The sequence below is a fragment of the Plecotus auritus genome (assembly GCF_963455305.1).
Source record: "Plecotus auritus genome assembly, chromosome: 2".
Lineage (NCBI taxonomy): Eukaryota > Metazoa > Chordata > Mammalia > Chiroptera > Vespertilionidae > Plecotus > Plecotus auritus.
Window position 1 is genome coordinate 65,469,952 of NC_137771.1, and position 288,358 is coordinate 65,758,309.

At 41.2% G+C, this 288,358-nt stretch overlaps 4 protein-coding genes across 9 annotated transcripts; all 4 read right to left on the reverse strand.

Annotated features, from left to right (window-relative positions):
- Positions 1-8,697: 8,697 nt before the first annotated feature.
- On the reverse strand, positions 8,698-14,513 carry LOC308242382 (UPF0690 protein C1orf52). The gene is made up of 3 exons (XM_080656575.1): positions 14,191-14,513; positions 13,379-13,577; positions 8,698-9,197 (listed from the first exon to the last, which is right to left on the reverse strand). Exons 1-3 carry the CDS (start codon positions 14,455-14,457, stop codon positions 9,124-9,126), a joined length of 540 nt encoding a protein of 179 aa, XP_080512701.1. The 5' UTR covers positions 14,458-14,513; the 3' UTR covers positions 8,698-9,123.
- A 7,880-nt stretch (positions 14,514-22,393) lies between these two features.
- BCL10 (BCL10 immune signaling adaptor) lies at positions 22,394-35,909 on the reverse strand. Its single transcript, XM_080654757.1, has 3 exons — positions 35,531-35,909; positions 26,708-26,996; positions 22,394-24,689 (listed from the first exon to the last, which is right to left on the reverse strand). Exons 1-3 carry the CDS (start codon positions 35,585-35,587, stop codon positions 24,340-24,342), a joined length of 696 nt encoding a protein of 231 aa, XP_080510883.1. The 5' UTR covers positions 35,588-35,909; the 3' UTR covers positions 22,394-24,339.
- Positions 35,910-49,993: 14,084 nt separating this feature from the next.
- Positions 49,994-233,164, reverse strand: DDAH1 (dimethylarginine dimethylaminohydrolase 1). 6 transcript variants are annotated; one of them, XM_080657291.1, is made up of 9 exons: positions 232,478-233,164; positions 122,637-122,736; positions 114,261-114,334; positions 113,213-113,332; positions 84,391-84,534; positions 82,238-82,342; positions 52,885-52,918; positions 51,020-51,088; positions 49,994-50,691 (listed from the first exon to the last, which is right to left on the reverse strand). In XM_080657291.1, exons 1-9 carry the CDS (start codon positions 232,778-232,780, stop codon positions 50,666-50,668), a joined length of 975 nt encoding a protein of 324 aa, XP_080513417.1. In that variant the 5' UTR covers positions 232,781-233,164; the 3' UTR covers positions 49,994-50,665. The 6 variants fall into 6 exon arrangements, 4 of the variants coding, with proteins under 4 accessions (XP_080513417.1, XP_080513415.1, XP_080513416.1 ...); XM_080657289.1 differs by lacking the exons at positions 49,994-50,691; positions 51,020-51,088 and adding an exon at positions 51,122-51,405 and having other exon boundaries at positions 232,478-232,986; XR_013959987.1 differs by lacking the exons at positions 49,994-50,691; positions 51,020-51,088; positions 52,885-52,918 and adding an exon at positions 79,361-80,872 and having other exon boundaries at positions 80,928-82,342; positions 232,478-232,977.
- On the reverse strand, positions 73,212-73,430 carry LOC308240931 (microsomal glutathione S-transferase 1-like; the record flags this gene model as incomplete). Its single annotated transcript, XM_080654412.1, has 1 exon — positions 73,212-73,430. One exon carries the CDS (start codon positions 73,428-73,430, stop codon positions 73,212-73,214), a length of 219 nt encoding a protein of 72 aa, XP_080510538.1.
- Positions 233,165-288,358: the final 55,194 nt, after the last annotated feature.

The window sequence follows — 288,358 nt, forward strand, 5'->3', positions numbered from 1 at the left end:
CCAACCCTGAGAAGTAATTGTAGTGGGGGGCGGTGTGTGTGTGTGTGTATGTGTGTGTGTGTGTGTGTGTTTTAGTAAAAATTCTTGTTTTCTTAAAACATTTTTTCTAAACATTGAGAGGGGTGGAGAGTGAGGATCCCAGTTAATCGAAAGTTATTAATAGTTGGAGTAACTGAGGTACAGGATCAGAATCGGCCTTGGTTAGCTTCCTTCAGGGCCAATCCAGGGAAATAAGGACATTGGTAAACAGCTCTTTACTAGTCCTTTTCCCCTCAGGGCTTTGCTGGTCCCCCATTGAGAAAAGGCCGGCAGGACACTCACTTGCTGTAAGATGCTAAGGGTTGGTTCATTTGTTTGATTACTTATTGAACAATTTCTGACTTTATTGCCTTGTGCTGGGTCCCTCAGTTTGTCCTACAAGAAATGTAAGGCCCGGCCGACTCCCCAGCAGTCCCTAATCCAGTTAGTAAAATGTATGCCCTGCAGCAAGGCAACAATGTAAGAGATTAAGTGACAAGATGAGAGTTAGGATAATGTTACTTCTCCCAGGGAGCTCCTCTCTTGGGAGTCTGCTTTTTAACTCTCTGGTAAAGCTGTGCTGGGAGCTCTTGTGGAATTTCCCCAATTCCACAAGCCCGATAAGGAGGCATTTTCTTTCTTTCCTTTTTTTAAAAAAAATGTATTTTTATTGATTTCAGATATAAAGGGAGATGAAGAGAGAGATAGAAACATCAATGATGAGAGAGTATCATTGATTGGCTGCCTCCTGCACGCCCCACACTGGGGACGGAGTCCACAACCTAGGCATGTGACCCTGACCAGAATCGAACCTGGGACCCTTCAGTCTGCAGACTGACGCTCTTTCCATTGAGCCAAACTGTCCAGAGCTTTCCTTTTTCTTTAAGTATGTGTTCCCAGGCACTCTCCCTACTTAGTTGTCTAGCTTTGGGTGCGTCCTGCAGTGGGGTAAGCCGGCTGCTGTGGGGAATCCAAGAGGCCTGGCCTGAATGCCCAGGATATTCCTTTAGTAGCCTTTGGCTCCACCTAAGGTTTTTCTCTGTTAATTGCAATAATATGGCCAATAATGTAGACGTGGGAAGGAAAAAAGCTGTCTACTTCATTATTGTTTTCCCCCAGTCTTCTTTTCACCTCCGATTTTGTGTTTATTTCATAGTAGCCACAAATTCCTTTTGCTGTGGGTAAAATAACCATGCTCTGAATTTGAGCACTGGTGAGTAGCTTTTTGGAATCGGAGTAGCTTTTGGGGGCAGTCTAAAAAGAAACGTGGTTTTTAAAAACAGCTGAAAGGAGGACGTATTTTTTGAAATGCCAAATTGCTGTTATAAGGGCTTGGCTTCTGGCAAGAGACTTAATATTTAGGATTTCAAGGAGATATTAAAAAAAATGGAAAGTACCTGTTTAAATGTAGTTTCAAGAAGTTAGGAACAATAAGTGAAGCAAACTGGATGAACTTTACAAACGACTCTGTATGAGTGCTTTTTCACAAAAGTAGTTCTACAATTAAATATGACAACCAAATACAAAGATGTTCATCATAGTGGTGAAAAAATATGGAAATAATTTTAATGTCCAATAGACAAATGAAAATAAAAATTAAGTTTCTGAAGAACTCTTAATGGAATTGATAATGTTTATTGTTCTGAATACATACAGATAGGCATAGAAAAACACTCAAAGAAAATACTTTATATCAAAATGTTAACTGGATAAAAGTGATTTTCATTTTCTTGTTTTTGTTCTTTTTTTTAAAACTTCTACAGTGAACATGTATCATTTTCATAAATCAGAAAATTTGAAAATGAACACTATTATTATAAAGAATTTATATCTAACATTCATTTATGAGAATTGGAATGTGACTTAAATATAAAGAATTGTTATTGTATTTTGGTGTAAACATTGTTCTTGTCCTTGAAAAGGCTAAATATACTTGTCGTAAAGAAAGCACTTAATTTTTATTTTTTTGCTTCTGTGACATACAGATTTTTTGGCACTACTGTGAGGCAATAGAAAACCTGTTCTCCATCACTGTATATCACATTTTCACAAATCCCAGTTGGAAAAATTAGTTGAAATTATGGTAATGCTAAGAAAATTTAATCTTCTCTTCAACTAACTCCCTGGGGCTTAAAAAAAAAAAAAAATTCAACACTAGGCTGTGTGATCTGAAAAAAAAAACCTCCTGGGCAAAAGATTAAATTAGGAACTCTGGTTTGGCTACCCAGCAAGACTGACATAGGATAGCCTTGATACTGTTACAGTGGAAACAAAAGTGGAAAAAAAAATAGAAAAACCTAGGCAGTTTATAATTAGACAAAGTGACTGGATAAATTCAGCAACTTGTAAATAAGTCAAAAATACACAGGGCCTTGGCCAAATTATCTAGAAAATGCCACTTACTGTCTAAGGTGTTAAGTCAACATCGCCAAGTTGGTGCCAGAGGCTATTACTTGGCAATCCTATTCCTTTAAAAAAAAGCATCAACCTCTTTTTTACACAGTTGAAGCAGCAGGGCTAGGGGAGCCTTTTTCATTAGGGGTAGTGAATTCCAGGGCTTTGGTTCAGAATTAAGTCACCTCAGGGTTCCAGACAGTCTGGAATCCCAAAGTAAGCTCTTCTCCAGGATGGCAGCTTGGTGTAGAGAGAAAACCTGGAAAATTCAAAAACACCCTGCATTGTAAGGGCCTGATCTTTCTTACCCAACGGTGGAGCAGTCTACAGAAATTAACCCTCTCATTTGTTAACCTCACTAACAGGCTTTAACAGATCTGCAGGCCTGGATGGCTCAGGTAATTGCCCTAATTCGTTTGGTATGGATGGAGGCAGGGACAGCAGGTACTTGGAGCTCGAGTCATTAAGCTTAAATTAAGAGAAAAAAAAAATCAAGACTGTATGCCTTACAGATTTGACATATGAATTCCAGATGTTATGGAAGACATTTTACTGTTAAGGCTTTTAGGCCACTTTTTGTAATTAAGGAGAAGATTGGAGGGGAAGGCCTGAAGGCAGAACATGGTAAAGAGAGCAAGGTTCTATAGATTCTTAAAGCCTCAGGAGGTGTGTGTGTGTGTGTGTGTGTGTGTTTCCAAACTGAAAACTAGCAACAGAGTCTTAAAATCCCCCCGCACGTGAGGAGTTACAGGTATGTGTGAGTTGACTTGCTTATAGCTTTGCTGGTGGACACGTCACCTCCTTAGTTGGAAGTGCTTGTTTTGTTATTTCCTTGCACTTTCTCTCAGGAATTCTAAATTTAAAATGTTAATGCAAACCCACCAGTGTTCTTGGGAAGGTTGTTAGAATTTTTGCCCCATATAGAAACAAAGACAGGTAATTATACCAGGAATAGAGCTGCACTTTTACTTCAATGATATGCACCAAATCCTGTTTCTTCTCCTTTTTCAGAAAATGGTAAAACACAGGGAAAGGAACAGGAGTTCCAGACCCTGGGTACCAAAATATTACAGAAGCACAGGAAATGACTTTTCAAATCCAGCCTGTAAACCTGTCATTTCATGGGCTTGTCTGTGAGCCTTGAAAAGAGAGGAGAAGATCACAGAGCAGACATTCCTACATTATGGGAAGGCTGTACCGGGGGGACCTCTGAAGGACTTCCCACGCCCCGGTGCTATGGTTCTAAACTCAAGCCATAATTTGAAATGTTAGCGAAAAGCCAATGAAATTTGAGGCAAAATTTGTGGCTTAAAACTACCTCACTTTGCTTTAAAAAACAATTGACAAGCTAAAATATAGTTTTAAAGGGACAGGGATATATTCCCAGCCCTATTGCTTTAAGGTGTCCACTTAAAAATACTCCAAATATGTGGTAATTAAGCTATAAAGTCATTGAAATATGCATTAATCCTCTTTAAAACATTTACATATTGACTTTCATTTTACATCAATCTAATCTATCTGAAAGATGTTTCTGGTGTATTCAACAAATTCTGCACTTTTGGTGAACTGGTTTTGGATTCACTGATTATTCAAATATTTGTATTCTGAGTGCCTTCTAGGGGTAAGATATTCTCTGAATGAAGCAGACAGGAATTAATAAATCAGTCTGCTGGCTCATTCAGGCACTCCTTCCTCTCCTCCAGTGTAGTGAGGAAGCCCAGTTTTCTCCCCTGAAAAGTAGGGCTCGTAATAGCACATACCTCATTGAATTAAATGAGTTAATGCATGCACCAAGAACAAGCCTGGCAAGTACTCAGTAAATGCTGCCTATTCGTTTAGTACTGAGCATGGGGGAAAACAATGTACAGGTCCAGATTTAGCGATAAACAGAACAAAGTATATAAAGAAGGGAATGTTTGAACTGCTCCTTGGAGGATAAGAAGGTGGTGTTCACTAAGTATGTAGATGAAGCCTGGGCCAAGCAAACTGTACAAGAGAAGGCATAGAACTATGAAACTAATAGGATATCTAGGGAATTGTAAACAATTCATTAGAGCCAGATTAAGAGGTATCCTATATAATAAAAGGGTAATATGCAAATAGACAAAATGGCAGAACTGAACAACCAATCAAGGTGTAATATGCTAATGATATGCTAAGGCTGCTCAACCGCTCTCTATGACATGCACTGACCACCAGGGGCAGACAACCAGCTGGCTGACTAGTTGCTATGATGTGCACTGACCACCAGGGGTTAGATGCTCTGACCAGTAGGTTAGCTTGCTGCTGGGGTCCAGCCGATCAGGACTGAGCAAGATGGGCCAGACATGCCCTGGAGCCCTCCTGCTGTCCCTCCCTGGCCCGATTGTGCACTGGTGGGGTCCCTCAGCCTGGCCTGCACCCTCTGGCAATCCAGGACCCCTCGGGGGATGTCAGAGAACCGGTTTCAGCCTGATTCTACAGGCCACACCCCTTGGGAGGGCGCCAGACGCAGGGCTCATGGCTGGTGAGTGCTGCTGCTGCAGCGCAAGCCAATCGGGACTGACTGGGCAAGAGCCCGCAGCAGGCACAGTGGGGCCGGGATGAGCGAGAGCGGCAGGTAGGAGCTGCAGGCGGCGTTGGACTGCGGGTTTCAGCCCTATCCCTACAGGCCACCCAGAGGGACCCCACCTGTGCACAAATTCATGCACCAGGCCTCTAGTGTGAGAATAAGAGAACCTTCAGTGTTTACTGCCCAAACCTATGTGATTGGAAGTGATGCAGAGGGCAAATTTCCAGGTTGATGGTGACACCATTAACTATAAATGAAATATGGGAGGTGACATGGGTTTTGACACAGTCTTTTGTTTTGGACATCCGGTATATGAGGAACCTTTGAGACCCAAGGAGAAATATACAATTGTATATGCAAATCTGGGGCTGAAACTTGGCTGGAATCAAGAACCAGTGTGGAGAATGAGAAAGGAACGACATAATCTACACTGGCATTCAAGGACAGTTGCCAGAGAAAAGAGCCAGAGAAAATAGACACACGAACCAGGATAGCATGGGGCCCTGGGAAGAAACCAAAAGAGTAAGAAGAGTTTCACATCAATTGGGATGTTTTTGAAGAAAAATGACAGAAAACTTAACTCAAATTGGTTTAAACTGTCAAGATTTATTGGCACATGTAACTGGAAACACAAACCTCTACTGGATCACCCCTAAGCCTGGGGTGAGGAATTCAGCTTACCATCAACAGTTAGCAGTTACATTGAGTGCCTACTATGTGCCAGGCATTGCTCGTCAATAAACAAAACAGGCTAAAAGTTCCACCTCTGGGGGCAGTACATACAAATGCTTCTTGGTATCTTTTTTTTTTTTCTTTTTCTCCTGCATTAAAATTTGACATGCTTCAAATTGGGAAAACTAAGTGGAAGGAGAGCAAGAGAGAAAGCTTCAGAACTTAATGAAAAGTTCAACAAAACACTTGCTGGGAATTTCACACCTTTTTGTAGGACTGTCTGTCTGGCACTCCTGTACTAAGTGATCATGGAAGGTAAAACAGGGGAGCAGTTCTGTATGGATACAAAACTCTAAAATCCAAAATTCCACCAAGGATACATTTTAAAGTCCAGTTATGGATTTAAATTCATCAGTTTTGACCTATCATGTTGAGTTGCCAAGTTCATTCAAATATCTATAAAATAATCACATTTTTCAAATATCTCTGGTACGGCTTTGTATCTCAATCATGTGGCAACATGTTTTATATATATGTAGGTCATGTCCAAACCTGCATTAGTTCTTTCATATTTTAATTGTCTCTCCTCTCATTTGAAAATTTTAATGGCTAAAAAGCAGTGTCAATTTTCTCAACAATGCTGATTCCTTTTAGAATATTTTCCACAAAGCTCTATAAGGCTATTTACACTTTAAATTTTAAAATGACCCAAAAATGCTTAAGTTCTTTTCTCAATTTTATCCTTATACAAAAAAAGTCCTTCATGCCTGATACAACTTCCTTATCCTAAAGATGAGCAAACTACCAGAAATATCAAGTGATTTGATTCTCTTAACAAGGAAGCAATTTGATTAGAGGATTTTCCTTATCTATATGGATTTTTTCTAAGCTTTTTTACTGGATTTTCACTAGCTAAACCAAGCAGCTCCTTACCTGAGAACTCACATGGACACCTGAGCAAACATGTTCCCAAAACATCTCTGAAGGGGTAAAGAATCCATTCTCTAATGTGGTGACAGATGTAGAAAGTGCCAGGGAAGTCTGCTTTCCAACCAGGGATATTTCTGTGGAAGGTGAAGAAATCCATAAGCAAGTTCATCTCCCTTCCCATTAATTGGCCATATTTTGAGAAAAAACCCAAGATACAAATGGCTGAAACTGTTTCAAAATATTTAGCCTCCTTCCTTTTATCTTCCCTTCCCCCTCCCAAATGAAAACTATCCTGGCCTATGTATCATAGATGCACAATTCCCAGAAGTTGCTTAATAATCTCACAAATGTGGCCACTACTTGTCCTAAAATATTGGAACATACAACCCCTCCAAAAAGATTAGTATTTGTTTCCTCTCCATTCTGTTACCTTTTAGAAAGGAGGCTCAAAGCACCACTGGGGACTGCTATAGTGAGCTTTTGTTCTGTCTTAACTAATTGGTGTAAGCTGTGAGATGAGTTGAACCAATGGGAGTGGAACAAAAGGTTTAAAGACTTTCAGAGTGGCTTGCTGGGCTTTTTTTTTGGTGGGGTTATGGTTTGCTTTCATTCTTTTATAATATTTCAGCATCTTCTGAGCTATCTGTTTCACCAATACGTGCATTCAGACGATACATTTTGCCTCATTAATTATAATTCCATTTAATTTGGTGCCACATTGGGTTATGCTTTACCAGTTGATGCCATCCCCCTCCAAATTATTCACATACAAAGACTTCACAACCTTAAACCGTTTCTTGTTTTGTTAATTACTTCAATTTTGGGATTCATACATTTGTAAACCTAGAGGATAGGCAGCTGCAGAATTGTTTTTTTGTAAGCTTGAGACATACTAGAAACCATCATACTGTTACATTCCTTGCTTATTCCAAAAACATCATGGCTGGTATACTTTCAATGACACAAATTTTAATCTACTTGATCATGTTCCCAACTAAACAAATTTTATAGTTTTTTAAAGATTGGCTTCCAGTATGGGGGGGAGACAATTGGACTGGGGATTTTTTAAAACTGAAAAGCTAGTATCTTTTTTTTTTACATTATAAATGCAGTGTGTCCTATAATTAACACTGTCTCTTAAAGGTAAGAATCATGGAAAGACTGATGCAGTGTATTTTTTCCTTTTATTGTTCAAAATGTTACAAATAACAGCACTACATTTTGGACCATATAAGTCAAATCAAAGATTACCTTACTGACTACAATCTTGTTTTCTTGATTATTACTATATGCAAGCATTAGGAGCTGGGTAGAGAAACCATGTAGAAGTAGGGTTGGCTGATAAATTATAAGACGCCCAGTTAAATTTGATTTTTGGGTAAACAAATTTTTAGTAGAAATAGTTTTTAAATATTACACATACTAAAACATTATTTATTGCTTATGTAAAATTCAAACTTAACTGTGTGTCCTGTATTTTTATTTTTGACATCTGGCAACTCTTTGTATTCAGCAAACTATAACAGGGAAATCTATGAATTTTTACAATATAAGACATATATGATACATGCAGTAATACAATCATGTGAGGAGAGGATCTCCACTACCTACCACATAAGGGTACCTAGAAAAGATGCCGATCCCAGTTCCTAAATTTAGACTGGCAGATAGATGGTTTCGTGTGATGATTTTAGAGCTTGTGTCATGAGTTAAATCCCAAATTCACTGTTCACTAGCTGTGTAACCTTGGATGTTACTCTTCATTATAAAACTAGAGGCCTGATGCACGAAAATTCGTGCAAGATTAGGCCTTCTTTCCCCCAGCTGCCCGCCAGCACCAGCTTCCCTCCGGCACCCGACACTTGGGCTGGCTTCCCTTGGGCCACCTGCAGACACCCTGACTGGGCTGGCTTCCCTCCAGCCCTGGCTTCATCAGGAAGGACTTCTGGTCTAATTAGCATATTACCCTTTTATTATTATAGATAAGGCTACTAATACCTGTTTTACTAGGCTGTACAAAGCACCTGGAACACAGGAGGAAATCCCTAAATGGTAATACCTACTATTAACATCACATGGCAAAGAGAGTATGTCACAAATATTCAAATGTTGATGTAATGCAGTAATAGTACTATTGAATAAGTAATTTTATTTCCATGATCTATTTACACTGTACAAACACTGTTGAAAAGCACCCTACAAGTTCACAGTACATTACATTTACTTTAAAAATATATTCCTTTATAAAAGGTTCATAGGACATTGGCATGTCAACATCTGACGGAAATCTCAAAGCAAGTCACCAGTTCTGTGATAGCAAGAATGCTTCCAAGTGTTGTCAACTTCACAATCACAAGTCACCATTTGAGTTTTAAATACATAGAAGTTTTAAATAAAAAGTGAATTTTACAGTGGAAAGTTCCTGCTGCAGCAATACTTATTAACAGGTACTTTCATGGAGATGACATTTCATATTTTACAATATCAACTTATCTGACCAAAAAAACCATTTCATCAGTAAGTTTCGCAGTTCAAAATTTGTCATTTGTTGTTTTCTACTTTTTCTTCTTTGTTGGTTCTCCTGGTTCTACTTTGCGCTTTTTAGAAGTATGCTCATCTTTTTCATCATCTTTAAACAGGAAAGGAAGAGTTTCAATCAGTAATTTTTAAAAAGCATTATAATTTCATTTACTTTGTAACAATACCATCAGCTTCAATTAATGTTTCTTTCAAAGTTTCCCAAAAAAATCCAAAAATTAACTTTTAAAACTCTGATTTTAAAGTGCAAGTGAAAAAAGGGATTTTTTTCAATTGTTATACAAAATTCGCCCTTTAGTGCTATATTTAAGGTAACCTAAAATACAAAAATCAGATTCGTTCTGAAAAAGCTATTCCCATGTATTCCACAGCCTATGTTGTATTTAAATATATAATCTACACTTTGTACAAATGGAACACATTATTTTCCACAAACACACAATCTAACCATAATGTTATTTAAGTGGCTATCAGATATTTTTTTCCCTTCCAATCTGCTTTAACTCTCCCCCCTCCCCACCTCCCCCCGCAACAAATAACTTCCTTATCTTATCCCTAGGCTCCTTATATTTTGCAGTTAAAAAAAAATCACAGGTAGATGTTTCACTGTGTTTTCAATTATGTCCTACGTAGTTAGTTCTACTCCCCTTACCCTCACTATCCCGTTCCTAGCAGGGTGAGAATATTCCAATGGTAATAGAAAAACAGACATCTTTTCTCCTTCATATTGTGAAGAATTTGAGAGGGAGAATGGAGAAGAACCTTACATTAAAACTATGTCCTCTATAACTTTTCTAATGTCTGTAGCTGCAAAAAATTAATTTGACAATATAAATGTCAAAAATGAGAAGTGGACCATTTTTTCAACTTAAAATATCTAACTACAGAAACAGAAAAAGAAAAAAATAACAAAAAGAAAAGAAAAAAAATATCCAACTACATGTTTCAATAAAACACAGGGTAGCACAGACTAGCTGCTAATTTCCCATTTCTCTGAACAAATGTGTGGCTTTATTTTAAGAACACTACATAGATGGAATAAATAACTTGTAGAAGCTATGATTTACAAAATACAAATTTATTTTAAGTACATTACTGAATTCATTGAACTTTTGACTTTATATTCTCCATCAACAACAGATACTCAAAGTTCAACAACTATTACGGGGTGGTCTAAAAACTATTTTGATGTTGAAAGGGTCCTTTATATTAAAAAATTTGGGAAGCCAATGATATCAGATCATAAAACTAAAGAGAAAATATAGTTAAAACCTTAAGTCTTCAATTTCCTTTTGCTAACTGTACCATACTCAGAATATTTCCTTTGTTGATATGGGCAATAATTAATATCAAAAACAGGTGATTCATCTTCATTCATCTTCAAACATAGCATGGAGATGTTATTCATACATTTCATAAAGCACTATGGATTTATGTAGACAGTAAGATAAAAGACAATTCAGCTTAACAAATCATCGCAGGAATTTACAAACCAAAGTTTTAATCAGTAGTTTATTATGTATACACAAAGACCCTTGCTCTACAAACCAAGTAAAATAATATACAGCTCAAATAAACCAAGCCTATGGTTTTTAACTGGAGTTTAATTATCATCATGCTTGACTTTAGAGATTATTTTCACTACTAATATAAAAATTAAAGTTACTTTACTAGAAAAATCTGTTAACATATATTAAAAAGATTATCTTAAGACACTTCTGCTTTTAATCCACCACTTGTTACAAGTGCATTTACTGAATAACAACAAAAACACAAATTACTAAGGCTGGAAAAGTAAGTTCCTACCACTGATATAAACAGAAGAGCTAATGCCATCTAGTGACACAACAAGGCATTGCCTTAAAAACCAGAGCAGGAAAAAAAAAAAATCTCCACAACCCTGAAATGTTCCTTCATCAGCTTTACTACTTTGTGCCATATACTACAGAGGCAATAATAAGAAAACAATTTTTCTATTATGGAATTCATGTCACCAGAAGTAAATAAGTTTAAATTATTAATACAAGCTAATTTTCTAAATTAAGAAAAGCATTAGCTACTTGAGCTTAGCTTTCATGATTGTTAATAAAGCTACAATTCATTATCTAAGCGCCTTACAGATCTATATTTTACAACCACTAAACAAGAGATGCTAATAAATAGCAAGATTCAATGACCAGTTTTGAACCTTTCCCAATTCCTCTTAAAATATCTGGAAGAAGTTAACTGGCAAAAAGGACAAAAGGGCAGAAAATGGGAAGAAAAAGTAAGCACAATACTGTGATACTCTAAAAACTTAATACAAGGTATTTTATGAATTAAAAGAAGGTATTTATTATAAGAAGACAGATTTCAGGATTATCCTTTAATCTTATGATCCAGCTTTAAACTGGTCGGGTGTGTTTGGGTCCTTTTGTTTTTTGATATTGCCAACATTCACTTTCTGATGGAGGACCATCATATGATCAAAAGCTCAGAAAATAACTATGGCAATAGCAGTTTGCCACATATTTGGAATTCCTTCTATCTGAACTCAATAGGCAAGCTGGAAAAAAGAAAATTCTTTCCACTTGTCCTGGATATATAATCCTCGCCTTTTCCACAGAGGAAAAAGGAGAGCACCTGTGTATGGCACCCCAGTCACACCGTCAACTCTAGTGGCCTTGCTGCCATACTTCCTATGAAATATTTGGAATATTTCTTATGCACTCTAGCTTGAAAAATATAAAAAGACTAAATTCCAGTTTAATAATGTGTCCTTTCCATTTAAGGACCTGAATTGTGAAGGTACCTACCTTAGAGCATGCCATTTTCTAGTTTTGTGGCCTTGGACATGTCACACAAGCTCTCATTTCCACATTTTCACAAGGTGTTGTAAAGATTAAAGAGTATTTATGCAAAAGTGTTATTATTGATGATATAAAATACTAAACAATATGAGGTATTTAAATGCCCCCTTCATTTGGTGTCTTCAAAACGATGCATTTGCTGACGATGTGCCTTGGTGATTTCTAATACACATTGGGAAATCAGTGAAAGAAATGAAAAAGCCATATAGAATAAAAACTAAAGAACTACCAGTTAGTTACTCCTGCTCTTAAACAAAACTCTCTGCAGAAAAGAGCTAAGTAGGTTGCCTTTGATTTATGGGAAGATGATCAGAAATCTGTTTAACAAAAAATGGTACACCCTTTCATTAAAATGATAGTCCAAAATATTTAGTCCAGCTCAACAACTGTCCACTGAGTACTTAGAATGTATACTACTGCAAACTTTGATACAAACATAAATAAAACCTACCCCGCTGTGTAAGGAACTCATTTTCATGAAGGAGACAGACAGTGAATAACTAATCACATAAAAGGTGGTAAGTGCAATCAACAGCATTAGAATACACAGGTACAGATAATTAATTAGAGGGAGGTAATAATCTCAGATTTTCTTCTTCGACTTGGATTTTGAGGGATAAATGAGTTTCCCAGCCAAAGAGGAAGAGAAGAACATTCCAGACTATGGTGCAAAATATATTGAAAGGCATGGAACTATAAAATAGCATGGGGCATTCAGGTCTGAATTTTAAGATCTTAAAGTGCCAGAAAGGGGCCAGGTGAAAGGAGCGTGGAGAGAAAGGCAGAGTCATCCCAGAAGGCTTTGACTCTATGCTGTTGGTGAGGGTACTGGACAGGTGAGCTACATAATCAGGTATGATTTTTAGAAAGTTAACATTATTAGCTGCAGTGTGAAGGATGAAAATGGGTAATAAAAGTGTGGCAGCAGAGATTACTGTGGCTACTTAAAGTCCAAGAGATGAAATTATGATATTATGACGAAGGCAAGACGACGAGGTCATTACTATTTTTAATTACTATATAGTATTACTCGGGTAAGCTCGTTTTGTCACACTAATTTTCGCTTTAAACCACAACTGCGTTCATATATGAAGCCTTCACAACAGCAATCACAAGAAAGAATCCATGAATTAACTCCGCTGTTCTAATAATACCACTGCCTGAGATATCAGAGATTTCACTCTAAAGCCTGAATAATTTATTCTCTTTCTCTAAAACAGAGCAAATACTACTGGCTGAGATAGCAGCGCTTCGAAGCTGACTACGTACTATCTTAAAATAAAAAAACACAGTAAAAAGTATTCAAAGACTCTCCTAATTAATTTGCTAACGCGCTAGATTTGAATTTCATCAAGTATCCCGATCTTCTTGAACTCATCACCGGGACCAAGAGGTACTGCCCCCAGAGCCTGCCTCTCCTTACCCGATTCCACCGTCTCCTCCCCTTCCGGCAGGAGCCGGGCCTTCTTGACGCTCTGCGGGGCGTCATCGCCATTGTCCTCATATATGTTAGACCACTTGATGGCCATATCCAGCTCTGGAGGGGGAGGCTTCTTCTCAGGAGTGTAGGTCTCCGGCGGTGGTACGCAGTTGGACTTCCAGATTTTGAATTCCTTTGGCGGCTGTTAAGCAAACACATGAGGCACCGTGAGGAACCGAGGTTCCCAGAATCAGTAGGGCACATGCACCTCCCTGCCGTTCGATTATTGTTCAGGTTGACTTTTTTAAGTTTAAAGATACATTTTTTTTCCATCCAAATCACAATACTGTTAAGTGAAAAGCCAAAGGGTTCCCTATACGAATAAAGCTAATAACTTTTAATTACCAAAGAAGAATCCAGTCTCAGACACTACGCCAAGGCTGACCCTTTCCGGAGGCTGCAGCAGACACTGTCTTGGAGGCAGCACCGCAGGCACTTCGGCGTCAAAGGGGAGGGGTCTCGGGGACCAGCTGCAGCGGGGGCGGGGGAGTCACCACCGTTAGTCCTGGCCCCGCAGGAGGGGCACCGAGCGCGGAGGTTTGGGTCTCTTCACAAGCGGGCGGGGCTGCGGGTCCGACCGGGCACCCACCAGGCGGGGGAGGGGGCCCGGGCTCCCGGGGCTGGAGGGGGGAGGGGGCGCGGCATCCCCGGGGGTGACTGCGGGTGGGGGAATGGACTTCCGGTCCAGGAGGCGGCTCGGGAGGGCGGAGGGCGGAGGCCGGGGCCAAGACCGAGAGTGGGGTCGGGGGCCTCACCTCCTCGGGCGCCTTGACGACGTGCCTCTCCCAGTCGATCTGTTTGTTGAGCGGATTGTAGAGAAAGGCCGGGCGAGTCACGCTCCGGAACAGCTCGTCGGGGCCCGGCAGCTTCTTGTTCCCACAGCCGCCCGCCGATTTCGCCGGGTCTGGAGCCCTGCGCCTCGTCTCCTCCGGCTCGCTGCTGTCCTCCTCGTCCGAGGAGTCTGAGCTGCTGCTCCCGTACGCTGCGAAGTAGCTCAGGGGGTCCTTCTCCTCGGCTGCCATGACGGCGACTCTTGGGGACCGAGGCCTCCGCCGGAAGCCGGAAGCTGTCACAGGCCCCAGCCCCGATGCCCCCGCCCCCGCCCCCGATCTCGCACGTAATCGCGGGGAGGGTGCGCCCCCTGGCGGCCATGCCGCGCTATAGCTCCCGGCTGAAGGACTGGCTGAAGAAGCCGCGCATGCTCCCGAGCAGGGGCTTACTTCGCTCATTCCTGACAGGTGCACTGAGAAGAGACAGGCCCTCGGTCAGTGTTCCCAGCCAAACATTCAGCACTCAGTAAGTATTTATTAAAGGCACAGAAGAGCTAAGAATTTTGTCATTTCACTGTCACCTCCCATTAGGTCTTGCCTAGAGAAAACCAGTATTTCTTTCTGATCCTGCTGCATCTTCTCTTCAAAAGAGAAAAAGAAGAGATAAAAACTATGAACAATAACATGGCAACAAATACATATCTATCAACAGTTGAATCTAAAAATCAACATAAACGATCAAGAAATCTAATGAACAAAATAAACTGGTGAACAAAATAGAATCAGAGGCATGGAAACATGGAACAGACTGACGCATCTCAGAGGCAAGGGGGGAGGGGAGGAGGAGGGAGGGAAGGGGGAGGGGGGTGGGGAGGGATTAACCAAAGATCTTACCTATAGACACAGACAATATGGTGGTGAAGGCCTGGGGGGTGGGAACCGGGTGAAGGGGGGTCATGGGGGGGTGTAAAAAGGGGGACATTTGTAATACTCACAACAATAAAGACTTTTTTTAAAAAAGAAAAAAATCACTCAGTGTGCTTTCCTCGGTCATCATGGAAGTCACACACGGAGTCCTCTCCTGGTTGATCCCATTCCAGTGCACTCTGAACACCCTCTCTGACGAAACTCCTTCTGGATTGCACCCCCCACACACACACCAGAGTCCCCCAAACTCTCTGGTTTCTCGTTGTCATCCTCCTTCCATTCCTGCATGACTCTGTATGGCTCTTAAAGGTTGGTGTTTCCCAACATACAGGTGTCCAAAAAAAAGTATACACACATTAACAGCTGATATCTCAATTTTGAAAATGAAATGTATTTTAATAAAAACTATATTCAACGTGTGTGCATACTTTTTTGGGACACCCTATCTTATACCATCTTTCAGCAATATTAACATTTTTCTACTGCCCATCCCTTTTTATGGCATTAACCACCTTGTGCTTATGACTCCCAAATCTGGGCCTCTGACTCCAATCTTACCCTCCAAGCTCTAGATCAATCCTTGACGACTCCTAGTGAACTAAGAGAGAATGATACCCAAGTGAAAGTGATAAAGTTGGTGTCATCTAACATTCACAGACTCCACTTAAGGATGCCCGCTCACTTACAGAGTACCTTAATCTCTGGGGGCGGAGAATATGTCTCTTAGTCACTCCTCTTTCACAGTCCTATAGCACAAGCCTGAGCTCCTTGAGGGGAGGAGTTGATTATGCTTTGTTCACTTACATATTCCTAGTACCAGCTCAGTGCCTGCCACTAAGTAAGTAGATGGTCAATAAATACTGTGGATTATAATTTAGGGGGGTGTATGTATAGATAAATGTTCCTCAGATTTTTCCATCCAAGTACGTATGGTGATAGGGAAAAAGGATGGTCCCAAAGTGCCAAGTTTGGGAGAAGATCCTCACTCTGACACCAGTTGCAAGCTTGCAGACCCCCCCAAACCAACCTCAGGTTTGATAATTTGGTAGAAGGCCTCACAGAACTCACCGAAAGCTGTTTTACTCATGCCTATATTTTATTGTAGCAAAAGGATACAGATTAAAATCAGTCAGGGGAAGAGGTACATGGGGCAGAGTCCCAGAGACTTCTACATGCAGAGCTGCCATTTGGCTTCTTCCAGTGGAACGGTAGACAGTGTTAACTTCTTGCAGCAAAGGTATGTGAGCAGGTGCATGGAGCATTGCCAATCAGGGAGGCTCACCTGAGCATTGTTGTTCAGAGTTTTACTGGGGCTAGCTCATGTACACATAGTTGATTCCCGCATGGCTGACCTCATTCTCCAGCCCTTCCAGAGGTCAAGCTGATACAATGTGGCCCTAAACCCTATAAGCATAACATTTTTGGGGGAGAACATAGTATAGTATCTTGAAAATGTATGCAAATATTATACATTAGTTCCTAATGTGTCTCTTTTATTGTAATATGCAAACTATTTAAAAATACTTACCACTGAGTAAAACTGACACTCATAAGATAACCACATTTATCCTGTGGCTTTTAAAACGGTCCCACTGTTTCTATTCCAGTCAAGGGCATGTACCTTGGTTTCGGGCACATCCCCGGTAGGGGGTGTGCAGGAGGCAGCTGATTGATGTTTCTCTCTCATCCACGTTTCTGACTCTCTCTCCCTCTCCCTTCCTCTCTGTAAAAAATCAATAAAATATATTTTTAAAAAATAATAAAAAATAAAACGGTCCCACTGTTGAGTGCCTCTGTGGTTGGGGTACCCAGTTTGAGTCACATAAGTCCCTATTATCAAAGTTGCCAATAGCTTCCATGTAACCAAATCCAAGAGCCACTTCTTGACCTTTTAACAAGATAGGCCTTCTTCTTGAAACACTTTTCCCCCTTGCCTTTCACTACATCATAAACTTCAGTTTTCTTCCTATTTCATGGGCCACTTCAGTTTCTTCTGTCGCCTTCTTCTCTGTCTTATCTTTAAATGTGAGAGCACTTCAGGCTCAGCCCTAGACCTTCCTCTCTTTTCTATCAACCCTTATTCCAAGTTTTTTTTTTTTTTTTTTAATGAGGCCCATGATTTTAAAAACATTTTTTTGTTAATAACTCCCACATTCATATAACCAGTCCAGAAGTCTTCCCTGATCACCAAACTCCTGTAATCCCATTTCCAACTTTACTAACAATTCCTTCAAATTTAACATATTTGTGGTAGATTATCTATCAAGATCATCAACACTGTGCACGTACGCTACTCCTTCCATCAAGAGGTGTAGAATATTTCCTCTCTCTCTGAAGCTGGGCTGGCTTTGTCATTTGCTCTGATGAACAGAATGCTTCCACTTTTGCTCTCTTGGGAACACTGAGCCACCATGTAAAGAGGTCCAGCTGCCCAGCTGGAGAGAGAATGATCCCTGGCCAGTTTTCGGCCAGTACATTTATGCTAGGTAAGGCACCAGATATGCAAGTGAAGTCATCTGGAATCATCCAGCCCCAGTTGACGTTTTAGAAGTTTCCAAAATGACCCTAGGATAGACCATTAAAAAAACCATGAAGCTAAATCCAGCCCAATTTGCAGAATCATGAATAAATAATTGTTATTTTAAGACACTAAATTTTGGAATGGTGATAGGGAAAAAGGATGGTCTTAGCAATAGATAAGTGAAAAATATGTCCTTAACAGAACTCTTTATTCCCTACCTTCAATACTCCCCACAGTCTTTCCTACCTCTTTAATATCCACTATTATTAATTAGGTGCTCAGGACAAAAATCAGAAAGTCATCATTTTAAGTTTAAAAGTATTTTCCAAATCCAAACACTTTTTACCAGTTCTACCTCTACCACCCTCTTCTTTTGCCTGAACAATTGCAGTATTTTTTTCTTTATTGCTAACTTTTCTTTTCATTTAATCACCTTTAAATTGATTCAGATTCATGCATTACATTTGGTAGTCATGTCTTAGTCTCCTTCAACCTAGAATGATTTTTCAGTCTTTAACTTTCATAACCTTGATATTTAGAAGAGTGTATGTCAATTATTTTTGTAGAAGATTCCTCATTTTGAGTTTTTCCAATGACTAGATTCATCAGTAGGAAACAGTGGTGTGTATTCCTTTCATTGCATTCCATCAGGAGGCATGGGATTTCAATTTGCTCTGGTACTGATTTTTTTTTTTTAAGGAGGTATCTGCCAGGCTTCTCTACTAAAAAGTTATTTTTTTCTTCCTTTATAGCTTATTAGTATTTTATTGGGAGGTACTTTGAGACTCTGCCAATAACCCATTCTTTAATTAGTTATGTTTGTGTATTTATATTAACATTGACTCATTGTTTCCTGTTTTATCCAATGAATTGCAATCTATTATTATCACTAATTATTTCAATGTTGAAATTGTCCCAGATTTGGCCTGTGGGAGCCCCTTCAAGCTGGCTTCTGTGCCCTCTGGACATGCCCATTCTTTGAACACTTGCCTACTTTCTGGTGTAAGATATTCCAGACTTATTTTATACTTTGCCCTGGAATTAGACATTTTGCCAATGAACTCTGATTCTTTTTAATGGGAGAATATTTAGGAGACATGATCTAGGTGTTTGGCGTATTTATTGCTAATGATATGTTAATATTCCAGGTTCTCTCAGTAGACAAACTTAATATATTTATTTCTATATCTATCACATTCACACTGATACCTCTAATTTTAATCCAATACTACAGGATTGATTACTTTAGCCTAAAGTTTTTATTTGATCAACCCCCAAGTATGCAGCCAACCTTCCATCATTGCTGCTGGCCCTTCCCTCTTGTGAGCACCCAGCTTAACCCTACTTTGCCTCTGACACACTGCATTATCGAGTGACCTTCTTCAGACGCCCTCCTCACCCCGTTCCTACCTTCTACTTCAAGCTCTGATGTTGGACATCCCTACAGATACCTTCTTCACCAGCTCAGGCTCTCACACCTTTTGAGGGGACACCTTTCTCTGGGCCCTGACAATATGCTGAGCCATGTCTACACCTTTCTTACTGTACTCAGGCTCTGAGAGCCCCCAACAGGCGACCCATCTGTATTGCCACTCTCTTTCTTTTTGAATCCTAAAACTCTACCAGCGTTTTCAGCCAATGTGCTGCAAGAATTTCTAAAACATGCAATACCTGTTTAGTCAGGGGCACTGACCTCTTTTCCCTTAGACTGTCACATACAAAAAATGATAACAGCCAACACAGTAACAGCTATCTGGTGTGAATGAATCAAAATTATAGTTTTTTTGGGTCAGATCAGCAAAAAAATATATTTTTTGGTGTGCCACAGAATTTTAGTAATGAATTTCTATGTGCTGTGAGATGAAAAAGGTTGAAAATGGCTGCCCTATCCCCCACCCCACTATTATGCAGATCCTGTCCGGAATTCCACACTCCAGTCTCCACCCCACAACTCTCCTAAGCCCTACAGTGCAGGTGCTTACTATGTTTGGCCCCCGATAATGGTTTGTAGATTGAGTTTTTAAAGTGCAGAGAAGAGAATGAAAGATTAGAGAAAGGTAAAGAAGAACAGAAAAATAAAGTTGATCTCTTTCCTTCCATCCTGTCCTCCAATCCATTCTCCAAAAAGCAGCCACACTGAACTTTTAAAATGCGAATCAGATCATATCACTCGTTTAATCCCCTCCAATTGTTTCCGACCTTAGAAGAAAATCCAAACCTTTGGAGAATGGTCTGTAGGCCCTTGTGAAGCCTCATCTCCATCCAGGCTCCTAAGTTCCCCACTGTCACCCCTCACACTTATATGCCAGCTACACAGGCCTATGTGACCCTCAGTAACTCATTCCTGTCTCAGGCTTTTGCACTGGATGTTCCTTCTGCTGGAATTTTCCCCCAGAACTTTATGTGACTAGCTTCTTCCTTATTATTATTTAGGTCTGAGATCAAATGTTACCTGCTCTGAGAGCACGTCCTTCATAATGCTATCAATACTCTGTCCAAGTGACTTTGTAGCTCATGCATGTACTATTTTATATCCATGGCAACTAGAATGATCTGGCGTTCCTTGTTTATTTTCTAACTCCCTCAAAATGTGAGTTCTACAAGAACATAGACATTGTCTGTTTTCCCATTGTATCTCCAGCACCTAAAATAATAGGGACTCAATAAATAATTATTGAATTAGTGAGGCACAAAAATATATAATCTCCACTTACCTTTCTGCCATTTAAGAAATGCTAATAAGAAAGCATGGAGTTGTGGAAAGAACATTGATCAATTTTAGAATTAAACAGTCCTGAATTTTAATCCTAAAGAGCTATGTGACTTTGCGTCCTGAGTTTGTCTCTCATCTGTTAAAAACAAACAAAAAAAGCTGAAAATGAAACCTACCTTGCAGTGTTGTTATTAAAAGTAAAAACAAGATCACACATGTGGAAACACTAAGCACAGTTATTTGGCTTCTGATACGATCGTGGTTTCTAAATATTGTTGCACATTGGAATCACTTGGAAATCTTTAGACTTGGGATGCCTGGCTTCCACACCCAAGCATCTGATTTAATTGGTATGGGGTACAGCCTGGACATCGGGATCTTTCAAAGACCTCCAGGTAATTCTAAAATGGGCAGTAAAGTTTAGGAACCACTGCAATCAAGAACTGCCTGATAATTAAATAGTATGGCAAATTCAGAGTAAGGATTTTTAGAGCATTCAAGTTATCTGTGTACATTTTGTACTTAAATTCAGCTCTCCTTTCAGAAAACCCTCTTAAGATTATATTTAACAACTATGGATCGATTTGCTTCTTGGTTTGCTTTTTTCCAGAGTGTACAGTGTACATCTTTACCCAGTGACACAAGTTAAGGCCATAGCTTAAAACTTGGTGCTCCCTTTTACATTGCTTATGGAAAAGTGACAGTAGGTATAAGACTTGACTTCTACCTTATACCATGCACAAAAATTACTTTGTAATGAATCATAGAGCTAATTGTGAAACTAAAACAACTAAGTTTCCAAAAGGCCCTAGTCGGCCCTTGGACTAAAGGGTCTCCGGTTTGATTCCTGTCAAGGATAGGTACCTTAGTTGCAGGCTTGATCCCGGGGCCCCAGTCAGGGCGCATGCGGGAGGCAACCAAATGTTTCTGTTTCTCCCCTTCCTTCCCCTCTCTCTAAAAATCAATGGGAAAAATATCCTCTGGTGAGGATTAACCAAAAGAAAAGAAGAAAATAGAATATCATCATGACATTATGACAAAGATTTCTTAAACAGGAGACAAAAATTACTAACCATAAAAGAACCACTGGACTTAATTTTAAAAATTATCAAAATAAACAAAAAACGCCACAAACAAAAAAAAACTCCCAAAGAAAACAAAACAAAAACTCAAATAAAAAAAATGTGGAAAAAAAAAACAAATTTCCCTTATCCTGGCTTGCCCCTAATTTGCCAGTATTTGACTTCGCGCTAAGAGCGACTTGCTGACAAAATGGAATTACCTCTTGAAAACGTGAGCTCACCATGAAAAGACATGGAGGTACTTTAAAAGCATATTGCTAAGTAAAAGAAGCCAAACTGAAAAGACTATATTCTGTATGATTCCAACTATGAGATTCTGGAAACAATAAATGATAGGGACAATAAAATGATCAGTGGTTGCCAGGACAGGAAGGGGTTAAAAAGAGGATGAGTAAAGGGTAATGGGATCACAGGGTTTTTAGAGCAGTGAAACTACTCCGCATCATATTTTAGAATAGTGAATACATGACCTTTTGCATTTGTCAGAACTTACAGAACCGTACAACACAGAAAGAACCCTAGTGTACACTATTAATTTTAGTTAATAATAATCTATCAAGACTGGTCAATCACTTCTAACAAATGTATCACACTAGAGATGCTAATATGGGAAATCAGGAGAGGGAATATATGGTAACTTTGTACTTTCTGCTCAAGTTTTCTGTAAACCTTTAAAATTCCTTTAAAAAGTAGTCTATTAATTTTTCAAAAAAGCAATTAAAAAGTGATCTCAAAAGTATTTTATGTTGATAATATGGTATCTGTAAAAAGTAACCTTTTCACTGCAGTATTAATCAACCCAGTAACCAGTTTCATTGTATGATGGCAATCATTCATTTAAACATTTGTTGGTAATGGCTTGTTTTCAGTGTTTAATGGGGGGGTGGGGGGGTGGGGGGAAATGACTTTATAGGATTCAGAAAACCCAAAAACCAAAATTTGTTTAAAAAACAACTTAATTTTATTGTCTATATGGTTATTCAATAGTCTGAAAAAACTCAGTGTTATAAACTATAAATATAGGCACTCTAGCATATCTAAATTATGATCTTTGATTATGAGTAAATTCTACTTAAATTAAAAAAATAACTGCATATCAAATTTTAATAAAAAGAAAAGCCTGCTTCTGCTTTTAAAATAGATTTAAATGTAATGCCACTATTTTCTTATGATACACTGGATATGAAACATGTTTCTCCATAATCCTTAGAAAATGTTTACACTAAAAAAATCACCCAGTCTTTATAATTTTTTAAAACCAATATGCCAATCTTCTTCATGACTGATAAAACTCAGTCTATCTAGAAATGCAACTCGAACTTATAACTTGCAATTTTTTCTATAAAAATTAGTACATATAAAGTAACTGTTTTATGTATTTCCTCCCTATTAAAAAGTTTGAAACTTCCAAAACACAGTACAATTTAAAAACGTTTATTGTTAATAGCATGTTTCCATCTCTGTTTTTTGCAACTAATGGAAATATATTAGATGAAGATCAGAAAATAGAGTTATAATTTAAATGAACACAATGAGGGCATGATTTATAAATGCACAAATTTAGTCAAACTTTGTTATATAATAAAAAGAAAAACCTGCTTCAATTGTTCCAAAGAGTATTAAAAATAGACAATCACATACACATGGAAAAAACAACATTTTGTTCTAGTTATTTTAACTCGCACAGTGGTCCTTATTAGAAGAAAATGAAAAGTGCAGAAAAAGTATTTCTTAAAAATTTCATGTAATAACAGGTTTTTGTAAAGATTTTTCTTTAGGAATGAAAATGTATCTTAAGAAAGTAGCGTGAATTATTAAGGTTAGTACATGTATGTTGACAAACTGAGATTTTAGGTGGCTCCAACTCCGATGTTCCTGTGCATCAGAAGGGGATTCTGTTGTCTGTAAGCCAAACTAAGTAGGAAAGAGATTTTTTTTGGTTCACTGACAGTTTTTCCCATTAGTGATTGGCTTTATTATCAACTAGAGGCCCGGTGCATGAAATTTGTGTACAAGTTAGGTCCCTAGGCCTGGCCGGCGATCGAAGTGCGAGCATCTGGTGAGGAAAGACAGGTCCCAACTGACCTCTGGGCCCTGGGCAGCACCTGGGGCCCCGGGCCCCAGTGCACCCCCCCTCCACCTGATTCATCGTGCCCCCACCCGTCTCCCTCAGTGCCTGGGAGCCGGGTGGCGGCCCCACCCCCACCATCGCCGCTGGTTGCTGTCTTCCCCGCTCGCACCCACGTTGGCCTGGCGCTGCTTGCTCATCTGCTCCACCATACCGCCACAGTCCCGCTCTCCTCAGGGCCCATCGGGGCTGGCAGCGCCTCTACTGCTGCTTGCTGCCAGCACCATGTCACCAACGCCTGCCATGTTCCGCGCTGCCCCCTGGTGATTGGCGCACATCATAGCGAGTAGTTGAACTTCCGGTAGAAGGGACAATTTGCATATTAGGCTTTTATTATATAGGATTAGAAACAGCTTCATCCTGAAAATTTACTGCTAGATGGTTGGAAACGACTATTAGACTCACTATTTCTAGCACAAATGCACTGAGAAACATCATTCCCAACCTGAGACTCTATTATCAAATAGAGAAATGTTCTGTATTAAAATTGGTCTTAAAACATAAAAAATGTAAAAACAGCAAATACCTCAAAAATGAAAAACAAAAAACAAAAACGAAACCCACAAAATTCTGAGAAGTACATGATCAACATGATTTACTTTAGCTATCTAAAAGTATCCACAAGTCTATTTACAAAGTGTGCTTACATTGCATTTAAAAAGACATGTATCAGGTGTTAATAAGTCATTATAGCAATTTTATAAAGATTCATATCCTTTCAAATATTAGTCATTATTAAAAAACAAAAAAAGGCTGTAAACTGTCATTGCCTCGAAAGAGCACGTGATCTTAAGGGAAGAAACATCTCACTAGAGTTTCCACAAGTTCCTTCTTCTAGCTGCAACTCTGGGGGCAAAGGAGGAGCCCCAGGGTCCCCAGGTCTGGGAAGTGTAGTTGAAGAGAATGTAGGGTTTTCAGTTTTGCCTACTTCTAGGACAGGCAAATTCAGAGATGAATTAGTAGAAAAAAAGGGGGCTGTGCTGGATTCTCCTTCGGGATGATACATAGTGGACACTCTCCGTTTTTCAGAGAAATAACTCTCATCTGAATTTGATCTAGAGAGGTTGTTTGTGGCTCCATCTGGAAAAGGCTCACAGTTGCTACATTTCAGTCCTAAAATAAAATTATTCAGATGTTAATAAAAAGTAACAAGAAAATTGAGTCCAATTTTAAAGATTACAAACTAGTTACCACACAAAATTTAAATAACAATTTATAAATTCTGACATAATCCATTTCACATTTCATTTGCTTTTCCCAACTATGAAGTGTATCCAATTATTTACATTTTCTAGGTAAGGAAATAGTCTCAAGGAAGCTAAATAACATGCTATAAACTCACTTTGTATACTTATATCCTTAACCATTGGAAGACCTGGGAAAAATAAAGTAGCCCTTAACATTTTTCATAAAATAAGAAATGGCTTTCAGCCCTGGCTGGTTTGGCTTGATGGATAGAGTGTTGTCCTGCGGACTAAAGGGTCCCAGGTTCTATTCCGGTCATGGGCACATGCCTGGGTTGTAGGCTCAATCCCGAGTAGGGGGCGTGCAGAAGGCAGCCGATCGATGATTTTCTCCCATCATTGATGTTTCTCTCTCTCTCTTCCTCTCCCTTCCCCTTCCTCTTTGAAATAAAAAATAAAATTAAAAAAGAAAGAAATGGCTTTCACAACTAATATTCTTTAACACACTGGCACAAAAAAACATTATCTAATAAAAACAAAATTTAAACAGGGTATATCTAAAATTCTATGAGTTAATGAACCTTAATTACTGAGTCTTGAATCATAGGGTGTTAGAAGTGGAAGGGATATTTTAGAGGTCATCTGGGAGAGTCTGTCACTATATATATATATATATATTTTTTTTTTTTTTTGAGTCTCTCACTATTAAAGATGGGCAAACAGGGGCCCAGAAACAGTGAAGTCATGCCCAGCATTCCAGGACTACTTCATGGGAAAGAGAGAACTAGATCCCAGGTTTCCTCTTCACATTAAATAATGTCCTGGTTTTCAACCTAACAATTTACTGAAGTGATGGCAGTTGTTCTGATCAAAGAATTTTACCATATCGAAAGGGTATAGCCAACAATTAGCCTCAACATAGAAAGAATAAACACAAACACAATTTATTTTTCTGTTAGGCTTAGCAAAAATATTCAACCCATAACTATCTATAAACACAGAACCTTCTGAGTTGACAAATGTTATGTAAAACCTGCAAAGTCTATAATGCACATTTATATATCATTTTTTTCCCACTAGTCTTTCAACTTCACAATACAGTCAGCATTTTTGTTCCATGCTATAGTAACTATTTTCTTAAATATGGCTCAGAAGGGGAAACTTCCATTGTGTTCCAGCATGCACTTACAGACAGTGAGCTCTTTAAATTACTCATTTCTGTATTCCCAGTGCCTAAAGCAGCTGGAATAGAGCTACATCATATTCACATTTAACATAACCGCTCTGGAAAGAGAGATATGAGATGGGGTTTAGGGCGAGAGGGGGATTTAAATTGTACAGGCAATTCTACAGAGCATTCCAATCAGTGAATGTGTGTGCTCTGGGGTTAGGGTGAAACAGGAGACATGGATTCGCTATTCCTTCATCCACCTCAGTTCTCATGCCTCTCTCATTTTGCCAGACTGAGTATAATTCTAGTGTTTAAAGTTATGTATAATTTATACAACATGATTCTTATAAACACAGCCAACTACTTCATCTTGTGATCAACTGGTAGGCGAAAAACTGAGTTGGACTTATTAAAATACTTTGCTTGTACACTATTCTTTATGTGTTAAGTGCATTTTCAGAAGTTACTTTTGACTAGATTAACTGCCATTCTGCTGACTTTAGAAACAAACCCCTGTGTACACTGGGACTTTATTATAGTTAGATTTTCTATAAATGATACTGTTAATTGAATGTAAACACAGAACATTAAGTGATATTCCACTTTTCCAGTATAATTACATCCTACTATATATATGGTTAAAAATACAAATGAATGTAATTCGGAAGCTTAAACTTTTCAATGCAAAATGATCATTTCTGGGATTTTTGTTTTGCATTTTACTTTTAAAATCATTGTTACATTTAAATGAACTCTTGGATACCCAAGATATTTACCTTTCAGGTGTTCCAGTTTTATATTTCGAAGTTTTAGCACTTCATCTGTAATCTTCTGTATCAGGAAGTTCTGTGTTTTTTCTCGCCGAATAGATTCAACAAGGGTATCTAGTCCTTTGGGGTTTTCTTGTAAGTAGTCTAACAATTTTCCAGCCCTTTTTCTACTTGATGTTCGGCAAGAAATTTCTTCAGTGTCTTCTCTACTGAGTATTTTTTTTGCACGCAGATGATCAAAATGTCTCTCAGCTATGATTTTTTCACACAGATATACACGCAAATTTTCTAAAGCCTGAAAGACATAAAATGTGCTTCAATGTTATTTTTTTTAACATCTAAGGAAATTACATAGGAATCTTAACTGGTGAGAGAAAACATCCTGAAGTTGGAGGTTCAGGCTTACTAAAATGCATGCTATTAAGATGAAGGTCAAGTAGACAAAAGTAAGTCCTAGATGAGACATTCCTTACAGCTTCTGTCCTGCTCTGATCTCATTTTCACATCTATAAACCAAGACCAGGGCATTGTGAGGAGAGGTCATGGTAATCCAGAGGGTCTGGGTCCGTGGAAATAGAGAAGTCTGCTGAAGTCCACCTTTGGGGCTAAAGATGAGAGCAGAGGCTTCCATACATTTCAGTTACCATATATCAAGGAATCCAGAATTAGTCAGGACCAGAGAGGGTAACTTGACGTCTCATAGCTTATAACTTCCTCATGTTTGTTAATTTTCCATCTTCCTTGAGTAAAATCATTATAAAAAAAAAAAAAAAACCCTCACTAAACTAAAAGGACCCATAATGTGTCTATCTTTGGAGTCAGCTGGAAAGACTGTAACTCAGTGAGTCAGCTAGTAGAAGGGAGGTAGAAAGATGTGGAGAAGGGGGGAGAGAGGAGAAACCTAACCTAAAGGAATAGTGAATATTGAAAGAAATTAAAGGAAATCACAGAAAACAGGTCTAGACCTGAGAAGCAGCTAAGGGGGCTTAAGTAGCGGAAAAATGACATGGGTCCAAACAAACAGCATCTATAGTCCAAAGCCAGTGATGTATTCTAGCGCCTCCATTTACTACATACGTGATAATGGATAACTCCTCTGTGCCTCAGTTTCCTCATCTAAGTGTTATGAGGAATAAGTACATGTAAAGTTCTTAGAGAAGTTAATGATCAATAAACGTTACTGATGGTAACAATGATAACTAATTTGACTTACATTTATAATGATGATCAAAAAGCAATGGAAGATTTTAGAAATACCCTAGTATATTGTGGCAGAAAAGTAGGCTAGGTGAATGGTTCCTATAGTTCTCAGTCCACTGAACCCCAACGTTCATTTATTTATTCACACAACAAACATTCATATATCTAAATACCTAATATACCAAGTGCTGAGCATGCAAAGATCAACAAGACTTGAATCCTACATGCAAAGGGCATATGGTCTAGTTCAGGGGTGGGCAAACTTTTTGATTTGAGGGCCACAATGGGTTCTTAAACTGGACCGGAAGGCCGGAACAAAAGCATGGATGGAGTGTTTGTGTGAACTAATATAAATTCAAAGTGAAGGAGCGGAGGGGAGAGCAAGAGAACCGGATAGAACAGCCGGATCCAGCCCGCGGGCCGTAGTTTGCCCAAGGCTGGTCTAGTTGGAGAGTATATGACAATGTGATATGACCCAGAAATTAAAAGACTGGGGAAGCACAGAGTAAGCAATTCACTCTACCTACAAAATCTGGGAAATTTACAGAGGCTACACTTTTGCTAGAGGCAAGGTGCACAGTGGGAAAATGCCAAAATTCTGGGGTAGTTGGAACACAGGCTGCATGTGACAGGGTGGTGAGGAATGTAATTAGGAAGGAAAACTGGGGTTAAATCATGGAAGAATTTTTAAAAATATATGTTTTTATTGATTTTAGAGAGAGAGGAAGGGAGGAGAGATAGAAACATTGATGCTTCAACATCCATTGGCTGCCTCTGGCATACCCCCTGGGGATCAGGCCCACAACCCGGGCATGTGCCCTGACAGGGAATTGAACCAGTGACCCCTTGGTGCGTGAGTCAACAATCGACCAGGCAAAAGAATTTTTGTAACATGTTGAGGAACACACATTTCCCTGTAGCCAAAAGAGTCATCTAAGATTTATAAATAAGAAACAGTAAGAACATTTTTGCAGAGAACTGGGAGAAGCAAACACTAGGGTCTGAGTAGACCAATTAGGACAGTGGTTGGCAAACTGCGGCTCGCGAACCACATGCGGCTCTTTGGCCCCTTGAGTGTGGCTCTTCCACAAAATACCATGGCCTGGGCGAGTCTATTTTGAAGAAGTGGCGTTAGAAGAAGTTTAAAAAATTTGGCTCTCAAAAGAAATTTCAATTGTTGTACTGTTGATATTTGGCTCTGTTGACTAATGAGTTTGCCCACCACTGAATTAGAAGATAGCTGCAGTATATTACATAATATATGCTGAGTGCATAAATTTAAGTTGTGAAGATAGAGACATACTAGATATAAAGGATGAACCCCTTGAAAAACCTCATCTGTTATTATTTCTACCACCTATATGCTAATGATTCCCATATTTGCGTATGTGATCAAGACTTTCTCCACCTAGACACCCCAATGGTACTTCATATTCACCGTCATAAACCAGATTTATCTACGTCAATTCTTTTCCATTGATGTTAACTCATCCACCCATCTATCCAATCACGCTATAAAACCTACAACTGATCCTTGACTTTTTCTTTTTCTCTTTCACTCACTTGCCAAATCTGATCATCCACCCTCTAAGACCTGCCATTCTACCCTTTATGTTTATCTAATTTGCCCCTTCACTTCATCTCTATTATTAGCATTACTCTAGTTCAGGTCCTTATATGTTGCATGAACTATTAACAACGGACACCTAGCTATACTTCCTACTTCTATCCTCCCTCTCAAGTCTCCTTCACACACCTATATGATCTTCCAATTTTTAAAAAGAAAATGGAAATCTGGAGTGTTACATAGTCTAATATTGAAATGTCACCAGTGAATTTTTTAAAAATTTAAAACACTGTGGATGATTGGAGAAACCAAGATGGCGGCATAGGTAAACACCTAAACTGCTGCCTTGCATAACAATTTCAAAACTACAACTAAAAGACAAAATGGACATCATCCAGAACCACAGAGAGGCTGGCTGAGTGGAAATTCTACAACTAGAAGGAAAGATAAAAGCAAACTGAGACTCAGAGGAGCTGCAGGAGGCAGAGGTACTGAGACGCAGGTGGAGAGGACTGGCAACTGAGTGCGTGGCTGGCTTTCTCAAGCGGGAGGGAGACAAAAGCTCCCGACTGCGCTAAACTCTAGTTCCGGGTGAGACTCTGGGGACCAAGACTCATACGGGGTGAAACTGGACTGTCAGGAGGGAGAAAAGCACACTGAGACTCAGAGGAACTGCGGAAGGCAGAGGTACCGAGGTGCACGCGCGGAGAGGGCGGGCGGCTGAGTAGACGGTTGGCTTTCTCAAGCGGGAGGGAGACAAAAGCTCCTGACTGCACTGAACTCCAGTTCTGGGTGAGGCTCTGGGGACCCAGACTCATTCAGGGAGAAACTGGACTGTCTGGTGGAGGGCGGAATTTGAGGGCGGCTTTCTCTCAGAGGTGCTTGCAGCGATTACCACGGGACACTGAGACATAGGAGCCTATTAAGGCAGGGCTGACGGGAAGCCAACGCTGTCTGCTCTGCCCTGAGACTCCGCCCCATCCAAGCTGAGCACAGAGACTTTTGCAAATCTTGTCTCATAAGGGTGTCTCCAGCACAGAAGTTCTCCCAGCGTAGATACAGCTGATCGTCACAGCCAATTGGCCTGGAGGTCAATTCCTCCCAGTGATACCAACAACAATCAAGGCTTAACTACAATAAGACTGTGCACACAGCCCACAAAGGGGTGCACCAAGAGTGTCCACCTCAGGTAACTGGGGAGGCTGAGCCACTGGGCCCTATAGGACACCTAGCATACAAAGCCACTCTATCAACTCAGGGAAGCAGCCAAAATGCAGGGACAAAGAAACAGATCACAAATGAAAGAAATGGAGGAAAGCAAACGACTGGATATAGAGTTCAAAACCACGGTTATAAGGTGTTTCAAGAATTTTCTAGAAACCGCTGATGAATTTAGCGGGAGCCTCAAGGATATGAAAAAGGACCAACTAGAAATTAAGCATACACTGACTGAAATAAAAAATATTATACAGAGATCTAACAGCAGACTAGAGGATCGCAAGAATCAAGTCAACGATTTGAAATGCAAAGAAGCAAAAAACACTCAACTGGAAAAGCAAAAAGAAAAAAGAATCCAAAAATATGAAGATAGTGTAAAGAGCCTCTGGGACAACTTCAAGCGTACCAACATCAGAATTATGGGGGTGCCAGAAGAAGAGAGAGAGCAAGATACTGAAAACCTATTTGAAGAAATAATGACCGAAAACTCCCCCCACCTGGTGAAAGAAATAGACTTACAAGCCCGGGAAGCGCACAGAACCCCAAACAAAAGGAATCCAAAGAGGACCACACCAAGACACATCATAATTAAAATGCCAAGAGCAAAAGACAAAGAGAGAATATTAAAAGCAGCAAGAGAAAAACAGTTAGTTACCTACAAGGGAGCACCCATACGACTGTCAGTGGATTTCTCAACAGAAACTATGCAGGCCAGATGGGAGTGGCAAGAAATATTCAAAGTGATGAATAGCAAGAACCTACAACCAAGATTACTCTACCCAGCAAAGCTATCATTCAGAATTGAAGGGCAGATAAAGAGCTTCACAGATAAGAAAAAGCTAAAGGAGTTCATCACCACCAAAGCAGTATTATATGAAATGCTGAAAGCTATTCTTTAAGAGGAAGAAGAAGGAAAAGGTAAAGATAAAAATTATGAACAACAAATACATATCTATCATCAAGTGAATCTAAAAACCAAGTGAATAAAAAATCTGATGAACAGAATAAACTAGTGAATATAATAGAATCAGGGGCATAGAAAGGGAGTGAACTGACAATTCTCGGGGGGGAAAGGGGTGTGGGCGGTGTACGAAGAGACTGGACAAAAATCGTAAACCTATGGATGAGGACAGTGGGGGGGGTAAGGGCAGAGGGTGGGGTGGGAACTGGGTGGAGAGGAGCTATGGGGGGAAAAAGAGGAACAATTGTAATAATCTGAACAATAAAGATTTATTAAATTAAAAAAATAAAAAATAAGACACTGTGTTCCACCCTTGACTTAAAAGGATCAATTTCCTCAACACCGGCAGAAGAATAGGTCTCAGACCAACCTCAGTTCAAATCTTGAGAAATGGGGCAAGTTACTTAACCTCTCTAAACTTCCTGTTCCCTATTGATAAAATAATAATACTTTAGAGGACTGCTATGAGGACTAAATGAGATAGTACATATAAAGACTTGACAGTCTGTGATAAAGTATGTGCACAATAAATAATAATTATTTGATAATGTCAGACAGGGCACTTCACAGTATGGATCCTACCTACCTTTCCAGTTTAATCTATCACCACCTCTATCAGTCTGGTACTTTATGTTATACCTAAAACTGCTTGTTCGGAACTCTACATTTCTTTACGTTGTTACCTTTATCTTGTTTTCTCTTCTCTATACCCCAAGTCGCTATTCATTCTTTAAGATCCAGGACAGTGGTCATCTCCTTCAGGAAGCTTTACCTAAACTCCCCGGAGTAAGTTAGGTATCCCTCTCCTCTGTCCTTGCAGTACCCTATGTATACATTTCACTTTTCTATATACCAAGACTCCACTTTTCATCTCCCAATTCATCCCAGTATTTCCATTCTGTCCCACCACTCTTCTCAAAGTCACCAATGACCTCCTTAATGCTAAATCTGATACTTTCCAATCATCTTACTTCTCAGCAACACGAACACAGTTGACCACTACTTCCTTGAAATACCTTTTTGTCTCATATGCTACCACACTCTCCTGGCTTTCTTCCCATCTCTGTGGCTATAACTTCTTACTTTTCAAAATTCTTCTAGGATTTCTCTCTTCCCTTTTAGCTCTCAACTTTCTAGGTGAACACATTCAATCTCATACTTACATTTCCAGGTCAGATCTCTCCTGATCTCCAGACTTGTTGGTTATGTTGCTGATTTGACATTTCCACTTACTAATCTGATTCCACTCTCTTCCTCAACTCCTACATTCAATCCATTACAAGGCCTATCATTTCTATTTCAAAAATGCACCTGGAATTCTCCTGCTCCATCCATTTCCACTGCCTTCAACTTGACCTAAATCACCATCATCTCTTAACTATATAAATTCTATGAGTCTCTTCATTGGTTTCCCTCTTTTCACTTTTGCTCTCCTCAGTCCATACAATAGGCTGAGGGATCTTTTAAAATATAACATTAGTTCTTCAATAAGTCCATACTGCACTTGTGGGAAAAATCCAAGCACTTTACTACCATCTGTAAGACCCTTAATAATATGGCTCTAGCCCACTTTCCTAACTTTGCCTCAGGGAACCTTCTGCCTTTTTCCATTTTCCCCAAGTCATAAGATCTTTGCAAATTCTATTCTGCGTAGAATGTTCTTCCCTGAGTTCTGTCATATCCTTCAGGAACCACTTTAAATGTAACCTTCCCTGACCATCCTACCTCGAGGAGATGCCCCCCGTTATTGTCTCAACATCTGTCTGTCTCCTTAATACTAGTAGTACTTAATTTATAATTATACATTTATTTGTTTTCAACCCTAATGACCTACATGTTTGAAGGAGGCAAGAACTAGGTATGTTTTGTTAGACTCTGTGTATCCTGAACTTAGCAGAGTGCTAAGTGAATGGTGTTTTGGATGAATGTGTTTTATAACTTATAATTATCATTTTATGTCTATCTCCCTCCTCCTAAGAAATCAAGCTCTTTTCAAAGTAGGATTGTATCTTAGTTTTAAAAATTTGAACTGTTAGATTCAACTACAGTATCAGCCTCATAGCAGCATGTAATCCATATTAATAAAATGGAACTAAATTCAACCAAAAAGATGATGTAAACTAGATGGGGCAGAAGGGGAGGAGAAGTATAGGGAAGAAGTGGGAGTTTCCAGGAGGATGGATGGTTGTATACTATTCATCAAGGCAGAGAACACAGTAGGAACAAGCAGCTTTGGGGGAGGAATGATTAAAAGTTCAATTTTAGACAAGGGGAGGAATCTGCAGGTTATAAAAGTGGATTTCCAGCAGCTATTTGGAAATACGTGCCTCTAGATGAGAGAAAAGGTCATAAACCATTTTGGGAAAATATCATGACAAAAAATTTTTAAAGATATGTGTATATACTTTTCTTTCATAGACCTCCTGGAACTCATCCATGATTCCCCAAGGTTATGAATTTCTCATATGGCTATAAAGTGAAATCATGGAAATGGATAGTATCAATGAATTCATAGAAAAAAATAAGGCCTGGAAGCCATGCTTCACATCTGTTTGTGTATAGGTTCTATGTCCTTCCACTTGTAATATCTCATTGCCTGTTTTATCAACTTCTTCCGGGTCCAAGAATGAAAATAATCTCCCTTAGAGATTGTTGTCAAGATTCAATGGGAACATTGTAAATTGTGTGAAACAACATTTGGAACATAGCAAAGCCTAGCTCTCTTGAGTTCATGGTTTTACTGGCACACATCTTGAATACAGCACTCATTTATTATATATTAACTATCAATGTCCCAATCTTATCTCAACTAGAATGTAAAGCAGGGGCCTGTTATTTTTTTGTATCTGTCCAGGCTAAAGGATAGTACTTTCTACAAAGTAAGTGTTCCATAAATATCTGCTAAATGAGGACACTAAGGCAGAAGTCCAAGTTATGTCCCGTTTCCTCCCGCTTATGAATCCAACCATAATCGTGAGTACAATGTAATAAACTTTACAGGAGAGAGAAAAGGAGATTTTAAAGTAGATGAACATTTAAAAAGCTGTTGTCCTGTCCAGTTCACAAATATGATTTTGTAAGTTTTGTGTTGTCAAGCCAGAGCACACTTTATGTTGAGTTGCTGTTTTTAATTTGAATTGATATAAACTATTTTAGTGGCAGGCGCTCATACAGGTCTCAATTGGCAAAACAACTAAAGGCATAGGAAAAAGGAGAAACAAGTCATATCTCAACAAAGTCATTGTTTACACATAAATATTACGATTTTCTGCAGCATCCAAGCAGAACAAAACTTAACTACTAAATATTTTCAACGTTTACTTGTAAATTTAATTCTCGGGCTACAGGTACTCATCCCCCTCCCCTCAATTTAAATATGTGGGCGTTTGCTTACGAGGGGAATTCCAGGTCTTGCTTTCAGCTGTTGAGCTTCCCCCAGCCCCCTTTGCAAAAGAGTTTCACATATTTGCTCCACTGCTCGGGATCCTTTTATCTGGTCCAGCCTTTGCTCCAGGTGGAGCCAGCAGCCAGGAGAGTCTGACTCAGGATGAGCGAGAGCCGTCGGTCCCTAACGCGGCTCCCAAGCGCAGGGGGGCGGAATCACCAGGGGACAGGTGAGGAGTGGGCAAGGAGCAGACTGCGAAGAAACGCTCCACTGCAGACAGTTCCGCACACCCAAGCTCTGCTTTCAGATTTAAAACGGAGATTAACAGGTGGCCGGGGGATCACTTCCATTAAGGCTCCCGGCGGCCCGGTCCGCTCCTCCCACCCGCAGGCTCCTCCTCCGACCCCCGACTCCGACTCTGGGTTTCCGCTTTCCGTGCTCGCCGAGCGGCAGCCCGCCCCCGCCCGCCGGGCGCCAGGGCAAGATAGTGCTACTCACGTCCTTCTTCACTTCAGTCAGGTCCTCCTCGGTGAGGGACAGCGCGGTGGGCTCCATGGCGGAGGCGGGGGGATGGCGCTTCTTCCGGGTCCGGGAGCTCAGGCGGCGCGCCCCACCTAAACTGGGGGCTCCGGCCTCGGGAGGAGGGGCGAGAAGCGGAGGCGGAGCGGGTCGGGAGGAAGAGCGCTGCCCCCTCGAAAACAGAAGGGCTCGGGGGTCGAGCCGTAGCGCTTCCTGCCTTGCCTCTAGGGTGACAGCGACGCAGACCTACGTGTCCGACGCGGTCCTTGGAACCCTGCTGCTTCCCTCTCCTGGAGGCTCCGGCGCAGGTGCCTTCCCTCGGGGAGGCGGGGCCGCGGGCAGAGCCCGCCCCCCCTCTGCGGCAGCCAATTAGAGCCAGCCCGCGGGCCTATCCTGTCCCACCCCCCTGCCCGGCCGGAGCCTTTCGGGAGTGGCTCCGCCCCCAGCCTTAGGTCATTTGCATGTGGCCGCGGGTAGGCCTCCCGGAAAGGAATCGTTTCCGTGGGTGGGAGCCGTCGCTGCGACGCCCGCGGGCGCTCCCCGCCTGCGCTGACGTCTCACTGGTGGAGTCTCTCGGCTGGCTCCTCTGCGCCTTTGGGTTACGCCCCCTTTCCCAGACCCTGCCCTACGATTTCCTGTTGCTGTGTTTGCCCACTCAAGTTTTTAAATTATATGATCACACGCCTAACTACAACACTAAAAGAAATGTTTGAAAGGGCAAAAGCACCTACAATCCCACCGCTTTAACCCATAATTTAACGTTTCTATACTTTTTGGTTACTGTTTATTATACATATATTTCCTTTTTCATCTGTGAAAAAGGGCTGCCTCAATAGGGCTGCCATGAGAATTAAATATAGATGTTAAATGTCTTAGACTCTGAGGTACTCCACATACAGTGTGCACTCAATTTATATTTTGTTAACTGTATTACTCAAATATTTGTTATGAATATGTCTTCCGCATCTTATTCTGTAAGAGTTCTCCCATTTTATTGTGGGAGACTGGGGAACAGACAGCTATTCCCAGCCTGGTATTCTAATAGAGGTGTATACAAAGCAACATGGGTAATGCAGGTGAGAGCCCTGGGCCCAACCATTGTTTGGACATTATGCTAAATAAACTAGAGGGAATTAGAAGCTCCAATGGTAGGTAAAAATGAGAAGAAAACTAAAGACAAACTCAGGAACCCCAATATTTAAGGGAAGAGAAAGCAAAAGAACCAGAAAAGAAAAATATTCCCAAAGCCACACCAATGTAGTTTTGATCACAACACAGGGATTCTGCTTTTAACATTAACATTATGTCATATGTCTTTTTCCACATTGATACACAGTATTTTTTCTGATTGCTTAATCTTCCATTATCCTGGTATGACCCAATTTGCTTAACTATTTGTTCTTTCATTTCACAAATATCTATTGAATGTCAACTAAGTGCCAGACACTGTTCTAGGTACGTGAGGAAACCGCTTGTGAACAAAATAGGTACATTTCTCTTTCCTCTTGGAGTTTAAATTTTAGTATATGTATGTTTGGGGCAGGGCAGATAGACATTTGAAAAATGTTATGTAAATTATTTACTATGTTAGAAGATGGTAGACACTAAGAGAAACTATAAACCAGGGAAGAAGGATGAGGCTTGATGGAGTGGTAAAACTTAAAATACAGTGGTTAATGAAGACCTCTCTGAAAAGGGGAAATTTGAGTTACCACTTGAAAGAAGTGAGGGACATATAGAGAAAGAGGACAGCCAATGAAAAGGATTGTGTGACTGGGAAGGATATGAGGTCCTTGTGTGCCATTGTACATTTACTCTGACATTGTTCTGAGTCATACGAGTTCACTCTGAGTCAGATGGGAAGCCGCTGGAGGGTTCTAAGCCCAGGAAAGGCATGATCCGATTTAAGATTTGAAAAGGAGCACTTTCACCCTTGCTTTGAAGGGAAGGAAGATGGAATAGGGAAGACCAGTTAGGGAGCTATTTCCATAACTCGGCCCCCAGGATGTGGTAGTTCAGAACAGGTTGGTAGTAGTAAGGGTGAAGAGAAGTGGGGAAGTGGGGAAATGATTCATTTCCTTTTACAAAGATTGCTGTGGCTGCTGAGTATAGAGTAGTAGACTGTAGGTGTAAGGGAGGAAACAGAGAGACCAGCTGGAGGCTACCACAGTGAGCCAGGCAAAGGGGATGGTGGTGTGACTAGGGTGAGAGCAGTGGTGAACACTCCTCCATGGTTACCTTGTTATTCCCAGTTCTCCATTGTTATAAGACATTTGTCCCCCAATTTTTCACCTACATATTCCCCATCCTTTTAAAATATATATATGTTTATTGATTTCAGAGAGAGGAAGGGAGAGAGAGATAGAAATATCAATGATGAGAGAGAATCACTGATCGGCTGCCTCCTGCATGCCCCCTACTGGGTGGAGATTGAGCCCACAACCCAGGCATGGGCCCCTTGACTGGAATTGAACCTGGGACCCTTCAGTCTGCAGGCCAACGCTCTATCCATTGAGCCAAACCAGCTAGGGCATCCTTTTTTTCTTTGATTACCACTTCGTTTTCATAAACTCCCAAGAGCAAGAGTATTGACCCACAAAGAAATGATTATTTTTTGTCTTTTCATATGTATTTCCATAGGTTCCCTTCAGAGAATTGGCCCATGTGTGGAAATGAACTGTGTTTGCTGGAACTATACCAGCTCTGCTGATGGAGGAAGGGATTCAGAACCCATCCAAGTAAAGTGATTTGAATGATGCCAATTTGACACACCATTTTGGTCCGGCCATTGTGATGTTGCTGTTCAATTGCAGTTCTATTTTCAATGAAACATTTCAAATACACTAAACTATAAAGAATAATATTCCAAACACCCTACACTCATTACCAAGTTTTAACAAATACGGATATTGCACCACATTTGCTTCTGTTAATGGCTTTTGACTACCAAATGTTAGTGCCAGACAGCCCTGGTTCTTGAACCTTCTTTCGCGATGCTTACTATACATTTGACTTTCCTGGTCGTTGACCACCATTTCATTTCTGAAACCTCCAACCTTCTCCCATCTTCGATAGTCATTCTGTTATTCATTTATTCAACTAAAAAGTTGTGTCTGCTGTGTGTCCGAGATGGGAGTTATGGAATGAAGTGCAGCTGAGTAAGGAGCTTAGGAATTTTTAACAGCTGAAAGTTTGTTTTTGAGCCCATGTGTCATTGTTCCCAAGTCAAATTGTGTCAAAACAGCCATATCAGAATGTCATGTACCTATCACAGAGCTAGTCCATGGCTGGCATTATAGTTTCTGCTTTTTTCCTAGTGAACTATCTTCCTTCATAAGCAAACTCATTTCTGCTTCTTTGCTAAATCACAGAATCAGACTATAATGGAGGTTGGGCATATTTTCAAGAAAATAGCCTTGCCCATACTCTATCTTACAATAATTCTACCTTCTCACATTCCTCTCCTTCCCCCCACCCCCCAACTTCTAGGTGAATCATTTATCTCCTACTGCGAAATACAAGGCATCTGATTAAGATACTGTGAAGGACATAGCTTAGGTGCTGTGCCGGGAACCAATTCGAGCATGTAATAATTACAAGAGTTTCACCAAAAGGTTGGTGAAGCTTGGGGAGCTCAACAAGGGTTGAGTCATATGTAGTTTACCTGTTGGAATGGCTAAACGGCACTTCCCCCAAACCTGAATAGGATTGTTAACTGCCAGACAGCTCAGGACATTGTATTGCCTCCTGTTGGCCAAACACCTGAATAGCTGTAGGCTATTCCCCAAACTGACAATGCTTTTGAACCCTACCCTTTAAAGTGTATATCTCCACCTTGCCTTAGGACAAATTGTGTTAAATAAATAGCACAGGGTCCTTAGACAAGTAGAATCTTCAGTTCCTTTAGCTGAAGCTCCTCTGACTCCCAATGCCTTTCAAAATTATCTTTCATCTCTGGACTCTTTAATCATCTACATGCAGCCCTTTTCTCCAGAATGCTGAACCCTTTGTAAGGCTGGGAAAAGAACCCCGGCAGTGCTGCAAACATAAGACAGCATATCATAGTGATTAAGAATGAGGATGTTTGGCACTTGGTAGACTGAGGCTGGTACAATAGTTTCCTAGGGCTGCTGTAACAAATTACCACAAACTGGGTCAGCATGAACCAACAGAAAGTTATTCTCTAGCAGTTCTGGAGGCTGGAAGTCCAATATTGGTGGGGCCATGCTCCCTACAAAGGCTCTAGGGAAGAATTTTCTTGTCTCTTCCTAGCTTCTGTGGGTTGCCAGCAACCCTTGGTATTCCTCGACTGTGGCAGCCTAGTTCCAACCTTGGCCTCCATCTTTGCATGGCCTTCTTTCCTGGTTTCCTCCTGTATCTCTGCTTCCAAGGGCACTAGTTATTGGATTTAGGGGCCATGCTCATACAGTATAACTTTATCTTAACCTGATTAAAAACACTATTTTCAAATAAGGTCACATTCTGAGGTCCAGTAGATATGCATTTTGGGAAAAGGCCGTTTAACTCAGTACCGTTGGATTCTAGACTTGCCAATTATTAACGGTAAGACCTAGGAACAACGAATAAGCTGTCAATGAAAACAGCAATTATAAGAGTGCAGAAGAAGGGAAAAGGGAACCATTTCTGACTGATAAGACAACATGGAAGAGGGGTGTTTAAACTGGACCAGAGGATTTTAATAGGTGGAACTTTAACTGCTATTTAAGGGTTTATTGCAAAACTTCCTGCCAGATACCAGGTGCTGTATTGAGCAGTGATTGTGTGATAAATTTCCTGTAAATAGTTGGAGGAAAAAAGTGGCCAGATCTGAGACAGACACTCCTGGGTTTTAATGGCAAGATGATATGTGGTGGAATTCAGACATTTCAGTTCAGGGACTTTGTGAAGACTCAAGATGGTCCTGCCCCCAGGAGTGGCTCCCAGGAGGGTGTGGGGTGGTGAACGTTGACCTTAGCAAATGCTCTGAGGACATTTGCAAGTGCACCCTAAGACTAGGACATTGTTGGGGCTGATGAGGGACCCTGAGAGAAGGGACCATTCCCTCTCCCTTCCCTCTAGAAGACTGGAGAATGGGGACAGGAATTTGGTATTAGATAGAAAGAAGCTTGCATGTTTATGGGATAAGGTACTTTGAATATAATTGAGGGGAGGCAATATCCCATATACCAGGAGGGAAAACTTGAAGGAGGGTCTAGATCTCCCAGTCTTACAACTGCCTGGGAAGAAATAATCCCTAGCAATTTATTTCAAAGCCACTGAGAGCCAAGCACATTACATCTACTGCTGCAATGTAACCCCTATAACACTCCTTCCAAGTGGGCTTCATTCCTCACTTCACAGATGAGAAACCCGAGACTTAGAAAACACAGTTTACCAAAAGCCACTCCCCTACCAAGCAGCAGAATCGGGATTCCAACCCACCTGTGTCTGATGGCAAGGCCAGTGTTCTTCATTACTAGCAGTAGACTGAGCTAACTGCTTCAGGGAATAGTAACTCAGAGGAGTTAGGATTTTGAACATTCCCTGGGGCAAAGCAAGAGGTATAATGCTTTCAGGTCTGTTCTCTGTCCTTGATGTAGGAAAAAGCAAAGCCAGAAAATGTATCATGGAACTTTCCAACTCCCTAAATGCGAAAGAGAACACCCCAAAATTGCAGGAAAGGAGCTCTCAGGCTCTTGATGGACCCTGAATTGTAGCTTTATAAGAGCATCCTGCCAAGAAGGGGGAGGCCAAGGGTGGACCCCCTGCTCCAGGCCTAGAGATGCAAATGATGGAGCAAGACTCCAAAAAAGTAGCATCAACATAACTAAGCAGAAGCCGAAGCTCAGGAACATAGTAAGAGGACTTCTTAGCCTATAGTAAGGACTGTCCTCTGGTAACCAAACAGCTCCCCACGAGTTCAGAGGTTCTCGGTTCTGTCAGATGGCACCGCAGGGTATAGAAGGAACCTTGCAAGGAGAATGCCTGCTCTTACTGAAGATCCATCAGGCATTGTGGACAATAGTAAGAGGTGGGACTGAAAACCAAGAATGGCTAAATAATACAGTTGCACAAGGAGGGAGGAGGTGGTATTCCCAAATTCCACGTTGTGCTCCATCAAAGGCATAATTCTGGGAAGGCATGTCAAAGGAGTAGCCCATGATTGCCTGTCTAGGAAGGGTGAGGATTGAGAGGCAGCAAGGCTTCCTTCAAGATCAGTCATTTCTCTCCCCATGGTTAGAATCAGTGGTTCTCAGACTGGGCTCCTTATTAGATCACTTGGCTGCTGATGTCCAAGTCCCACTGCAGACTAATTTTTAAAAATCCCTGGAAGCCTGAGCATTGGTAGAGTTGTTTTCTAACAGTTTTATTGAGATATAATTCACATACCATACATTCCACCTATTTAAAGTGTACAATTCAATGGTTTTTAGTATACATACAGAATTGTGCCAGTAGCACCACAATCAATTTTAGAGTATTTTGTCACTGCTAAAAAAAAACCTGTACTGTTTAGCCTTCACCTTTACTTCTTCCATCCTTCCTATCCCTAGGCAACCATTCATTCACTTTCTGTCTGTAAAGACTTGCCAGTTCTGGACATCCTATATAATAAAGGCCTAATATGCAAATTGACCTAACAGTGGAATGACTGGTGGAATGACTGGTTGCTATGATGAGCACTGACCATCAGGGGGCAGACGCTCAGTGCAGGAACTGCTCCCAGCCCACACGCCCCAGGCCAGCCAAGGTGGGTGCCAACGGGGGGCCCTCCAATTGCCCCGCCAGTTGCCCCACAGATCAGCCCTGATCACCGGCCAAGCCTAGGGACCCTACCCATGCACTAATTTCGTGCATCAGGACTCTAGTTTAATATAAAAGGAATGACATATGACCTTTTGTGCCTGACTTCTTTCACTAGCATGTTTCCAGGTTGCAGCAGGAATTAGTACTTTATTCCTTTTTATGGCTGAATAATATTCCCCCGTATGGATATACTACATTTTATTTATACACTAATGACCTGGTGCATGGATTTGTGAACATTGAAAGGAAATTAATTAGAAGTTGGCTGGCAGGGCGGGACTGGGTGAGATGGGCCAGACATGCCCTGGAGCCAACCTCCCACCATCTCTCCTTGGCCAGCTGCACCTGGGCTGGCACTGCGGCTCGAAGGGCATCTGTGGAGTGAGCAGGGTCCCTCCAAGAGGGGCAGGTGGGGTTCTGCAGCCTGATGGAATTGTGTGTCCCCATGAGGAATTGGGCTCCCTCCTTTCTGGTTCCAGGGTGCATCACCTGAGAACCTCCGCTGCCAAGTCACTGCAGCTCGGCAGCTCCTGCATTGAGCGTCTGCCCCGGTGGTCAGTGCATGTCATACCTACCAGCCAGTTGGCTGGTCAGACAGTCACTTAGCCTTTTATATATATAGACTCATAAACTGTTGAACATTTGGATTATTTCCACTTTTTAGCTACTAAGAATAATGCTGTTATTATGAACATTTGTGTATAAGTTATTGTTTGGATATATATTTTCATTTCTCCTAGGGATATATCTAGGAGTGGAATTGCTGGGTCACATGGTAACTCTATATTTAACCTTTTGAGGTGAAATGGTACTTTTGAAAACTTCCCAGTTCATTCTACTGAGATCATTAGAATCACAGGGCTGAGAACTATTGACACCAACAAAATGGTAAAACACAGACAAACACACTCTGACAGTTTCAAGGGAGACATTTCATAACCCTTGGGGGTCCTCGTGGAACAGCGAGGTTGGTTCATAGTTTTCCACCTGCACCCAAGATACTAGTAACTGCTGTCAACATGCAAGGAAATGTGCATTATTGCCCTGCTTTTAATTCTATTTGATTCAACATGTATGCTAATGACTTTATGGGATGAATATCTGGAGCTAGAATTAAAAAAAATTTTTTTAACTGCAATTTTTTCTTCCTATGAAATCCTCCATGGAAGCTTAAAAGATAAAACAGATAAAGATGGAGCTGCTCTAGGGACCATTAAGAAGAGAGTGGAAGGCCCTGCCTGCTGGGCCCTTAGACACTTCCTCTCTCACCCACCTACCTACCCACCCACCCAGTCCCACCACTCTCAGCCCTTCCACACAATACTCAGTGCTTGATAGAGCATTGTTTGAAAATCCATAATCCAGAAGGTACTTGTATAATTAGTTTATGGATAACCCAAAACTGAGAACATAAAATACTTTTCGTGACAGACTGAGGGTCAAGATGAACTCTAACGGGGATCAGTATAAGGTAAACCAAACCAAACCAAACCCAAACTGAACTTCTCCGGAGTGGTTTTTTTTTTTAAAAAATAAATCTTTATTGTTCAGATTATTACAATTGTTCCTCTTTTTTCCCCCCATAGCTTCCCTCCACCTGGTTCCCACCCCACCCTCTGCCCTTACCCCCACCCCACCACACTGTCCTCATCCATAGGTATATGATTTTTGTCCAGTCTCTTCCCGCACCCCCTACACCCCTTTCCCCCTGAGAATTGTCAGTCCACTCCCTTTCTATGCCCCTGATTCTATTATATTCACCAGTTTATTCTGTTCTTCAGATTATTTATTCACTTGATATTTATTTACTTATTTATTTATTTATTTATATTTTTTTCTGGGCTTGATAATAAAATTTAATTAATTCTGCTCTGCCCTTTCCACAGCACATCATGTATTTTATTTTTATTTTATTTTATTTTTTAAAAAAATCTTTATTGTTCAGATTATTACAATTGTTCCTCTTTTTTCCCCCATAGCTCCCCTCCACCCAGTTCTCACCCCACCCTCTGCCCTTACCCCCCCCCCCCCGCCCCGCACTGTCCTCATCCATAGGTGTATGATTTTTGTGCAGTCTCTTCGCACACCCCACACCCCTTTCCCCCCGAGAATTGTCAGTCCACTCCCTTTCTATGCCCCTGATTCTATTATATTCACCAGTTTATTCTGTTCATCAGATTTTTTTATTCACTTGGTTTTTAGATTCACTTGTTGACAGATATGTATTTGTTGTTCTTAATTTTTATCTTTACCTTTTTTCTTCTTCTTCCTCTTCTTAAAGAATACCTTTCAGCATTTCATATAATTCTGGTTTGGTGTTGATGAACTCCTTTAGCTTTTTCTTATCTGTGAAGCTCTTTATCTGCCCTTCAATTCTGAATGATAGCTTTGCTGGGTAGAGTAATTTTGGTTGTAGGTTCTTGCTATTCATCACTTTGAATATTTCTTGCCATTCCCATCTGGCCTGCATAGTTTCTGTTGAGAAATCAGCTAGAAATCATATGGGTGCTCCCTTGTAGGTAACTAACTGTTTTTCTCTTGCTGCTTTTAATATTCTCTCTTTGTCTTTTGCTCTTGGCATTTTAATTATGATGTGTCTTGGTGTGGTCCTCTTTGGATTCCTTTTGTTTGGGGTTCTGTGTGCTTCCTGGACTTATAAGTCTATTTCTTTCACCAGGTGGGGGAAGTTTTCTGTCACTATTTCTTCAAATAGGTTTTCAGTATCTTGCTCTCTCTCTTCTTCTGGCACCCCCACAATTTGGATGTTGGTATGCTTGAAGTTGTCCCAGAGGCTCCTTACACTATCTTCATATTTTTGGATTCTTTTTTCTTTTTGCTTTTCCGGTTGAGTGTTTTTTGCTTCTTTGTATTTCAAATCTTTGATTTGATTCTTGCGATCCTCTAATCTGCTGTTGGATCTCTGTATATTATTTTTTTATTTCAGTCAGTGTATGCTTAATTTCTAGTTGGTCCTTTTTCATATCCTCAAGGGTCTCGCTAAATTTATTGGCCTTTTCTAAAAAATTCTTGATAAACCTTATAACCATGGTTTTGAACTCTATATTCAGTCATTTGCTTTCCTCTATTTCTTTCATTTGTGACCTGTTTCTTTGTCTCCACATTTTGGCTGCTTCCCTGAGTTGATAGAGTGGCTTTGTGTGCTAGGTGTCCTATAGGGCCTAGTGGCTCAGCCTCCCCAGTTACCTGAGGTGGACATTCTTGGTGCACCCCTTTGTGGGCCGTGTGCACCGTCTTGCTGTAGTTAAGCCTTGATTGTTGTTGGTATCACTGGGAGGAATTGACCTCCAGGCCAATTGGCTGTGAGGATCAGCTGTGTCTATGCTGGGAGAACTTCTCTGCTAGAGACACCCTTATGAGGCAAGACTTGCTTCAGTGGGGCTTTGGTGATCACTGAGTCTGCCCCCTGAGTGTGTCTCTTATGGATCTGAGGAGTTGTAATCTGGATGGTCCTACTCTGACCCCTGGGTACACTGGCTCTTGGATCTCCAAGGAGGTGCTAAATTAGCCTCTGCCTGAGGCCACCCAGCAGGAACTATGGAGAGATCTGCAGATTCCTCTTCTTTGTTTGGGTTTGGAGGTGCCCAGATGAGGCCCAGCTTGAAGCAATGAAAGCTGCTGTGGGGCCTTGGGCCTTCTTTTGGATGTTCTGGGTTTCACTGACTCAGCTGCAGTTTGTTAGGTAAGTTTAGAATTTAAAGGACCAGGCCATTCACATGCAAAAGCCTCTGCACTCAGCTTGGATTGGGTGAGTCTAAGGGCAGAGCAAACAGCAATGGCTTCCCGTCAGCCCTGCCCTAAGAGGCCCCTGGGTCTCAGTGTCCCACAGTAATCACTGCAAGCACCTCTGAGAGAAAGCCGCCCTCGAGTTTCACCTGCTTCCAGACTGTCCAGTTTCTCCCCGTATGAGTCTGGGTCTCCAGAGTCTTGCTGGGAACTGGAGTTCAGAGCAGTCGGGAGCTTTTGTCTCCCTCCCGATTGAGAAAGCCAGCCGCGTATTCAGTTGCCATACCTCTCTGCACGCGCGCCTCCGTACCTCTGTACTTTATTTCCGCACCTCCTATGAGTCTCAGTGTGCTTTTCTCTTTCCTTCTAGTTGTAGAATTTCCACTCAGCCAGCCTTCCTGTGGTTCTGGATGATGTCTGTTTTGTCTTTTAGTTGTAGTTTTGAAATTGTTGTGTGAGGCAGCAGTTCAGGTGTTTACCTATGCCGCCATCTTGGTTTCTCCCAAAGTGGGTTTTATTGAGAATGAAAACATTTCCTTTCCTGCAAGGTATTCAAGCATAGCCCAGACAACTTTTTCTACAAAGAAGTCATAGAAGGGGATTAAAAAACCACAGGATGAGGTAGTTGGCCTAAGTGATTGTGATAGTGGCCACAACCTTAAGACTTTGGAAAACCATGTTCATACTGCCAGAGCTCCTTGTATCTTGAGGATCTCTGCCAGCCAGGGGGAGGGGTTTGGCCTGCAGGATAGGAAGTTGTTGTTTCTCTCCTTATCTTTATCCTGATTTTCCTCATCCAAGCTCCACTGGGGTTTTGCCTTGAAAAGAGCTGGCAATGATCATGGGGCATATCAGAGCTACCATTTTTATTGTTTAATTTTTAACCTATTATTATTTCGTTAGACTGTAACATTCGTAAGGCCAGCATTTTACCTGCTTTTCCAGTGGTGCTCCTAAGAGTGTCTCGCATATAGTAGGTGTTACAAAGGGAATGATTATGTCTCCTCAAAATTCATTTGATAAAATCTTAACACTCGATGTGATGGGATTAGGAGGTGGGGCCTTTGGGAGGTGATTAGGTCAAGAGGACAAAGCCCTCATGAATAGGATGGGTGCCCTTTTTCTACCATGTGAATTTATACCGCAGCCAGCAGTCTGCCACGTGGAGGAGGGCCCTCACCAGATCCAGACCAGGCTGGCACCTGATCGTAAACTTATACAGCTTCTAGAACTGTGAGCAATAAAATTCTGTTGTTTATAAGCCACCCGTTTGTGGTAATCCTATCTAATAAAAGAGTAATATGCAAATTGACCGTACCTCCACTACACCCACAAGCCATGCCCACCAGCCAATCAGGAGCGAGTATGCAAATTAACCCAACCAAGATGGCTGCGGCCACGGAGAGAGCAGGAGGCTTGGGTTTCCCCAGCAATGGAGGAAGCCAAGCTTTCTTCCTGCCCTGGCCTGCCTAGGCCTCCGCTCAAGGCTACAAAATTTCAATTATAAAAGATAAATAAATCCCAACAAAAATGGCTGTAGCCATGAAGCGAGCAGGAGGCTTGGCTCTGCTCAAGGCTACAAAGTTTCAATTATAGAAGATAAATAAATCCCAGATCCCAGGGCCTCCGCTTGGGTCGCTGGGGGGTGTGGCCAGCCTGAAAACCACCACAGGCCCCTCGCCCAGGCTGCCCCACACCCCAAGGGAACCCCCACTCTGATCTGGGACACCCTTCAGGGCAAACCAGCTGGCCCCCACCCATGCACCAGGCTTCTATCCTATCTAATCCTATCTAATAAAAGGATAATATGCAAATTTACCATCACTCCAACACACAAGATGGCTGCCCCCATGTGGACACAAGATGGCCACCACAAGATGGCCAGCAGGGGAGGGAAGTTGGGAAGGACCAGGTCTGCAAGAGAGGGCAGTTGTGGGTGATCAGGCCAGCAGGGGAGGGCATTTGGGAGGGACCAGGCCTACAAGGGAAGGCAGTTGGGGGCGATCAAGCCTGCAGGAAAGGGCATTTAGGGGTGACCAGGCCGGCAGAGGAGGGAAGTTGGGGGCGACCGGGCCTACAGGGAAGGGCAGCTGGGGGGGACCCAGGCCTGCAGGGGAGAGCAGGTGGGGGGGGGGGGACCAGGCCTGCAGGGGAGAGCAGTTGGGGGTGACCAGGCCTGCAGGGGAGGGCAGTTAGGGGTGACCAGGCCTGCAGGGGAGGGCAGTTAGGGGTGACCAGGCTGGCAGGGGAGCAGATAGGCATCAATCAGGCTGGCAGGGGAGTGGTTAGGTGGTGATCAGGCTGGCAGGCAGAAGCGGTTAGGGGCAATCAGGAAGGCAGGCAGGTGAGCAGTTGGGAGCCAGCAGTCCTGGATTGTGAGAGGGATGTCTGACTGCCCGTTTAGGCCCGATCCTACGTAGGGGATAGTCAGACATCCCTCAAGGGGTCCCAGATTGGAGAGGGTGCAGGCTGGGCCGAGGGACACATCCCCTCCACCCCCCGTGCACGAATTTCATGCACCGGGCCTCTAGTTCGTTATAGCAGCCTGAGTGGAGTAAGACATTTCATGTACAATAAGTACATGTTGAATGACTGACCAACTACAGAAAAGCTACTTGACAGGAATAAAGTTTCAGTTATGCAAGATGAGTGACCCACTTGCCCCAACCCATCCCTTGCCTATGCTCCATCTTTGTGATCTCTGACTCACACCTCACTCTCTGGTTTTCACTTGGACTTAAGTTAGTCCTTGACACTTACTGTTCAAGTTCAGGCAAGTGTCCTAACTGCTCTGTGCCCCAGGTTTCTCATCCACCCAGGAAAAAAGCTTTAAATATGTGAAGAGGAGTAAAGGTAGACTATTGGATAATACTAACATATAAAGGATCAGAAAGAGCAACATCTTATCTCATAGACTGATTGAATGCATGTAAAGTGCTTAGCTTCCTGCATATGCCACACCGGCAGTAAATATTAGCAATGATCACTTTTATTATTCTTGAGACTTACTGCCTTTATTATCTCATCCTTCAGAGCCATGCTTGTCAGCACCTTCATCTTGATCATGACCTTGATTTTCCTTGGACACAATGCACTTTCTCCCCTCAACTATGCTGCCTTGTGGGAACAGTCCCCAGGCCGCCCTGAGATGCTGGTTCCCTCTGGGCAGCACCCACACCCTGTTTACTTACCTTCAGAGCAGAGAGAAAGCCCCATTGCTGAGGAATAGTAGTTGATTCTGTGTTTCTGGTTGGGCATTGTGCACTGCGTTGAGCTAGCATCACGTGCTTTAAACTGCTTGGTGCCAGTTCTAAAAACCCCAAACCAACCACTTTTGATGATCTGGATTGTGGTCAAAATTAGTTTAGCTCTACCAACCACCCACAGTTTCATAGAATCTTTGCTGTGTTACACGTAGTTACAATCGTAGCAAAAAGTGCATCCACCTTTTAACAACTGGAATAGTGCCCTGACCAGTTTGGCTCAGTGGATACAGCCGTGGGCAAACTACGGCCTGCGGACCGGATCCGGCTGTCCTATCCGGTTCTCTTGCTCTCCCCTCCGCTCCTTTACTTTGAATTTATATTAGTTCACACAAACACTCCATCCATGCTTTTGTTCCGGCCCTCCAGTCCAGTTTAAGAACCCATTGTGGCCCTCGAGTCAAAAAGTTTGCCCACCCCTGGATAGGACATCGGCCTGTGGACTCAAGGGTCCCAGGTTCGATTCTGGTCAAGGCCATGTACCTTGGTTGCAGGCATATCCCCAGTAGGAAGTGTGCAGGAGGCAGCTGATCGATGTTTCTCTCTCATCGATGTTTCTAACTCTCTATCCCTCTCCCTTCCTCTCTGTAAAAAATCAATAAACTATATTAAAAAAACACTGGAATAGCAACTTTGCCCTTGTTTCAAGGGAAAAATGATTTTATTGGGCCTTTTCTAGGTGTGATTCTATTGAGGAAGGAACCTGTGTCTCTCGGGGTATATGTTGCCAGGGGATCTTTTGTAGGCACATTACCAATTTCAGGAGCCCTATTTTAGGAAACAGGCAGGGAGAGGATTTGAGTTTTATTTTAGGGAAACATCTCTGGGGCTGTTTTGCGTGGGGGGCGGGTAAGAGAAGAATAAAACCGGAGCTCAGGAGGGAGGGTAGCTTAAAGGCGGACATCCTGAACTCATGGAGTGGTGGCAGTACTGAGAGACAGAGGGTGTGGGTTTGAGAGAATCAACGATACTTGCCAGACTCACATGTGACACAACACCCCAACTCTGTTTTCCATAAAAATCCCAGTTACACTTGACATCTTGTGACGCTTAGGCATGTACTGACTGGAGATGCTTTGTTCCCCGATAGCCTTCTGTGGTCTGCAAGCCGCTGACTCTGACTCTCCAGCTTCCAAAGCCCCAGTCCTTTGCTCGCTCCTCAGAAAGGGCAGTTCGGCCTCCAGCTTCCAATGCACTCCCGTTTCCTGAGGCTTGTGGCTCGTGACGTGCCCCTGCTCCAACGCAGGTTCCATAAAGGCAGAGGTCTGCGTCCCGTTTCCTGACGTACCCAAGGGGCTCGTCACGGTGCTTGGTTTATCATGGGCACTGATAGGTATTTGTTGAAATGGAAGGAACAAAGCAAAGGTGGTTCAATATGTTGGATGCTGCAGAAAATTCAAGTCGAATGAGAACAGAGAGAGGGCCCCTGGTTTTAGGACAGGAGGTCACTGGTGACCGTGGAGAGGACCTTCAGGAGAGTGTGTTGTGGAAGGCAAAGTGAAATGTTCTTATTTTAAAAACAATTTTTAGAAAAGGTCACGGAGGCGCATGATTTTGTGAGGTAAGGAAATAAAGCTGCGAGGTTAGACTGGTCTTCTGTATGCTATTTTGTTCGTGTATTAGGTGTGGCTCATGGAAGTTGAAATAGACTGACCTTCATTTGGTGGGGATGTGCCTGGGAATACGTCGCTAGGTTCTCTCTTAAAGGACTGTCCCACTTTGCCTACGAGAATTGAAGACAGAGTACAAATAAGCACAAAGGAATTTCCCATTTTCATTAAATAAGTACACAATGAAAGACGGTATTAATATGTATGGATATTTTGGGGTCAGGTTTCTTCTCGCCATATTTTAGTGCTCACTCACACAGAATTGCTCTCTCATTTTTGCCCCACATCCTGATAGAGGTGTTTTAGGCATTATGTGTTGTTTTGAGAACATTGTAAGTCACATGAACAGTGCCCGAGTCAACTTGCATCTAAACCGGCCATCGTTTTTCTTCATTGCTCACAGATGGAGGATTCTCTGAAGTCATGTTGGCTGAAACAGCAGATTGAGACTTAATTTGCATGCTATCCAGGTGTCCTTAATTTACCACCCATGCCTATAAAGTTAAAAATTTTTTTCAATGTACAATTGTGGTAGCTTGTACACCCTGCTTCTGGTTTGGTGTCTGGAGACTGTCCTCTGGCTCGTCTGAGGGCCCCTGGGCCCATCTTGTGGGAAACCAAGTGGGTCCCTTGTGTTCTCCTGCCTCAGCCTCCTTGTCACTCAGCCACATGGCTGCTAGTGTCCCTCAGGAAATTGCCTCATCTGCTGGGCACAGCTGTCTCCATGGCACTGCTACTGCTACCAGCATTTTGGCCTCAGGGGAGGGGACACTGCTCTGTCCTTTGCTATTCAGGCTTGAGAATAGACAGACCCCTCCCCTAGGTTGTCACAGCCAAGAACACACCTTGCTGTAACTTTTAGCATGTATTTCCTCCACGTAAAAATAACAGAAGGAGAGTCCAAAGTTGAGAATAACTAACATGAGAGGTGACTACCCCTTAAGAGCTTGCAGGCTTAGATCCATCATGTCTTAGGTTGTGTTCCCCAGAAGCTGACTCAGAGGTGAAGATCTGAGCAAGTAGTTCATTTGGCAGGTAATCCCCGGAAGCACCAGTAAGAGAGTAGAGAAGCAGTTCAGGCAGGAAGGCTACATCGAATGCATAGATAAGTTTACCACGGTGGGCAACTGGGGCTCAATCCCGTGGGGAACCTTTGAGAGACAATACGGAACTTCCCTGGCCAATATGGTAACCATCAGCTATATGTGGCTGCTGAGCATCTGAAATGGGGCTGCTCAGAAAGGAGATACGCCCTAAATGTAAGACACATGTCGGATTTCTAACACTTAGTACAAAAAAAGTAAAATAAAATATCTCATTGATAATTTTTATATTGATGACATGTTGTCATGATAATATTTTAGGTATATGGGGCTAAACAAAATCTGTTGTTAAAATTCATTTCCCATTCTTCATTTTACTTTTTAAAATATGATTACTAGAAAATGTAAAATTACACATGTGACTCACATCACAGGCCTATTGGACAGCACTGGTATAGAACATGCCTCCGAATCATCTTCCCTGAGAATTGAAAAACTGGGTGGATTCACCCACTTGCTCCAAACCATCACTGACCGAGAACCCTCTCCTGGGGGTGTTAACTCCCTGGTATTTCTGGCTGCCTTGTGCAAAGGTGTGCTTCTGAGCTGGAGAGAGCCCCAGGCAGAGAGTCAGTAAGAAGCATTTTGCGGGTGGGGGGTGGGGGGCACAGACAGTGTCTGGTATACTCTCTCATTCCTATCTCCCATAGCAAAAGTCCCTAGCTCCCCAAACAGGAGGGCTCCACTCATGCTTATCCTCAGAATCTAGGCTCCACCAACCCCAGGGAGAATAGGAAGGTATTGGCTTATTTTTTCCCTTCTCTCAGCTTGATTGACAAGGACATCGCTTCAAGGGAAAAACATACCTTCATTGCTGGAGGTGCGGTCTGGCATGATGATCTTCAAAAGACAAAAGAATAAAAGGCCTGATATCAGTACATTTCCCAAGATCTAGGTTCCTCAGTAAACACTGCAGCAGGGCATCATAGCTCAGCCCAAATTGTGCTGGACCAACCCAAGTCCAGCTCCATTTCCAACTTTCTCCTCCATGCCAGTTCCATATGTCTGTCCTGCAGCCCTGCAAGAAACCACGTGAACAAGAACACACAACTCCACAGTAACAAGCCTCACATGATGGGCGCAACGCCTAATCCATGTGGAGTGGGATAATGTTTTAAAGAATTAATTCTATGTTCTCGCCTACCCCCAAACCTTCACAACCCTTCCAACTCTGTGCTTTCTGATTTTCTTCACTTGCACCCCGGGGATCTTCCTCCCAGCCCAGAAAACTAGATATGAGTCATCCACTGCTTTAGGGGCAGGATGTCAGTCACTCTTGAACTGGAGAATAAAGGAGGCAAATTTGTGTTTAACTTCAAAAGTCTCCGGTGCAGGTGTAGCACAGAAAGAGCCGGATGCATAACTGCATAATTGCAAAGTGAGCTCTGTCCCCCAGACTAAAGATTCCAGAGGCTGGGGGGTGGGGGAGAGAGGAAGGACCTCAAGGACAGAAAGAGAAATAGCCGTGCCCCACGGGAACAGAGCCCATGAGCGCACACCCCTGCACACTCCCACCTGTCCCAAAGCCCTCGGTGAGGAATCTGTTCTCCAAGGGTGAGGATTGCCTGTGGGCTGCAGGCGCAGTGATTAGCGAGGTCCAAAGACAACCACCTGTGCCCCAGGATTTTGTGCACCTCTCTGCCCCACCCATACCAGGTGGGAAGCCCCCTTCCAACAGCCTGGGCCACTTGAAAACCCCAAGAGCAATATGCTGGTCACCTAGAGGGTCTTCATAAAGTAGTACCCGGGCAAATAGTACCATGGGATCAAACAGAACTGACCCTAAACCTCTCAGCAAGCCGGGACAGTAATGGACACGCACCTGTGCTACACTTCTTAACATAGGGATACTTCTCCAAAGGGAATGTCATCTTTGGAGACACGTCTCTGTCCACAGTTAGGAGAAATCTTACAGGAATGTGCAGAGCAGCCTTTCTCCTTGAAGGCACTTTGTTTTAACCCTCATTTTCCTGCCCCGCCCTAATCTATTAAATGTACTTCTCACAGCAGAGGAGCAGTTTGCTTAAAGGTAAATCAACTAAAAAATACCAAGTATTCCAGAAACCTAAGGCATGATCTCCCTTAGTGTCATTTTGTATCACACACATCAGAAAAACATTCAAATGAGTCAGAAGTAGTCAGAGAGCGAGGCAGAAGGGTGTGTGAGGTGGCCTCATAATTACCCACGGAAAGGTGTGTTTTGGGTGGATTCAGGATACACTGTCCTGTTTCGTTGAGGTGGTTGGACTCCGTGGGTACATTCCAGGAGCTGGTTTCTCACACCCCAAAATCAATGGAAGAGGAAGGTGGAAAGCTGCCCACTTCCTGAGGCTAACTCGAGGCTGTGCACATTTCTCTGTCACTGAGTCATGATTGCTGCTTTAGATCCACTAACACTGGAAGCAAGTGTTCAATGCCCTGGTGACCCGGCAAATATTTCCGAGGGCAGCCCTTCTTATTTTCTGCTTCCAGTGCTAGGTGATTGTGGGCTAACGACAGAGAAGACAAATGGAAAATATCTGGATATTTGAGAGGAAGTGACAATAAACTGCTACTCAGATACTTTTCGCAGTTTGAAGCACACCATCTGCTGATCAGGGTAAAAAATGGCAAATGTTTCTGGGTGTGATCCTACGAATACCCCCTTCTCTGCACCAGCTGCCACGCTCATGCAACGTGACTCCACCCCATAGCTGATTAGAAGGGGTGTGGACACTTGACCCAAGTGGACTGGTCAGATTTCCCCTGTGGAATTGGAAAGTGGGCCTCTGAGCCTCGTGAGAAGCTACATGTCTCTCCTCTGCACAGGTTTGCTATGAGAGCGGCGAAGGCAGGCGATGAGGACGGGGCCGAATGAGCAGCAGCCTCGGTCCCTGCCTTTCCAGGCCTGGCTCCAGGATCTCCTGAAGCTTCATTATGCCACCTGTTCCTAGTGCCATGACCTGGTGTCTAAAAGAAACCCTCCCCTCTGTGTAAATGCCTGTGAGTGCAAACCACGTCCCTGTGATCCTAACAGCAGCTCAGCCTGTTCTTACTCTCACAGGTGACCTGGCTGGAACCATCGCTAGGAAGGCTCCGCCTCCCTGGATGGCCACACTCCTCACAGCATTCTTTCTTTGCATCTTGAAGGATAGATAGCTGGAGATACTTCTCACTTCTCTCACCTGTTCTCCCGCTCAAGATGCCTCTGGACCCTGCAGTTCACATGGAAGCAAAGAGCAGAAGAACAGCTTCTCTTTCCTCTGTGTTGATTCCCAGGGCTCTACATTTTAAAGTTGATTAGACTGGGCAAAAGGGTGAGGGGAGACGCATCTTTCTTTCCTGTCTCTCTTTCTCCATTTACTCATTCAATGGAAACTTGAGGCACTTACCACGGGCCAGGCACTACTGAAAATGCTAATGCTATAGGACCTCCCGGAGCTTACATGATACTGGAGGGAGACAGGCAATAAAAACACATACAGCTGAATTAATTTCAGATAGTGGAGAGCCATGATGTAGATGACAGGGAGGGAAGATGGATAGTGATTATGTGTATGCGCACATGTGTGTCAGTGTGGTGGCTCCTTCAGGAAGGACGTCAGGAAAGGTGACCTTGGAGGACATGGGAATAACAGAGAGAGAAGTAACTGGCCATGGAAATATGTGTGGAACAGCCTTCTGGAAAGGGTTACTAGTCCATTCAAGGGTGCTGGGACCCCATATCTCCCCTCTGATCTCCTCACTTCATTCCTTCCCTTATATGTTAACTGAGCTCCCACTAGGAGTCAGGAGCTAGCTGGAACAGATCAGAAGAAGAACAAGACAGAGTTTTGCCTTGGAGGAAGTCACAATGTAGATAAGGAGAAAGTGAGGTAAGTCATGAAAACACAGGGGTTGTGTCCATACCAGAAGGAAGTAAACAGAGCGATGGGGAAGATGATGGGAGTACCCAGAAGCCTGAACCAACCTGCCAGTTTCTCTTAGTCCCTGCCAGCAGCGGGGCCCCTGAAGGAGAGGCTGAGCCTCTGAAGGATCAGGAAGTTCAGTTCCATCCCAATGCAATGCTCTTTACCTTGGATGCCTTGGAGACAAGGTAGGGAGCTTACTGGAACAGGCCAGCAAAGCACACTCCACCAGACACTCCCAGGGAAGCCCAGGAGAAAACTGGAATTGGTTCAAGTTGCTGAGAAAACAGGAAAGGTGACACTTCTTTGCAAGACTAGGACACACACACACACACACACACACACACACACACACACAGCTCCGGGAGGAGCTGAGGGCAAAGGAAGGAATTGGCAGTCATCCCTGACAAGGTGTAATCCAAGAACGAGAGTCCTGCAGAACAAGGAAAAAACCTTAACACAACACAAGGTCAGAGTGAACTCTTGGGGAGTTATGTAACTGATTAAGGGTTTAAAAGGAGAGTATGTATTTACTTCATGGTATGACTCATTTAAATGGAACAGACTTAAAAAAAACACACACACGAATCCCACAATGATTAGGTTTTCCATTTATTGTTGTTGTGGTTCTGGATGGTACTTACTGACACTGAAGTCCATAATAATGGAAACCGTCAACAGAATGTGTCTTATGTAAGGACACAAGAGGGACGGGTTGTAACATTTAAGGAGTTTAAGAGGCACTGCTAACCCAGACCACCATGTTCTGCGTGCCCTCAGACTACAGTGAGTAGGTGTTGGGTGTTAGGTAAACGGAAGAAGTGACTGTAGTGGCGGGAGGTGTGAATGCCAGAACGCAACGTGGGTTTGCGGTAACCACCAGAAAGAGCAGGGAACAGAGGTGTTTAATTACCATGTCAGAGTAGAATTGATTATAGGGTAACCAGATGTCCCTCTTAAAGGAAACTGTCATTCTATAAACATCTGCCACAAGAAGACTCTAAGGAAAAAGCCTTGGCTAGGTCTCATTTATGGCAGAGTTCCTTCCCGTTGGTCAATTTGGTAACAAGAACCGGGAGCTTGGCTCAGTGCCTTGTGTTCCCCTCTTGGAAGCAGGCTGATGTGCTGTGAGCAAGCGTTCTGCTCAGCCCCTCAGGGGTGGGCTGTGTCCCTGCAGGCGGAGGCTGGCCGTGGCCCAGCGCTGCCTCAGAAGGGTCCTGTCTAATGCTGAGTTCCCATTTGCCTATAGATACCACTTAGATCTTCCAACCTAACCTTTATCAATAACCAAAACAATATCTTGGCCTCTAAATACTTAGTCTTTTTATTGATTGATGGATTGATTTCAGAGGGGAGGGGAGAGGGAGAGAAAGATAGAAACATCAATAATGAGAGAGAATCATTGATTGGCTGCCTCCTGCATGCCTCACACTGGGGGTCAAGCCTGCAACCTGGGCATGTGCCCTTGACTGGAATCAAACCCTGGACCCTTCATTCCTCAGGCTGATGCTCTATCCACTGAGCCAAACCAGCTAGGGCAATACTTAGTCTTTTGTCTTATTTCTCAAAGAGGCTCAGAACTCAGGATGGGAAGCGAAGCAATATTACTGAGACCTCAACAGAGTCCTGGGGGCCCTGAGAGAATCCTCAGGAGCTGCTGAGTTTGAGATTCAGTCAGAAGCCATGCACCTGCCACTCTGAAGAGACAAGCCTTTAAAAAATATTTTTATTGATTTCAGAGAGGAAGGGAGAGGAAGAGAGAACATCCATGATGAGAGGGAATCAATGAGTGTCTGCCTCCTGCATGCCCCCTCCTGGGGATCAAGCCGGCAACCTGGGCATGTGTCCTGACCAGGAATTGAACCATGACCTCCTGGTTCATAGGTTAATGTTCAACCACTGAGCAACACTGGACGGACAGAGAGAGACAAGTCTTCTTAGTTAGAACAAAGGCAACACTCCATGGTTTCTGATACTATTCCCCAGTCACAAGGACAGACACTCCGAGTGCCAGATGTGAATTGGTAGTTGAACCACTTCTCACCTGAGCAAGCCCAGGTAGCATGCTGCAGGGTTAAGAGTCAGCTCTCAGAAGGCTCAAGAGATTCAGCCAAGCTGGGGGTGGGGGTGGGTGGGCCTGGGGCTGGGGGTGAGGTTGGGGCTGGCAGCTAGATTTTTAAAATAATAGGAATTTCCTTATGGACTGGAATAGCACAGAAACCAGAACAACAATAACAAAAGCAAACAAACAAAAAAATCAAACTCCCCCCATAAACTCCAAACTCATCCAAAACAAACAAAACCCAAAATAAACAAAACCAGCACTTTAACCGACGGTAAGTAACACATCTAGGCTAGTTCCTGTACTGAAAAATAAAACAATAAAATGTAAGTTCACAGAGCAGTTTGGATACATTCACTTTGACCTACTTAACCTTATAGTATTCCTATTATCTCCATTTACATGAAAGGATGAAAAGAGGGAGAAAAATGGAAACCAACCAAGGGGGCTGAGAGGGAGGCAGGAAGTGAGTTAGACCAGATCATGGGGGGCATGCCTGGGACCAGCATGAGCAGATGTGGTTGGCCAGGTACTACACTATCATATGTCAGCCAGGTTAGAATGATAATAGAATTGTGATATCATTGTCTTTATATCTCTAACTGCATTAGATTCCAGAAATAACTTTCGCTGCCAAGGGAAGCAGCCATCCTGCCACTCAGCAAGTTGCCCTGCCCAGGTCTCATGCACACGGTGCTGAAGGCGTGCTGTGGTGGCCCTGGGGCTTCGCTCCTTATCTGGGCTTGCACCACAGAGCTAGACTTTCCCCGGCAGTGTCCACAGGGAGCTTCCTGGGGCAGGTCTGACCAGGGTGGAGGAAAAGCTCCACTGAGTGAGCACCTCCAACATATCACAAATGCACAGAAGAGGAGCATACACTGGATCCTCTGAAATTCTCTCAATGACTTATGTGGTAGGAATATGCTATTTTATAAAGGAGTGGGCAAAAGGAGGTGTACAGTTGGGAGTATGCAAAACAGAGTTCATTCTTGTATTATTATCTACACTAATAAAAGAGAAAGATGCAAATTGACCTACCTACTCGACGCCCACCAGCCAATCAGGATGAGTATGCAAATTAACCAAACAAAGATGGTGGGTTAATTTGCATACACAGGCACCGAGCAGCTGGGGGCAGGATGCTTGGATGCTTGGTCATCGCCACGGTGACGATGCAGGCATTCCGCACTGCCCCAGCCACTGTGGGTCTCTGGGCAGCGTGGGAAGGCAGAAAGGCGGCTCCGGGCCGGAGCAAAGGCGGTGCCGGCAGCCAGGGGAAAGAAGCTCCATTCTTGCAAGAATCTTCGTGCATTGGGCCTCTAGTAATAATCATAACCTGCATGTCTTTTTCCATACAACTATGAAACCTACTTTTGCCCATCCCTGAAAATGAAGCCGTTGAGACTCACAGAGGCTAACTGACTTATCCAATCCAATTCTGGCCTCAGATGGCTTCTGAAATGTCTAGGAGAAACTGGGAAAATATTAACATGATTAAAAGAAGTTAGTAAAAGGCGAGTACTTGCTGAAGACAGAGATAGAATAGGCGGGTACAAGAAATATGATGCTATACTTTCATATCACCTGGAACAAAACTATGTGAGTACTTGCCAATGACTCGTGGACTTTGTAGCGATTCAGGGAAGAGTCTGCCTAGGAAGAAAGCTGCTCAGGAGGGAAGTGTCCCTGAGAAAAAACCACTGAGAGGTGAGTCCCATACAGATTGGGAACCCAAAGCCAGCATCCACCCCGATACAGAGGATGGGCTAAACCAGGGGTGGGCAAACTTTTTGACTCGAGGGCCACAATGGGTTCTTAAACTGGACTGGAGGGCCGGAACAAAAGCATGGATGGAGTGTTTGTGTGAACTAATATAAATTCAAAGTAAAGGAGCGGAGGGGAGAGCAAGAGAACCGGATAGAACAGCCGGATCCGGCCCGCGGGCCGTAGTTTGCTCACGGCTGGGCTAAACTGTTGCTCTTGACATCATTATATGGGAAATGACCAGTTTTCATAGAATGCACAATGAAATTCTGGAAATATGGGAATGGGGTATTTTGTGAGGCAGGTGAACTGAGATAGACCTTTTAGAGAAGTATAATGGAAACCTATGTGCCCATCACCTGCTTAAATAATGACCAGCATTTGCTGTTCCAGTGTCATCTTCCATCTCACCATACATTTTTTCCCTGGGATATTTTAAATGCATCCCTGTCATCATATTACTTTACCTGTAAATACTTCAGTATGTATTTCTATGAGAAAAGAGTATCCTGTCTAATAAAAGAGTAACATGCAAATTAACCATCACTCCGCTACACCCACAAGCCACGCCCACCAGCCAATCAGGAGCAAGTATGCAAATTAACACAACCAAGATGGCAGTTAATTTGCATATCCAGGAGCAGAGGAAGACTGAAGACAGTGTAGAAGGAAGCCAAGCGTTGCAGAAGGGAACGAAGCTGCGGAGAATCAAGCAAGCAGGGCTGCGGAGAAGGGAGGGAAGCAGGTGGGGTGGGGGAGAAGGGAGGGAAGCAGACCGCCGCAGGAAGCCCTATTGCAGGAATCTTGCTGCAACGGGCCTCTAGTTTTAATATAATTACAATGCTCTTATCACACCTAATAAAATTGACAACACTTTCTTAATATCATTCACTATCCAACCTATGTTAAAATTTGCTCTTATAAAAATGTTATTTGCTGGTTGATTTGTTGGAGTCAAGAGCAAAAAAAGCTCACACATTGCATTTGGTGGTCATGTCCACTGTGGAATTTGTCACCTATATCCACTGAATACTTACTGAGCATCAATAAACCAATGACACCAAGGCTGTCTAGCATCAGGGTGCTATAACCAAGCCAACCACAATACTACACTAGGAAATCAAACATTTGAAGAGGTTAAGAGTTGTAATCAATTTCAAATAATAAGTTTTTAGAAAAAAGTCAAAGTATTGCATCCAAGCTACATATCAACTACAAATGGAAAGATAGTGTTACACTGGAGAAACTCAGCAACACCCACCAAGTGATGGATAAAAACATTTAAACTAATAAAAAGGTAACATGCTAATTAGAGCGGACGTCTTCCAGATGTCCATCTGGACAAAGCCACAGCGGCTGCAGCAGAGCGGCCCCGCCACCACGGGAGCAGGAGCGGAGGAGGAGGCAGGTGGGTGCGAGGACTACGACCTTTGCATTAACTGCTACAACACATAGGGCCACACCCACAAGATGGTGAAGGTGGGGCCTGGATGCAGAGGGCAATGAAGGCGGCAGCCAGGGTGAGCCGCAGTTCAGGAACCTCCGGGAGTGGCGGGGCCAGGCCATCCAGTGCTGCATCCAGTCCCTGAGGCATGCCTGCCGGTGCCACGACGCCAACTGCCTGCAGCCGTCCTGACAGAAGATGAGGTGGGTTGTGCAGCACACCAAGGGCTGCTAGCGCAAGACCAATGGAGGTTGTGGAGTGTGCAACCAGTTCATGGCTCTTTGCTTCTACCATGCCAAACACTGCCAAGAAAACACATGCCCCATTCCCTACTACCTCAACATCAAACAGAAGCTCCACCAGCAGGAGACACAGCACCACCGGCAGCACGCGTAGCTCATGTGCCAGCAGATGCCACCATCAACACCCACACTGTGCCTCAGCCAAGTCTGCCTTCTTCTCCTTCAGCACCACCCTGTCCCCCCACACTGCATCCCAGCACACCCTGGACACCACAGCCCCCGACTCTGCCCCAGACCTCACCTGTGAGCATGTCACTAGCCTGCTTCTCCAGCATGGCCAGAACTCAGCCCCCCACCACAGTTTGCACTGGGAAGCCCACTAACCAGGTGCCAGCCCCTCTGACCCCCGCCCAGTCCCACCTCAGCAGTGGAGGCACCCGGCAGATTGCACGTGAGGCATAGCAGCAGCAGCACCTGTAGTGGGTGAGCACCAACAACGGTATGCCCCTGAGGCACAGTGACCCCCAGAGCCAGATGGCCCCCATGGGCCTGAATGTGACACAACCAGGTCAGTGGGCCTGTTATTCTGCTCCCCGACCCCCCGCAGTGGCAGCCGGCACCCATCCCCCAACAACAGCCAATGTGAGGCATGCCCAGCCCGTGATGTCTATGCAGACCCAAGGTGCAGCCACCTCAGACCATCTCTCCAGGTGCCCTGCAGGACCTGCTGCAGATCCTGAAGTCTCCCAGCTCCCCCAGCAGCAGCACGTGCTCAACATCCTCAGGTCAAACCCTCAGCCGATGGCAACTCTCATCAAATAGCACACGGCCAAATAAATGTCCAGCCAGCTCGGCCTTCAGCTCTAGCCCAGCCTGCTGAACCTGAACGCCATGCAAGCCAGCGGGCCACGACCTGCTGTCCCTCCCCAGCAGCAAGCAGTGGGAGGCCTGAACCCCCAGGGCCAGGCCTTGAACATCATGAACCCGGGGCGCAACCCCAGCATGGCGAGTATGAACCACAGTACAGAGAGATGCCACAGAGCAACTGCAGCAGCAGCAGCAACAACAACAACAGAAAGGCAGCTCTGGCATGGCTGCAGGCCTGGCAGGACACGCCCAGTTCCAGCAGCCTCAGGGACACTGACACTACCCGCAGCCAAGGAGCAGCAGCGGATCCAGCAGGAGATTGGGTCCCAGGCCAGCCAAACCCTGTTAGGCATATTCTGTCCCTTTCCTCTGCCCTCAGTTTCTCCCCTGCACTCAGTACTTTCCTGTTGTCCTCACTTGAGGCACTTGAGGCTCCTGCCCTCTCTTCTGTTTTCCTGTTATTTTCATTTCAGGTGTCACAAGAGAAGCTAAGCAGCCGAGAAAAGCAACGCTAGACCCAGCTTCCTGCAAACACCTGCACCTACATCCGACCCACACAGAGACGTAAATATCCCGCCCTCTTGCTTGCTGAAATGGATATACTGGTGTGTATTAAAAATAAAATTTCTTAAACTCTCAAAACATCTCTTGGCCTATCTCCTGTCAGCACGGACCTAACAAACCCCATGAGCCCCAGCAGCACATGCTCTGAGAACCACAGACCTCACCTCTCTGGCCAGCAGATGGCCACATCCCTCGTAGCCTGGTGAGATCTCTCGCCCCGGTCCAGTCTCCAGATCCCAGTCCCAGCCTCCACATTCCAGCCATCACCACGGATACGCCCCAGCCTTCACCACACCATGTCTCCCCCCAGACTGGTTCTCCCCACCCAGGACTCACAGTCACCATGGCCAGCTCCATAGATCAGGGACACTTGGGGAACCCCGAACATGCAATGCTACCACAGCTAAATACCCCCACAGGAGTTCATTGCCCAGTGAAATGTTGTGGGAGCAGGAGCAGAGGTGGCGCTGCCCAGGAGAGGCCTCGGTGTGGGCCCTTCTGCAGAGGCAGCGGGAGAGGGGGCTGCAAGGTCCCGGTCCCAGTGCTGCCCCTTCCACAAAGGCAGCCACAGAGGCAGTGGTGTGGGCCCGATCCCAGTGCCACGCCTCTGCAGAGGCTGGATGGGGTATGACTTGCTGTGCCTCAACCTCCCACAGCCCCTCCCTCAGTCAGCCTGGCCCCAGATCACCCTCCACCCACCAGTGGGCAGGGGGTGGGGCCAGTGCTAAGAAGTGAGGGGCGAGGGCCGGCAGCCTCAGCGGGTTGATGGGGGCAGTGCCTTCCCATGATCGCCTGGTCACACCTGTAGAGGGAGGCCAGACTGTGGCTTGGGGAGCGGGCCTAAGTCGTCAGTAGGACATCCCCTGAGGGCTCCCGGAATGTGAGAGGGGGGCAGGCCGGTCTGAGGGACCCCACCCCGCTAGTGCACGAATTTTCGTGCACCGGGCCTCTAGTCTCCAATAATAAGGCAGATCAACATTATGAACCCTTTCATATGATGAGAAGAACACAATATCAAAAACACATAACATAATTCCAGAAATATTGGACAAACCCAAATTTTGTAAAATAACTGACCAGGACTCTTTGAAAGTGTCAAGTTCATAGAAGACTGAGAAATTGTTACAGACTGCAGGAGATAAGAAGACATGATAACTAAATGCCATGTGGGATTCTGAATAGGGTCCCAGAACATAAAAGGAACATTAATGGAAAAAATGGTGAAATTCAAATAAGGTCTGTAGTTTAGTTAATACTATTGTACCAATGTTAGTTTCCCATTCTTCCTTTAAAAATATTTTTTATTGATTTTTTTAGAGCAAGGAAGGGAGAGGTAGAGAAACATCAATGCCAAAGTGAAGCATTGACCAGCTGCCTACTGGGGATCGAGCTTACAACCCAGGCATGTGCCCCTGACTGGGAATCAAACCAGCAACCTTTCTGTACACAGGACACCGCTCAACGAACTGAGCCACATGACCAGGGCTAATTTCCCATTCTTGTTACGTATACCATGATCATGTAAGATGTTAACATTAGGGGAATGGGAGGAGGAATATAAGAGAATTTTTTTTTTTTGTATTATTTGGGCCACTTTTCTGCCAAGTCTAAAACTAGTTCAAAATTAAAAAATTAAAAGAAGTCTGACCTATTCCTGTACTGTGCATGTTGGGTTCTGCAACTCTGAAATCACCCCTGAATGGTCAGTTCCTCCAGGCTGAGGTAAGTCAACGTTTTGTTGAAACACTTCACCCAGCTAGGGTTTTACGTTGTCTTTCCTCTTTGCTGGCTCTCCTGACGTGTGGGCAGCACAGATCATGACCACTTTCTGCTAATATCATGCACTTCCCCACATCCTGCTCAGGGTCCATCATCACTGACACCCACACAGGCTTTCTGATAAAAAGCTTTCAGCCCGAATTCTCTAACAGTTTCCCATGTGTTCTGCCTCCCACTCCTACCAGTTCTACCACTCCTCCCTCAGACCCCAGGCCTGGGCCGCTACCCTCCAATCTCTTCCCCTTTCTGGTGAACCAGGCTGCTCCCCACTTCCAATCTGGTCAAGGTCATGGAGGCTTTGGGAGACGACGACACCACACTTCAAATGGCTGTGGGCCACATGAGTGCCGTGTCCAGGCTCTGACAAAAAAAGCCTTGTGATCTGATTTCTGTGCCTACTGCCCAGCCACACATGCAGGAGTTTGCAGTGGGCAGCCCTGCTGTCAGTCTTTCAGCAGGTGGGAGGGAGGGGATGGAGCTCCAAAGGACAGGGCTGGCCTTGTCGATGAGGACCGTTCTGACATTTCCCTTCTTCCCTGATTCTCTGCTTTCATCCTCACATCTCTCCTAAGCAGGGTGGTGTGCTCCCCACAGCCTGCTCTCCCTTTGAAGTGGGTCTGGCAGTTGCAGGGGCTGTAATCACGAGATGGAGTGGGACATACATAAACTCATCCAGGGCAGGGACAGTGCTGGAATCTGAAATCTCTATAAAACCAGAACGGTTGAGTGTGGTAGACTCCCCAAATCAGTTTTTCCAAAACAAAAGGCTTTCTGGAATCCTCCAATTCCCCGTTTCCTAAAGTTTGGGAAGTGGCCCAGGGTTGCCCAAAGAGCCTTTGCAGTCCCTGGGTTTTTAGAACGCCATCCCATGAAGAGACTGGCCAAACAGAGCCAATGGTTGCCTTTCCTTTCAGGTGCCTAGTTCTTGCTCTTTGTTGCCAAAACTGTTCCTGTTTTGGAGAGCTCGAAATTTACAGGCTTCATTATGTATTCAATCAATTTTCAAATCAATATTTATGGAGCTCCTCCCATGTGCCAGGCCAAGCACTGGGGATGTAATGGTGGGAAAAGCCAGGTCCTGTTTTTCCCTAGGAATGAGCTATTCTACAGACCACCTCTGCTGTCTCTGGTGGGAGCAGTTCACTTCCCTGCACGCCAGCCATTTCACTCTGAGCTGCAGAAACCCATGCTCTTTCCTCTGAAACCCGAAAAACCTGTCCCTCAGAGAAGGACTAGAGCGGCAATCAAGATTTCCTTGTATTTGGTGGCCTGCTGGCTGGGATTCAGGTTGGAATAATCCCATACTTGGATCTGGATCTTGGGCTTGTTTTGGACAACAGACAAATGGGTATGAGCTATGATGCTTTAACCAGAGGACCAACCAGTTAATTAGAAGTTTACAGAACTCTCAGGGAAAAGTCCATAGATAAGTGAGTGGCCAAGGATGAGGTCATCCAGGAAGGCAGGTTCCTTCTATCTTGTTGCTTCACCAATTCTGGGGGTTTGCCTTTGTCATCATGGCTGAAATTGCCTCACCAGCCCACAGGAAGTTAGCAAAGAATGAGGAAGGCATTTGACCTATAAGTTGTTCCATCACGTCCAATCAGGTCCCACTGGCTAGAACTTACTCCCATGGCTATAATTAGCTTTAAGGGAGGCTGGGAATGTATACTTCAATGGAGTGGTCATGTGCCAGGTAAAATTTCCAGGGCCTATTACTATAAGGAAGAAGGGGAGCATGGATACGACTGGACAATTACCAGTCTGTGTCGCACACTCCTTTAGTCCTTTCCCCATTGCCCAGATTGTTCTCAAATCTTCATATTATCCACCCTCAAACCTCACTCCCATCTTCCTTAACATGTGGTTCTCTCTGGACTCCTGGACCTGGCCTACTCCAGACTGGTTCTGGTTTTGTTTTTTAAATATATTTTTATTGATTTTAGAGAGAGATGAAGGGAGAGGGATAGAGAAATAGAAACATCGATGAGAAAGAAACATTGATCAACTGCCTCCAGCACTCCCTATACTGGGGCTTGAGCCCCAACCTGGGTATATGCCCCGACTAGGAATTGATCTGGTGGCCTCTTGGTTCATGGTTTGACGCTCAACCACTGAGCCACACTGGCCAGGCCAGACTGGCTCTTTTTGCTCTTCCTTTAAGTCCCTCTTAGGAACTTGCTTGGGGAAGGGGACCTTCTGGTGAAAGAGGGTATCACCAAGAGAGAAACAAGATGTTGACAGCCAAGGTTGGGCCATCCAAGGTCAGATCCACCTATTTTATAGATGTTATAAACCCCTTCTGTACGCCAGCTTAGAGGGCTTACAGGGATAAAACATGTATGGACATATTTCTGGGACATTTCAGGGCTTACAGTTAGGAGAGAAAGCAGCTAAGAATGAGTACTTGAGGGAGGGTCCACATATAAGCTGGATACTGCCATGATTTTATTTTCCTTTTCCTCCTCCACCTCCCCATCTTCAGCCTCTCTAGCATCACTAACATCATTATAACTACCACTTATTGCACACCACCTGTGCCAGGCCCTCTACATGCAACATCTCTTTTACCCTCCACTCCAACCCCAAGAGGTAGGCATCATTTTCTAACTCATAGCTTGAAAAGCTGAGGCACAGAGAGAACCAATTTTATACTGTTGTCATAAGGATTAAATGATGTAATTTAGATAAGGACATCTAGCTCAATGCCTGGAAAGCACACAGTACTCAATATATACACTTCTATTGTTTTAACAGGGGAGGAAACTGGCTTACAGAGGGCATGTGCTTTGCCAGGATTGGTTCCAGAATTTATATATAGGAGGGTTGTAGGGTGGTGATGTGGCTTGGGGTGTTTGGGACTACTAGGGGACTTGTCTTAAAGCTGTGTTTGCAAAAAAAAGCACACCGTGTTAACTTAGCTTGTGTAAGAATACCAAGAATATCAAATTTTTCTAACCTGGTTGCATTCATACTTTACATAAGACCAAGACTATTTCAATTGTTCATTACATTGATGATTACTATCATCATATGGAACAGCTTGAGGTCTGATGGAGATCATGGGTGGCCGAAGCCCCTCCAAGTTGCCTTTTGGTGCCACCACTGTAATGGCCCAAGCTAGTAAAGGGTGGAGCCAGGCTTTGAGAGCAGTCCTGCCTGGAGAGCCCATGTCTTCACTTCTACCCCGTGCCACCTCTGAGAGCTGGCAGAGGTATCACTAACTGCGGTTTGGCTTTCCCCAAGCCTGGCCTCCTGCCTGAGGAATTAGGAGTAGATGAGGTCCCCGTGCATATGTCTGGGGCTCTTTCTGGGGCCACATCACTGTTTCTTACAAAGCAAAGCAGAGACACAGAAACCCGAAAGATAGATTTCTCTTTGGTGCATTTCCTGAAGAACAGAGACTCCTAGCTCATGCAATGAGCTTGGACTGGATCTCTTCACCATTCTCCAAATTCTTCTGGAAACCTGTTTCACAGCATTAGGTCAGACTTCCTGTCAGTCCAGCAAACTGACTGGCTGCGACAGTCTCCATGTAATCAGAATTCTCATTCTCCCCTGGAAGGGCCCACGGTGCTGTCGGGCTCCTCTGGACAGCAGTAATGACACAGCTTTCGCCCAGAGGGGTTCTATAGTGTTTGACAGTTTCTGGATGACTGTGGTGACAGCAGGCAAGGCTGGGGTTTTCCAGACAAAGGCTTCTCAGATCTGAAGAGAATATCAGAGACACCCATTTGTAAAAGCCCGTGTCAGATTCTGATCAGAGCAAAGAATGGATTTTAATGAGCTCTAAGTGAAAAGCAAAGCCAGCCCTGCCCTTGGGGAGATAGATGGCTGGCTCCAGTCTCTCACTCATCGATTCATACATTTACTCCTAGACCACCAATATTTATTGAGCACCTACTATGTGCCAAACACCACCTAAGCACGGGGAATGTGAGGACCTGCACAGATCCGAACTCAGAGATAACTGTCCTCTGTAGAGGACACGGGTGTGTAATGAGACAAGTACTGTATTTTCTTCATATTGGGCCCAAATCTGAGTTTGTTTATTTATTTGCTTTTGCACTTTTCGAACGTCCTGAGCACTTGTTGTGTTAGATGGGAAGGAGGGGTAATACATACACCCAGATCTTAATTAAAATGGGAAAGCAAAGTTAGGAAAACTATGCACTGACATGTAATAATTTTGAAATTTTAATAGGGCACCCGCTTCAATGGGCAGCATAGAATAATGTTGAAGAGCACTGGCCATGCTGCCCAAACTAAACTGGGTTTGAGTGCCGGTGGCACACCCACTAGCAGTGTGGCTTTGTCCAGTGCTGCGATGCCAGGAAAGGTGTTTCTACCCTCAGCCTCTAGGGTGAGAACTACCTGGGCATAAACAACCCAAAAGCAGCGTGCTGACAGGTGCTGTTGCCAAGTGCAATGGTTAGTTTTATGTCACGTTGACTGGGGCACAGAGCGCCCAGATATTTGGGTGAATATTGCTTCTGAGTGTGCCTGTTAGCGTGTTTCTGAATGAGATTAACAGTAGAATGGTAGACTGAGTTAAGCAGATTGTCCTCCCCCATGTGGGCTGAGGGCCTGAATAGAACACAACAGGCTGAGGAAGGAAGAATTCTCTCTCTCTGCCCAATGTCTTTGAGCCGAGACATCTTCTTCTCCTGCCTTCAGACTTGGATTCAGACTGGAACTTACACCGTCGGCTGGCTCTCCAGCTTGCCAACTGCATATCTTGGACTTATCAGCCTCCATAATTGTGTGAGGCAACTCCTTGTATTCTATCTTGTACCTATCTATCATCTGTCTATCTATCATCTGTCTATCTATCTATCTATCTATCTATCTATCTATCTATCATCTATCTATCTATCTATCTATCTATCTATCTATATCTCTATCTACCTACCTACCTATCTAATTAATTCTGTTTCTCTGATGAACCAAGATTATATACCAAGCAATAATGGGAGCCCTTGAAATATCTGGTGCATTGAACAAAAGTGCCCCGGCAGGTTCTTCATGCTTTAGAAGCCTGGGGCACTGAGGACTGCCTCAGACGCCTCCCTTCCTCTGTTCTCTCCCCTCTCCTCTCTTCTTGTCCCCTCCCCTGCCTTCTCCCAGCTCCACCTCTCTCTTCCCTCTTCCTCTCCCTCTCCTCTCCTCTGTTCCACCCCCTTTCTCTGTTTCTTGCCTTCCCCACCTACTTCCAGCTCTCATTATTCTTAGATCCTTGTCTTTCCCTTAAAACACAGGTTACAGGTTAGGGCCAGATGGGCGTATTTCACACGAAGAGGTGAATAATTAACAAGAATTAAAGTGTTGCCACCCTACAGCAGGGCTGGTGATTTCTTTTTTTCAGCAAGGGAACAAATCATTAGAGAAAGAGCTGATGCCCTATGGGAGAAGATGTGGACATGGGACGAGGAGTGGGTGGTAGGGGCTTAGTTTCCTGGCCATGAAGCCTTTGTCCAGATTCCAGCGTGGATGGATCTTAAATGCCCTTGCAGGGACTTTGACTCCATTTCTGGTTTCAGCCAAAGACAGAGAGGCCAGGCCACAGAATCTGCCCAAGCCAGGTCCACAGCCAGGTAGGTCTCCGGGAGGCTAGGGTTACCTAGGGTCACATGTAGGCTACAGGCCACCAAGTCAACAGCCACAGCATTCTTAGGTCCCCGCATCTCCGCGCCAAAAGGCCTCATGAGAAAACGTAGATGACCACCTGAGGGCGCTGTTACTCCACAATTTTTTTCTGTAAAACCTGCAGTCAGCTAACAAGGGTGTCTAGGTTTCCTTTGTTTTGGGGGGCGCAACCAAAGGATCCCTCTGGGAAAGAGGGGTAACACATATTCCCAGATCTTAATTAATATGGAAAAGCAGAGGTAGGAAAACTATACATTGACATATAATAATTTTGAAATTTTAACAGGGTACTCGCTTCAATGGGCAGCATAGAATAATGTTGAAGAGCACTGGCCACGCTGCCCAAATTAACCAGGTTTGAGTCCCGGCGGCACACCCACTAGCAGTGTGGCTTTGTCTAGTGACTGAGTCTCTCTGGGCTTCAGCTTTGTCATCTGCTTCATAGAGCACTTGTGAGGGTTACAGGGAGGAGGCTAGGTTCATAAAGCTAAAAAAAGCCATAATATTAAATTCTATTTCCCAAATTATTGAAGAGACCAAGAAGGTACCAGCTGCTTGCCAACCAAATGGAGGGGCGGGGTGGGGGGAGAGGCTGGCGTTCAAAGCTGTACAATTGGCTGAAATGGAAGGAGTATTTAGACAGAAGGGTTGGACAGGTCAGGCCACGCAAAGAACACGCCACCACAAAGGCTGCTTTTCCCTCCTTTTGTTCAATGCACCTGTGTCAATCCCTGCAGGGGTGCTGCACTCAGAGGCTTGCCTGGCCGAGGACCAGCTTCTCTTAATGTTACTCTCAACCCTGTCATTCTGAGCACAGTTCACCCTCATGTCTTTTTGCTTATTCAGACTGCTGCTCACCCCAGCTAGAAGAGCAAACTGAAGGCCAAAGTGTAATACAGGATTTGGGAACTTGAGAAGAAAGCAACAATGACCAGTTAGCAAATTATTATACAGGCCGTGTGGACTCCACGTTGACAAAACGGGGGACTTGGTATGTGTGGTAATTGTGCGCACATGAGTTGAGTTTTAGAAAACATATAAAAGAAACATTATTTCCTTTTAAAAAAAAAGACGGCAAGAAGCATTTGTCAGCAATTATTATGCAGCACTATTTCAAGGGTTGGGCTCTGTCAATGTGTTTTAACCGCTAAAGGAAAGGAAATCTAATTGGGCCTAAGGTAGTTGTAAGAGTGGCAGCTTATGAGTTTTGTACTGACAGGTGCTGGTGAAAAGCTGATTAATCCCATTCAAGAATATAATAGGCTATGTTTGTATAGCACTGCATAGGGTACCAAGCACTTTTACATAAACTCTCTCATTTGATGTTCCCAACCACTCTTTGAGATATGAAGAGGACAAAGAGAATTATTATTGTCATTAAGAAAAACAGCTTGATTGAGATATAATTCATATACCAAACAACCCACCATTTAAAGTGTAAAATTCTATGCTTTTAAGCAAATGCACAGATATATGCAACCACCACCACAACTGATTTTAAAATATTTTTGTCAGATCAAAAAGAAACCCCTTATCCTTTAGCTACCACTCCCTCTATTCTCCCTGTTCCCTTCTCCCCCTACTCTTGACCCTAAACAGCCATGAATCCACTTTCTGTCTCTACAGATTTGCCTATTCTGAGCAATTAACATAACTAAATTAATATAACATATGGTCTTTCACTTAGCATAATGTTTTCAAGGTTCTATTATATTGTAGCATATGTGAGTATTCTATTCCCTTTTATGGCTGAATAATGTTCCATTGTATAGAGATAGCATATTCATCAGTTGGCATACATTTGAGTTGCTTCCACCTTTTGTTTACTTTGAATAATGCTTCTATAAACATTAACATACAAGTTTTTTTGTGTGCTGACACATGCTTTCTTTTCTCCTGTGTAGCTACCTAGGAGTGGAATTGCCAGGTCATATGGTAACTCAGTATTTAAATGTTTGAGGAACTCCAGGACTGTTTTTCAAAGTGGCAGCATTTCCATTTCTATCAGCAGTGTGGAAGGGTTATGACTTCTCCACATCCTTGTCACTGCTTATTATTATCTGACTTTTTCATTCTAGTCATTCTAATGGCTGTGAAATATCTCACTGTGATTTTGATTTGCACATCTCTGATCTGATGACTAATGAGATCAAACAGCTTTTCTTGTGTTTATCTACTATTTGAATATCTTCTTTGCATATATGGAAAGGATCTTCAGATCCTTTGCCCATTTAAAATTTGTATTTGTCTTTTTTATTACTGAGTTGTAAGTCCTTTTTTTTATTCTTTAAATTCTTTATTTCATGCACCCATTTCAGCAATATTGAAATAGGTTTCTCATACATGCACTCATTCCTTTTATAGATTTAAAATATGAAATGGTGAATGAATATTACAAATTATAATAAAAATTTATAACAAAGTACTTTTAGAATGAGACTATAGATTTAAGAATTACCTTAAAGTTCTAGCGCAAATATAACACAAGAATAAAGGACATTGGTGATATTTAAATTCAGACTAGGTTTCCCCCATCTTAATTTCTCTGCTCCCTTCCACTTAAAATCTTAAAAAGTATTCATTTTAAGTTGGAAGTACAGAATTCTTAGAAAATAATAGGGCGATGAGTTGTATGATTCTCCTTACAGGTAGAATCTAGTCGTCAGCAATCTGCAAACCATTGAAAAAGTAACTCCATATCCAACAACAAAAAAAACCAAAGCATGATTTGGCTGGGCAAAGGGTAACAAATATGAAATTGTGTGGTAGATTTGTGCTCCAATGAAGGATAGCTGAGAGCGATCTGGACCACTTAAAAATACAGAATGCCAATACCAAGAAATGGCACACTATTTTCAAGGTTATTCAGGTGGGCCCTTCATACGCGTTCTACTCTATCATCAACCCGAAGGTACTTCTTGGCATTTTCTCCTTTGCTGAAGCTTGCATAGTCTTCTGGGTTGGCAAAAACCTTTCTTGTCATTCTATAGAATGCAGTTGCAGTTCCCATAAACACCATTTCTGAAAGAACAATTGCTGTATAGGAGGCAAATGCCATGAATACCTCATTTTCCATTAGCTGGGCAAGGTCAACCATTTTTTCAACTTTGACCGTGGATCCGGTGGATTGCAGTAGGAGCAAAGCTGCAAACCTGTCCCGGCAGGCGGTGGCTGAATTGGGGGCACTTTCCGAGTTGTAAGTGTTCTTTGTGTATTCAAGACACAATACCTTGTCAGATGTATCACTTGCTAGTACTTTTTCCTATTTGGTTCATTGTCTATTAACTTTTTGGATAATTCCCTTTGAAGGATAAAAAATTTTCAGTTCTTATGGCCAATTTCCAGAGACTTTAAATGTTTTTATTTTTAAAGTAATCTTCAGCAGTTTTGTTGGGAAGCCAGTCCACAGATCTTCTCACACTGTCATGCTGGACATGGAACCCTTATTACTATTATTTAATAGATGAGAACAATGTTCATATATTTGGGATACTGGGGGTAGCATTGGAGAAAGGAAAGTCAGCCAGGATCAAAACAGTACAAATGCCTAATCATAGAATTTCAGGTGGTGAAGGACATTAGATGTTACCCATACCAGATTTTACTGGATAAAGCAATATTTCTACAATCATTTTTAGATGTGGTCCTTCAGTATCTACTTGAACACTACCAGAAATGAGGAACTCACTACTATTAGTTTAGATTAAACATGAGCCCCATGAGCAACAAAGCTATGTAAAAACCCAAACAGCATGCACCTAGCAAGGGCTGCTGAATATACAAACAAAAGGGGAAACAGAGAAAATAGGTTCTTTGGAATCCTAAACAATCTATGTCACCAGCAGGTCATGGGCATGCTGCAATAGGCCAACTAACTGTTTTTGAACACCAGGTGCCCAAGAGACTGCTCTAATTTTAGAATTAACATAGTGCTTACTAAAGAGGTCCAGGACTCATGGGTCTGGAATGTGATGTTCTTTCACCCTCGGGCTCATGTCTTATTGTTGAGTCTGCTCCAATCATTTCCTGACATTGAGAGAGGGAGAACCAGACCACAGAGCTGGCATGTGCCTGAGGAATTGGCCAAGAAATAGAAAGTAAATGCCCTTGAAAGACAGAGTTGGTGGTGGCCACTCTCTGATGAGCTTGTTTTTGTGGTGGCATGGTGCGGATGAGCCTCTGCCCATTTTATTTTTTAAAATATATTTTTTTTATTTATTTCAGAGAGGAAGGGAGACAGAGATAGAAACACCAATGATGAGAGAGTATCATTGATCGGCTGCTTCCTGCACGTTCCACACTGGGGATCAAGCCCACAACCGGGAATCAAATAGTGACTTCCTGGTTCATAGGACGATACTCAACCACTGAGCCACGCCAGCTGGGCGAGCCTCTGCTCAATCTAGAGCCTGTCTCTGCCCTTGGACCCAGGAGGCTGAGTGAGCAGGGGACATCATCGAGGCCCGGTCACTAGCCAGTGTGCAGGTGTGGTCTGTCTGAGGGGAGTACCAGCAGATCAGAGAGTAAAAGAGAGGCTGGGACACTGCTTCTTGGCTCTGGAACCTAATCTTCGGCTGGAGCTATGGCCCCTGCCCTGTCCCAAATCTAGTAGCACAATCTCCTGTCCTTGTCCTGTTGGGCCTAGGAATGCTGCGGACAGCTGATTTCTGGGTGTCTCACCATCTCTTAGTTTGTACCCTTAATACCCATACCGTGGAAATCGACCTTCACGGAAATCTCTTTATTTGATTCAAGTGGGGGCGAATTCTATTTCCTATGACAGATTCCTTGTTACCACCTTGCCATGGTATCAATGTTCCTCCCATCTCCTCCAATGATTATCAGGCAAGCAAGCAAGCCCATCATGCTGTCCTAGTGCTAACTCTCAGGGACCTCATATGCTCCTCTGAGTCTCAGATAAACAAAAGAGATGACTTGGTTCATAGCCCACCCTAGAGTTTCAAGCCTGTGTTGGATGCATGAATCTGTTTGTTCCACAAGCTTCTTCCAGCTAACATTTCTACAGAGCTCAAATGTTACGTGGAATCAAATTTTGTTTGGTTCCCGAACTTTCCTTGTATCAGTGTGAGATACGCAGTTTGTATCTTTATGGAATAGTGGGCAATTTCAACACACAGCACATGGTATCCTAGTTTAATTTCAAGCAGTTTTCCTGAGTTCTGTCCCCAAATCTGAGCTAATCAAAGTTTCCTTGTCCCTGAGCAGGAGCTTAGAATATTATTTTTAAAAAAGTTTAAGCATGGGAAAAAGCAAACTGCCTTCTAAGGTCTGTGTTAATTCACCCAAGCTTGCTCTTTGTATTCTTAGCCAAATGACTAAACCTTCTGTTTATAAATAGAGGGGTCTTCCCAAGACCTAGGGACCCATCAGGTCACAAGCCAGCCCAGGCTATATTTTTACCAAGTGGTTCGCTGGCATACTAGTTTGAATTTTTTATTTATAGTGACAGCAACATATTTGGCGCTTGCATGTTCTCCTTAACGCCTGATAACCCCAGTATCTCATGCTAAAAGTGGCTTAGCTTTCCCTGATTTAGAAATGAGAGTTTGGAGGGGGAGGGTGGTAGGAAACACTCCAATTTGCCAACAGCGTACTAATGGAAGTGTGTCCTTGGAGCACCCTGTCGGCTACCCAGGAAACCCGTGAATTCTCGGTGGAAGTTGTCAGGCCAGCTTGGAGGCATCAATGATGAAAACCTCGAGTTATTTCTGGAGTAGGTGATAGATGTTTCAAACAGCAGAGGACACTTTGATGGGATCCAGGCTCGATGTGATAGGAGTTAATGAGGATAATGATGATGATAATGATATTTACATTATCCCTTTCTTTTAAAGAACCTTTCTGTCCTTTTATCTTTTTTGCGTTGAAAATGTCCCGTGGGAAGAGGGGAAGGTGTTATTAAACTGTTTTTTTAGGAGAGAGAATAGAGAGAGAGTTAATCACCCAGCTTTCAGGTTCCATTTGGGTGGTGAGAGGAGATGTTTAAATGACACATGAAACTTGGAGAAATTAATCTTAAGAGAAGCACCAGTCTCAATTCCCATTCCTCCAGTACAATGCTCCATGCCAAGCTCCAGGTAATATCCCTTCCTGACCCAAGTCCTCAGGGGATCCTCACAGACTGCCAAGTTCAGTCTACCTCAGCAGGCGCAGCCCTGAACATTCCCACCTACGTGACCTCACTATGCTCTTCTATTTTCCCATGTTTCAGCCAAACAAATCCACTTGCTCGCCCCTACCATCTGCTCTGAGCACCCCATTCTCCTTTCATAATGTTCATCGCATTTGCAGTAACTTGTTTCATTTGTCTTCCTGTTTGGATGAAAATTCCAGGACAGCAGGGACTGTCACCATTGTATCCCCAGGGCATAACAGACTTAACTGGCACACCCAGTAGGTGCTTCTGAAGTGCACACCCACCTCCATGCCTTTGCTCATGCTGCTCCCTCAGCCTCCAATGCCTGCACTCCCATCTCTGCCTGTTGAACCCAGAGCTGTCCTTCCAAGCTCAGATCCAACCCAGAGTCCTCTCTGGGAACCACCATGCCACTGTTCCTTTCAGTTCTTTCTTTCTTTTTTTTAAAAATATACTTTATTGATTTTTTACAGAGAGGAAGAGAGCAGGACAGAGAGCTAGAAACATTGATGAGAGAGAAACATTGATGAGCTGCCTCCTGCACACCCCCTACTGGGGATGTGCCCGAAACCAAGGTACATGCCCTTGAACAGAATTGAACCTGGGACCCTACAGTCCGCAGGCCAGCGCTCTATCCACTGAGCCAAACCAGTTAGGGCTCCTTTCAGTTCTTACCTTACTTCCAGCTGTGTCATAATCATTTGTGCACACGCGTAGTCTTCCTTCCCTGCTCCTCCCCAACTGTCAGCTCTTGAAAGGCAGGAGCTGTATCAGGCACCTGGCACAGTGTGAGCACGTTAGACTTGTGTTCACTTGTCTGGAAGTATTGCTGGCCAGCATTCTCCATTCAGGAAAATTCCCATTTCCAGAGTCTGCAGCTCATCACGAAAGGGAATTTTTCTCATGCTTATCTTCCTCCATTCTTCTGGGAACCCTGCCAACTCTCCCTGTAAAAAGTGTCTCCCATCTCTTTGAGAAGCACTCTGGCACTTAGGTGGAGGGTTGCATTTCCTACTGGGGCCCAGGGCAAGTTTGCAGGAATAGCCACTGGCATTATTTAGCTTCATCACCCATATCAATGACAACCTAAGTACAGGAGAACTAATCAGTGCAACCTCAACTGAGAAGGTGACATGAAATCAATGACCTCTCCAAGGAATTTAGTACTGGTCTATGCTTCTGGTGAGCATTTGCACACACCATTCAGTTACAATAAGAAGACACCAGATTGGACTAACTCTGGGTATGTGTGAAACCTTATAAGCAACACATTTTTTTTGGCAGCTTAAAGACGGCCCCCCTGTCCCCTCTCCCCCAGCTACTAGCAATGTGGGCATACCAAACATCTGTGATATAACACTCCATAAAATTAGAAAGAGCTTCACCAACTGTATCATGGAATATTCAGGGCTGTTAAAATTGATGGAGATCTGTGTTTGTTGACATGGAAAGGTGCCCACAACATATTGGTAAATGAAGAAAGAAGGCTATAAAACAGCATAATTATGTAAAATTATTACATATTTATACCTACATTTATTCATAAATGTGTGGATATTCTCTAAAATGTTAATAGTAGCTACCTCTAGGTGATGAAATGTTGAGTAATTTTTTCTTTACTTTTGTTTTTATAATTTCTTCTGTATTGTTTGAATTTTATTTTTACAGTGAGCAGTTATTTCTACAATCAGAAAAAGAAAACAAAGCTACTTTCAGTTAGAAAAACATTATTGAAAATAAAAAGGCCTCATTAAAAAATCTTCACATTTCCTTTTGTTGTATCCCATTTGTTTATTTTTTCTTTTGTTTCTTTTGCTTGAGGGGTTATATAAGGAAAAATATTGCTGAGAGAAATGTCAGAGATTTTACTGCCTATGTTTTCTTCTAGGAGTTTTATGATTTTGAGTCTAACATTTAAGTGTTTAATCCATTTTTAGTTTATTCTTGGGTATAGTGTAAGAAAGTGGTCTAGTTTTATTTTTTGCATGTATCTGTCCAACTTTCCCCACACCATTTATTGAATAGACAGTCTTTACCCCATTGTATGTTTTTTGCCTTTTTTATCATACCATATAATTTCACTTATGTGAGGAATCTAAAAAGCCGAACAGACAAGATAGAAACAGACTTATAGATACAGAGAACAGACTGATGGTTGCCAGAGGGGAGTGGGTTAGGGGGACTGGGTGAAAAAGGTGAAGGGATAGAGAAGTACAAATTGGTAGTTGCAAAATAGTCACGAGACTGTAGAGTACAGCACAGAAAATATAGTCAATAATACTGTAATGACTATGTATGGTGCCAGGTGGATACTGGAAATACCGGGGGGAAACACTTTGTAAAGTATATAATTGTTTAACTACTACGCTTTACACCTGAAACTAATGTAAAATAATGTTGAATGTCAACTGTAATTAAAAAATAAAATTTAAATTAAAAAATATTCACATTTCCTAAAAGATGCTTACTGTAAATCAACCAATCAAAAAACAAATAAACTCTTGTATGAGAGAAGAAGCAAATTGTTTAACTGCCTCCATATCTGAGCCATGTAATGTTCTGACCACAGTTAGGGGTCAAAGGAACAAGGGAAGTTTCTCTAAGCAGGAGCAGGTATGAAATCAAGCTCTCCTGACCTGGCATGGAGAACATGCACACTTTTTAAGTGCCTGAAAATATAAAGTATCTCTTAAAATACCATTTTAATTGAAGCTACTGATGGCAGTTGATTTATAGGCATAGTATTTCTAATTCTGTAGCTTATAAGAGAATAAAAAGGACTTCCCATCTCTGATAGCAAAGAAATGATGACTTAATTCACCATAGCAGTCTCTGTTAAAAAAAAAAAAAGAGAGAGAGAGAGACAGACATACTTGCTGATCACAGCACAACTGACACTTTATTCCATTGTAACTGGTACACTTGTAGGATCAGGACAGCAAGAGACTAAAATCAGTGCAGAACTTCTCTGGACTAAAGGGCCATGAAGGCATTACTGGTTTTGGCACACAGAGTGGATAACCATACATTGGCTGGAACAAGGTGGTCAGTACAATGAAATGCATAAACCCAACACCATGTGAAAATTGTCTGAGTTCTGTAGAATGTTAGAGTAAATAATCACCACGACTAACATGCAGCTCTAGATACATCACAGTATTCATCTACAGACTATTGTCTCCCCTTAGAGATAAAGACAGGGCTGTAGCAATCCATCTGTTCACAGTAGCTTAAAAGAGCAATCAATATATACTAGCGAGATCTGCCTGTTGATTTCTATAGCAATCCATCTTAGTTGAAGAAATAATGCTAAATAATGTACTTTCTCTATATTGTCCTTATTAAACTGAATCTTACTGACCAAATAACTCAACTTTTACTTACTTAAATACAATTACTAATGTCTTTATAATGTCAAAAAGCAGTTACTGTTAGTTTAGCTATCCCTATAAATCACAATAGACAAGAGGTTATCTTTCTCCTTCAAAGGTAACATTAAGCTGATGAGAACATAAGAAAAGTAACACTAGTATGCTGCAGGTATTTTAGATTTTCACATCCTATCATAGGTAGTCTAAAGAAGCCAGCCTTGTCTGTGACACAGCTGTGCAGAATAAGATTCTGAAGAGGCACACAGATTCTACGGTGTTTCTTGAGACAAAGTGAAGGAAAGAGGGAAAGTAGCAAAGGAAAGGAAAAGTGAAAACAGTCTTAGTTGGACAAATTAATCAAAAGGGAAATCTATTCCTTTGCAAGTGACTAGACATAATAGAGAATAGTTCTTTAATTTGGGATAATACAAATAGACATTGAAGATTATGTGCCAGTTTGCTTTAATATTAAGCCTGCACCAGCTGATTGTGCTAGTTTTTCCATGGTTGTTTTTGAGATGTTGACCTTTCCCAAGGGGATTTCTGCTTTTGCCAACATAAAGGGCAACCATAACTGCTGAGGATAATTTTTCTTGATTAACTTGGGCATGTGGATAACATTCATTCTCTCTCTGGTAAAAACATATTATTCACTCATGATAAGACAGTTGGAAATGTGACATTGACCAAGGTATGGTTTAATCATAGGATGTATATAATTAGATATTTGTATGCGAAATGAATTTTAAAGTGAAGCAACAAGGAGGAGAAGGAATTTCTTCCAATCTGGCAAAAAGTCATCAAATAAATGAAAAAGACAGAGAGTGGTTAAGGATGTTTTGGGTTCATCCCCATTTGCTAAGGGGGAGATGAAAGGAATGAAGGTAATTCTCTTTTGATCATTAAACATATGGAATGTCTGATTACACACACATAGGTGAGCAGAGCAAGTCTTGAAGTCCCATTTCTCAATCTCCCTGATTCTTACTCTTAAACAACAAGCCGCAGGCACTACAGGAAAGGTGGTGATGACTAGAAAATTCAGTAACATGCCTGGATCAGCCACCCTTCCTTGGAAAGTACCATTTTCCTGGCCTGCCAACAGGCTGATTCTTTCAGGCTTAAATGACAATGATCTCTCCCTTCACTGTGGCATTGTTTTACGTAAGAGCTCCCTGTCAGTTCAAGGTTGTGTACTTTAAAGGCTAGAGAGGAAAGCAGTTTTAATTGAATTCCACAGTAAATGTTCATGGATATTTCAAAGAATTGCCCATTGTCAGCAGCTGGTCTCAAGTACCCAGCCTATCACTTCCTGAACATGCTTCATCTAGCTCACACAGACATCAAGAATCAATGTTAGATGGGATGTCTGTTTGGAAAGAAATTATTTTGTAGGCCAGGATAATTGCCGGTGGTAGAAGGACAGTAATAGGATGAATCACAATAGAGGGAAGTGGTGGGCTGGAATGAGCTGAAGAGAAAATAAGACTATTCTTCAGGGTCTATATATGGCCAGTAATGAAGCAAAAATTCATGGAATGTGACTTAAAGACTTTCTAAGATGTTATACCCCTGGGGTATTTCCAAGCTTCTTGATCTACGATTCCCTAGCAACCATCTGGTGCTGAATTTACCTTCATAGGTGTGGTGCCCTACTTCTTGTGGAATTTAGATCTCTGGGGAAACCCCGTCAGGATGTGCCTCTGTGCTGTTAACTCACCTCCAAACAGCTGTGATCACAGTTCTGCTGAGGGATCCATTTGCCCTTCTGAGGGAGAGTGGAAGATGTAGCCATGAGGCAGAGGAGACAGGCAACAGACAGGGTGAACTTGCAGGAAGGTACCCAGAAGGCAGGACTCCTGATTTTACCCAAGGTCAAGGTGAGTGTGATAGATGTAAGAAAAGCAAAAGAAAGTAATGGAAAAAAGTCTTCAGAGTTTGCTAGAAAAAAGGAGGAAAGAAGGAGAATCCATGGACCAGGGAACCAAAGATGATTAATGATAAATCCCAGCTTATCAGACTAAGAAGACATTCTTCTGCGTATACTGTATTGGCAACTAAATGATTTTCACACTGATAATACAAATACTGAGTGTTTCCCTATAGTCATTAATCACTCCGACAATTCATTTGCTCTATAATTTCTAGGTTGCTTAACTCTTTTAGCAAATCCAGTCTGGGTACCACCATGAGGGGATGGAGGAGAAGGTACAGAATGAAACAATGAAACAATTAAAACTGAACTTCTGTGAACCAGAGTTAGTAGCACAGTGGCACAGTAGATTGTCAATGAAAACGACAAGAGTGGGGACAGCTGTTGGCCTTGTGAGTGCAGGATTGCCAGCTGCAGGGAGGGACTGCCACTCAGGAGTCTACCTTCTTGTTAATTAAAACCGAGCAGCAGGTGAGCAGCCCATCCACCTTTTCCAGTTCAGATTGGCTCACGGGGATCAGCATGTAGTCCTTCAGCTTCTCATAAACCTACAGCACGAATCAAGCAAAGGGAGAGAAGAAGGATTATGTTTCTGCTTCTGTCTTGTCACCTGCTCCACACCTGGTGCAGAAAATTAATTTGGTTGTGAATGTAGGCTTTTCACCCATCTAACCCAAGATGTGCAGACCACATGGGTGCCCACAGCCATACCCAGAGAGCTGGGAGCTTTGGTTAACCACTAGGAGCTTTGGTTAACCTCAAACCCAGAGATGTGTCAGAATGTGGTTGGTACTAGAGATATTGTCATTGCTAGATTCAATGATATGTGAAAGGCAGTGGCCATGTTTTCAGTCTGAGTATTACTCTCTCTCTCCACACTTTAAAACCCTTATAACCTTACTTTAATGTTTCTTTCCTCACCAATACCACTGGGAAAAACTGGAGAAAATATCATTTATGTGAAGCATTTCAGGTCAAACTGCTTTTAAATTACAGGTGTGAATTTTACAGCATCTTTTGACACTCATAGAAAGCATGTGTCAAAACTTCAAATTAACAGTCCATACATTTTTCTCTGATGATCAAATAAAGCACATTAAAAACAACAACAACAATAACAACACAAAATCAAATGAAAACACACTGCCTGACAACAATCAATCATACGTCTTCAGGATGCACTTTGTTCCTTAAAATTCAGACAGTGGCTAAGAGGGTGGGAGCCGGACAGAGTTGGATTCTAAACCCAGTTCTGTCAATTTACTACCTAAAGTGTGACTTAAGCCAGGTGACATTCCTCTGAGCCTGGGATTACTTCTTTTCAGATTGGGGTAAGAACAGCGCCTTCACAGGGCTACAAGGCAGTGCATGTAGCATGCTCGGCACAGTGCCTGGCACAGGGAAGCCCTCAGTACACAAGGATGTTATCTTTCTCAGTGATGACAAAGGCTAAATTCAGAAGTAGTTAATGGTCATCTAGTTGTCAGGTGATCAGTGTGGCTGAAAGGCATAAAGGATCCAGAGCTGGGAAACTCCAAGTGAATCTGGGATACGAGCGTTTGTTGATATCGAAGGTTCTAGGGTGGGGGTCAAGGAACCTGTCTTTTTAACAACCCTGCCGCTAAAGTTCGAGTATGAGACCCACCATTCACCCAGAGCTGGCTGAGCCCAGTCTGGGGTCAGAAGTCCTGCATTTTTCTCAGGTTCACACTGTCAGCCATGGAAATAGAGAAATATTGTCTATGGATCCCCTGCCCTTCTCTTTCGTTAAGAGGGAGATGGGTTATGAGGATAAGCCAAGAAATTAAGCAGTATTGCATATTTAAAAGGTGATATTAAATATTTTCTAAAATTTTAAAAGCCTAATATGTAAAAAAAAGTAAGATCAATGGTTACTTAAAATTCCTCTGTAATGCTTAGGATAAATAGCTGGGCTGAGATGAAGATGCTGAATGCCTACGAGGTAGGGACACTTGAAAGTTCTATGTATGGGAACTGCTTTATCTGCTTGGTAGGATTAGATTGAAATTACTTAAGTATACAGATGAGACTGAGAGTGCCCTAAAGACAAGGGAGATTTCATTAGACCAGGAAAAAATTCCATATCTAGGTACAATTCTCATGTTGGAACACAAACACAGAGACTCTTTAGCCACCTCCTTGGGTCTTTTGTTTGCCTCTGCCTTGAGGAAAAAATGACCCTCTGATGAGGGTCAGCTCTGACTTGTCAGAAAACAGTGACCCAGCTGACCATCTAGCTGTAGGTCTCTTTGCTTAATGAGTATCTGAGCGTGGGGAGGGGCATTCAATCAGAGCTGGAGCACAAGTACTTACTTGAAAAGCTTTGAATACCAGGCATGGCCATAGCAATCGCTGTGCATGTGCCAGTGACCAATAACATGAATGAGGAGAGTGAGTTAAAGACACTTTCCCTGTGTCCTGCCTTATATTATCTTTTCTGCTTTTCTAGTAATTCGATATGTATGGAGGAAAAGGAAGCCCCTGCTATTTGTCACTCCGTCATGAAAATATCCCGACAGGCAGATTGTCAGGGAAGCCTAGCCAGCTGCAATGGCCAGGAAGGATGCTTTTTTACCTTTGCACTTTCTGGATACTCTTCTGGGGTTCGGTGCAGCAAGACGTGGCCTTTGCTGGGGATGTTTAGATATATACAGTTTGCAGCCACGTCATCAGGCACAGTGAGTTTGTCGTAGCGGTGGTCACTCATCTGTTGCATGATCTGTAAAGAGGAATACAGCAGGCTAAAGCAGTGTGTCTCCCCACACTTTCCAAAACAGAAGGCAGGCAGTGTCGTGGATATAAGCTTGCAACGATGCCTCAGAACAGTGCTTTGTTGAGGTTCCTGTCTGTGACCCCTAGTCATTTACAGCCTGAGAGGAAAACCTGCCGGAGCTGTGACTCTTCGGAAGAATCTCAAGGGTTCTTCTTGTGGTTGTTCTTTTAAAAGTGCGTGGTCTCTAATTTTTAAAAGGTTTTAAAACTGTCTATAATTTTTCTAGTTTTTGTTCATAATCAGTAAGACACAAAATAGCCACATATATAAAAGGCTCAGCTGTTGTTTTTTTTTAAATCCTCATCTGAGGATATGTTTTTATTGATCAGAGAGGGGAGAGAGAGAGAGAGAGAGAGAGAGAGAGAGAGAGAGAGAGAGAGAGAGAGAGAGAGAGAATCACCTATGTGAGAGAGAAACATCAATCAGCTGCCTCCGGTACATGCCCCCACTGGGGAATGGAACCTACAACCTAGGCATGTGCCCCGACCAGGAATCAAACCCACACCTTTTGGTGTATGGGATGATGCTCTAACCAACCAAGCTGGCTGGCCAGAGCCCCAGCTGGGGTTGTGATGATATCCTTGACTGAATGAGCAGGGCTGACCTGGTCTGTAGGAAAAAAAGACTAACAGTATTCAGAATGGCCAATAACTCGGTTTAGCAATAACCACACATACACAATATATATTCTCCTATGAACACTTAAATTGGCTACACTGTCTGTTAGCAGGTATGCCCTTAATACAATTATCATAAACATCACCTGGGGAGAATGTGAAACTCATATTCCTAGGCTTCAACCCCCAATACCTGATTCTGGTTTGACAGATGTGAGGTGAAGCATAGAAATTTGCATCCTGAAAGCCCTCAAGGTAATTCTGAGGCAGACCCCTGGACCACCCCTGGGGAAAAACTGCTTTAGCAAGTCTGTTCATCAAACAACGGGTTTCTTTGTGCCTTCGTATAAAATAAACTTTAAAAATAACACACGATGAAGTCTGCATAAAATGTAAAATATTGATACCTAATCTTACCTCCTCAACACAATCACAACAAAACCACCCACCCCCCACTTCCCAAACCACACACACAACAAAAATGTCCAAACATCAAAAACAAAGCAAATATTACTTTGGCTTAGTCATGTAGAATCTTTCCATTCTTGATCAATACCCATATGTTTTAAGGAATCTGCCTAATTGTCTTATAATGAAGATATTAATAAGATCTTTTCCACAATCTGGTTCTAATATTCCTTTCCAGATAGGTGTCCCTTTACCTTTCAATATTTGTGTGAAAATGTGTTTCATATGACTAGACCCTAGAATTAGGCTGACTTGCCCACTTGGTCACGTGGCATTGGAAGGTAGGATTTATGAATGGTATGGAAGTGTGGAAGAGACTGCATGCTCCCAAGAGAATGTGAAGAGTGGCGTGTAGTAAGCCCTTCCTGACCCACCCATCAGGCAAACCATTCACATCTCCTAGTGAAATATGTCAAGGGTCCAGAGAGGCCAGGAGTAATCTGATCATGGACTATCCATCACAGAGAAGGAAACGTTAGAAATGGGATGAACTTATGCACAATATCAAAGGCTGAGAGACACAACGATGAGCAGGACATAGATCCAGTGTTTGAAGAGGTCACAATTTAATGGAGGAGTCTGACAGATAATCACATTATACTAAGAGCAAGCAGAGCACCATGATAAATATTTTACATTTATTATCTGATCTCAAAGTTCCTATGTTATAGATGAAGAAGCTGGATTTATAAAGGTCAAATTACTTGCTCAAGGCCTTAAAGGTGAATTCAAGCCCAGATCTGTACAACTCAAAACCTTCTTTATTAATCTCTGTGCTCTCTTTCCTGACCCCCAGAGCTGCAGCAGATCTCTCTCTCTCCTACTAACTACCATTAACATCTACTTTTCTGCATTCGTGTAGTACTTATTATTTATTCTTTTATGGTACCATGACTTCTTTTTGTGTATGCAATCCTATTATGACATGGTAGTCTGGTGTAGCAACAGGACTTGACTAAACATCTCTCTTGCACTTTTTAATTTAAATTGTTCTCTGAAAGGATAGGTCCACAGAGTAGATCAGCTGTAGGGTGGTTTCTTCACTAGAGCCCCAGTTGAGAACCTTTAGATCTATTAGAATATGGGGGCAATTAAGAAGTTAACATTCCTATAACAGCATACTCAACTTAGCCCTCTTTCTATAATGGATATGGTATGGAGCATGGAACAGTGCAGAATCTCAGAGGGAAGGTGTGTGTGGGGGGATTGAGCGGGTGGGAGGTAATCAACCAAAGACTTTGTAACTTATATGCATAACCCATGGATACAGACAAAGGGATGGTGAGGGCCTAGGGTGGAGTGGGGTGGGATTGGAGGGGGTCGATGGGGGAAAATAACAAAGATTTTTAAAAAGAATGGATATGCTAAAAAAGAATATGAAGAGGCTGATATAAGAGAAAAAATATCCAGACCCAATAGCTCTTTTCTATTATAAATTGCTATTTAATGCAGACTTCCTTTTTGGATGCTTTCAAAACACAGTAGTTTCCATTTATTAGTATGTGGGTGGGGCACATTAAGGCCATCAACTCTGGAGTAAGACCTGGGTTTGAGTCTCAGCTCTAACCTTTATGAGCTATGTAAATATAAGCTTCTTTTTTGACTTCTTGGCTTCCTCACCTATAAAATTGGGAATAATAACAGTCTTTTATACTTACTGTGAAAGTTAAATGGAGATAATATACATAATAAAGCATGGTAACAAGCCCTTAATAAGCCACTAGTATTTTATGACAGCACTAGAGGCCCGTTGCACGAAGAGATTCGTGCAATAGGCCTTCCTTCCCTTGGCTTCCAGCACCTGGGACCCAGGCCTTCGCTCTGGCAGGAGTCTGCCTTCTTTGTCTTTGCTGCAGACTCAGGCTGGTGTCTGCCATATTTGTCTTCGCTGCAGACTCTGGCTGGAGTCTGCCGTCTTAGTCTTTGCTGCAGACTCTCACTGTAGACTGCCGTCTTCGTCTTCGCTAAAGACTCGGGCCAGAGTCTATCATCTTTGTCTTTGCTGCAGACTCCAGAGTCTGCAGTCTTGTCTTCTCTGTGGCACTCTGCTCCTGTAGATCCCTTCGCCCCCCAGCCCTCCCTCTGATAGCAGGCATCCTGCCCTGCGTGGCCACTCCACGCCTGGAGCAGCCCCCGCCCCAGCCACCATCTTTGGCCTTTAATTTGCATACTCACTCTGATTGGCTGTGGGTGATAGCCGAGGTACGGTCAATTTACATGTTTGTCTATTATTAGGTAAGATGACCAGACAAAGAGTTCAAGTTTCCAGTCTGCAATCCTATCTACTATTCTGGCAAGCTTTGACTTCAATCTTAAAATAGCTTGTTTTGGAGGCCTATCTTTATTCTTAAAACCACATAACACTATACCCATCACATTCCTATCTTGATTTCTTTAGCGTCCTTCTTTCTAAGGCCTGCATTATTTAATAGGCAATCCAATGGTCTTGCAGGTTTAGCATCTCTTCTGTCTGGATTCCCTAGAGAGAATTGTTAGAAAACGTCCAGGCTTTTCAAAATTTGGACAAATTTTGATACGCGAGTTTTTACAAAGTTTCTCTTTCTTTTCAAATGCACTAGCTCCTTGAATGCAGGTTTAGGCATATTACAGTGAGCAAAGCATGGACTTTGGAGTCAGAAAGGTCTGGGTCTGAAACTTTGCTCTGCCTCACATTAACTCTGTGACCTTGAGCAAATCCCTCTCCCAGCCTCAAGTCCCTCAGTTTTAAAATGGGATGACAGTGTCATATCTATTCTCCATAGGGCAACACTGAAAATTATTTTTTTAATTTTAATTTATTTTTTGTTAATCCTCACCCGAGGGTATTTTTCCGTGGGGAAGCATGGGACTTAGTTGAAAAGTCTATAAGGAGGATTCTCTGAAAGGTCAGAGGCCTATAGGGGTCCTTGCCAAAGGCTGCAGACCCTGCGTTGACTTTTCCAAACAAGTCTGACCCCCTGGGTGTTTTACTAGAATCTTTATGTTTAGACTTCAAAATGTCCTTGTTTGAAAGACACTACAGATGCAGGTGCTTTCTCAAGGATACTTATCGTGCTGATTGTATCTAATAGGTAATTTTAGTTCAAGCTGTTAGCAATAAAAGCCTAAGGAAGCACGCAATTGAGGCTATTTGCTTCTAAAGCAAAACAGCCCCTTAGCCTCTCTTTCACAGAAACGTGTGTCAGAGTAATCTATTCATCCGTGGCTCAGGGTCTGCCAGTCAGCCTGGCATTTTTCCATTGATTTTTAGAGAGAGTGGAAGGGAGGGGGAGAGACAGAGAGAGAGAGAGAGAGAGAGAGAAACATCAATGTGAGAGACACATTGATTGGTTGCCTCCTGCACACACCCTGACCAGGGCCGGGTATGGAGCTGGCAATGAGGTATATGCCCTTGATCAGAACTGAACCCAGGACCTTTTAGTCCATGGGCCAATGCTCTATCTACTGAGCCAAACTGGTTAGGGCTAAGTTTATTTTTTTTAAAATAGAACAAAACAAAACAGATCATGCACTTGAAGTGCTCAGCACAAGTTCCTAGCACATATTAAGTGTGTAATAAATGTGAGAACTCTTTCTTCTTTGTTCCCTGCAGGTCACCTAGCACATAGCAGATGATTGAAATTTGTAACTAATTGATTCATTTCTTCATTCATTTCTAAGGATATAGGGAGCCTCGGGAGCACACTGGGATGGACTAAGTGATCAATTCTTATGTGAACAATTGCATTCGCTCAGAAAAACAAGATGTGGTCTATGTCCAGAGATACAAATACAATTCATTACTTAAAGTAAACCAGGCTAAAATCAATGAGCCCATGTTTGTCTTCTCTCTTCATGAAGGGCTATAATGTGTGCTCCCAACCCAAATGACTTTGGATGTAAGACAATAAGGGATGGCGGACGTGGGGTGAACTAGAGAGCACAGCAGCTAAAAGCATTAAAGCAAAGGAAGGAAAGAAAGAAAAAACTGTGTGTAGCAAACTGCATACATGTGCCTCTGTCGGTTTTAACCCCTGCTTGAGTAAAATGGTACAGGAACTCAAACAGCAGATTGGTTTCCTCATAATATAAATGGGGCTGTTTCTAACTGTAGAGGAGAAGCTAGGATTTGTGTGACTTTTCAGTAATTAATCTCAGTCCGTCTGACCAGCATGCTTCTTTCCTGGTACAGGGGCGAGGACTGCACGATGACTGAATTCCTGCTCATTGTGTCCTGTGGAAGGTGGGCCACATTTGCTCATGTTTGCAGTCAGAACCAGCCTGTCATTGTTCATAGGGATTGGACCTAATTCACCCCAGGAGTTCAGGATTTCTTCCAGACCAGTAAGGAGACAATCCATGGGCTAGAGGTCTACTAAGTTGAACCCCAGTGATCCAAGGGCCTCACAGAAATCCTTAAAACATGGTATGTATAGCCATTACCTGGTCGAGCCTAGACACAAACAAAAACAAAACCCAGAAAATCTCATCTTTCCATTGACTTAATTTTCTAAGCAATTGGGAGAGTCGTGGGTAGCATATTCTGGTCTATCACATTCAGGCTAGCTGCCAGGTCAATTCACGGTCCACAGACGATTCGTTCCACATCTTTTCTCATAGATAAAGAAATCACTGATGTACAAGGTAAGCTGAAAGAGAAAGCAGCATGGCAAGACCACATACCCCACAGGCTGACTATACCTTCCATGGTCCCATAAGCAGCCTGGGCACATTTCCCGCCTCTCAGTGTGACTCATGCATGTCCAGTGGTGACTATGAAGCAGAAACATGGAATGTTGTACATTCCAGAGGAAGTGTTACCAAGGATTGTTATCGGTGCTGACTTCTTGTTTATCAGCGAGGGAACAGATGAAAATTCCGAGGTTGTGCCCACCTCTGAAAGTGCCTGGTTTTGTTAACATAACGGAGACTCTGTGCTTCCCTTCCCTGTGCCTTATTTACTTGGGCTCCAGCTCTCTCCACACTCCCTCCCACTCCCCACCCTCTCCTCCTGGAGTGAACAATCCTACCCCCACCCCAGTTCCTCTGTGTTTGCACTGTTCTTCAGTTAAAGGCATTTATTTGATATTCTAATCACTGCTTTTCCTCACTCTTCAGTATTTCTCTCTTTTCTGGGCCTTATAGTTATAACTTACAGCTTCTAGTAGAAGCATTCCTAACATTACTGGCTTAAGGGCCAGTGATCATTCGAAATATGTTGAACGAGAGCTCTGCAGATACCCTGGACCACCAGAAAGTTGAACAAGTGAGTCCTAGAGCAAATTAAGCCTGAAACATCCCTAGAGGCAAAGATGACAAAATTGAAGCTGTCTTACTTCAGGCACATCGTGGGAAGGCAGGGTTCCTTGGAAAAGGCAATGCTGGGGAAAACGGAAGGCAACAGGAAAAGAGAAAGAACAAATACGAGATGGATTGACTCCATAGGCAGGAGTCTGCAGGAGCTGAGGACAGAGTGCTGTGGACATCACGCATCATCTTGGGGTTGGCAGGAGTCGGAATAGACTAAATGGCGAGTAACACACACACACACACACACACACACACACACACACACACTACATTTAGTTCAACTTAGTATTATTTCAGGATAGTTTAATTTTTTTCATTACTGTGAAGAACTATAATATCCTTAGTGGGGAAATAATTTAATTCTGGGAATACATAAAGTAATTCACTGATAAATTCTACCGAGAGTTACTCTTAAAATAAATGTCTTAACAAACCGCCAAAGCTACCTTAGGAGAAGTTTTTCAATTAATTTACCAAGGCCCCAGGGTTATCATTTTAAGACAAGTTAGAAAATGTGCCAGAAGAAATGACTTTTAATAATAGAACAGGCCCCATTTGGAACAGTGAGTGGTTCTGCTTAAGTGTGGAAAGAAAAAAAAATGCTAAAAGCTATGTCAGGCATAGTCTTTCTAAATGAAAAGGATTTAGGAAGTGGTAACTACAGAGAATAAACAAAAAAAAAATGCTTTTTTTCATGAAAAAGCTAAAGGTATTTATTTTAAAAACTTTTAAAATTGAATTTGTTGGGGTGACACTGGTTAATAAAATTATGTAGGTTTCAGATGTACAATTCTATAATACAACATCTATATATTGTACTGTGTATTCACCCCCCCCCCCCAATCAAGCCTCCTTCCATCATCATTTAAAGGTGTTTATTTTAAACACAGAGAAATTCTGTCTTTTGGGACAAAGAACAGGTTTCTCTTTTCCTGTCAGAGTGATTATTTTCCTTTCGTTTATATGTTGCTATTGTCTGAATAAGACAGCTTGCCATTTAGTTATAGCTGGGTTTAGGAGATACGTGTACATGTACACGCAGGGTGGTTGCCATTAGGAGCGGAACAAACGCACAGAAAGAGATTCAGGAGATGTATGTCTCTCTAACACCTTTCCCTGTTGTGTTAAAATGGGCCCTGGGAGAATGCACTCACATGGCCTGCCTGGCAGGGCATCACCTCAAAGAGCGCAGGCTCCCAAAGAGGAGGCAGGGCGAGGTGGAGGGACAGGCTTTGTTTCCACTTTGGGGATGCACAGAAGCCTTGTCAAAAGATGAGCATCATTTCAAACACCCTGAGAAGGGGCTGCTGGGCTGTTTAGTTTCATGTTCCAACATTTTTTTTCCTAATAAAAGGATGAAGGAGGTGTGTTGCTCCAGGGTTCTATGTATTCTTTTTAAAAAACATGTATTTTTATTGATTTCAGGGAGGAAGGGAGAGGGATAGAGAGAGAGAAGCATCAATGATGAGAGAGAATCATTGATCGGCTGCCTCCTGCATGCCTCCCACGGAGGATCAAGCCTGCAACCCGGGCATGTGCCCTGACCGGGAATCTAACCATGACCTCCTGGTTCATAGGTCGATGCTCAACCACTGAACCATGCCAGCTGGGCTGTAAAGTGTTCTTTTAACTACAGGGACGGTACATTGAGCTTCATACTCTGCCCTCAGAACCGAAAGGAGAAAGCCCAAACCCTTTCACAGCGCCACAAATTCCTCAGGGGTCCCCAACTTTGGATAGTACACAGCAGTTCTATAGGGCTTTAGGGGAGGATCTGAGAAGTCAAGATGCTGCTTTAAATGCCTTTTCTGACTTCTGCCGGTTCCCAAAGGAATCGCTCCACATTGTGTAAAACATAGTAAATATTATGGGGGTTGCATATAATTGGTGTTCGGTTCAATTCCACATCCTTTATGGAGGCTCTCCTTTGGGGTAGCCACCTTGGCGGTGGGAGGTGGGAAAGGGAAAACGATGCAAAGGTAATGTAGTCACAGGCTCTGCCTTCAGGAGATGATAACCTACAGTTTAAGGCAGGAAAAGCATGTGAAGGGTATGCTGGCAGGAAAGAGAAAGCCAACCTCACTTCTATCAGAGGCACCTCCTTAACAAAGCAGGCACGCAATGGAGAGGAAGTGGCTCTGAGGATCATCTTGGCCACGCCATGGTCTGTTACACAGCTGCTGGTCTGGAGGAACCAGCCTTGCTCCCCAGAGTGGAGCTGTCACAGAGCAGAGTGGGAAATGCCTGGCTTTCAGCCCAAGAGGATTTACATGGCTGGATGCATTAACAGCCAGGCATTTCCGGCAGTTCCCAACATTTCTGGGAATTTTCTCATCCAACGGACTGGAAGGCTGCTTCGTTCGCCCACTTATTTGTTACTCATGGCTTTTTTGTATTACCTCAATTATTTAAAAACAAATTCTTGGGCTATGTTGTTTCCCAGGACAATGTATAGCATGTATTTAGAGATATTTAGGAAGTTCAGAGCACATTGTGGCTTACTCATGACAAATCTTTCTATGAAATATACATATGTACCCATGTCAACATATCAAAACTGAGCCCATATTGAAAGCAATTGATTATAGGTCCTATTGAGATATACAATATATGATGCTCAAGCACACTTTTCATTGTTACTGGATATCTAAAATCATTCATGCATTCATATCCATCCATCAAGCACCTCCTGAGAGCATGACAACAGAGTAGGCATCAAGCCCGGGCAGTCCTTTTAAAGCCGAGTCAAAATAGCTACGGATAACATTTTAGAATCAGTATCATGTTTTCATTTTTCTTAGTCCTTCTGCAAATCAGGTCAAAATGAGCAGAATTTGAGAGAGGTTGCTTTTTAACATCCTGTCTGAATTGATGGGCTGTATAGATTCTAAGAATGAGGTTACTTGGTTCTTTTTTGTTAAATCCGAGTATACTTTCAACGGCAGATATTCCCTTCAAAGCTAGCTACCATCTCCTCTACAAATTCTCTCTCATATTTTGAATGGCCACTTATGCTCAGCACACGGTCCACTAAATATGTGGAGGAAAGATTTCTGTTATTCACACTACAGCCAGAAATCACATGAACCATTTCCGGAAGGGATCCTCAAAAACAAAGGTTTCTATAGAAGGCTGGGAGAGCCTCCCACACTGTTAGGGGCCCACTCTGAGCTCTCTGGGGGCTGGGCACAGGGCATGGGCAGGAGGAACAAGGGAGGCTCTCTGGGTGGGTCACAGTCCTAAGTTTCTAATTTCAGGGGTAGAAAGGAAAGAAATTCAGACCAAAGCACCCCTTCCAAATGCAAAGTCTGGGATCCTACCCTCCCTTCAAACCCCTGCCCATGAATTCTCTAAGCCTAGCTCTGTGGCAGAAGCAAGTCTCCCACAGTTTCCTTCTCATCTTTTGTACAGGGGTGAGCAAAAGTAGGTTTACGTATGTGAGTGACATTCTTTTTAGTTAAAAAAGCAATGTAATAATCATAAGCTGCATGTCTTTAACAATTGTAAACCTACTTTTGCCAGCCCCTGTATGTCAGTGCAGTAGACAGCTGCCTCCTTGGCTACTGAAGTCATGCCCTGGTTATGCTTCCCCAGATAACTGCACCCTCAACCTCATCATCCAAAATTAAACTCTGGGTATTGGGGGTTTGGCGATCTCTCAGGTTCCCCAGGGGCATTCTATCACAAGAAACAGCTGGAGCATTTGTTGAACTATTATCCATTTATTTATGGTTCACCTATTCTTCATTCACTTTGCAAAACAATCCATTTTTACAGATGAGAAAACCCAGGTTCAGAGAAACTCAGTAATTTGTTCAAGGCCACATGTTAAGGCAGTAAATCCAGAATTTGATGTGTGGATACATCAACTTACAAATGCCCACCTTTTCTTGTCATGCCAAACTACCACATTGCTAATATCCCTTGAAAGACTAGACTCTGAGCCCACGAACTGGCAGCCTCTTAGCTAATTTTTCCTATACATACAACTTATTTAGCATACATATATTTTTAAAAGTTTGCATTTAAATACATTTTAGACAGAGAAGATCTGGCCCTGAAGCCATTTGCTACTGGACCCTATGGGCTGGTTTCCGCAAAGCTAGCTATTACGTTCTTTAGTAGATGAAAGAGGAGCAAAGTCTTTGGGAATGGAAAAAGACAGTGGGTTGACAATGCATTATTGTTCCTTGAGCAGCAGAGGGGCAGGCTCCAAGGTGAGAGATGAGAAATGGCCAAACGAAAGCCAGCAGTTACATGTGGCTTTGTTACTCAATTTCTGTGATTATTTCACATCTATGAAATTTTTGCCCATGTATACAAAGTAGTTCCATTGCCTGAAAATAACATGTTACACAAAGATCCAATGACTATTGGGACTGTATGTAGCTATTCCATTCCCTGCTATTGAAAAACACTCTTGCTGGCATGGGCTACTTGTCAGTCACTGCTGTCCCTAAATGCGTCAGGGGGAAGCACCTTGCTCTGATATGCTCAGAAATGGAAACTTCTGTGAAACAGGTTGACAGATCTCCTTCATATTTTAGGATGTGGTTTCTTATCCACAGCACTACTGACATTTTGGACCGGATAAGCCTTTGTTTTGGGGACTGTCCTGTGCATTGTAGGATATTTAGCAGCATCCCTGGTCTTTATCCAGTAGCATCCATTCCCCCATCCCCTCACATTGTGACAAAAATATTTCCAGCCCCAGCTGGTTTGGCTCAGTGGATAGTCAGCCTGCACACTGAAGGGTCCTGGTTTGATTCCAGTCAAAGGCACATGCCTAGGTTGCGGGCTCGATCCACAGTTGGGGGGCATGAAGGAGGCAATGTTTCTCTTTCATCATTGATGTTTCTGTCTCTCTCTCCCTCTCCCTTCCACTGTGAAATCAATAAAAAAATATTTAAAAAATATTTTTAAGAAGTTTCCAGCCGTTGCCAAATGCCCCCGGTGGGCAAAGTTGCCCCTGGTTGAGAAGCACTGTCTTTAGGAGAAAGCCACAGAATGAATTCATATGTTAGGAGAAGATAGATACTTATGGGAAATAAGAAGAAATATAGAAAAAGAAAGAGAAAGAAATCAAACTTCCAAATAAATATACTGTTTACTCTTCTATTCTTCCTCTGATTTATTAAGATCCCTGAAAAGAAATGGATTAGAGTTTAAGATAACAGCTGTTGTCCCCACATATCTTTTACAAGAAACCAAAATCACCTGCAAATGACTACAACTAAACCCTGGCTCATGAAGAAAGCAGCATGCCCACCTTGCCTACTCTTGTGTGGGGAGTTACTGGGGCTCCCTGCATTTCAAGTTTTACATTCTGACATGGGGAAGAGAAATCTTGGCTTCTGTCTGGATATGGCCTTTGATAGTGTCATACAGTGACCGTTGATAACATAATCTGAGCACCAGGAAAGTTATGTCATTTTGTAGAAAACTAAGAATTCTACATTTGAGAACTAGGCAGGAATTTGGGTATTATCAAGCCCACTTATCTTTTACAGAAGCTCAGAGATGAAAAGTTAAATGATTTACCTAAAATCACAAAAAGGCAGTGAATTGTAATGAGGATGATCTGAGGTCTCATGACTCAGTCCAGGCCTTTCCCACTGGTCTTGGTTTGGTGGAGGGGATTTAAGTGGGACCCAGAGGGACAATGTCAGCTCTTCCATAGCCCCCTCCTTCACTCCCAAGTTAAGGGGTCTCTCTTCTCCTGAAGGTCAAATAAGATTGTCTTGCACCTCTATTCCTTGATTGATGGAATGTCCTAGGCCAGTGGCTCTCAACCTTGGCTACAAATTAGAATGATCTGGGGAGCTTTAAAAAAATGCGGATTGCTGAGCTCAACCATAAAGATTTTTCATTTACTGGGTCCAGAGTGAGGCAAAACATTGCTCTTTATTTTTATTTTAAATATATTTTTATTGATTTCAGAGAGGAAGGGAGAGGGAGAGAGAGATAGAAACATCAATGATGAGAGAGAATCATTGACTGGCTGCCTCCCACATGCACCACACTGGGGATCAGGCCCGCAACCTGGGCATATGCCCTGACTGGGAATTGAACCGTGACCTCCTGGTTCATAGGTCTATGCTCAACCACTGAGCCACTGGACCCCAAGGGCTGGTTTTTCTTTTTAAACACTCCCCCAGGGGACTGGAATATGTAGACAGGATTGAGAACCACTCTTCTGTGACCTCTTAATAATTTCTACCAATTTAGGGGGTAGAAGGTGGGATGAAGAAAGGAGGCAGATTATACTCTTATGTTTTCTCTGGCCCAGCTTCTACTGAATTAGATCTATTTGGAGACAAGTATTTTTCATGGAGTATCCCTTTTAAACCAGGTCAGCATACACAGGGACCTCAGTCATTCCTGGATTGCCTCAAAAAAACCCTATCCACGTAGGGTTACAGACTTTTCTCAGGCTTGGCAAGTTGGAGGATTGCAGTTACATAAACACGCAGAATACTAAGCGCTGGTGTATTCAAAGGCTTGACCACTCTGCTTCCGGTTCAGACCTCTCCCCCCTCCCTTTCCTCTCCGCTTCCCTATCTCCACATTCCTATTGTTGCTAACGAAGGACAGTTTTGCTTTCTCTTTTGCTGTATTGTCTTCAGCTGATCCCAAGCCTACGAAGGTCCCACCTTTACCCCAAAGGACTTATCATTTCCTAAACAAAGACAATTCTCCCCTCAGAGAAATTGAGGATTTAGCTCTTCCAAGGGTCTAGTGAACATTGTGGCTACATCCTACACATCAATTCCCTGCTTTCTCCGTAACTACCCCAAGTTCCATTTGTATATACTCACACCTCCCACATAATTGGGGAGGAGCTGATTCTACCCCTGGCTCCAGGACTGAATCACAGTACCTGTGGTGTCTCAGTTATATAGTTACGGTGCTTCTAGGTTAAAACAACAACAAAAAACAAAAACAAACCACCAGAAAACCCCCAAACCAAACAAATAAACAAAATATACTCCCACAAACCCCTCAAATCTAACACTTTTGCTTATTAAGCAGTTAGGTCCAAACAACTTAATAGCAGAATTGTGTGTGCTAACTGACAGGTATATCTGTCCTTTTTGAAAATTTAAACTATGCCACAGTGGCCCTGTGAGTTTGCTTGATGCCCATGTGCCTCAGTGCAGTCGGGGGACTGAAGATCCCGGGTTAGGGTTAGTGGTTCAGGAATTGGGCAGTTGACCGGTTTGGACTAATGAGAATGAGTAAGGTCTGAAGGACTGATGCCCCTCTCCCTGAATGCTGGGGAGGAAGCATGTAGCCAGCAGCTGCTGGCAGTCACAGTGCTCCCCTGAGCAGGAGCCAGCTTAATGATGAAGCCCATCTGTGAAAGAGCAGAGAGATAAAAGGATCTGGTTTTTGATGACATCACTGAGCAGACAGATCAAACCTAAAGTTTGCATTACTTCAGACCTACATGGATCAATAAATCTCCGTCATTGTTTTGGTCAGCCTGAATTGGATTTCCTGTTAATGGCTAGTGAAGACAGACAGCCTTTATCAATTAGGACTAAATTAGGCTGTAACAGAAACTACCTGCCTCCCAAAGCGACTTAAAAATGTTTGTTTTTCTCTCACTTGAAAGGCGTTTTGAGGTCATAGTGTAGTGCAAGCATGTCAAACTCACGGCCCACAGGCTGCATGCCTCATTTATTTGGCCCATGTTAGCCTCTGAGTTTGACATGCTTGGTGTAGTGACTTGACAGTCATCAGAAATCCAGGATCCTTCTAGCTTTCTGCTCTGCCATACCTGGGACCCAGTCCTTGTCCTCATGATATAAAATAGCTGCTGGTGCTCCAACCATCACATCCTCTTTCTCAAGCAGCAAGATTCAGGAAGGGGAGTTGGCACAACGCCCTTTCAAATCCAGTGCTTCTACTTTCATCTCATTGAGCGATCCTTACTCTCATTGCCGTCCCCAGTACTAAGGAAGCTAAGAAATGTGGACTTTATTCCAAGTGGCAATGTGCACATCTAAAACTCAAGGTCCAATTCATAAAGAAGGGAGGGTGGAATGGAAGTTGGAGAAGGTGACTGTCATCAACTGATTCGGAGAGTAATATATATTTTGACATCACCACTGTACATATTTTAACCTTTGCCCCTTTGGGCAATTGTCATACTCTTTGAATTGAGTCAACATATCCAAGTCTTCCCAGAAGGACAGGTGATTAGATGATTACGGAAAAGCTTCCAGGGAGGCACAGTCACATCGCTGGCCCTTTGCAGTAGTGCATGGCATGTGGTAGGTGCTCAATACATAAAAACATTTTTAAACATCTTCACCTGAGGATATGGTTTTTAAAAATTGTTATTATTGCCCTATCTGGTTTGGCTCAGTGGATAGAGCGTTGGTCTGCAGACTGAAAGGTCCCATGTTTGATTCCGGTCAAGGGCATGTACCTTGGTTGTGGGCACATCCCCAGTAGGAGATGTGCAAGAGGCAGCTGATCGATGTTTCTCTCTCATCGATATTCTTAACTCTCTTTCCCTCTCCCTTCCTCTCTGTAAAAAAATCAATAAAATATATTTAAAAAAATAAAAATTGTTATTATTACTATTATTATTTTGAGAGAGAGAGAGAGAGAACATTGATGTGAGAAAGAAACATCAAACAGTTGCCTCCTGTACATGACCTGACCGGCAATCTAGGCATGTGCCCTGACCTGGAATCGAACCCACAACCTTTTGGTGTATGGGAGGGCACTCCAACCAACCGAGTCACACCAGCCAGGGCTGTGTTCAATACATTCTTGTTGAGTGTTAAAATGAATGAATGATCTCTTCGCAGTACATTTCAACAACTTAAAATCCTCCTAAAATCTCCTGATGCGATTTCCTATAAGACACACTCAGAGCTCAACCGTCAGGGAAGAGCAGAGAAGAGCTGTGGCGCATACTGGTCACCCAGTCTTCAACTTTAACCAGATTTGGTTGCTCTCAAGAGGCCCTTCTCAAATTCTCCCCAATAATGCTCAGGGAAGGGACCAGACAAACTTTTTATCCAAAGAGATCTGGGTCTCTTTCCTCCTTTCACTATTCCCACTTGAAGAATTGGTTTCATGCTTGTTTTCAAGCCACAGGGCTCCAGAGCTAGGAAGGAATGCAGACTTTTCCATTCAAGTCCCGGGGCCCATGTGCCTAACGAGAATGAGGGCAAGAGCCCTCACTGCAGAGACACTGCACGTTAATATACAAATGCTGTCAACAGAGAGAAAGGCACTAGATGGAGCACATGGTAAGTAACTTATTCTGTAAGCATTTCCCTAACAAGACACAGCATTTCAGAGAAAAGTTAGCTCTTCACAAGCCTCTGTATTTCAGTAACCTAGTAGAATCCTGTATGGTTTTCTTACACATGAGAGCTATTCCTCTGAAGTGCCAGTTATTTTACTCAATATAATATTGCTCTGAATGATATTAGGTGGCATTTTCTGTTCAAGAATATAACAATTTACTTTTGGAAAAGGATTTTATTCCCCTGCCCTCAAATGCTAGTGTAGGAACTGATGCTAGGTGAATTCCAGACAGAGCCAGAGTTCTTCACAGTGTGGTCTGGGGTCACCTGCTCCAGAGTCAGGCAGTGGTTCCTGGGCTCCTTCCCAGTCTCCTGAATCAGAATTTCTCGTGGTGAACCCCAGGAATGAGATGTGCATTCCAAATGTGTGCTCCCTGTCGTTCTTGGGTACACTAAAGTTTGAAAACCACTCACTTAGACTTTTCAAGTTAAATTAACATAATATTCACACCTAAAAGGAATTATTACTGCTACTGAGGCTACAACTACTATTAGCTAACTTATGTCGAGCTCTTATCAGTTGCCAAGGTGTGGATGAAAAGAAATCAATGACTAGAAAAATGCACAAAATGGCATAGATTCAACACCTTTCATCTAACTTCTAAGTGGTTCTTTAACACTCTGAATCATGAGTCACCTCTGCCTATGTGGTCACAGCTTTGAACTTGGTCCCACTTCAGAAAGAGATAAAAGGGAATGGCTGCTGTAACCTGTCTCCAAAGCCGACTTTGACATCTGTAGACAGTGTATGAGTAACACGGGGCCCTAACCAGAGTATCCAGTGACCACAAATACAAAATAGATTTGGAAATATTCTGAAAGGCTGCTGGACCCATCTGACATTTTGAAAGATGAAAACAAGAAGAAACAGTAAGTGCTTATTAAGAACATGGCAATGCGAGTGGAAGGGCTTTACAGGAAAGTGGTGGCAAATTTACTTCTGTTTCTCTCACTTGCCGTTATTTCTAAGGACGGTCCAAATCCCAGCATTGTATCAGGTCGTGTGGATGTTCTCCCTAGAGGCTGGAGAATTATTCACAGTTAAAATGTCACCTCTAATTTAGTGTCTACGTTTTACCACACACTTTATTAACCTTCAGCCAAGCAATAGGATGCTCATCAACACCTAAGGCATTCAATACATGTGACTTTCACGGAGAAACAGTAACCCAAAACTCAACCATCCTCCCTCCAGCTCAACTGACACATTTCCTAATCCCTTCAGCATCATGGGTACCGGCATTGGCATGGCCCAGAGGGTCACACAGGTCATCCTGTGATGCACAATTTTAGCCCACGAGGCAGAAACCATCTTGGCTTTTTTCTTTTTTCTTTTCTTTTCTCCTCCCTGTCCCCCCCCTTTTTTTTTTTACGGTCTTTTGCCAATTCAGTTCAGCCAAGAAACAAAAGGATGCTGCTGGAAATGAAGAGCATGAAATGTGAAAGCGATTTTTTTTTCTGGTGTGCCCTGAGAGTGAGTAAAGACAATAAAAAAATAAACGGAGGATGGTAAAAGACAGAGACTCCAAATTTGGATCAGCCACGACAGCTGCCAATGGAAACTGAAATGGGAGCCAACCTCATTAGTGGCGTACGGGCTTAGACATCGGATGTCTACCAGAGCTGCTGTCAGGTGGATGTGTCTGAGGGTAGCTCAGTTCCCAAAATGTGAATCTAGGTCAGTGAAATCCAGCTACATACCCTGCTCACACATTTTCTATGATTTGCTCCCGTGGGGATGAGGTGCAAGGGAGCATTTGAACTCTTTCAAAAATTCCACCAAAGGCACCCCATCTGGCAGTCATTTCTGAAGTCACTTTGTTCATCATCGACCCCCAGGGCCTAGTACAGTGCCTGGTATGAGACAAGAGCTCTATAAATACCTGCCAAAGGGTGGCTCCGCTCCATTCTCCTCCCTTGCCCCTTCAAGCCCATGGGTCACAATGTTCTGCCATTCCTCTAAATGACCCCACCTTCTGCACGGCCCTTCCCTGTTCACAGCTGCTCTCCTGGTCCAGACCTGCTTGCCTTTATGGACTTCATGATTGTACCTGACTAGTATTCTCACTCCTAACCCTTCTGTTAAATCATTATAGCCGGAAGGACAAACAGATCTTTCTGAAGGATCCTCAGCTTTTACACCTCTGCTGCAAAACTCTGAGTGGCTCCCCACAGCCTGCAGATAAGAAAATCCCTTGGCCTTTGGACCAGGACCATCTTATATCTTGGACCTTCACGTCCTTTCTTTCTCCGCATACACCCTTGTTCTAGCCTTTGTTTTTGATTATAGAAAGGGCATTGTCCTGTTTCTAACAGCCACTCCTCCGCCGTGCCAGTCTAGGGCTTGCCGCTCATGCAGGTCCAGTTTGCCTCCTGCCTCTTGTGACCACTCCCTCTTCAGAACTCCCATCACCTCTACTAGGACCCTCTACTGTTTGTTAGTCATTTACACTGTGACAGTATTTATCTTTAAACAAAATTTTTCTTAAATCCTTGCCTGAGGATATGTTTTTATTGATTTTTAGAGACAGGTGGAGGGGAGAGAGAGAATCATTGATGTGAAAGAGAAACACTAATTGGTTGCCTCCCATACTTGTCCTGACCAGTGATTGAACCTGCAACGTAGGTGTGTGCCCTGACCAGGAATCGAACCCACAACGTTTTCAGTATATGGGATGATACTCCAACCAACTGAGCCACTCACCAGGGTGACACTATTTACCTGTCCCATCCTGTTTCCCTAGTTAAACTGGAGGGGCACTGAGGACAGAGACTGTTTCTCATCCATCGGAGTGTCCCCTGTGCTGAGGACAGTACCCTTCACACAGCTGCTCGCAATAAATACTGCCGTATGCTGCTGGAGAAGCCCAAGTTCTGAGCTCAACTGTGATCAGTTTTCAATTGCCTTTTTAAAAGTCTTTTTGCTGAAGAGACAGTAATAAACGGTTTTGGAAACCTTACCTCTTCTTCCTATCAAATTTTTATGGATGAACTAGAGGCCCAGTGCATGAATTTGTGCACATTGAAAGGAAATTAATTAGAAGAAATATTTTAATATTGCTATTCGCCCTTTCTCTATAATAGAAGTGTCAACCAAATTCATGATCGACAATGACAGATGGAAACACACATGTGTGATTGGTGCCAGTGAGAGCTTTATATATATAGATCAACTTGCTTAATTAGACCTGCCTTCTAGTTTAGCTAAACTTTTTCCAGCCCTGTGAAACACCCCAACTTCTCTTCAGGTAATTGTCAGCAACACAGTAGAGAATATCAACATGAAGTAGACCACACAGGGAGAACAAAGGGTGAAATGTTTAACTGCAGCAGTGTTTGACTATATTCTGCACAGTGAGAAAACCTGAAGTCATTTTCAAGGTCCACCATTTCTTACTTCTTTTCAGTCGGATCAAGTTTCTAAATGTTCTAAATCTCCATTTTCTGGCTAATGAAAAGAAAATAGGATTCCACCAAGTCTCCTATCTACCTACTCCAGGACTTCTGTGAGGATCAAATGAGACCAGGCATGGGAAAACGCTTCACAGACATTTGGTTAAAGTATAAAGTGTTTGCACCTGGCTATAAAGCAAGTCGTGTTCCTGGGCTGAAGAAACTCCAAGGAGGCTAGACTAGATGCTAGGGAGAGGAAGCCGGTTGTTGATACGTGATGTCATTACCCGGCGCCCACAGAGACTGTTTGGGGCTGGGCTGGACTGTGGGCCACATTTTGCAGCATGGGGTCTCAGCAGTGTCAGCTGCGATTTGGTGGGCTATTGCTCTGGGATGGTGGTGGGGCCTGTGTCCCACTTGGGGGAAGCCGAGAGTTGCTTTGTGGGTGCCAGGTCTGCGGTGCTGTTTCTCTTTAAATGGCCAGTGCATGTCATGGCAGCTCCTTCATTGAGCGTCTGCCCTCTGGTGGTCAGTGAGCATCATAGTGACCGGTCGGTGGTCGGACACTTAGCATATTAGCCTTTTATATAGATAGATTAGAAAATGATGTTATCTGTTAGGTATCCAATTTAATAGTTAAATATGTCACTGAATCCTCCTCAGAGAAAAGTGGAACTAGCTACGATGGAGTCACCTGTGGTTTTCTCTCCTCAAACGGGCATGAAGAGGGTCAGCTAAGCACTAGTCTCCCATCACCCACAGCCTCTGAAAGCACGATACTAGTAGTCAAGGGCCTACTGTGAACCCACTTTGGAACTGTCCTTATCACCGGAGCTTTATAATTAAACGACCGCTACTGTTGCCAAGTGCTTTACACCCCGTGTTCACGACACAGTCTTTTCATCTTGACCGCATGTCCTGGGATTTCCAATGGGCAGGAATGAAGCTCTCATTCCCTAGTGAGGCTGATTCAACTTAGTTTTTTCAGGACAAGCCTGAGTACAGGAGACGGTCACACAGGGAGAGCTGGAGGCAGAGCCAGAGGACAGCTGTGACCTGGGATTCTAAGTTCTCTGCTTTGTCCTCTAGACCATTGTGCTTCTTTAGTAGAATCAACATAGGATTATTAAAAAAAAGAAAAGTCCTTCTCTGGCGTCAGGAATGGCATGCAGTCTAACCGTTGTTTCCCTCTGGAACACACCTTCACACATTAAGATCAGGTCGTGCATGTTTGTGGTGGGGGAGGGGATATGGAAACATGAGTCAAATGCAAATTTCCTGTTCTCAGATAGGGATAACATTAGCGACTTTTGGTAACTCGGACTATTTTAATAAGGAATTTTAGCAGACCAAATTCCTGAATGATAGCGTCCAAGTTGCCACCCAGCTAGGTATTACATTTAAGTTTCTACAATGTTGAACTCCAGGCAGCAAAAAAGGTAAGGAGTTTCTGGCTTCCTATGGCTTTAATTTGGATGCTTTCTCTACTCTTACTGCTCCTTGGGATATGTTATTTTGTACCTGTGGACGAAAAAAGGGCCCACCTACTAAACCTGACAAGCTCAGACGAGGTCTGCATGGCAGGCCCTACAAACTCAGAGACCTAAAGCAACCACACAGGATGGTCTGAACATACAAATTCCTAACTAAAAGCGGTCATGGCATATAGTCATGTCCTAGGCCTGTAGGATCCTTGACAAAGGTCAATCTTTACCTTAAGTGAACCTGTCATCTTTTTAAAGTTAATACTAGAGGCCCGGTGCACAGATTCATGCACTGGTGGGGTCCCTCAGCCTGGGCTGTGGGGATCAGGCCAAAACCGGCAGTCCGATATCCCCTGAGGGGTCCCAGATTGCGAGAGGGCACAGGCCAGGCCAAGGGACTCCATCAGTGCATGAATCCATGCACCGGGCCTCTAGTATGCACATAAGATCTTTGGTTAATCTCTTCCTACCCTCCCCTCCTCCCCTGTTCCCTCTGAGATTCATCAGTCTGTTCCATGTATCCATGCTTGTGCATTGAGTGTCTGCCCCCTGGTGGTCAGTGTGTGTCATAGCTATCGGTCAAATGATCGAACGGTCAGACACTTAGCATATTAGCCTTTTATATATATAGATACCTTTGAAATGTAATCTTTTCCAGGTCCCTCAGGGCATACATACCCACACCAGAGCACTAGGCCATGGAACACCTCAGTGTTATCTTGTTTCCCCAACAACCATCTCTGTGTGCTATAAATGTTAATTATTAACTATCCTGTACCCACCAATATAAAAGAAGTATGTGTCTGTTTTACTTTTAATCCAACCCCAGAGATTTCCCTGCTTTGCTTACTCCATCTCCCTAATCTACCACCAATGGATTTCATGTAACCCCCCTTACATCTCCTACTTCAATTCTAATGTATACAATAAGCTGCAAAACTGCCATTCTTCTGAGCATTTTCTCAATCTCTTGAGATTTCGTTTCCCGGTAATTGTCAGTTTGGCTCAAATAAACTCACAGAAATTCTCTACAGGTTTGGATGTTTCCTATGACATTCCCATAGTCTGTAGTGGTTTCTTTAGGGGTACATTCTAGGGCAGAAGTTTTTGAAAGTTGCAGGAATCCTTGAAGGCAGTGGCTCTCAACTTAATCTGGGCAACCAGATTCACCTGTGGAACTTTTAAGAAATGCAGGTGCTTGGGCTCAGTTCCAGACCCAGAACATGCGCATTTTCTGAGCTAGGCCCCCGGGGAGCGTGTTTTCAGAAGTCCTTGGTGGGGGGGGGAGGATTGTAAACCCACCTCTCATGAGGAGCCACTAGTTGAAGGTCACTTAGGGACATCTTTTGTAAGCAAGAGTCTTGGATCAAAAGGCCCCTTAAAAGACCATATACCCAAGAGATACTTGAATTCCCCCTACAACCTCCCACAGAGTCTGTTGAATAATTTTTGGTGTCCTATCACATAACAGACAAAATAAACAGCACTTTAAAAATAAATAATTTCAGTCTGGCTGGATGGTTCAGTTGGTTGAAAGTCATCTTGTGCACCGAAAAGGTTGCAGGTTCCATTCCTGGTCAGGGCACATACCTAAGTTGGGGACTGAATGGGAGGTGACTGTTTCTCTCACATAGATGTCTCTCTCTCTCAAAATCAATAAAAAATATCCTCGGGCCCTAGCTGGTTTGGCTTAGTGGATAGAGTGTTGGTCTGCAGACTAAAGGGTCTCCGGTTCAATTCTGGTCAGGGGCACATGCCCAGGTTGTGGGCTTGGCCCCCAGTGTGTGGTGTGTAGGAGGCAACTGATCAGTGACTCTCATCATTGATATTTCTCTCTCTCTCTCTCCCCCTTTTTCTTCTCTGAAATCAATAAAAATATATTTTAAAAAAATCCTCGGGTGAGGATTAAAGATAAATAATCCCCGCCCTCCTGACATTTTTCTTGTAAGCTCAAGGGGAAAAACATAACATTATTCCCTTTCTCCTACTTGGCCAATTTTGCCTTCTTCCTGCCCTGAGACTAGGGCAGCAATTCAGCATGGCTGTTTTGGTATCAGAGCTTCAGATTATTTATTGCCTTGTTATGCCAACGCATTTTGTTTTTCGCCCCCACCCCCCCTTCTCCAAGTCTTGTTGGCAGACAGCTCTGGGAACAGTGTCAGATAAGCAACTGCTGCCAGGATGCGGAGCATAAACAGTTGTTACAAACTCAAAGGCTATTTAGTTTTATGTTAATTTTTAAATTCAGACATGGTAGTTTTTTTTTTTTTTAAATCATTGTTTTTTGGATCTGACACATACAACTGGAACAGACAACCAGATAATAAGGCTAAATTAAACAGGCAATGGTATTGTTAGTATGCCTTTCATAGCAGAGACCCAATGTGGGAAATCTTGTGGCTACACAGTATGCTTCCCTGTGACAACAACTAAACATTCCAAGTCTTTATTTTTCCATTTCATTCACCCCGTTGATACCAGTTAACTCTCATTCTATCTTTTGTTTTTTGCTGTTGCTGTTCCAGTTGTCATTAAAGGAAATTCCAGGCAATAAAAAAAAAAAAAACACATACAAAATCAAAACACATTGAGGGTTTTTCCACCTTCACTTTTTATATGGCCATCTATAAAATAACATGGACATTTTTGGACATAAAACCAAGGCTGAAGCTGAGTCAAAACGAGAGGAAATACGGTCTGAGTGACCTCTATTATGTACTCATTCAAAAGAAAAACACGCTGTGTGCTATGCAATTTAAATTACTGTAGTTGCAAAGAAGCCCAAGTCCTCATTTAAGGAATCTTACAGATGCAGTTAGTTATTTCAGGAAGTAGATAAGAAACCTAAAAGACAGTTTCATTGAGATGCATTATGAGCATTTTAATTTAAAATGGCAAGTCTGCTGGAATTCTACTTACTATATTTCAGCTCCATTTACATGACAAAGAGACAACAATGGAGTGGTGATCCCATAATTCTTTTCCTACCACATCCTTTTAGTATTTCTATGAAAAAATTTAAATAATCATTCCTTGTGACACAAAATAATAGAGTTATTAATAAAAGAAAGGCCACTAAACAAAACTGCCTTTCCAAAGGGAGAGAGAGAATTGGTCTCCTGCGTGGGGTGAGGAAGGTGAATGCTCCTCTTGCTGCCTGGCCAGCAGGTGGCACAGCCCCCCCACTTGTCTGGACCACAGCCCCTTGAACTCCAACTTCAAGCTCTGGTAGGTTGGCAGCTTCCCCATCTGATTAGTTTCAGGAAAGTTTTAGCTAAGGGTCACTCCCCTCCCCACTTACTTCCCTGACTCCCACTTTGTCTCCCCTCCCCGCCCCCACTCCTGCCAATTTACTGGAGGACTGAATGCTATCAGCAAATTGAGTTAAACTTCTTTACTGTGAGTCCCTCCGAAAGGCAGGAATTACAATCAGTCCTCCAGCCACAGAGGGCATATTAATCCAGGTTCCTTTGGAATGCATCTAGAAAAAGAATGGGTGAGATGTGGTGCAAATCTACTCTTTACCAGGACATTTTTCCCCTCCCTGACCTTATTGAGGTATCATTAACAGTTAGAAATTGTATATATTTAAGGCCCACATGGGCTGGGGAAGGGGAATGGGGAGATGTTGGTCAAGGGGTACAAAGTTTCAGTCTTTTTTTTATCTTAGGTTAAAAAAGTCACAGGCTAGTCTGGAAAAGACAGGCATCACATACAAGGTAAAGCAGAGGTTTGAGAGTTAGGTATTACCTCTGGAAAGTTATTTCTCTAAGTTAATCAGAGCCCACTTCCAACAATACAATACACGTATGTTTTTCTAAACTTAAAAAGTTAAAGTAGAATACACAAAGTGGCCCTTTGGACCATGACTTCCTTCCTTCTTCTTAAAGTAACCCCTATTCTGACTGCTAATAGCATAGAATAGTTTTGTCTCTTGTTTAACTTTAAATGAATGAAATAATAGAATACGTGTTTTTTGGAGATTGACTTACTTTGCTCAAATTTTATTTGTGAGCAGGAGTTCCAGCTGTGCAGCACCTAGATTCTCACATCTCTGAGAAGGCAACATTTCTTCTGCAAGATACAAGTACGTCTATGCCTGTGCATGAATTAATCTGACACTATTTTCTTTTATAGCTGGAGAGGCAGGATGAAGGTGGTAGTTGCCCAGGGAGAAACATCAATGTGAGAGAGACACATCGATTGGTTGCCTCCCACACACGCCCTGGGGTTGAGCCTGCAACCGAGGTATGTGCCCTTGACCAGAATCTAACTCTCGACCCTTCAGTCTACAGGCCAAAGCTCTATCCACTGAGCCAAACCACCTAGGGCATGTCAAATATCTTTAGGAATTTGTTCAATCAACCTAACCTCCAGTTTCCTGGTCATATCAACAGTAAAATGCAGTAATAATTGTCTTCCTTTCTCCCTTCCCTGTATTAAATGCACTCTGAATTAAATGTGTTCTATTAAATGTACCCTGTATTAAATGTGTTCTAGGCTTTTTAGCAGAGAGTTGCTAAAGTCTTCTTAAATAGATGATTTCATCGAAATATCCAATACACACACTATGAAATCTACTACAACCTTAGACAGCTATGATGACTAGCTACCTAAGAACCCACTTCATTAACCAAGAATAGATTGCAAGCCATCACAAAGTATTCTGAATGCAAGAAGAAACCCTTGGGCTCTCAGCTTGGCATAAATATGTAAGAAGTGGTTTTTAGACTCTGGAGGAAGCAAGCACTCTGCAAACAGTGACAGATTTGGGAAGTAATCAAGCTTTCAGCGTGCAGTGCGGGAAGACACTGTTCACCTCTGTTTAAATGCCTTCAAAGACATGCCCAAGTGGCCAGAGGCTTCTCTACACAGGCAAGACTGAGACAACAAGATTTGCAAGGGAAAAACAGGCATCTGGGACCAAACTCACATCTTTCCTGAGACAGGGCAGATCCTAGTTACAAGCAAAAGAAAGAAAAAGAAAAAGGGATGAGAAGCATAGTTTTGGGGCAGGCAGGGGGAGAAATGGGAAGCTCAGCTAGAACAAATCCATGGGAAAATAATAGGGAAGGTTTTGAATAGCAAAAGAATGGCTGTTGTGTGCGGAGCACAGTTGGCGAGAGGAGAATCAGGGCCCAGGAAATTTTATTCTGAAACCATAAGGTCCCATTCAAAATGCTTTATTTCATTGGATTTCAGTATTTTCACATGTGAAATGGAAAAAGTAAAACCGCTATGCTTTCATTACTTGCAAATGATGTATTTGTCTCTACCCATTTGTCTTCTTGCCTATCTACATCAGTTTTTTATATCTCAAAATTAGTAGTAGGACTTACCCCAGTCAATTTAATTGACTGTTCTGACACAGGAACCCAAACTGTTCTCAAATAAATAAGCAGTTCAGTTCACTAAATCTGCATTTCACCAACCCACCTAGTTCTGACCTGAGAACATGCCCTCACACAGATCTCATTAGTCCTCAGCTCAGTTTGTCCTCCTGCTTTCATTACAAGGTAAGAGGACCTTTTGTGATGCTAGGACATGGCAGGTGGCATTGGCCAACTCCACAGGCCCATGGTTTAGGAAGCACATTGGCTGATAGAAAATATGATCTCCAAAGAATGCCTTTGTAGCCAGTGAGGATTATTTATAGCTTCTGACACAGAAGGTTTCAAGTATAGAGCGAACATCACTGTTAACACGAACTTGAATGAACTCTACAGGAAAGAGAATGCGAAAGACTTGGATTTTTTCCCCCAGGTCATCAATGGTCCTCTTTTCTAACTGCAGGGTCTTCCCCTCTAATTTTTTTTCAAAAGAAATGATGGTCCAGCGTCTCTGAAGTAATACAGACCCTACTTTCCAGAGCCTTGTGGGTACCCAGACTCCAGCGTCATGGAGATAAACGCATCCTCTTCCACACTTTCAGTCCCTACCTCTTCAGACTTCACCTCCCCCAGCGGTATCTCCAGGAGCCCACAGAAGACTGTTTATTAGGTGGGCTAGTTTGCATACGGCTCATGGATGTACTTTGCTCAGTCTTTGTTTATATACCATGGCCCCACCTGCAACATTCTCTCACTGAATTCCACCCTGCCAACCCTCTAAGACCCACGGCTAGCCCCATTTTTCTCCAGAAAGCTCTCTGTGAATATCTAGCCCTCAAGGAGATCCCTTCTCGCCTCTGAATAACAGTTAGGGCTCTTTTATAGAATGCCAGTTAACCATATTGTATTATCCCTATACTTTTTACCTGTTAGTTTCACCAGAGTATCTGAGTTAGGGACCTATTGAGCTAGAAACCTATTGAGTTAGGGAGAAACCTATTTGAGTTAGGGATCCAGTCTACCCAGAATGGCAGATGGGGCTACTTTTCCTAATTTGTCTACCAGAGGAGGTTCTTTCTGTTAATTCACACAAAGGCACAGTATAAGCCCTCTCCTTCCCTTCTAATCAATTTTAGACATGCTGGCATGAAAAGATACCATGGAAAGATGACCCTAAGGAGAAAAATAATCTCCCTAGAGTCCTCAGAGTGACACCATTTATCAAATTCTCGTTCAAGAGCCCACCACTTATTTATTTATTTAATTTTTAAAATATATGTTTTTAAATTGATTTCAGAGAGGAAGGGAGAGGGAGAGAGATAGATAGAACTATAAATGATGAGAGAGAATCATTGATCACCTGCCTCCTGCACGCCCCACACTGAGGACTGAGCCCTCAATCCAGGCATGTGTACTGACTGGGAATTGAACTGTGACCTCCTGGTTCATAGGTTGACACTGAGCCATGCCAGCTGGGCCTACCTTTTTTATATGCTGAAAGTGACAAAGCCTTCCAGATAAAGCAGAACACAAGGAAGCAAAGGAAAAGCCAGCATATTCAAATTCTGAGTCAGATGGTTCAGCAACAATTGTTCAAAGTTCTAGAAACACAATCAAAGATACAGTTTGAGAAAAGGAAGACAGAAAGGCCAGGTGAGCTGGCTAAAGGAATTGCAGATAACGCAGAGGGGAAATTCCACAACTGGGAGGCAATGATTGCTTCCCACACAAACTGTACCAAGTCGAGCACTGAGGTAAAAGAGTAAAGAACCAAAAGGGCAAAAAAAGAAATTGTGCACCTTGGAGCACATAGATTTCCTCTCTTTGCCTGAGATGAGTTCCTGTCTTTGGTCCTTCAGTAGGTCATGTTTGTTGTTGAGCAGGACCACCTAAGAGGAAGGGGTGGTAGTCCTAACCCGCCATTTACTTGGGGTGAGACTTGATCTAGTTCTCTTGTGCAAAATGGAGCTAATACTACGTCTTTCATTCATTAATTTATTCATTCTCTCTCCATTCACCAGATATTTGTTAAGGTCCCATTATGGGCTAAGCACAAAGGAGTACAATGGTTTTCGCCCTTATGCAGAGCTCCAATCAACTCACAGGTTTGTTAGAGAAGAAAAGTGTCTTTGAACTGTACAGCAATCTAACATGGAAAGTCTCTTCATTATCCATAGCTTCCACTCATGATCAAGCTGCATGACCTGGGCAAGTCATATTTTTTTCTGGTCTTTCCTATTCTCATCTGTGAAATGAGAAAGTTCCTGTCCTAAAAGTTAGGTATTCCAAACGCATATGAGGAAGTCCAGATTTTTAGATCCTTCTGAATCATGGCTTGCTAAAAGACTGTTATGAAACAGTGCAGATATAGAAAAGGATAAGACTAATATCACGACCCCTTGTGCACCAACTACCAAACGTAGGAGAGAAACATTACAAGGAGCTCCACTGCTGGCTCCCTCCTTTTCCCCAGAGGAAATAACTGTGATGAGTTTGATGTTTATTCCTCTGAATCATGGCCTTTCTAGGAAACCTGGTGTGTGAGTAAGAATGGTTCATCACCTGGGTGTTTCTGACGAATGAGAAGTCATGACAGTGTATGTCAGAGAAAGCTCAAGCGCCAGCCTGTTCTCTCTCTGCCACCCCTGCAGACAGGATCAGAAAAACCACGTGGTAGGCATTCCCTAGAAGGTACCTCGTTTTGTATTTACCTTGAGGGCCTTCTGCGCAGATTCACTGGATCCAATTGCGATTAGGTTAGGCCCAGCCATGCTGCAGGAACTCTTCAAATGCAATGTATCGGCCACCGGGACTGTGGAGACCGCATAGTCCTATGCAAATAATAGAAACGAGCAGTTTGGCATTGCAGAATCATTCTGAAACCCACTCACACCTGCCTGAATCACAACTGCTCCTCTGGAGGCTGCCAGGGGCCTGAATATCTGGAAGGAAAGCTGGGGCCCCCAGGCTTTGGTATTGCCAGTCAAATGAAGACTGCTTCTAAGAAGGAAGGGCACAGCTTTCTTCCAGATGTGGGACTGTATCAACAGCTTTGCTTGTTGATCCACAGTGTGGCTACTCTGAAAGGATGTGTCTACTTATCCTGTGCAAACTAGAGCTTCACGTCGTCAGGGGGAACAGAGCTTCATGGTGGTTCTATCCCTTCCTAAGCATTCGGGTGAGACAACCTGCTAGTGGTCAAGAGAGTGAAGGGAACTTGAGAAGATGTGTGCAACACCTAGCACAGTTTTCAGCACCCAAGTACAGGTGATCCTTCATTCCAATCTGAAAAATCCGCATTGCAGGTCAGAGTCCATTGGGTCTCCAGTTTTTTAAAAAAAGTCATCGATTGTGCCATGAACCCTTAGTGGTTGTCTGGTTCTACAGGGTGTCCCCCCCCCCCCCCAAAATGTATACACACACTTTGAAAAATTATAAGGCAATGTTTATTAAAATACATTTCCTTTTCGAAATGGAGCTATCAGAAAGTGTGCATACATTTTTTGGGACACCTTGCATACTGGGAGAACACAGATGTCCATGATAACTTTGTTGCTGCTGCGGTAGCTCAATAAAGCCTATTTATTTATTGAGAAATCTGAACTTGGTAGCTTCTAAAACTTCCAACAAACATATAAATACTAGGAATTCGTTTGCAAAGCTGGTGACATATAAATACCATTATTCATGACCTCTGGTTCAGTGGGTCTGAATATTTATTAATTACTCTGTGCCAGGCATAAATGGTCTTTCACCTACCTTAAAAGTATCAGCCAAGATTTCAGCACCTCGTTGATTTGTCCTTTTGGAAAGACCCACAAAAAATTCTCTGCCTATAATAAATGACATGGAACACAGTGAGTGGGTGGCCCCAGTGATAGCACACTATTCCTTAATCCTAATATATAAAAACCCAGGGTCCGTAATGTCCAAAACAACCAAAGGCTTGACCGACTGAAAGTTAGTCCTTCAGTCAGTGCTGGGTTGCTGTGCCGGTGCGGGCGCAGCGACCCAGCACTGATTGCCAAGGGGGCTGCGGATCAGGCCTGGAGAGAGGCCCGAAGAGAGAGGCAGGGTCTGATCTGCAGCCTCCGTGGCAGCTGTTCGTCAGCCGTTGCCTCTCTTTTTCTTTCTGGGCTTCGCCAGCAGCTGCGCCTATTTCTCTCTGAGCCTCCTCGGGGGCTGCTGATCAGCCCTGCCTTTATGATCAGGCCCGGAGATGCTGACTGGCATAGAAACTGACCATTCAGAACCAAATCTGGGTGAACTGTGAGGAGCCAATGGCTTCCTAGGAGGCGGAGCTTTTGACGCTGACTGGCATAGAAACTGACCAATCAGAGACAAATTGGCCAGCAGTGGAAAGCAGTTGGGGGCGAGATCAGGCCGGCAGGGGAGGGCAGTTGGGGGCGAGATCAGGTCGGTATGGAAAGGCAGTTAGGGGCGATCAGGCAGGCAGAGAGGTTAGGGGCAATTAGGCAGGCAGGCAGAGGGGTTAGGGGCAATCAGGCAGGGAGACAGAGGCAGTTAGGGGCAATCAGGCAGCCAGGCAGGTGAGCAGTTAGCAGCCAGTGGTCCCAGATTGCGAGAGGGATGTCCAACTGCTGGTTTAGGCCCGATCCCATAGGATTGGGCCTAAACCAACAGTCAGACATCCCTCAAGCAGTCCCTGATTGGAGAGGGTGCAGGCTTGGTTGAGGGAACCTCCCCCCCCCCCCCCCCGTGCACGAATTTTGTGCACCAGGCCTCTAGTCTATAAATAATGAGCTCAGAGCATCACACAGTTCTTTCCTACCACAGAGGTCAGGTGTACTCATCCTCTGCCCTCTGCTCTTTTTACTAGTACACAAATCTGATTTCAAACTATTGCCCTTAGAGATAAACCTTTTCAAATTCATAGAGATGGAGACTAGAATAATGATTGCCAGGTCTTGGGGGAAAGGGGAACTGGGGAGTCAGTGCTCAATGGATACAAAGCTTCAGTTTGGGGAAGGGAAAAATGCTGGAGATGCATGGTGGTGATGGTTGCACAACCATGTCAATGTAGTTAATGCCTCTGAGCTGTGCACTTAAAAATAGTTAAATGGTAAATTTTATGTTATGTATATTTTACCACAATAAGAGAGTTATGTTTTTATTTAGGAAACAATAGGATAAACATAGGAATTTTTAGTGGCAGATTGACTATGTTTTTTGGGTAATGGTATGATTGTGTTATCCTGTAAGAAAATTCACTACATACAAATCAAAACTTAAGTTAGGGAAAAGTCTTTTACTTGACAAAAGTATGACTCACTTTATTTAAAAAGTTGAAAAGAAGAACACGAAATTTCCTTAATTAAGATAAAAATAGATTTATAAATTAGACATATAATTTTTAAGACAAACATTTACTGTATTAAGCAAATTCAAACAAATTTATAATAGGTCTTGCACACTATTTCCGTTTTCAAAGTTTAAGGCAAGGTAGGAAAATACAAAGAAAAGCAAAATGCTTATCTCTTTAAAAGTAAGTTGGACTTCTCTTTCTTGCCTTATGGCAGGCTAGATCCTCTAAATGGCCTTCCTAGTAAAAAAGAACTGATAAAAAGTGCTGAAATTTAAATATTGAAAAAAAATTGTTTTGATTGTATGTTTCTATCATTTTCTTCTATACCAATTCATCCTCTGTTTCTTTTCCTTCCTCACCTCATTCTTTCATAGGAGAAAACAGGTCATTTGTCCTATTGACTATCCTACATTCTAGATTTGGCTGATTGCTTCCTTGTGTGTGTATCATCTAACATTAAACTGTTCCTTTATGCTTTGCATTTTTGGTAAACTAATAGTTTATGCAGATGATTAATTAGATCCTTTTAAAATTTTAATTAATTAATTAATTTTGGGGATAGGAGTACTTCAGAGGTGGGGCTGTGCTTCTATTGCATCACATCATGAAGCCATGACTGACTCTCACGTTTTTGGTGCTACTAGAATGAGCAGTGTGTTCAGGTGGCCTCAACCCCACTGCTCCATTAGGAAGCTCCCCACCAAGCTTTTATATAAAAGGTTTCACATCCTCTGATGATTATTGCACAGATCCATTATTTTATTAGGGACCTACATTTACTAGATAGAATTGTAAAAAGAAAATCTTTCCGCATTCAAGTATTTGGTCTATTTGAAATAGAATTTATAAAGGAAAGATAGGTTACATGTTTAAGCCTTTGTCCCAGCAATAACAACTGATATTAAAAAAAAACAAAACACAAAACAATAACACATTATTATCCACTAGTGGGTCAAAGGATAAATCCTAATGAAAATTAAAAAAAAAAACATTTAGAAGTAATGATAACAAAAATATTAACCTCAAATGATGAAGGATTCTGCTAAGGCAGCACTTCGAGGGAAAGTTACATAGCTTTTAAATGTTTATACTATGATAAGCAAAGGTTCAAAGTTCAAGAGACATTATTCCAACTTGAAATGTAAGACAAAAAGAACAGGATGAAAAGAAAGAAATCTGAAGGAAAGAAATAAAGGTAGAAATAGGAAGGAGAAAGGAAACATACAAGAGAGAGGGTTCAACAAGGCCAAAAGTTGGATCTTTGAAAAGATTTTAAAAATGGATAGATCTTTGGCAAGAAAAAAAGAGGAGGCACAAATTAATGTTATGAATGAAAAGGAGACATGGCTATCGTTGTGAAGCTTAAAACAGATATTTGGAAGATATGAATAACTTTGATTATTATTATTTTTTGTTAATCCTCACCCAAGGATATTTTCCATTGATTTTTAGGGAGAGTGGAAGAGAGAGGGAAAGAGAGAGAGAAATATCAATATGTGAGAAACACATCAATTGGTTGCCTCCAGCATCAGCCCTGACCAAGGCCTGGGCCGGGGAGGAGCCTGCAACTTAGATATGTGCCCGTGAATCAAACCTGGGACCCTTTGGTCTCCAGGCCGACACTCTATCCACTGAGCCAAACCGGTTAGGGCAAAGATATGAATAATTTTATACCCAACATTTGAAAACTTAGAGGAAAGATAAAATCTTAGAAAAATGGAACTCACCAAAACTTACTCAGGAAATCCTCAATAATGATACAATCATTAAAGAAACAATGTAAGTTTAAAATCTCCCCACAAGAAAGCACCAGCCTCAAGTCCTGTTTGTAAGTAAGTGCTATCACAGCTCAAGGAATACACAATTCAAATAGTACTGACTACAGAATAGAAACATAGGAAATGTTCCCTAATACATGTTATGAGGTTAACAAGAACTCTTTCACCAAAGCCAGACAAGAATAACAAGAAAGAAAAATTACAGGCTACAGAAACAAAAGTCTCAAAACAAACTAACTAACAACAAACTAACCTGCAGGAAAAATAGAATATGTCATGACCAAATTGGTTTTCATCTCAGGAATGCAAGATTGGTGAACTATCAGAGAGTCAATTAATGTAATTAACCACATCAATAAATTAAAGAAGAAAAATCATATAATCATCTCACTGAAGCAAAAGAAAAAAGTTTTTCCACTTCCAGCTTTTTACTTTAGAAAAACTCTTATGCATGTCCCCAGGGGACAAACACAAACATGTACATAGCAGCACTGAAGAAATATACAAAAACTGGAAAACAATCAAATGTATAGCAGCAGTAAAATGAATAAATACATCATGATCTATTCTTACCACAAAATGCCACACAGCTCTGAGGATGAACTATAGCTACCCACATCAAATTAACTCAGAAGCAGAAAAATCACACAAGTCTTCATAGACTATGACCCTAATCTTATAAAGCTATAAGACAAGCAAAACTAAACAACATATAGTTTAGGAATACAGGCATTGAGGTGTGACTCAAAGAAAGGCAAGTAGTGCTTGAATTGTACACTTAAAGATGGTTAAAATGGCCCTAGCCAGTGTGGTTCAGTGAGTAGAGAATTGGCCTGCACACCAAAGGGTCTCAGGTTCAATTCCTGGTCAAAGGCTCATACATACCTGGGTTGTAGGTTTGATCCCCAGCCCCAGTAGGGGCACTTTCGGGAGGCAACCAATCAATGTGTTTCTCTCACATGATCTCTCTCTCTCTCTCTCTCTCTCTATCTCTCCTCCTCTTTCCTCCCTCCCTCCCTCTCTCCCTCCCTCCCTCTCTCCCTCTCTCCCTCCCTCCCTCCCTCCCTCCCTCCCTCTCTCCCTTTCTCCCTCCCTCCCTCTCTCCCTCCCTCCCTCCCTCCCTCCCTCCCTCTCTTCCTTCTTCCCTCCCTCCTTTCTACTCTCTCTCTAAAAAATCAATGGAAAAAATATCCTTGAGTGAGGATTAACAACTACAGAAAAAGGTAAAAATGTCAAATTTTATGTGCTACATATTTTACCACAATTTTTAAAAAGAAAAAAAAAAAAGAGAAGTAGGAAATAGAAGGCAGGACCAGATTTCAGTATGAATGGGGTGCCAAGCAGATAAAGATTTTAATATCCCAACACAATCTCAGTTTTGAATAAAATAACTTTTAAGATATTAAGAGTTAAGGAAGGCCAAGAGACACATGAAAACATGCTCAAAGTCACTAATTATCTGAGAGATGCAAATCAAAACGACAATGCGATACCATCTCACACCTGTCAGAATGGCTATCATCAGCAAGTCAACAAAGACAAGTGTTGGTGAGGATGCGGAGAAAAAAGGAACCCTCGTGCACTGCCGGTGGGAATGCAGACTGGTGCAGCCACTGTGGAGAACAGTATAGAGTTTCCTCAAAAAACTGAAAATGGAACTCCCATTTGACCCAGTAATCCCACTCCTAGGAATATATCCTAAGAAACTAGAAACACCAATCAGAAAGGATATATGCACCCCTATGTTCACAGCAGCACAATTTACAATAGCTAAGATTTGGAAACAGCCTAGGTGCCCGTCAGCAGATGACTGGATCAGAAAACTATGGTACATCTACACAATGGAATACTATGCTGCCATAAAAAAGAAGGAATTACTACCATTTGTAGGCACCTGGATGGAATTAGAGAACATTATGCTAAGTGAAATAAGCCAGTCAATGAAAGAAAAATACCACATGATCTCACTCATTTGGGGATAATGAAAAACATTATAAACTGATGAACAAAAAGATAGATACAGAGGCAGTAAAGCATCAAACAGACTGTCAAATTACAGCGGTAAGGTTAGGGAGAGGTGGGGGAAATAAGAGATCAACTGAAGGACTTATATGCATGCATGTAAGAGTAACCAACGGATGTAAAACATTGGGGGGTGAGGGCATGTATGGGAGTGGGGTGGGGGGGCAATGGTAAGATATGTACACATATAATACCTTAATAAAAAAAATGTTAAAAAAATGTTAAAAAAATTTTCATAAACTCTAAAAAAAACAAAAAACAAAAACCAAAAACAAACATACAGACACAGCCAGGATTTTTAAAATAATGGTTTCATGATATATATATTCTTTTCAACTTGTTCATTTCACTTAAATATTACATAGATAACAGTCTATGTCAATACATCTAAACACTATGTCAATACTTCCCAACACAAGGTAATTAGGTCATGAGGGTAGAGCCCTTATGAATGGGATTAGTGCCTTTAAAAGAAGAGGCCAGAGAGCTAGCTCACTCTCTGCCATGTGAGGATACAAGATGTTGGCAGTCTGCAAGTCACAGAGGGCTGTCACCAGCACCTGACCATGGTGGCACTCCAATCTTGGACTTCCAGCCTTCAGAGCTGTGAGAAACAAGTTTCCGTTTATAAGCCACCTAGACTATGGGACTTTATTATAGTGGCCCATATTGACTAAGACAGCCATTTTCCTAATTCCAACCTTTTGGTACTGAAAAGGTCTGGGGGCTGTCAATCATAAGACTCCACACATCTGGCCATGGTAACTGGTCAAGGAAGTGCAAGAAGTCAACTTGCAAAGAAAAACAGAAGCGGAAACAGAATTGGCCAATCTTGGCTGCTTCTAAGTTCCCTAAGGCCAGATCAAACCTCTCATCTTGTTCCCTGGTGATGTGAGCTACTGGATTTCTGCTACTCACAATCTATCCATGTTGACTGATACTAGTAGTTTTGCAGAAGATGAAAATTCTTCACATGAACATTTTTTTTGTATCAGTCCTCAATAAAAGATGAGAACTAAACTTTAAAATGCTTGTGGTACTAAAGTTTATCTTTATCAGTTTCCTTACTGCTAAAGTTAAATGTATGCATTGTAAAATACGTTTATAAAAACTAGGACAGTGTAAAAAATGAGTATTTCAGATTTTTGTCAATACATATAATGATCTTATTTTACAAAAACTAGATCAGATTATGCATAGAATCCTACAGCTTGCATTTTCCACTTAATAATATATTTTGGATATCATGATATATCAGTTAAAAAAAAAGATATTAAGAGTTGAATATTACAAAAAGAAAGTTTGCAGATAGTGTCAAAGGCAAGCCTCAGTGCTTAGTACTAGAAATTGGGGCAAAAATATCAGGCTTGAGATGCTGTGGAAAGACCTTTGACCAATGGTCTTGACCAGAAGAGGCTTCTGGTATAAGTTGTGGCTCACACTGATGAAGGTTTAGGAAATCTGTTTAGCTTCCCTGCTAAGATAACTCCATGGCAGTGAACACAGCTTGTTATAAAGCATACTTCAAATATTATCAGTACCTGCTTACAAGTTATTTATTATATGGCTATGTTTTGGTTAAAAAAAAAAAGAGTCTTATTGTAAGGAAGTGTGACTTACACATTTATCTTTTCACAAAAGGCTATTGTCTAAGAGAAATGGGCTGTTGTTCTGGGCTGCCAAAAGGAATGAAAGTGCCATCAATGGGAGACGTGCAGAATATTCTATGGGGAACTTACGAGGCAGATTCAGAGTCTGCATGGCCCTGTCAGAGCTGAGAATACAGGGTTGGCCTCTTTGACTCCTTATTCTGTGTTCTTACGGCTCAACGGGTATGCACATCAAACCCTGGGGCGGGGGGCGCTCCCTGTGACAGTGGAAGCACAGCTGTGCAGTACACAACCCCAGGGATGTTGTTCACAAGCCTATGACAAGAGTGACGCCCCCTGGAGCTCAGCAACTCAGTGGTCCCACCCATACGTATGTGATACCCAACAAGAAACTACTCAAATGTCACAGGAGAAATCCTCCTCCTCCCCTAGGAACATTAATTCTATCAAAACATAAGTAATACAAGATATTTTTATATTGAAATGAAGATGGCTCTATTTTGTCTATGTACATGGGATTCGATATGATTCACATCAGCGAACATCTTGGACTTCCAAGAAGCTTCATGCTTTCAGTGGGCCTCTTGGGGCCACATTCCTATATCCCTGGATCAGCCTCTGCTGTGAGGGCGACATCTGTGAAACAAGTATTTATTTCCTGACATACAGAGGGTAGATAATAAACTCTCACTACAAATTAAAAATCATTATTGATGTCATACTTCTCAGTACAACTAGAATGGATCTGGGTATCCAGAGCTCCGCACAGGACTTGACAGAACCATCATGATCATAAAGAGTTGGGAAGGTTAAATGCTAAAATCTTGCTTTCTTTAGTAGCTACATTCAACCTACTGTAAGATCTGGTTCTAGTTAGATCAATCATAACATGAGATGTTTATATTTTGTTAAGCTCTGCTATTACTCCTTTGGCATTAAGCCAAGTCAATTTGCATTTATAATTATTTAAATTTGCCTTGCTAACTGGGAAGAAAATTATTTGCAAATGACACATCTTGAATTAAGAATTTTTAAAATACAAACCAGATATATTGTCACACAATGAAAAACCATGCAACCCATAAACTCACGTTGTAGGACAACGCAGTAGTCAAAACTTACAAAATGATAGGTAAATATTGATAACATTCTTGTTAAAAATGTGCAAATGCATGCATACAAAAGTGCTAAAAGGACATACATCCAAATATTGAAATGTTTATCTTTGAATGAAAGTTCATTTTTGTTTTTGTTTTTCTCTTTGCTGCTTTTCTGTATTTTCCAAATTTCTTGCATTTAGCATTTTTTACTTTGGTAATTAAAAAACTATAGTTAAATAATGACTATGAGCCCTATATTAGAAGTATTTTTAGATAGGAAAAAGTAAATACAATTATACCTGTGAATAAGACGTCTCCACCATCTAAGGTTGCATTTTCATCTTTCATCTCTACTATATTGAGCTGAAGTTTTTCTAACGCTTCTTTCATCATGTCAACCTGTTGAAAATGATCCAGATTAATATCTTAACATTTTCTAAAAGAAAAACCAATCATCTAAAACGTCTGAACACTGAATCATGCTCCCATGTGCAACCACACGAACACACACACACACACACACACACACACACACACACACACACACACACACCTTTGTGAATATATGACTATATGTCGTATAGTTTGGACCAGCCATGGTTATTTGCAAAATAAGAAATTATCTTTTAGAAATCATCCATTTCATCCCCTTCTAGCTCAAGCTTAAGTCAATATTACAGTCCCTTCTTCTGTTGGAAGGTTAACTAGTTGGGACACTATTGGAAGGGTGACTACTTAGGACACTGTTGGAATAGCGACTAGTTTGGTCATCTGAGTCAACGAAGGTGGGAGCAGAATAGCCAATCCTCCTACCCTTCCAAGAAAGTACAAGATTTAATTTTAAATGGTAAGGGAAAATTGCACATACATGGAGTGATATGTGGAAGGACTATCAACAACAATAACCAGTACCTTGAAACCTTGGCACATAGGAAGTCTTTGTTTTCTACTCAAATATTTTCTAAAAATGTCAGAACATCTAAGGCTTCTTTGTAAATCTGAACTGTTATTTAAATTTAAACTGAGTCTCAAGGGGTGATTAACAAATACAATGATTGCAATCAAACCGAAGCATAGGTGAAAATGAGTTTCAGGGACTTTCTGTAATCCCAGGCTGAAGTCTCAAGCACAGAGATATTCTGGGCTAACCGAAGGAGTGCTTTTCTTGAGGTTCACTTTAATATAAGAAAACAATTTAAGGCATAACCGATGCCCTTTGAAGTTCACAATGCAATGCATGTCCTTCTAGCGGCGCAACATAACAATTTAAATATTTCTGAAAGGTCTTTATAACCTTTAACATAGTGACGACATACATGGAGAAGACACGAGTAGCTAAGGAAAAATCAAGAGATCACATGACATTGGGAAAAGCAGGTAATGCTGCCAAAATACATGCGAGTTCACATAGTGAATTGTCAATGAAGAGTTAGGAGACATAAACATAGCAGAGTAACCTCTACCAGGGGTGGGCAAACTTTTTGACTCGAGGGCCACAATGGGTTCTTAAACTGGACCGGAGGGTCGGAACAAAAGCATGGATGGAGTGTTTATGTGAACTAATATAAAGTCAAAGTAAAGGAGCGGAGGGGAGAGCAAGAGAACTGGATAGGACAGCCGGATCCGGCCTGCGGGCCGTAGTTTGCCCACAGCTGCTCTAGACTCTGAGAGCAAGCATGTCAAACTCAAAGGCTAACACGGGCCAAGTAAATGAGGCATGTGGCCCGCGGGCCGCAAGTTTTACGTGCTTGCTCCAGAGCAGTGGTCGGCAAACTGCGGCTCGCAAGCCACATGCGGCTCGCGAGCCGCGGTTTGCCGCTCTATTGACTAATGAGTTTGCCGACCACTGTGATAGCGGCTTAATCACAAGGAACAACAGCCTGTAATTATTGGAATCGAGAGTCTAGGTCAGTGATTGGCAAACTCATTAGTCAATAGAGCGGCAAACCGCAGCTCGCGAGCGGCATGTGGCTTGCGCGCCACAGTTTGCCTATCACTGCTCTAGAGTAATGAAAATATGGAAATACTTTGACAACAAGCCTGACATTCATGCAGTTAAAAAAGGTGAAAAGGGATACAAAATAAAATAAATATATCATCTCATCCTTGTCCTGTAACTCATGTAAAAATTCCACAAACCAGAGTGACTCAGAACAATAAAAAATTATTTCCGTGGATGCAATGTGACCTCTTTTCACAGCAGAATAGGTTTTTCTATGTAACCGGAAGTGGAAATCATTGCTGTAGCATAAAAAAAGAAGCAAAACCAACATTTACCATGACTTGTTGGGCAGCAGTGAACCCAGGAAAGCACATAACGGTTTCCTTCTGGCATCTGCCCCTGTGTCTATGGAAAATTCATTCAGCTTAGAGAGATCCTGAGAACAGAGCTACTGTTACCTTTCGTTTCTATTATGAATGCTGCTGCTTCTGTTATAACAACATTTCAAAGGTTACTCAGAATTCAGCAGTGACACATTTTGGTGTGAAAAGTGTACATGTAATATCTCAACTTAGGAACTTTATTCAACTCTTAAGTGTTTAAAGAGAACAGAAGTAGGGCGGCTAACGTATACCAGTTTCAGAAATAATGTATTTCTTTAAAAATCTTACGTCTTTCAAATTAAAAATTTAGAGGATAAAATGCTTGTGTTTTTTAAAAGTTAAATCAGCTGCACTGACATTAAAAAACTGGCCTTTGGCCCTAGCTGGTTTGGCTCAGTGGATAGAGCATGGGCCTGCAGACTGAAGGGTCCCGGGTTTGATCTGGTCAAGGGCACATGCCGGGTTGCGGGCTTCATCCCTAGTAGGGGTGTGCAGGAGGCAGCCGATCAATGATTCTCTCTCATCATTGATGTTTCTCTCTCTCTCTTCCTCTCCCTTCCTCTCTGAAATCAATAAAAAAATATATATATATATATATATAAAAAAAACTGGCTTTTGTACAAGGGCATTACTCCCCCTCCCCTTTAAAAAATATTCAGTGATATCTATATAAACAAAGTCATCAAGGTAGGTACAGACCACAAACACTGATAATACTATATTGCTTTCAGAGCTAAGGGTATGGACAAAAAATTTTTGTTTTAAGCATCACATAAACAGTTTTGAAAGTGGCAGGACCCCATGGCATCAAATCAGCAGTGCTAACCCCCGGGAGATTTCTGGAGAAGAAACAAGAGAGGCTCAACCACAAGCTGTCCATGGAGAGCTGCATACCCTTGGCACAGGGGTTCCATGAAGCAGACAAACTCAGCTGCAAACAAGGTCCAGTGTTGCCCTGACACATGGACCCATAGCATGCCAGCTACTCTGGCAGTTAAAACACTAAAGATGCCCTGGCTCAGTGGCTCAGTTGGTTGGAGTGTCGTCCTGTGTAGCAAAATGTTGCGGGTTCAATTCCTGGTCAGGAAAACATACCTAGGTTGCAGGTTTGATCCCGGTCAGGGCGAGTACTGGAGGCAGCCAATAGACGTTTCTCTCTCTCTTTCTCTCCCCTTCCTCTCTCTCTCAAATCAATAAACATATCCTTGGGTAAGGATGTAAAAACAAACACTAAATATAACTATGGAAGTGGGAATTTTTGCAGGAAAAGATCCAAACGCTGAGCCTTCAAGAAACTGCCTGCCTATTCTGTGGATACATAGCCATAGTTAATGTTGACTTACTTAACTTTCAAGAAAAAAAATAAATAAAGGCCAAAAAACACACCCACCGTTCACAGAGGCACCTTACAGAGTAGAATTTAGCATTACTCAGGGTGGGGGGCACTGTAAGAACAAACAGTATTAATTCCAAAGGCTGAGTTGAATGGATCAGTTTAGCCCATGAAATTAGAAATAAAAAGGGTAAATTAGAGAAACGTCTTCATTAATTAAAATACTATCCATATAATTTGCATCCTCTATTCTAAAGATTTACATCTCCTCTTTCCCTTTTCACTCTACATGTTTGCTTGATCTTTTTACTGTATCCTGTAAGAATATAATTTTTACCGTATTCCTTTTGCCCCAAGTCCTCTCCTCCCACCCTGTGCTACCGATTCCTCTCCTGGCAGCAGTGGGTTCAGATGACCTCTGCCACTTCCATTCACCCAACTCACGCATCTTTCTTGCAGGAGCTGGTACTAGTTTTTAGGTAATTATATTTTCCTCCCTCCCCCCCTTTTTTTCTGGAGTACTAATGTAAAAAAAATGTAGTGTTATTGGTTACATACTCAGCCCCTCCATTAGGAATGTCTGTATAGTGTAGTGTTATGATCAAGGGCCTGGAATTCAAATCTCTGCTCTGCTACTTACTAGCCAAGTGACCTTAGGTTGCTGAACTTTCTGAACTCCAGTTTTCTCATTGCTAAAACGGGTGCTTAGTCAGACTGGTACCAACTTCCTAAGCTCCTCCTGACCATTAAATATATGTTAAGCATTTAGTACATAGTATTGCTCAATAAACATTAGATATGTGTTCTATTATTTTGATGAGTACCAGGTTGTGTGCACCCAGTGACAAATACTTGTACTATGAAACTGACCCACAAAAGAAAACGGTTTCTTTTTCTTTGTACATTTGGACAAGTTTCTCATATTTTACCACTACATGACAGATCCCATCTGCTTTCCAGGGAATTAAAATTACAGTCTTTTCTGCAAAGCCAATGTAAAGTTAGAACACAAACACTGAGGATACATTTAAATTTAAATCATTCCAATTTTATTTCCTCCCTGGAAGCTGTCAGGCTATGTGGTAGATTCTTGTATCTTTGCTTCAAAATAGCCCCTGGAGGTACTACATAAGGTGGGAAGTGGGCCTGTCTGGTAAGACATCCCACAGGCCTCAAAACTGCGTTAGGCAAGATGATATAGAATGATTACAGTTACTAAAGGCATTATCACTCTAAAGGACTCGGTCTAAAAAATTTCCCCCTTTTTTTAAGTTTAAAAATTTTTATATTTTTTTAATTTTTAAAATTAAATCTTTATTGTTGAAAGCATTACATATGTCCTATTTTTCCCCCATTGGCCCCCTGTAGCCACCCCCACCCCCACCCCAGGCGTTCACCACCCTACTGTCTGTGTCCATGGACTATTCATATATGCATACAAGTTCTTTGGTTGATCTCTTCCCACCCACCCACCTTCCCCACCTTCCCTCTGAGATTCCCTAGTCCAGTGGTCGGCAAACTCATTAGTCAACAGAGCCAAATATCAACAGTACGATTGAAATTTCTTTTGAGAGCCGAAAACTGACTTCTGTGCATGGGCCACGAAGTTTCAATCGCACTGTACGTGCACGCCCGCACGTGGCATTTTGTGTAAGAGCCACACTCAAGGGGCCAAAGAGCCGCATGTGGCTCACAAGCCACAGTTTGTCAACCACTGCCCTAGTCTGTTCTATGATTCTATGTCTCTGGATCTATTTTGTTCATTAGATTTCACATATGAGTGAGATCATGTGGTACCTGTCTCTCTCTGGCTTTTTCGCCCCCCTTTCTTAATGCCTAGTCTCCTTTTCTTACTGTTTCTGTTCTACTCTCTTCTTACCTTCTTTATGGCTCTCATTTTTTGTTCCTTATTTGTCCTATCATGTTTACATCATCATCCTGTCTTCTCATTTCACTCCTTTGGGGTTCTTTTGCCCCAAGTCTTCTTTAGGGTTTTAATGGTGAATAGAAAGAACTGGGGATTTGAATACAGGTCTTATTACTTATTAGCTATGTGACATGGGATGAGTTAACCACTTGTAGCCTCAGTTTCCTAATCCAAAAATGGGATAATGTTTTCTCTCTAACAGGGATTATGTGGATAACAAACAAACTGATACATACAAGGCACCTAGTTCAGTATCTGGCACATTATGATCAAAACCAGTAGTTGCTAAAAACAAACATCAAATGTTTGTTTTGGGTTACCTTTCAAAAAGAAATAAAAGATAAAAACATACCATTTGCAGCACTAAACAAAACATCTATTGATTCCACCTATCCTGTTCTTCTTGTAAAATTTTCCCCAAAACAAATATAAAACCGTATACATTTATTATTGGGAAGCTATATATAATAGCTTGCAATAGTGCCATAATTAGTTTATACTTTATTTAGATGCCAATATTGTCTAGTTGGCCCTGTCCAAAGTTGACTTTGCTGGGCATATATTTAAAATGTCCACTTTGAATGTTTCACAGCTTCACTTTGGATGTGAATGTTCTCATGAGGCCTATTGAGCAGTCTGTGCTGAGGTTCCATTAACGACCTGCACCAACCTCTGTTTGCCAAGCTGCTTTCCTTCAGCTGCTTTGCTGGATTAGCTGCCAGAGGTTAAGACTACAAATGAGGCCCTCAGTCTTGGCCCGTCTGCAGCTGATGTGTCTCAGTTCTGCCCGGCGCTGGGAGCTGTGCCGTCACCATCACCACTAGGTTTTCAATGCCATTTGAATGTTCTGGGTCCCTTTTAACCCATTGTATTGTCAGAGCTTTAAAATTACACCATCATCCTATTTATATTCTTATCCCGCTCCGAAGAGATGAATAGCAGTAACATAGCTTTTTTGGTAGGGGAGGCGGTTTCATTTCCTCAACTTGTTGCTGATGTTGTTTTGCCGTTAGTGTTAAGTGTGACATGCAGATAATGCTGAGGAAGCCACTCGAGCAGCTGAGGTGATGTCTCTAGAAAGTCAAAGGGCAGCTGGTTTGGAACCTGCTGGTGCATCAAAGTTACATTGGGTTGTCCTGGCTACACTCAAAGGCCACGCTTCACTTGTTTATTCATGTGCTTTGTTAACCAGCACATCTTAGCTCCTGAGGCCACATGGACTAGCACATTTGACTGATTTTATAATATTAATACTTAGCACCTATATCATGCTTTCACATATATCTTCTCATTTGATCAACATTTCAGCTCAACACTTAGTAGATGCCAACATTTTTTAAAACCGGCTACAAAGATAAAAAAAACAAACCCACAAACCCATAATCCCTGTCCCTGGGGAGTTAATAATCTAATAGGGGAGATATACCTCTCGCAATCCGGGACCCCTCAGGGGATGTCTGACTGCCGGTTTAGGCCCGATCCCTACAGGAGTCGGACATCCCTCTCATAATCCAGGACCGCTGGCTCCTAACCGCTCACCTGCCTGCCTGCCTGATCACCCCTAACCACTCTGCCTGCCTGATCACCACTAACTGCTCACCTGCCTGCCTGATTGCCCCTAACTGCCGCTGCCTCAGCCCCCGCTGCTGCGGCTTCGTCTGGAAGGACGTCTGGAATGACGACCAGAAGGTCGTTCAGCTGTCTGGTCTAATTAGCATATTACGCTTTTATTATTATAGATAGTGACCATAAAATGAAATATTTGTTGGATGTTTACAATAACGCCAAGGGGTAGAAGGGTAGGCATTAGTATACCAGTGAACTGAGGCTAAGGGAGGTTGACTGACTTGCTGAGTCAAGGCTGCTGAGCCCACGCCCATGTTCATTTCCACTGCACTGTGTAGTTATGATTCTCCCGAGGCCCATCACAGAGCACAACCTCATCAGGACTGGAGCTCATGCCTTCTGTTTTCCAACCCTGTGCATTTAAGTCCACTGGGTATTACAAGATGCTATGCTGAAGTAATTTTGGGTTCTATGGTATCTTCATATCGGAGATGGATGGCATTTCTGTATGTGAGGGCCTTAGGATGCTAAGGTGTGGTGTGATTAAAATGCTAAGTAATATGAACAGAATGTACTAACCACACTAGGAATGCTCACCGAGTATGTCCTGTGGATTAATTATCACCCTTTAACTGTGGGATGCATTAGGTTCATGTTCAAGGAACATTCAGTGATTCATTCCTTAACTTCCCTTCATGTGCTGGTTAAATTACTAAAACTAACCAAAACTACAAAATAAAAAAAAAAAGAGAATAAAAAAGAGGTTTAATATACTAAATGACTCAGTCATAAAAATTCCTAAGTAAAAACATACTGGAATGCTCTTCTAAACTCTAACTTTAGGACAAAGCTCTTAGAAGGAATTTAGTTAGCAATATATTAACAAACATTAAGATAGTCTTCCTATATGCTAGAAACTCGACTAAGAACTCCAATTTAACTTACCTAACCCTCATAATCTGATGAAACAAGTACAAATATTATTCCTGTTTCACACATGGGAACATGGAGGCAGGTTTGCTGACTTGTGCATGGTCTTACAGCAGCAGAGCTGAGATTTGAACTTACTAGCAGACAGCTGTGCTCTGGTGTTTGTGTTCTTCTTTTCTATACAATGTTTGTGTTCTTCTTTTCTACACAATGACCACTATGCAGTCAAATGAAAATAAATGTTGGAATGATCATGAGGCGCTACAAGACCTTTGGATTTATTTGTTTGAACAAAATGTGGACCCAGACATTCTGGAGGCTACAATGAAAGGGCAGAGGCTACAAATTGCAGCAGTCTGAACTTAGGTTTGTTTCTAAAGATCCTCAATTTTGTTTTCCCAAGAATACAGACTGATATTATTGAATGTTGGGAGCCATTCCTTCATCTTTCCGATATCTAGGTTATGAGAAGGAATTATTTGTGGGAAAATCTTTAAACAGTCAGCAATGTATTTTAAGCGCAGTGAGATTACAAAAGCACATGGACATTTTAGATACACTTCAAACCAAGATACTATACACACTGCAAACCAATACAACTAATCTGGAAAGATGAGAAGGGTTCCTACCACACTGGGAAGTATGGCAGGCAGAATTCGAAGATGGTGCCCAAGACTGCCACCCCCTGATGTACACACTGTGTGCAGATAAATCTCTCCCTCTGAGTGTGAGAAGAACCTGTATCTATGATATCACTGTTGTGATGAGGTTACATTTCCTGGCATAGGTAAGATATTTTGCAGATGTGATTAAGGTTTCTAGTCAGCTGACTTGAGTTAATCACAAGGGAGATGACCCTGGATGGGCCTGACTAATCAGGGGAGCCTTTTAAAGAGGGTTTAAAAGTCAGCGGTGGAGTAAGTCAGAGAAATGTTCTACTGTTAGGGAAGAAAGTAAGCAACCATGTTGGGAACTGCCTGTGGAGGGGGCTTACAGAGCAGCCTCGAGGGACTGAGTAGCTCCCCATTGACAGCCAGCAGAAAAAGCAAAGGAGCTGTGGCCTTTGTCCTACGATCACAAGAAACTGAATTCTGCCAACAACTTGAATGAGCTAGGAAGAGAACACAGTCCGGGCAACAATCATTTACGCTGTGAGATAATAAATTGGTGTTTTTTACGTTTCTGTGCTTATGGTAAGTGGTTACAACAGAAAACCAATACAGAAAGCCCAAATTTAAACAGATTTTTAAAAAAGGTATTTGTAAAGGCCTTTTGTCAGAAGCAAAAAAATTGAATAAATGTCCGTTTCAAGTTGTTTGTTCAAAATACAGCTCAAAAATTTTTAAGATGTCCCTAAGAAATTACCAAAAATACAATATTGTACATGAGTTTGGGGTGCCAGACCCACCAACTTCCTTAATCTGTGCTTTATTAAAATGTTGGGCAATTATATTTTGAAATGATGGAAACAAGTTGTAATATTGTTTTTTGGCTACAAATCTAATACATGCTCATAAAAATTAAAATGACAAAGGTATATCCTATATAATAAAAGGGTAATATGCAAATCGACTGAACAGTGGAACCACCTGTTGTTATGATGCGCACTGACAACCATGGGCAGATGCTCAATGCAGGAGCTGCCCCCTGGTGGTCAGTGCACTCCCACAGGGGGAGCACGACTCAGCCACAAGCCAGCTCATGGCTGGTGAGCACAGTGGCAGTGGTGGGGAGCGGGCCTAAGCTGTCAGTCAGACAACCCCCAAGGGCTCCCGGACTGCTAAAGGGTGCAGGCCGGGCTGAGGGGACCCACCCTCTTACCCCCCAGTGCATGACTGTCATGCACCGGGCCTCTAGTATGTAAATAATAATAGAAAGCAAAAATGTGCCTCGAATTATCCCAATCTTATTATTTCCATTTATTGAGTAAATACTGAGTGTCTGTTGAGAGCTAGACACCATGCTAGACAGTGGTCAGTGACCATAAAAAATAGACATGGCCTCTGCTGTCCAGTGCCCTTAGGGGCACAGACATTAAAGATTCACACAAGTCAACACACAGTTATATGTTATGATAAGGGCTTTGAAAGAAAGCAATAGTGTGTTTTGGGAAATAAAATGTTTCAGGGGGTCCAAGAAGGTCACTTAGAGGAAGTAACATGTAAGCTAAGAAATAAAAAATGTTAATAGTAGTTATTTATTCCTGCGGGGATCTTGAATTCTTCCTTAGAACCAAAAGGGATTTTTGGATGATACTCAGATCATAAATGGCTCACCTTAGTCTATTAGAAAATGTAGTCAGTCAGCAAAAGCTAAGAACTATATGATTTCACTCACATGTGGGATATAAAACTGAAACTCGTGAACACACATAGCAGTGTGGTGGTTGCCAGAGGGAGGGAGTCGGGGAGAAGAGGCTCCTAATATAAGGTGACAGGAGAAGATTTGACTTTGGGTGATGGGCACATGGTACAATATGTAGACAACATAGAAATCCACACCTGAAACCTATATGTTCATGTTGACCAATGTCACCCCAGTCAATTTAATTAATATTTAAAAAAAAAAAGAAAATTTAGTAAAGGGCGTCTCTATTAGAAAAATGGTCACTAGTACTGGAAATTATGTAATACATTAAAATCTTCAAAAGTTATTAGAGTCAAGTAAATGTCATTAATCCTGTAATCATTCTGGGAACTGGTGGTATTTATAGGATGGTTAACAAGTTTGAAAGTTTTATAACCGCCTAGCTCATTTTCCTCTTATTGAACTTTTGTAATAAAAACTATTACACGAATGAGATCTCTTGAAACATTTCCCACAGACTATTAAATAAATATCCATCACATTTTTTTTCCATTGATTTCTTGGATTTCTAAACTTACTGGTCTATTTCTAGTGGCAAGTTCTAAAAATTAACCAGGATATTGAGCATCTTGATTTTCATATTTGTAAGATGAGGGGGCAGAGCTTAAAAATGAGGTCATTTCCAGTTCTAGAGTTCTGAGAGTTGTAGTCCCAAAACAATTTTTGGCATTCATAAATATGACTCTAAGTGTAATTCTATCTCCTTCCCATAGAGTTTACTGAAAACACCCCAGACGATTATTCATGAGTAAAGTATTCTGGCATTTAACCAGATTCAACCAGAAGCAATGAAGCTGGGTATATGAATGAGGGGAAGATAGGGCAAACCCAAAAGTGGATAAAAAAATCTGAGAAGGGCCCAGCCGGTGTGGCTCAGTGGTTGAGCATTGACCTATGAACCGGTAGGTCACAGTTTGATTCCTGGACAAAGCACATGCCCAGTTTTGGGGCTTGATCCCCAGGAGGGGGCGTCCAGGAAACAGCCGATCAATGATTCTCTCTCATCATTGATGTTTCTTTCTCTCCCTCTCTCTTCCTCTCTATGAAATCAATAAAAAACATATTTTTAAAAAATCTGAGAAGGATGGGAATCCTCAGAGGTAAACCAAAGGATTCTGCTAGAGAAAAACTACATCTAGAAAATAAGGTGTGTAACACTAGCTTATGATACTTATGGGATTTTCTTGTGTTTGTTTATTTATTTATTTGTTTATTTATTTATTTATTTATTTGTTTATTTATTTATTTATTTATTTATTTTTAGTAAACCAAGATGCTTCTAATTACCTGCCAACAGTGAGAATAATTATACTATACAGAGCACCCATAATGCCTATCCTATGAGAAGACAGATGTCAGGCCCTGCTTTGTTGCTAACTCCTGCATACTTTCATATACTAGTATAGTACAGTACGGTTCATCCTTACCTAATTCTCAGGGTCAATTGTGACCTGAGAAAGAAGGATCTAACTAGCTCCAGGCTGATGCTCTGGGATTCAGCACTAAGTCATTCTTTATGCTTTGTCCCTCTCTAACCTATACCTGGGCGCTACTATGGTTATTTTCACTGGAGTCCTGCTCTAATAATTTATCCCAGTCTCTTCCTATGAGTAGGGTGCTTCTTTGTGCTCTCCCTAAGGATTTGAGCATTGGTTCTACAACCCAACACTGTAGATGAGTTTCCTAGGTGCCCACTATATGCAAATGGTCCTTGTCATCTCTCCATCTCCTTTACACAGAATCAATATTGCCAAGATCTGAGAATCCACCTCTTGAAAACTCACAACTCTGACCCTCTTTTACAATTTTAATGCTACAGACTTAAGTTATCATCATTAATAGTAAGTAAAATGTATTAAGTTCTGTCTAAGTGCCAAGCATTGTGCTAAGTGTTTTTGCATGGACTGATCCCTTCAGGCAGCTCCTAGGCTAAATTGGTCATGGCATCTCTTTCCCTCTTGCTAGGGACTGGTGCAAATGACATAATTTTAGCCACTGAGGGGAAGTCTGTTGAGAGGTTCCTGAAGGCATAGAAGTTCCTTTGGACATTGTCCTGTCTAAATATGGTACCTGGCACTGGGGCTTGGTCTGAGAACACAGCCATCACCAAGGATGGCAGGGCATAGAGATGGAAAGAACCTGGGCCTTGATGACATCGTTGAGCTGATGAATCAATCAACCCTGGAGCCCTGGAGCTCTGAATACTGGGTGAGGCAAAAGTAGGTTTACAGTTGTGAATACAGGAAAGTTCATTCTTGCATTATTATTTATTAATTATTGTATTATTTCTCATATGAACAATTTTAAACCTATTTTTGCCCCACCCTGTATATGACATTTTTATTTCCTCAACTATTTTAAATTGTGTTTTCTGTTAACTGCAGCTAAAAGCAACTCATCCTATATAATAAAGAGGTAATATGCAAATTGACCATCACTCCAACACACAAGATGGCTGCCCCCATGTGGACACAAGATGGCCACCACAAGATGGCCAGCAGGGGAGGGCAGTTAAGGGTGATCAGGCCAGCAGGGGAGGGCAGTTGGGGGGGAACAGGCCTGCAGGGGAGGGCAGTTGAGGGGGACCAGGCCTGCAGAGGAGGGCAGTTGGGAATGGCCAGGCCTGCAGAGAAGGGCAGTTGGGGAGGACCAGGCCTGCAGGGAGGACAGTTGGGGGTGACCAGGCCTGCAGAGGAGGGCAATTGGGGGGAACCAGGTCTGCAGGGGTGGGCAGTTGGGCGTGACCAGGCCTGCAGGGGAGGACAGTTAGGGGCGACCAGGCTGGCAAGGAAGGGCAGTTAGGGGGGACCAGGCCAGCAGGGGAGGGCAGTTAGGGGGGACCAGGCCAGCAGGGGAGGGCAGTTAAGGGAAATCAGGCTGGCAGGGGAGCAGTTAGGCGTTGATCAGGTTGGCAGGGGAGTGGTTAAGGGGTGATCAAGCTGGCAGGCAGAAGTGGTTAGGGGCAATCAGGCAGGCAGGCAGGCGAGTGGTTGGGAGCCAGCAGTTCTGGATTGTGAGAGGGATGTCCGACAGGCAGTTGGACATCCCTCGAGGGGTCCCAGATTGGAGAGGGTGCAGGCTGGGCTGAGGGACACATACACACACACACCCCATGCACGAATTTCATGCACTGGGCCTCTAGTTTACTTATATAACTAAAATTGACAAGCAGTAGAGTCCATAACGATAGACCATATTATTAAAACTCATTAAATTCTGATGTAGAAACAACTATAGGCCTTTTCTTTCTTTTTATAATATGTGGAATGACTTGACATTCCACAAATTATACAATAAGTAAGGTGTGATTTTAACTAATACCTGCTATTTTGGCTGATAAGAATGCCATCTATAAGACTAACACAAGCCTGCTTACAGAAGAAAGCAGATTATAACTGATAATTTGTAAAGCCAAAAGTGCCCCGAGAAGTGTTATATTCCTTAATTCTGTAGAGGAAGCACAAAGAATATAGCTCCACTTGTTAGAGTTGGACGTTAACGTTGCAACACTCCTCTCTGAACCAGTGCTCAGATGTGGAGGACATGTGATCGGGAAGGTTAGACAGAAATGCAGGAGGAAAACCAGTGGGCCCAGAGTACAAAGGCGAAAGAAAAACAGCTCTGAAGAAATCTGGGAGAGATCCCTCTCATTATCTGGAGTGGACACAACAACAAAGTTCTAGATGTTCCAAGGCCCCTCCACAAAGATGTGGCAGCAAGACAGTTTCCTGGAAGAAGGCTGGACGCAACATTCAGCTTTTTAAATAGAAAATTAGGCAGGAGCTGGGCTGGTCTTGCCACTCTTGACATCTAATGTACTAATTCAAACGGTCCATTTCCTTGTTGGTGATAATGATACAACACATGTATTGAGTGACTAAGAGCAACTGACATTCCGTCTACAGGGATCAAATAAAAATATATCACCAAATGCCAAGTGAAAATAAGTGTCAGCTGCCAAAAGGCCTGCAAAATTTAGTATGTTGAGAACTAAGGAACTGACAAATTTTAAACTAATTTTCCCGAAAGTTGAAAACCATAAAAATTTGCTGTGCACGTCGTCCAAAATAAGCACCAGATAGCTTGAGGTGCCCATAATTTTCTGTGAAATCAGAGAAGTTGCATGCTGCATTTTTTAAAGGCAAACAGCCTTAAAGTATGAGAAGTATTTTGTATGTTCAGTACACAATTAATACATTGTAGGCATTAGGCTGCCCTAGAAGCCTTCCAACATACCCTGGCCCCACCCAACTGTGGGCCTTGCATGGGTTAGATATACCTCCTGTGTGTTCCCATGTGCCCCAAAGGTATCTAACTAAAATGCTGGCCTCAGTAGATCTCTGTGTGTATTGAATGAGCAGCTGAACAACTTTGCAAGTTAGACATAACTTCTAGAAATGTGATAGCAAACTTGTGTGTAAGACAAACTATGCAACCTGTTTAGTCAAAGCATAGTAACAAGGTGGGGTGAACGCTTCTAGAGAAGTCTTACAGCATTTCAAGGGTGAGCAGACTCATCTTCATTTCTAAAGAGCTCCAAGTGAGAAAACGACCCCAGGTCTATTCATTATAATAATCACTAACTGCCACTCTTCTCTTTACCTTCTCCAATAATTTCATTCATTTACCTAGTCAATTGACAAACATCTATCCAGCATGTTTAATATATTTGGCACTTTGAATCTAGGCCATGGGAATACATCAGTGAAGAGAGAAGATCCCTGTGTATGTGGGGATATGGATTCAGAAAGAGGACAAATCATACAGAATTTTGTAAACGAGCATAAAGGGTGGGAATTTTAAATGTCAAAGCCTCTGTAAGTTTGAAGGAGGTGAGTGGCACATCTAACTTACAAAGACAATTCTGGATAGCTACATTGTGAAAATGGACTAGAAGGCAAGAATGGAAGCAGGGAAATTAGTTAAGAGGCAGTTGCGGTAGTCCAAATGAAAGATAATGGTGGCTTGGACAAGAGTGGCAATAACAGAAACAAAGAATGGTGCATCAGTCTGGGATGTGTTTTGAAGGAGAGTTGACAGCACTTGGTGATGGCGTAGATGTGGGGAAGAAGGAAAGAAAGGAATCAAGAATGACTCAAATGTTTGTCATGAGCAATTGGGTGGATGATGGACCAATCTCTGATATAGATAAGGCAGGGGAAAGAAGCAAGTCTGGGGAGAAAATTCAAGAGTTCTGTTTTGGCCATTTTGAGATTAAAATGCCTTGTAGATATTCAAACAGAGAGGTTAACACATTTGAATATATTAATCTAGACTTCTGGAGAGTAGTCAGAACTGGAAATAAGATTTGGGAATCAGTCCTTGCTGGGTGGCTCAGTTGGTTGGAGAGTTGTCCCATACCAAAAAGGTTGCGCGTTTGATCCCTGGTCAGGCGCATACAGGAGGCAACTGATCCATGTATCTCTTTCACATCGATTGTTTCTCTCTTCTCCCTCATTCTCTCCCTCTCTCTCTAAAAACCAATTTTACAAGATCCAGGAAGAAATCAACCAATGAACTTGTATGCATATATGCATAACCCATGGACACAGACAATGGGGTGGTGAGGGCCTGGGGGGAGGATGGGAAGAGGTTAATGGGGGAAAAAGAAGGAACTATGTAATACTTTCAACAATAAATATTAAAGAAAAAAATTCCTCAGGTGAGGATTAAAAAAAAAAAAGATTTTGGAGTGAATGACAAGAAAATAGTACATAAAAAACTTGGGGACATTAGAACTATTTCAAACTTCAGGAAGTGATGTGAAAAATCTGGCCTCGACAATTCCTCTTAACAGTATTCCAAGAAAGAGACTCCAGGATACATTTTTGGTTCACTGCTATTACAAGGTATGGTGGCTGTCTGTAGCAATGGATGGAAACATCTCCCTTTGGCAAGAAAGAACTGCTTAATCCACATTCATTATAATTGCATAGATAAAGGCCTGGAAACACATAAATGAACTGTAATAAACTTTCCAGATTTAATAGGTATGTGATGGGTTCAAGTGAGATTCCTTGCCAATTGCCTGTACATTGTCTTTTTAAAAAAATATATATATTTTATTGATTTTTTACAGAGAGGAAGAGAGAGGGATAGAAAGTCAGAAACATCGATGAGAGAGAGACATCAATCAGCTGTCTCCTGCACGCCCCCCACTGGGGATGTGCCCGCAACCCAGGTACATGCCTTTGACCGGAATCGAACCTGGGACCCTTCAGTCTGCAGGCCGACGTTCTATCCACTGAGCCAAACCAGCCAGGGCTGTACATTGTCTTTTTAAATTCAGTTTTGTGGAAGCTATAAAACAACAGTAGTATAAGATTTTATTCTTTCAGAAACCATCAAGTTTTGAAATTATGATCACTTGCCCAGGAGACAAGGTGAAGTTCATTAAGCAATTATATATAGTAAGCAAGGCTACAGAAAGAACAACCATCAAACACGTTTTAAATCAGTCAAAAAATACATTCGCGCCACAGCACCATAGGACTGAATGAATACTTGCTGTGCTCATTAAAACACATTCTCATTTCCTTATTCAAGTAGGTCCCCTAAAGCTCTTGGCTCAGACACCCTTCATTAGTATATCCTCAAAGACTGCTGTACGTGCTAAACATGAGTAAGGCTCTATTTCTTTAAAAAATATTATACTTGCTATTTTTTTTTTAACCAATTGAAACATGCTTTCTTCCTAACTGGTGCAAGTTGGTGCTTTTTGGATTGTACCACATTGTCTAGTGTTTCAACACAATATTCAGGATGGTTTTTAGAATGCTGGGATTGTTTTTTGGGAATGCTGGCTTTTATTTTTTCCTTCCTAGTCCTGGGTTTGTGTGTGTGTGCCGATTAAAGCCTTCATGGTTGTGACAGGCTCCAGTCAGGGTTAGCATACGTAGTAATTCATTCTAAGAAGTTGCCTTCTGATGCCAGGCTACAGCATGGCACATGGTTTTGTAAATATTCACCCTTTGTCATATGTTCAAACATTTGCTTCTCTTGGAGCTTATTTTTTAAAAGTTAATGAAAAAACCACCAGCTGAATACTGGTATATCTATGGCTATAAGGTAAAGGCTTATTTTTGGCCATAGTTGTACAAAGTGGTTATTTTCAAGAAAATCGCCCTTGGTTTTGACAGTTGTCCATATTCTAACACGGCAGTAACAAAAACAGTCCGTAATGTCTCTTGTCTGCTGCTGCCTCTGAGCATGCGCAGCTGTACTGAGACTGGAACAGTTCGATCACATTTTCCTAATAGAAACATTCCAGTCAATGTTTTACCAAGGAAAACGAATTATCGTCTAACTAATGAGTTTGGCCTTTACCAACTTACTTTAGAAAAATACGGTAACCTTTTTGCCCTTATGGTTTTCCCTCCTTTTAAAAAAGAAAAGTTTATTAGTTATCACAAAGTGTTAACTAATTTTAAACAAAACATTCATTTGAGCAATAGCTACTGGGGATATAACACAGAAGGGACTTCATATTTGGTTCTGAGTAATTCTCCAAGTAAAACCACCTTAATGGCATCTAGGTTCTCTTCTGATGAGGCAGAGCATGATGAAAGCAGATTCTCATAAATGTCATTGCTCCTATTGATTGTTTTTTCCCTTGAACCGGAGCTGAGCTGGCTAGGATCCATCGTCTCTCAACCAGATTTATTGTGGATCAGATGCATCCCATTTCACAACAGGAATGTGCTTATTATAAAATGTACAAAGCTTACAGTCCAACAAAGCACACAGTCTGTTGGCAAAAAAAACAACACACCAAAAAACAAAGAACAAACAAACAAAAAAAACAACAATACAAAACCCCACTTTGTTTAATAGAGAGTATAGCTTGAAAGTTTTTGGATGTATCTGAACTAAACTTAATATCATAAAATTGACACTCAAATCTTGAAATAAATCCCTACTGAACACAGTAATGTTTATGCTGTCAAAACTAAAAGCATTTTAGTATTATACAAATACACTCCCAAAGTATTTATTATTGACATTATATAGTTACCCAGATTTTCTTGTTACTTCAGTTTCTCCCAGATGGTAACTTGCGAACTTTGAAAAGTAGATTAACTCTTTCAGGTCTTCAGAGCACAATTTAACATATTGCCTCCCTAGTGATGATGCTATTTAGTATTTGTGCAATGAACTGAAGAGTATTGTTATACATATCGGGGAGAAACTAAGAGATATTTCTAAGAACAAGAAGAATGTGAATAAACTTAGCAGTAAAACTATATGAAAAACTAAATTACAACAACTTTTAAAAGTATGGCTGTTTATAAAAACTAAAAGGAAGCATGCAAAAACGAACAGAGCTGTGGTTTGTTGGTAGATAATGGTTGTTGTTACTGGAGGAAGAAGTTGAGAAATAGCTGAACATATAAAATTTCATCTACTACCCACAACTACTGCCCATTCTGGCTCCCAAGGCAGATCCCTGTACAGAGGACATGGCTTGTCAATGCATGCTTTCTATTATTCTAAACTAGAAGCCTGATGCACGAAATTTATGCAAGAGTAGGCCTTCCTTCCCCCAGCTGCCGGCGCTGGCTTCCCTCTGGCACCTGGAACCCGGGCTTCCCTCGCAGCCCCGGCTTCCTCTGGAAGGACGTCTGGTCTAATTAGCATATTACACTTTTATTATTAGAGATGTCCACGTAGTAATGTGACCCTGGGTAAGGAAGAGTGGATCACTTGTCACTGTATGCAGAAGTCTTTTTTGCTTGGGCTATCCGTCCCTGGCTCATCTGTGTGACTCCATCCAGGTTCTCACTCTTGGAGTCCCCTTGCTTTCCAAGGCGACCTCCATGTACTGCACTTGAAACAGACCCAGCCCAGCTTTTGCTCCTGCGTGGCCTATTTCCATGCAAACACTTCCACAGACCCTGGCAGTGCAGCTATGTCCAATGCAGTAGTGCTCTTTGGTTTCCTATCTAAATAGTCACTCAGTTTCTTACCTTCAAGGTCTCCTAGACTCCTGCCCACAGTGTTTCCAACTGCAAGAAATATATACCAACTCTCTTTAAAGCATGCTGTCTCCTGACCTCCTATACCACAGATTGAATGTAGAAAAATTAGAAAGTACATATTAGTAAAATAAAACCATTAGAAATCTTTGTAATCCCAACACGATGAATAGATACCACTATTAAAAATGTCACATAAACTTCCAGAATTTTCTATTAAGTATGTTTATGAAAAAATTTTTTGCTTATACTAATATAAAATTATAAACTCCACACATTCCACTTAATTAAACATGGGGCATTATTGTAAGGCAATGTAAAAATGAATTTCCACTTTAAATTGAGATTGCTTTAAAGTAAACTTCCTGAAAGTTATCTTCCAAAACAGTATTTTGATTTTAGGTACATCCAAACACAATAAGTAAAGCTCCTGGTACTGAATTTCAGAATCCTTCAAGGCTTATTAACCGTTGAAGACTCGGCTTTTTATTGTGGTAAGAGAATTTGGAAACAACTTTCTAAAACATTTAAATATTTGAAGAAATATTTTAGGATCAACTAGGATATGTGTTAAAATTTGAGGGTACAAATCTATGTCTTAATCCATAGAGCCTTTCTTCTCTGAATATACATGAATCAGATAAGAGGAAAAAATAGAAATCTTTAGCTATCAAAAATATTTTTTTCTGAGACATCAATAAAGATTTCTTCTGTGATGAAGTTTAAGTCTTGAACCAAATGCTGAGAAAGTACCCTTGCAACTGCAAAGTGATTAATTATTCAATGTTGGACAGAGAAAGGCCCTCTGTTCTTGTGGACATGCAGAGCAGACCCAGAATGCACCTGGTGAATCCAGGTCCTCATTATTTTGAAAACACCTGATATCCCATTACACCCAGAGAAGTTGCCAACTCCTTGTCCACACTGACTACATGCCATGTACCCCATTTTATGACTAAAAAGGATTTAAAATGCATGAAGCTTGTTGAAAGCACAACTGTCACATTCGACTCATTCCAAAGTGTATGGGAAAAAGAGCAGCACAGACATTTCAACTGAAGCTGTTATTGTGCCTGAATAACCATATCCCATTAAATTGCTAATAACCTACTAGAAGATGTTGATCACATCAGCCATACAGTTGCATTCCTTTCCCTTATACCAACTTGCCCAATTGCATTCTGTGCAGTGTACTCTTGCTGTGCCTTTTATTCCAAGGTTGCCCAGAATTCAAAGCACTTATTCAGAAAGTTTGTAATTCAATTTAGTATGCTATTAACAGGATTCTTTAGAGAAGATCATGGAAAAAGAAAATCAAACTTATTTTTGGGTCAATGACCAATTTTAAAGGAAACACATACTAAACCAGTTTCAAGAAAAAGGTCAGAATCCATGAGATGTTCAGGGGGAAAAAGTAAAAACATTAATTTCCACAATTTTCCGACATTCCTTAAAAATAAAAACAAGCCTAAGTATGGAATTGCAAAGTCCTGGTTCCCCTATACTAATGGTGGGGAACAATCCTGCCATTCATAGGAAGGTAGGAAGCAAGGTTTTTTCCTCAACACAGGGAAGTTTTGGCTTCCTTGCCCTTCATTTATTCTAGGATTCAAAATTGAATGTTATAAATCTTGAGTTAGTCTCTCAGAACAAATAATAATATACAATGAATTAAGTGCTTTAAAGCTTGATTTTTCCTAGCATAACTAACTCTTCATTGTAAATTGTGTATTAAGACACTACTATATTAAAATGTTAAATACTGAAAAAATATAAAAATGAATATATATCCTATAGGATTAGGCATTTTTTAAAGAGAAATAATATACTACATACACTGTTTACCTGATAATTAATTTAGTTAGTATATCTGGCATTAAAAGATTAATTGAAAATGAATGATGGAAATTATGCATTAATGTTAAGATAACAAATGTTTTACTTTTAAAATTCTTTCATCAAACAGAAAACAATAATTTTCCTATAAATTTTTCTATTTGGCACAACCATCAAAGAGCCTTAGAAGAAAGGATAGGTCTCCACAAGCTCAGAGTACCAAATATCTGTCTCTATCCGGACAGTTTTCCAACGGGTAGAGTTGGGGTAACATTTCTTTCCATAGAGCAACTGATCTGGAATAACCTGACAATGCACTCAGAACGTTTCTTTTTTCCACCAGCAAAGTCAAGCTGAATAAAAGTAAAATTCATTTTCTGGATTATTTTATGATTGTAAAAATATTTGTGTCTATCTTTTCAGAGTGACCAAGATTAGGTATAGTGAAAGAATTTTTCCTTTCTGAAACACCTTAGTGAGAACACATAAAAACCAACTCTAAATCATGCACAAAGCCATAGCAGAGAGAAAGTAAATGTTAAAGCAACAATAATATGATTCAACAAAAATAAAAATGAGTAATAGCCCAATATAAAATGCTGGGAAATTACAGTAATTTCACAACCCATCAGAAATACCAAAACACACCATTACTTTAACAAATATTTATTGATCACCTAATAGATGTCAAAGGTAGATGAAGATATATGTGTGGTAAGTTTCTGGACTGGAGAACTAAATGAAAAGAAACTAACACAGGATATATAACTCACAGAATCATGGAACATTAAAATCAGAAGAGACCTCAGTAGTCATACAGAGCAGGAAACCAAGTCCCACCAGGTGTAAGTAACTCTCCCCAGGCCTGGGGGCAGAAGCAGGGCTAGAACTAAATCCACTTACTTAAAGTATAACAAGATTCCTGGCTCAGTAGAAATGCTTTTGAGACAAAACACAAGGTTAAGACTACTAATAAATACTTGTTTCCACTTAAAAAGTTGGAGAGTAAATTAATATATTATTAATTATCCTATATAATGAAAGGCTAATATGCAAATAGACCGAACGGTGGAATGACTGGAACAACCAAACAACTGAACAACTGGTCCCTCTGACATGCGCTGGCCACCAGGGGGCATGCACGGAACATGGCAGGCATTGGCCGTGGCGGGATGGTGGAGCAGGTAAGTGGGGATGCCAGACCAAGGCAGGGCGCTGGTCGCTGTCATCGGGGCGAGCCTCTGGTGGTTACTAAAGACTCTTTGCTCCCACGCCACTGTCCCGCCCAGTGCTTGCACCCGCTACCGGCACCAGAGCCGCTGCTCAAGCCACTGTTGTTGCCTAGTGCCGGCCCCAATTGCTCAGTGCCGTCAGCGGGTGTGAGTGGTGGCTGCCAGTCTCAATCACCCCGTAGGGCTTCTCCACCTCCCCCTGCCCCTGAGGGGAAATCGGGGTTGGCAGCCGCCTCTCGCACCCGCTGCCAGTACCAGCCCCGCTTGCTCCCACCGCCAGTGCCTGGCGCCAGTCCTGATCACTTGGCGCTATCAGCAGGTGTGAGCAGCGGCTGCTGGCCCTGATCACCCTTGAGGGCTTCTCTACCTCCCCCTGATCCTGAGAGGCAATTGGGGCAGCAGCTGCCACTTGCACCTGCTGATGGCACCGGCCCCGCTCACACCTGCTGCTGGTGCCGGCCCCAATTGCTTTGTGCCTTCAGTGGGTGCAAGTGGGGCCAGCGCCATCAGCGCATGGGAGTGATGGCAGCGGGAGTGGGGCTGCCCGCAGACAGGTGACCAGGGGCTGCAGCAGGAGGGGCGGGGTGGGAGCATGGAGGATGGGCCGAGACCTGCCCCTGTGCCTACCACAGCCTCGCGGCCCACAGTTCCTTTCAAGGTGCACGAATTCGTGCACTGGGCCCCTAGTATACATATAAATTTAAGTGGTCTTCTTAGACTGAAGTACAAATGACCAGATTTCATATCCAGTTTTCATATTGGCTGGGATTTCACCTTTCATGGCATCAAATAAGGAAACTTCTGCCACTGCACAAAACCACAGACCTCAGAATGGAAGTGGCTTGGCATTGGAAGACAAGAGTGAGGAGACCCTCCTCGGTGACATTTTTAGAGTTTTCCACACAATGCAGAGTTAATGGTCCAAGCGGTTTTCAATTGATAAACATTTTTAAAAATCAAAGCTAGCCACATCTGCCAGATTTTCTTTCATGAGAAGTAAAACATGTCTCTCTTTCTCTCTCTCACTCTCTCTCATTTATGCACACATTATACACACATTTGGTAAGCCTTTTGAGTAATCTGAGCATTGAAGATGGCTTCTCAAGTACACTGATAACCTGTTTTCTTCCTCACAAATATTTGAAGGCTGCCTACATGAAAAATTGGAAAATATATAGTATAAACTGTGACCAAGTTTTTCTATTTGGCTTCTAATTTCTGATAGCTGAACATTTTGAAAATGTACCTAAAGTGAATACAAAACATGTCATGTGAAAGACATTGTCAGCATGAATATGAGGTAATAAAGTGATCAGATTTTTATAGATGACCTACTAGATTTCATCTGCTTATTTCAACCATATTCTGCATATTATAATTTATAAAGGACATAAGTGAAAAATAATTTTGTTTATTACATGTGTGTGGGTGATTTTAATATTCGAATGTTGATAACCATCCTATCTAATAAAAGAGTAATATGCAAATTGACTGTCATTCCAACACACAAGATGGCTACCCCCATGAAGACACAAGATGGCCACCACAAGATGGCCTGCAGGGGAGGGCAGTTGTGGGCAATCAGGCCACCAGGGAAGGGCAGTTAAGGGTGACCGGACCAGCAGAGGAGGGCAGTTGGGAAAGACCAGGCCAGCAGGGGAGGGCAGTTGTGGGCAATCAGGTCTGCAGGGGAGGGGAGTTAGGGGTGACCGAGCTGGCAGAGGAGGGCAGTTGGGAGGGACCAGACCTGCAGGGAGGGCAGTTGGGGGGGACCAGGCCTGCAGGGGAGGGCAGTTAGGGGGAGCCAGGCCTACAGGGGAGGGTAGTTGGGGGGGCAAGGCCTGCAGGGAGTGCAGTTGGGGGTGACCAGGCCTGCAGGGGAGGGCAGTTGGGGGGGACCAGGCTTGTAGGGGAGGACAGTTAGGGGTGACAAGGCTAGCAAGGGAGGGCAGTTAGGGGTTACTGGGCCAGCAGGGGAGGGCAGTTGGGAGCGACCAGGCCTGCAGGGGAGGGCAGTTAGGGGTGACCAGGCTGGCAGGAGAGGGCAGTTAGGGGCAATTGGGCCGGCAGGGGAGTAGTTAGGTATCAATCAGGTTGGCAGGGGAGTGGTTAGAAGGTGATCAGGCTGGCAGGCAGAAGCAGTTAGGGGCAATCAGGCAGGCAGGCAGGTGAGTGGTTGGGAGCCAGCAGTCCTAGATTGTGAGAGGGATGTCCGACGGCCCGTTTAGGCTCGATCCCCAGTGGGATCGGGCCTAAACGGGCCGTCGGACATCCCTCGAGGGGTCTCAGATTGGAGAGGGTGCAAGCTGGGCTGAGGGACACCCCCACCCCCTGCTGTGCATGAATTTCATGCACCAGGCCTCTAGTCCTATATAATAAAAGACTAATATGCAAATTGTCCCCTTGACAGGGAGTTTGACTGGGAGTTCAACCGGAAGTTCAACCATGGGGCAGGGCCAGCCAGCCAACTGCCCATGGCCCTGCCCCCTGGCTGGCCCTGCCCCCGATCGGACCCCCCACCCTGATTGGGGGTGGGGCCGATCCACCAACTGCCCATGGCCCCTCCCCCTAGCTGGCTCCTCAGCTCCGATCGAGGCAGGCCAGCTGGACCCCACACATGCACGAGAATTCGTGCACTGGGCCTCTAGTAACAGATACAAGAAGTTAATGAGAATGAATGAAATCCCTCTTATTAAAGGCAAAGTGATGGAGCAGGTGTGCTGTTAAGAAGGAGTCCTTTTATATCTTCTCTTCTCCTTAAAGGCTGTCTCCTCATAAGCTTTTCCCCAAAAATACCAAGTGCAAATAAGCATTGTTTATGTGCTTAGCATGGTCCTATCAACAAAAATTTCTAGAAATTTAATTGGAAGAGGGTTGCACTCTACTCTCAAAAGCTTATAAAAAATAGTAAATTAGTACCCTGTCTTTAGAACCTGGGATTCTTTTTAACAAGTGAAAATTCTGGCAAATGAAATACCCTATTCTTGCAAATGAAGTAAACATCCAGACAGATGTTTTGTGACATCAATAAGCCAAGCATAACAGAACCCTGCATTTATCTGAACCCTGAAGAAAATTTATAGTGGCAGGTAAGCAGAAAGAGCCATTAGAATGAGGCACAGTTGAAATTATAAAATTTAAAAAAACTCCAGATATGAATTTTAAAAATCTTTTTTAGCTTTACCACGTCTAAGTTTTTTTTACTGTGCTTTAAATGCAAAAAATGTTTCTTAGGCTGGACACAAAGGTACTAAAATGTGTTGAATATCATTGATTGTTCCATTATCTATGATGGAATCATTTCCATTATGGCTTATCGGTATCAAGGTTTTCTTTTAGCCTCAACACTATCACACCATGGTGTAAGAGTTATAAATGGCCTCATAGAGAATTATCCAATCCCTTGTTTTCACAGATGAACAAACTGAGGTCCAGCTGAATATCTGGTTCAAAGTCACCAGCTATTATAGTTCAGTGCTCTTCCCATTATGTCCTTCGACCTGCTCTCCCACCAATAACAACAGCCAAATCACCGCATGCACAGATGGGGCCCTTCTATGCACTTGCTCCACCTGGATGACTTTATATTCAAACTTCTTAAAAACCCATGAAGTACATGCTATTTTTACCACCATTCTAAGAAAAGGAAACTGAGGCACTGAGAGCTTAAGTAACTTTTGCAAGCATCTGCCTCCAGAGCTACATGACACCCTCACTCAGAACTATTAAACTTCTGTTGACTTTCTTCTTTGTACCCTGTATTCAATGTGCTCATCTTTCTGAACTCATTTTTCCCATAAACCTGCTGACATCCTTCATTCCCAACTCAGTTAATGTCATCACTGTTCTCTTAGTCACCAAGCTTGGAACCTAGAGTCATCGTTGACACCTCTTGAATTCCTCACCCTACTCCACATTTCTACCACTGGAAGGGCTCTTAAACCCATGTGCACTACAATTTCCTAAATATGGCCTCATTCCACACTGCGTGAACAATTAAAAAGCCTATTAGAAACTGGTTTTCTCCTAAGGCCTTCTCTTCTCCAATTCATTATACACACTGTAGCCAGTGTAATAATAAACTTTGAAAAATAAAAAAAAATTTAAAATAAAAAAAATTTGTAACAAAATTTAGTAATTTTAGTAATAATAAAGTTTAGTAATTTTCTAAAACAACAGAAATCTAATTGGTTTAAAAGCTGAAGCTTACATAACATTTTAAACTTTACTGTAAATGTATAAAGTGTTTTCTTCCACAAATTACTTCTTTAATCTCATACAATTGTGTGAAGTTGGTAAAATTTTCCCTATTTCAAAGGTGACAAACCAAGCCCCATGACATTAAGTACTACATATATGTAGTAGATAATTTTAAAGCCCACAATTCTATTATATAAAAGTGTAACTTTATTTTCTTAAAACTGTACGTATTTTCTAGAGACAGAAAACAATCCAGGTAAATGAAGGCAAATCCAGTAATTTCTTAATCATTTAAAATTTAAACTCAGTTAAATTAAAAATCTGACCTCCACTAATGTGAAGATATTTATAGGCTTATTTATCTCATCCATATTCTGGCTTCAGGGGTTTCAGAGAAGGAATTGTGGACCTGAGAGATATTTTCTCTGGATATAGAAAATATAGAATTCTAGGTTGACATTTTTCTTTTTTAATATTTTAAAGATTTTTAATACATTATCTTGTGGCCTGCATTGTTTATAATGAGAATTCTGTCATTTTTATCTTTCTTGCTTTACATGTGATGCATTTTTTCCTTTGACTGCTTTTAAGATTGTCTCTTAACCAATGGTTTTTAGCAATCTACACTATAAAAGAGAAACATGCAAATTAACCATCACTCCGCTACACCCACCAGCCAATCAAGAGTGAGTATGCAAATTAACCCAACTAAGATGGCAGCGGCCACAGAGCTGGAGTGAGCAGGAGGCTTGGGTTGCCCCTGGCAATGGAAGAAGCCAAGCTTCCCACCCGCCCTGGCCGGCCCTGGCCTCTGCTCAAGGCTACAAAGTTTCAATTATAGAAGATAAATAAATCCCAGATACCTGCTTCCAGTGGGCCCTGGCCTCTGCTCAAGGAGGCATTGAATAAAAAAATAAAAATAAAAAAAGGAGGGGCTGAGAGCTTGGGTCACCAGGGGGCGTGGCCAGCCTGAAAATAGCCATCAGCCCCTCATCCAGGCTGTCCAGGCCCCCATGGGGTGAGGGTCCCCGCTGGGGGGCGTGGCCAGCTTGCAAACAGCCATCAGCCCCTCATCCAGGCTGGCCAGGCACCCCAGCAGGACCCTCACCCTGATCCAGGACACCCTTCAGGGCAAACAAGCCAGGCGCCACCCGTGCACCAGGTCTCTATATACTAATAGAAGGGTAATATGCTAATTAGACTGGGAGACCTTCCTGGAGACCTTCCAGACATTCTTCTGGACAAAGCCATGGCAGTGGGGCCAAGGTAGAGGCGGTTAGAGGCCAAGAGGGGGAGGGCAGTTGTGGGTGATCAGGCTGGTGGGGGGTGGGGCTGTTGGGGGTAAGCAGACCAGCAGGGGGGCCAGCTGGGGGCGAGCAGGCTATCTGTGGGGGTCAGTTGGAGGTGATCAGGACAGCAGGGGGGCAGTTTGGAGTGAGCAGGCCAGCAGGGGGGCAGTTGGGGGCAAGCAGGTCAGGGGGGAGAGAAGGTGGGGGCAAGCAGGCCAGCAGGGGGGGGCAGTTGGGGGTGATCAGGCTGGCAGGGGGGCATTTGAGGGTGAGCAGGCCGGTAGTGGGGGAAGTTGGGGGTGAGCAGGCCAGCAGGCAAAGTGGTTAGGGGCAATCAGGCAGGCAGGCAGGTGAGCAGTTAGGAGCCAGCAGACCCAGATTATGAGAGGGATGTCTGACTGCCGGTTTAGGCCCGATCCCTGTCAACTGGCAGTAGGCCATCCTTTGAGAGGTCCCAGATTGAAGAGGGTGCAGGCCGGGCTGAGGGACACCCCCCCCCCCCAGTGCATGAATTTTGTGCACTGGGCCACTAGTTTGATTATAATGTGTGGGTAGGATTTCTTTATGTTCCTTCTGCTTGGGATTGATTCAGCATTTTGTCTGTGGGCTTATAGTACTCATCATCTTTGAAAAACTTTCAGCTTTATTTATTCAAATATTTTTTCTTCAGTCTTTTTTAGCTCTCTGTGTTTCATTTTGGAAAGTTTTGATTGCAATGTCTTCAAGTTCACTGGTCTTTTCTTCTACAGTGTCTAATCTATTAATCCCATTTAGTGTGTTTTCCATTTCAGATTCTTTTTTTTCTTAACTTCTAGAAATTTCATTTGAGTCTATTAAAATATAACTTTAATGTCTTTTTTTAAAAATATATTTTATTGATTTCTTACAGAGAGGAAGGGAGAGGGATAGAGAGTTAGAAACATCGATGAGAGAGAAACATCGATCAGCTGCCTCCTGCACACCCCCCACTGGGGATGTGCCCGCAACCAAGGTACATGCCCTTGACCAGAATCGAACCTGGGACCCTTGAGTCCGCAGGCCGATGCTCTATCCACTGAGCCAAACTGGTTAGGGCATAACTTTAATGTCTTGCTGAATTTTTCTTTACATCCTTAAGTATAGTTATGAAATTTTATGATAATTATTTTCAGGTTTTTGCTTACTACTTCCACCATCTCTATCATTTATACATCTCTTTTTATTGAGTTGATTTTTCTCTTGAATATGGGGTCATATTTGCCTGGTTCTTTGCATAACTGTTAATTTTTTATTAGATTCTTGACATTGTAAACTTTTTACATTATTAGGTGCTAGATTGTACTGTGTTTCTTTAAAGGGTGTTGACTTCTGTTTTGACATACCATAGTTAAATAACTTTCAGATCTGTTTGATCCTTTTGAGGATTACTTTTAGGTTTTGTTAAGGTACCTTCAGAACAATATTTATTCTGGTATTGATTTTACCTCACTTCTGAGGCTCTATGCAATGCCCTGTATATTTTGAGATCTCTCCATTCTAGCTGTGGGGAATATGAGCTATCCCCATCTAAGTGTGAGTCCTGGAAATTATTTGGCCTAGTTTCTCGTGGTTCTTTCATTAGTCTTAGGCAGTTTCTCTTATGCATGCACTGATCAATTCTCAACCAAAGACAGAAGGAACAATTTCTCAGCTCTCTAGAATGCTCTCTCTCTGATGCTCCATCATCTCCAGCACTGCATCCTGAAAATGTTACTACATTAGACTCTCCAAATTGTGGTCTTTGTCCTTTCAGTTCAGCATGACCACCAGGCTCTAGTCTAGCTGTGGGCAAACTACGGCCTGCGGGCCGGATCCGGCCCGTTCGGCTGTTCTATCCGGCTCGCGGAGCCGAAAGAGCGGAGGGTTCTCTTGCTCTCTTCTCCGCTCCTTTACTTTGAATTTATATTAGTTCACACAAACACTCCATCCATGCTTTTGTTCCGGCCCTCTGGTCCAGTTTAAGAACCCATGTGGCCCTTGAGTCAAAAAGTTTGCCCACCCCTGCTCTAGTCTGTTCCCTTTTCCTCTTCTGTGGCTGGAAACTGCCTCCAGACAGTAAGCTGGGACAATTATAAACCTCACTTCATTTTTTTTTTTTCAATCAGGGATCACAGTCCTATACTTCCAATTGTACACTGTCTGGAAACCACTATTTTGTATAATTCATCCAGTTTCCTAATTGTTTTCAGCAAAAAAGGAAAATCCTATAGGCTTACATGGGTAGAAGAGGAAGGTACAAATCTGTACACTTTAACATTGTGACTTTGCTTTCCTGACAACTTCTGTGCCAATCTATACTTATAATAGGGTAATATGCAAATTGGTCTGGGACGCTGTCACCTAACGACCAAACAGCAGGAGGGTGGGGCAGTGAGCTACCTGTGGCAGAGAGCTAAAGGAGGGCGGGGCAGCGAGCTACAAGCAGTGGAGAGCTACGAGCGGCGCTGGGTGGGGCGGCCAGCTGAGGCAAGTGGCAGCGAGCTACTCACGCACGGATTCGTGCACAGGGCCACTGGTATTATATAATTTCTTACAACTTGAATGGCATTTTTTCTCATTAAAATAACGAGGGCCAACATTTCCCCCTTTAACAAATATATAGTCTAGAAATACTTCTGCTAAGAACAAGTATAGTGATTCTTAATGACATTGGTGATGTTAGCATGAGAGGGAGTGGACAGTGAACATGATACACTGTTAGCGTTTATTTAAATGTTACTTAAAATGCTTTGCTCTAAATATAACTGTCAACATTAATAGAGCTTGGAAACTAATTAAGGAGGACATTTGTACCTATACAGTAGTCTGTCTCTGGAATATATTTGGGAGATGGACCTGTAGCAAAGTGATTAATAAGCAAATTTAACTATTGTGTGATAATTAATAGATACCCAGAAGCACAGTTACTAATTGCTGCTTATTCTTGTCCTCTTCTCCTCTACAGTATCTGTTTAAGCTCCTGAATAAGACAGCCTTGGCATGCCAGAGCTCCTTTTGCTGAAGGAGTCAAAGACACTGGCACAGAGCAAGGCAGCTGGAAGCATGGAACTAGAGCTACACCCAGGGAGCTTTTCTAACTTGAACAAATTCATAATGGCTCAGGGGGTGGGGTGGGGTGGGGTGGGGTGGGGTGGGGGAACATTCCAGTTAGGCCTGGTGAAGAGAACCAGAAACATCTTAGAAGAAAATAAAGGATTAGTAAAATAGGTACTACATTTTATCTTAATGACTGTGCTCTTTAATAATTTACTTTTAAAAGTAAATGAGGAGAGCTATCTCATTTCAAAACATATTTTAAAAGTATATTATCAAATTAGTACCAGTCTCTTCCTCAAATCATTTTGCTGCTGGGAAACCTGTATTTTGGACCACAAAGCCTTCCATAATATCAGTTTAGTGTCCATTAGACCAGCCTTGCATGGAGGCTGCCTCGGAGAGGAATTGAATTCATGGTCATTGGAAACAGCCAGACTGCATTTTCAGTATAACATCAAATACTTACTAGTTGTGTGACCTTGCAATATTAGTCTACTTCTCCTAGTTCCCTAACCTGGAGCCATTACTCAATTTCTCCAACTTTTGAGTGCTTGTTTTTAAGGTGGAGTTTATAATAGTGATTGTCTCATAGATTTGCTGTGATGATTCAACCAAACAATGCATGTAAAAGCCTTAGTACAATGCCTGGCACATAGAAAACTCTATTTTAGCTACTGTTATTACTATTATTGAGGGGGGAAAAAATCCCGATTCCTGCGGAACACTAGCTTTGTAAATTCAAGTAATATAAATAGACAGTAAATGTTATAAACTATAAGATTATAGAAATAAATCTGAGTGGTTGAATGAAAAGTAATTACATACAAATAATAACCATGCTCATTGTTTTCCTTTAGAAATCAAACTGGAAGCAACACACTCCATTTGCCTCAGTTCCTTGTCACTACCCCTTACCCCTTGTTCTATTTATAAATGTGTTGTTCAGAATCATTAGGTCCCTTAGTAAAGTATAAAATTATACTTTATGTTTAAAAATTCCTGACAATTTCATTATGAGAATCCACATGCATCTCTTCTTTAACTTATCTGGATGTAGCACCCAGAAAAATCCTAGCAGATACTACCATTCTAGGATAATCACTGGCTGTCTGGAAAATGACAAAAAGCGGAAAGTGTTACCTTCACTGGGCTCCTGACAAAGATATTTTTTATCTACTTTCAGTAGAATAGTTGGTTTCCTTACTGATAGATGGCTTCTTTGTTAAGGTCGTCCTGGCCCTTGATTCACTAAAAAGAATTCAAATGGACAACTCCCAAAGGCTGTACAACAAAGTGCTTGAATTTACAAGCTTTGGAATTGAACAACTTTGTTCAAATCCTCGTTCTGACAGTTGCTCATCGATTGGGCAAGTTCCTTACACTCTGAGCCTTGGTTTCCTCATCTGTAAAATGGACACTGAAAGGTGTTTTTACTTGACAGGGTTGTTGTGACGAATAAAATGGTGTATATAGACCATTTAGCATGGTTCCCTACCCACAGCAAATGTTCACTTAATATTATTTATTTACTATTAAATGTTAGTCTGGGAAGCCAGATAATCCACATGAAAAACTGAGAACACTAACCATGTGCCACTTCTATCACTACTGAGTCATTCATCCACTGAGCAGACGTGTGTGGACTGGCTGATGCTGTGTTAGGCCTGTGCTCAGGGCTCTAGTTACTTAGTTGAAATCCTCTTGCCATGAGGTATTCTCCAGAGACTGTGAGCCCCATGAATACAGTCTCTCTGCTCACATGTTGACAGTGGCATGCATCTCCATGGGCCTGGCAGGCTGCCTACCAGAGAAGAGATGCTAACCAGATGTTGGGGTGTTATTTTTTTTTTTGATGGATAAATGAGTAAGGGATGAATGAATTATACAATACAAAGATGATTAATTTGAACTCCCTGACCTCAGGAAAAACATGTTCTAGCTGGAGTTGGAATTAGGCCCCCCAAAAGGGAATGGAAGCAGGGAAGGTAGGAGAGAATTTCAAGCAGTAGGATCAGCATGATAAAATACCAAAAATGTCTATTACAGTTATGCTAGTACAGTTCAGAGACAATGACAAAAGAATGTGTAATAGAACTTTGACATTTCTAACAACAAAAAACTCCCCCAGAAATATCTTTATTACTTTCCATAGAAAAAAGAAATTCAAGTCAACTTTATACCTGATGTCAAAGGCTAGAAAGGAATGCTGTCACATAGTCTTCTACGGTAGGTCACACATACTCCTGCCCCAGCGGCCCTATTCGCTTTTGACAAGGGGTGCCAATCACTACCCACTTCCTCTCCTCCACCCTATGGATAATTAGGAAAAGACACAGGACAAATGGGGATCAGATACCAGCTGTATTGAAGGTCCACTGGCAATGACCTTTAAGTAGGCCTCCTACTTTCAGTCAGAACTGGACAGCCTCATTGGCCAGCAGGGCGGATCTGATTAAAAAGCCCAATCAAGCCATCCTCCACTCCACCCACCTGTCCCGAGACATTCCACAAGGAAACAAGAAACAGAGGCACAGGGCATGCTCTGCTGAGCGAAGAGAAAAAGGTGGAACCTGTTTCCTACTTTTTAGGCAAAATGACCTGCCAATTCACTAAAAAAGGTGGCTGATCAAGAGGATTAGCCACTTCCTGGCACGAATGGTTCACTGGACCAGAATGGTTCACTGCAGTGGTTTCCTGTAAGGAAACAAGAGGAAAAGGAAAAAAGGCACTCCACATGCAACTTTCTATTCAGGAGAGAGAGGATCCTATATTGTTTTTGGATCAAACAGATGCTTGTTCTGCTATCATAGCAGAAAGCCAAGAACTCTGATTTGATTTATTTTACTCCCTAACTAGGAATGGCCTGATAAGACAAACTTACTAATAACAAAGCAATAACCAAAAACAAGAGACCACAGCTCAAATATCCTAAAGTCAAAGTCATCTTATTATTTATTAGCCTTATAAGTAATAATCTGGGTGAAATGAAATATTTAGTTGCCTGGGTGTGCATTGTCAAATAGTTCATCTTGGAGACAACACCAGGAAACAATATTGTCCACATTCAATACATGTTTTATTGAGTTGTTTTTTGTTTGTTTGTTTTTTGTCATGAGGAGTCCAGGTAAAGACCCTTACAATTTTTTGATACTGCATCTATGTCAGCCCTGTTAAAGAAACAGAACTGTGGGGTCATGAAAGCTCCCCACATTTTTGTCTATGTGCCTGAGTAGAGCCAAAGATTTCCCTCCTCCCCCTTTGGAAAAATCTTGGCCTTATTTTGCTGGATTCCAGCTACTTTTTCATAATAAAGTCTTGGGCTCATTGGCACTATTTATAAAAAACAATCAGAGAGGATTGCCTGAAGAACACACAGTCTACTCATCAGAAATTCTAAAAGGTACATTGAATTAAGACAAGTATCACCATATGATTTCACTTATATGTGGAATAATGAACAAAATAAACTAACAAACAAAATAGAAACAGACTCACAAAGCACAGACTGACAGCTGTCAGAGGGGAGGGCGCTGGGGGGCTGGGTGGACAAGGTGAAGGGATTAAGAAAAGCAAACAAGGGAGAAACCAAGATGGCAGCACAGGTAATCACCGATGCTTGCTGCCTCTCACAACCACATCAAAACCACAACTAAACGGCAGGACAACTACCACCCAGAACCACGGGAAAGTTGGCTGAGAGGAAGTTCCACAACTAGAGAGGTGAAGAAAGCTCATTGAGACCGGTAAGAGGTGCAGAGGGGTGGAAAGTGCTGGCACCTGGATGTGCTGCTCTTTAAACCAGGAGGAAGATACAAGCTCCCGCTTGCTCTGAAATCTAGTTCCAGGCGAGACTCTGGGCGACCCAGGCACATAAGGGGAGAAACTGGACTGTCTGGCATTGGGACAGGAATGCGAGGGCGGCTTACTCTTAGAGGTGCTCGCAGCGATCATTGTTCCTGCACGGGGGCACAGGACGAGGAGAACCAGGGACTTCTCCAGTTCAGGGCTGACTGGCAGCCACTGCTGTTTGCTCTGCCCTGGTGATTCCCAGAGACCCCACCCCACCCAATTTACAACCCCACCCAAGCTGTGTGCATCGGCTTTTGCATATGAATGGCTTGTCCTTTCGCCTAAAACCTGTCAAACTACAGCTGGGTCAGACAGCCCCAGAGCTTCCAAAAGAAGGCCCAAGGCCCCGCAGCAGCAGCGGCCTTGCTTCACAGCTGGGCCTCGTCTGGGCACTTCCAAACCCCATACGAAGAGGAGGAATCTGCAGATGTCTCTGTAGCTCCTGCTGGGCGGCCCCAGACATTGGCTGACCTTGCACCTCCTTGGATATCCAAGAGCCAGTGTACCCAGTGGTCAGAGTGAGACCATACCGGATTGCAACTCTTCACATCCATAAGAGACATACTCAAGGGGCAGACTCAGTGAGCAGAAAGCCCTACTGAAGCAAGTCCTTCCCTATAAGGGTGTCTCCTGTGCAACAGATCTTCCAGTGTAGACACAGGTGGTCATCACAGCCAATTGGCCTGGAGGTCAATTCCTCCCAGCAGCAATCAAGGGTTAACTACAGCAATCAAGGTTTAACTACAACAAGACTGTGCAAACAGCCCACAAAGGGGTGCGCCAAGAGCGTCCACCTCAGGTGACTGGGGAGGCTGAGACACTGGGCCCTATAGGACACCTACCACACAAGGCTACTCTATCAACTCAAGGAGACTTAGCAGCTACCCAGTACTTAAAAACAAACACGGAAGCAGCCAAAATGCAGAGACAAAGAAACAGATCACTAATGAAGAAATGGATGAAAGCAAAATACTGGATATAGAGTTCAAAACCACAGTTATAAGGTTACTCAAGAATCTTCTAGAAACCTCTGAGAAATTTAGTGAGACCCTCAAGGATATGAAAAAGGACCAATCAGAAATTAAGCATATACTGACTGAAATAAAGACTAATATACAGAGATTCAACAGCAGACTAGAGGATCCCAAGAATCAAGTCAAAGATTTGAAATATGAAGAAGCAAAAAACACCCAACCAGAAAAGCAAAAAGCAAAAAGAATCCAAAAATATGAAGACAGTGTAAGGAGTCTCTGGGACAACTTCAAGTTTACCAACATCTGAATTATGGGGGTGCCAGAAAAAGAGAGACAGTAAGATATTGAAAACATATTTGAATAAATAATAACAGAAAACTTCCCCTACCTGGTGAAAGAAATAAACCTACAAGTCCAGGAAGTGCAGAGAACCCCAAACAAGAGGAATCTAAAGAGGACCACACGAAGACACATCATAATTAAAATGCCAAGGGCAGCCCTGATCGGTTTGGCTCAGTGGATAGAGTGTCGGCCTGTGGACTGAAGGGTCCCAGGTTCGATTCTGGCCAAGGGCATGTACCTTGGTTGCAGGCACATTCCCAATAGGGGGTGTGCAAGAGGCAGCTGATCGATGTTTCTCTCTCATTGATGTTTCTAACTCTCTCTACCTCTCCCTTCCTCTCTGTAAAAAATCAATAAAATATATTTTTTTAAAAATGCCAAGGGCAAAAGACAAAGAGAGAATCTTAAAGGCAGCAAGAGAAAAACAGTTAGTTACCTACAAGGGAGTAACCATACCACTGTCAGCTGATTTCTCAACAGAAACTATGCAGGTCAGAAGGGAATGGCAAGAAATATTCAAAGTGATGAATAGCAAGAACCTACAACCAAGATTACTCTACCCAGCAAATCTATCATTCAAAATTGAAGGTCAGATAAAGAGCTTCACAGACAAGAAAAAACTAAAGGAGTTCATTACCACCAAACCAGTATTATATGAAATACTGAAGGGTATTCTCTAAGAAGAGGAAGAAAAAGGTAAAGATAAAAATTATGAACAACAAAGTGACAACAAATACAAATCTATCAACAAGTGAATCTAAAAATCAAGTGAATAAAAAATCTGAAGAACAGAATAAATTGGTGAATATAATAGAATCAGGGGCATAGAAAGGGAGTGGACTGACAATTCTCAGGGGAAGGTGGTGTGGGGGGTGCGGGAAGAGATTGGGCATGGTAAAGGGACATGGGGGGAGGTTGAAGAGGGTGAAGGGGGATAAATGGTGATGGAAGGAGACTTGACTTGGAGTGGTGAACACACAATACAATATGCAGATGATGTGTTATAAAATTGTACACCTGAAACCTATATAATTTTATTAACCAATGTCACTCCAATAAAAAAGGGTTCACCTACTGTAATACTGAGCTCAGTGAGTTGTACCTGCTATAGGAATATAATTAATGATGCTATTTATATCTCCACACATTGCCCACATGCATCTCCCAAGGGGAATTCTTCTCTGAGCTTGGTAGCAAGACCACTTTCACTTCTCCTCAGTAACTGATTTTTCCGTATCTCTTGGTCTTCGCAGGCTGAAACACCTACCAGGCTCACCTCCTAATAAGAACAGTTAGAAAGCTGCGAGTGGAACTTGTGACCCATCTATAACAGTGTGGATATCATTCATATCATTAATTGCATTCCTGGCTCTACCTGATTTTTACTTTTTCTTTTATCCATATTTTGATTGATTCTACCTTGTATTTTATGTATCTGTGCAGCCTCATGATACCTAAATGAAAAACGTAAAAATGTAAGCAGGAATCTGATCCGTGCCTACAAGGCGATTACATTCTTCAAAGTTGTGGTAGGCCAATATCTGGGGTTGCTAAAGCTTTATTTATATAAAGCCAGAACATTGGGCTGAAAAGCAAATATTTCCGAGTACACTGGACTGACCCACTCTTTCATCAGGAACTTTCAGTGCTGTGTAGAAACTGCTTTGAGTACTTAAATAAGCAGCTATGATAAAATAGTGTGTGGTCACAGTCTAACAATAAAATGATGACAGAAATGTTTCCTTTTCCCAAGAGCCTAGAGCTTCAAAGAGAGAAGGGAGACTACTGTGAAAACTTGAAGTTTATTACAAGTGAAATCTTCCATTATTGACATATTTTTACCTGGATTTATTCACTTTCTGGGAGCACAAGAGAATGGTTAAATAAACCTGAAATACTGAAGATAGTTCTAATAGCATATATAGAATAACATGGTTGATATTTACCTTCAGGAAATAAAGGCTGTGCTGAGGCTAAAATACACCTTTACTTTGAATTTTAAGATAAGCAGTTTTTGAGTTATTTTCAAATTTCTATAATTGAACTGTACAATCAGATATTGCTATATGGCAATTGTAACAATGAAGCACTATTACTACCTTATTTGACAGAAATCATTTTCATAAACTGTTCTGCACTTAGTTCTTTTTTAATGTCCTGAAAGTCTAGTCTTTTAAAGTTCACCTCGTATTTCTCTCTTCCAGAGTCTAAATGTGAAATATTTTCCTTAATCAGTCTTCGCCTAACAGCAAATGAGACTACAGCCCAAATTGTTTCACAGGCAAAATATTTTTAAAAGGCAGTATATATGAATTTCCCTTAGACTTAGGTTAATTTGATAATTTTTTCTGAAATCTGTAATTTCAATAACAAATATTAAGTGCTTTGTGGATTTTCTGGTAACTACAGGGGATCTAAAGTTTCATTTCTAGAAAACACAATTAACTAATAAAAATCTCAGAATTCTTGCTTTTGCTCTAAAAATATTAGTTTAACCTCAACAGACACCTGCCCTCTTGGAGAGCTGTGTGAGTGCCCACGGAGGACCGTCTGCTCAGAGTGATAAGCAGGCATCTGTGTGTGTTGGCAGTGGGCTGGGACCCTCCCTGGGGGCCTCCCAGGGTTTGATCTGGAGACTAATGATAGCAAGTTTGAGAGAATTTTTCCTGTGGATATGTACACTCTTGGGTTTATCAGAATTACAGAAAAGAAGTAAAACAAAACAGAAAAGTTACGTCCAAGGAAAATCTGAGAAGAACCATTCAAAACGTGCGAGACACACTATACTTAAGATGTACTGGAAGGCTCACTGCTGTAAGGGCAGCCTAAACATCCCCAAGCTCTACTATTCAGGAATCTTATTTCCAGGCACAGTGTCCTGGAGCATTTGCAATTTTTCACTTGGAACTCTCAGCACTTTTCTTTAAAAATAGCCTCAAGTCAGAAACTGAAATACTGATCTATTTTTCAACCCCCAAGTTGCTCCTTAGTCTACGTAACATTGGATATTTCTGAACAAAGGGATTCTTAAGACTGGCTGTGGTTCAGGCAAATCCTAAACTTACTAAAGGGAAAATAAGTTATTCACAAAAGAAAAAAAAATTATGTCTCTCCTCAGTTGGAAAAAGATCTATTTCCCCCTCTAATGTTGAATTATGTATTAAGTCAGTTCAAATTTTATTTTGGACCACTGATCTGTAATTTAACATAGTTTATTTAAAAAATGGGAGTTTTGGTCCATTTTATGTCAAGTTGTTTACTAGAATAATAATTCAATGGGTAGAAGCATAAAATAGAGTTCCCCTTGTGTGACTGCTCACAAATGGACACGTTGTACTCTTGGCAAAGTTTACACGTTACAGTTTAACAATGTCATTGCTGACAATAAAACACTTCAGTTAATACAAAACAATTTCTATATCTTAAATCATAGCTATATTCCTTCTGCTACTTTTAGTAAGATAAAAAAATCTTTCTATAACTGGTTTTAAAAGTAAATTTCTAAAATATTTTAAAGCCCACGTAAGAGAAAAAAAAAATTTATGGAATTTTCCTTTAAAACTGCATATCGTATTTCACAAATAAAGCTAATTAAAAAAAAATGCAGAGCAACATTACAGTTCACAAGTATTAAGAATTCAGTGACCTCCATTTCTAGGATCCCCTCCTTAGCGGATGCCACTGGGACACAAAGCCGCATTATACACGAAGCGGCTCCCTGTAGGGCCGCAGGTGACTGACCTGCAGGACACAGGCTAGAAGGTACTACTAAGCTGCATTTGTCCTTACCGTCGCTGACTGCCATCCAGAATTGCTCTAGGGAAGCAGTTCCTCCGCAATCTTTTCAACAGATTCCCTGTTTTCACATCCACCTGTGTTACTGCAGAACAGTCTGACCCGAGTTGAGCCACGGAGCAAATAATAACACCAACTGCAACTCCAGACAGAAAAAAATAGAAGTTCATTTTCCAGACTCTTGTGGGAATACCGAGCATGTCTGCTGAAACTGACTCCAAGAGTTCAATGATATTGTAGACTCAAGTATTTCTTTACACTCCACGTAATGGCTTTTCCGTTCTTGGTGTTTTATAACACACCACTGAGCCATGATTTAGAAAGTGAGGGAAGTTCTCTCTCCCCCTAGCCCCCTCGCTCAAGTTGAATTATACAAAAATTATAATTGCAAAGAGAAATTCTAACAGAGAGCCACAAGGGTTGTTCCATTTAGTGCTCTTATTGAACGCCACCACTGTGATTTCAGTCAGTGTGTGCCAATTTTCTTTATTTGGAAGGAGCATCATTTCTTTAGGCATTAAGACCGTATTTCTTTCCTTTGGGTTTTGTTTTGCTTCATTTTTGCCAGGGAATGACTGGCTCTCCAATCCTGCCTTAAGGAGCCTGAGGCTGCATCCTCGCTGTCATTTTCAACTCTGTTTTATCTTCCTTTGGCAAGGACAGGCATGTCCTTTTGGGGAGACCAGTGTGAAGCCACATGAGCCCCTCTCTTTTTATATGCAGGGGCACCTTCAAATTTTTCTGAGAGCAGAGATTTTGGCAATTCTCGTCAGTTTAATTCAGTAGATAGGCCAAATGGGTTTGATTGCATTTGGTCTATGGCCTAGCATAATAAAAGATTACCTAAAAGAAATAGGGTTTAAACCATATCTAAGATTACAGAGGGAAAGAGTCAAACACCTGAGGAAAAGATCTTGTTTTTCCCTGACATTAAAAATCATGCTGTAAAAATAATGTACTTGGTTCTATCATGGGAGTATATCATCAAATGGTTAGTACAGACACGGAGATAGTCCCTCTAAACAAACACAGGTGTCCGGAAGCTTAAGCATATACTAAACAGGGGCCCTCCTTTGTGGTACGTTTGCTTTAATGTTTATAAAGTGATGTTCTGTATCAACAGAACAGGGCTGGTACTACGGTGTGGTTCACTCCCTACTCCACATTTGTCTGGGGACATATTTGATCCTTGGCTGAAATTAAAGTGCCCTCAATGAAGTCCTGCTATTTAACAGTGAATAGTAAACTGGAGACGGCATGTTGGAATGGAGGTCTTAAAAGAAGCTGGGATCCTCAACGAGAAAGAGAAGACCCCTCAAGAGAGAGGAGGCAAGAGGCCCAAGAAACACAAGTGGTTTGTTTCTCTTCAAGAAAGCAGGCCAAGCTGCAAGACTCTTCCGTGTGCTCTTATCCCAAGTTCCCCAACGTGAGCTGAGTGATCTCCCCGCTGTCCCTCACCCAAATACCTCTCTGTTGAAATGAGAAGTAAGGCCAACACTAATGTTGCCAACTTAAAGCACAAAGGGTTTGGTTATGAGCACTTAAGAGCATATTGATATGGATATTAGCCTCCATTTCAGCTAAGAACTGATGTTTGCCCAGGACCCACTGTGTGCCAGGGCTGCCACGGTTCCTCACATGAATCCCATAGCAGCCTAGTGTGATGCGCCTTATGTTACAGATGTGGAGGGTGGGTTCCAAAGAAGGTGAGTAACTTGCTCAAGGTTACACCATCTATTACATGAAACAGCCAGGATCTTAACTCAGGCAGGCGTGTTGAACTTTAAAGCCCACATTCTATCTCGAAAACTTCATCCTTATGAGAGATTTATGGAATAGAATTTTATCCTGGAGAACTATGAAATAGACCCAAATCCAATAACTTTTTAAATAAAAAAATACCTTGTTTTTAAGTTAAGATACATTATGTTCTCTTTCTCTTTTAAAAATTTATAGTCTCAATTATCCCTTTCCTCTCATCAAAAATTAACCTCTATGATAAATGATGGGATTCTCAATAATGTGAAATTATCACAAAATCTAAAAAAGAACAAAATAAAACAACTATTATATATATTAAAACTTGAAATATTCAGGAATGATATATATAGAACATAATATACTCTATATATCCATAAAGTACGAGCTGAAAAAATTCCATTCCATTCTTTTATGGTATTTTTTTTATTTTTACATTTTAAAAAGTATATCAAAGCTTTAAAATAACATGCTAAATTATAAAGAAAGTCTTTATGACTCAAAGAGAAATGATGAAAAATTGCAACATATAAGAACAAACACACATTCTATTTCTTTAAGAGTTTAACCCTTCCTAGTTGATAAGTTTCTGGTATCTGTGTCCACTTTTTAAATGTTTCCTCACACATATTTTTGAAGAGTTATGAGCAGGCAGCTTTCTCCTGTATTTTCCCAAGTAGACAGTGTCCCAGCTGCATGTCGGCTTTCCCATTGCCCCAGTACTCAAGATCTGGGCAAAGTTTTAATTACTAATTTGAGAAAGAGGTGGCATTTTAAAATGTAATACATTTTGCCCTTTTCACAGGCCACGTAGAATGAAGCCTCAGTATGCTTGAAAAAATCTCTTAGCAACTGAGAGTGGAGCTGGCCAACAATGGATGATTCATTGATTTAGCTGGAGTGTGCAAGAATGTCTGCCAAAAGGTCTGAATAAACTCACATTGCTAGACACTATGGTAAAACGTACCCTGACCTCTTTGAAAACTCTATCAGAGGGGAAAGTCAGACTCAGCTTTCCAACAATTCATGGGCATCTGGAAATACACTTGAATGATATCTAGCTTTTACATTAATCGATAGACTTTCTTAAATTATTATTTTCACCCAATTAGATAATATGTGCTATGAATTGAAGATTTCCAAGGGGATGACACCACTGTGTTTTTCAGCACTAAAACTAATGGTTACACATTCAAGTTAAATCTGAAAGGAGGCTTTCTGAAATCTGAAATGGAAAGAACTGACAGTTTTTTTTTACAATACTGACTTAAGAATTATGTAAGATTACCCTAAACAATAATTTGCACATTTAAGTTGGTAAATATCATGCAACAGTACCTGGTGTCTGTTAGTTTATGCTTATATGTAGAGACTATATCGCAGCATCCTATCTTACGTTTACATAAAATTCAAGAGTTCAGTTCTTTTGCTTACATCTGTCATTTTTCTCCACCAACATCCTTTTTAGAGGGATAATTTCTCCTGGTTTAGAGCTGGAAGACAATGCCCATGGAATTTAAATTGTTTGCTTGAGCTCATAGTTATTCAAAGTTTACAATATAGATTTTCAAGTTAAAGATTGGGAATTAGATCCATTGCACTACTTCACCAATCACAACTTCAGCAGCAATATTAAAAATAATCACTGAAACCAACTCCTGTTTTTCCAGTATTGGACAAAAACATATTCTTTTGCTCTTAAAAAAGTATCCATTCTCCTCCCTTTCGTCCTCTTTCTCCTCCTCACCCTCCTCTCCTTCCTCTCTGTCTTTTTCTTGCAGTGCTTTTTGGTAAAATAGTCAAATAATAGAGATTAATTGAAAGATCCTTCCTCCATCTCTGCTCTTTCCTTCAGAGGTAACCACTGTTATCAATTTGGAGTATTCTCTTTCATACTGTTTTCTGGGCACTTACATAATTATATAAATACATTTAAAATATATAATTTTGAATTGTTTTTTTCTCTCTAATCTATTCTCACACATTGTTCTACAAATTAGTTTAAATAAAACACTTCTCGGAAATATTCCCATATTTGTACATATAAATCTACTTCACTTAAAAAATCCTTACAAGTATTTCATAATATGTATCTTATTTTCTGAAATGGTGCAAATTACACACATTCACTAAAAAGGTAGCTGTTCTTCCAGCATAAGCTAGGTGGATAAACAGAATGAAACAGAAATGTATGAAAAAATATAGATAAGGGGGGGATATTTAATTTTTTACCTCCTTCACTGATGACAAATCTATGTATCTGACAGCAGTAGAATCAATAAATAGACTTGTGCCTTTGCCGGTTGCTCAGTGGTTAGAGCAGCGGCCTGCACACTGAAAGATTCAATTCCTAGTCGAGAGTGCATACCTGGGTTGCAGGTCCAATCCTGGGTCGGGGCGCATGGAGAAGGCAGCCCATGGTCTAACATCTCCCTCTCTCTCTGTCCCTCCCTCTCTCCCTTCTACTCTCTCTAAAAATCAATGGAAAAAATATCCTTGGGTGAGGATTAATAGTAACAACAAAAAAATTAAAAATAAAAATAAGTAGGCATGCTACATTGGGGATTTGGAACCAGTACAAACTGAGTATTAAAGTCAACTGGGGGATCACAACAGGAGTAGAGAGTTTTGAGGAACAAACCTGAATAAAACCATGATGATCCCTATCACCATGGAGCTCACAGCCAAACTCTAAATACCCTCCATCTTCATCTCCTTCTTTTTATTCCCACAATTACTGTCAGTCCAGACCCTCAGTGTTTCAGCATAAATTATTTCAGGGGCCCTTAAGTGGTCTTCCTGAATCCAGTGTTTTGACCTTCTAATCCACAGCAGAAATATTCCCAAACAGCAAGTTCTTATGTCCCAGGACGAACAAAACACCTTCATTATTTCCCCCTGCACTAAAATACAGGACAAAGCATAACCATCTCAGTATGGCATTTATAGTCTAACCTCCCAATGATTCTCTTGTTACTTTAAGTTCTAGTCACATCAAACTTCCTACTGTTCTGTAGAGATTCTCTGCCACACCTCTATGCTTTTTCGAATACTGCCAACACCCTTCACCTCTTTCCACCTGGAACTCCTACCTATTATCCCAGACCCGGCTCAAGCACTGCCTCTTTTGTGAAGGGCTACCTGATCCCCACAGCAGGTATTGACTTCTGTGCCTCCAAAGCAGTCTGCATTCACCTTGATGGCATCTCATGCCAGTTTGGCATCATTTGTAATGCCTGTTATGAGCTTTCAGTGCTGTGTGCAAGACAAGCTGCTTATTAGTTAAAACCAATTTTGAGGGTCCTATGCTAAAGTTTCATCACAACTTAAAGCTATTGAACATGACTCATTATTTCACTACTCTTCATCCCTACTTGAGATGTTGTGTTAAAAGTTAACTGGGCAGATCCAATGCCTATTGTAATCATAAAAATCCTCTTAGGTATATACCAACAGAGAGTATAAAAAGATACATATAAAGAAACTCCTTAACATTTGTCTCCTTTTGAGAAAAGGGAAAATGAGATTAATATTGAATATTTTTAGGTTTAGCTACCGAATGTGATTTAGTTTAGAATGTATAACTGGAATACATTTTAAAGGATAATTTTGCAGTGGTAGGCATGACTTAATCCCAGGAAAATTTTGATTCTCAAGTTTACTTAACTTTATTCCATAAGTAATTAATTCTTTGCTTCTCTGATGGAACACCAAAGCAAGTAAAGCAATGAGGAAAAAAACACACCATTTACTTCTGATGTAACAAACTTGGGGAATATGGACCAACAAGGCCCTGGGGAGGGAGGGAGACACCGCATAAGCATAGTTATTATCAAAGAGGGGCTGGGCTGTAGTAGACAGGTATAGTTCATCCACAGGCGCGAGATGATGTCTTAAGACCCAATTCTATCCAACTCTATTTCTTCAGAGGTCCTGTGACTGAGCTCCTGGCAGGGACCCAGACCTGCCAGTTTTGGTCTAGCCCACAAATAATCACAGCATCACAAAAACCACTGTGGGACATGTGAAAATACTCAGCCACCGTCATCCACAAAACAGATCAATAACAGTATGACAGAGAGGCAAGGGTCCAAGAAATAGCAATAAACTGTTATGAATTGCCCCAATTAAATTTTCACAGAGCTTTTTAGAACAGAATTATTGAAATAATATAAATTAAGTAGGCTCCGGGAGGGGTTTTTTTTTTGCTTTGTTTTTGCATGGTTTTAAAAGTAATTACCTTCACAAAGTAGTTAGAGGAGCTAGAACAAAGAATTATAAATTAAACATCAGAACAATTGCAATAAATAGTTTTGAATAAGATTTTAAAACACAAAACAAGTGTTAAGGTCAAGTAAGACAAAGAGAAGACCTCATATAGCTGGAAAAACCATTAGGAGGGTAAGGGACCTGCCTGTAGCAGGATGCTCCTTGGCCCGACAAAGTCAAGGCAGACCCCCTGACTGGGGCGATTGAAGCTGGTTTGATTATCACACTGTGTTGTCATGGTGTCTGTCTTTCATTTCTGGGTCCCAGCCCTTAGCAAAATGACTGCTCAGGGTACATTTGTTTAGTTCCAGATGCCAGGACAGCAATTAGTTCTCATGGTCCCTACCTACAAAGACTGAAAAAGACATCTGCAGTTTACGATAGCTGTCATGATGACACCTGCTGAGCCATTTGAGGGCAAACCGCTGTGTTTCAGGACCACTCGGAGGCTCTGCCTGGAGACTGCTGCTGAGGCATCCTTAGAAGTATTCTGCTCATGTTGGCTTTTGCCGGGAGAAGGAGGAATCTTAAAGAAACCAGAGACAGATCAGCTGACACCTCGGCTTCAGCACGGTAGGGGCCAATCTATAGCTGGAAAAGGAATTCGAAAGGGATGAAAACAGAATCTTCACCCCACCCAGGCCTGGAGAAATTTTCTGCACTGATACAATCAGAGCTTCCTTCTAATTTATCCTGCCAACGTAGCTGTACTTGTAGAATTTAAGGAAGAAGGAGGCATTGGACTGATTTCTTAATGTCTTAATGTACCACATTCCAGGCATAGTATTAGTGGTAGGGAATGGAACTTTTAAAAAATTAATTTTAAAACATTTTGTTTTAAGGCCTGGAATGGTTGGTCTCTCATTTACTATAAACTGCCTTTATAACTGAGCTCTGACAACAAGAATTTATTGAGTGTGACGTCTACTATACCATGCTAGGCATTCTAATGCTATTAGCTAAATGATACCGATAAACACAAAAATAGTCTGCTGTTAGGACACACTGATTTTCACCTTTTAGAATGACCTATACTGATTGTTTCCCCTCTTAGCAAACCACAGCGTCCCCTTCACTTAGAGGAAGACCGCCTTCCTACAACTCTAGTCTCTCAGTCATTATTGCCTCTGTGCATTGCTTCGTCATCCCCCTATCTAAAAAGTCCTCTCCTCTTCTTCACTGTCAATTGCTAAGATGTAGCTCAAACTCCCCCTTTGCTTCTCTCCTAATCCCATCTCTTCCCACCATTATCATGTTGAGGGCATCTATTGATGATGCCTCTGCCATCAGGTGGAGGGAGATGAGATAGGTGGAAAGGACACTCTCCATTCTTGAGAAAGCACAAAGTTGGTTGGTTCCCTAGGGAATAATGAAGCCTCTCAAGAAAAATACAAATAGTAAAGGTGCATAAAATAATTTGAGGAAAGGTTATTTTGTTAATGTATTCTGAAATACATTGGAGTAAAATGTAAAATAAATCCATCACTGTGTACACATGGGTAGAATTAATAAAATTAAAGAACTTTTTAAACCGTCTATAATATTACTTAGAACCTACATATCACTTTGCCACATGACTATGACCGTTATGAAGCTACAATTCATTTTGATGGAATCAAGACAGTTCAGTGCCCTTTAAATAACTGAACCAAATCTCTGATAATCAGGAAGTTTACTTGTAGTTTTACCATATAAGGACACTAGATTGCAGTCATGTGAACCTGTGCCTTTGCACATATTTTTTGCAACTGCTGATACACTTCAGAACCAAAGCTGAGCTTTGAAAGTTTGGATTCCTGTGTGTTGTGATAATCAGCTGGGGTTTGGAAATGCCTTCAAAAATCTAATGTTCTGGCATTTTAACAAGGCTTCTGAAAAAACAATTTAACATCTGGAATCAAGTATTCTGTGGAAGTCCAAGACCAACAGAGCAAAGAACATTGCTTTCAGTAATAGTTAAACTATGGCACTTCCCTCTCCTTCATCAAATAAATGGGTTTATTTTGTAAAGATTCTGAGGTGGTTTGTAATAAGTCAAATATAGGATAGAAGCATAGTGTAGAAAACTGGATGCTCCAGATATTTATCACTGAAAGTCTTTCCTAGATGTGCTTCTTTATTCTTTCATTTAATTTTCTCTTCCAAAACTCAATTCTGAAAAAGACACAAACTACCAAAGTCAACCAGTCCCCTTCATTTAGCCGAAGATACTGCAGATTGAGGATGAAGAAACTACCGAGTTCAACTTCACCTTTCCTACATGCTTTGGAAGAGGCAAAGACAATGACTAGGCATGTGTGTTTCTTAAGTCTCTCATCAAGTCAAATGCAAAAATAAGTGTTTATTTCTACTGAATGTTCACTAATTCTCTACAGAGCTTTCAGACATTTTTTAAAACAACATTTTAAAATGTGTTCTCTACTAAAATAATAATGAATGATATCTACTGAGTGCTTACCATGTGTCATGCACTGTGCATTTAACTTCCAAAATAATTATTATCCTTTTCTTTTTATGATGAGTAATTAACAGAGTGGAACAGTGAAACTGGCTTAGAGAGAAGCAAATAGAACAATAAAATAGAAGGGAGATCCCAGAAACAGACCCACACATTCATATAGGAACACAACGCATGGCTAAGAAAGCATTGTAGATTAACAGGGAAAGAACAGACCGTACAATAATGATGCCAGAAAAGTCCGTTCTCCATATGGGGGAAAAAGAAAGAAATTGAATTCCTTCCTCATAAAATACACAAGAATACATTTCAAATGAAAGTAAGATCTTAAATTTGCAAGGCAAAATTCTAAAACTTTTAAAAGACAATATAAGAAAAGGGATCTGACTATGTTAAAATTAAGAGTTTTTGTTCATAAGAAAATACCATAGAGTGAAAAGACAAGCCACAGACTTGGAGAGGACATTTGTAAAACATATAACCAACAAAGGCTGTTTCCAGAATATATAAAGAACTCCTCTGAAAAAAGGAAAACAACCCAAACAGAAAAATGGGCAACCAATAGGTACAGATTAAAGAAGTGGAACAGACCCAAACAGTGTCTGGCACAAGGGCGGAACTCAGACAGTATTTGTTGAATGAATGAAAACACAAATGGCCCATAAACACATGAAAAGATATCCAACCTCCCTGGCAATGAGGGAAATACAAATGAAAATCACAATGGGATGCCAGTTCATAGTCACTACCCTGGAAAAAACTAAAATCCATCAAATGTTGGAGGCGATGGGACACAGTGGACACTTCCACCCATTGCATGTGGACACAGAAACAGGAACAATCACTTTGGATAACATTCTGGCATTACTTAGTATAGCTAAAAACATATATACCTTATCACCCAGATGTACTCCTAGGTACCAACCTGAGAGAATTTCTTGCATATGTGGCCTAGGAGACATGTTTAAGACTATTAACTGCAGGATTGCTCATAATAGCAAGGAGCTGGAAACAGCTCAAATGTAAATCAGCAGAAGAATGGATGAATAAATTATACATATTGATACAATGGAATACAATACACTAATGTTAAGCAAAAGAAGTCAAACAAAAAATATAAACTATGATTCTATTTATGTAAAGGTCACAAACAGACAAAATTAAACACTATCATATTTGGGAGGAAAATACATAGGTGATAAAATTATAAAGAAAAACAAGAGACTGGGTTAACATAAAATTCAGATGAGTAGCTACCTCTGTGGGGAGGATTGTGATGAAAGGGCATACAGGGGTCTTCTAAGTTTTGGTTTCTTAATCTATGTAATAAATGCACATGTTCATTTTATTAATATTATTATTTTTATTTTATACTATATTTTTTGTTTCTTTTTTAAAATTTCTTTATTGATTAAGGTATTACATGTGTCCTTATCCCCCCATTGCCCCCCCACCCCCCATTCATGCCCTCACCCCCCTGTTGTCTGTGTCCATTGCTTAGGCCAGGGGTTAGCAAACTGCGGCTCGCGAACCACATGCGGCTCTTTGGCCCCTTGAGTGTGGCTCTTCCACAAAATATCATGTGCGGGCGCGCACGTACAGTGCGATTGAAACTTCGTGGCCCATGCGCAGAAGTCGGTTTTTGGCTCTCAAAAGAAATTTCAATCGTTGTACTGTTGATATTTGGCTCTATTGACTGTTGACTAATGAGTTTGCCGACCACTGGCTTAGGTTTATACGCATGCATACAAGTCCTTTGGTTGATCTCTTCCCCTTACCCCAACCCTACCCTACCTTCCTTCTGAAGTTTGACGGTCTCATCGATGCTTCTCTGTCTCTGGATCTGCTTTTGTTCATCAGGTTATGTTGTTCATTATATTCCATAAATGAGTGAGATAATGTGATATTTATCTTTCTCTGACTAGCTTATTTCACTTGGCATAATGCTATCTCCATCCATGCTGCTGCAAATGGTAAGAATTCCTTCTTTTTTACCACAGTGTAGTATTCTATTGTGTAGATGTACCAGTTTTTTAATCCACTCATCTGCTGATGGGCATTTGGGCTGTTTCCAAATTTTAGCTATGGTGAATTGTGCTGCTATGAACATAGGGGTGCATATATCCTTTCTGATTGGTGTTTCTAGTTTCTTGGGATATATTCCTAGAAGTGGGATCACAGGGTCAAATGGGAGTTCCATTTTTAGTTTTTTGAGGAACTCCATACTGTTCTCCACAGTGGCTGCACCAGTCTGCATTCCCACCAGCAGCGCATGAGGGTTCCTTTTTCTCCGCATCCTCGCCAGCACTTGTCGTTCCTTGATATGTTGATAATAGCCATTCTGACAGGTGTGAGATGGTACTGCATTGTTGTTTTGATTTGCATCTCTCGGATAATTAGTGACTTTGAGCATGTTTCCATATGTCTCTTGTCCTTCCGTCTTCTTTCAAAAAGTATCTATTTAGGTCCGTTGCCCATTTTTTTTATTGGATCATTTATCTTCCTTTTATTAAGTTGTATGAGTTCCCTGTAAATGTTGGAGATTAAACCCTTATTGGTGATAACATTTGCAAATATGTTCTCCCATACAGTGGGCTTTCTTGTAGTTTTGTTGATGGTTTCTTTTGCTGTGCAAAAGCTTTTTATTTTTATGTAGTCCCATTTGTTTATTTTCTCTTTAGTTTCCATTGCCCTAGGAGCAGTATCAGTGAAGAAATTGCTTCGGCATATGTCTGAGATTATGCTGCCTGTGGATTCCTCTAGTATTTTTATGGTTTCCTGTCTTGTGTTTAAGTCCTTTATCCACTTTGGGTTTATTTTTGTGTATGGTGTAAGTTGGTGGTCTAGTTTCATTTTTTTTGCATGTATCTGTCCAATTTTCCCAACACCATTTATTGAAGAGACTGTCTTGACTCCGTTGTATGTTCATGTCTCCTTTGTCAAATTAGGCATAGTGGTTTGGTTCGATTACTGGGTCCTCTATTCCATTGATCTATATGTCTGTTCTTGTGCCAGTACCAGGCTATTTTGAGAACAGTGGCTTTGTAATACAGCTTGATATCTGGTATTGAGATCCCATCTACTTCATTCTTCTTTCTCAGGATTGCTGCAGTTATTCCGGGTCTTTTTTTATTCCAGATGAATTTTTGAAGAGTTCGTACTAGCTCTGTGAAATATGCTGTTGGTATTTTAATGGGGAGTGCATTGAATCTATAGATTGCTTTGGGTAGTATGGACATTTTAATTATGTTGATTCTACCAATCCATGAACACGGTATGTTCTTCCATCTGTTTATGTCTTCCTCTATCTCTTTTTTTTCAGTGTCCTGTAGTTTTCCGCGTAGAGGTCTTTTTACCTCCTTAGTTAAGTTTATTCCTAGGTATCTTAATTTTTTTGGTGCGATGGTAAATGGGATTGCTTTTTTAGTCTCTCTTTCTGTAAGTTCACTATTGGTGTATAGAAATGCCATAGATTTCTTGGGTTAATTTTGTATCCTGCTACATTGCCGAATTCATTTATTAAGTCTAATAATTTTTTGATGGAGTCTTTAGGGTTTTCTATGTACAGTATCATGTCATCTGAGAATAAGGACAGTTTTACTTCTTCTTTTCCAATTTGGATGCCTTTTATTTCTTCTTCTTATCTGATCGCAATGGCTAGTACCTCCAGTACTATGTCGAACAGGAGTGGTGAGAGTGGGCATCCCTGTCTTGTTCCTGTTCTTAGAGGAAAGGGTTTTAGATTTTGCCCATTGAGTATGATGTTGGCTGTCGGTTTGTCATATATGGCTTTTATTATGTTCAGGTATGATCCTTCTATTCACACCTTTCTGAGAGTTTTTATCAAGAAAGGCTGTTGGATTTTGTCAAATGCTTTTTCTGCATCAATTGATATGACTATGTGATTTTTATCTCTCAATTTGTTTATGTGATGTATCACATTTATTGATTTGCAGATATTGTACCATCCTTGCATCCCCAGGATAAAGTCTACTTGGTCTTAGTGTATGATCTTTCTGATGTACTGCTGGATCCTATTTGCTAGAATTTTGTTGAGGATTTTGGCATCTATGTTCATGAGGGATATTGGCCTGTAATTCTCTTTCATTGTGTTGTCTTTATCTGGTTTTGGTATTAGGGTGATGCTGGCTTCATAGAATGAGCTTGGAAGTGTTCCTTCCTCTTGAATTTTTTGGAATAGTCTGAGGAGGATAGGTTTTAGTTCTTCCTTGAATGTTTGGTAAAACTCCCCTGTGAAGCCATCTGGCCCTGGGCTTTTGTTTGCTGGAAGATTTTTGATGACTGCTACAATTTTTTTCATAATTATCAGACTATTGAGATTTTTAGAATCTTCCTGATTGAGTTTTGGAAGATTGTATTTTTCTAGGAATATGTCTATTTCCTCCACGTTGTCTACTTTGTTGGAATAGAGTTGTTCATAGTATTTTTTAACAATCCTTTGTATTTCTGAGGGGTCTGTTGTTATTTCTCCTCTTTCATTTCTGATTTTGTTTATTTGGATCCTCTCTCTTTGCTTCTTGGTGAGCCTGGCTAGAGGTTCATCAATCTTGTTTATCCTTTCAAAGAACTAGCTCTTGGTTTCATTGATCTTTTGTATTGTTGTTGGTTTTTTTTTAAATCTCTGTGTCCTGTATTTCTGCTCTGATCTTTATTATCTCCTTTCTGCTCACTCTGGAGTTTTCTTGTTGCTCTCTTTCTAATTATTTAAGTTGTAGAGCAAAATGATTTACTACCATTTTTTTATTGTTTTTTTGATGTAGGCCTGTAGAGCTATAAACTTCCCTCTCAGGACTGTTCTCATTGTGGCCCATAGATTTTGGATTGTTGTGTTTTTATTGTCATTAGTTTCCAGGATGTTTTAAATTTCTTCTTTGATCTCTGTGGTAACCCAATCATTATTTAATAGCATGCTATTCAGCTTCCAAGTGTTTGAATTTTTTGGATTGTTTTTATTGTAGTTTATTTCTAATATTATGCCATTGTGGTCTGAGAAGATGCTTGATATGATTTCAATCTTCTTGAATTTGGTAAGATTTTGCCTGTGACCCAATATGTGGTCTATTTTTGAAAATGTCCCATGTGCACTTGATAAGAATGTATGATCCATAGCTTTGGGGTGAAATGTTCTGAAGATGTCAATTAAGTCCATCTGTTCTAGTGAGTCATTTAGGATTGCTGTTTCTTTGCTGATTTTTTTTGTCTAGAGGATTTATCCAGTGATGTCAGTGGTGTATTAAAGTCCCCTACTATGATCGTATAGTTGTCTATCTCTTCCTTGATATCTTCCAGGAGTATTTTTTATGTATTTGGGTGTTCCTGCATTGGGTGCATATATGTTTATCAAGTTATATTCTCTTGTTGTATCAATCCCTTTAGTATTATGAAATGGCCTTCCTTATCTCTTGTTATGGCCTTTACTTTGAGGTCTATTTTGTCAGAAATAAGTACTGCTACCCCAGCTTTTTTTTCATTTCCATTTGCCTGAAAGATGTTTTTCCATCCCTTCACTTTCAGTCTTTGTGAGTCCCTTGTTCTGAGGTGGGTCTCTTATAGACAGCATATATATGGTTCATGTTTTTTTATCCATTCAGCCACTCGATGTCTTTTGATTGGAGCATTTAGTCCGTTTATGTTTCAAGTTATTATTGATAGGTACTTGTTTGTAGCTATTTTTAGCCATTTTTATTTTTTGTGCCTGTGTTCCCTCTTACCTTTTATTCCTTCTTTTTACACCAGTCCTTGTAGCATTTCTTGCATTGCTGGCTTGGTAGTGATAAACTCCCTTAGCCATTGTTTTTTGTTTTGTTTTGTTTTGTTTTGTTTTGTTTTGTCTGTGAAACTCCTTATTTCCCCTTCAATTTTGAATGATAGCCTTGCTGGATAGAGTATTCTTGGATTCAGTCCCTTGCTTTGCATCACTTTGTAAATTTCCTTCCATTCTTTTCTGGCCTGATGTGTTTCTGTTGAGAAATAATTTGATAATCTAATGGGAGATCCCTTGTACGTAACTTTCTGTCTCTCTCTTGCAGCCTTTAAGATTCTCTCTTTGTCCTGAACATTTGCGATCATAATTATGATGTGTCTTGGTGTGGGTCTTTTCGGGTTCATCTTGTTTGGGACTCTCTGTGCTTGTGTGGCTTTTTTCTTCCCCACATCAGGGAAGTTTTCTGACATTATTTCTTCAAATAGGTTTTCTAACCCTTGTTCCTCTTCCTGTTGTTCTGGCACCCCTATTATTCATATGTTGCTTCATTTCATGTTGTCCCATAGCTCCTGTAGGCTCTCTTCCTGCCTTTTCATTTTTTTTCGCCAATTGCAGTTCAGTTTGGGTGTGTTTTACTTCCCTGTCTTCTAATTCGCTAATTTGGTCCTCCATTTCTCCTAGTCTACTGTTGAAACTTTCCATGGTGTTTTTTATTGCAGCTATATCACTCTTCATTTCTTCTTGATTTCTTACATAAATTTTTGATTTTTTCTCCCATCCGGTTTATGAACTGTATGACCCTTATTCTGAATTCTTTTTCTGACATATTGCATGCCTCTGTTTCACTTAGCTCCTTTTCTGGCGATTCCTCCTTTTCTTTCCTTTGGGGGTTTCTTTGCCTACCCATTTGTGCTCTCACCAGAGGATATAGGTTTTGAGTCGTCCAGGGGCTGCTCCTTGGGTGGCAGTGGCTCCTCAGGCTGCAGTTGCTCCTCAGTTGGCAGCAGCTCCTCTGGTGGGTGCTGTTTGCAACAGTGGTGGCTCCTCTGGCTGGTGGTTGGAGGCAGCTCACACAGCTGCTGCTCCTCAGATGGGGGTGGGCTGATCACAAGGCTGCCACTCCTTGGATGGGGACGGGCTGTGCGTGGCTGCTGCTGCTCGGATGAGGGTGGGCTGTTCACGTGGCTGTTGCTGCTTGGATGGGGGTGGACTACTCACATGGCTGCTGCTCCTTGGATGGGGGCTGGTTGCGCATGGCTGCTGCTCCTCGGACAGGGAAAGCTGCTGTCTGCTGCTTGCGTGGTCCCAGTGCCCTGGGCTAAAGCATTGCACCGGTCAGAGAGGAGCATGCTTTGGAACTCACAGGAGCCTGTGCCTGGGGTGGCTGGAGAATTGGTGACCATGGACTACAGCTGAGGTAGCAGGTCCCTGGCAGGAGTGGCTGTAGAGTCCCAGTTGTTATCTGAGGGCACCCTGGGTGGAGGTGAGGCTGGGCTCCCAGTTACAGCAGCTCTCCCCTTCAAAAAGATGAGACCTCTGAGGAAGAGCCGGCCTTCTGATACTGTTTGCAACAGTAGCAGAGGCTGCCTAGTTAGGTGAGCCGGTTAGCCTGCCTCCGAAGGTCCTGTGGGATCTAACTGTGCCTCACACACACACCACATGACCACACACTCCTCTTTTGCTCCCCCACTCACTCACGCTCTCTCCCTCACTGCTGCCTTCTTCCTGCCTCTGTAGTTGGGTCTGGGCTGTTATTGACCCGGTCATGGATGGAGTTTCCTCTCCAGGTGTCTGGTTATGTGGCTCGCTCTCTAGCACATTGGCCGGACAGGATAAAATTCACCTCAACAAGACACGACACAAAGGGAAAACACGAATGTACTCATAACACCAATAACCCCAATATAAGTGACCACCTGAGAAAAGAGAATTAGGGGAGAGAAAAGAGAACACAAATGATATGGAAGAGAGAAAAAAAGATGAGTGCAAATGAAAAGTAAGGAAAAGGAGAATATATATATTTGGGGAAAAAACACCACAGAACAAACAGATAAACCAAAAAAATGCAAACACCAAACACCCAGCAAAGAGGGTGGGGGCAGAATCTGTAGAGGCTGAGCTTATATACAGAAAATAAGGTTAAGAATTGGATGAATATGGGGAGGACCTCAGTTCAGTATAGAGGAAGTAGAAAGGGGATGAGTGGATAAAAAGAAAGAGAATGAGAAGAAAATAATAATAATAAAAATTTACAAAAAATTGATTTAAGAAATGGTATAAAAAATAACAAATAAAATAGAATGATGGAAAAATAATGTGAAAAGAAATAGAAAATAAAGCAACAAACCAAAAAAGAAAAATAAAGGAAAAAAAGATAACAAAATAATAAAATAAAATAAAAATAAAAATAAGAATGAAAAAGTGAAGTGTCGTTCCTTTGGCTGGCTTAAGATCCCAGTCTTCTGTACTGTCTGCAATTTCTCAGTTTCCTGTTGCTGGGACTGAAGGCCTCTCTTTAGGCCAGTCCCTGTGGACTCTCAGGGACTATTCAGATTTGTTTTTTTAGTCCTTTGTACCATTCAGGGTGTATTCTGGGTGTGCTGTATTGGTTGCCTGGAGACTGGAGGGAGGGGCTATCCTTTCAGGAGAAAATGGCTGCCCATGTCCTGGGTTCAGGTATGACTCAGCTCCAGACTCGCTGACACTTCTCCTGGACCCTCTCCTCTCCCCAACCTCTCCCCAGACTCCACAAGTCCGCACCTTCTCCTGCACCTCAGCCATAGGTGAGTGTCTGTATTCTAAAGGTCCTATGAACTATGTTCAGTGAAGAAAAGCACCGGTCACAGAGAGTGGAAAGACTTCACCTCTGTGAGCTCCTCTCCTGCCGGCACTGCACGTTCTGGTCAGCTTTTCAGGCTGCCCGCTCTGGGCTCAGTCTTTCGTGACTGTGGACCCGGATCTAGAATCCCCTGCCACCAGCAGTCCTGCAGACCTCCTTTCCACAGTCAGACGCTGTGCCTGTCCCAAGGGATGCGGCTTGGTGCCATGCAGTTCCCCTCTGACCCTCTCGCCTCAGAGTTCTGGCAGATCTCTCCTGCCCAGATCCTTGATTTTACCTTTCTCTAGGGGTCTTCTGCCTTTCCTGGCTGCAAACTGTCTCACCAGCTGAGTCTCCTTTGCCAATTTGGGGTGGATGTTATTCATTTCAGCTGCTCATTCTATCTGCTCACGGACAAGGCTTGGGACATGTCCTTCTATTCTGCTGCCATTTTGTCCTCTTTCTCATTTTATTATTTTTTCTTTAAGCTGTTCAGTTATGTTTTATCGCACTCTTCAGAACATATAATGTATTTTTCTTTTTTCAGCAATAACAAATTTTTAATTAAATTAAAAATTTTTTCAATTACAGTTTACATTTAATATTATTTTGTATTAGTATCAGGTGTACAGCATAGTGGCTAGACTATCATATACTTTACAAAATGTTCCCCCTGATATATCCAGCATCCAAGTGGCATCATACATAGTTATTACACTATTATTGGCTATATTTCCTTTGCTATACTTTACATCCCTGTGACTATTTTGTGACTACCAATCCCTGAACCTTTCTCACCTAGTTCTCCAACCCCACTCCCCTCTGCTAAGCATCAGTCTATTCCCTGTATCTGAGTCTGTTTCTGTTTTGTTTGTTCATTTATATTGTTCTTTAGATTCCACATATAAGTGAAATCATATGGAATTTATCTTCTTCTGACTGACTTATTTCACTTAGCATATTTCAATAATTAAAAAATGATACGTGAGCTGCATTTTTAAGTAAATCAAATTCTACATGAATCTTACCATAGGAATTACCTACTTCCATAAATTACATCATGAAAGGCTTAGTAAAGCAAATGAAGTAATTTTCTGATTTATCTGTTGATATTCATATCTTTGAGTTTGTTTATGTTAGGACACATTTACATGAAATTTACATCAAGGTATGAAAAAAACAATAGATCTTTTTTGAATTTTTTTACTTTAAGAAAGCTACTCGTTATCATAGTCTTTGTATGACTGAGTTTGGTTTCCTTCTACAAATAGTATCTCAGTTTGATTATCTGCAGGGAAATACAAAGTCTATAACACATCCACAAATTATATTTATTTTAAAACAATTATCTCTAATTTCTTTTTTAAAAAATATATTTTATTGATTTTTTACAGAGAGGAAGGGAGAGGAATAGAGAGTTAGAAACATCGATCAGCTGCCTCCTGCACACCCCCCACTGGGGACGCGCCCGCAACCAAGGTACATGCCCCTGACCGGAATCGAACCTGGGACCCTTCAGTCCGCAGGCTGACGCTCTATCCACTGAGCCAAACCGGTTTCGGCGATTATCTCTAATTTATAAAAAAGAGGTTTAGAATGGTGTGGTTAGATCGGGAATAGGTCAGACAACTGAACTGGCGTTTTTAACCAAGTTTCATTCTCTCAGTAGCTTTTACTGGGTAATATTCTGACATGTAACATCATGCAAGATAACACTGGGTTATATTTTATTTTTCTAGAAGACAATTTTTTGTGGGTGAAACCCACCAACTGAGAAATAATAAAATTATCAGATGAAAAAAATTAGATTTTAGTGAAGGGACTCTGTTAGTATTTGGAGATGAAATCTGAGGCCTCCGTAGCCAAGCTGGCTGGGCTGGACATCTGTGTGGAGCACAGCGTGCAGCCAGGAGCTGGCTGTAGCCAAGGATAGCTGTCTTCTGGCAGGGCCGGGTCAGTCCTCTGCTGGGTGAGTGGGAGGGGAGGAGAGGGAAGCCAGGCCTGTGGTCAAGAGCCCCATTCACAGAGAGGCAAGTGGGTTCAATATGTTTGCATTCTAGGAATTTTGGTCTCCACCCCTCCCACCACACCAGTCTCATTCCCAACATCACCACTCCCAGATCCTGCAAATGTTGACAGGCCCCCTCCTCAGGGTTGGGCTCTTGACTGCTCTTACAACTTACTCAACTGGAAAGTCCAATCATATTTTCTAAGATTTAAGCAAACAGGAGGGTCCTTTGAGGAAAACCAAGGTTAGACTGAATTCCATTGCATTCAAATCTCAAAGCCTAAAAAATATTCCTCTTTATTCACCTTCATATACATAACTCTCCGTATAACCTGTAGCATCTTCCTGCAGAATTATACAACACACACAAAATAAAAACCATCTGTACTGTCATCTATACCTGCAAATGTCATCTATTTAATCTACTTGCACTATAAAAGCTATATTGCTCCTGAACTGAAGAGCAAAGTTAGGAAGACAACTGCAATGTGTGCAAAATTGCGAAAAACCCCGATTTGAAAACTAAAAATAAAAAACTTGTGTCAAGCTGAGATTCCATAAAAGATGGTCTTAAACGATGTCTTAGACATGTAACTATCAAGCATATTTACACACCACATACCATTCTGCTAATGATTACAAATAATGGGCGCCTTGCGGAAAGACTGTAGGAAATGGTGGCGCAAGATAAGCTTTCAAAGAGTTTGATTAGATGGGCAGAGCGAGCCCTTTGAAAACATTAGGGTAAGAGACTGAAACAGCAGCTTCATCTCTTTGAACCTCATTTGTTATTAAGTTGCTGCTGCCGCAGGCAGATAAGATCCAAGACCAAATACAAAAACATACATTTGATTCAGCACGAGGCTTATCTCAGTAACTGGACCTACTCTGTTAAAAAAAAAAAAAAAATTGGCCTGAGAAAAGCATTTTTCCTTTTAGTTCTAACAACTCAGGATCTCCCTTCAGTGTGAAAAAAAAAAAAAAAAAAGTAAAAACATGAAAGGTTCCATTTTTCTTCTGTCCCATTAAAACAGAACCAATAATCCGCAGTAAAACAAGACAAAACAAATGTATGAAGTTCCTTAAAAAAATTTCTTTTTATATGGTTTTCATTACATAATTTGACACATCTGGGGTTTTTAATTTATAGGAACAAAAAGTGAAAGAGCATTAGTTTGGTCTGGAATGGGGGAACTTTTATGATCTCAAATCCACTGGAACACCATTTATGGACCAAATACCAGGAGAAGATATCATATTTCATGGGGATTTAATATTTCATTTACATATTTCAGTTAAATGCCCACGTTTTCAGAGTAGTCAACAAAGGTTTTTATCTTTTCAGGTTCTCACTCAAGCAGGCTGGAAACTGTAGCATTTCTTCAGATGATGGCAAAGCCCTCCTCAGTGTTCAGAAATGTTGCCACTGACACTTTCAACACAATTCCCATATGCCCTGGGCTTTCTTGGCCCATTTGAATTGGATACTGGTTCAGATGTTTGCAGCACCAGGATTGCCATCTGTGCCATACTGTGGTTCCCACCCCATCACTGAGCTCAGGGGTGGGTAAAGGTCTGGAGTACAGACTGAAGGCCAAGGCAGGTGAAGCCAGTCAGATTTCCCTATCGGGGATCCATCTTCAGTCTCTGCGCATCTGCAGTGGGGTTGATGATGCCCGCTCAAGTAGAGGAGGAGTGTCCCTTCCTACCTCTTTTGCAAAAAATTGGTTACTGATCCAGCCCAGCCTTCCTCTCCTGAAGACACCAGTGAAGTAGGATCTAATCAATCAATGAAAAGTTACACAGGGTAAACATAAATTGATGCCTGAAAATGTCATCATTGTTCTTAGGAAAAAGTCACTAAGGTTGGAGAAGTACTGCAGCCTTGCGAAACTCCAGGAGAGACCGCCCACATGAATTTTATAAGAATCGTGTTTCCTGGAGATGTGTAAGGCAGTGACCCTTAGGACAGCAGCAACAGGAACACTGTTTTTCTTCCCCCTTTCTATATTTATTTATAAAAATAAATACTGTTTGTAGGTCAGTTTTAGATTTACAGAAAAATTGTGAAGCTAATACACAGCTCCCTTCTATCCCTGCAACGAGTTTCCTCTGTGACTGGCATCTTCCATTAGCATGGCACACTTGTTACCAAACACCAGCACATGGTTAATGAATGGACACAGTGTAATTGGCTAAAGTGCATACTTTATTCAGATTGCCTCAGTTTTAACCTAATGTCCTTTTCCTGTTTCAGGATCCCATCCAGGATGCTACATTGCATTTAGACATCATGATTTCTAGGCTGTGACAATTTTTCAGACTTTCCTTGTTTTTGATGAATCAGACAGTTTTGAGGACTGCTGGTTAGGTATTTTGTAGAATGTCCCTCAATTTGGATGTGCCTGATGTTTTTCTCATGATTGGATTGGGTTTACAGTTTTGGGGGACAAAGACCACAGAGCTGAAGTGCCATTTTCATCACATGATAACAGGAGCAGATACTGTCAACAAGGCATTATTGATGTGGACCTTGATCACCGGGTTACGACAGTGTGTGCTGGGTTTCTCCCCTGGAAGGTTACTTTTTTTCTCCCCCTTTCTATACTGTAGCTTTGGGGGGAAGTCACTATGTACAGATTGCAATAAAGGTGTGGGGAGTTTCTGCTCTGTCTCCTTGAGGGCAGAGGACTTACATACATTATTGGATGTTCGTCTGCATGGGAGTATTTGGCTTTACTCCCACATGTATTTGTTTATGCAGTGCATTTTTTATACCAGTATGGACTGAAGTATATTTCTTTGGTGAAAAGTCTGTTCCAACCTTTTGCCCACTTTATAATTAGTTTTTTTTCTTATTGTTGAGTTTTAAGAGTTCTTTGTATTTTTTATCACATATGTGTTTTGCAAATATTTTCTCCCATCTGTGCTTGTCTTTTCTCTTAATACTTTCTTTCAGAGCAGAACTTTATAATTTTAAAAAAGTGCATTTATCACTTTTTTTTTTTTTTTTTTTTTACGGATCATGCATTTGGTGTATCTAAAAACTTACTGCTAACCCTAGGTTACCTATATTTTCTCCTAAGTTCTCTTCAAGAAGTTTTATGTTTTGCATTTTACATTTAGGTCTATGATCCATGCTGTATAGATTACTGTAACTTTATAGTAAGTTTCCAAATTAGGAGTTGTGAATCTTCCAGCTTAGTTTTTCTTATTCAGCATTGAGTTGGCTATTCTAGGTTTCCTGTCTTCCCATATATTCCATATAATTCATTTTTTGATATCTATAAAATAGCTTTTTGGGATTTTGATTGGGAATGCATCAAATATACAGATCAGGTAGAGAATAATTAACATTTAAATAATGAGCCTTCCAATCCACGAACATCGAATCTTTTCCTTAGGTCTTTTAAAATTTCTTTCAACAGAAATTTGTAGTTTTCCACATATATATCCTGTACATATTTTGTTAGATTTAAATCAAGGTTTGTCTTCCTTCTTTCTTTCCTTTTTCTTTATTTTTTGATGTTATTTTAAATGTTGTTTTTTTCTATTTGAAATTCAAATTTTTCATTGCTGGTATATAGGCAAGCAACTGACTTTTGTGTATTAACACTGTGCCCTGAGACTTTGCTATGTACTTCCTTATTAGTTCCAGTTTTTTGTTTTGTTTTGTCTTTGGTCAATTCTTTGGGATTTTCCTGTGTAGACAATCATGTCATCTGTGAACAGTTTTATTTTTTCCTTTCCAATCTGTATAGCTTTTATTTCCTTTTTCTTGTCTTATTGTACTAGCTAGAACTTTCAGTACAATGCTGAACTGCAGTGGTGAGAGAGAACGTCTTTGCCTTGTTCCAGAACTTAGGGGAGAATGTCTAGTTTGTCACCAATAAGTATGTGTTAGCTGTAGGTATTTTGTAGATATTCTTTATTAAGTTGAGAAAGTTCCTCTGTATTCCTAGTTTGCTTAGATTTAAAAAATCATAAATTAGTATTGGATTTTGTCAAATGTTTGCTTTTGTACCTACTGATATGATCATGTGATTTTTCCTTCTTTAGCTTGCTCATGTGATGGATTGCATTAAGTAACTTTCAAATGCTGAGTCAGCTTTGCATACCTGAAATCAATACCATTTGGTCATGGTGTATAATTCTTTTTATACATTATTTAATTCAATTTTCTATTATTTTGTCAAGAATTTTTGAATCAGGAGAAAACCAAGATGGCGGCATAGGTAAACACCTAAACTGCTGCCTCGCACACAATATCAAAACTACAACTAAAAGGCAAAACGGACACCATCCAGAACCACAGGAAAGCTGGCTGAGTGGAAATTCTACAACTAGAAGAAAAGAGGAAAGCACATTGAGACTCAGAGGAGCTGCAAAAGGCTGCGGTATGGAGACTTGCACACGGAGAGGAAGGGCGGCTATGTGCACGGGTGGCTGAGTGCGCGGCTGGCTTTCTAAAGTGGGAGGGAGAAGGAAGCTCCTCACTGCACTGAACTCCAGTCCCGGGTGAGATGCTGGGAAACCAGACTCATTCGGGGGGGGGGGGGGGGGGGGGCGGGATCTGGACTGTCAGGAAAAGAGAAAGCACACTGAGACTCGGGAGCTGCAGAAGGCAGAGGTCCGGAGGCGCGTGAGTGCAGAGAGGACTGACTGCTGAATGCAAGGGAGGCTGAGTGCACGGCTGGCTTTCCAAAGCAGGAAGGAGACGGAAACTCCCAACTGCGCTGAACTCCAGTTCCGGGCAAGTTTCTGGGAACCCTGACTCATTTGGGGAGAAACTGGACTGTCTGGCAGTGGGCAAAACTCAAGGGCGGCTTTCTCTCAGAGGTGCTTGCAGCAATTACCGAGGGACACTGAGACCCAGGGGCCTCATAGTGCAGGCCTGACAGGAAACCAAGGCTATCTGCTCCGCCCTGAAACTCTGCCCCATCCAAGCTGAGCACAGAGACTTTTGCAATTTTGCAAGTCTTGTCTCATAAGAGTGTCTCCAGCACAGAAGTTCTCACAGCGTAGACACAGCTGATCCTCACAGCCAATTGGCCTGGAGGTCAATTCCTCCCAGTGATACCAACAACAATCAAGACTTAACTACAACAAGGCTGAGCACACAGTCCACAAAGGGGTGCACCAAGAGTGTACACCTCAGGTAACTGGGGAGGCTGAGCCACAGTGCCCTAGAGGACACCTACCACACAAAGCTACTCTACAACTCAGGGAAGCAGCCAAAATGCGGAGACAGAGAAACAGATCACAAATGAAAGAAATTGAGGAAAACAAACAACTGGATATAGAGTTCAAAACCACGGTTATACGTTTTTTCAAGAATTTCCTAGAAAAGGCTGATAAATTTAGTGAGACCATCAAGGATATGAAAAAGGACGAACTAGAAATTAAACATACACTGACTGAAATAAAAAATATTATATAGAGACCTAACAGCAGACTAGAGGAACACAAGAATCAAGTCAAAGAGTTGAAATACAAAGAAGCAAACAACACTCAGCTGGAAAAGCAAAAAGAAAAAAGAATCCAAAAATTTGAAGATAGTGTAAGGAGCCTCTGGGACAACCTCAAGCATATCAACATCCAAATTATGGGGGTGCCAGAAGAAGAGAGAGAGCAAGATACTGAAAACCTATTTGAAGAAATAATGACTGAAAACTTCCCCCACCTGGTGACAGAAATAGACTTACAAGTCCAGGAAGCACAGAGAACCCCAAACAAAAGGAATCCGAAGAGGACCACACCAAGACACATCATAATTAAAATGCCAAGAGCAAAAGACAAAGAGAGAATATTAAAAGCAGCACGAGAAAAACAGTTAGTTACCTACAAGGGACCACCCATACGATTGTCAGCTGATTTCTCAACAGAAACTGTGCAGGCCAGACAGGAGTGGCAAGAAATTTTCAATGTGATGAACAGCAAGAACCTACAACCAAGATTACTCTACCCAGCAAAGCTATCATTCAGAATTGAAGGGCAGATAAAGAGCTTCACAGATAAGAAAAAGCTAAAGGAGTTCATCACTGCCAAACCAGTATTATATGAAATGCTGAAAGGTATTCTTTAAGAAGAGGAGGAAGAAAAAGGTAAAGATAAAAATTATGAACAAATACATGTCTATCAACAAGTGAATCTAAAAATCAAGTGAATAAAAAATCTGTTGAACAGAATAAACTGGTGAATATAATAGAATCAGGGGCATAGAAAGGGAGTGGACTGACAATTCTCGGGGGGGAAGGGGTGTGGGAGGTGCGGGAAGAGACTGGACAAAAAGCGTACACCTATGGATGAGGACAGTGTGGGGGAGGTAAGGGCAGAGGGTGGGGTGGGAACCGGGTGGAGGGGAGCTATGGGGGGAAAAAAGAGGAACAAGTGTAATAATCTGAACAATAAAGATTTGTTAAATTAAAAAAAAGAATTTTTGAATCTACATCCATGAGAGATACTGGCCTTTAGTTTTTTTTCTTGTAATATCTTTATCTGGTTTTAGTTTTAGAAATTTTGGCCTCGTAGAATTAACTAGGAAGCTAAGAATGAGTTTCTGGAAGATATTATAAAGAATTGGTGTCATTTCTTCCTTAAATGTTGGAGAGAATTCACCAATAAAACCAACTGAGCCTGGTGCTTTTCTTTTTCTTTTGTTTTGAAGGTAATTAAATTACATTGGATCAAGATGATAAAGAAACTATAAGACTAGTGAGAACAGGGTATAGTATAGATTATGCAACTGGTCATACCCATGTTTTCTGCATAATTATGAACTAAGATGATATCTGTCAACACGTAACATAAGTGCACATGTAAGTACAGAAAAGATCTTAGTGAACATAATTTTTTTTAAATCCATTTCTTTTTTTTACCTTTCCTTAGCATCTGCATACTCTCAAATGTAAAAACAGATACCATTATCTACCTCCTCTTTAGTCCACATGGATATATAATTAGAAAATGCCAGTCAATTGTTTTAGAATTCCTAAAGGACTTAACATAAACATATATACCACCTCTCTAACGAAAATGTCTAGACTCTAAGATTTAATCTTTCTTTACATTTTTCTATATTTTCCATATTTTCTCTGAGTATGTGTTTATTGGTTTTATAATTAGAAATAAATGAAAAATAAAGAAGGCTCTATCTTTGGCTTTTCTTTCTAGGTTATCATTGTAAAACAAGAAGTAAGTATGAACATACAGGAAAGAGGTAAAAATTGCATTAGTTATACAAACAGCAATGAAAATTATCGCAGTCCTAGAGTCCATTGTCACAGGCTGTTCTTCAGAGAGATATACTTTTTTTAATTGAAACATTTACTTATGCTTTGCTAAGAAGAAGCCTTCAATGTTTCAACTATTCAGCTAATGCAATATAGTTTTGAAATGAAGCATTTCTTTACAGTTCATTTCCAGGTGAGCTGTCATGTCATGTTAAATGCTGGCTGAAGTTAAGTGCTACATTTCACAATATTCTTTTTATGTTAAAACCAAAATCTCACTTTGAGATTGTATGTTTTAGATTTGTACTTCTAAAAGGCAATCCATCACTTCCTTTCTTGTTTTATTTTTCTTTATAGCCTTTCACTGGTTCATCTTTACAAACTAGCAACTTTCAGATGACTCAATTTTCTTTATTGTTGAAAGTATTACATATAGCCCCCTGCCCCCCCCCCCTTGTTAGTTTTTCTTAAGTATTTTATTTTGACTGACCTGAATTTGCATTCCTCCCCCTCCACTCCCAACTCAAGCTTCTATGGCTAGTCACACCAACTCTCATACATTTATATTTTTACTAGGGGCCCAGTGCACAAATTCGTGCACCTTGAAAGGAACTGTGGGCCACAAGGCTGCAGTGGGCACAGGGGCAGGTCTCGGCCCATCCTCTGTGCCCCTGCCCGGCCCCTCCTGCTGCGGCCCCTGGTCCCCTGTCTGCCGGCAGCCCCGCTCCCACTGCCGCTCCCATGTGCTGCCGGCGCCAGTCCTGCTCGCACCTGTTGATGGCACGAAGCGATTCGGGCTGGTGCCAGCAGCGGGTGCGAGTGGCGGCGGCTGCCCCAATCTCCCTTTGGGAGCAGGGGGAAGTGGAGAAGCCCTCAGGGGCTATTGGGGCCAGCAGCCGCCACTCGCACCCGCTGACGACACCAAGCGATCGAGGCCGGTGCCAGGCGCCGGCAGTGGGTACGAGTGGTGGCTCCAGCACTGGCAGCAGGTGTAAGTGCACAGTGGGACTGCGGCGTGCGGGAGCAAAGAATTTTCAGTAACCACCAGAGGCTCACCCCAATGACAGAGACCGGCACCCCGCCTTGGTCTGGCGCCCCCCCTCACCTGCTCCACCATTCTGCTGTGGCAGATGCCCACCATGTTCCATGCTTTGCCACTTGCTGCCAATGCCCGCCATGTTCCACATGCGCCCCCTGGTGGTCAGCGCCCGTTATAGCAACCAGTTGTTGGGTTGTTTGGTTGTTCCACAGTACGGTCTATCTGCATATTAGGGTTTTATATATAGAGATAATGGATATATTAGAGCTAGACTTTCTAGTTCATAATGAGCACCTTGGCCAACACAAACATAAAACATCACATAATTAATTAGAGCATACATTTTAAAGAAGTACCAGAGTACTCAGTTAAACAACTATTTTCCAAACCTGATCACTATCAATACATAAGGATTATATACCAAGTCTGAAATTTTACATCAACTGAATGCTACTTTGCCAGAACCTAAATCCGAAATAAAAGATCTTATGATTTCCCAAGGTATTTAAAAACGTCCTCTATAGTTTGGTTGGTGGCTTGTTTTAATACACGATAGTTTATGGTCTTAAAGAATTCTGGACTAAGTTCAAACCTTGCACCCACCTTGTATTAGCTGAGTGATCTTGGGCAATGATGGTAACTTACCATATTTTTCTGTGTATAAGACGCTGTTTTTTTTTTTTTTCTAAAATCGTTAGACTAAAAATTGAGGCGTGTCTTATACACAGAAGTCAGCCAAGAAGGGAGCCGAGTGGGTGGGTAGCTGCCCATACCTTGTCAAACAGGTTCCAATCACGAACCTATTGTTATTGACATCAGCTGATGGCATAATTGGAGGTGGAGGTGGAGAGTGCGCAGATGCAACAGGGACCTGAGCATTCTGAACCCATAAAGATGTTAAAAAAAATAAAAAAGATAAATATTGGTAAGCAATCGTCTTACTCTGCAAAACTCAAACTGAATGTAATCAGCTATGCAAAAGAGCATAGAAATAGAGCTCAGAGAGACCATTTGGACCTCCTCCCACTGAGTGTATGATCAGACAGTGGAGAAAACAGGAAGAACAACTCCTTAAGATGCCAAAAAAGAAGAAGGCCTTAAGAGGAAAACCAGCAAAATGGGCAAACTTGGAGCAGAGGCTTAAGACTTGGATTATGGAGCAGCGCCAGAGTGGCTTATGTGTGTCAACCAAACTCATTCAATGTCAGGCAAGAATGTTTGCAAGCGAAATGAACATTGTTGATTTTATAGGAAAGGCAAAATGGTGCTTCAATTTCATGAGGAGGGAAGGGTTGGCCATGAGAACACGAACAAAGTTAGCTCAGAAAATGCCACCAGTTTATGAGGATGATCTCACATTATAGACAGTGACTCAGAAGACAGCAGTGATACAATGGAAGTTGAAGAACTTTATATGTCTGGAACTAATAGTGATGAAGAAGAGAGCAGTGATGCAACAGAGGCTGAGTAAAGTGATATGCTGCATAATATCATGGTCCCGGTATGTAAACATTACCTGTGGTAATTACTAAGTAAAAATGTGTTCTGTTTTATGTTTAAAATATTGATTTCTTAATTTTGGGATGGAAAAGTGGGGGGGGGGCGCGGTGTCTTATACATGAGGGCATCTTATACATGGAAAAATACGGTAATTATCCTGTGCCTTACTTTTTCTTATCTGAAAAATAAAGATTCATTCACTCAAAAAATATCTGTGGAGTGCCTATTTCGTGTTAGGCACTATTCTAACTGCTGGGGATACAGCAGGGAACAAGACAGATAAAAAAATTCTCTCCTAGTGGAGCTTACATTACGTTCATCACTAGTAAGGATAATTTAAGTTCCTCCCTCACATGACTGTTGTGAGAATTACATTAGTTAATACATGTGAACCACTTAGGACAGTGTCTGCCACACAGTGAGGGCTCATGAAAATTAACCACCATCATCATCTTCATCATCAGAGGATATTTTCATAAAAAAATTCCTTTTTATATTTCCCCCATTCCTTGTCTCCTTGGACCCAGAAATAATGGATTGAACTTAGTGTTCCATGTACATCACTGAGTCCCAATTTCCTCATCTGTGAAATGGTGACATCTGCCCTCTCCACTTTACAGCATTAGCATGAAAATCAAATGATATATGAGAGTGGGCAGGAGTAGGTTTAAAGTTGCATTGTGACATTCTTTTGAGTTAATAAAGTTATTGTAATAACCAAAACCTGCTATAAGCCTCCTGTAATTCATATGAACTATAAGCTTCCTGTAATACACATGAAAGTGCTTTATAACTATTTTTTAATTTTTTTTCCAAAAAGGAGAAAAAACAATGGAAAATAAACTAGAGAAGGGAGTAATCAATGATGGCATATCAGAAAAGCTGTCCATTTTCTAAAAATTTTTAATGTGAAACTCCAGATTTCTAGCTGTCAAGTCGTCTATTCAGAAGAAACACACTAGTCATGGAACTTTAGGGTTTTTAATTCCAATGGGTTCATATGGCAACTTGGATATCAGCAAGACTTCTACAGCTGTAACTCCTCTATATAGAAACGGCATGTGCAAAATGTGCGTGTCTTGCCAGTCCATGCAGGGCCAGCTCAAACGGACAGGCCAGAATAGTCATCTATCTTCTTACATGATCGTTAAACTGGGTGTATTTACATGACTGACTGTTGTTAACTGCTCTTGGAAAACAAACAAACATGGTATAAATATTATGACACAAGTAAGAGAGAGAAAGTGGTGGAGATAGAAAAGGTCACAGAAGGGGCCCCTGATATTTGGGCATATTTTTTTCCTTTTACATCCTTCCCATTTCATATGATGTGTTTCTTAATGCACTGTGACCCCAAATATCCCAGGTGAGGGAAGGTGTAGGAGAGGTTCTTCAGGTGTAAAATTCTCCTCCAACATTAAGATCTGAACATAAATAAGAGAAATATAACCTGAGGTGCTGAGGTCCAACTCTTCTATTCATGGCACCAACCCATATCCTAGTCTTTTTTTTTTTTTTAATATATTTTATTGATATTTTACAGAGAGGAAGGGAGAGGGATAGAGAGCTAGAAACATCGATGAGAGAGAAACATCGATCAGCTGCCTCCTGCACACCCCCCACTGGGGATGTGCCCGCAACCAAGGTACATGCCCTTGACCGGAATCAAACCCGGGACCCCTCAGTCCGCAGGCCGACGCTTTATCCACTGAGCCAAACCGGTTTCGGCCATATCCTAGTCTTAACTGGCTGTAGAAAGTTAGAGATGGTCGTGGCAGCCAGGTGTTAACCAGGTGAGTCCCTGCTAAGTGCCACAAAGTTGTCTATCCATATTATGAACCCAAGTAGTTGGTGTTGCTCAAGATCCTTCAAGTTATCCACCTGCCTTTCCAGATTTCTTTGAGTCAAGGCTCAGAAAAGGGATTTTATTGCATGTGCACAGGTTTGCTTGGTGACAAATGCCACTCAAGAAGGGTGAGGCTATTGCCAGGTCAGTGAACAGATATCTGAGAAGGCAGTAGGAATGGTCTGACCTCCTCTAACTTCCTGCAACAGCTTCAAGACTAACTCCAGACAACACAAGCCAGCCAGCAGCTTGCCAGGACAACAAAGAAAACTGCTTTATTCAGGATGACCAAGCATTTTAGCCCCAGAAGGTCAGGGCCCTGCTGGGCTACAATTTTCTAGTGAAAACTTCTCTTATTGAGCATGTGTGATAAAGGATGAGAATTTGTGGCCATGTGGCTGGAGAGAGCAACATGGAGAAGTGAAACAGGAAAAAAGGACAACTGCTGAAGTCCTGAGCTACAGACAAGAAGGCCGGGAAACTGAGGAGGGCTGCGGGGATAGAGAGCTTCTGAACCCTGCTGAGGGTAGCTAGGAGAGCTCTGCAGAGCAGGATCCTGGGCAAATGCCTCACCTTCCTTGTGTGGTAGCGAGAAGACAATGTTCCAGGGACTGAATTGGACTAGGCCAGTGGTCGGCAAACCACGGCTCGCGAGCCACATACGACTGACACCCCCACTTCTTCTAACGCCACTTCAAAATAGACTCGCCCAGGCCGAAAACCAACTTCTGCACATGGGCTACGAAGTTTCAATCGCACTGTACGTGCACGCCCGCATGTGGTATTTTGTGGAAAAGCCACACTCAAGGGGCCAAAGAGCCACATGTGGCTCGCAAGCCGCGGTTTGCCGACCACTGGACTAGGCTACTCCTTGAGCTAAAATCCTCCTCCTGTGTCTACTAACCAGGAAAACTTTCCTTCTGCCCTCCCTTCTTTAGTTAAACAATATGACAGTGTTTAAAAATAACTTCCGTAGGTCTTCCCTCGTACAGTAACACATAGTACACTACTAGGCATGTCTTAATCTGCTACTGGGTGAGCAGCACCTCCATCCCAACAAAGCTGATGCTTGGAGGTGTTAGCAATCTTCCTTACATAGTTCATTTACAGCCTCATAAAAGGAGCAGAAAATCAAACTAGGTGAGGTGAATAGTCTCAAAGTGCACCTCCATTTCTCACCCATGAGATGTCTTTTGGAATCAATACAAGAGGCAGGGCACTCAGAGGATGATATATACTTTCCCACAACTTCGGGCACTTGATTTGTGTTGATATCCCTGGTGGGTACTATCTATGTTAACTCAAATGTTATAAGCTTTATAGTTCAACCAGAGGCCCAGTGCGCGGATTAGTGAGGGGGTGGGGGTGGCAGGGGTGGAGGGTCCTCAGCCTGGCCTGTGCCCTCTCCCAATCTGGGACCCCTCGGGGGACGTAGCAGTGCACCAAGTGGCAGGCGGCCAGGGAGGAGCCCAAGCTGGGGCTGGGCACTGCACTGCTTACACTCACCCCAGCCCGCTGCGCCTGCCGCTGCCCCCTCAGTAGCGCTGTCGCCGAGTTGGGAGAGGCTCCCGCAGTGCAGCTGCGCTCACCAGCCATGAGCCCGGCTTCTAGCTGAGTGGTGCTCCCACTGTGGGAGCGCACTGATCACCAGGGGGCAGCTCCTGCATTGAGCATCTGCCCCCTGGTGGTCAGTGCGCATCATAGCGACCGGTCGACCAGTTGTTCCAGTTGTTCGGGCCTAACGGTTGCTTAGGCTTTTATATATATAGATATTTTGTTCATCCCTATGTACAAAGGTTCTGAAAGAGCCTCAAAGAAATGCGAGGTGACCTTGCAGAGTTAGAAAGTTTTGAAAGGACTGTGTTTAGTTGTATGTCCTTTTCCATCTCTCCTAGACTGTGAGCTCCTTAAGGGCAGAGGTCTAACCCTGTTTGGTAGTTCTGGAATGTGAATGAATAAACAAAAGCTCAAGATAGCTAGATTGAAAACCACCAAGCAGGGGACCTCTTGAGGGCATGGCTTCTCCATTTTCCATTTTCCTTTCCTGATGGGCTAAAACAATACATGGTATAAAGTAGATACTTTAGCTAACCTATGCTAAATCAGTGAGACGGCTCCTCAGTATCCTTCTCAAGGGTATGATTCTAAGATGTGTAAGCAACACTACAACACAGAGATAATGCAAATTCTGCTGTTACAGATGCTTCTAAACATAGTCAAATCTATTTTATTTTTGTGTGGATTAATCATGGCCAATTTTTATTCCCAGTGGATCCACCCTGCCCGGAATGATGAAAGAACACCATATCCCTTGATGTCACAATTGAATTGTACTCAGGAAATGGGGTTATTTTAATATTATTGTAAACCAAACATAATTAAGAATGTGACTCTTCCCAGGAAAATATCACAATGACATACTCCAGAAACAAATATAAATAAATTGTAGTTTACTTGGTGATTTAGTTTATTGACTCCCACCACCCATTAGTTAATTGAAATGATTAGTACTTAAGGCATCTACAAAATCAACAGAATTTTTCACTTTGAATTCTGGTATTTTAGTATCTTGAAGGCATGGTGTGGTGAAAGCAAATTAGGGACATGAGCTGATCAAGAGTTGGAGTGACTCTCACAAACACAGGCCAACAAAGCATAACAATACTCCAGACCTTATAATTCTCCATTTAGTTTTGGCTAAAACGTATTGGTTCAGAGAAGAAGACTCCAAACCATGGAATCCATTCTATGACACTGACATGAATCCATGTAAAAAACTGGTTAGGGGCAGGGTTGTACGCACACACAGTATTCTTTTATTTGTTTTTAAGGTCTTGTATGTGACACTTGGTGACTTTTCATGGAAAGGCTGAGGCGCCAAGAAGAGTTGTAATTAGGAGGTAAAACATCAAGGGCCTGGCAAGGGACCCGAGCTGGCAGACCCAGAGGAAGGGAGCAGCAGGAAAGTAGTGTGGGTTTGAACTCGGCTCCGGGGCAGTGAGGAGAACTTGCTTTTTCACCTCTGCATATAAATCTACCTTCTCTCAACGATTTCTGGAAAAATGCATCAAGTATTTTGTTTATATCTATAGATATTCCTGTCCTTAATTTTAAACAATGATAAGTGCAATAATATACATCTAGCACATCGTCTGAGAATATCATTGGGATTTTCTGGAGGAGGCTAATTAACACATTAAATTATAAGGAATTTCACAGGTATTATTGCTAATCCAAAAACTAGGCAAAAAAGTAATATACATAAAATTTGTACTGAATTCTTTAGCTGGAAAAAATTGAGCAAATTATTAAAAATCTCATGCTTCCATGTTTAATACCATTCTCTCACAAGAATATCATTAAAATCATCCATGTTCTTTCATAAAAACAACAATGTCAATAAGCTAACAACCATGCAGTACAACCTAGGTGTATTATTTGTAGCCAAACCTATGTTAATTATGGAGGGAAATACTTGGGAAACTTTAAACTGAGAATAAAAATAAAATATTTTATTGTTTCTAATTTATTTAATTTGAGATCCATGTAAAATATGTTAGATTTTTTGATTTTTGCTTTTGTAGAAAACACACACACATAAAATTCAGGTAATTATTTCAGTTTTTTAGAGCAAATGGACTGAAATATAGCAATTCAACATTTTTGTATACCATATTTTTATTAATTAAAAATCAATTTAAGGGATGCTATTAGGGTGTAAAATATAGTCAAGATGATTGATTTTTCCCACCGTGATACCATTCCTTGTTTTACATTTATCCTGTTCCCTCCATTCCCTATCCCAATAGTGCATAAAAATAACTTATTTCTCTTTTCCTTAATGGATTGTTTTTTTAGGTTTGACATTTAACATTTTGAACCATCTAGAATTTGTTTTGATGTACCATATGATATCCAATTTAAAAAAATGATTAATCAGTTGCCTAGCCTACTGATTTGTGATGCCTCTTACCAATCACATTTATTAAATTCTTATGTACAGTTGAGTCTGGGCCTAGATATCTATTATGTTTTATTAATTTTTATGTCTATTCTTGCACCAGTACCACTTGAAGAATTACTGTATAATATTATACTTTAATATCTTATAACTAGAGGCCTGGTGCATGAAATTCGTGCATGAGGGGAGAGTTCCTCAGCCTGGCCTGCACCCTCTCACAATCCGGGACTGCTGGCTCCTAACCGCTCACCTGCCTTCCTGCCTGATCACCCCTATCCATTTTCCCCTGCCTGCCTGATCGCCCCTAACTGCCTCTGCTTTGGCCCCTGCCACCTTGGCTTTGTCCAGAAGAACGTCCAGAAGATGTCCAGTCTATCCGGTCTAATTAGCATATTACCCTTTTATTAGTATAGATAAGGGGAATTCTCTAATCAACTACAATTCCCTCCTCTTTAAAAGTGTTCTTGGCTAGCCCACCCTGTGGCTCAATAGCTAAGCATTAACCCATGAACCAGGAGATCACCATTCGATTCCCAGTCAGGGCATATGCCCAGGTTGTGGGCTTGATCCCCAGGGGGGGCTGTGCAGGAGGCAGTTGATCAATGATTCTCTCTCATCATTGATGTTTCTCTCCCTCCCTCTCCCATCCTCTCTCTGAAATAAAAACTTTTTTTTTAAGTGTTCTTGGCTATTTTTACCCACTTATTCTTGAATTCAGACTTTTAAACTTTAACTCATCTGTGAAGGCAAAAAAAAAAAAATCCATTGGGATTTGATTGGAATATTGTTATATATATATATGTATGTGTGTGTGTGTGTGTGTGTGTGTGTGTATATATATATATATATATATATATATATATATATAATATTAAATAACATAAGCATTAATGATTATTAAATATGTATTAATTTAGAAAAATAGAAATCCTCACAGTATGTAGTGATATTTAGTGACCATCCAGAAACATTATCCTTTTATCTTGTTCTTGTTTTATGTCTCTAAGTAAAGTTTTATAATTTTTCTTATGTGAGTTCTATAAATTTTTTAATAAAAGTTTTCCCCAGGTATTTTATATTTGCAGAAGATTTAAAAAATATTTACTAATGATACTACCAGTATATGAACAACAATGATCTTTCCACTTGATTTGCCCCTGTTTGATTTTTTAAATATATTTTTATTGATTTCAGATAGAGGAAGGCAGATGGAGAGAGGGATAGAGACTCATCTATCGGCTGCCTCCTGCATGCCCCCTAATCGGGAATCAATCTGTGACCTCTTGGTTCATAGGCTGACACTCAGCCACTGAGCCACACTGGCCAGGCTGCTTCTGAGTTTTAATAGTTCTCTACTTGGTTGCCTTGGGATTTTTAATTAGACAATTTAGCAAGGTAAATAATCATAATTTTGGTCTCTTCCTTTCCAGTAATAATCCATTCATTCAATAAACATTTATTGAGCATTTACTATACAAGGCATTATACTAGACAACAGGAATACACGTGTGAGTAATACATATAAAAAGCCCTACCCTAGTGGGGTTTACATTCCAGAAGGAGATAAAAACAATAAATACAACACATGAATATAGTATGTGAGAAGGTGATACATTTTCTGGAAAATAGAGCAGGGTAAGAGAGGAAAGGCATGCAGGAGATGGAGGGTTTTGCAATTTTAAATAAGGTGGTCTGAGCAGACCTGCCTGAGTAGCTCGATGAAGAGAGGGAGTGAGCCATACATACATGTAAGGGAAGTGTTCAAGGCAAATATTCAATCAAGAATAAGTAGGGTAAATCCCTGAGGAGAGAATGTTTCTGTGCAGTGGCCAGATAGGAGTGAGTACAGGATACAAAGTAAGTGAAGTAATGACACATCTGATTGTGTAGGCATCTTATTTTCATTTTATATTTTACTGGCTTGGCTAGAAATGTAAGAACAATTTTAAACAGAAGTGAAAATAGGTCTCCTTAACTTGCAATAATTTTTAATAAAAATACCTGTATGTTTTATGTTGATCATTGATTTAAACAGTTATTTATAATATTTAAAAAATTATGTCAATTCACCATATTAGCAGAATAAAGAAAACTGGATAATTAGCTCAATGGTTGTAGAAAAGCCAAATGAAAACATTTAATACCTATTCATGAAATCATAAAAACTCTCAACAAACTAGGAATAGGAGGAATCTTTCTTAATCTGACAAAGAGCATCTGTGAAAACCTTGCAGCTAACATTATATTTAACTAGAGGGCCAATGCATGAAATTCGTGCATGGGGGAGGGGGGTATTGTCCCTCAGCCCAGCCTGCACCCTCTCCAATCTGGGACTCCTTGAGGGATGTCCGTCCGTCCGCCTGTTTAGGCCCGATCCCAGTGGGATAGGGCCTAAACGGGTGGTCGGACAACTCTCTCACAATCCAGGACTGCTGGCTCCCAACCGCTCACCTGCCTCTGCCTGATTGCCCCTAACTGCTTCTGCCTGCCAGCCTGATCACCTCCTAACTGCTCCCCTGCTGGCCCGATCACCCCCCAACTGCCCTCCCCTGCCAGCCTGGTCACCCCTAACTGCCCTCCTCTGCTGGCCCGCTCACCCCTAAATGCCCTCCCTGCAGGCCTGATCGCCCACAACTGCCCTCTCCTGCAGACCTGGTCTTCCTCCAACTGCCCTCCTCTGCCGGCCCGGTCACCCCTAGCTGCCCACAACTGCTGGCCTGGTCCCCCCAAACTGCCCTCCCCGGCTGGCTTGGTCTCCCCAACTGCCCTCCCCTGCAGGCCTAGGTCCCCCCAAACTGTCCTCCCCTGCAGGCCTAGTCCCCCCCACAACTGCCCTCCACTGCAGGCCTGGTCCCCCGCAACTGCCCTCTCCTGCAGGCCTGGGCCCCCCAACTGCTCTCCCCTGCAGGCCTGCCCCCCCCCCCCCAACTGCCCTCCCCTACAGTTCTGGTCCCCCCCAACTGCCCTCTCCTGAAGGCCTGGTCCCCCCTCAACTGCCCTCCCCTGCAGGCATGGTTCCCCCAAATGCCCTCCCCTACAGGCCTGGGTCTCCCCCAACTGCCCTCCTCTGCTGGCCTGGTCACCCCCAACTGCCCACAACTGCCCTCCCCTGCCAGCCATCTTGTGGCAGCCATCTTGTATCCACATGGGGGCAGCCATCTTGGACCACATGGGGGCGGCCATCTTGCACCTTGGAGTGACGGTAAATTTGCATATTACTCTTTTATTAGATAGGATGGTGAAAAACTGAATGCTTTTCCCCTAAGAGTGGAAAGAGGCTAGGATGTCCACTCTCACAACTTATTTCAATGTTGTATTAAAGGTCCTCCTTAAAGCAATAAGTCAGAGAGATAGGTGGAGGTGGAGAGAGAGAGAGGGAGGGGGAGGGTGGGAGGAAACGGGGGAGGGAGGGAGGGAGGGAGGGAGAGAGAGAGAGAGAGAAAGAGAGAGAGAGAGAGAGAGAGAGAGAGAGAGGACAGAAAGGAGAAAAGGCATATAGTTCAGAGAAGAAAGAAGTAAATTGATGTGTGTGTTTTGTTCGTATGACATGATCATGTACCTAGAAAATCTTACAAAGTCCACACAAAAAAATACTAGAATTATTAAGTAAGTTTATCAAGGTTGCAGATACAAGGTCACTACACACAATTTAATCAATTGTGTTTTGATATATTAGCAAAAAACAACTGGAAGAGAAAATAAATTTTAATAAGCAATAAAATTGATAACAGCACCAAAAATATCAATTAGGTAAGAGAACTATAAAAGTGCAATACATTGCAGGGGGGACATTAAATACACCTAAGTAAATATTTGAGTCTTCTTTGTATGATTAAATATTAAGATGTCATTTTTATCAAAATTGACCTACAGATTCAATATACTAGGTAAACACATGTGTAAAAGGTAAATGAAAAAACTGTGGAATTTTTTCATAAGGTACTGAGGAATACCATGCATATAATGGATTATTATTCAGAAATTTTAAAAAAATGAACCACCTATTGATACTGGCAATGACATGAAGGAATTTCAAAAGGTTATGCAGAGAAAAAGAAGCCACATACAAAAACCCCTCACCTGGCAGAATGAATCAGTGCCCTCATCTTTCATTTGCCAGAATAGTGTCAGAGGAATCCAGCTAAAATAGAAGGTTTAAATAAGATCCAGTCTCTCATAATATAATAGCTAAAATGTTCAGGTTTCAACTGAAAATCTTGCATCATCTCAAGAGTAAGGAAAACCATAATTTGAATTAAAAAAAGACACCACACACAACAAACATTAACAATGAGATGACAGAAACGCTAGAATTATATGACAAAGATTTTTAAGCAGCCATCATAAAAAAATACTTCAATAAGCAATTATAGACATACTTGGAACACACAAATGAAAAAATGGGAAGTTGCAGCAAAGAAAAGACAGACAGAAGAGCCAGATGACCTTATGGAACTATAACAAAAGTTCTAAAATTCATGTCACCAGAATCCCAGAGGAAGAGGGGGAAGAAGTTAAGGCTGAAAAAGAACTCAAATATATAATGGATGAAAGCTTCCCAAAATTGGCAAAAGGCACAAACCTAGAGATTTAAAAAGCTGAACAAATTCTAACCAGGATAAACAAACAAACAAACAAAAATCCAAGATACATCATAGTCAAACTTCTGAAAACTAAAGACAAAAAAATATCTTGGAAGAACCAAGATAAAAATGACAACTTGTCTACAGAGCAAAAACAATTCAAATAAAAGTGGATTTTTCATTAGAAACTATGGAGGCCAGAAGGAAATGACACAAAACCTTTCAAGTACTGAAAAAGGTTGTCATACCAGTATCCTATATACATGAAAATGTCCTTCAGCAATGAAGGAAAAATCAAGACATTCTTAGTTAAATGAAAATTAAGAGAATTTATCACCAGCAGGCCTAACCTTAAAAATAAATGGCTAAAGGATTTTCTTTAAATAAAAAGGGAATAATAAAAGAAGGAATCTTGGAATATTAGGAAAGAAGAAACAGCATTAGAAAATAAAAATATGAGTAAATTCAATATAATTTTCCTCTTGAGTTTCCTAAATAATACTTGACACATTTAAAGCAAAAATTATAATAGCATCTTATGTAATTCCAAATGTGTGTAGAAGAAATAAGTTATGAAAATTATATTATAAATGAGGGAAACTAAAGGGAAGTAAATGAGGGAAAGGTTTTGATATGCCTAACTGACAAAATATCAAACCAGTAGACTGTGTTATGTAATAACCTATATTGATCACTAAAAAAGCTATACAAAGAAATACACTCAAAAACACTATCCTTCCTATCTAATAAAAGAGTAATATGCAAATTGACCATCACTCTAACACACAAGATGGCTGCCCCCATATGGACACAAGATGGCTGCCACAAGATGGCTGGCAGGGGAGGGCAGTTGTGGGCGATCAGGCCTGCAGGGGAGGGCAGTTGGGGGTGACCAGGCCAGCAAGAGAGGGCAGTTAGGGGCGACCAGGCTGGCAAGGGAGCACAGTTAGGGGTGACCAGGCCTGCAGGGGAGGGCAGTTGGGGGCGACCAGGCCTGCAGGGGAGGACAGTTTGGGGGGGACCAGGCCTGCAGGGGAGGGCAGTTGGCGGGGACCAGGCCTGCAGGGGAGGGCAGTTGGGGGGGACCAGGCCTGCAGGGGAGGACAGTTGGGGGGGACCAGGGCTGCAGGGGAGGGCAGTTGGGGGGGACCAGGCCGGCAGGGGAAGGCAGTTGGGCGTGACCAGGCCGGCAGGGGAGGGAAGTTAGGGGTGACCGGGCCAGCAGGGGAGGACAGTTGGGGGCAACCAGGCCTGCAGGGGAGGGCTGTTGGGGGTGACCAGGCCAGCAGGGGAGGGCAGTTAGGGGCGACCAGGCCTGCAAGGGAGGACAGTTAGGGGTGACCAGGCCGGCAGGGGAGGGCAGTTGGGTGCAACCAGGCCTGCAAGGGAGGACAGTTAGGGGTGACCAGGCCGGCAGGGGAGGGCAGTTAGGGGCAATCGGGCCAGCAGGGGAGCAGTAGTTAGGTGTCGATCAGGCTGGCAGAGGAGTGATTAGGGGGTGATCAGGTTGGCAGGCAGAAGCAGTTAGGGGCAATCAGGCAGTTGGACATCTCTAGAGGGGTCCCAGATTGGAGAGGGTGCAGGCTGGGCTGAGGGACACCCTCGCGCCCCCTCCCCCCCCACCCCCCATGCATGAATTTCGTGCACCAGGCCTCTAGTAGATAAATAAAATAACGGAATTCTGAAAATTATTTAAGTAATCCACAGGAAGGCAGGAAAAATGCAGATCTATAAAAAATAACCACACAGAACAAACAGAAAACAAAAAATAAAATGGCTGACTTAACTCTAAAATATCAATCATTACATTAACTGCAAATGGTCTAAATGTATTAATTAAAGTGGATTTTAAAACCTGACACAAACAGGGGGGTGAGGGCATGAGTGGGGGGGGGATGGGGTGATAAGGACACATATGTTAATACTTTAATCAATAAAGAAAAATAAAAACAAAAAAAATGACACAACTATATGCTGTCCACAAAAATTCACTTCCAACATGATATAGGAAGATTGAAAATAAAAAAAAATGAGAAAAAGATATATCATGGAAACCTTAGTTAAAAGATAACAGGAGTAGCTTTATTAATGTCAGATAAAGTAGAGTTCACAGCAAAGAAAAACTACCAGAGATAGAGAAAGACATTACAAAATGCTAAAAGGGGTCAATCCATCAAGAAGACACAGCAATCCTAAATGGCTAGGCACCAAACCATAGCGATGCAAAATATGTGAAGCAAAACTGATAGAATAGAAAAGGGAAATTGGCATTCAACAATTATAGTTGGAGACTTCAACACCCCTCTCAGCAATTAGCAGAACAACGTGACAGAAAGGATACAGAAGTCAACAACAGCAACCAACAGAACCTAACTGATATTTATAGAACACCCAACAGCAGAATACACATTCTTTTCAAGGTATGTCTAACATAATATATCCTGGGACATAAAACAAAACTCATCCAATTTAAATACAATGTACAGATGGTGTATTATAAAATTGTATACCTGAAATCTATATAATTTTATTAAGCAATGCCACTCCAATAGATTCAGTAAAATTAAATTTAAAAATGAAACAGAGGATATTACTACAGATTCTGAAGACATAAAGAAAAACAAGAGAATACTACAAAGAACTCTATACTCATAAATTCAACAACTTAGATGAAATGGAGCAATCTGAAAAACATGGACTACCACAATTTATTCAAGATGAAATTGATCATTTGAACAGTCCTATATACTACCAGGAAAATTTAATTGGTAATTTTTAAACTTCAAAAGAGATCTCTTCCAGCCCAGCTGGTTCCACTGAAGAGTTCTGCCAAATGTTTAAAGTTTTTACACCAATTTTATACAATCTCTTCCAGGAAACAGAAGATGGAACATTTCCCAATCCATTTTATAAAGCTAGTATTATCTTAAAACCAGACAAAGATAGCACACACATACATGCACATACACACAAAACTACAGATCAATATCCCTCAGAAATTTAGACACAAAATTCCATAATGAAATATTAGCAAATAGTATTCAGAAATATATAAAATGAATTATATACCATAACAGAGTTGGCTGATTCCATATTCTAAGAATAAATCAACATAATCCACCATATTAAAGAAGAAAAATCATGTGACCATATTGACAGATGTGGAAAAGCATTTAAAGAATTCAACACCCACTTATGATAAAAACATTCAAAAACATAAGAAACACTAGTGGTCCGGTGCACAGACTCGTGCACATTGAAAGGAAATTAATTAGAAGAGAGATTCGTGTGGTAATTATGTTTCTGCAAAAAATTACATGTCAAAATAGTATATATAATATAGTATTATAAAATTAAAACATGTGTGCGATTGGCACCAGCGAGAGCTGTATATATATATCGTGCATGTGCGAGTCAACATTTATTTTTAAATTGCCAGTGTGCGTCATATGTACCGCTGGTTGGCTGCTTGGTTGGTCGGACAGTTGTACATACATACAGTCGGACACTTAGCCTTTTATATATATAGAATATAGATAAGAATAGAGGAGAACTTCCTCAAGTTGATGAAGATTATATGTAGAAACTGGTTATAGCTGTCTGGTTATTATTCTTTCTACCCTCAACCCCAGTAGACTATGGTTTAGTGACTAGCATACTGAACTCATGTGGGTCTTTTATCATAACAGCTAGCTGGATGACATCAAAGCTAAAGTCTAAAGGGAACTGCCATCAGAACTTTTGTGGGGGCAAACTCATCTCATTGCCACTGCCGTTAGAATTAGCTGACAAGGATTTGAATCCTGATCTCAGCTGCTTCTATGTGGGTACCAATCTGGGAGTGTCTGCTCCCTCTTTTCTTTCCTCAGCAACCTTTGGGTGATGTGGAAGAAGCACCCTTCACCCACCAGGTTCTTAAGTTTTAGAGGCACGTCTTGTTGAGTGTTGACTTTTACTAGAGTTGCTCTTTCAGTTTCTCAGAGTTTATCATCTCACTGAACTCTGTACAAGTCCCCCACAGGCTGGCTCATGAAATTGTCCAATTAATACAGAGCAGTGAGAAGCAGCCTGGGTCCTTCCTCCTTCTTCTACAGTCTCAATGCAGGGCTAGCTATCAATGCCAATGCTTCCCATGAGTTCAATTCAATTATAAAAACATTCATTATGTGGCAACACAATGTCCCTGAGCCCCCCGAGGTTTATTTGGCCTTCATGCAAATGGAAACTCTGCAAGCTCTCAGACTGCTGTTTGGATTCTTTTCTTACCCTATATGCCACCTCCCAGTGCATGAGAGAAAGAATTTATCTCATAGTAATACCACTGCAAAGAAAGAGCATCATATAGCAACTGGGAGTTTTTTGCACTATGACAAGGTATTGGGAGGGAGGTAAAAGGATGACGAATTAGTAATTACTCTACCAATGGTTATATTAGAGTATTAGGCTAAAAGCAAGGGGGTGGGGAGTCAAAAGGTCCAGTTTAGAATCAAGCTTTCACCATGAACTAGTGGGACATCTTGGGCAAATTACTGTATCTCTCAAGGCCTTGGTTTTGCTACTTGTAAAATATGGATATTAACACTATCTCAGAAGATTAAATGAGATAAAAGGTTTCCAGTCCCTGACACATAATATTCACTTCCTAAGTGGTCACTAGTGATGGTCATAGTCAATTGTGTTTGAACTCAGCCTTATTACTTGTCATTGTGGTAATGTACCAGGATCCCTGGTATAGGTGATTGCATCTTCCTGGAGACAAAGATTGGAGATAGCTGCTTATGGAAGTAAAATTAAGTAGCCTAAGACCCCACTGCTCAAATATGATAAAGTGATTAAGAATTAGGAGGTAAGGGCCATGTCTACACTCCCCATACCAAGTGCCATATTTTAAAATCAGAATATGTCCTTGGCCGGTGCCTTCATAGATCACTATGCAATTTATAAGATGATTAAAAGGAGAGTACAGAGTCTTTGGCCCTCACATCATAAATCCTGCAGATTACTTCAACTTCCAGAATACAATGAAACTATGTCTGGGAAATAAGGCAGAGGACATTCTAGACAATATAGACAAAACTATAATAATTTGCTTTAGTAGCACATATAACAATATTCCCTATTATTTCTCAAAGCTCTAAAATGGTTTAGTACTTAAATTTTATTTTCTAAAAATGTATTTTCACAAACTTGAGGAAAATATGCAGCAAGATTTATGAAAATACCGAGGTACTGTATTTTATTTTCCAGCACATTGAAATCATCAGGAAAGCCAAAGATGAAAGACCCTGCTTTGTCCCTGCAACCACTCTATTCTTCCTAAAAAGGCTAACCCATCTCTTCTCTGCCATCAAACAGTTGTTTGCTAGAGAGAGCTAATATCTTCTATTAATGATAATTACGTTGATTGAATAGTTCAGGGAACATGCGAGCGTAGTGTACTAAAGTAGACAGTGAAGGTTTGGGTAGAAACATTCTTGGAAAGCTGTGGCATATCACTAATACAAATGAAGAGGAAGCAATAATGTCTAGCTGGTGAAGACATGTGCTATGGGGATGGTACACTGTGAGCCTGGTCGGAGGTGGCTCAGGTACCAGGCAGTGCTGATGCTGCGGGAGCTCTGCTGATTGCACTGGCGATGGTGCCCTGTACCTCTCTGCACTTCACTCTCCTGGGTGAAGTAATCATCTGGGTATTATGGTGAAATGAAAAGGGGTGTGGGCTGAGCTGAAAAGTTCCGAGGCTGGGAAAGCAGAGAAGCTCTATGGCCACACAGGCCATTGCTGATGGGAAGAGAGATCCTGAAAGGAGGTGAGGGCCACATTGTGGAGTGATGGGTATTTTTGACAACATGCACTTCTTCCACATTTCTCCCAAGGGCAGGCCCTATCTCCCAAAGTTGAGACAGAAGGAGCTATTCACGCAAGGTTCATGGTACCATAGTGGTTTTATAACAAGTTCACAAGTTCTTGGGCATTCTTCCAGTAAAATGTAAAGACTAAGTCTCTTTCTCTTGAACATAGGTTGGCCTTCATTGCTTGCTTCTAATGAAAAAAACAAACAAACAAACAAACAAACACACAAAAAACAAACCTGTGATGGTGAATGATTTATGAGACTAGGTTAGAAAAGGCAATACACAGCATCCACCTGTCTCTCTTTCTCTCTCCCCCGACTCTCTCTCTCTGATGTCCTGAGCCCACATGTAGGAATCCAGCAACTCTGATGCCACCATGCTGGACAGAACACGTGGCAAATCCACCCGGAGACGGAGAGAGAGGCTGATGGAGCCTCAGCTGTGCCAACCTCCAGCTGTTTGAGTCTTTCCAGTATCAACTGCCAGAAGCATAAATAATTATTCTATTCCTCTTTAAGCCACCCCATCTGAGAACAAGCAAAGCAGAAATAAGCTATCTCTACTAAGTCCTGCTCAAATTGCAGATACATGAGCAAATTAAGTTCTGTCATTGCCTTAAGGCTTAAGCCATTCGTTTTAGGATAATTTGTTATGCAACATTAAATAACCAGAACAAGCATCAGGATGATGATGGGGGAAGATCTATTTTTACATCAAAGCTTTTGAGATATGATATATGGATACCTGGAGAACTCGGGTGAACAGATGAGGGTAGGCCAATATAGAACATCTTATGAGAAACTAGTGGAGAAGGTGAGTAAAAAGTTCTATAACAGGGTGACAAATGAGAGGATGGAGCCTGGCAGGCGTGGCTCAGTGGCTAAGGTCATGATTCGATTTCTGGTCAGGGTACATGCCTAGGTTGCGGGTTGCGGGCTTGGCCACAGGAGTCTTGTAGGAGGCAGCCAATCAATGATTCTCTCTCATCATTGATGTTTCTATCTCTCTCTCCCTCTCTGAAATCAATAAAAATATATATTAAAAAAAAGAGGATGGGTTTTGGGCCCAAGACTGACTAATTTAAATCTAAATAACTTCTAAATAAGTTTTTGATCTTAGTCAAGTTAGTTAACTTCTCTGAGCTTCAATATGTATATATGGAAAACTGTGATCATAACATTGAGTTCATACAGTTATGAAAGAGTGAGTTGATAGTAAGTGCTTAATTAATGACCACATTGTTATTTATGCAGTCTTCCCATTGTTGCATTCTACCACAATTAGCAGTGTCGGAATACTAAAGTTCCAGCTCATGCCAGTTAACAAAGCATCCTTTTATATAGACAATTCACCCATGAATCAAAAATTTCCCACTGTATTCTCTACATTGTGCTAAAACTGTGGAAACTACAGAAGAATGTAGACCATAACCCTGGGAAGCCAGTAATTTAAACATCCCAAACTGCGGTGACATGTTGAGCAAGTGAATTCAGCTTCCCAAGTGTCTGATGCAATTCTTATCTCCAAGTCTTCTTGCCAAAGGGCTACAACACAGTAGAAAGGCTTTCACCACAATCCCTGCCTGCTACAGAGTTCTGCAGATTATACAGATCGTGAGTATTTAGCACTCAATACATTATACATTACACTTTATTTCTAACATCTAATATCAAATATTTCTGAAACCATCTGGTTTTTTAGACAAATTTTAATTGTCTAGTTATTATACATTAAAAATTGCTTTCTGTCTCCCTCTCTTTCTTGAATATGCCAGTGCCTTTCCCCACCCCCTCCTTTCCCCTAGACATGCATCAGAGCTCCCTCCTCTCCTCTCCTCTTCCCTCCTCTCCTCTCCCCTTCCCTCTCCTCCCCTCCCCTCTTCCCCGTCTCCTGACAGCCCCCTCCTCTCTGTGCAGTATGCCCACACCTTTCCCCCTCGTCTTCCCTCAAGGCACATACCTTTTGTGTGTTCTCTCTCTCTCTCTCTCTCTCTCTGTCTCTCTCTCATTTTCTCTCTCTCCTCTAAGCTCCAAGGACCCTTCTTAAAATAAAATAAAAAATAAAATAAAATAAAATAAAATAAAATAAAATAAAATAAAATAAAATAAAATATAAGGTGTTTTCCATATAAGATTACAACACTTGAGTACCTATTAGTGAGATTTAAGTCTAGTAGAGTGACCTAGTTTCTGATAAAGATAACAAGATAATTCCTTTGTAATGAATGAAATTGGATGATTAATTTTCCTACTTTAAGACATATTAATGAAATATATTTTTAAAAGCATAAGAGAAAAGCAAAGTTTAATCCTAATACTAGTAAGACCACAGCATCTTAAATGCATGTGTTCACAAACAGTTCAGATAGCCTTTGATATGATGCCTCATAGCTGTGCACAGAGGAGTTTATACTCTTCTGAAAGAAACACAGAGCTTTAATTGAACCTGGATAATTATTCAGGTCAAAACAAAACAAAAGCTACCACGGGCTTTAACAACTTTAGATCCGCATAAATTTTGCCTAACTTATTAAGATTTTTGCTTTTTCAATACTTTCCACAATAGTGATTATTGAGTCTCTGCTGTTTATGAGCATTAACCTAAGAAGAAACACAAAATATCGTGGTATAACTGAGGTATTTTAAATTATTTATTATGCTTTTTCCTAATCAAGAACATGCTTTTTTTCTTTAAGGGAAAGTATGATTTCTTTCTTTCTTTCTTTCTTTTTTTTTTTTTTTTTTTTTTTTTATCCCTGAGTCAAATCTTCAATCTTCTCTGCAGTTCCAAACAACTCCAACTCCATTTCCTTTGGCTATTAGCTTCTCACCTCTCCTACTTTCCAATTTCCCTCTGAAACTGATGTGAATACCCAAATTGCATTGTGAGTTTATAAGGGTCTAATAGTTGTGAGCAGCCAGGAAGGATCACTATATAGTTCTATGAACTGTCCCCAGAAACTTGGAAGTTTATTTCTCATCTCTGGCTCTACACACAATACTCTCAATAGTTCTTGTCTTTGAAGGGGCTGGAGAATGTTACATAAAACTTTTCACAGGTCAGAAATACCCAGGGGCTCTGGTTTTTAATGTAACTTCCTTAGATAACAACAAGTTTCCGTTTTCCAATCCGGGAAGTGGATGTCTGTAATACAACATAAATTACACAGTTTCTGATTTTACTGTCTAGACACCATCAACCCCCTTAACACTACCTTCTCTGTCAAAATTCTGGGCATGGCCCAAAAACAACTGATGTCCAGCTAAACTCGGAAATATATTCCTTCCAACTAAAACTGGCAGGACTCTGGTGAGAACATTTGAAGCCAACAAAAAGCAGGATTGGAAAATTAAGAATGGTTGAAAAAAAAAACAACAAACTAAAGAAAGGGCAAGCACAAAACCCTTTCACAAATTAACAAGGCTCCATAGCATCACGTACTTGAAAGGTTTCCCTCTCCACCTTAACCTCCAAATAAAGTAGCTTATCAGCCTTGTAGATAACTGCAGACATGTTTATAGCCTCGCCATTCTCAGTAGATGCTCCACTGTCTGATAGACACAAATAATAAGAAAATTAAGTGCATTCTCAAGAAAACAGCAACACTCACCTGGATTTGTACACTCTTCTGCACTCAAAGTCACTCTCACAGCACACAAGTGGAGACTGGAGTGTGGAGAAAGGAGACAAGAAACCAGCTGCTTGCTCAGGGTTAGAAGGCTCCAGAACTATATAAGGATTGAAGATCTGCAGCTCTTTTCAGATCACCCAACTGCTTTCCGTGGAGCAAGCCTCCAAGGAAAATTTCCTCAGGAAAATGCTACATTGTCCCAATAACAGGAATGGCAGCCATCATTCACTGAGTGCCTACTATATGCCAGGCACTATACCAATGTTTTGTATTTATTGTTCTCACAACAGCATAGCTTTCAACTCTATGACAAGTCTGCTATGAAACAGGATTCAGAAAAAAAAAAAAAAGGTTTTTCTTGGATCACACATTTAAGGAGGATTATTTTCTGAAATTCCAAAAGGATGGTTTTGATGATATCTTGCTCATATATAGCACTTTAACATTACAAAGACATTTCACTTTTTTTTTAAATTTTACCTTTACAGAAAGTCTTGAGCAGCAGGAATCACTGTCCCTATTTTACATATGAGAAGACTGAAGCTCAAGGAGACTGTGACCAAAGACACACACATTCATGAGGAACAAGGCCAAGGCCTGGAACACAGATGTCCTGACCTCAACTCCTGTGCTTTTCCCACTACTCAACCCAAAGTTGCCATGTATGAGAATGCGCCCTGAGAATACTGTGAATGCTAAACCATACTGAACATATAGTGTGCATTCAGTTCAACTAACATTCATTGATTACTGACTGTGTACCATTAATAGAAGTGAAAAAGTCACAGGTGATGGAGAAAAGAAGTTCACAGATCACTGAGGTAGACCATTGTGCAAATACTAGTAAGTAACTATAATACAGAGTGGTATGTGCTCACTAAAGTTCAGGGGACACAATAACTCTAGGAGTTGGGTGAAAGCTTCAAGGAGGAAGGACATCTGAAGTAGGTTTAGTAGGATGAATTCAGGAGTTCAGCAAGCAGACTCTGTTTTAATGTCAGGAAAGAAGAGTAAAAGATCAGTGCATTGTGCAATGTAAGCGCTGTGCCCAAGACCAACTATTTAGGAACTTGACGTATGTGACTTTGCATATCAGACCATGGTCATCATATTAGAAGTGATGGCTAATGGTAGAAGCAAAGAAAGATACACAAAAGAATGAAATAATCTTTCTCTCCTTCCTAAAGGAGAGACGAACTTATTCCAACAATTAAATGTCATCTGCAATTCTGACCGTTTGTTAAAATGGCAAACCAAATTATTATCGCCCAGTAGAGATAGATGTCTGGATTCTCCAAATGTTTTGTTTTCTGGTGTATCTCTAATTCGGATTTTGGTTAGAAGTAGAGACACTTGTGCTGGGCTGTATTGCCCCAGAGGATGTTCACAAGGTTGTGTACAGGAGTGCTTTCAGGAAGAGGGAAAGCTGAAGGCTAGACTAGCTCAGCTGTTCATCTCCATTTGAACTCCACCTTTTGTCCTATCCGTTGGCAATGTTATTTCAAAGGCATCAAGTTGGAATTCCCACCTTCTGAGGCTGCCCACTATTCCAACTCTCCTTTGTGCTCCCCCTGCCTTGTGTTAGTCCCATTTCCCTCCCTCTTCCTCTCCCGCAAACTTCCTATCACCACCCCAATCATCTAATTTATGACTTAGCATCATGGAGATGTATCAAGTTTCTGTGTGGAAACTGAGGATCTCATATCTAGCCAGTTCGTCCCCATTCTCCTTCTTTTTTCCCATTTGCCCTTTCTCTTCTCTGTCTCCACTCTCCTTGCAGCCTTTTATATTATGTGTTAATTTTCACCTGGGGGCAGGAGAGAAGTGTTCTCACTTAAGGGATAAAGGGTAGGCAGACCACCTTTCAACAGGAGAGAAAAAAAAGGTCGCCATCATTGAATTTCAAAACTCGAAGGGTAAAAAGACAAGACTGTGGTACCCACAGCATTTTTTCTTTCACAAGGGTTCAGTGTTCAGATTCACTTACTGGCAGGAGGAAGCTGGCTATCTGTGAGACACACCCACGGCCTGTTTGTTTTACATGCTGGGATCTGCCCTGTCCAGACTTCGCTGCTCTAAGCAAACTTACTCTGGCCCTTGATTGTGAAGCATAGCTGACTGAACATTGGGCTCCTGACACAGATCCAGTTTATTCTTAGGCTGGCCAACTACCTATGACTTGGTTGCCTGGCTCAAAAATTTAGTATGGGCCCATGAGACTTCCGATTTGGGTATCTGAAATTAAGAAACTGGACGTCTGAGTCGGATTGATATGGCAGCTAAGTTAAAGGGATATGAGGTAATTTCTGGACCACAAAGAAGCTGAAGTTATGAGGAAACAGAACAGAATGAAGCAGATCCACAGAGAGAAGAGAGAACATGAGGAAAAAGAGACACGCCATGTTCCTAACGATTTTGTGGTTTCAATTGGAGTATATCCTTGCATTTTTCCTCCTCTTTCTTGCAGTAGATGTGGATAGGTCTCTGTTGACTGCTGCAACCCTAAAAAAACACATCTGACTAGAATACAAAATCATTGACCCAATAATATGATTGCTAGTCTTAGCCTGGAGGTAGACCTGACAACTCCCTATCATGTTAGTTCCAAAGCTTGCCAAAAATTCAAATCGAGTTACCAGAAATTGTAGGTTTAGTCAGTCTAAATTATGTAAAATGTTAACCAAAAGTTGCACTGGCCTTTGCTTTCTGAATTTTCCCATCAACAGGCTAATTCTCAATGGAAACACTGGAAAGATTTCTCCTCTGCAATACTACCTTCTTCCTTCACATTCAATCATTAAACAAGCTGGCTGTGCCCCTGTATTCATCACTTATAATCAACCTGGGGAAGACATGGAGACCTTATACAGTGCAATGTGTTCAGCAGTAAATATCAACCAATTATGATGAGGAGCCAGAATCTTCAGCATCTTTTCTTGTGAGGACATCAAGGTCTATTAGTTTGAAGTTGTTATTCTGAAACATCTATCAAAATTCATGTTTTTTTATTATTGCTAATTCTGCCCTTTCATTCTCCCAACCACCTCTGTTTATCTTCTAAAAGATAAAGAATGGCAGGAATTGAATGAGAGTTTCTGAGAATCTGGTTTATTTTAGAATTCTATGAAGGATTCATTTCCTCCTCAAACCACTGCCTTTTGTTTATAAGTGAATGTCTCTCTATTGCTCTCATTCAGTGCAAATATTCACATGAAAAAATCTATACAAATGAGTGGTGTCATAAACTGAAGAAATGTGCTGTGCATCAATAGCAGCTCCAAGGCCCCACAATGGCTTGGGACACTGTAATGACTCAAGTGACCTTTCTGCTAAAGGATTTGCATCACTTCCTTTGTTCTAGGTTTGAACTATATGGAATTACAATAATGTGAATAATTTTTCTTCTACAAAAAACAACACAAAACCCAGGAAATCTGTAAAAAACAGTTTTGCCCTGGCTGGTGTTGCTTAGTGGTTTAGAGCATCAGCCTGCAGACCTAAGAGTTGTGGGTTCAATTCCTGGTCAAGGGCATATACCTGGGTTGCAGGTTCAATCCCCAGCCCCTCATGCAGAGGCAACCAATTGATGTGACCCTCTCACATTGATAATTCTCTCTCTCTCTCTCTCTCTCTCTCTCTCTCTCTCTCTCTCTCTCTTTCTCTCCCCCTCCCTCTTTCCCTCCCTCCCTCCTTCTCTCTAAAAATCAATATTCTTGGGTGAGGATTAACAAAACAAAAAACACACAACAGCTTTGATAATTGAGACTATCACTTTTTGATTGGTTTAATTAAACTCAATAAGATTACTTTTCTACGAGCAAATGCCAATTTACTAAACTGTACTAAAGTCAGTTTAGTGAGAATTCCAAGAACAAATTGATTAATTAAACTGAGCCAGAAGAGTAGCATTTAATTGATAGCTAATTATTATAGGAGGTGGGAAAAGAGAAGGAAAATTAAATGTATGTAGTCAAGTAACCTTACCCCAAAATTCCTAATAGGTTGAACCTAATAAATACTTTAAAACATATAAGCATGTTGGGTCTGAGTTCCAGTCAGCAGAATGGTCCCCCAGGGCAAAGCCCGTGACCAGGGATGGTTCCAAGTGTGGGCAGAAGGAAGAAGATTCAGGATGACAGTGGCATAAAAGGCCTAGCAAAAGGGACCAAACTGATGGGTTCACCCCAGCATAAGGCAGGCTAGTGGGTGGCCTGACACATTTACCAGGCCGATATATGAGAAGGCTGGCACATGGCTTGGCAGTCAATTTCAGGGATCTTCTGACACAAGGATTAGAGTTCACCCTTGAGGTCTTTTGTGGGGGATCTAGGCAAGAAATCAGCCAAGGGGTCAAGATATAAACCAGTTAATGGACCAGGGCACAACTTCAACATTTGAAATGAGTAAGGGTCATATCAGAGCAAGGCCAACAGCAGACATGAGCAGGCTAACCCACTGACCTAATGACCAAGGGGTCCTTTAATTTCCTCTGCTAATAACCAGACTTGGAACAGGACCAAGATGACTGGTAAGGATGATGGATTTAAAATGCTGATGCACAATAAATACATGATAAATAATATTAGTATTGCTGTTATTTATTGTGGGTAAAAGGATTAACTGGGAGAAGGTGGTTCACACACTGTGTGGGGTCCTGAAATGAGCCTGAAAATGAGACCTGGGCACACAGAGAAACATATTTGGTGGGTGGAAGTCCAAGCAGGTGCGGCAGGCTCCAGAAGTCCAAGCTATCCAGCTGCAGGTCCCCATGGCACTTAAGAGTACAGGGGCAGGACTCTAGTAGAGGATTCTAGTCCTCTACAGAGGGGGGAGGGAATGTTCATAAAAACAAAATCAGGAGCAATGGCATGGGTAATGCATTGATTTCTCTTAAATATGGATAAGATTGCCCTCCCCCCACCCCAGAGCAAGACAGAAGAGAGAGGAAGGATAAGAAGCTAAAATGGTTTATCCAAACCATCTCCAAAGTTACTGTAAGTGTCTTAACTGTGGAGTTAAGTGGTGCTGGGACCCAAAGCCAGGCATACTATCCTACCTTCCCGGCTCTAAGATACAGGAGAACAACATCCAATCGTACTCTAGGTGCATTCCTACTCCCTCAACCAAAACACAGGTGCACAGGAGTTAGACAAGCTGCAGCTTGCTTGTGTTGTTTCTAATACTGTGGCTTGTATTATTGTTTGTCTTGTTCACTTTGGGGTCTATGTTACTAACTGAGACACACACTGAGTTAGGGTGACATCCACTTTCAGAATAGTGATGATCTGTGTCCTTATCTCTTACGTATTTTTTCATATAATTTTCCCTATGATTCCACTCTGGGGAGACTAAGTCTTAGTGTAGTTGTACGGATGGAATTAACTGTTGTTTTCTACCCCCACAGAGCAATGGAAACTTGAGCTGGGACCATTCCCAGGATTTCTGTTCAGACTTACTCAGCATGCCCTCTGGTGTATTATGCAAGGTCAAGGTTCTCCATGGGTTGCTCAATTATTTGGCAAGGAACCCTGCCAACAAATATCAAGCCCTGACTAAATGCATGGCTGGAGACACTGGTCAACCCCTCTGTGATTCTGCTGGTTGGGGAAGGTTTCTGGGCTAGCTTCATGGATGAGGGGTAGAGGGATGAGTCATTGTTGAGCTGAAACCTATCTTCTTGGTGCCCTCACCAAGATGGGACAGCTGTACCTTAATGGCATCAAGCCTCTGGCTGTGGTATTTGTATCAATATGGTCTCACTACCCCAAATTCTCTAATGTCTGGCATGCCTTCTCTGTGGTATAATGGCCAAATGCCTGGGCTTCAGAATCAGAAAGACCTGGATCCCCATCTTGGCTTCACCATTTAGTGACAATTTGACCTTAGGCAAGTCAATGTAACCTCTCCTGAGTTTCCCCATCTGTAAAATGGAGGGAAGTGCATGGGTGAGATGGAGTGGGGTGAACAAACGAGCATGCATAGCACACAATTAGTGATGGTCACGTGTGTTCTTGGAGCCTGCTCAGCTCCCACACTCTACTTACAGAGTGCACATTCTGAAATGATTAGTCTCCTATCTCTCGAGGAGTTCCATAAACTAGCCAGTCCCTTAACATGTGTCACTGCTGTAGATCCTGCTGTCAAAGTTCTGAAAGCCTTCTGAGGCAGGCTGGGGGGTCCTAAGGGCTGGTTCTAAGACTGGGAGCCCAGGGACCCATCTTTAGTGGCTGTGGCAGGTGGTCTGTAGCCCAGTTCCTATGGGTGCTGAGTTTAGCGGTCAGAAGTAGCCACTACCTAATACCCACAACCATGATCCTCAGAGTGCTTTCACATTCATTTCTTCATTTAAGCATCAGCACAACAGATGGTGAATAAGAGCAGCACGATCCCCAGTTTCCATATGGGAATCCTGAAGTCCGCAGCAATCACCCATGAGCCCTGAGCTACACAGCTCTTAAGTAGAGGTTTTAAGAGAACTTCAGGCCCTGCTCAATGCCAACCTCCCTCTTTACTGCCTGAGGGAGGATCTCTAGTGACACCATATTAGGCCAGTTATTATCATTTTTTATCAACAAACATTTATTGCTTACCCTTTAATAAGAGGTCTTATTTAAGAACTGATACTCAGGCCTTTCTAGCTAAGGTCTCATTCACTTTTTACAACCTTCTGAGGGAAGTCGTCTTTTTCCTTTGCAGCACTTACCACATATATTTGTGATTATTTATTTTATTTTCTGTCCCCAATTACACCATAGTCTCCATCAGGCCAGGTGTTATGTTTACTTTATCAGTTTTATATATAGGAGGCACTCAACAATGACTGCTTGTTGAATAAATAAGTCATGTTATCCTTTGTTTCAGATGACAAAACTGTACCCAAAGGTTATTTGCCCAAGTTCACCTTACTAATAAGTGGTAGATTTAAGTCTTTAGAGTTAGCTGAAGCTTTCTAGGAGTAGCCTCTTTCTATCAGGGTCCCTCTCATAGGGTTTTTCAGAGTTAGTGATCATAGTGTGAGGGACCCTGGTCAAATGTAGTCAGTCAGAAACATCAAGAATACGCTGGTCATCTCTAGTCCCTAAATAACAACGTTACTACTGTCATTATGTACAATCTATCACTTATCCTAACGTTACTGGTGTAATCACATTTGTTTTGGGGCATCACAGAAATCAGTACATTCTGATCTTCAACATCCTTGGGAAAGATATTTTACTGGAAACTGAAACCTGTGAGTTGCCCATGATGATGTAACTGAGAAGCGGAACCAAGACTCAACTCCAGGTGGAATTTTACCTCGCAATGTAAGAAGTTTTAAAGTTCTTAAAAATGGAAAACCTATTCAATGGGTAAAGAAGTTGGAAATGTGAATTCAGATCAATGCCCATATACAACCAGTTCAAGATCAAATGCTAAGTTTAAAGGCAGAGATCCTATTCACTCAGAAGGCTGGAAATGTGAAGAGAAATTATAGAAAGGGTAGTATCTTTTGATTCAGATGATTGCGATGACTTACTCCTAAAATGGTGAGGTGGAGAGACGGCCAGTGCCCCACATCAGATCTGCCTTTCGGGTAGCACAGGTGCTGGGGGACTGGCCCAGCTGTGCGCTGAGGCTCCAGCGGATGTTTTTAATGCTCTTCCCAACCTCCTGGCATGTTTCAGTAGAGGCAGCACAGGAGTCCAAAATAGAAGAGCCGTGAATCCTAACTGCTAGGCAGAGTCTCAGTGTCTGGGTAGGCTACGGGCAGCAAGGCCACAGCCAAAGGAACAAAGGTCTCCAGTGAGAGAAAGAAGCAAGAAAAAAGCACAGCTTCAATCCTGAAGGATCCGAATGACTGCCTCTAGAAAGACAGAAAGCATGGTACTGCTTTAATGCATATTTAATGCATCTAATCATCATAACTAAGTCACAGGGTAGCCAAAACCACACCAGTTGTTACAGATGATGAAACTGAAGCCCAACTTGCTCCTGACCACACAGCTAATAAGCAGTGGAACCACAATCTGAATTCACAGTCTTCCTCTTCCACCCCTCAGGGCACACTGGAGAGGAGGGAGAAACCACAGCCTCAAGGCATGTCTGTAAGGAGTCAGAATACCTCCTGAGTCACTCTGAAGCATGTGTCTCCAGACAGTAGGCTCTGTGAGAGAGATAACACATGCTGGGAATGATGATGACTGAGGTAACGTGGCACTTCCAGTGACTATGGATTTGGGGACCGGAGCAAGTTGAATCAGATGCAGGTGGGCAGATATCGGGAGCAGGGGAAAGCAGATTCGGTAGAAATGAGGCTGGAGTCAAAAAAACATGCAACTGTCCTGGCTCTAATGTGGCCCTTTTTTTAAAAAAAAAATGTTTTTATTATTTCAGAGAGAGGAAGGGACAGGGAGAGAGGGACAGAAACATCAATGATGAGAGAGCATCACTGTTTGGCTGCCTCCTGTATGCCCCCTACTTGGGATTGTGCCTGCAACCCAGGCATGTGCCCTGGTCCAGAATAGAACTGTGACCTCCTGGTTCATGGGTCGATTCTCAACTGCTGAGTCACACTGGCCAGGCTAATGTGGCCCATTTAATAAGAGGTGCACTTTCTGAACACCTGCAATCCTGGGCTGTAGTAATACAACATCGTGATTCTGTTTACAAATGACCATATCACTTCTAGGTGTACGTAAATTCTTTATAGCATTTATGTGAGGGAGTCCCTGATATTTGAAAAGGTCTATTCACTGAAAAGAACCCAAGACTTTCCACTTATTTTTTCTCTACCTTTCCAATGTTTGTTTTTGTCTTCCTCTCCATTTCCTGCATTTTGCTGCATTTAGATGAGTGGCTTTACCTTCCTACTAGGCAACAGCGACCTGTCCATTTGCTCAATGAAAGTCAAATGCCTCTGACACACACACTATAATTCAATTGATCTGAAAACAGCAAAGACTGTCAGCAAAAGCTAAAATGATAGCATTTGTTTCAGTTCCGTGTTGGTCTCCTAGATAAGTAGATTTTAAGGACTGTGACCCACAGTAAGGAATACACTTTGCATTGGAATCCACAACATACAAGGGAACATGTATATGCATGTATGTGTATAAACAAGACAAAGATTACATGAAAGAAACACAAACAGGTTGTCGTGTGGGTAATGCACACACTATGACATTTTCAATTTGATTCTAGTTCATCTACAAACAACAAAACAAACAAAAAAGTGGAGTGACCCACTAGGTTGACTTTATGATCCACTTATCAGTTGAAAGTTGTAATTTGACGATCACAACCCAGGCCCAGAAACTGAGGACAAACTCCTGGTGTTACAAGAACACCCGGCCAGAGGGGAGCAAGGAAGGGTAAGGAGGCCCGCTGACAGCTCCAGAAAAGGGTGAATAGAAGAGGAAGGCAGGGTGACATGGAGGTGATCACAGACCGAAAGAGTCCAGTGGAAAAGGAAAATTCACTTAGGAACATAATTCTCCTGGCTAATGGTCCACTAGAATAATGTAACTCAAGAATCCCACTCATCATTTTTGATGAGCCACATTATTACCAAGCATTATTCGCAAGGAAGGTAATGTGAGAAAACAGATTTTATCCAAACCTGATTTAGAATAAGTATAAATTATTCTCTCCAGGTGTGTGTTTGTGTGTGTGTTTGTGTGTGTGTGTGTGTGTGTGCCCACACGCGCACATGTGTTTAAAACAGGCCACGGGACGGTAGCTGTTACATTTGTGGAATTTCCTGTCATTAGGCTGACCTCAGGGCAGGCAAAGTGTTTCAGGGAGCGTGTCCCGAATCATAATGGAGCTCTCAGCCGTGCTGAGGCCAGTGAGCTATATCTTGTGTGTTTTTGTGCATTTACTTTCAAGAAAATGTTCTCACTGAAATCCCTATTACTCCTCTCCCTCACCAAGAAGGTCCTCTCTGGGGTCCAGTCAGCAGCAATATTAATCCTCATTTTTCTTGCCAACCACTCAGAGGCTTTGGTTATCCAGCTCAGCGCTCGCAAAGAAAAATACAGACACGAACATGACAATTGCACTACGCATCTCTTCTCATGCAATCATAGCTCCAAGATGCACAATCCCAAGCCCTTTTCCTACCAACACACAATTTCTCCAGTCCCAGCCACACAGTGTTTGCCTCTATGAGTAACGTCTCTTATAAAAATCTTCAAAGCCCTCCTTTTGGGGGGACAAAAGAACATGTGTGAGAGAGTACACTTCGCTCTTAGTACTAGGCTGCTCAGCTGTGAAGAGGGGGTTACCCCTGAAAATCAGATGCTCTGTTTCCCTGTAGACATAAAGCCACTCATTACTAACCAGTCAAATACATTGTTAGAATGAACCCCCAACCTGTACATCAGTCCAAATATTTCATACTTAAATGAGCACCATCACCATCAAATATTATTGAAATAAGTTCCTTGGGGAATAAAATTAAATTTCCATTTGGGCACTATTCCATAGAGGCTTAAAAGTAGATTTCCACTTATTTAGAATTGCAGAAGTGTGAAGAAAAAAATGATAAAAACAGTGTTTTTCAGGGTCTCTTCCTAGGCCTCCAGGCAGTGGTCTGAGCATGACATAAACATTATAATTGTTTTAGCACATTCTGTGTTTTGACACATTCTGGGACTCTCTGAACAACAACAATAAAAACATGTTCTGGGTTTCCATCGCAACCCCAGAGTTCCCACAGCCAAATCCTGACCTCGGACCCTGAGGCTGCCAGTAGGAAGAGCACAACCCTTCCTGATGCGAGAGCTTTAGGGCGTGCTGCTGCCACTGAATCTAGTACTCTAATCAAAAGTGAAAGTGATGCAAGTTCAGATGGAAACTATGCTTTCCGGTCTGAATCCATGTAACCTTTCCTTAACTGGTTTAGAATGTCACCAATGGAGAGGGAGAATCAGCTGCTAGCAAATGGTGAAGTCCATAATCTTCCTCTTCCTCATTTATTTTTTTCCTGGATGGACAGTGCCCAAACAGCCAGGATTTCATCACTGTAAGGAATGGAAATCAAGCATGACTTGATATGCATAGAGAGACATTTGCAATTTTGGTTATGATTCCCAGAATGCACTGGGAAACAGGTGTGGCCCTGAGTCTCGAATGTCTATGAAGAAGCTCAATGGCGTAGTATGTTTGGAAGGAGATACTGTGGGTTTTCAGTCCTTTTCTTAACCATGACCCAGAGTAGGAAACATATTTTATATACTTACTCAGTACACATACAAACACAAATACATACAAATGAAAGAAGTTTCATGAAACAATACTGACCCAACTATGTTGCTGTGTACTCAGACATTTTCTATTGATTCTATTACAATAAAAATAAATGAGCTGGTCATGGTCCACGAAATTGATTTCATGACCCCACTATAGTGAGTGGAAAGCAGTGATTTGAAAAAAACACAGAGACACACAACTGTACAAAAAGCTTTGTTTTGAAGCTGTGCTCTATTCAGAGATAAACTGCTTATATATAGGGATGGCTTGGAAAGCTTGGAGATCAAGAGAGGCCTAAAGCTTTAGAAATATTTAATTTGAGAGTAACATGGCAAAAAAATGAAGAAATCTATAGCCTTTTGTACTAGGGCCCCTCTCTCTCCCTCCAGTTTCAGAGAAAGGGGAGCAGGAAAGGGAGGGCCCCTGAGGAGGACTAAGAGGGCATACCAAAAACAAGAGCAAAAACAGTTTGAGTACCTCAAAATAAAGTACTTGGTTTAAATTTATCCACCTAAAACTCTTGAATTGAAAAGTATGTGTATATCACAAATGACCTAAAATATGACCCAAAGCCAAACTATAGTTATATTATTCTTTCTTCATAAAATGATGGTTCATTTATGACTATAAAACATAATAATTAAGAGAACAAAATGGATGTAGTATTTTTTTCTATTATCTTGTAACTGCACCAAGATTATTTAATTAACGAATTTCAGGTTTTCTTAATCATTTCAGGCTAAAAATGACTATGCTTTACCACAAGCATATCTGCAAGTTTTTTTAAAAAATAATTACATCAAAATCTTCCTGTGTTTACACTCTTAATTTGTATGCAGCTTACCAAAGGAAGGCTGCATTGAAATGGGTGTCTTTTCCTTTTTGTGTTTACTCAGAAACATACCTTTTTCCAGTTTTGGAAGACCAAGTTCTTGACCTTTGAAAATGAAACTCCATTTTAGCACCAGAAATGGAAATCAGCACATATATATGGAGGGTTTATAAGGAAGAACTTCCCTGGGCAAGTCAAGACTTTTATTTCTAACAGAAAACACAGCGTATAGCACATACCTCGGACCCACTTGCTCTCCATTTCTTCGAGTCATTGATTCACATTTACCACAGAAACATCAAATAGTAGATACTGATGAAAGTGACTTATGATGGTAGCAATTATGTGGGTCTAGGAATCATGCTTTCAATGGATTTTATTTAAAGTTTTCTATAGGAAAAATTATTGATCAAATGTGTTATAATGCACAACTTTTGAAATAGCAAATTCAATTTCATTTCATAATGGATTGTTATTAATAAAGCATGGATTTATATGAGTGGTTAATCAAGTAGAACAAGCATAATGTCTTAGGTTGAACAAAATTTAATATTTTTCATTCATCAAATCACAATCCCACATCATGAATGTAAGTTATCATAATTTTTCCTTCCATTTTCCTCTATCTCTTTCTTTCTTTCCCACCCTCCACATCCACCCCAACACACACTGAGGTCCAAAGGGAAGTATAGCATCTCCAAGCTGAAAAGAATATTACATCATATCACTACAAAAATCAAAAACAGTGTTCCCTGACCCCTAGAACAGTGTTGTGTCCCTAACATGCTGCCTTCTGTAGCATACACAAAATGCAACCCCTAATTATAGATTCACTCTACACTTGATTTTTATTAGTGTGAGATTCAATGGTGTCCACTGCCAAAATGGAGATTTGTGAATAAAAACACACTTCAACATCAAATAGGAAATAGTTTTCCCTTACCTGCCTTTGAAAGGGATAATGCCCTTGAACAACACAGGTTTGAACTGCGCAGTTCCACTTATAGATTTTTTTTCAATAAATATACAGTTGGGCCTCTGTATCCCTAGGTTTCAAAGCCATGGATTCAACCAATCACAGACCAGTATTTTCCATCCTACAGCTGGGAATCTGTGGATGTGGAGGGCCGACTATATGCATTGTTCTAGGCCATCTTATAAAAGAGGTTGAAGCATCTGTGAGTTTTGGCATCCCCAGGTGTCCTAGAATCAATCCCCTGCAGATACTGAGGGATGACTAAGTTTGCGGGAAGTCAAAAATTACACATGGAGTTTGGACCACTCAGAGGTGGATTCCCCCCTTACCCTCACATTGTTTAAAGGTCAACTCTATACCTATATATTACAGATGCCTGATTTGCCTGACACATCCTAATGTGGTAAATTTTGACCGAAGGGAAAATATTACTGCCCAGTCAAATGACATTCTATAAATTCAAGAAATGAGTCTCAAACTCGGAGTCTACTCTAGCAGATGGTTACACTGCTCCCAATATGTGTTAGTGAAGAATCCTGAAAGGGGTGCCAAACCCTTCTGGAGCACCTAATAGGAGAAAAGATGGGAGTACAGTTAGAAATGGGGTGTACTAGGCCCCAAATCCCTCTACCCCCAAAACAGGAAATATGGTTAAGGATGTGGTTTTATTGGTGAACTTGGAACTGAGGATCCAAAAACCTCAGAAATCTGAGAAGGCACAGAGGGCTTTTTGCAATCCTGCATCCTTCCGAACATTAATGAAGTTAATTCTTACTGTACTATCACCGCGTCCTATCTTACAATGCTCTCTATCTCTGAAGGCTCTCTATCTCTATCTCTGCCTCCCCCTGGTTACTTTTAGCTCAAAAATTGCTTCTTCTGAGAAATCCTGGTGTCAGACACACCTCCCAGAGTTTCCATAGCACCAGACAGAGTTCTGTCATAAAACCAGACCTCGTGCTCTGTGAGTATTGCCACCAGTCTGCCTCCCTGACTGTGAGGTCCTTGTGGGAAACAGTGGAATCTAATTCATCTACATCTCCCCAGCACCAAACATTGGGTCTGGTAAGTAGTAGACAGTTGCTGAATGCAAATGCACAAACATATATGAGTGATGCAAGTATTCCTTCATCTTCAAAAAGCACAGTCATTTAAAAAATTGTTTTTACTGGTTTGAGAGAGAGGGAGGGAGGGAGAAAGAGAGAGTGAGACATCCATTTGAGAGAGAAACACTGATCAGCTGCCTCTCGCATGCACCCCAACTGGGATTAAACCCACAACCTTTCAATGTATAAGAATAGCCACCTGGCCAGGACAAGAAAGCACAGTCGTTTTTAATCTTACCTGGGAATATTTTTTCTACTGATTTTTAGAGAGAGGGGGAGGGAGGGAGGGAGGGGAGAAGGGAGGGAGGGAAAGAGAGAGAAATATCGATGTGAGAGAGACACATCAATTGGTTGCCTCCTGCATGCACCAGAGAAATAACCTTCAATCCAGGTATGTGCCCTTAACTGGGAATCAAACTCACGACCCTTAGATGCGATACTAATGCTCCACCACTGAGCAATACCAGCCAGGGTGAAAGCACAGTCATTTTTAATGCAACCATGGCACTCATAAGCAAATTAGAAAACTGTAATATTTCTTAAACAAAATAAAAGCAAATAAATCAAGGCAACTTTTTTATGAAAGCAAAGGTTTATTTACTTATGCATATTCAAATCAAGCAAAATACTTAAGTATTCATCTTCATTGGAATGACAACTTACCCCTGGATGCCCATCTAGCTGCAAAATGGGGAGTGCTTAAAAGTTGTATTTCCCTTAATTTGCTAACCTAAACTAAGTCACGTTTGCCCACATGAATTTGCTGGGGAAAATTAAACAAACCCTATAATAATTTGTACTATCTTGGTGATTTATTCCTTCTCATGTGATGCTACTATTCCTTCTGTACTCAGCTTCAGGAAGACAATGTGCATTTTCACATATTAAAATATTTGACAAAGACAAAGTGAATGAGGATGGCATTACATGCACGCATCTTTTAATGGAATTTGTTGTCTGAAATTACTCCTGCTTGTCTGTCTGCATGAAAAGTACCTGTTTATAAAATGAGCCTAAGGACTCTGACAGATTTGATACCTAATACAAGTTTAGGGACAGCAATGAAAGCCAACTTCAAAGGTCAGAGGAGAATTTTGATGGAACATCAGGGATTTAGTTATAGTAAATAAATATTTATTGACTACTTGGAGTGAACAATGAATGCACTGTGTTCTGTATAAGATATAAATGAAACCTTCTCTCTCTCATTAGATTTCCATTATTTTATCTTTAATTATGATACCTCTTGATTAAGGGGAAGAACTCTACCACATGTCCAGATCTCCAGTCAGAAAACTAGGCTTTCTGAAGTGGTTACAGATTTTAATATCAAATGCCATAAAATAAATAATAACCAGCACTCACTCTTCAATCATGCATCTCCATATTTATATTGAGGCTCATAAGAGGCCATGAATAATTTATTTATGATGCAAAGGCAGTGGAAAGTAAATCTGTTCAAAAATCTTAAGTAGATTTTTCTGTGCTGTGGTTTATATTAATGGATGGATACCTACCATTACTATAATAAAATTAATTGTGAAGAAATCTGAGCTCATTAAGAATTCAAAAACTTGAAAAATCAATTTCCCAGCATATCTGAATTATAAGGGATCCATCCCTGCCTTCTTAGTCTTATAATGATTCTCTAATGATTCTAGGAATCTCTGCAGAAAGCTCATTTTTGCTAACAGTATCTAATAGAACTCACTCCCTACTCATCATGTTCTTTATTTCAAGGCTTTCAAGATCAACTGTACGGGAATAGATTACATTATTGGATGCATCCCATTTTCCAGGATGCATCAATTTCCAAGTGCTTTCTTGCCAAGGCCATGTCGAAGAGCTGAAAAGAAACTGAAAGGGAGCAGTTGTTCTAACCAGTTGGAGGTGATACTTTATCAAGAACCGTTAATCTGCTGCCACGTGAGGCGCTTCCAGCACGTTCGCTTTCCATCCTGGTGGAAAGTAATTTCTAATTATGGTTTATGGTAGTTTTCTCACCTGCAGTGAAACAGAAGTTTTAGGAAATGTGTGTGTTTAAAAAGTTATCATCCAGTCGGCTGGTAAGACACAACTATGCACAACTGTGCCTAGGCAATTTTGGGGTTTCATGTAAATGACTGAATTATTATTTTTAACTAAAATGAAAAAAAAACCTACTATAATTTATGAGAGAAGAGACTCTAAAATAATTCACTTAGTTAATATCCAAGTTAGATTACATATTATTAGTGTGTGAAATGGGATTTTGTTAGTTATTTTATATTGATTTAACCTTTTGTTATGATTAACCACAACTGGGAACAAGGATTTCAAGCAAAAATGACCTTTGCATTCTTATGAAAACCTCATTTCTACCACTTATTAGCTATGTGTGACTTTGGACAAGTTACTTAACCATAGTTACCTGAGTCTCAGTTTTCTTATCTTTTAAATAGAGCTAGTTATTAGCACCTTTTGGGGTTCACGCACAGAACTTGGCAAATGTTAGACACGGTCTTGATGCTCTCTTGCCTCTGGGATCAGCATAATTATGCTTTTTCCTAACCAAAGGACAAACCCAGAACCAAATAGGTAGGTCTGAAGAGTTAAGGACCCCAACAGAAGGGTAATTTCTATCCAAATACGTATTTGCTCACCTCTTCCACTTATATCCCTATGTACCACTCTCCCACGTCTAATTCAACTTTGGGAATTTATTACCTTGTACTAAGCACTGCCTTCTTCGTATAGACGTCCCTAACAATGCAAATGCTCCAGGAAAGGATAATTAAAGGCATTATCACTTTGTGTGTGTGGTTTTTCTCCTAGACCAGTGGTCTGCAAACTCATTAGTCAACAGAGCCAAATATCAACAGTACAACGATTGAAATTTCTTTTGAGAACCAAATTTTTTAAACTTAAACTATATAGGTAGGTACATTGTTATTAACTTAAGTAGGGTACTCCTTCAATCACACTGTACGTGAGCACCCGCAGGTGGTATTTTGTGGAAGAGCCACACTCAAGGGGCCAAAGAGCCGCATGTGGCTCGCAAGCCGCGGTTTGCCGACCACTGTCCTAGACAGAATATCTGACATAATAATATTGGTACCTGGGAAAGGACAAAAGAGCTGTGAAAGAAGGACGAAAGGGCATAGGATATATTTCACCGTTTTGCTTGAATAAGCTTTCCCAATTAATCATGTATTAGGCATTAAAAACCTTCTAGAAGGAAACTAAAGGAAATGGTATTAGTAGTTGCCTCTGGGGAAAGAAACTGGGTAGTCAGGTACAAGAGTGGGGTAAAGAGGGCTAGACAAACTTGCAATGCAGATATTCTCGTGCCTTTTGAATTTGGTACTTCAGGCATGTATAATCTATTCCAAATTTTTAGTTAAAAAAACACACCCCCATCCTCACACCCTGTCACTTATCTTACTTCATCATTTAGATATTTGTTCACAGAACTTGGGCATTTAGAAGTTGACCTTTTTTCTTCAACAAAGTAAGTTGGATTCATTTAAAATATAATTGGCTTATCAAGGCTTATGTGTTTGTTTCCAAAGTATTAAACATATTAAAATATTCATATTCCTGAAGATACAGAGTTATTAGACAATTAACATTTGATGACTTACTGTATATACACTTTCTTCACTAAAACCTGAATTTCCTGCAGACAGAGCCTGTGCTTTATTAACTTTTGAAAGCCGCATTGTGGCAAACACAGAGCTTTTGTAGAAAGATTATTTTCTTGAGTTCCGTACTTGCTCCTTTCTTCCAAGGAAGAAAAGTCATTATACATAACAGGATGTTTTGATTAAGAAGGGACTTCTCAGAAATTTTATAAAAACAAACAAAAAAACAAGAGGCAGAGAAAAGGAAAGGGAGAAAAACCTATCCTTGTAATGAAACTTTTGTCACTCTACTGATTGGGGATGCTTGCAAAACACCAAATATGTCATAATGAGGAAAAAACTAAAGCTGATCTAAAATCATGGACACATCTGTTCAAAAATATGTTTGTTGCATGACTATTGGGTGCAAGGCCTTGGGATTAAAATGTTGAACAAGCCCTAACTGGTTTGGCTCAGTGGATAGAGCATCGGCCTGCGGACTGAAAGGTCCCAGGTTCGATTCCAGTCAAGACATGTACCTTGGCTGCGGGCACATCCCCAGTAGGAGGTGTGCAGGAGGCGACTGATCGATGTTTCTGACTCTCTGTCCCTCTCTCTTCCTCTCTGTAAAAAAATCAATAAAATATATTTTTTAAAAAATGTTGAACAATACAGACATGCTCCCTGCCCTCATAATTTTCATAATAGTGGGGGATAGAGAAAGGTAAACAGGCAATTACTATGTGGTACGATAAGTACCATAAAAGGGAGTACCAAAGGTTATAGGTGCTCATAAAAGGAAAAGTGATGTCTAATATTACAGTGATTGGGACTAGAGCTTTAGAGTCCTGCAAACCTGAGTTCAAATCTTGGTTTCCCTGGTTTCAATCTATAACCTTGGCCAGTTTATTTAATCTCTCTAAGCCTCAACTTCATCAACTTTAAAATAGGAATAATGCTAAGTTGAGTTTAAAGGACTAATGTGAGCATTCATTGAAATGCATATCATAAATCTGGCAGCATGTCTGGTAAATGGCAAGCACCCAATAAAGATTAGCTAATAATATTAATGGTAACAATAAGCTGAGAACTGAAGCATGAGTACAACCAGGTAAAGTGGAGGAGAGGAAGGAGGAAGATGGTCCTAGGCAAAGGAGAAATGCATACCCAGAAAAGCAATATGAGGCACCTGGGGTGGGGTCAGAGGTGCAGCTAGAACTGGAAAGGCAAACAGAGCTAAGCTCATGGGTTTATCAAGTTCATTAAAGGCCCCTCAAGACTTTTAATCACAGGAGGGACAAGATCAGATTTGAGTTTTAAGAAGACCAGGTTGGCCACAGTCTGGAGAATGGAATGCACAGTGAGAAGACAGGAGGCAAGGGGTTCTGTGATAATAATTTTAAAATAATGCCTTGGCTGTGGAATTTCACAGTTAGGGAGGCAGGTGTCACATTGAAATATATATAACAATCCAACAAGGGCCTTAATGTTGGTATTAGCTAAATAGCATTTCATTCATTCACTTACTCAACAAGCATTTGTTCACACCGACCAGGACAGCAAACTTGTGCTCTGAGAGATTCAAAGAGAGCTAGTTACTCTGCATGGCCTGCTTTCCAGAAGCACCCCATCCAAAATGGCTTGGCTGGAAGGTCTGTTACTCCGGAGATCCAGGTCATGTGCAATGGCAGAGACCACACACCAGCAGGAAACTCAAGCTGGGAAGCAGTGCTACATAGCAGATTGGGAGGGAACCTAAGGCGTGAAGATGACTCCCCGTCACCCGGTGCACATTAGACTTCTTACTACGCTGGAAGGAGTAAACCTCCCATGGAACAATAACCAACATTCATGAAATGTCCTGTCCTATCAATTTCAGGTGGGTTAATGAATTCATTACAACTCTATGCAATAGGTATGATTATGTCCACTTTACAGGTGAGAACACTGAGGCAGGAGACACCCCGCCCCGCCCAGAAGGTCACAGAATTAGATACAGTCTGATGTTTTTATCCACTACACCAGTGGTCGGCAAACTCATTAGTCAACAGAGCGGCAAACCGCGGCTCGCGAGCCGCAGTTTGCCGACCACTGCACTACACTATGTGGCCTCTGGCAGTAGACCACCATGCTGACATAAGAATAAAGTCAATTTAAAATGTACACCTCAGAAATCTGACCGAGAAGAAAAATCACTGCCCACTTTAGTATCAGGAAGGTCAAAATTTGGAAGGTTGTATAAGAATAAAATAAAATGGATGATTAAATATGTGACAGTCGCAACAGGAATTTGTACTACTATGCTCATCAAATAAGTATGATTTTTTAAAGGACTTTTAAAATATATTTTACTCTTAAATACAAACCTCAGCTCTGCCATATGGCCTAAGATATTTTAGAAAGTATTCAAAGGGAGTCCATGCTTACCACTTTAAAACAGAGGGGGTCACCTCACAGACTCAAAGATGGAGAGGTGTGGCAACGGAGATAAAAGAGCTAAGAGAATGAGACCTGTTATTCTTTTGGTTTTCTGCTAAGGTGGGGTGACAAAAGCTAATTATCTCACTGCCAAATAAACAGAATATGCTTATTCTCTCAGAACATGTACGGTTCTATTAACCAAGTAGCGAAGCATGTTGTAGAATAAGCTCTATGAGGCATTTGCAATATGAATTGAATAAAGGCAAGAAGGGGAAAAAAATCCCTAACCCTCCAGATACAAAAGAAGCCACTAGCTTTTTGCAATGCCACTTGATGCCAATAGCAACATAGCGTCTTCAGCCTGGGCTCTCAGAGGGCAATGAGAAGAATCTCAGGCCAGATGGTATTTTAAAATCTAATCTCACTCTACTTGTCTCTTCCCACCAGTCTACCTAGTGTTTAAAGCGATCACAGCCATTTTCACAAGCTGCAATATTTTAAAGTAGTCCCCATCCCTTGAGAACACAAAAAGCTCTAATTGTTATGAGTTCAAAAATATTGAAAATAAAATTATGCAATTTGTGAAACAACTATTTCTAATTAAATACACACACACACACACACCCCGAACGCCGAAAGTATAGCTTTTCAACCTAGCCTATTTCATTCTCACATTTGACTCCAGTTCGCCAACAAACCACTCTCCTTTCATTCATTCACTTGGCAGTCCCTTCCTGAGGACTCGCTCTCCACCACTGAAAAGTAACTTGGGACGCCCTAGGTCTGTAGGCACCCGCACCCCGTTAATTCACTGGGCCCGCCCGACTCCCAGCTCCAGGCAGAACTTGGAGGGTCCAGTGTCACCACCTGGCACTGCCCCCTGGAGTCCTCGCCCAGCCTCCACCAGCCCGCCCGCCTGGAGCGGCACCCTTCCCTGCCCCCGTCCCCTGGGAAACACTGTGAGTTGTATATTGTCTTCCCTGCTTTGTAATCTTCACAAATAAAAATGCTTGTGAGATGGATTCCCCACCCCACCCACCTGCTCGAGGCGCACAACCACACTCCTCCGGGTCCTCTCTAAGGCGCCCGAGCTGCGCCGACCCGACCGCGGGAGGCGTGAACAATGAACTTCTCTCTCTCCGACTTGCACGTACACACCCTCGCCCCCGAAAGGGAAGTTCTGAACTAGCCCGGGGGCCAATTCCGCGATTCCCGGGCCACTCCGGCCCGGGCGGTAAGGGGAGGGCCCCGCGCGTCCCCGGCCGCGCCCCCGCGTCGCCGGGCGGGCAGTTACCTCCTTCCTCCGGCTCGGCGCCCCGGGGCGGGTGATGAGAGCCGTCTCCTCGCACACCACGGCCACGTCCTCCACGAACACGCAGTCCGGGAGGCTCTCGTCGGCCGGCAGCGTCACCACCTGCAGCCCCAGCTTGCTGCCCAGCACGTCCACGTAGAGCTGGTGCTGCCGCTCGGCGCGGGCGAAATCCACCTCGTCGCCCTTGGCGCTCCTCAGCGCGTGCTGGCACAGGGACTCGGGCAGCGCCCGCACCACGGCGTGGGTGGCCCGGCCGAAGGCGGCGGGGTGGCCGAGCGCGGCCATGGCTCCGGGCGGAGGGAGGCTCCAACGGCGGCGGTGGCGGCGGTGGCGGCGGTGGCGGCGGTGGCGGCGGGGCGGGGAGGCGGGGGCGGCGGCGGCGGCAGTTCCTCCCCGGGCGGCGCGTGCCAAGCCTGCGAGCGCCCGGCGGCTCCCGTCGGCAGCCAGGGACTGTGGTGCGGAAGGCGCCCGCTCACGCCCCGAGCCCTGTCCGCGCCACTGAGCATGCCCAGAGCTCGGGGCGCCGGCCCGCGCGCAGCCCGCGCCCACCCCGCGCTCCCCGGTGTGCGGCAGCCCAGGGGGGAGTGGGAGTGGCGAGTCCCGCGCCAAGAGTGGGGTTGGGGGAGGCGGTAAGCACCGGAGGAGGGCGCAGGTCGGGGGCACTTCGGCCAACAGTCACCGAATCCGGATCTGACTTTACCTGCGTTCTGCCTCAGGTGCACACTCCGCACCGCCTCCTAGGAGAACTTGGGGAGCCGCAATGGAGAGCCAGAGCGACTGGAGGTCTTCTTGGTGGTCAGGCGGCAAACGATGGAATTATTTTTTTGGTTAAATACTTTGACCGCTTTCCCTACTCTCCTGTTCATGGGTTGCCCAGAATGTGTTCTCCCTTACCCCCCACCCCCGGTTCTTAGGGTGAGAATCTGGCTTCTCACGCAAGTCCACGATACCTTGACTTTCTTTGCAAATGACCCCTTCCCCGCACGTGAGACTCGATATGATTAAAAAATTGTATTTCTTCTAGTTGAGAAAAAGGAAGAGTTAAAGAAACCCATACAAAGAGACAAAAAGAGACATAGAAACTCAACAGTGTTTCAAGGACAATCCCCTCTCCCGGACAATGTGATTCTTGCATGTTTGTTTGGAGGGCCAACAGCGGTGGGGAGGGAGGCAAAGACCAAACGTGCTTTATCCAAAAAAGACATGAGCTCACCTTGTGCGGTGTTGTGTGGCATCATAATTCTTGTCATTGAGTGAGGGAGTTTCCAGCCTTCTCGGCCTGTACGCCTCTGTGGGATTCCCGTGGTCCCTGTGGAGGGCGTCTTTTACCATACCCCTCAGGAAGTGCCTTTCCCTTCCTTCTATTTTCCCCTCTCATATATCGAGGATTAAATAACCCATGGGTTCTGCTCCCCCCCCCCTTTTTTGAAGGAAATATCCACTTCAAAAACCAGGTTATAACTACAAAATCTCAGGTAATAATCTTCTTTCCTCATATTCTGTAGAACGTTTCTAATTTAAAGATTAATTAGACCATAGAACCTTAGATTTCAATGGGACCAGGGAAACCCTCTCATCCAACTTCCCATACACATGTTCTTGAATTACAGTTAAAACTTCTATGACAGTTATTGGACCTTACCTTGGACATTTTAAACCTCACTTACTTACAAAGAATATTTCACTCTTGAAGAGCAATATGGTTAAAAATGTTTTCATTTTGGGCTTATATCCCACTCGTTCGAGTTCTGCCTACTGGCATGACCTAACATGCCAGTATTCTTCATAGCATTCTCCTGTCTGAAGGTAGTTAGGATATCCTGCCTCATGCTCCTTCCCACCCGCCATCCTGACACCTTCCAGGTCTTGAGCCTGAACCACCAAAAAATAACTAGTGATTTGGTTTCTAAGTCCCTTCAACATTCTGGTCATCTTCCCTTTGATGAAGGATTACACCAGTAATCCTTTAAAATCATGGTATCAGGGAAAAACACACAATTCTTCCTGTGTGGTCTGATGCCACACAGACTACAGCAAATCCTTTGTTCCAGATGCTAGGCTTCTATGAACACTGACTAATATTATATTTGCTTTTTTTTTTTTTTTTTGGTGCTTTGGTGCCAAGGACCAGGTCATCATTGCCTTCTTGCCAGAACTCTGATCCCAGTTTTTAGGAAATAAGGGTTTCTAGGAGCAGATCTAGGATGGCGAGGATGGTGAAACAGTGGTCCCAACTGAGCCCAGAGAAGTTGTGATCTGCCTTCTTTCCCCTCTCCCAAGGGTAAAACTTAAATTTATCCAGGTGATGTGGCATTTCTTACCGTCATAAATTAAGGGTCTTAAGTGAAGGACAGCTCTACCCCTGATACTGGGGAATGGACCAAAAGGAAAATAACAAACCTTTCTACTAGGTTCTACTTCTGAAGTACCACTTAAGGGGACCCAGGCTGCCCTATTGGCACAAATCTACTGTCAGAAATCACTGAATGGTATCATCATCATCAGACAGTGCATTCCGACTAATGCTACAAGTAAAAATTGACCCATGTGCTGAGCTTGCCCAGGTAAAAATATGGACACTTGTTCACCCCTTTACTCAAAATTAAAATAAAGCTCCATCCATCTCCAGTTTGCCTCTACATAGCAACCTTAATTCATGCTGTGCCTTGTTAGTGCTTGAATGCTTTAGCTGACACCCAGTACCCTGAGCCTCACTATGAACAGAGTCCTGTATGCAACTTTGGGCTTATTTCAGCTTTGCAACCAATTAAAACCTGAAAGTTTTTTCCTAAATATTGATGTTAACCATATATAAATTGGGTTGCTGGGTTTTAAAGTCTGGCTTGTCTAGTTTTGATTCTGCCATCTCGTGCATTATTTATAACCTCTCATTTTGCGTCATCTGAAATTTGATAAGTATGCCTTCTGTCTCCTCTAAGCAGTTGTCAAAAAGTGTTAGAATGTGTATATTGGTGAAGAGAATAATAAAAACACCCACTGCAGTAAATTATAGTTTAAATGCTTTCCTGCCTGAGCAATGAAAGTCTGTTTTTAGGAAAATGGATTTTATTGAGCTTAATATATTTACAAATTCATTTTCCCAACAAATATTTATTGAAAATTCCCAAAACATTAACACCATGTTATGCACTTCAGAGTCATACAAGAATCATAAAAACATGATCCTTGACCTTGATGAGCTCACAATATCACTGGAAAAACAAGACATCCAAAATTGGAGCTATGATATGATAAGAGGCAGAGGCAACTAAATGCTACAGGAAGTTGAAGAAAAGAGATATCACTGTGGCTGATGGAAATGGAATAGAACTGCTTGAAGACAATTGGACTTAGGCATTGAATAATTTTTAGGATGTAAATAATTGAGAATTTTAATGAAAAGTATGTACTAAAGCCAGGAACAATAGATAGATCAGCTCAATTCACATTTGTATCAGTTAAGGTAACTCTAGCTGCTATAACAAAACAACTCCAACACATATAATGGCACAAAGTTGATAGAAGAGTATCTCTTGTTCACTTAAAGTCTAACACACATGTTCCTGATTGTTGTCTCACTCTTCTCCAAGCAACATTTAGGGTTCTAGCCTTCTTCCATTTTGTGGCTCCAGCTCTTCAAAATTTGGCACCACGCTCACCATGCTCACTTTCCTCAAGCCGAAAGAACATATAGTACCATGTGAGAGACTTAATTGGCCGGACCAGGAAGTGTTGCACATCACCTTGCTCACATTCCTCTGCTGGAACTTGGTGACATAGCTATAATAACCACAGGGAAGGTCTGGAAAATATTGCCTCTGTGGACTCAGAAAGAAAATGAAACAGGTTGGGGAAATAGCTGGTTTCTTCCCCACAATACAATGGGGAAATAAAGGTAGATAGGTGGGCTAAGCTTTCATCACTTGAGCAATGGAGAGACACCTGGTATGGAGAATGAGTGTAGATTCTGGAGCCAGACTGTGGGTAGAAGCTTGGTTCTCCTATTTTATTATTGTATTATCTTAGACAGGTCACATAACAGCTCTTTGACTCAGTCTCATCTCATCTGTAAAATGGGAAACAATGAACCATTATCAATGAGTTATCATAAACGTTAAATCAATAACTTAAAATGCAGAGAAAAGTGCTTATAGTCCTTAGCACCTAGTAGGTGTTATTATCCCTTGACAGGTTTGAACAGAAGGCTTTGAACATGATTTCCTACCAAAGGCCAAACTACATATCCACATCTACTGAATTATCAAAGTCATACAGGCCTCCTAATGCTTTCCAACAGAACCTGTGGTCTTCCTAAAATTTGTAATAGATTCAATCCATGTTTACTGAACCCATTTGTGAATGACAATGTGGGGTCAACTTGCTCCGTCTGCTCTTCCACACATTTCAAGACCTTTGTGACTAATTCCCTGTTTAATTCCCTGTGTTTGAAATACCTAGAACTGTTTCTATTTTCCTGGCTGAACACTGATTGATAGAGAGGCAGTTTTTCTTTTTCCTTGGTAACATTGCTGGTACCTACATTGAAAGTCAATTTTAGATAACAATTATTTAAGGTTTTAAGAAACATTCTTGCCTTATTCCATTCTTATTCAATTTCTAGCAAATACAAGATTTACTTTTATTGGTGATGGGTGTCTGGGGTGGGAATCCTGAAGGAGAATGAGTACTCAAGGGTGTCCTCATCCATCCCAAGGGCTAGAAGTACTGGATCAATAAGCACTGTAAGTCTGCAATCTGACACTAAGTTCTAAGTGCTCCCACATGAGAATCATTAAATTTGACACAAAAACCTTTACTGTGACAGAAACCCGTTACATCCAAGGAGTGAGTGATGTTTGATCAAATGAGCAAGCATTGGGTTATAGACAAGGAGATGGTTGGTTTCAGGATAGCCAGGGCTCTGGTTCCTAAAGTTAAGATATATAAACTCCTAACCTCAGTTTCTTCAATTTTCATCTGGAAATTTATTCATTAAACAAATAATTACCAAGTACCTGCAATGTGTATGGTAGAGGAATACATAAAAGCAGTGACTAAGGCATCATGTACCTGACTTTGACTCCTGGCCTTCCTGCATTCTAGTTGTGTAAAGTTGGTGTGCCCCAGACCCATGCTCCACCATTTCCTGTCTTACTCTAAGCCCTGGAGGACTGACCTTCATGGACTGTTTCACTTGCGATCCCATTATTGTTGGCTTTGGCCAATGGAAGACACTTGTAAGAGATTGGAGGGCTAGAGGAGAGAGAGGTCAACATATTAATTCCTCTCACTCCCTTCCTGCTTTTTCATGGTTCTAGCAACAGCTGCATCCTTCTATAACTACAGCTTCTGTTTGGTAACCCCAGTTCGGTTAGTTACAGAACTACCTACATGGAAATAAGTAGCACATATTTCAAGGTCCACTTTTGAGCACATGACATTATGAATATTTTTAAAAGATGCAAAAAAAGGCAACTCAACATTTTCAGAAAAAGCATTTGGCAATATTTAGTGCATAAGGAGACTGTTTGTGCATGGGGCCATCCATTCTTACCAGCTTCTTGAAGTGTTTCCTGGCATTGCAAATGCTGGCATTCTGAATGTTGATGAGTAGCTGCAGAAGTGATAGATGGATCTGACATAACAGCCATCAAGTAAATGTTTGATGTAAATATATTGTTGAAAGCAGTAAAGCTAGAATTCCTGACTTTTATTCTCTGGAAAGAAGTGGCCAATTTTCTACACCTCAGCTTGAACTGTTTAATGATGTTATTTGAATTATCTACATCTAGGAGTGGTAATGGCTTCCCGGTTTTGCTAGTCCCTGGGTGCCCCAACATCCCTCGTTGGTTTGCTTTATCCTGTCTATATCTCTAAAAGTATATCCTTTATTAAATATTCTCTTCAAAATTCTGAGCTGAGCCTTCCCTGTGTGACTCAGTGGATTGAGCGTCATCTCATGCACCAAGAGGTTGCTGGTTAGATTTCCAGTCAGGGAACATGCCCAGGTTGTGGGCTCAATCCCTAGTAGGGGGCGTGCATGAGGCAGCCCATTGATACCTCTCTCTCTCTCTCTCTCTCATCAACCTCTCGCCTCCTCTCCTTTCCCTCTCTCTAAAATCAATAAAAACATATATTTTTAAAAATATTTTTTATTGATTTCAGAGAGGAAAGAGAGGAGAGAGAAACATCGATGAGAGAGAACTGATCAGCTGCCTCCTGCATACCCCCCACTGGGGATCAAGCCACAACCCAGGCATGTACCCTTGATCAGAATTGAACCCGGGACCCTTCAGTCCTCAGGCTGATGCTCTATCCACTGAGCCAAACCAGCTAGGGCAAAAAACAACAACATTTTTTTTTTTTAAAAAAAAGAAAATAATTCTTAGCTGAGTATGCAATTTGTTTTTACCAGGAGCCTTACTTGGGTCACTTGAATTTATGTGTAAAGTAGGAGTTCCAATACCTTGCTTTTTGAGTTGTGTTGAGGCTGAAATGTGACGGCATGTACAAAAGGTCTTTCCATTGCCCCTGGCACCAGGAAGCATTCGATTAATGATAACCACTAATGTTAATAGCTATTGTAAGTTTAGTGCCAGGCCCTATGATGAATACCAAAGTTTCCACCTGCCTCTGTGTAAAATGCCCATTTCATTCACTCAAAATATACTCACCTTCTTCAAATGAGATAAAGAACCTGCCTCAGTAATGGGCACACTATAAGCACTCAATGAGTGATCTTAGCTCTTCAGAGCTCAGCCTTCTCTTCCCACTCTCCCAAACAAGCAACATTTCTCTTTTTAGAATTTCTGTGACACTTTCTGTATTCTTCTCTTATGCTGCTTAATAATTTCTCTTAGCAGTGTAATAACCCATTGATTCCAGAGTCATTAATTTCATTACAACCACATTAGAGGCTAACGAGATCATCAAAGTATATTGGAAAGTACAAAGAACTGTATAAATGTATTGAGTTTTAATGACAAGTTTGTGATGGATGATGATGCTATGCAGAGGTTTGTGTATACCTAAACTGTTAAAATCCTCACCTGAACATGTTTTTATTGATTTTAGAGAAGAGGAAGGGGGGAGGGGAGAGAAACATCAATGTGAGAGAGAAACATTGATCGATGGCCTCCCTTACACATTCCAATTGGGGATCGAACCCGCAATCTTTGGTGTACAGGACGATGCTCCAACCAACTGAGCCACCGGGTCAGGATGCCCTAAATTGTTATAATTCTCTCTTTCTTTCTTTTTTTCAACTTCTCAGAGCTTTTTGCAACATTATCTTTCCACAAGTATTTTTAACAATTTTTTTTTTACCAAAATGTATGTGGGGGAAGAAATAGATGAAGAGAAGAGCCCTTTCAGATTTTAAATGGTCTAAATGAATAAAAGAAAAACATTCTTTACAGATGAAATATATATATATATATGCGTGAGCGTGCGCACACACACACACACAAAGCACACATTCCAGAGCTCTGATTAGCCCCCTTCATTTTTCTTATGAAATTAAGTCACTTCATTTCCTTATGAGAAACAATGAAATGTCAGTTTTGCAATACCAGGGGATTTTCATGTTTGCTTTTGTGGTATCAACCCACAATTGTTTTAACATTGCATTAGACACACATGTTCCAGGCAGCCTCCCTCCTGCTTTCCTCTTTTGCATCAGTGGCATTGCTCTCTCCTGCTCCCTGTTTTATTGCTTTTAAATGTTGGTGTTTCCTAGAGTTCCCTGGCTTCACTATCCTTTCCTCCAGCATTACATGCTCCCTCCTGTGAGTGAGCCTATCTGGGCCCATGACTTCAAATACCATGTCCATCCTAACAAAGCCCAAATCTTCATTTCTGGTCCCGTGCTCTTTGCTGAGTTTCAGAACAGCCTGGAGGACATCCCTGTTTGTCTGTCCCACAGGAACTTCAAAGTCAATATGTGCAAAGCTACATTCATTGTGTTGTGCCCAGAATTGCTCCTTCTCCCCTTCCATTCTCTCTTCTATTCACACAGAGAATTGCTCAAGCCAGTAATCTAAGTGTTATCCTTAATTTCACATTCTTCTTTGCCTCCACATTTAATCACTCATCATGTTCTGACAGGTTAATCTCCTTAAAATGACTCAAATCCCTCCATGTCTCTTCACCCACTCTGCCACCACCTAGTCTGGAATATAATTAGTAGTCTCCTGGATTATTGCAACAGCCCTCCTATCCAGAGCGGTTTTCCTAAACTGCAAATATGACCATGTCACTTTCTTGTTAAATCCTCCAGTGGCTTCTTAGTACCCTCAGAATGAAATCCAAATGTCTTACCATAGCTCACAAGAATCCCTTTCCCATCCTCATTCTGGTCACTTCCCCATTCTTTGCACATGCTGTTCTAGAAACTTGAATGTGGTTGACCCATCCCTAATTCTCCTTTAAGTAACTCCTAATCTTCCTTTAAGACTCAGTGAAGGCATCACTCCTTCCAAGAAGCCTTCTCCAGCCCCCAGCATGGATGTGACACATCCGTATTTCTATTTACCCTCACCACACAGTGCTGTATTATTTACTAGTCTGAGGAGCAGACAGACACATTTTATTGCTGAATCCTCAATCCAGGTATTCAGAGAATGGCCTAAAACAATGGATGGCATTCACCTCTCCCTACTTTCATTATCCCACCTTCATAAGAATGGGTTTCAGTTCTTATAAAATAAGAGGATTATACCAAGCTCCCTTCCAGCTCCAAGAGTCTATGATTCTTTTGCTCCAGATGCCTGTTAATTGCCCTGGGGTAGTAGAGAGTTCATAGTCTGGGCTTGAGTCCTGGCTCTGTCACAGCTGTGTGACCAAGCACAGTTTGCTTAACCTTTCTGAGCTTCAGTCCTTCATATATAAAACGGGAATAGTGATCCCAATCTTAGATGGATATGGAGAGGATAAAATAAAATAAACAACAAATGAAACATGATTTCCCTATCCTTCCCAATAGTTATGATAGTCAGTATTTAGATAGGCTTTTGTTCAAATCCTGGCTCTACCACTTACTCTTGCACAATCCTGGTTGGTCAGTTTTATACACAGAGCTTTGATTTTCTTCATTTGTGAAATAAAAATGACACCTACCTTATCTATATATATAAAAGCCTAAGCAACCACTCTACCATTCGACCAGTAGCTATGACATGCACTGACCACCAGCGGGAAGATGCTCAACGCACAGGCATGGAAACATGGAACAGACTGATAAATCTCAGAGGGAGGGGGGTGGGAGGAGGACGGGAAGAGATAAACCAAAGATCTTATATGCATACTAGAGGCCCGGTGCACGGATTCATGTACTGGTGGGGTCCCTTGGCCTGGCCTGCAGGGATCAGGCCGAAACCAGCAGTCTGACATCCCCTGAGGGGTCCCGGATTGTGAGCGGGCGCAGGCCAGGCTGAGGGACCCCACCGGTGCATGAATCCATGCACCGGGCCTATAGTGTGTTATAAAGATGAATGAGATGATCCACACAAAGCTTTATAACATATGGATCAAATAAGCACTCAACAAATATTTCTGGCTTCTGTGATGATGGTAACATTTTCCTCATTATGAATTTACTTTTCTCACTCTTTGTTCCAGTTATGTATTGTTGCATAGTAAACTGCCCAGAAACTTGGTGGCTTAAACCAATCATTTTATTTTGCTGATGATTTGTGGACCAGGAATTTGGGAAGGGCTTGTCTTGGTTCTCAACCTTTCTAATGCTGTGACCCTTTAATATAGTTCCTCATGTTGTGGTAACCCCAACCATAAAACTATTTTCGTTGCTACTTCATAACTGTAATTTTGCTACTGTTAATGAATTGTAATGTAAATATCTGTGTTTTCCGATGGTCTTAGGCTCTACAGTCACGACCCACAGGTTGAGAACCACTAGCAGGGTCGCCTAAGACCATCGGAAAACACAGATATTTACATTACAATTCATTAACAGTAGCAAAATTACAGTTATAAAGTAGCAACGAAAATAATTTTATGGTTGGGGGTCACCACAACATGAGGAGCTGTATTAAAGGATCGTGGCATTAGAAAGATTGAGAACCACTGGTCTAGAGGGTTATCCCTGATCCATGAGAAATTGGTTGAAGCAGCTGGATGGAGGATTCACTCCCAAGATGACTTCCTCACTCACATCTCTTGTGCCTCAATGTTCCTTAGCCTCTCTCTCTCTCTCTCCACATGAGTCTCTTCCTCCAGGGACACTGCATGTGGCTTGAACTTCTCATAACATGGTGGTCTCAGAGTAGTCTGGTGGTTGGCTTCCCAGAGATGAGATGTGGAAGCTGCCAGGACATGTAAGGTCTGCACACAGAACCAGCTCGGCATCTCTGCTGCCATCCTGGATTGGTAAAGGTAGTCACAGGCCTGTCCAGACTCAAAGAGAGAAGAAACAGACACCTCATGATGAAAGGAGTGCCCATCGTTAATTAGCCACACGCTCACTCTCCAAGTTCTGTTATTATTCCAGGATGGTAGTTCTATAACTCTTTCAGAAAATTTACCTTACATTTCTCAGGTTTTGCTAACCTTTTCTGAGTTAAAATCAGGGCCCATTCATGTAGACTTATTTACACAACTAGCACTATTTACTGACAAGTGAGAGGCTCTAGTACTGTCTAGGGGGAAAGAGATATAAAACAAATAATCATATAATTAAATACTTATAACTAAGTGCTATAAAGGAAAAGAACTGGATACCCTGTGCATATTTAGTAACAGAAATTCCATATATTTGGTAGATCAAGGAAGGCTTCCTAAGGAGGTGACTTTTGAGCTGAGACTTACAGGATGGTCTTAACTAAACCAAGTTAGGTATTAACTAAAATTGGAGAGGACATTCCAAACCAAGGAAATATGTGAGCAGAGGCAAAAGGTGAGAGGGAGCTTAATGTGTATGAGGAAATAAGAGAAAAATAATGAGCTGCAGCTGGAAAGTGGGTGATATTGTGAACCTTGTTTTAAAAGTGAGGCAACTGAGAGTCAGAGCCCTGCTGAGAGCCTTATGCAAGGTCAGGGCTCCGCCAAGCATGCCTCCCTGACGATGGGCATTTGCTAATGATAAGCAACCTGCCCGCAGGCCTCTCCCACGGCTTTTTACAACTAGAAGAGCTACCCCTACAGACCTAAAGCTGCCTTCTGTGGGAGTCATCTACACTCAGATAAATCACCCTAAGAAAACATTATCTGCAGAAAATATAACAGAGTCTGGTGGTATTACAGATAAAAGTGTAGTTTAAATGTAAATCAAGACTAACTCGTGCCAAGATTATCTAACTCTTTAAAAATGATATGTGGTTCACACTACTATCTCCATCGTATATATTTTAACGTTTATGTGACAGCTAGAGGAAAACGGTAATTTGTGTTCATATAGATCACATAAGTAGCTACTTACTAAATTTTCCAGAATTCATTTAAACACCTCAGCAAATCAGTATATGCATTAATGTAAAACACTGCACAGATGATCTATAATTTACTGGTCTAGGAAATGTTATGCTTTTATACCCTAGTAATATATGGACTACAGTTTTCTGTTCAGTTCTTGTTATTTTAATGTATTTACTATCATTGAAAAATTAATTAACTATGCCATCTGCCAACTCAAATGTGGAAAAAAAATTTAAAGGTTTTTAAAGAAAGACTTTTAAAAAAATATAGAAAGAAAAAAGGAAGAAGATTGCCTTGGAAAACAATGTTTTTCCTGTGGGAATGCTGTGATAGATACATTATTTTAGGCAGAAAGAGCACATAAGGAGAACAAAGTAGGTCCTCCCACCTAGCCATGGTTTCACTTTCCACAGTGTTAGTTACCAGGAGTCAACAACAGCCCCCAAAATTAAATGGAAATTACAGAAAAAAAAAAAGTCATGAGTTTTAAATTGTGAGCCATTCTGTGTGGTGAAATTTTGTACCAGCTATGTCCTGCCCCAGAAGTGAATTGTCCCTTTGCCCAGCGTAACCACACTGTATAGAGGCTACTCACACATTAGTCACTTAATAACGGTCTTGATTTTCAGATCAGTTATCAGAGAGAGAGAGAGAGACCACATTCACATAACTTTCATTACAGCATATGTTATAATTGTTTCATTGAATTATTGTTGCTGCTAATCTCTTCCTGTGCCTAATTTGTAAATTAAACTTTTTCATAGGCATATTATGTTTAGGAAAAAAACAGTATTATCCACAATTTCATGCATCCACTGGGGGTCTTAGAATGTATCCACCACATATAAAGTGGGGCTACTATATAGAGAAATCAGAATTTCACTTTTATGGAAAACCCATGAGTTCCCACAAAATACCATACAATGCATCTTTAAGAAGCAATGAAAGAAGTTTCAACTTTAATTTGCTTTTTGCCAAGAACTCTTTCTGACATCCTAATTAAAATTAGAGATTATCTTTTCAGTTGTAGCTTTACTTTTGTGACTTAGTTAATATTTCGTGAGCTTTACAATATTGTCTGCTTCATTGCAACATTGTTCTGATCCTCATCAGAAATTGTCATTGACAGATAAGGTGGGGATCTGGGGAAAAAGCTGGGCATTTTCAGCAGAGACTGATGGATGTCGACTGATGAAGAATGGGCTGTTAACATTTTAGGAAATAGTCCTCAGGACCTTATACCACTCTATAATATTGTAGTCTATATAATTTTATATTACTTTATAATATTTAGTCCAAGGAATGTGATAAAAGTAATACACCCTGTAAAAGGAATTATATTTCCATTGCCTTTTGAAAGCTTAAACATAATTTTTGTTTTACTTTATTTTGCATCTTACTTTTAAAAGATTCATGGCTCAGTGGTTGAGCATCAACCTCTGAACAAGGAGGTCACAGTTCGATTCCCTGTCAGGGCACATACCTGGGTTGTGGGCTTGATGCCCAGTAGGGGGCATGCAAGAGGCAGCCATTCAATGATTCTCTCTCATCGTTGATGTTTCCCTCTCTCCCTTTTCCTTCCTCTCTCTGAAATCAATAAAAATATATTCAAAAAAATAAAAAAAGATTCATGGTTTGCAATAGCCTAAGAAATAGTTAACTAAAAAACTTAAAGTAGTAAAAAACCTGATATTATTTTCCCTCCCTCCCTCATGTTTCTCTTATAAAATAACATCAGAAGGAAATTTAAAACTTAATTAAATTAAATTAGCTGAATATTAATATTACCATGAAAAGTGTTCACACCACTATTTTTTTTTTTTAGTATTATGAAAATGTTCACACAGTGTGAAAGTAGGGAAGGTTTGGGCACAAATCAAAACAGACAGTATTAGTATCAGCAAAATGCCAGACAATTAAATATTGCTCGTTCAGTTTGCTGAGTCTTGTCTTAATCCCTTGAGGGTGAAAATGGTGCTTCATCTGCTTGGGGAGCGTCCTGTTGGGCTGGCCTAATCGTATTTCCTGGAAAAGTTCACGTAAATCTGATTTGGGAATTTCCAGAAATGAGAATACTCATCTTAACACATGCTGGAATCTAAGAAGGTAATATTTCTTTGTCACCTTGTTCTAAAGCAGTCATTCAATTAAATTCAAAGAGCACATGTCTGCTCTCGTAGAAACAGCTGCAAACAACTGAAAGAGGAAACAGAACACGTGACAAAACAGCTACTTCTTCAGAGGAGTGGAAGCACGAAACCATTGCAGACAGTTCAACATTTCCATCAGTAAGTCAAACTGTGATACAGTCAACATTCATCTCAGAAGTTCTTCAATGCTCCCGCTCCCAACCCTCAACTGTTCGCAACTTCCATCCCGGCATTGCCCCTGCCAGCCTGGGCTTAACCTGCCCCCTCCCATAACCAAGATGTACTGCTCTGGAGCTCATTCTCTCAGATTCCTCCTAAGCGACTAGTTAAACCTAGTACACTGATTTGGACCCTAGTTGATGACAATTACTTGAATCAGTTCAACACTTTTAAATTGAGTGACTAAGTACACTTGGCACTGTGGCTAATAATCTGCTTAGGAAACAGTTTCTCTATTTAATAAATCGGAACAACTAGGAAGCCCTACAATAAGGGAGTAGTTAAATAAATCATGGTACATCCATACCTGCAGGATGCTCTGAAGCCACTAAAAAGAAAACTTTTGAAAATCATGCTTCCATCCATTATGGATATTAACTAAACTTTTTGTGGTAATCATTTCATAATATGTATGTATAGCAAGTCATTAAATCTTAAATGTATACAGGGTACTATGTCCATAATATCAATAAAACTGGGGGAAAATGATAATAATGCTTTAGTATTTATCATACCAGTTGCATTTTAAAATTGTGCATAAGAAAAAAGATAATAAAATATAATAGCAACTTTATCTTTAAAAAGTGGGAATGTATGTGATTTTTATTTTCTTCTAGTTTTTATATACTTTCCAAATTGTTTCTTTCCAATTTTTTTTCAAGGAGCATATACTTGGGTTATAACCAGAAAATAAATAAACATCATTTCTAAAGACATTTTTCTCTGGAAGACTTGTCAATCTGGTCCAGATGATACTAATTTGAACAAACTATTAGTATGTGTTATAGTTTGTACAAGGTGTTATGAGAACCACTAACTACCCCATATAGGTGATGGAAGGTTTAATGTGCTACTGCTCCCGATAATTTTGTAAAGGTCTTTAGTATTATAAGGAAAAGTACAGTTCACAGTTGCCTATCTGAAAACGTTGGTGCCATATGTGTTTCAAAACTTAAGACTTTTGTGATTTTAGAAAGGTAATAAGGTGAGTAAATTTGTTTATACAACACCACCCTCCTCCCCAGTGGGACTGGGGCAGCACCTCATATCCAATATATTTATTCCCATTTAGTGAGAATCAGGATTAAAAAGCTTCTCATCAGGTTAGGCCACCAAATTTGTTCCTGAAAGTCTTGCTTTCCAGAGCCCTTTGGATTTCTGAATTACAGATAAAGAATTGTTCACCTGGATAAGAAATGTGGGGACTTAGTACCAGAGTCTGTGCAAGGTGTCGTTTCTTACATATTTCTGAGCTCTGGGTCATCGGGCCTAACACCTGCTCTGGTTGTAGGAGTCATAGAACTGCTATTGATTCATGTTAGAGTGTGTGATCATGTTTGATCATAGATACACACTCCAGTAGTAAAAATGCTCTAATTCTGTCTTGAAAACATGAGTACTTAAGGGGTCTGGTGTTGTTTTAAAAGAGAAATAGATGTTATCATAAACATACTTTACAAGTATATTTTTAAAATGTCAAAAATATGTGGGTCTTATAAGTATAAAAAATATTAATAGAATTGGCAAAATATATATCTCAGAACTTTTTAAAAATTTTTATTGAACTTATTGGGGTGACATCTATAATAATAAAAGCATAATATGCTAATTAGACCGGACATCCTCCCAGATGACCTTCCAGACCAAGCCGGGGCTGCGAGGGAAGCTCGGGTCCTGGGTGCCTGCCAGCAGCCGAAGGGAAGCCCAGGTCCCGGGTGCCTGCTGGTGGCTGGAGGGAAGCCCGGGTCCCGGGTGCCAGAGGGAAGCCAGTGCTGGCAGCTGGGGAAAGGAAGGCCTACTCTTGCACGAATTTCATGCATCGAGCCTCTAGTTCATTAATAAAATTATATAGGTTTTGCCCCAGCCAGTTTGGCTCAGTGGGTAGAGCATCGGCCTGCAGACTGAAGGATCTTTGGTTTGATTTCGGTCAAGGGCACATGCCTGGGTTGTGGGCTAGATACCCAGTGTGGGATGTGCAAGAGGAAGCTAATCAATGATTCTCTCTCATCATTGATGTTTCCATCTCTTCCTCTCCCTTCCTCTCTGAAATCAATAAAAATATATTTTAAAAAATTACATAGGTTTTAGGTATACAATTCTGTAATACATTATCTGTATACTGTATTATGTATTCATCATCCCAAGTCAAGTCTCCTTCCATCACCATTTATTTATCTCAGTACTTTTTAAAGGCTGTCTCTAAGTCAAACATTTTCAAATCTCTCATGGAAGAGCACTGGCAGCTAAGTGGCCAAAGGCTGTGATTTCAGATCTCTACTATAATACTGCTCAGTTTATTGATACATAGCCAGTTTAGGAGAAATTTTGTTTATTTATACTGTATATTACATATATGTTTTTTTTCAACTTCTGTTGTATACAATGAATTGTGTGCAATGTCTGAGCTAATATTGTACCATGGAGGACCAGTAGCAATTTCCATGAAGTGACAGATAAGTATTTTTTTCTTTTTGGAGTGGGGGGTGGGGGGGAGACGGGTAATATGCCCAGGATAATTCATTTGAAATCAACCTTGAGAGATTTCCTGCTGACAAGGCTGAAAGAAGGGAGGACTAGAACAAAAGTTAAATTCTTCAGTTCTAGGAAACTGCTTTGTCTTTAAGGCCGCCTCCTCCAAGTTCTGCTAGTCCATCAAAATGAACTATATTATTTTCTCCACTAAATAAAGTCAGGCATACCATACTGAGCTTTTGAAAAAAAAAAAAAAAAGGAATTTCTCGATGGTTTTACAAACCATGCATTCAATGAATGTTGATTTGTTAATGCAAATTGACCATCAAGATTTATATTCCACAATAATCCCTCAAAATGATTTAGCAATCATTGCCAGCTTCTCTTTGAATAACCTTACTACCAGAACTATCAGTATTTAGAACATTGGTTGATTTGACCTCCTATATGCCTTTCAGCCTCTGACCAAGCAGAAACATGGTCCTAGGGCAAAAGCAGGTGAGCAACTTAAGGGACACATACGTGCACCTTATGAGTCATTGGGAATTGGCTATTTTGAACATTTTTACCGCTTTCACATAATACCAAACTCTTTCTTAGCAGCTGATAAAGGCTACTGTGTGCTATGAACAGCACAAGCAGAACTTCAATAAATTTTTTCCATGTTAAATTCACATTCAATCAGCCTACTATAGATTCCTGTCTTTAGCATCATCACACTAAAAATAATTATTCCCTGTTTAATATTATATAATGCTGTGTAGGCTCCATAGAAAAAAAATTAAAGATACTTGGGTCTTGTCTTCGGGACCTTACAATTTTAAATAGAGAATGACACCAAACAGAGACACATAAGCTATAAACAACTGCATGAATTAAATAAGGAAATCATTACATGGAGAAACAAGACAGCTTTGGTAGACCTTTAGTTGATGAATGAAGAGGCAATTATAGAAGCAACCCACAGGGAACTGCTGGTTTTTAAAAGGGCTTAATTAATTATTTAATTAAGACACTCTTCTGTAGGAGGGCAAATCTGGAAATTGTGCAGATTTGGCAACTGCAAAATAATCAAAGTTCTGGGGTGGGAGAAATATTTCAGGACTCCTATTATTTTAATCTCTAAACCTTGCAAGAAATGGCATCAGAACTAAGGTCCAGCAAATTCTGTTGGCTTTAAGTTTTGCTTTCATCCACATGTAACTAAGAGCAAATGTGCAATTTATACTGAGAAAAGTGTCAGGGCTGTGCTCAAATGCATATTGAACTCAAGCTTGTGACAATGCTCATTAAAGTGAATACAAATAATACATTTTTATGAAAAAGTTACCACAACCTCCAAAAACAATACCTAGTGGTGTTGTTTTATATTTTTTGCAAAGCGGAGGACAGCTGGATTCTCATATTGCCTTCCACATTCAACCTATTGCAAATCTTGGTGTGTTGTTGTTGTTTTTAATGACAATTGCATCTGTTTAAGGAGTAAAACATAATGTCTTGATATCCATATACATGGTAAAATGATTACCACAATCAAGCTAATGAGCATATCCATCTCCTAACACATTTACCATTTATTTTTTGTGGTGAGAACATCTAAAATCTTCTCTTAGCAAATTTCTAGTATATAATACAGTATTTTTAACTACCGTCATCATGCTGTACATTAGATCTCAAGATACTGTAGAAAATGAGTACTAAGACATTAGATATATTAATGGACACATTTCAACAGCATCATTCGGGCAATTAAAGTCAATGAACTCTGAAAACAAATTATTATGAGGCCATACTTATATAAGCATGTCTGAATAGCTGGTGCTAAAACATTTATTTTATCTACTTTGTTCAGGATAAACTGAATTAATTAAAGATAATGGGCCTGAGGAAAAAATGGCATGGAATAGACAGACGTGTCCCGAGCCTTGTCCCAGAGCAGATAGAAAGAACAGCTGAGGGTCGCATGGGGAGTGTTTGTTGGTGAGTTAAGAGACAGCTATACTCCAGGAGACTGTGGGGAACTGCTGGACAGGGCTCCCCTGACCGGGCAGCCCCCACTGCTGCTGGGTTCCCTCCCGGAGCGACAGGCTCGGACCCGGAGACTGCGCCATCTTGAAGGGGAAAGTGGATGTTATCGGAAGCCTGAAAATCTACAACTGCAGCACCCACCGAACAGCTGTGAACCCCAGAACACCAGTCCCCAATTGGTGCAAACACGTGGATTCAAAGGAGCTCTACACTCCACCATGGAAAGGTCAGATTTCGCCTGAAATAAGGTGAGGTCTCTGCTCCTGGCAGGAGAGAGAAATGCACGCACTGTGGGAACTGGAGGATGGGGGAAGTCTGTGACTAGAAAAATCCGTGGCTGTTGGGGCTGGCGTGATTCATGAATGTGGAAGGGGGTCCTCAGAGCTGCTAACAGAAAGGAACTCTTAAAAGCAACCCATTTTGATCTGACGCAAAAGGACAGCCTAAAAATTTTAAAAATGTGCTGGCTGCTTAGACTCAAGGGGGAAAAAAGACTGCACAGACTTGCACGCAGCCCCAGAGTTCGCACACTTACACTGGCTCTTTTGTTTTGTTTTGTTTGTTTGTTTTTGTTTTTTCTTTTTCCTTTAATTCCTTGCTTCTGATTACTAAGCCCAATACATAGGATCACCCAATTGGGGACACCCTAAAAGACTGCAGGGGAAAGTTGTTTTTCTGGAACCTGGGGATCAGAGTGGGGAATAACCATCAGAGAATCAGCTCTAGGGCAACCCACTCCCACAAACTGGTATTGAGTGCCACAGGGAAAGCAGGATCTAAGCACTGGTTAGAGAGGACCTATAGACCCAGAGGTCAATCCAGAAACACTGCCACGCAGGGGTTGAATCACAAATTGACTCTTGTGTAAACACAAATAAAGTAATACAAGAAATTAAGACTCACTGCCTGCTTAAAAATCAGGACTGGCTTACAACACTGAGGAGCAGTGGAACACAGGGAACTGCAATACTGTCTTGACTAGGAAACAGGCGTGCCAAACACAACAGTAGAGGAAGTGAATGACCTTCACTACTGCACATTTTTTTTTTCATCTTTTACTTAAGAAACTAATTTTTTTTTCTTTTTTCCTCACTTGATTTTACCTTTTTAATTATTACATTTTTATTTTCAATCAGTATTATTACTACTACTATTTTACCTTTTTTTAAAAAAAAGTATCATTTTATTTCCTCTTTATTTTACTTCGGGATTAGTGTCCTACATTCTATTTTCATCTTCCCTTTAGCATCATTTTACTCTATCTCAACTCTACCTTTATGCCATCACTCTCTTCCTAACTTTTCCCCTTTTGGTGTCCTGTTTATCTTACCCCTTTCCTGCTTTACATTTTCCCTATTCTTTCTTTTTACCCCCTGTTAAAATTTCACCCTACTTATATATCTAATCTACAATCCCCTGCTCCAAGTCCATACACACCTCTCTCTTCTCTGTCTTCACTATCCAAAAAATTGTTTTTCTCTCTGTCCTTTTGTTGTTGTTTGCTTGATTGTAGATTATATCGATTTTTTTATGCTTGTTTGTGAGATTGTTTTGCTTATTCTTTTTTTTGTTTTGTTTTTGTTTGTTTTTTGCTTCTGTTTTCCCTTGCCTCGCTTGATATTAGTTGTTGTTTGTAGTTTGTATTCATCTCCAGGTACTTGTTGCTGGCATTTGTTGGGATTAGTGGCTGTTCTATTGGAGTTTTCTCCCCATATATATAGTTTGTTCCCCTCTTCTTTTGTATTCTCTTTCTTTTCCTTTTACTTTGTTTTCTTTTCCCAATTTCATTTTTGCCTTTCTTTCTTTCTTTCTTTCTTTCTTTCTTTCTTTCTTTCTTTCTTTCTTTCTTTCTTTCTCTTCTTCTTCCTCTCCTATCCTCTAATTTGCCTTTCTCTGGTGGTCACCTTTATTTGGGGTTATTAATATCGTGAATACATTTCTGTTCAGTGCCTTGTGTGTTGTACCTGGTTATTTTGTATTTTGTGCTTTTAAATCAACGCAGGAGACGGAGAACTACATAACCAGACACCAGGAGAAGAGAGACCATGGGAAGACAAAGGAACAGCCCGCATATGAAAGAAAGCAGGCATCATCAGAAAAGGAAGTAAACGAAATGGAGGCAAGCAACCTGCCAGAGAAAGAATTCAGAGAAATGGTCATAAGGTGGCTGAAAAGAATGGAAGACAAATTCGACAATATGTGTAAGAACCAAGAGGAAATGAAGAAGAACCAAGAAGAAATGAAAAATGACATCGCTGCTGTAAAGAACTCAATAGAAAGCATTAAGAGTAGACTAGAAGAAGCAGAGGACCGCATCAGTGAGCTAGAAGACAAGGTAGGAAAAAATACCCAAGTAGAGCAGCTTCTAGAAAAAAAATTAAAAAGCAGGAGGAGAGCCTAAGGGAACTTTGGGACAACACGAAACAAAACAACATCTGCATAATAGGGGTTCCAGAAGGAGAGGAAACTGAGCAAGGAATAGAAAACCTGTTTGAAGAAATAATGACAGAAAACTTCCCTGATATAGGGAAGAAAAAACCCACACAAATCCAAGAAGCTCACAGAGTCCCAAGCAAAATGAACCCCGAAAGACCGATGCCAAGGCACATTATAATTAAATTGGCAAATACCAATGACAAAGTAAGAATCTTAAAAGCGGCCAGAGAGAGACAGAAAGTTACCTACAAAGGAATCCCATCAGACTAACAACTGATTTCTCAACAGAAACTCCTCAGGCCAGAAGGGAATGGAATGAAATATACAAAGTCATGCAAAGGAAGGGTCTGAATCCAAGAATACTGTACCCAGCAAGGCTATCAATCAAAATTGAAGGTGAAATCAGGAGCTTAACAGATAAAAAAGGACTAAGGGAATTTATTACCACCAAACCAGCAATGCAAGAAATGCTAAAGGGTCTGCTGTAAAAAAAAGAAATAGGAAGCGAAGAAGGAACACAGGGGTAAAGAATAAAAATGGCGACAAATAAGCACCTATCAATAATAACTTTAAATGTAAATGGATTAAATGCCCAAATCAAAAGACATAGGGTAACGGACTGGATAAGAAAACATGACCTATATATCTGCTGTCTACAAGAAACCCACCTCAGAAAAAAAGACACAAACAGACTGAGGGTGAAGGGATGGAAAAGGGTTTTTCAGGTGAATAAAAATGAAAAAAAAAAGCTGGGGTAGCAATACTTATATCTGACAAATTAGATATCAAAGTGAAGGACATAACAAGAGATAAGGAAGGCCACTTCATAATACTAAAGGGAGCAATCCAACAAGAAGAAATAACTCTGGTAAACATATACACACCCAATACAGGAGCACCCAAATACATAAAAAAACTCCTGGAGGATATTAAGGGAGAGATTGACAGCAATACAATCATAGTAGGAGACTTTAATACCCCACTATCACCATTGGACAAATCCTCTAAACAAAAAATCAACAAAGAAACATCAATCCTAAATGACTCACTAGACCAGATGGAATTAATTGACATCTTCAGAACATTTCACCCCAAAGCCACAGAATATACATTCTTCTCAAGTGCACATGGGTCATTTTCAAAGATAGACCATATGTTGGGACATAGGCAAAGTCTCTTCAAATTCAAGAAGATAGAAATCATATCAAGCATCTTCTCAGATCACAGTGGCATAAAACTGGAAATCAACTACAATAAAAACAATCCAAAAAAATCAAATTCATGGAGACTAAACAGCATACTATTAAACAATGATTGGGTTACCAGAGAGATCAAAGAAGAAATAAAAACCATCATGGCAACAAATGACAATGAAAACACAACAATCCAAAATCTATGGGACACAGTGAAAGCAGTCTTGAGAGGGAAGTTCATAGCTCTACAAACCTACTGCAAAAAACAAGAACAATGGTAATAAATTACCTAACCCTACAACTCAAAGAGTTAGAAAGAGAGCAACAAGAAAAGCCCAGTGTAAGCAGAAGGAAGGAAATAATAAAGACCAGAGCGGAGATAAATGACATTGAGACCAAAAAAAAACAATACAAAAGATCAACAAAACCAAGAGCTGGTTCTTTGAAAGGATAAACAAGATTGATGAACCTTTAGCCAGGCTCACCAAGAAGCAAAGAGAGAGGACCCAAATAAACAAAATCAGAAATGAAAGAGGAGAAATAACAACAGAACCCACCGAAATACAAAGGATTGTTAAAAAATACTATGAACAACTCTATTCCAACAAACTGGACAACCTGGAGGAAATGGACATATTCCTAGAAAAATATAACCTTCCAAAACTCAATCAGGAAGAATCTAAACATCTCAATAGGCCAATAACTATGGAAGAAATTGAAGCAGTCATCAAAAAGCTTCTAGCAAACAAAAGCCCAGGGCCAGACGGCTTCACAGGGTAATTTTACCAAACATTCAAGGAAGAAATAAAACCTATCTTCCTCAGACTATTCCAAAAAATTCAAGAGGAAGGAACACTTCCAAGCTCCTTCTATGAAGCTAGCTCCTTCTAATACCAAAACCAGATAAAGATAACACAATGAAAGAGAATTACAGGCCAATATCCCTGATAAACATAGATGCCAAAATCCTCAACAAAATTCTAGCAAATCGAATCCAGCAGTACATCAGAAAGATCATACACCATGACAAAGTAGGATTTATCCCAGGAATGTAAAGATGGTATAATATCCGCAAATCAATAAAATGATACATCACATAAACAAATTGAGAGATAAAAATCACATAGTCATATCAATTGATGCAGAAAAAGCATTTGACAAAATCCAACAGCCTTTCTTGATAAAAACTCTCAACAAGGTGGGATTAGAAGGATCATACCTCAACATAATAAAAGCCATATATGATAGACCCACAGCTAACATCATACTCCATGGGCAAAAACTAAAACCCTTTTCCCTAAGAACAGGAACAGACAGGGATGCCCACTCTCACCACTCCTGTTCAACATAGTACTGGAAGTACTAGCCATTGCAATTAGACAAGAAGAAATAAAAGGCATCCAAATTGGAAAAGAAGAAGTAAAGCTGTCCTTATTTGCAGATGACATGATATTGTACATAAAAAACCCGAAAGACTCCATCAAAAAACTATTAGACTTAATAAATGAATTCGGCAATGTAGCAGGATACAAAATTAACACCAAGAAATCTATGGCATTTCTATACACCAATAGTGAACTTACAGAAAGAGAGACTAAAAAAGCAATTCCATTTACCATTGCACCAAAAAAATTAAGATAACTAGGAATAAACTTAACTAAGGAGGTAAAAGACCTATATGCGGAAAACTACAGGACACTGAAAAAAGAGATAGAGGAAGAGGTAAACAGATGGAAGAACATACCATGTTCATGGACTGGTAGAATAAACATCATTAAAATGTCCATACTACCCAAAGCAATCTATAGATTCAATGCACTCCCCATTAAAATACCAACAGCATATTTCACAGACCTAGAAAGAACTCTCCAAAAATTCATCTAGAATAAAAAAAGACCCCGAATAGCTGCAGCAATCCTGAGAAAGAAGAACAAAGTAGGTGGGATCTCAATACCAGATTTCAAGCTGTATGACAAAGCGTTCTCAAAACAGCCTGGTACTGGCACAAGAACAGGCATATAGACCAATGGAATAGAATAGAGAATCCAGATATCGACCCAAACCACTATGCTCAATTAATATTTGGCAAAGGAGGCATGAACATACAATGGAGTCAGGACAGTCTCTTCAATAAATGGTGTTGGGAAAATTGGACAGATACATGCAAAAAAATGAAACTAGATCACCAACTTACACCATACACAAAAATAAACTCAAAATGGATACAGGACTTAAACATAAGACAGAAACCATAAAAATACTAGAGGAATCCACAGGCAGAGAAATCTCAGACATATGCCGAAGCAATTTCTTCATCGATACCACTCCTAGGGCAATGGAAGCTAAAGAGAAAATAAACAAATGGGACTACATCAAAATAAAAAAGCTTTTGCACAGAAAAAGTAACCATCAACAAAACAACAAGAAAGCCCACTGTATGGGAGAACATATTTGCAAATGTTATCACTGATAAAGGTTTAATCTCCAACATCTGCAGGGAACTTACACAACTTAATAAAAGGAAGATAAATGATCCAATAAAAAAAATGGGCAATGGACCTAAATAGAATCTTTTCGAAAGAAGACAGAAGGAAGGCCAAGAGACATATGAAGACATGCTCAAAGTCACTAATTATCCGAGAGATGCAAATCAAAACGACAGTGCGTTACCATCTCACACCATTGTCAGAATGGCAATCATTAACAAATCAACAAAAGACAAGTTCTGGCGAGGATGCGGAGAAAAAGGAACCCTCGTGCACTGCTGGTGGGAATGCAGACTGGTGCAGCCACTGTGGAGAACAGTATGGAGTTTCCTCAAAAAACTAAAAATGGAGCTCCCATTTGACCTAGTAATCCCACTTCTAGGATTATATCACCAAGAAACTAGAAACACCAATCAGAAAGGATATATGCACCCCTATGTTCATAGCAGCACAATTCACCATAGCTAAGATTTGGAAACACCCTAAATGCCCATCAGCAGATGAGTGGATTAGAAAACTATGTTACATCTACACAATGGATGTAAAAAAAGAAGGATAAAAAAAGAAGGATTTCTTACCATTTGCAGCAGCATGGATGGACCTGGAGAGCATTATGTTAAGTGAAATAAGCCAGGCAATGAAAGAAAAATACCACATGATCTCACTCATTTATGGAAAATAAAGAACATTATGACCTGATTAATAAAAAGATAGATACAGAGGCAGTAAAGCACCAAACAGACTGTCAAATTACAGCAGGAAGGCTGGGGAGTGTTGGGGAGGGAGGGAAATAGATCAACCAAAGGACTTGTATGCATGCATATAAGCACGCCAATGGACACAAGACACTGGGGGGGGTGGATGAGGGCATGCGACAGGGGGTAGGGGAGGCTGAGGGAAGGTCAATGGGGGGAAAAAGGAGATATATGTACTAATATATGTAATATTTTAAACAATAAAAAAAGATGATTAAGAAAAAAACAAAGATAATGGGCCTAATGCAAAAATCTGTTTCACTAGTGCCTTATTGACACAGCTCAAACCCTTCAAAATCAGCCCTTTTCATTTGGAAAGTGAATTCTTTCAGCCAGAAAATTGTAGTAATTTTTCCCCCCTGCAAATTGCATACCATTTTAAAAGAACATGCTTGAGAAAGACACATGAGAAAGAGATCTAACTACAAAGTGGTAGAAATGACCCTGCTGTCACTTTCTCTCTGGCAAGCAAATGTGGATCTGAGGTTCTAGCCAAAGGCTCACTTCCCCAGGGTGATTTCTATAGATATGTACCTTTACCACAAAGCATACAAAATGTGGTTTTCTGGAAATAAGGATGAAAATCTACCGAATTGAGGGCTATCCTCTATGCTTGAAAATGTAAGAAATAAAATGCTTTTAAACAGAGGAGATCCTCTAAGAGATGCTTTAGGATGAGAATGTCCAGCAAAGTTTTCAAACCACACACACACACACACACACACACACACACACCTACAAAATAGAAAGCTTTCCAAAGAATCAAAAGGCTCCTGACAGAATTCAGATCTTCAAGTCAATGAGGGGCTGAATAACACACAACTCAGAGACTAAGAATCCTCCTGTGAAGCATTTTCTATAACCATCAGTTAGGATTTTCTTATCTGGTACTATGACATTTTTATCATTAATATATCAGCCAGACTGTATATTTATTAATTAATTCAACCATCAAGTGCCTACTGGATGCTAGCATTGGGATGCAAAATGAATATGCTATGGCCCCCGAACTTCTTGAATCTTATGGGTGAAAACCCTCACTTCCATTTAGGGGAGCTTCATCAGAAGGAACAAATAGAAAGGTGATCCAGGCAATGGAAATGGCATGTAAGAAGGTCTGGGGCAGAACAAAAGGTACTTTGGGGTCATGGCAAAACTGCTCACAGTGAGTAGATGGGAGTAGCGAGTTAGGCAGAGGCCAGATGGCCAAGGGAAAAGAAGTCTTTGATAGATGTTAAACAGAAGTAGGATAATCAGAAATTCACTTAAAGAACAACCTGGGGTAGTATAATGTTCCTAAAACAACTGGATTTTGCCAAACAACTCAATTTGCCAAAATAAGTTGTGAAAAAAGTTACCTCTATGCCCACAGAAGAGGCATGGACCTCTTTCAAATGAAAAAGTAGGTCTTTTTCTCATCAGCTGCTGTCCTTGAAAATAGGACCACCAACTGAGAAAGGCTGAAGGAGAAGGCTTTACTCTTAGAGACTGTATTGGCATTGCTGAGAGTACCTGCAAACCCGTGGCCATTCTTTTTCAATCAAATGCATATTCTGACAGCAGTAACCAATGCAGACCCAAAGAAAAGCCAACAGACAATAAGAACTGTCTACATTGTCATGGGGGTGATTAAAGAACTGACTGAGAAAGCAATTTAATACACTACTCATATTCCTTCATCTTCTTCAAATTGTGCCTATATCAAATGCCAACTTGAGCTATAATTATTCCATTAGTCTGAAGTCTTCTTTCAATATCATCATTTATTTCAATATAATCTTGTTTTTTAAATAAATTTTTTGTTATGATTATTTCTTGAAGTGGTAGCACATTCACATAGTTCAAACATCAAAAGTATAAGAAGCCCTAGCCAGTTTGGCTCAGTGGATAGAGTGTCAGCCCAAGGACTGAAGGGTCCCAGGTTCAATTCCAGTCAAGGGCATGTACCTCAGTTGCAGGCTCGATTCCTGGACCTGGTCGGGCATGTGTGGGAGGCAACCAATTGATGTGTCTTTCTCTGTCTCTCCCACTCCCTTTCACTCTCTCTAAAGATCAATGGAAAAATATCCTTGAGTGAGGAATAACAACAACAAAAAAGTATAAGAAGATACATTTATACCATGGAATACTTTGCAGCAGTAAAAAAGAAGAATCTCTTACCCTTTGAGATAGCATGGAGGGACCTGGAGAGTATCATGCTAAGTGAAATAAGTCAGTCAGAGAAAGACAAGTATCACATGATCTCACTCATATATGGAATCTATTAACAAAATAAACTGATGAACAGAGTGAATCTAGAGACATGGAAACATGGGACAGAGTGTGGAATCTTGGAGGGAAGGTAGAGGAGGGTGGGTGTGTGGGAGGTAATCAACCAAGAAACTTATATGCATATGTGCATAGCACATGGACACAGACAATGGGGCGGTGAGGACCTGGGGAGGGGGGCAGAGGTGGGATGGAGGGGGTGAATGGGGGAAAAACAGGGACATATGTAATACTTTCAATAATAATTATTTTTTTTAAAAAAGTATAAGAAGATATACAGAAATACCTCTTTTCCATTTCTTTTTGTTTGTTAATCCTTATCCAAAGAGATTTTTCCCATTGATATTTTTAGAGAGAGTGGGAGAGAGAGGGAGGGAAAACTGGAGGGAGGGGGAGAGAGAGAGAGCAGACAGACAGACAGAGAGACAGAGAGAGAAACATAGATGTGAGAGAGATACATCGATTGTTTGCCTCCTACCACTCAGGTTCATGTCCTTGACTGGGAATTGAACCCGTAATCCTTCGGTGAGCAGGCTGAGGCTCTAAACACTGATTGAACTGGCCAGGGTTCAACTTCTGTCTTCAATCTGCCAAATTCCTATGCCCCCAAAATAGGTAACCAACATTGTTAGTTTCTCATTTACTTCCCAGGATTTTAAATATATACAAGCCAGTACAAGTATAGATTATTTTCTCTCTTTTTATTTCATCCTAAGAGTACACTATTTTGACACTTTTTTCTCCCTGCCTAAATCTGAGAGATTGTATCAGTCAGCTCTGGCTATCATAACAAAATCCCATAGATTGGGCACCTTAAACAACAGAACTTTATTTTTTCATAGTTCAGGAGACTGGACATCCAAGATCAGGGTGCCAGCATTTGGGTTCCAATGATAGCAATCTTCCTGGCTCACCATCTCCACACTGTGTCCTCAGCAAGCTGGAAAAGAGTAGGGATACCTCTAATTTTGAGACCAAAAGGAGAAAAAATAAGTCAGTGAAAAGACAAACTTAAAAAATTTTTTTTTCAATCAGAGTTTACATTCAATATTATTTTGTATTAGTTTCAGGTGTACAGCATAGTGGCTAGACAATCATATACTTTACAAAATAGTCAGAGAGATGTAAAGTACAACATAGGGAATATAGTCAATAATATTGCAATAGCTATCTATGGTGTAGGTGGGTACTGGAAATATGGGGAAAAACACTTTGTAAAGACATGAACATTTTGAGGTAAAAAAAAAATAGTTTAGAAATATTTATGACCTGAAAGTAATCAAGGTAATCTTGAGTTGAGGGCCCAACTGGCAGAAGAAATGTGAAATGAGTGGGGAAATGATATGTAAAAAAGTAAAAATTTTTCTGTCACAAATTCTCCAGATCTCTAATACAACAGTTCTCCCACTGATATAATGGTGAGTGAACATTGATGTACTGGAGTCAAGAGCAAACAGTTCAATGTCTTAAATAACCCCAGCAAAGACTTTAAGAGAAGTTCATTTACTATATAATTCAATTTCTATGGCTGTTATGAGCTCCCATCCCCAGCCCACTCCACAGGAAGGAAAAACATTAAGCAAGCTGTTAAAATAATGCATTCCCAAAGGACAAAACATCCTGCCGTTTTTCAAACAGGGATGTCAGTCTGTGGTCCAGCCTCCAGTCACCCTCTGTCAAGAGTTCTGCTTTTTCTGGACTAGTACTCAAGTGTTTATAACTTTTCCTGTTAAAAAGTATGCATATTAAGAAATAAATTTAAGTTTGTACTCTAGGAGCTAACACGCTGGGAGACGAAAGTGTGACAGGCTTCCCTTCTTGGCTGAAAAGTCCACATGACATGTCCATTTGGACCTGGTGGTGCCTTAACCAACATTTGAGACTCTAGTCTTTTGTCACTTTAAACCAACTCTACTATGAAAATATTAATTTCTTTATTACATCTCATAGAAAATAAAGGTTATTATCTTTGTTTACTCAATTCACCTCCCTCCATAAAAACACACACACACACACAAAAATAAAACAACAACAAAACATTCCAATGAGGAGGGTAGACATGTGGTCTTGTTTGAACCTATCATATTACCCCATCTTCTTGGCTTGGTGATTGGTTTGGGGAGAAGTATGTGACTTAAATTGATCCAATGCAAGTAACTCTGACTGGAGCCAAAGAGAAAGAGCCAAATAGTCAATTCATCACTGGTAGAATTGCTGCTAGGATGAGATGGAAGAGCAAGATCATGAGGAGCCACGTTCCCCATGGCATGGAGAAAGCCATCTGCAACAAGAACCAGAAACACTAGTCCATGTTAGAGAGTGTGAGCCCTAGAAGTGTTCCTGGGACAGAATCCAGACATCCTCAGGACCACTTATATCAGGTGCTTGGAGCCTGATATGTCAGTCCTGATATGTGTTAAATACAATTTTGTTGCATGAGTGAAATAAATAAATGATTTAAAATGAACACTTATTCAGGGGTAGTGATTCTTAGAGCTTCTAATTTGAAGTAACTTTTATTTGAAAGTATCTTTCAAAAGCAACTAACTAATAAAATCATCACGAAGTAATAATACTCACTTAATCTGCAGCCAACTATTGAAATATACTACTGTAAACAAAATTAAAATCAAAGAAGTCTGTCTAGGTGGCAAAATAAGTATTTAAAAATAATATCAGAGATAGCTGTCATTTTGAACAAATACAGCACACCGCTTAACTAGTGAAATTTAAATATTTTCCCTTTAAAACTCTGACATTCCAAGAGAGTCCATTCATAAGGTAGACATGTAAAAAAAATGTGGGTTTATACTTGGAGCCAAATAGTTATTGACTATAATTTAGTTAAACATGTGCCCAGAATGCTAGTCTTGCTCCCTTTCACAACATTGCTTTTGGAAGTCAGCCTTTCTTCCCTCTCTTCTTTCCCCAAGATGTCCTTTTTAAATGGGAAATTGATTGATGAAATCTTAGGCATGAGTAAATGCTAATGCATATAATAAATTAAAATGCTATCATTTTATAAGAAAGGTTTGTTGGCTAACAGTGTTATTACTTCTAGTAATTCAAAGTCTAGTGTTTAACTTACATAATGAAAAGAGGAAATCAATTATTCTGTCCATAGTATGGTAAAACTCATTTTCAAAATTATGTTTTCAGAGACAACCAGACTGACTTATCCACTGACTTAAAATGTAGGGTGTCACATTTGAGCAGTTGTTCCCCCACTTTCAAATGTATTGAATAGTGTCCAAACTACGAGGAAGCATTTTTGCATTTTCTGGACAGGGATGTGTGCAAGTTCATATCTAGCTAATAATTCAGATTCATCCTCCCAAAAAGCATATTCTACAAGTAAAGCAGTTCTAATATTTATGGGGTGGACAGTTACCAGAACATCTCTTAAAGGCTACATAATAAAAGTGCATTAAAGCTGCCTAAAATAATTAACCATAGATACTGAAATGGATTCAGCTAATGGATTCTGCCTCCCAGAGAGTGCCCTTTTTTAATAATAAAAAAGGCAAAACACACGTTTTCCTCCTCTTTTTTATAACATCCAGCCACCTGACCAGGGACTGCCACAGCACCCCTGAGCCAGCAGCAGGGAGAGGTCACCTAGCGATCAGACACTCATGCTTCTCTCCAAGGGCAAAGGGGCTGCCTCAGCAGCTGCCACAGACTGCTGCCCTTGGAAATTGGAAACTGCTCTAAATTTCAAACTTATTTCCTGCTTTGCATTACCAAACTGGCAGTCTTGCCAGATCCTTGTAAATGCCTGCTATATATGAGGGTGGTGAAGGCTTGAGAGGCTGGTGAACAGGGAGAGGACATTTGTGTTTGGGAAGGGGCACTACCTGCCTGGCTCAGCCAGCTGCCATCTATTGGATGGTTCTGGTGATGAAACCAGCCCAGAGGAAGAGGAGGGCGCATCAGGTCATTTGGTCTCTCATGTCAGTAGGCAGACTCACATCCCCATGCACGGTTGAAACAATAAGGGGTCTTGTGAAGAGGCCGCTAGTTATCCAAGGCACATAACGAGGACCTTCTAACATCCACACCAGGGACTGAGAAACCACAGTTACTCAATGAGCTGTTCAGTAAGACAAGCCCCTTGTTTTCCTACTTTCCCCCTCGATGTTCTGTTTCAACCATCTTTTTTGCTCATTAGCAGTTCCAGCAGAGGGCAGGCAGGGGAAAGGAGAGCAGTGATATATTACAACAGATAATCTAGAGTCTTCTGAACATGTTAAGACAAATTGTCTCGATTACTAAGAGCAACAAAGGTCTCTCTGTCCAAATGTGTTTTTTTTTTTCTATTTGTCTGTAAAAGGTGATACCGGTTCTCAGGGTCTCTTCTCTCAAGGAATTTAGAGACTGGTTTGGGAAAGCAAAATGAAGACACACAAAATAGTGAGAAAGTGTGCTTTAAAGCCAAGCTACCCCAGCAAAATCATGGGTTTCAAGAGAAGGAAAAGAGCTCTTTGGGTGCTGATGTTGGTGATAGCACTTATAGATTAAAAGTATACATTAAGCCCTAGCCAGTTTGGCTCAGTGACTAGAGCATCGGCCTGTGGACTGAGGGTCCCGGGTTCAATATTGATCAAGGGCATGTACCTCCATTGCAGGCTCGATCCCCGGGTGCGTGTGGGAGGCAACCAATCAATGTGTCTCTCTCACATCGATGTTTCTCTCTGTCTTTCCCCGTCCCTTCCACTCTCTCTGAAATAAGAAATAAAGGGAAAAAAATATACATTGAAGCAAATAATTAGTGCAGAGAAATAAGAGTCAATTTGGAACAAATATAACTGCTGAAAATTCTCTGAACAGGCTTGGGTGACAGCCTCACAGAGAGGACTCATAGGCTTCCTATTAGAATTTGGTTTATGTAGAACAGGTTTCATGGGATCTCAGTTCCAGTGGTTGGTAAGTCAGGATTGGTTGGCATTCCAGGAGGAAAAATACACAGTACCTTTCCATATCATTCATTAAAGTCTGTGTTGTGAGCAACTCACTATGGGGAGGTCTTCATCAGATAAACAGGGCTACAAAATTCATGGCCAAGGAATGCGGGCTGGAGAGGCACTCCCAGGCACAGCTGCCACCTGAACACCAGGCTGGCTGGGAACCAAGGAGACATGCTGAAACCAGGAGCCTCGGTGGCAAACGGCAATGTTACAGCCGCTTAATCCTGAAATGAAAAGTAATTGCTTCTGGCTTAAAGAATAAAGGGAAAACAAGAGCAGCCTTGGCTGAATTACTTTTTTTTTTTTCTTCAAAAACAATCATGCTGTAGACCAGGTTCTAAAACCCACTTAATATTTGAAAATGTGAGGAAATCGATGTTTTCTGTCAATATAATTTAAATCCACCCAGGTGTACTGATATATTAAAAACACTTGAACGCAAATACATTTTGATCAACACGATTGAATTAAATGCTTACTTTTCACTATAAGGGATGACATTTAACTTATCTGAATATAATTTTAGACATTCGGTCCTCAAAATAGCTGTTGCTTGTTTTTAAAGCATTTCCTACTGAAAGTCCAGCAGAAGCTACCAGAGTTCTTTTTCTGTGCAGATGAAATTGCAACTGGAGAAATATGGAAAAGGAGGAGGGGGGAGGCATTTCAATACTTCTAATATATTCCTATGATGGAATTATCTTCTTTCTAGACAAAAGGACTAATAAAAGTTCACAAAGGAACAGCTGCAAGTTTAAATTATTATTAGAAGGGTCTAAAGATGATTTTAACACACAAGTAAGTAATATTTTGTTTTTACTTGTTTACATCGAAGAGGCTACAGAATGGCAAATGTCAGATGTCCTGATTATGGAGTCACCATTTTCATGAGAGTAATGGAGCAATAATAAAGAGTAAAAACAGAGCAAGAATGAGAACAAACAGATCTTGCCTTTCAAATTCCAATTCTTAAATTACATGTATTAATTTATAAATATTTGTGGCAGGCTCACAGTGATGTAGAGAGAACTAATTAAAGTATATCTTGTCTCCTAGAGCCATATAAAATTGCCAACACAAATAGCAATTTCAAATGGTTTATCATAATCCCTCGCAGGATTGTCATCAACCAATAATAACCAATAAGGAACAAAACCCAGTTTGTCTTCCTGCCATCCTCCTGTATAAACACTAATATTATGAAACTAATATGACACATGGTATCTTCTTATGGCTGCTAACATTGAGGACAGTCCTCACAGAAGAAAATCCAAGGCCATTTATAAACGTTACTCATAGCTTGTGTTTCTGTTTCATTAATTCAAAACAGACAAAAATAATTTTTATACCAGAAGTTTTCTTTGGATACCACCAGTTTTTTCGATTTAACCTAACAGAATAGCACGGCGACAGTGATAACTGTGGCCGCTTTCCTATGACCTCATGCCGGTGGACAGCTGGAAGGCCAACCACAGACCCAATAACTTAAGTGCACAGTAATCACAAACACAAAGGGCTTTTTTAAATGAAAGGTGTCATACAGTCCATGAGGTAGAGAAATAGCTATGACAACACTAAGCACGCAAAAAATATCCACAGCTGATGAGCTGTGCTCTCTGCTGGTATATGACACAAAGCCAGTGACCCTGAAAGCCACAAAATTTCCAAAGATGAAGGACTATGGTACATAGTAACACTTTGAGTATTTTTTTAAAAAGCAATCCTTTTCACACCAATACTCTATCATTCTATGCTAAGAAAGGGTACTGAGAAACTTTCTTTTCTTCACTGAGCATGGCTCAAATGTTAGCAACATTTGCATTTCCATTATTGAGAAGCCTTAGTGAACCTTCCTATTCTTATAAAATGTGAGACTGTCCCCCCAAAATACAGATTTAAAGTATAATGTAAACATATATTTTAATGGAGATACACAGTGATCGCAAACATTTAGATAATTAGGAAGTGTATGATATATTGTTGAAAGCAATTTTAACCCAAATATGTCACTTGAAGATTCAAGACAAGCTCAGTTTTTTATGTAAAAACTAGAGGCCTGGTGCATGAAATTTGTGCACGGGTAGGGTCCCTAGGTCTGGCTGGCGATCAGGGCCGATCTGTGGGGTGACGGTGGGGTGATCAGGGGGCCCCGGCTGGCACCTGCCTTGGCCAGCCTGGTGCCACCTGCTCACCAGCCTCACCCCGTACCACCACCGGTTGCCTCCCTCTGCAGGGCAACCGGCAGGGCGATCGGGGGGTGGGGGGACTACTAGCACCTGCCTTGGCTGGCCTGGGGCCTGAGGGCTGGGGGAAGCTCCTGCGTTGAGCATCTGCCCCCCTGGTGGTCAATGTGCATCATAGCAACTGGTTGTTCCACCGTTGGGTCTATTTGCATATTAGGCTTTTATTATATAGGACAAGCAAATAAAAAAACCTTAATATTACAAAAACAAAATCTCTCATAGCAAATATTATTTAAAAAAGATCATCAATGACACATTTCAAGTAAAGACTCTTTCTTTAGTACTTACATTTTGCTTTTTAGAACTAGAATTACTGACAATTCAAATATAATTTTTCCCCAAGTGCCTTATGACTTGCTTTCTAAAAATAAATATATCTTTTCAAATTACACTTCATCAAAAGCGAAGCTTAATGAGATTTTAAAACACAGATTTAAAGTAATTTCATTTTCCCATCCCCTTGCCACTATTTGCCCTCCTTTCTAAGCATGCTGTTCTCCTCTTTTTCTAGTATGAATTTTTAAGAGATTCTGAGGAATAGCCATTGGCACAGCAGTTGTGACTTCACTGATTGCTTTACCCAACCCAACAGTTAGAGGTTGTAAAGCACTTCACATGCCACATTTAAAAAACAAAGCAAGCACATCATAGTCCAATTTCTGAACACCAAGAATCAATGAGAATCATCTTAATAGCAATCACAGAAAAAAAAGACTCATTCTGCTCAAGATATAGCAGAATAATAATACTGACTTCTCAACAAGCCAGAAGACAATGGAATAACAATTTTAAAGTGCTGAAAGAAATAAAACCTATTAACCTAGAATTAAAAGCATAGTGAAAATGTCCTTCAAAAATAAAGGAAAGTAAAACAAAGGAGAGAGAAAAAGGGAAAGAGGGAGGGGAGAGAGAGAGAGAGAGAGAGATAGATAGAGAGAGAGAGAGAGAGAGAGAGAGAGAGAGAGAGAGAAATATTGCCAAATAAGCAAAAGCCAAGAGAATTTGTGAAAAATAGACCAGTACTAAAAGAAATGTTGACGGACATTCTTTAGGCTGAAGGAAGTGATATCAGATGGAAACTCAGACCAAAGGAGAGTGGTCTTGAAAATTGAAGAGTACTGGAAGTGGTAAATATGTGGGTAAATAGAAGTTACTTTTTTCCTCTTAATTATAGAGCTGCGTTTTTGATAGACATTAATGCTTCATATCCTCTCTCATTGGTACATACTTAATAAATTATTCCTTTTATCACTGATAAACACCTCAAAAGGGCTATATTCGCACTGTTTCTCAAATTAAATGTACATACGAATCATCTGAGGATCAATGAATTTATTAAATTCAACCACAATAATAAAGTCATTGTGGTATTGGTAAAAGGATAGACAAATAGAGCAATGAAAGGGAGATATATCCTTTATCCCCTTTTACTTCTAACCTATTGGGTCTTTGCACTTATACTTTATAATTAAAGCATCTCTCTTATAAACTGTATAGCGTTGGTGCTTATCTTTTTGTTCAGTTTTATAATCTCTGCATTTTAATTGGAGTAATTAGTCCAATTACATTTAGTACACTTATTGTTGTTGAATTTATATCTAATATATTTCTATTTGTTTTCTCCCACCTGTTTTTTGTTACTTTGTTTCTTCTTTCCTTCTTTTTGAATTTGTTGAGGAATTTTAAGTATTCCATTCTATCTCCTCTATTAGCTTAAAAATGATACCTTTTTGTTTTACTTTCTAATGGCTGATCTAAGAATTGCAACATGCATCCTTAATAGCAGTCTACTATGATTTCATATTACAACACTACATGTGTAGTATTTAAAAAGCATACTTCCTGTTGCCAACTTGCTCTTTGCACTATTATTTTATACATCATATTTCTACAAATGTTAAAAGCCCCAAAGTAAGTTACTATTTTTGTTTAAATAGTCAATTGTCTTTTAAAGAAATTTTTAAAAGTTAGTATTTGAGCCATCACGGGAAACTTCCTAAGTTTACTCTCTGTGCTTGATATTTTAAAAAAAAAATCCTTAACCACATTTATAAGAACTATTATAAAGTCCTTTCTTGCTAACCTAACATCTCTGTCAACTCTAAGTATGTTTAATTCTTAAAAATGACACTGAAAGATAAACAAAGCTCAAATGACAACAAAACCAGTAACTTAGGCTGAGATTACACATGCTCAACTGCTGAAATTCCAGGTCCCCAGTCCCTTCACATCACGTGGGAGAGCGTGCCTCGACTTTTGTGGCAGGGTTCAGGATCTGAAGGAGGGGCCGATGCACAAATGAAAATACTATACAAGAAATATGAATTTAGAAGGCATTGGGGGCCAGATGGAATCTTTCTTGAAGAGACACACCTACTTCTGGCCTAGTCCACCTTTTATTTACTTGAATATATATTTTCCCTTTAGCAATGCATACAGGCATATCAAAGATAAAGTTTGGTAAACAGTAAAAGGATTATCAGGTTAGGGCAGTGGTCAGCAAACTCATTAGTCAACAGAGCCAAATATCAACAGTACAACGATTGAAATTTCTTTTGAGAGCCAAATTTTTAAAACTTAAACTATATAGGTAGGTACATTGTTATTAACTTAATTAGGGTACTCCTAAGCTGGCCTTTGCTAAAAACTCAAGGGGCCAAAGAGCCGCATGTGGCTCGCGAGTCGCAGTCTGCCGACCATTGGGTTAGGGAATTGCCTTGAGCCGCCACTATCTCAACAGACAAGGTGCTTAGTGTCAGCCCTGCTAATGCCCAAGGTCCATCGGCCTTCCGTGTTCCTTGGTGCACTCTGGCAAGCGGTGACTTCCCGCAAGAGCGTGTGGGGTCAAATACCTCTTCTGGCCACTTGCTTGCTACTGCAATCACTGCCTCCTTCTTAAGTCCCTATGGCTTGAGCATGGTGGGGAGGCTGCTTCACATGTCAGTACCTCCCAGAGATGGTGTTCCTGTAGCACCACCATTACTACCCCACTGCCATCCTTTCTGCAGTGCTGTAGCCACTGGCTCAGGGCTACTCCAGGCCAGTATTAAACAGTCTTCTCTTGCTGCTTCTCCTCTGGGTGCTCCAGATGAGGGCCCACCTCTTCTGCGTCCTACTGTTTCTCTCTGGAGAGCTGCACGGAAGCCCCAGAGGAGCTGTGCTGCCAGAACGCTCAGTGCCTCTCATCTGCCCTTGTTCCCCTGGAGTTAGGTCTACTTCTTCTCCAGTCAGGATTTTCTCACTGTCCAAAGCCAATGGCCAGAGGATTGATTTCCCCCTGGTGGTAGATCTTATTGAACAAGGACTCATTAAATAGCTAAGTATTTGCTAACAACATTTTTATATGTGTAGAATCCTATTAATTGTCAAGAAAAAATGAAAAAGAAGTAAACAAATACATAAAGTAATAAGTTAAAACCAAATGTTATGTTTCATAAGAGTTCTCTGCTTTTAAAAAGTTAAAATCTACTAGACTCTATAGGTGTTCTTTAGTCTATCTGTAAGGCTCATTCACCAATTTGACAAATATGTACTGAGCAAATGGAAAGTACCAGATTCTAGGAATACACAGTAGACAAGATGCCTGTTCTCATGGAGCTCCCAATAAACAAATAAGCTAATATCAGTTACTGATAAGTGAAATATCAGACAATGGTAAGTGATCTGAAGATAATAAAGAAGAATTGAAGCTAATGGGAGGAAAACACTGGATGGGAAAATAAATAAAAATCTCTGAGAAGGTAACATCTGAGTTAAACAACATGAAGATCTGGGAAAAGGAAATCCAGGCAGGGGGAACAGCGAAGTTATCCTACATAATATAAACCTAATATGCAAATTGACCAAACGGCAGAATGACCGGTCGGCAGAGGGTGGGGCCAGCAAGCATGTGGTGCCAGGCCAGCCAAGGTGGGTGCCAGTGGGCAGAGGGAGGGGACGGCATTCGGGGAGGGTGGCGCAGCGGTGACCAGTGGTGGCAGAGGGGTGACCGGGGGGCAGGGCCGGCCACTCGCCAGCCGGTGCCATCCCCCTACCTCCATTAGCCCACTGCCATTCACTTCCCGCAGAGGGAAGCCAGACTGCAGCTTAGGCCCACTTCCTGGGGTTGCGGGCCTAAGCCGTCAGTCGGACATCCCCTGAGAGCTCCCAGACTGCCTGCAACAGGGCACAGGCCAGGCTGAGGGACGCCCCCAAGTACATGAATTTTTGTGCACTGGGCCTCTAGTAAGAATATAATTATTCAGGAAATGAATGACACAAAATGATGTCAGAGAGACTAGCCCGACCTTACAAAGCTCCTTACAAAGCTATGGCAAAGAGCTTGGATTTGTTTCTAAATACAGTGGAAAGCATTGGAAGATTTCAAGTGGGAATGACATTCCATGATTACATTATTAAAAGGTGTATGTGTGTATGTATTTCAAAGGTGGTAGAATGCATGACTATTCACACCTAAATATCCATCTCATAAAAATAAGAGTTTTCTTCTAGATCATCACAATGTCTTATCACATCTAAGAAAACTAATATTAGTTTCTTAATATTATATAATATCATAGCATTTAATATATAAACTCATTTTTAAATTCTTTATCCCCCAAAGATTTTTTTTAGCTGTTTTTACTAAGCCAAGGTCCAATCAAGGTTCATATATTGCATTTGGTTGTTCTATCTCTGCAGTCCCTTTTAAACTAAAAAAGTTCCCCTACTCTTTTTATGTTGCTGATAATGACCTCTGGAAAAGTCCAAAAGAACACTTTACATCTGGGATTCCTCTGTAGATTTTCTAATAATTTGATTGTTCTTTGAGTCCCTGTAATTCCTGTATTTTTGAAGTTAGGTCTAAAGACTTAATTAGATTCAGGTTAAGTTTTTTTTTGTGTGTTTTTTTTTTTTTTTTTTTTTTTTTAGCAAGAATAGCTCCTAAACAATACTGTAAATCTTATCTGCATCACATCAGAAGGAACACAATGCAAGAACCTCATATTTGATGCTAAGATCAATTACTTGGTCAGAGTGGTAACTGCCAGATTGCTCCTTTGTGCCCTTTGCAATTAGTAATAACCTGCATGCTGATGCTTTGTCACTGTGTGAATATCCAATTGTGCAATACTCTTGCACCATTGATAATCCTTGCATGAATCAATCATTTCATTGGGAGTTACGAAATAGTGACTTTTAAATACTACCACTCCTTCTTTGGCATTCTTTTCCAAAGATGAATTTTCCCTCATCAACTAGGATGATATACAGTTCCTTCTAGAAAGGCTAGGTAAATGTTTAGTTATTTTTTTTTTTTACTACCAATTTCAGAGTAAGGATTTATTGAATAGTCACCACCAATGAAGCAAATGAATTTTTTATCTTTCTCTTCACTTTTTGGGGTATCACTATGGACTCACAGATCTTTATGTATTCAATGTTTACAATAATTATAGTGATCTTCAAATTGTCCAAATTTGTCTAATGGGAGTCTTTTCAAAGTAGTTCCTGGGTGCTTCTAACATGTCCCCATAAATCACCGAACACTTCCTTGGTTTCTGGCACAACAAGATATCCTAAACTCACCTCACAGTTTTCCTTCCCAACAACTAGCGTCAGCTATTTCTCCAAAGATCATTGTTATTTTTAGTAAGTAATGATAAGTGAAACCCAAAATTGGCTTTAAGGTGTGCCTATTGCTACTATGTTCTTTCAGTAGACAGGGCTAGGAAGAATGGATGGATGGATAGATATAGATAGATAGATAGATAGATAGATAGATAGATAGATAGATAGATAGATGATAGATAGATAGATAGAGACACACCTGCATCTACTTTTATCCATGAGTCCATGTAAATACTTACAATTCAAATTTAATATTATAGTTTAATATTACATATATTTTAATATTAGATGTTTTAAAGGAAGAATGAACAGAAATGAGTAATGAGTTGGATGTTGGCAAGGAAAAGAAAATATCAAGAATGACTTTCTAAGTTCCTAGCTTGAGAACCTAAGCCTAAATGGCTGCTGCTATTTCTGCCATTTTATTAAGATGGGAAGTAAGACATAAGGGTTAGGGATCAGGGTGAGAAATCAATTACATATAGTTCATTGTTTTATTTTATTAGTTATAAAATTAAATGATTATATAGGTATAGAAATGTTGCCCTAACCGGTTTGGCTCAGTGGATAGGCCTGCGGACTCAAGGTTCCCAGGTTCGATTCCGGTCAAGGACATGTACCTTGGTTTCGGGCACATACCCAGTAGGGAGTGTGCAGGAGGCAGCTGATCGATGTTTCTCTCTCATCGATGTTTCTAACTCTATCCATCTCCCTTCCTCTCTGTAAAAAATCAATGAAATATAAAAAAAAAAAAGAAATGTAAGCTATATTCAAGTACCAGTTAAGATTCATCTAACATTGGTTACCCTACAAAGATCAATTAGGAAATCACTTTACCCCAATAAGTGAATGAAGCTTGATACCTGAGTATAACTTATTAGGGCAAGAATATCTAGCTCAAACAAAGGGGGAAAGAAAAAAAAAATGAAGGTGAAGATCTTTTGGGAAGTAAAGAAGAATCCTTAAAACAATCCTGGAGCCCTAGCCAGTTTGGCTCAGTGGATAGTGTCAGCCTGCAGACTAAAGTGTCCCAGGTTCGATTCCGGCCAAGGGCACATGCCTGGGTTGTGGGCTCGATTCCCCCCCCTAGTTGGGGAAGTGCAGGAGGCAGCCAATCAACGATTCTCTCTCATTATTGATGTTTCTATCTCTCTATCTCTCTCCCTTTCTCTCTGAAATCAATAAAAATAAATAAATAAATAAATAAATAAATAAATAAATAAATAACAACAACAACAAAACAACCCTGGATTTAAAACATGGTAGAGTAATTTGCTAGGGCCGCTAGAACAAACTACCACAGATTGGGTACCTTAAGCACAGAAATTTATTTTCTCACAGTTCTGGAGGCTAGTAGTCCAAGATCAAGGTGTTAAAAGGTTGGTTTTCTTCTGAGGCCTCTCTCCTTGGCTTGCTAATGTTCACCACCTTCTTCTTGTGTCCTCACATGGTGTCTCTCCATCTGTGTTTTTGTGTCCTAATTCTCTCTCTCTTTTTTTCCAATTGATCAATTGATCTTAGAGAGGGGAAAGGAGGGAGGTAGAGAGGGAGATGGAAGGAGGGAGAGATTGATGTGAGAGAGAAACATCAATTGTTTGCCTCTTGTGTGCACCTTGACCGGGGACTGAACCTGAAATCTGGGCATGTGCCCTGACCTGAAATCAAACCCACCACCTTTTGGCATATAGGACAGCGCTCCAACAATTGGGCCACATTGGTCAGTGCTAATCCTCTTTTTTTAATGACACTAGTCAGACTAAATTCGGGCCCACCAATATGACCTCATTTTACCTTAATTGCCTTTTTAAAGGCCCTATCTCCAAATACAGCCATATCCTGCGGTACTACGGGTTAGGACTTTAATACACAAATTTTGGGAGGACACAATTCAGCCCATAACACATGGGAATTTTTAAGAAGCTGTGTGATAGAATGAAGATACATGCTTAAGAAAGTTAACAAGTCTTCTCAATAGCTGGGTCTCATTTATGACTGGGCAAAGACAGTTCAGTAGCATTATTACTCCACAGTGGCTTGAGCAAGTTTGAGATGATGATTAAATGATGAGCCACACATTTATCCACATTTCTATGGTCAATGATGAATATACACAGAGAAAATTAGAGGCAGAAGAATATATCCAGTCCGTTTCCGCCAAGATTTTCTAGGCTTTGAACTTGAGTCATTATGCTTAGCTTGCTTTCTGCCAGGGGGTTGGCATTTTAATCATTGCTCTTTCCTTTTTCTTTCAGGACAAGTAGCCCCGTGCCAACTGACTCATCCGATACCAGCCTTAACTGTCACAAATGATATGGGAGTGGCAGGTTTCATCTATCTTAGTATAGGAAAAATTAAAGAAGAGGAAATCAAGTTTTTTTAAGGATGCTAGAGATTGGCACTTTTACAGATGGGAAAATCAAAGGCCAAGGGTGGGGCTGGTGACTTGCTCAGCTAGCTAAGGACACAGCGAGAGCTCCCTCTTTTGACTCTTATCCAGTGTTCTTTCTACTTCACCACAACTAACTAGCTCAGGGTTTAATTTTTTTCTGTTTAAAAATATTCTTGGAAGTATTGCTTACCAATGATTTAAAATGCCAGAGAACATTCTGGTATAGTGGTTAAGAGTACAGACTGGTCAAACAAGCCTGTATTTGAATCTCAGTTTTATCATTTACTACTACATAGCCTTAAGAGGGTTGTCTAATTTCTTAAAGCCTTGATCTCCTCAGCAGTGGAATGGAGATAAAAATAGCACCTAACTCACAGAATGGTCCTGAGAACTTTAAGTTAAAGCATTTATTTGAAAAAAAAAAAAAAAAAGCGTCAGGAACATCATAAATATTTAACAAGTAGGTGTTATTTATTATTCATTATACTACCCTAAAATTGATCAGAATTCAAATTTTCCATTCTGATTTCCTAGGTAAAATGAAGCAAAAATAAATAAATAAGCAAACAAACAAATAAACATCATTAGTTAGACATCTCTCCGTTTCATGCTAAGAGAATGTTTATTACAACATTCCAGGACCTAGCAGTGAAGCACAAGAGCGAGGAAAACCAAGTATAATAATTGAAAAAAAGGTTTTACAACTCTAAAGATGGAAAAACAGTCTCAGGGGCAAACCGAAATCTCCAAAGCAGTAGAGTAAGAGAAACAAAAGAACGAGCCTGGGAAAAAAGAAAGTATACTATCAGATCTACAAGCTGAGCAAAAGCATTGGTGTGCGCCAGGAGTGAAAGAGACCACTTCTCCAGATAAAAGATAGAGTTAAGATGCCCAAAGAAAGTGAAAGTTATTTCCAGCAAAAAAGACTCCTTGTCTTTCAGAGCCTGGGATCCCTTAATGTGAAGAGGTTTGTTCTGATGTATAGTCACAGGGGAACTGGTCATTAAATCCTGATGGGCCTGCTTCAGTGACTCCAATAAATGGCAGGTAGTCCCAGAGCCCATGCAATTGAGCCTATGCTAATTTTTTTTTTTTTTAAACCATGGATTTCTGCCAAGAGTTGGGTTCTAGGGCCCTGATGGAAAGCCTATCATTCAAAATTAATGAAATGCTATTAGTATTTTAAAGTATCTAATTGTGCACCTGGGAAACTTTAGTTCAGTTGAAGGAATAGAGCATTTTAGAATGCATGTGTAGTACAAGGGATACTAAAAAGGCTATTTATTTTTGTCAGTCTTTATTGCCTCAAAGGATAAGAAGTAAGGCCCAGAAGTAAAAGCACAAACTGAACTTATCCACAAAGCCATAGAGAAGACAGAACCAGAAGGACTGTTCTGGAACAGTTTCTCCCGTTGAAATGAAAGAGAAAGGCACTTTCAGTTATGTAGTCACTTCAGTTCTTTGCTTTGATGAAATGGTCACCAATGAGCCAGATCCAGCCATACATTTTCTTTATTCTTTTCCTGCTGATTTTAATTCTTGTCTAAAAGCTTCATTGGGAACATTTTACAAGACAATTTAGCAGTATTTATAAAAATGTTTAATGTGATTATCCTTTGACCAAATAACTACACTTCTAGGAAATTTTCCAATAGAAATTCTATTTTTTTTTAACCTACCACACCTCTCTAAGCTTCAAGTTCCTCATCTCCAAAATGGGGCTTTTTCCCACATGTGGTTCTTGTAAATAATAGATGAGATAAGCTCTTGGCACACAGTAATCACTCTGCAATGTTAGATATCATCATTGCTATGTAGGCATTAAAAATGTGGATGGGACCACATTACTGAGAGAGATATTCAAAAGATATATTTGAGAAAAGTAAGCTATAGAAGAGTGTGTATAGTATAACCATTTTTTAAAGAAGGAAAAGGGGGAAAATAGGTATTTGTATTTGCATAGGGAAAAAAATGTTTGGATAAATACCAAAAGATTGAGATTGAGACTTAGTATTTTTTAATTTAAAGTGGTAATCACATTAGGAAGATAACTAATGTTTATTGTCCAAATCAGTGTGGAAACAAAAAGGAGATAAAGAAACGATTATTCATAAAATGACCAGAAAGAAAAAAAGCATTGAAAATGTTGGTAAATAAAAAATTCTAAGATGCTAAAAATAATTCCAAATGTGTCAATAATTACAATAAATATAGATTACATCTGTTAGATATCATCATTGCTATGTAGGCATTAAAAATGTGGATGGGACCACATTACTGAGAGAGATATTCAAAAGATATATTTGAGAAAAGTAAGCTATAGAAGAGTGTGTATAGTATAACCATTTTTTAAAGAAGGAAAAGGGGGAAAATAGGTATTTGTATTTGCATAGGGAAAAAAATGTTTGGATAAATACCAAAAGATTGAGATTGAGACTTAGTATTTTTTAATTTAAAGTGGTAATCACATTAGGAAGATAACTAATGTTTATTGTCCAAATCAGTGTGGAAACAAAAAGGAGATAAAGAAACGATTATTCATAAAATGACCAGAAAGAAAAAAAGCATTGAAAATGTTGGTAAATAAAAAATTCTAAGATGCTAAAAATAATTCCAAATGTGTCAATAATTACAATAAATATAGATTACATCTGTTTATTAAAATACAGAGATCCTCAGATTGGGAAAATAACAAATTCTAGATGTATGTAGATATCTTTCAGGTAAATTTTAAAACACAAATACTAATAAATATATTGATTATGGACAGACAGATACACATAGTAAAAATATAGGAAAAGTGACAATTTCAGGCTTTTGGTTGCTTCTAGGAAGAAAAGAAGAAAAACAGTGTGAAAGAGGGGTATAAAAAGGATATTAACTATATCTGTAATATTTTATTTCTTTCCAACAAAAATAAAGTATCTGAAACATATATAACAAGATATTTGTCTTTTAAAATCCTGGTTTGTTACATTCTCTACTTTTCTGGGCATATAAAATATTTTTTAAAAATTAAAAACAATTTTTATTAAAGAACTGTACTGAGAATTTATAGTTAACATCATAAGGATGATGTACTGATGGCACATGTATTTTGGATTCCAGAAAAAAATTCTAAAATTTTAAAGGTAAACATGAAATTAGGACAGACAGACAAAAAATGTATTTCTACTTTCTATTCGTCAGTTAAGGTCACCCACCTATTAAACACTGAATCTAGGTTAAGGAAGATTCTGTTTGAAATTGCCCAAAATATATACATGAAAATGTTTTAGAAGACCAACAGAAACATGTATGCAAATTTAATAAGTTCTTTAAACTTTGTCAAGAAACAAAGAAGCAATTGGCATAGTTATTAGGTTTCTCAGAGAAGTTTAGTTTTGAGCCACATTCTGAAGGAGAAGAGGTTCATTGTTCTAAGAGGGAACAATTCAGATAGGAAAAGGGATTTTGCTGAGGCACAAACAAGAGATCTCATCAGCAGAATGCAGGGGACAATAGTAGGCTAAAGTGGTTGGAGCTAATTTCCTTCTTGAAGTTCTAAAAAGCTATGAAAACAGATTTAGGTGTTTTCATGGACATAAGTATAGAAAAATGTTGATATACAATCAAATAGAAAATTTAGGCTACCAGGAAAATAGATCTGGCATCATAAACTTACATTGACTATGACAATCCCCTTCTTCCCTTTATATCTGCTAGCTCCAAAGCCACAGTAAAAATGTAAAGCATAAAGTCGACATTTAAGAGTTGTTTTGAAAGAAAAAAGGGAAATGCTGATGAAGAACCATGAGTGAGCCTCAGTTCATTTTCTGTTGGAAGTGTTAGAATGACCTCTCTAGGGTTAGATATAATTTAATAGATTAACACAGACAAATATCCTTCCCTCCAAAGGACAATCTACTTTGAAAATATTCCATTTAATGCCATCAAAATATTCTAAGGTTGGGCTAAATTCACCTGTCTGCCTTCAAATTAATTTGAGCAAAAGGCTCAACCTAATTGCTGTTGGGGGGATGTCAGTGGCTATGACCACTAATTGGAAATTTGTGTCAGTCCAGATTTGTGGCTTCTAGCATGGAGGATGTTGTATGTGTGGCCTGGTCAGTCACCAGGTTCTGCTGCCTCTGCACGTTCATCACTGCTCACATGCTGAGTCCCACCTCTGTTCCAGATCTGGTCCCTGTCATTTTGCCCAATCACTGAGGCAACTTCCCCATGGTCTCTCCACCATACTGACCATCAGAGTGACCTCTCTCTCTCTCCCCGCTCTTCCTCTCCACCTCCTTCCTCCCTCCTCCCTCTTTCCCTCTCTTTCTCCCCAACCCCTTCAATCTGAACAGATCCCTGCTGCGCTTAAAACCTACCGCAGTGGGCCTCACAGTGGGGTTGCCTCATGCTGATGTGTCTCTGGGAGTTGCTAGGTGGGTCATAAGCCATGTGTTACTGATAATAAAGCCCCCAAATCCCAATGACGTGCTTTCCTCACAGCCTGTGCCTAGAATGCCTTCCCCATGGCTCAGTCCCTGGCTCTGCTGCCTGGCAAACGTCTCAGCTCAGATGCTGTCTCCACTGTGAATCCATGCTCCTGACTTCCTCCAAAAGCACACATTATTCTCCCACGGCCTCGCTGCACTTTGAATGGACTTCTGAATAAGACTTGTCTTGTTTGGATGCAATTGTTTATACTGCCGTCTCCCACTCTGTTGTAAGAAAGCTCCTCAAGGACAGAGCCCATGTCTTGGTTCTTTTTACAGTGCCAGTAAAGAGCAGCTTCTGGTACATTCTAGGCACACACTGAACACTAACGGATGTTGAATGAATACATTTGTGCTACCATTGATACACGGTACAGAGATTGCCCAGCTAATTAGATCAACATTTCCCCCCATGCCCTGCTATCTGTGGCAGCAGGGAAAAACCTTTCTCCCTAATTAAGTCACATAACGCAGTCCCATGAAGTCTCTGCATTTTGAGAGTAAACGCTAAAGGAAATTATTTTCCTTTATAAAAGTAAAGACCTTGATTATTGGCACGGAGATGATACTAGATTCATTAGAGGAGAGAGTAGTCTAGCAATCTTTTCTATGAGCCTGTAACTAATTACAGATGAGTAATTAAATAAAATTAGCATCCATAAAAATCGACCGCAAACCAATAAGGATGGTGAGTTGAATCATAAAAATTCCATGCTGTTTATATTTCCCCACACACACTCAGTTGCATTTATTTTAAATGGAAAAGTACAAATATTGGGATAGAAACATTTAAGCTACAGAAACAAGAAACTCTAAAAGCTAATCCTGCCTAAAGGGCAGAATTTTATTCTGTGCTAAGCTACTGTATGTGGGATTAAGAGGCATGGTTAACCAAACATTCGAGAACAAGTAATTACACTGAATCTCTCACACATAATTTATACAACAAGCCCACAGAGGGGGGGAAATAAAATGCTGTTTAAAACATTTTTTCCCAGCCACAAGTTCTTCAGGCTTACTTTCTTTTTTCCTTATTGAAAATTATTTACTCCTATGGTCTTGGGTTGAATAGCAGTGGGATATTTTTCTTTGATATGTAGGGACAAAGAAAAAACATCTTTAACCTATTGTTCTTGGCTGTGTCCTCCGAGCCCCTCTTTGGCATCTAAATGTGGAGGAGCATGATCCCTGTAGTTGATTTATGTAATACTTTTAGTGTAGAATGGGCATGCAAGGGAATACTTTATACTTTCAGTTGTTCATTCAACCGATATTTATGAAAAAAACTTCTATGTGTCCAGAATTGTGCTGAGATCTCAGGATACTAGTGAACAAGAGTGTACCCACCCTTGATGGCTCACAGTTTAACAGCAGAGACAACTAAACCAACACTGACAATGATAGAAGGATACATAGGGCATTAGTTGCAGGGATCTGACACCTGTCTGGGATAGTCAGGGAAGGCTTCCAGGAGAAGTACTATCTAAGCTGCATTTTCAGTGACTAGGAGGATAGGAAAGGGGGTAGGAAAGTGGAAAATACAAAGCTGAGGAAAGAGCTGGGAGAGATCAGAGTATGTGGGGTGGGGGGAAATGGGAGTAGACGAGGCAGGGCAATGCTTATTGATGGAGTAAATAGTCACAAACATATAGATAAGTAAAACATTTCTGTGCTCAGAGGCCAAGCAACATCTTCTCCAGCCCTCCTTCCCTCTCCACCAGGGACACCTGCGATAAAGAGGAAAGCTGAGAGCCCAAGCATGTTTAAGAGACACATTAAACTGTGCAGCAGCATCTTAGTTGGACTGATTCCGGCATTTGCTCTCCTTTCAGCATTGTGCATGAGGCAGGGAGAGATGTGCCATCAAACCATAACTCATCTGCACCTCCCGCCTAGCTCTGGCTGCCTGTAATTCAGTAACTGGCAAGAGCGTTACCTGGGGTGAGGGATTGAACCTCATTGTGCCACAGTGCCTCATCTTTAGAACAGACTGCAGAGAGAAGTAAGTGTATATAAAGTGCCCAGAACAGAGCCTGGCACAAAGCAAATGCGCAATAAATGTTAACCATTATTATTTTACTGCACATGTAGAATGTTCCGATGAAGCTAGCTTCTTAAGCACCCAGCACACGATTGCTAGGAACTGGGCTCAGGAGTAAAGTTTTGTTGTTTAATGTCTTTGGCACTAACAGGAGATTAAGAAAGTTAACTCTGTGAATGCAAAGGCTGAACTTCGGTGGACTTTCAAAAGAGTTACAATGGAATTTTTTGTTTATATCTATTCATCAAATATTCATTATCTCCACCTTTATTGAGTGTCTACTGAATGTCGGGCCTGAGGGTTCAAAGATACCTGAGTAGGACTAAAAATGTATTATTCATTCAATACAGGTTTAGCAAGTACCCAGGAAGTGTAAGTCACTGGTGAGAATAAAATGATGCGCTTACCCTCCAGCAGGAGACACATGCTACATGGAGGCAGGGACAATAATAACAGACATTTGCTGAATGTTTTGTTTACACCACGTTCCATACTCAGTGCCTCACCTGGATGGTCTCTAAGTCCTGGGGGAGTTGAGAGGATGGAGACATGGTTCTGAGCTGGGGTGATCAAAAAAGCTTCATAGAGGTGGGGACATTAAGACAGAATCTAGCCCTGGCTGCTGTGGCTTAGTTGGTTGAGCGTCATTCCATGCACCGAAAGGTTGCCAGTTTGATTCCCAGTCGGGGCACATACCCAGGTTGCAGGTTTAGATTCTGGTTGGGGTGCATGTGGGAGGCAGCCAATCAATATTTCTCACATTGATATTTCTCTCTCCCTCTCCCTTCCTCTCTCTCTCTCAAATCAGTAAAAACATTTTAAAAATATTTAAAAATAAATAGAAAACATTTTAAACACACACACACACACACACACACAATCTTAGAAGATACTTGACTTCTGGAGCAATATGCTCTAACCTGGTTTTACAACCTAATGGGACCAATGGCTTTTTCTAAATCTACTTCTTGGTACAAAGGTTATTTTAAACAAAATATCCAATACAGCCCTAGCCTGTTTGGCTTAGTGGATAGAGCGTCAGCCTGCGACTGAAGGGTCTCAGGTTCGATTCTGGCCAAGGGCACATGCCTGGGTTGTGGGCTCGATCTCCAGTGGGGGGCGTGCAGGAGGCAGCTGATCAATGATTCTCTCTCATCATTGATGTTTCTATCTCTCTATACCTCTCCCTTCCTCTCTGAAATCAATAAATATATTTTAAAAAAATACCCAATACAATGGGATACTTTCTACTGAAAATATTCACCTGACAACAAAATAGAACTACTACTAACCTGAGTAAGAGCCCAGCTATTGCTTAAAAATTAACAACTTCCCATTACACTATCAAGGCTGATAGTCATCTTGCCTGCCCTGCAGTTTCCCATTCCATTTCTCCTGAGTGCTCCTGCTTTTCCGCACGCCACTGGGAACATGATTGCAGCACACTCTGGGATCCTGTTCCCAATTATTGGTTGTGTAATTTATTGATAAAGCAAAGCCAAATATGAGTAAGCAGGAAAGCCTAATTAGAAATGAAGCACTCAGTGTCCCAATAAGGAAAATTTCAGGGCTTCAAAAATAGAAAACCAGTGATGCATAGTTTAAAGGCCTTGTCACTGAAGAAATGATCCCAGTACTTAATAAACCAGAAAATGGATTAAACAGATGGGGCAAAGCTATCAGTGGCAGAGAACGGGCACCTACAGAGAAATCAAATGATTTAGAATCAAAATGACCCTGGCACACATGAAAGGATATCAATTTGTGTCCTGAAATGAATGTTGTAGAAAATCTGTATGAAAAGGAATATAAAATCAACCACAGCGAGAGAACATAACAAGTGATGGGGCTGATACAGAAATGCTAGAATCCTTTTTCTGATTAATTAGCCAATTTAGTTAAAAAGTTGATTGTTATGACTGTTTTTCTTTATTGAATTGACCACTCGAGTGAATCAACCAAAACAATAACTTTTAGTAGAGTGTAAATGCGGCTTTATCCTGATAAACTTGCCCTTAAATATATGGAAAACCTTTTTTTTTCATAACAGAGAAACTACCTCATCAGCACAGGTGTCTACATATTCCTCTCTACCTACACCTATCTGGACATGTTTCTAATTAGCTGACCATCTACACTTAGGTCACCTCATAGGCCCTGTATTTTTGTCTTATGGGAGAAACAGCAAAGGCTCAGTATGTTTAAAAATGAAAATTGTAGGATCAAAAACTCAGATTTGAGTGTCAGTGAGTTGCTAGGTGACCCTTACTGGATCACTTAGCTTCTATGTGTCCTAATTATTGTAGTGCATGATGAAAAGTATGATACAGACACACACACACACACACACACACACACACACACACACACACACACACACACACCACTCTTGAGCACTGAGAACAACAGACTGATCAGGAGGCCGTTATGTCTGCAAGAAATGGAGAACTAGAGACAAGCAGAAAACACAGCCTCTGAGTGATGGCATAACAAGTTGCTATTTATAGCCCCTCTTCCATCTGTTGATGTGAACTAAGGGTCTTTCCCTGCCAGAGAGTAACTTTAGGGAATGAGCTTCCTGGTGAGCTCACAGCTTAACACTGCCTGTATCACCATCTTGAGTCAGCAGTGGATAACGCTGTGCAGAATAAACTAATTTTAGTCATCTGTGGGATCCTTGTAAACACTCCATAGTGACTCTTTTAACAGTCAGTGTGAACTGGCTATCTCTGCTTCACTTCCTGCTCCCAATAACCCACCAGGGGTATTTTTAGGGAATGACATCTTACAGGACTTGACTAGGTGAGTTTCTCTGTTTCAGAGCTGGCATCTGAAAATTCTGCCACAGATGCCAATGCCAGAGGCCTTCTGGTTAAATGAGCTAGAAAAGTGACTAACAAATATGGCAACAAGGGACATGGGCAGGGAAGTGTCCTGTACATGATGTAGGAAAAAGCGCTGCCCACCTTACTCTCATACTTTAGCAACATTTTCTGAGTCCTCCCCCCGCCCCCGCCCCTGCAGCTGCATGGTGGGAGAGATGAGACCAGAACATTGCTTAAATGCTTATCCCTGAAGCAAATAGTGTTCCCTCCAGCTACATACTGTACATTTGGAATGTGAAATGATCCCTCAGCTTCTTAATCATCTCCTCATTCTGAGGCATCCCTGAGCTCTGAGTCACATTTCATTGGCAATCACATGCTGAATATAGAGCACTTCTAACTTGTTCAGGATCTCATGGGTCACCGGGAAGAAATAGGGCCTGAGGGCAAACTCTACCAGTCTCATCTCCCAGATCCAGGTGAGTTATCACAGCCTATAGCACTTGGTCAAGAACTCATTTCATGTAGTGAGAATTGTGTGTAAGACCTTGCACTTGGGTTTGGCTGTATTTATCATGAAATATGGAAACCAAGAGGAGGGGCTGAGCAAGGAAGAGGGGTCAGGAGAACTCTAGGCAAATCATACCCCTGAGGCTGTCAGTGAATCACCCATCAGCCAGAAAGAATGCGAAGGCACCCAGTCAGGCAGGCACCCAGTCAGGCGGGAAAGAAGGTTTTTGGCTTTTGTCTTCTTCTTGAAAACCTGCAACCTTGGAATGTGTGATATCAATTGGTCTTGCTCTAAGAAGAGAACAGAGAACTTTAATGAAGTGTACGAGAAGCAAAGGGAGGAGAGAAAGAGGGAGGGAGGAAAGAAGCAGAATCAGAAATATTAATAGGGAAAAAGAGGGAAATGGTGTGTCCTGTAATTATTTTTGTAAAAAAGACAGCAAATAAGAGCTCCAGTGTAGAATTTCTAGTTCTTGAATTCGTTAAAAGTTAATTTGAGACTCCTGGACTTGGGGGGCGGGGACAAGACTTTGCTATAGGAAACTTCATTTAAATGCCTCTTTCCAAAGAAAACACACATCACACCAAGATATACAATCTCTGTGTGGCTTTGCTGTGCTGCTGGAAACTCGGCCCCACTGATTGATTCTTCTTTACCAAAAATCCCAGTGTCCTCATTTACCCTCCACAAGTGAGTTCGGTGGACTCTGGTGGAGTGAAGCCAGTCTCTCAGAGCAGAGGCAGCGGCCGCTGTCTGGCCCGTCTGCTAATGAAAGGCGTGTGCAGTGGTCCCTGAGCCATGCGGGCAGCGCTCCTGCAGAAGCCTAAGAAACCAACCTTTTGAGGAACGCTGTGTTGAGGAATGTCTGGAATGTGTTTAGTCCTGAGAGTTCCCAGGAAGCCTATAGCGTGATGAAGAATGGGCAAAGCAGCATTACAAATTTCAGCAAGACCAGTTCAGATCAGAGAGAGCTCAGGGGACCAAAATCATTAAGATGAGGGATAAGATGACTTCTTCTCAACCATTAAATGCAGTTCGGGACTTCTTTGGGATTCCAACTGCATCACACAGACCATCACACAGACTATGGTCCCAGGCTAATGAGAGGGTTGGTGTTAAATAGGCTTCGAACTAAAAAAGTAGCAACTACCTACAATTATTTTCATACTGGCCTTTTGCTTAGTATATGAATGAGTGAACACTGTTAAAATATCAGCATAACTGCACCTTTGATATTACATTATCAACAACGGTTATTCATAGAATCAGGAAATTCTATTTCTAATTATATTTTAAAGGCTTTAAATATATTTAAAAGTTTTTTTAATATTCTATTTATAGGTAGGTGTCTGTATGCCCATGTACATACACATATATAAATACATTTTGCCTGAATGCTTCTTTTGTTTATTATAACTGTAAATTTGTTAAGGCTAAAGACATTGCTTTAATAAGAATATTTAGCATTTAAAATCATATTTAGTGTGTAGAGTGACATGGTCAATTTATTTTTTTACCTTTTATTTTGAATATTCTCCATCTTAAGATTTTGCAAAATTTTCTCTGTATTTCACAGTAAGAAATACATTTAAAATTTTTAAATTTTGATTCAGTATACTCACATGCATATGCTTATATGCTATTTACATACATATATAAGTATGTGTGTGTGTATATATATATATATATGTGTATATATATATATATATATATGTATATATATACACAAAACAAAAATTTAGTAAAGCAAAACCTACCCTTACAAAGTACGATGCACTCTAGGCTTTTCTATTCTATTTCTTCATTTGTATAAAATATCAATCATAATGATTTTCCTACTCACTAATGGGTCTTGACCTGGAGTTTGAGAAATACTATTCTACCTGGCACTTTAAAGAATTTCATAATCCTATTTAAAAATAAAATGTTATAATATGGCTACCCATTTGAAATTATTCAAAGAAATAAATGAGTGCTAATAAAGGACCTGTATCCTTTCCAAAGGTAAATTATGATCATTATTGCTATGTTACCATACTCTGGAGAATATTAACTTTTTAAAAATGAGAATAGTTATGTAACAACCCCTTTCTTCTTTTTAAATAACATTTTCCACAACCTTTTAAGTTTAAAAATTAAGCTACCTCCTTTTTTTAGGTTTTTCACCCTCTACCTCAGTCTTTTTAAAGAAAAGATAATAATGCTGATTAGAATACAAAATTATGAGTAAAAGTCTGGGTCTTATCATAATAGACTTTTTCTAGCTCACTGTGGAATTATAAAAAGGGCTGTATGCAGCATGAGGATAAAGGCAGAATCATGCGCTGGGCACTTGGTTCCTTAGAATTGATCAATAAATTTAATTTTTGAAGATAAGATCAGACATTAGTTACAAAAAAAAAGGGTCATTATTAAAGAAACTTTGTGGTGACTCCATCTGTGCAAATGGAGCATCATCCTATGGTATGAATGACTCCCTAACACAGAGGTCTTCTACTTGTAAATTTGATGGGTTGGTCAGAACCCAGTAAGCTAAACACATGGAGGAGACTAATTTTGAAGTAGACAGTATATTCCTCCTCAACATATCTGGTTTGTAAATTTAGATTTTTGCATTTTGAGTACATTAAAATGGGCCCTCCTTGCACTTTTTCTTGATGCTGCCTACAGAGCTGGTGTTGAGAGGTGTTTTAAAATGCCAAATACCACAACGTGATTCTCTGGACAGCAAGATAGACTCTTCTGATAAGAGTGACCCTTTGAGTGTTGTCTTACTGGACTGCACCATTCCTTTGGCAGGTGGGGTGGAAACACGGTCCACACTTCTTTCCCACCCAGAGAGAACGCTTGACTACACAACCCTCAGTATGTCCTTCTGTGCCCCATCTTCACCTGGCTTTCTTCACACAGCCACAGCCTACCCTGACTCATACCACGGTGCTCACCAACCTAAGTGCCTACTGACTTCTGCCTTCCTCCCTAGACCCTAAATGGCAGGGGGCAGGCAGGCAGGTGTCTATCTTGTCCACTGTTGCATCCCCAAACTAGCACAGTGAAGTGAGCACATTTGGGGGGCACTCCATGATTATGTGCTAAGGGAATATATAGGTGAGTGAATGAATTTTAAATGAATTACCCACTCTAACTTATAGCACCCTTGGAGACTCAGCCTTCTCCATATACTTCGCTGAGTATGAAGCAAGTGCCAAGCACCGTTCTGGGAAGTCCCCTGCACCCCCTCCCCCCAAAAAAGCCAGCAGAGAGCTCACTTCCAGGGGGCCTCCAGCCACCATGTGGCCCCGGCTCCAGTTCCTCTGAGCAGTCTCTGAGTGGGTGGGAACTGCTGACCCGGCTGGTGG

What these genes read in the sequence shown, in the direction of transcription:
- LOC308242382 (XM_080656575.1), bottom strand. Translation starts at nt 14,457, where the DNA reads ATGGCAGCCGAGGAGAAGGACCCCCTGAGCTACTTCGCAGCGTACGGG. An exon ending in TCGTCAAGGCGCCCGAGGAG is followed by an intron (nt 13,578 to 14,190) that starts GTGAGGCCCCCG and finishes TTTGCTTAACAG; the next exon opens with CCGCCAAAGGAATTCAAAAT. An exon ending in GGAGGAGACGGTGGAATCGG is followed by an intron (nt 9,198 to 13,378) that starts GTAAGGAGAGGC and finishes TCCTGTTTAAAG; the next exon opens with ATGATGAAAAAGATGAGCAT.
- BCL10 (XM_080654757.1), bottom strand. Translation starts at nt 35,587, where the DNA reads ATGGAGCCCACCGCGCTGTCCCTCACCGAGGAGGACCTGACTGAAGTG. An exon ending in TGACTGAAGTGAAGAAGGAC is followed by an intron (nt 26,997 to 35,530) that starts GTGAGTAGCACT and finishes TATGTCTTTCAG; the next exon opens with GCTTTAGAAAATTTGCGTGT. An exon ending in AAAACTGGAACACCTGAAAG is followed by an intron (nt 24,690 to 26,707) that starts GTAAATATCTTG and finishes ATTTTATTTTAG; the next exon opens with GACTGAAATGTAGCAACTGT.
- DDAH1 (XM_080657291.1), bottom strand. Translation starts at nt 232,780, where the DNA reads ATGGCCGCGCTCGGCCACCCCGCCGCCTTCGGCCGGGCCACCCACGCC. An exon ending in CCGCACCTCCAGCAATGAAG is followed by an intron (nt 51,089 to 52,884) that starts GTATGTTTTTCC and finishes CAATTCTCGTAG; the next exon opens with GCAAAGTGGGACAGTCCTTT. An exon ending in CACATCCCCACCAAATGAAG is followed by an intron (nt 50,692 to 51,019) that starts GTCAGTCTATTT and finishes AATACCTATCAG; the next exon opens with TGCCCATGATAAACCAAGCA.